At 52.6% G+C, this 204,924-nt stretch overlaps 1 protein-coding gene across 6 annotated transcripts; it reads right to left on the bottom strand.

The window, feature by feature from the left end:
* Window positions 1-5,920: 5,920 nt before the first annotated feature.
* Window positions 5,921-122,478, bottom strand: MBP (myelin basic protein). 6 transcript variants are annotated; one of them, XM_057313325.1, is made up of 10 exons: window positions 122,387-122,428; window positions 97,918-97,993; window positions 78,314-78,401; window positions 41,459-41,895; window positions 34,575-34,652; window positions 18,444-18,551; window positions 16,407-16,442; window positions 15,997-16,029; window positions 12,757-12,867; window positions 5,921-7,420 (listed from the first exon to the last, which is right to left on the bottom strand). In XM_057313325.1, the coding sequence occupies exons 2-10, from the start codon at window positions 97,966-97,968 to the stop codon at window positions 7,376-7,378; spliced, it is 987 nt and encodes a 328-aa protein (XP_057169308.1). In that variant the 5' UTR covers window positions 97,969-97,993; window positions 122,387-122,428; the 3' UTR covers window positions 5,921-7,375. The 6 variants fall into 6 exon arrangements, with proteins under 6 accessions (XP_057169308.1, XP_026352289.1, XP_044239035.1 ...); XM_026496504.4 differs by lacking the exon at window positions 34,575-34,652; XM_044383100.3 differs by lacking the exons at window positions 34,575-34,652; window positions 122,387-122,428 and adding an exon at window positions 103,782-103,876.
* Between the last annotated feature and the right edge of the window lie 82,446 nt (window positions 122,479-204,924).

Below are 204,924 nucleotides of genomic sequence, written 5' to 3'. Positions count from 1 at the left end.
AAGATGGATGTTTTCTGTAGGCGACATTTACAGTGAGGTTAACCCAACACAGCGATGGTGAATTTGTAATGAACTGAGATCCGTGGGGTTTGAAGGGTGTGAGAACGTCTTGTTTTCTATTCTTGAGGGTAGTTGTCCATTTCCTCTTCCTTGTGAGGTAGTTGAGAGTGACTGGTAATGAAATGGAACTCGATCCCAGGATCAGTGTGTCCGTTCGGGAGACGTGTGGGAGACTGGACTTGCCCAGAAATGCCAGTGCAGTCAGTTTACGTCACAGCATCGGATCCTCCTTAGAGATGTATTTCCAGACTTCCAGTGTGTGAAACTTACGGAGTCATTACCCTGTTGAAAGAACAAATGAAGGGTATCTTTTGTCCTTTGTCCACCTTACTCCCGTAGCACAGAAGCAGGGACTCCATACATTTTTGGACGGAAATACCTAAACTGATTTGGGTTTTTCTTTTTCCTGCACTTTGCTCAGATGGAATGGTAAATCGTTTCACTGTGTCTGTTGCTTGTTTGTAGGAGGAATGTTCTCTACTAACTTCTAAAATACGGTGGGTGGGGGAGGGGGTTTCAAACAGAATGATCCCATTATGGAGAAACTGTTCCTTGCAGAGGATTGCCTCAGCTCTCTACAGTGCTTCTGCAGGTGAGTGTTGCTGGCATGCTTGGCTCCCGGACGATGTAGAGAGGATTCCTATATAAACGCAAAGGCGTGAGTTTGCAAGGCATCCTGCGCGCCAGCAAAGCGGAGGGGTGGGGTGACTGGGGACTTCCGGTCACCCCAGCCCTGGCGCTGACGGCTGGCTGTCATCGGGCCACTCAGTGAACTTCTCCGGCCCCGTCCCCTTGCCTATAAAATGAGTTGATTAAGTCCCTTCCTTCCGCTTGTCGTCCCATGCCCCTGTACGTGTCTCGTGTCTGCCCTTGATCTGGATCTCTTCTTCCAGGCTGTTTGTACAGGACACGCGTCGGGAGGCCGAGCATCTTCCTGGGTGCGGCGATGCCTCGTGACTGACCAGTGTGATCATGGCGTGTCTCCCTCCGAGGCGAGGTCAGTTCGCTGCCTTCCCTGAGTTCTAGTTCCTCCCCGCAACACAACCCCTGTGCCTTGGGCATCGCCTGGCCCGCCTGCGGTCGCCTGTGGGACTCAGGTCTGGGACTACCCCACTGCGGTGACGCGTAATCCCCTCTGTCTCTGACCTGGGAACCCTCTGCTGCGGCCCAGGAAATGGGCTTCTTGGGAGCTGGCGGGTCGGGGAGAAGCGCGCAGGCTTCGCGGTGGCCGGCAAGGTCGTCCGTTCTCTGGAGGCCTTGCGACGCCCCTGGCTCAGCTTACCGCGCACGTGGGGGTTTTGATCACCGGTGTCCATGCTGACTCACTGCGCACCATCCGTGCCTATCGCTGGGAGATTTCATGCTGTGCTGTACCTTGAAAGCCTCAAAGTCCCTAAGGACGAAGTGAAAAATGGAAAACGTGGGCCACCGCACTCGCCGCTTCACACTCTGGCGACAAATAGCCGTCTCCCCGATTCCATTATTCCCGATCAATCGCAGAGGCGCTCCTACGCCTCTGCTTTAGTATCAGAGCAAAGTAATCCGTGGTTACCCTGGTAACCAAGCTGTGTGGGAAGGAATTCCTCTAATTAACATCTTGGTGTGATGTCAGCCAGTTTCTCCGCAGTTCTGGGTACAGTGGACGACAGCTGGCCGTCTGTGCCAAGACTCTCCACTCTGCACCTTTCCTGATTCTTTTTGAATCATCTTCCTCAAGTTTAATAACCCAAAGTCCTTATCCTTTCCGTGTAACCCTGTATTTTTGAAGCGGCTTCCAGTTGACATAAACGTCGCAGGGAGAGCACGCGGAAGGCTTTATGACCCCCCGCCAGAGACCCCGTTCGGGCGCTGCCCAGTGTGGCCAGTAACGTCCTCAGATGCACGGACGCCATCCAGGGTGGAAGCGGTACCCTGCTCTTGCGGCCGTGGCACGCATTGCTGTGACGTTCCTGAAAACCACGGGCCAGTCGTGCAGCAGATGGTCCCCCAATTTTTCCTCCAGGGTTTCTTCACGGTGCAGCTTTGGTCAGAACATCGCAGACATGATGCTGTGTTCTTGTTTCTTCTTAACGAAGGTGACAGTCGTGTGCGATTGTCCCGTCGGTGGTGCCGATGTCGGCTTTCCTCAATCATTTCCCCTCAGGGCAGTAGACGTTTGTGCGGGACCCTGAAGCGTGGCCCGCCCCCGGCGCCTTCCCCAGCCCCGGCCTGGTGGTGAGTGCCAGTCACGCTATTTCTACACTAACTGCCTGCGCTCCCGTTCGAGGAAGAGCTTCCTGTCCTCGTTCTCAGATCCTGTGTTCATGCTGGTGCGGCCTTGGGGGTTCCTGTCCTACTTCATGGGCTGCGGTGTGTAAGGATCTACCTTGATGCCCCAGTATGCCCAGATTTGACCAGTCGAGGCCCCTCCGGGCAGCTCCTGAGCCCTTCTGTCGTGGCCACTTTGTTCCTGGAGCGCCATCTCCCAGCGGACACAGCAGATCGCGCTCTTGCTGTGTCTCTGCCCGGGAACCAGCCGTTTTCCAAGGAGCCCTGGTTCCCTTCTGTGGAGAGCAGCGTCTAGAATCCAAGACCCACGCAGGAGGCCTGCGGCTGCCGCTGGGAAAGGACAGAGCGGGGATGCGCGGGGGAGGGCGCGCTGCCACCTGGTGGTCGCAGCCCCTCCCCGGGCTCCAGCACCACCCAGCACAGTGGGCGCTTTCCAGCCCTCCGCGTCCCCCGCGCTCCAGCCCCACCCTACATCTGCTTCGCTGCACTGACGCCTGCCCTCCTCACAGGCCGGCCTGCCCGCCCCTGCCCGCCCCTGGCCACCCCTGCCCTCCTGGGGGGGGAAAGGGAAGAGCTGCCTGTTACAAGAGCCACGTTCACTAATGAGCATTCTGGGGCCCCTGCTTCGTCTGCTGCCCTCGCAGTAGCCTGGACGTGCCCCTCTCTCTGCCGTCTGCTTGCCAAGGTACAGAAGCAGTGTCCCTGTGGGGACTAGGGTGCTCCGTGCCCAGCTACGTGGCCGTGGCATTCGTCGTCTTAGCTGCTTCTGCCACGTTCGCTGTGAGGAAGCAGCCACGTAGCTGGCCTCTGGAGGCGGGGCGGGTCCTGAAGGTGCAGGCACCCCAGTGCCTTCTTAGAAAGCGGACTCTGGTCCAGGAGGTGTGGGCGGGGCCCAGGACGGCGGGTGAGCCATTCCCAGGGGTGCACAGCCCCGCCCGCCTCCCTGGCGCACCCGCACCCCTGGTGTCTGTCTTCCCTCAGCAGCCGTGGAGGCCCGTCACCGACCGCTCTGCGTCCTGTCCCTGTGTCCACACTCTGCTCTGGATCTGCCCTCGTTGGCTTAGCTCAGAAGCTGGCACTGGGCTGGGGTGGGAGCCCCAGCCAGCACTGGACACGTGGTGGAAGGATCCGCCATGTGAAGAGCACTCCTGGGTCTCCACTGTGGATGCGCTCCTGGAGCCATTAGGATCATGTGGTCCCACAGGGTGGGACGTGGGCTGCGGAGCCTCCCTCTGCCTCCACGTGGTGAGAGTGAACTCGCCGGCCGGTGAAGGAGCTGCTGACCGAATCCCCGTTTCGCGGAAAGCAGACCAGTGGTTCTACTTCCACTTCAAGGAAAGCTGTCCCGTGTGTCATGTTGGCGCCCGATGGCTCACAAGCGACACAGCCTTCGCGGACCATGCGTGGCCAACTCTGCCAACGTGTCACATCGTTGGGAACTGCGGTGACTACTTAGAGCAGAGAAATTGGGATAGGAAATATGCTGTCGCCTCCCTGGGAACGGGGAGGAGAGGGCCTTCCTGCCCAGTCCTGGGGTTAATTCTAGCATCTTCCCAGATGGGGGCGTGGGAAGTAGTGTTGCTGCCAGAGAAGGGTACACAGCCGCTGTCCAGGGAGCCGCACCCCCCACGGCCCTGGGCCGAGGCCCGCACTCCCTGCCTGGCTGTCTCCGGAGGCAGGACTCTGGGGAGCAATTCTGCTCCCCACGGGGCCGCAGGGTGAGGTCCTCAGGACAGGAGACGCCAGGCGTGTGGCACACGAGGAAAGGGCACGTGAGGAGCCGCGAGGAGCCGAGGAGCTGTGCCCCGGCCTGGGACCCGGCCTCCTGTACTCGGAGCCCCTCGCCCCCGGAATGGCCTTCCGGGACCCCGACGGCTGTGCTCCTGTCCTTCCTTCAGCCCGAGAACTGTACCCGCAGTCCCCGCGCTCTCTCCTCACGAACCCAAGTGCAGGGGGAGCCCACCCCAACCTCCAGAGCCGGCATGCCCTGTGGCACCTCGTCTCCTGACGCAGCGTCCTCTCCACGCCCCGCTAGCCCGGCCCTGGGTCTGCGCCCTCGGTCAGACCCTCTGTCCCCCGGCCCATCTGCTCTGCCCGCGGCGTCCACCCTGGGGGGCTCTGGGGGCTCACGCTCTGCCACCAGCTGCACAGCCCTTTGGCCCTGGCGGTGCGACTGAGCCGACCCATGTCCAGGTCTACCCTGAGCGGCGTGGGGGACAGAAAGCGTGGTTGTGTGGCTTTCCGTTCTGACGGGGAGTCCCTCCCGCGCCGCCCCTGCCCCTCGGACACCTCTGGGCTCTGCCTGGGGCTGGGGTTCCCAGTGCTCTTCCGGGGCCTGGGCAGAGCTCGTGGTAAGCGCTCAGGGAGGATGTGCGGGCCGAGGTACGGCTCCCATCTCCTTTCTCTGTTTGAACTACGTATCCGAGTGTAGAATTGCGAGAGTTGCGGGGTTACTCTAGGATTTACCCTTGGTTTACTATTTAATAAGCTTCCTATACCTGCAACATTAGAAGAGACCTGCCAACTAAAGGAACGTTGTTTTTAAAATGTGACTCTCAGGGCACCTGGTGGCCCATTGGTGAAGCGTCAGCCTTCGCTCAGGTCGTGATCTCAGGGATCGAGCCCTGCAGGGAGTCTCTTTCTCCCTCGCCCTCTGCACCTCCCCCTGCTTGTGCGTGTGTGCTGTCAAATAAAGAAATAAAATCTTTAAAACAATAAAAATGGGGGGCACCTGGGTGGCTCAGTTGTTAAGCATCTGCCTTCGGCTCAGGTCATGATCTCAGGGTCCTGGGATTGAGCCCCACGTCGGGCTCTCCGCTCGGAGGGAAGCCTGCTTCTCCCTCTCCCTGCCCCCTGTTGGTGTTCCCTCTCTCGCTGCCTTTCTCTCTGTCAAATAAATAAATAAAATCTTAAAAAGAAAATGTGCCTCTCTGTGCGTGGTTTTCCAGATTCCTCGGTCTGAAGGGTTTGGGGGGCAAAGAGGAGGGAAGGGGCTGGTGCCTGGCGAGCGGGGCAGGCTTCCCTGGTGTCGGCGTTGGGAGGAATGCACACAACCCTGGGTCTGGGGGCTCCAGACGAGGAGGCTCAAGCCATCCCAGGACCGTCCCCGCATGGGGGCGGCCCTCCTACGCTCACGAGTGCCGACAGCCGCTCAGCTGCCGAGACAGAAGGGGACCAGGACTTCAGTTAAAAGCAAGACAAAACAAAGATTTCGGTTTCGGCTTATCTTTTTTGAAACAGAATTGTTGTAACCAAAAACAATGACCGACACAGAATTTTCCAAATCCCTCGTTGTCGATGGCTTTTCCTGGCAAAAAGTAGTTTCCCAGGGTTTCTTCAGCTCACGTGAAAATTCTTTTCCCTGTAAGTTAGCAAATCAGTGCCCTAACCGTGACCTCTGTTTCACTTTCTCTTGTTAATGCGAAAGGCATCTGGCGATAAGCACCCGCTCGGGCAGCACGGGCCGCAGCCCAGCCTCCGGGGGCACAGCCCGCCCCCGCGCCACCCCCGAGACACGATCTTTGATCCCCGCTTTGCTGGGGTCACATTCTACAGACCAGAACAAAGATGAAAGAAGACACCCATGCAAATATCATTAAAAGTTTATTATTTTATTTCAATATTCAAGAATAGTGTGTACTTTCCACGAGACCCACCGTCCCAGCGCACGCTGTCCGGGTGTAGCCACGCGTGGAGATCACTCAGCCAAGAGTCGGCTCAAAGATGGAGTGTGTGTGTGTGTCACGAAATTTGGAGGTTTTGTTTCTGAAATTTTGCTCCTTGTTCCCCCATAACCCTCTCATCATTGAGGCTATAGATTAATAGACATTATATTAAACCCATACCGGACATCGGAATTAGGACGGGATTATGTTGATGCACTGACTATTTCTCATCTGCGTTCTAAGGGAGGACGATGCCGGCGTGGGGCTCCGTGGAAGGCCTCTGAGAGATACGCTAAACTCAAAAGGCAGGATCAGTATGTTACAAGGGGCACAGGGAAGGTCAGCTCAAGTTAGAAAAGACACGATTCAGAGGAGCCCCCGTCTCTGCTCATGGGGCCGGCCAGGCCCGGCCCCCACGACGGCCAGCTCAGCGATTTGGGGAGCGGGCCCTCCGAAGCCTATCCACTATGCACGTCCATGTCTCGGATGCCAGCGGACGGAAGGTTATGTGTCCACGAAGGTTAGGGTCAGCAACGTGCACTGCTGTGAGAAGCGTACCGCCGGTCACCTCCCGCAGTGACCAGGGTGACACGGTGAGGCCACCCAGAAAACTCCTCCAGTCCCGCTCTGAGACGAGCGTCTCCCTGGACCCTCCTGCTGGGCTCTGGGGGGAAACAGGCTGTTCGTAGAAGCCGCTCTGGCTCCCGCTGTGCCGTCACCTAATTTCCAAGAAGATCCTGTTCCCTGTGGGGGCCGTAGCCCAGCCCAACGTTGCCTCCTTGTCCCCTCTCTGCCGCGCCCAAATTCCGCTAACCAGGTGTGGTGGGCAGCCGCTGCCTGCAGGCGCCCCCCCGCGCCCACCACCCAGACTCTTCACAGCTGCCCGCCCGCACTGCACGTACCAAAAGCCCCCTGTGCCGCTCCCGACTGCCTCATCCTGGAGGGAGAGTAAGTGTGTGTTAGGAGGTGAGCAAAGGGCAGGAAAGAAACCAAAGGAAGCTCGATCAGCAGTCCTCACCGCCTGCACATGTCCCTGTGTCCACAGCAGTGTCGCCACGGCAGTGCCCGCAAAGCCCGGGGATGCCGAGTCAGCCAAGCGAGGCCAAGGACGGAGGGTGAACTCGGGGGTGCGTCGGGGCCGCCGCGTGGAGCGAACTCCGAGAACGCGTTGTCTTCAGACACGAGTAACTGTTTAATATTCTGTGCGCCGACGGCCGGAAACTGCCGGCAGGACGCGGCGTGCCTGCCCTGCTGCGTGCACAGCTCAGCGACGTTAGGCGGGGGTGTCTGCTGCAGGGACGGAGTGTGTGAACGGTATTAAGATCGTAAGGCGGTTATATTAAGAAGCGGAGGACGGGATTCTGGGACCACGAGGCAGGGCTTCAGCGTCTCGCCATGGGTGATCCAGAGCGACTGTCTCTTCCTCCCTGAGAAAAGGAGACACGCAGTTAGGCGATGGGCACGGCAGCCTCGGCATCGTGCCTGGTGCCGGGACCCCGCGCCCGGGGCGGCCTGGTCGCAAACCGCCTCGTTCTATTAGACACGACGGCACCAGAGCCGAGGCCCTGGTTCCACGGCTCACGACACGTGTGAGCAAGTGCTGATCTGGTTTTCAGGGACCCTCGGAGAAGCCCCCTGGCCCTCATCCCAGGACCCATGGCCCGCTGCCCCTCGGGGGGCAGAGCACTGGGCGTCCGCGTGAGCACACGTTCAACGGCTACTTTGTTTCTAAAGTCCAGGGTCGCCGAGGGAAACCGTCTACACACGACGACAGGGACAGCCTCATCTCTGCGGAGCTGCACGGCGCTGCCCCGGGGACGGTCTCTCTTGTCGTGTGCGCCCTGCTGAGCCCCACCAACACCGGCCAACGGCCCAGAGCCGCTGTCCCCAACCCTTGACCTCAAGGGATCTTCAAAGCCCGAACGGACATGCTTTCTGGACAAACACAATTTGAAATTAAAACCAGGACAGGCAATCGCTGGAGGGGGGCTGGGGCGTGGCGTCGGCTCTGAGCAGGTGACAAGCTCGTGAGTCCGCATGTCCTTCGGGAGCAGTGGGAAATGCACCCTCCTTGGCATTCCTGTTCTTGTTCAAGTTGTGGGCTCTTTATCCTTCGGTTATGAATGTGAAATTCATCTCTCAAAGATTTCCCTGGAGGCCGTGAGCCCCCTGGAAGCAAGGTATGTGTGACCTACTATTTACCAGACGGCACATGTGTCCTGAACGGACACCGACCCCCTCTAAGCATGCGTTGGCCACGTTGCCCATAACGTCAGTAATGGAAGCCTAATGCCAAGGATGCCTTCCCCACAGCACAGTCAACACACGGGAGGAGAGTTCAGATTTGTCAGGCTTGTACTTTTCTCGAAAGAATCTCTATGTGGTTAAGCAACTCCTTTACAGGATTTTGGTTTCCTATGTGAGCACATTGATGGAATCCCAGCCTCTGGAGTACGTGACGAGCCCCTTGGGGAAGCTACCCTCCTGTCCCTGCACCGGGAGTGGCGCTCTCGTCCGCCCGGCTGGCCTCCGACAGGCTGGCCCTCGGCACTGCCCGCGGGGGGAGCCCTGAGCACGTCTGCACTACCTCCCCGCTTCCCGAATCCCCGGGAAACGAGCCTGCACGGCTCCCTTTCAAGCGAGACCTAGTCCAGAAGAGGGCCAGCACCCCCGCTCCTGGCGCAGAGCGCACCTCTGCCGAAATGGGCCGCGTCCCCCTGTCTGTGCAGGACCAGTCCCGTGACCCAGCACTTCCACTTCCCGAGGGCTCCTTTTGAAAGCAAAACAATGGTGGGCATTTGGTGTTATTTTCTATGACTGTGCCTACAGTTACCAAGTCTCTACCGTGGTGGAGAGAGAAAGCTGGTCTGGGAGGCGGGAATTCTTAGCATCCCCATTTTCCAGTCAGAGGAGCCAAAGCACAGACCCGTTGAGTAACGTCCCCAGAGCCACTGAGCCAAAGGCGGAGTGAGGGCTCGAACCCGCACTTCTGCCGTGTGGGTCTCACACTCTCCTCTCTGCCATGCTCTCAGCATGTCCGAATGGGTCGACGCCAGCACTCGGTCAGGCCCGGGCTCAGCACTAGCAGAAGGCCGGCCTGAAGCCGTGTCTGGGGTGGGGAAGGAATGGGACCTGCGGGGAGTCGTGCACTCCGTCCCCCCTTCCGCACCCGTGCGGGAAGCGAGCTCAGCTATGCATTTGGAAATAAGAAACTCATTATATTTCGATGCGGTTCCCTAGTGATTGGGAGAAATCCACGGCTTTCCACCCAGTTTCCAACCCACAGGGACGGACAGTCCAGGGTAATGGCACCCCCTTAAATACCGGGAGACCCACCGTCCCCACCCACCTCCTTGGAGCCCTTCTCGCCTCTGCAGGGATTGTTTTCAATCGATCGTAACCTCATGTGCAGACTCATCCAGCCCTCTGACCATGGCTGGCCAGTTCATGAACATGTCATGTAGTAAAATCTTATGAAAGCCATATTAACTGGAATTTGATAACCTGAAGCTTCCCTTGAACTCTATAGAAGCTTTAGAATTTCTGAAGCACTTTGTACGAATGCAAATGCAGGAGAACCTTGAGCCGATTAAAAACAAACGGGCCTCACAGGCTTGTTTGTCGCACCGGATGAACCTGCTGGACAGGGAAGGGCTGGCCAGCTCGACCTGCGAGCATGTCACCCTGGCTGGGAGCAGGAGGCACAGACACACGGTCCCCTGCCCCGCCACCTGGCCCTTCCTTCGGTGGCGTTGGCTGTCACTACGCCGCCTGCACGGGGATCGCTCACCCAGGAGGGGATACATCTAGGTTTCACAGACGAGAGGGAAACCCTTACCGCCGCACACCTCTGGGCTCCCACCTGGGACGCTTGGGTGCAGGAAGCCTTGGGGGGAGCCCAGAAATGGTCTGGGCATCGCAGACGCGTCAGATGCGCGTGCCCGCCTGGCCAGGCTCTGGCCACTCGTGGAAACATCGCTATTCTGAATGCGCTTCTGGGTTTGGACCCAGAGCTCCTGCAGGTTCCTCATCCCCACCGTCTCACTGCCACGGTTCAGAACCTGGCAGACATATCGTGATGACCCTGGTGACTTGAATGTGGGGGCAGAATTTGATTCCTTACTCAGATTTGCTTTAGCATTTCTATTGAGGAGAGGATCCTGCCTGCATTCGACCAGACGTGAAACGAGTCAGCGCATCTGCTGATCACCGTGCACAGATTTAAGCCCTTTCCTGGGTAGGACAGACTTCCTCCCAGGCAGCGAGCGGCCTCCCCTCACCTCTGTGTGGGCCCAGCACCCACTGAATCTCGACTCGTTCCACACGCCTGTGCTCGCTGAGCCGACCCTGCAGCATCCCGACCACGGGACACCACACGCATGACCCCTCATGACTATTTGGGTTACAGACCAAATTAGTCCACCATAAATTGTAAGACCTTGATGTGTCAGTAGGCCAGTTAGAAAGCACACTCACCCAGCTTAGAGCCCTATTGAGGGTGACTGGGGAGCCCTGTGCTTGGCTGACCAAGGCCGAGCCTGAACCAGGGGTGACCTGGAGCCTGCAGGAGGCCCGGGTCCTGCCTTCCAGCCGCCCGATGTCTGGGCCGGTACCGCCAAGCCTCGCATAGCAGAGCCTTTAATGTTAAATCGAGTCGCCTACTGTGACCCCAACGGGTGGTCTGAGGACAGGTGGAGCGAAGGGGACACTCTTGTTCTCATCCGTGACCCAGACCCCCTAGAACGTGCAGTGTCCATGGACGCATGCCTCCCCCAGAACGTGCCCGCCCGCCGGAAGACACAGGTGACGAAGCTTTCACGTGGGTGAGAATCCATGACGTGTTTGTCTGCGAGGCCCAGACACCAGCCGACGGGCAGGGCAGGGCAGGGCGCGCGGCGGTGCCTGGGAACTAAGCCCCGGCCCACGTCCCCTCTGACTTGGGCATCTTGTCTGTCTTTGTTTGTGACGATGCCAATCCCTCATCCAAGAAGGATAAACGTGAAATCCTTCATGATTCATTTTTCTCTCGGCGGGGTGCTGCAAGCATCCTGGGGTTTTATGCCTTTTCTGATGCCTTTCCTGCCATAACACACGTAAGTGCGGGCATCTGTCTTGCTGATTCCGTTTCTTTAGGTCGGAAAGGGAGCTGACTGGGGCACCTCGTTGTTCAGTATCGGCTCTTACCACATGAAGGAAGGAAGCGGAGGGCCTCGTGCGGGTTCAGAGTAAGTGGAAACAGCTGCTCGGTTGTTATTCTAATGAGAAAGTACGTGGGAATGTGGACTCAGACAACGGTTCTCCCTGGCCGTCCTCCTGTGTGAGCACCTGTTCCCTGTCCAACCACGAACAGCGCTCCCGTGAGCCTTAAGTCAGCCCTGGGGACAGTCCCGGGCTATGTGGAAGGTGCCATGCGTCCCCACTGGGGTGGGGGGCACCCCTGTCCCCTTCCAGCCGTGAGCCCTGAAGTGCAGGCTAGTGCTGGGATGTCGGTTCTGCTGCCAAGCCCCTGGAGGGGGGCTGCAGGAACCCCAGCCCCATCTGGCTGGTCTCTGCCAGAGACGCACGGCTGGCCTTTCAGTGTGAACACCTAAGTCGTAGGGTATCACGGGACCCGGGTCACAGGGGCCCTCTGCGTGGGGAACCCCTTACCTCTCTGACCCGTCTGCTCCAGGCCCTCTGTTTCCCCCAGCCTGGGGCTGTCCCCAGGTGTGTGGCCAGCTCCTCGAACCCTGGCCAGCGAGGCCTTGTCTTGCCCCCTCCCTAGAACGGTAAGCAGCCATCTCTGCCCTGCCTCTTCTTGGTGGCACTCATTCCAACCATGTTCTGTCCCCCATCACGAGAACACGCTCTTTACAAGCCCCCCCCAGCACCTGCCAGTGTAATGCGCATGACTGCAGACGGACGGGGTGCCTGGGTAGGCTCTGGCCCCTGACCGTGGGCACAGCCCGCCTGGGCTCACTGCCAGCCCCGCACTGGGGCAGCCGCAGGGGCGTGGACCTGTCACTGTGTTCATCTGAGGCCTCTGCCCATGGGGACAGCGGCTGCTGGTGGGTCGGTCCCGTGTCCAAGGCTCTTGGGCGCCCGGCCTCCGGGCAGCTACGGCCTGCTCACGGCGCCTACCCTGGAGCTGGGGCTGAGCCCTGGAAACTGCTGTAAGCTCCGGGGCCTGTGAGAGGGTCCAGGAACGAAGGGAGGCCAAACGGCCCCTCCCCACCCCTGGAGGTCAATCTCAGGTTCGATTAGAGCCGAGAATGGGCCGCAGGGGGCTCTCTGAGGCTTAGCAGCACTGCTGGCCCCTCGGTGTCCCGGCCAAGGCCGGAGGGCCCGGCCCCACCTGCCGTTCTTACTTTGTCTTCTCAAGCCCTCTCCAGGTGCCTGGGCCCTGCCAAGGTCACACACTAACAGTAGCCCCAGGGCCTGACTCCAGTGTCTGTATCGGGCAACTCCCATGTGGCCCCTGGGATCTCTGCCTGCCTGATCCGTGAGCTCCCCCTTTGGTCACTCGGCTACTGCACCTTTCCTCGGGGGTCAAAGATCTGCAGCCACTCCCGCCTCCCCAGGGCACAGCAGAGCCTTGCATGGGACCCCTCACGCCACGTGTCCTCAAGGTCCCCGGGGGAGCCTGGACCAGCCCCTGCAGCTACGTCCTGCTCCCTGAACCAGCCAGCCTGGCAGGTGAACCCCAGAGGAGCAGCAGTGGAAAGCCTGGAGCCCCCCCTGCCCCCCCCCAGCGCATCCCTGAAGTCCAAAAGGGTTACGTTACCAGTTTGAAGATTTTGGAAAGCGTGCCCTGGGCGTCATGGGCCCCCTTGAGTCCCTTGTGGGCTGGAGCTCTGCCTCCATAGCCAAATCCTGGCTTCTGCCCCTCGGCTCCCTGCAAGAGACCAAACAGCTCTCAGGGCGGCCCTGCGGGGTGGGGAAGGGCAGCCAGCAGCGCGGAGGGCCGAGCCGCCGCCCTGGTGGCCAGCCCGGGCTGCCGTGCGTTGGGAGATGTGCACCCCATGGTCTCACTGAAAGGTCAGACTCCTGATCCGCTCCACCATGCGGCTTTCAAGACAAGAGCGGCAAGGTTGAGCAAAGCCAGGTGAACAGCCTTTGCCCACCTGTCCGCAGGAAGGGAGCGAAGGGGCCGCTCTCCCCCCAGGAGGCACTTCCCTGGGCCGAGGCTGCAGGAGGCCAGGCCCCTGTGCGGGGGTCCCTGCCTGCGTCTCTGTGCAGATTCCTCATGTCTGCTCCCTTCTGTTGGAGGTCTGGAGGATACAGACCTTTGCACTTAGCAAAATTGTGAGGCCCATACTTCTCTAAAGCAGAAAGACAAGCTTCAGATTCTCTTGTCTGGACAAGGCTCTCCCTGGGATGACCAGGAACCAGCTCCCCTGGCCACAGCTGGGGTGCCCCGAGAGGGGATGTGTGGACCCTCCTGGGGGCCCTGGGGCCTGGGCTGGTCATGAAGGAGGGAAGGGGCAGGTCCGGCCAGCAAGCCGTGTCCCTGCCGCACAGAATCAGGGCACAGCCCTGGGCACCCAGCAGCCTGGACGGAGCCCTCGCTCTCTGCTCCCTAGCTGTGTGACCTCGGGCAAGTGTCAAAGCCACTCTGAGCCTCAGTCTCCTCTTCTATAAAATGGGGATAAATGGCCCCTCCCTCCGAGGTGGCTGGGAGGGTACTGCAAGTTCACAGACATGCTGTTCTGCAAACAGAGCCTATAGGCTCTGGGCACGTGCTCGCTGTCATGACAGGACAGGTCAAGCCGGCCTCCCAGCCCGGGAGGGAAGAAGCAATTTCCTGTGTGGCACAGAGCAGTGGCAGGGGACTGCTGAAATATAAGGACATCCGCGTCCTATGACCAGTTTATTTCCGAGGATGCTTTACTTTCGAACGGGAACTTCCCCCGTGGACACGAGGCAGGAGTCGGGGGGCTCGGGTGGTGCAGTCACAGGGAAGTTAGCATTCGCGGCACAGGCTCTCCAGCCTCAGACGCCGTGTTACGCGGGCACCAAGCATGCTGGGGGATCGCGGATGAAGTCACTGTCTGCCTGTGGGTCTGTCTGCAGCGGACAGGGTCTGAGAGTTCAGATCCTGCCAGCAGGACATGGGAGACTCTGTGGGCTGCTCTTAGCAATCTAGTGCACAGAACAGACCCGTCGTCTGGGGCAGGTGCAGACCGCTCCGCCTCGGCCTGCAGTCCTTGCAACGTGCGTGCACGTGTGGCTGGGCTGCCGGGAAAGCAGATCCAAGCAGCCCCTCCCTTGATCCTAGAGGTGCTGGAGGCGGCATTAGGGAGGGGGTGCGGCAGGTGGAGGGCGGGCTGCCCTGGGGCCCAGAGGTTTCGTGGGTACGCTCACTGCTAGACATCCCCCAGAGGGACAGGTCACGGCTAAGGCGTGCAGACATGCGATGTGGCAGAAAACTGCCCCTCGCACTGCAGGGCTAAATGCTCCTGTCTCTATTGCTTTTCTCTGAAACTAGGAGCTTCTGAGAACAAAACTCGAGCACAGGTTTTCAGATTAAATAATCGGACTTTTCCTCCTTTCACATTCTTGGCCACTTCTATCTTTGGACAACCTGGAATTTAGCAAGAAACGTTCGACATGGTTTAGAAGAAGAATGGGCGACTTTCACCAACTCCGAGCGGGAAGGCCGTCCTGTAGCTCAGGGAGACAGACACTCAAGCAAATGAAATACAGAAGAGGAGTTTGCTTTGGAAAAAAAGAAACGGAATAAAGATTAGTAGGCCCCCAAACGCAGACGCAGAGGGAAGCAAAGGTCTCTCTGGTTAGCTGCTGGGTGAAGCAGGCTCTAAATGCCCGGAGGGAGGGAGGGCCTTGGGCTCTGGCCGGGCACATTCCCCGGTGACTCCGCAACACGCCCGAGAGTCCACGCCTAGAAAGTCAGGAGGCAGGCCGAGGGGTTACCAAAACAAGAGCTCATTCTGCAGTGTCATCTTGGTCTCCTGCTGGCCCAGAAAGTCAGAAATTAATTGACTGTGAGGCCCCAGCCCATGTGTTTCCTACACGCTTGGCCTCTTTTTGCAAAATCATTAGCTTTGGAAAAAACTCAAATACACTTGTTTAAAGTGTTCCAGCAAATTCCATATAAGAACGTGCTGGGGCAACGCAGGAAGCTTATGGAACCCGTACCTTCTCCGCGGGGCTCCCCCTCCCAGCCCCCCCCTACGGTTCTCTCTTCCCTCCTTCCTTTCTCAGTCTTTTAAACTTGATTCATTCATGAGTGTGATGCTTATGAGTCGAGCAGCAAGTGCTCGCACCGTGCACTGGGGAGTCGGGCTGCGTTTTCAGGGCAGACGGGCTTCCTGGCCTGTAAGTTACACAGCGTTGGCAAAGGAAGAACCGTCTCTGGCATCTACGTTAAGTAAAGTGGATAGGTTTGGCTAGAATACACCGGTAGGCATTTTAGGCTGGCTCAGACACCCAGTGGCACCGGGTCTAGAAAGTGAGCAAGCTGGCCACTGAAAATCTTGATGGGCTCTTTGCTCTCGGTGTCCAAACCCACAGTTCCTCAGAAGACTTTCCCGATGTCTAAGCTGCTGTTATGGCCCCACCACCATCAAACCCCAGATCTCGTGGCTTCATTAGGCCGTGGGACTGGGGGCGGCACCGCGTTTCCTCAGCCAAGTGGCAGTCTGGGGGCGGAGCAGATCACTTGGACGGCCCGCGCACAGGGCCTCCCTGGGTCTCCCCGCAGGGACCGGTGTCCCACCCCTGGTGCTGGAAGAAGTCAGGAGCTTTCTCAGCACGGAGCCGCTCCTTCCCGGGAGGCTCCCGCTCGGCGCGGAAGCAGGGGCCTGTGCCCCACTGCGGGGTCGGCGGCGGGGCCCTCGGTTCCCCTCGGGAGGAGACGGCGGCCCCCGACGGCGTGGGCGACGGGCTTGACGGGGAAGAAGGGGGGCCGTCAGGCAACCTCGCCGAGCAGAGCACGGACGCCGGGCAGCTGTGAGGAGCAGAAGGGACAGGGAGCCGCGCGGACACGCGGGGGGTCACCTACCCAGCTAAACCTGCTGAGGGACAGTCCTCGCCCCTGTGTGAGAAAGAGAGAGAAACAGTGACATTGTGATCAAGGCAGGGAAAAAAAGTCTTTTAATAAACAAGAAACACAAATCAGGATCGTGCTGAGCGCGTGAACGGTGTTGACACGGGCTGGATCCCGGGCCGGCAGCGGCCGCCGGGGCAGCTCAGGGCGGGTTCGGGACCAGGGTGACGAGGAGAGCGAGCTGGCAGCCAGCAGCACTGTCTGCTTGGTGCGCTCCTCAGCCTGGGCTACTTGGGATCCATGCGGCATAATTCTGGGGTGAAGTCGGGCAGCTGTGAGGCCCGCCCTCTCTTTGGTGCATTTAGGGATTTCAGGGAAGGTCTACAGATGGAGTGGCAGTTACTGACAACGTTCACAGGTCTTACCTTTCCTTGCGATGGAGGAGGCGTGCGTGGTGTCACCTGCAAAGGCACACAGAGGCCGGTGAGTGGGGGCGGGCGCCTCTCTCCCCCCCGTGACCCCCGTGGAGCTCACCGTCCTGCTCCTGACCAGCCCCGGTTGGCTGAGAGCCCCAGGGCCAGGGAAGTCACCCTCTCCTCCCAGCCTCCCCGTTCCTGTCCTCGTTCACTGAGACTATAGGACCAGACTCCCGCGCCAGGCCGAGTTTCCAGAACACTCTGAAAGCGTTCAGAGAATGGGAACATCCACAGCCTCCAGTCCCGCTGGGGCTCCCGGGCACACAGGCCGCACACCCGGCGACAGCCACGCTTTCTCGGAGTTGGACGTAAAGTGTCCCCTGATGCTCAGAGCCTCGGGGGGAGTGTTCTCGGGCCGGGGGCTCCTGACACTTGCCAACACGCAAAAGACCCTCTTAAAACGCCTGCTGCACAAAAGTTTAGGATGAGAAGCTTGTGGTTTTGCTTTTGTTTTTCAATCTTTATTTCTGAGAGTACTTTCAGGTTTCTAGAAAGAATGCACAGAAATTAGAGAGCTGCCAGTTCCGCTCTCTTGTCCTGCACACTGTTTCCCTACTTACCACGGCCTTGCACGCGCGGCCCATGGGTTACAACCCAGGAACCAAGGCCGGCGCGCTTCCATTAAGTGACGCTCGCCGCGCACAGTAAGGATCCCTCTCACGGTGTGGGTCTGCACAAATGTGTGACGTCAGATGTCCACCACCTCCGTATCACACAGAGTAGGTCCACTGCCCTAACACCCCCTCTGCTCCCCCTGTTCATCTCCCTGGCCACAAACTCTGACAACCACTCTTCTTTTCATCTCTTTAACCTTTTTGTCTCCATAGGTCTGCAAAGCCTGTGTTTAGCATCTCATAGTATGTTAGTCACAAAAAGAGTGAGTTCTTTGCTAGAACACAAAATGCAATAAGTGGCAGATGCACTTTGGACCTTGTGACCAGGTTCAGGCCTGAGCTCCCATGGCCAACCTCACCCTAAGGAGGAGGGAGGCATCGTTGGGGACATACTCATGTCCCTGTGGATTAGAGCTCAGGGTCACCTGGGGACAGACTCAGTCCCTTATGGATTAGAGCTCAAGGTCACCTGAGGATAGACTCAGTCCCTTATGGATTAGAGCTCAAGGTCACCTGGGGATAGACTCAGTCCCTTATGGATTAGAGCTCAAGATCACCTGGGGATAGACTCAGTCCCTTATGGATTAGAGCTCAGGGTCACCTGGGGATATATCAGTCCCCTGTGGATTAGGGCTCAGGGTCACCTGGAGATAGACTCAGTCCCCCATGGATTAGAGCTCAGTGTCACCTGGGGATAGACTCAGTCCCTTATGGATTAGAGCTCAAGATCACCTGGGGATAGACTCAGTCCCTTATGGATTAGAGCTCAAGGTCACCTGGGGATAGACTCAGTCCCTTATGGATTAGAGCTCAAGGTCACCTGGGGATAGATGCAGTCCCTTATGGATTAGAGCTCAAGGTCACCTGGGGATAGACTCAGTCCCCTATGGATTAGAGCTCAGTGTCATCAGGGGATAGACTCAGTCCCTTATGGATTAGAGCTCAGGGTCACCTGGGGATATATCAGTCCCCTGTGGATTAGGGCTCAGGGTCACCTGGAGATAGACTCAATCCCCCGTGGATTAGAGCTCAGTGTCACCTGGGGATAGACTCAGTCCCTTATGGATTAGAGCTCAAGGTCACCTGGGGATAGACTCAGTCCCCCATGGATTACAGCTCAGGGTCACCTGGGGGATAGACTCAGTCCCCCGTGGATTAGAGCTCAGGGTCACCTGGGGGATAGACTCAGTCCCCCGTGGATTAGAGCTCAGGGTCACCTGGGGATAGACTCAGTCCCCCGTGGAGTAGAGTCAGTGTCATCTGGGGACAGTCTCAGGTCCCCTGTGAATGAGGCTGTGGCCAGGCACCTGCTGCCCCTGCAATCTCGAATCTCCCTGCTGCCTGCCGCTCACAGCGGGATGAGAGCACTTACGATGTTCTTGAAGAAGTGCACTACGGGGTTTTCGTCTTGGGGCCGGCCGTGCTGCGACTTCTGGGGCAGGGAGCCGTAGTGGGCAGTTCTCGCTGCGTGATGTCCATCCTGAAAGAGAGGGCGCGATGAGCTCAGGTCAGGTCGCGCCCTCTGCTCTGGCCTCCCTGGGAAAGCTGCCTCTCTCCTCTCCTGAGGGTGCATCTGGATTCTTTGGGATCAGACCTTATGCTGGGGCATGGCTGCCACGACCCAGGACACTCGTGGGGCCGGGAGGGGACCAGGCAGCATGTCCACCACAGAGCCAGCGTCAGGGCCCTGAAGTCACAGCATGGGGGAAGGGAAGAGAATGTAAGGGTGAGTCCGCCGAAGACGGGCGCAGGGTAAGTAAGCCGTGCGAGAACGCTATCACTTCCCTGAGCTTCTGCCGTGGATAAAGGAGAACACTCAGGAATTAACCCCTCCATGGGCTTTGGAGGGGTGCATCACGTGAACGAGCCTCTGTTTCTCAAAATCAGGGTCCCAGGTCACAGCACCGGCACCTGCCCAGTTTGGGACAACCTCTTCCAAATCTTGAGCTGAGGGAAGGCTGTGCGGAGCAGGGCCCAGCTCTTCCCAGCTCAGGAAGTGCTGCAGAGATGACAGGAGTGTGGGGGGAGGAGTCAGGCCCAGGGAACAGCAGCCTCCAGGCACCCCCTCCACCATGGGCTGAGCTTGCTGGTGCATAAAGCACTCGGGGAGGTGAGCTTGCAGAGCTGACCCGGGGCTTTCCTCCTGCTCACCTACTGACAACATTCCCAAAGGCCAGAGGAGCTCCTCTAAGGCCGGCCTAGCCTCCAACAACCAGGGGCCTTTCCATCGCACGTGCTGAGGTCCGTCAGGCGCTCCCTTCCCTCATCAGCTTGGTCTGTGCTGCGTGAGATGAAGCCCTTCTTCAGGGGACACCTTACCTCCGAGGAGTCTATAGTGTGTGTCGCCAGAATTTCAGGCCTTTACTGGGCCTCATCTAACCGGTGACCGCTGTAGCCTGACCAGGCTGTGCGCCGCGCCCAGCACTGACAGGTGCACTGTGCCCGGCACCCGCTGGTTGGGGACATGTACGGCTGTCCCCAGATGCCCGCTTCCCTGCCTCAGACCCCCAGGCCTGAAACCCAGCGGTTACCCTTGCCTCCGTGGACACATCTTGCCTTTCTCTGGCACACTGCTTGCCTCGGCTGCCCTCCCCACTATTGACGATAAAGCAAAGTTGGCTGAGCTCCTTCTCTGATCCTTCCCTTTCCGGCCCAGACACGTCTGCAAACCCTGCAGCCCTCTCCCTGGCCTCTGCTTCTGCCGCACTAAATAGACCACCTTCCCTCTGGCTGGAGCACCGCTGCGAACCCAGTCTGCCCGGCGTCCAGGCGTGCCCTACTTCCTGATCGCTGGTCTTTGCGCTGATGGCACGGCCACTGTGCTGTGGACAAGGGCACCTGTGCCCTGCCCGCCTCCCCGCGACGCTGGCTCCCGCTTCCCCGGGACGTGCCGCGCCAGCTCTCCCTTCAAGCGCCACGACCTCCCCGCTCCCCGTGCTGAGCTAGGCGGGGCCTCCTGACCGACTTCTCTGCCCCCCCTGCAGCCCCGGCAGGAGCCGGTCCTTTGGACTCCTAGACTCCCTCCGGCCTCTTGGCTGGGCCTCTGCCCAGGGCCTCTCTCCTCCCTCACCTGGGTCCAGCTGGTGGCCCTGCCTCTGCGCTGGCTCCCTTTGCCGCCTGCGGTGCCCTTCTGCCGCCCGGTCACTCTGCAGGGGTCTCCTGCGGGGAGCCGGCTCCAGCTCCCCCTGCAGACCTGGCGCGTCGTCGGCCTCCCACACCACTCATCCCCGAGCACCCCGAGTGTGCAGCGCCCGTGGCCCGCTGGGAGCCCAGCCGCTCAGGACTCCCCCCAATGCCTGTGGGGGAGGCACAGGGAACCCGGTGGCCACGGGCGCTGAGCCTGGAGAGGTGGGCACAGCAGGGGGGGGGGGGTCTGTTACTGCTGAAGCCCCTGAGCCTTCTTACTCTAAGTCTTGCTGTCTGCTGAGGCTGCAGGGCCCAAAGAATCTGCTTCTCCTCCCGCGTCCTTGTCTCTCAGCCAGTTCCCGACTGTCTGACCTCACTGGCCAATCACAGTCAAGCAACATGCCAACCTTGTACCCTCTTCTGCAATAAACGACTGAGCGTAAAATTAAGAATTAAAAAGCAAAACAGATGAGCCAGGAAATGACTGAAATTACTTACTTTAAGACAAATATCTTAAAGGTGTCTGATAGGTCTGCCAGGTAGTGATTTCTGGGATTCCATCCTCCTGGTCTGAAATAATGGAATCAGCTTGCAATTCAGTGCCCTGGCTTTTCGCTTGCTGTTTAGACGCCGTTCTTCTGCCTGCTCTGTATTGGATATCGAGCCAAGGGCAGCAGGCGCTGTAACCCTCACATCCTGTGACTAAGCTAGAAAAATGTCTCAAGGTTTACACAGAGGTTTTTACAGGAGTGAATGCTCGGTCGTATTATGTAGATCTCATATCATCAACCTTATTTACGTTGTGCGATAGGTAATGGGGTGTTGCATAGGTCATAACGTTTCTCATGTGAATTATGCACACCTGCTTTCAATGCTGTAAGACAAATTATGTATTTTGTGATTTTTATAATGAATATATCAGCCGCCAATCTTTTGAGGGAAAAGTAATTTACAGGAGCACGTGAAGTAGGTAAATTGCACTTTGGCTCTGGGAGCCACGGCGTCAGGGTCGGAGCCCTTCACAGACGAGGGGGTCGGTGGATTTACAGTCCTCAGCACAGAACCTGGCCGGCAGGTCGTTAACTGTGTTGGATGAACACGCCGACCGCGCAGATCGCTTCTCATACAGGGCCTCACACGGCACTGATCGGGGGTGAGCGGGGCTCGTGGCGGAGGCACACCCTTCTGTGTCACACGTGCAGCGGCGCCCCGCTGGCTGCGCACTGGACCTGGACTCTTGGTTGTAAACTGTCGGCTGCACAGGTGAGGCAGTCACGTGATTACAACTGTATTGTTGTATTTGTTTTTGTTTTTTTTTAAAGATTCTATTTATTTATTCGACAGAGATAGAGACAGCCAGCGAGAGAGGGAACACAAGCAGGGGGAGTGGGAGAGGAAGAAGCAGGCTCATAGCAGAGGAGCCCGATGTGGGGCTCGATCCCATAACGCCAGGATCACGCCCTGAGCCGAAGGCAGACGCTTAACCGCTGTGCCACCCAGGCGCCCCCGTATTGTTGTATTTGTAACGGCCTGGAAGTCAAATGACGTGGCGTAGCCATTTGTCAAATGACATGATGTAGCCCATCATATTTCTACCTACTAAGCAAGGAACGGTTAGAAAAAGGCAACATTTGAAAACACTACCACGTATAATAGCACCAGAGACACAAACTGTTAGGCATAAATCAAGGAAAGCACGTGTAGGCTCTCTGTCTAAACACCAGGAAATGCTGGGAGAAGAAAGCAAAGACTTGAGCAAGCAGAGAGACGTTCCGTATTCGTGGATGGGAAGGCTCAGAGTGGTAAAGGTGTCAACGCTCCCCAAAGAGCTGTACAGATTTAATGTACTTCCCATCAAAGTCCCAGGAGGGTTTTGTTTAGATAGAAACAAGCCGTTTCTAAGACTAGACAGAAATGCAAAGGGACCAAAATAGTCCAGTAATTGTGGAAAAGAAGAATAAAGTTCAAGGAAGCACATGCCTTGACCTTAAGATTTCTATATCATGAAGGTAACCAAGGAGTGTGGTGTTGGAGGGAGACAGACATAGATCAACAAACCCCATCGTGCCCAGAAACAGGCCCACACAAACGTGGCCCGCTGATTGTTGAGAAAGGTACAAAGACCATTCAATAGTGTTTTCAAAAAATGGTACCGGAACACCTGCATCTCCATATCCAAAAAAACAAACCTCAACTCAAAGTGACAGCTTATAAAAAATGAACTCAAAATACAATTTTAGAAGAAACCATAGTTCTTAGACATGACACCCAAGGAATGGCCCATAAAATTTAAAACTTTGGTTTTGCAAAAGACACTGTTAAGAGAGTGAAAAGTCAAGCTACAGGCTAGAGAAAATATGTGCAAACCACACATCTGGCAAAGGACTTGAAAGCAAATACGTAAGAGCTCTCCAAACTCAATGTTAAAAAACAACCCAGTTCAAAACGATGGACCCAACGCGGAATCCATGCTGCATGAGACAGGGTGGGCATGGCAAGAGCTGCTCGACGTCGTCAGCCACTGGGAAAATACAACTCACAGCCACGAGAGATACCACCGCACACGTATCACAACGGACAAATGTAAAATACCAACAATACTAAGTGTTGGCAAGGATGTGGGGCACCCGCAGCTCTCCGGCATTGCTGGTAAGAATGCAAATGGTATGGTCCCTCTGTCTTATAAAGTTATAAGCTTATGAATTTAACCATCTACTTCCCGTGGGACCCAGCAATCCTACTTCCTGCTTTGAATGGTAAAAGAAAAAAAATATTTCTGGAAGTGATTTTTTTTTGTAATGAATATATTGGCCACCAATTTTTTGAGGGAAAAAGTAATTTCAATCGTAAATGAAAACTTATGTTCATTAAAAAAACTGGTTCACGAGTGTTTATTCGCAGCTCAATTCCTGATCACTGAATTGGCAAACACTCAAGTGTTCATCGGAGAGAGGAAGGGTGGACGGAGTGGCCCATCCGCACAGTAGAACGCCGCCCAGCAACGAGCCGGGACAAATGTTCCAAACACAGGAACTCGGAGGCGCCTCCCAGGTGCCGCGAAGCCTTCCTACCGTGTGGACTCGTTTATGTGACGTGCTTCTCACGATTAAACCCCAGTGAGGGCGAGCAGATCGGCGGACTCCAGGGTGCAGGGATGGGCGAGGGGAGGCTGTGGTGTGGGTACGATGGGGGAGCAGGGGGACGGCTCTGGGGTGAAGGGTCCTCAGTGTGCTGGCAGCTACACAGAAGGCCGTGTGGGTTAAAATGCACAGAACCATGCAAGCACAGAGGCTCCGGGTCGCCGTAGGTTAGTATCTACACTGGACCACGGCCACGAGCAGGGTCTGTCTTCACGAACCCGAGCGTTGATGAGGACACCGTGTCATCTCCAGGACTTGCCGGGGGAGGCCTGCGTCCGTGAGTCCGGCTGTCGCCTCCGTCTCTGAGCTCTTGCTCGCACGGGCACCCTGGCTTGGAACGTCTTCAGCTTCCTGATGTGTCCGCTTTCTGAACAACGTGGGCCCTTCAGGCAGTAACACCTCGTGTGGCCGTCAGACTGTCCTTTTTCCAGGAGCATCTTACCGCTTTGGCTGGATTTTAATATTGTTTTGGAAAGAGGAAAGACTTCCATGGACTCCCAGAGCTTCCGGCAGCTGCACTCACAGAGCGCAGGTTGGCAAATATAAAATGGACAAAGGAACCGAGGAATCGCGGGGAGCGGGGAGGCTCCGGTCCTCACGCCCAGGACTCTGGTTTGAGCAAACCACGGGGTGCGCTGGGAGGATTTTCCACTCAACAGCGTTACCACGAGGCCACTGAGAACAGCCAAGGGACGGAAACAGTTGTCCAGGGAGCTTTGTCTCTCAGGGAATTTCGAAGACTCCAGAACGCATTTAACCAATTTGAGGATGGCCAAGGAGTTTCACGGGGGCACAGACGAAAAGCTCCGAAACCCACCTCAGTTGCCATGGCGATGAGGCCCTCGTGCCGCGGTGGGGGGCGAGCTCTGCTGAGCCACCCTTCACGTTTTTTTAGCTGTACTCAAGACTACATGAAATGTGCCGTCCTCACCCGTTTTGAGTGCATATCGGGGGCACTAAGTAAATTCATGCTGTCGTACAAAGGTGACACCATCCACCTCCACAATGTTCTCAACTTCCCAAACTGAGATCTACACTCGCCGAACACCAAGCCCTCGTCCTCTGTCCCCAGCCCCTGGCGCCCATCACCGACTCTCCGTCTCCACGGATGTGGCTCTTCTGGGGCCTCGCAGGAGTGGAACATAGAGGAGGGTCCTGCTACGTCTGGCTTCTTGCAACCAACATCCTTCCCGGGAGGTTCACCCAGGTGGTAGCAGACGCCAGCATTTCCTTCCTAAATTTTTCAGGCTGGAAACGCTCTGCTGCATGGACAGCCCCCTTCTGTTTATCCGTTCATCGTCAAGGGACACCTGGGGGCTCCCACCTTTTGGCTTCCGTGCCGAGTCCCTGGCCTGCCTCGATCCTGCAACGCCTCCGGCAACCGGCAGAAGGAATGCCCGGACCCCCGCTGCCCCTCCCTCGGCAGCTGTCAGGCAGCGAGAACGAGTACGTGCACAGCACGACGTCCGCGCCAGGTGAGGCCCAGCCGGCTCTGCTGAAGCGAGTGGCCCACCCACGGCTACAGGGGTGGCTGGGCCCTCCTCCAGGCCAGTCTCCAGGGCTGCGATCGGGTCAGGTGGGAGCAGGCCGGCCGCTGCCCACGCAGCAGCAGGAGACCCTGGCAGGCCTGGGGAGGCACCTTCAACCCCCTGGGGTTTCTGTTATTCGTTATATTTTACCGTTTATGGGACGTGGGTACTCAACCTTCCCTCGTACCGCACTGTGAGTAAGGGGATCTGTCTGCTGGGACAGGAGAGACGGGGAGGACGCTGTGTCTGGAGGACACTGGGGCAGGAGGAAAGAGCAGCAGATCCCGGGGCATGAGGGTGACCCGTCAGCCCTGCAGACCAGCTGGGGCCAGGCGGGTGGAAGGGCACGGGCCAGTCACCTGTGGAGTTTCCTGCCTTAGTCCCTCTTTGGTCCTCAGCCTCTGGCCTGTGAGTACTTGTGACGGACGCAGTCCCCTGCCGGGGCGCCCACTGAACGGGGGCTCCCCAACAGAGGAAGGATTCTTCTCACTTTGTTAGTTTTGTTTTGTTTTTGTTTTTGTAGGCTCCACACCCAGCGTGGAGCCCAACATGGGCTCGGTCCCACGGCCCTGAAATCAAGACCTGAGCCTAGATCAAGAGTCAGACGCTTAATTGACTAAGCCACCCAGGCGCCCCGATGCTTAGTTAGTTTTTAGGCATACAGTTAGTAATCCTCTGATGAAACACTGTTGTGTTCACTAAGGTTGAAAACAAGAGGCAAAGCAGTTAACATTTTACCGTTATGTCTCAAGATCGGTGTGTCCTTGCCCGTGTCTACCCCATTCCTGGCAGCTCATTTTCTCCGCAGGAGGTTAAGAGGCTAAGGGGGCGTTCTCGGGTCGGCTGGGACGAACTGGGACAAGGGGCAGGGCAGCAGCTCCCTGTGGGGCCCACAACAGTCAGAGCGAGGGAGGCGGGGGCGCTGGAACCCCCCCCATCAACACCCGTCTCAGCAGCGTCTCCAAAAGACGTGCAGCTGAACATTTTGCACAAGCGAGATTGGAAAAAAATAATCGACTTATTTCTTAGTGAAAGCTTTTGGACTAATGAGAAAAACAACACAAGCTCATTATATAAAGAAGTCAACATTTGAAAGTTTCCTACCACTGAAGGATGGCCCTTGTCTCTCAGTCTGGTGAGCAGTGTCCAGACAACGGAGAGGTGGGCGGGTCCCTTGACATGTGACCTCAGTTTGCACAACACCGTGTGGCACTACGGTGTCAGTTTGCACAACACCGTGTGGCACTACGGTGTCAGTTTGCACAACACCGTGTGGCACTACGGTGTTACTCCTTTTTTTGGCATCATCATTAATAAAACAACTCCTTGATGGCAAATAACATTATTCTGGGAAGTCTTAAAAGCCATGGGAGGGAAGCCATGGCACAAAGGGCAACTGTTTCATTAATTTTTAGGGTAAATTGCTTTTTCCATTAACCTATGTCATTGCATCGCTTTTGAAAAATAATGATCCTTTTCCCTCTGCCTGAGATAATGCCCATCACCAGCAGGGGGAGCCCGTGCACCGGCTTCCGGGCCAGGTCCGCGCTCCCCATCCAGACCTCAGCAAGGATTTGTAACGGTTCTCCGATGCGCCAGAGCCGGGAGTTCTTAAACTTGCAAGTAACAACAGGAGGTTCGTTTTCACCTGACACATCTGAAGATCAACGGTCATCACACTGGGTAGAGACTCATTCCTTTGAATGCAGTGGCTGTTTTATGAAAATAGGGAGGACTTTGCGACACATTTGCATTTGGATTTGATTAGAGACAAATCGATGGACTCATTCCCTCTCAGAAGAAAATTCTGCATCTTGAAAAAATTAACGTTCACTGTGCCTGGGGTTTTGTGGTTAGGAAAAAAAGTTCCAGCTCCTACTCTATTTCTTATCTCCCCAGAATCAACCATCAGAATGTCAGTGAATGAAATCATAGTGAATCCCTTGGACTCTTGGAAGGGTCCCCCACCCCGCCCCCGTGCTCACCACTCACAGGGCCCGGGCCCCGAGGTGGCCTGTGTGCTCCCCGTTGCACGAGGCACAGCCCAGCGAGACTCGGGGTCCCTCCCCTCCCACGGCCCAGGCCTCAGTGTGCTTGGTTTCCCTTCTGACTGACGGTACTGCGTGAGCGCAGCAGAGGAGTGAAGACAGCAGTAACCGGTCACTACACGCACAGCACAAACGGGGGCAGCTAGAGGACTGGCCACGTGCACACCAAGAGCTGAGAGCACTTACAGAACAGACTAGAAGCTGTGTGACGACCAACCCTTCCTGGTGTTTTAAAACCCTAACTTCAAAATCGTCTGCATCTAGACCCCTGTCCCTAATGGCTAAGAGCCTCACAGTGGTGTGATGACTTGGGATCTGTTACAACATTAGAACGTCCTTTAAATATCATGACGTGTGCTCTGGGCTCCTTCAGACCACACACAGTAAGACAAAGTACCTTCTGTTCCTCCGCCTTTCCTCTACGGCGCACTAGTTTGGGGGAAACTGGTCCTTTCCACCCAATGCGCGTGCTGACATGGGCTCCATCTTCTCTACGGGATGGAGGAAAGGAGTCCGGGGTGCGGCTGCTGTGTGAGAACCCTGCCCTTTCTTAAGCTCGAAGCTGAGACTCACCAGGGAGGCCACCAAGGAAGGTGTTCCTCACGCCAGGGGGTGCTCCCGTGAGCCCTCCTGCGTGCTCCCGCTCTGGCCCCTCAGCCTGGGCGCAGGTCCCCAGCAAGCATCTGCTCCTGTGACCGGAACTCTGGGGCCGCTGGAGGTCCCACAGTGCCCGCCTCACTCTGGGCTGTGGCCCCCGAAGCCCCCAGGACTTGCCTGGCGCCCCATCTCAGGCGGGTCCGCACACGGGTGCCCCGTGCTCACCACAGTGATGGTTTTCGCACTGGCAGTGTCCTGGGGAGCTAAGCCACCCAGGTTCTAGGAATTTCTCCCTGTGTCCCCAGAGGATTCCATTTAAAAAGGGAATAAAGAAAGAGATTCTACTCGCTTTTAAAATACAGGGTGTATGATTCTCGCACTTGCCCTCATTGTTGGTAGAGCGAGAAATGTCGCTCGGCACTGAGCAAGCACTTCGTTTAGCAGGTGCGACAACCGACACTCAAGGGCTGGGCGGTGTGCTCGCTGGGTCTCCCGGCTCTGGGTCCAGGACCGGTGCTGCAGGCCACCAGCCCACGCCAGATGCTTGTGGGTTCCGTGTGGGACAGAGGCTGATGTTCCAAACCTAACCCTTGGCGGCACGTGGAGAAATCAGGGGCTAGCCGTACGGCAGGAGAAGGTGAGAAGGAGGAATGATTTTAAACAGCGTAGGTTTATTTTATTTTTAAAAGACTCGTAGACTTGCCTCAAGTCAACTTGTGAGGGTAGGATGAGCTAGAAATAAAACTGTCCCTGTCTATGAGGAAGAGCTAGCGTCTGTTGATGGAGTCCGCTCGAGGCGTGTGTTAATGCCTGGAGGGCTGGGGTCGGCGTGGCTGCCGTTCTTCCCTAGAGACCTAGCTCCTACTCGTTTTGGTAAACACGGCTAGGTAGGCACAGCGAACGCAAGAGCAGTTAACGAGGAGAGACTTTCCAGTTTGGCGATCGTTTTGGGGGATGCAGTTCTGTGTAATTACAGCGAGGGCCAGTCCGCTCCCCCGGTACCCGCAGAAGCCCAGCCCCGCACAAGCAGACCATTTGGGCTGCATCATTCTGTTCTGTTCACGGGACGGGACCAGCAGACCCAGAGCCGGGCACCAGACACGCAGAACGGGCACGCTGCCACGGGACCCTCGCCGTTCCTAGAGGGTTTCACTGGGGGGCTGGAGAGCGACCGTGCAAAGCATCTGCATTTTGCTTTTTTGTCCCAGAGACATCTTTGATTTGGGGGCACTCTCGGGAGCCTCCGACCCAGGGAGGCCCGCGGTTTATCTACGTAAGCTGTTCGGAAGCACGGACCGTGAGGTGCCTGAGCACGACTTGGGATCACGAAAACGTCGTCCTCTTGTGAAAGCGGCAGGAAGCCCCAACCTGCTCGTGTGGGTGGTGTTCTTTCTGTTTACGAACCACGAACACAGTTCACTACAAAACCCAGTTCCCTTTCGTGCCCCCCTCTCCTGCCTCACACTCCTTCCACGGCTGGTAAGGACCCCTCACGTCCACAGCAATCTTGTTTCAGTGGCTTATCCTCCTTGAGGAATTCCCGAAAGAGTCCGTGGCAGGAACAGATCCCTTCTTTCCATCCAAGACTCTTCCTTACACCTTGCTGCCCATCCCCATTTTCCACCATGAAACCGCCCCGTCTGCCCCAGGTGCTGAGCTAGGAGCCCCTGGGTAAGTATTAGCAAACCCAGCAAGTGCACCAAGGGTCACACGTTTGGGGATAAAATGATAGGTCTGACCGTGAGGTGTCTGAGCTGTGACCTTGGTCCCTTTCTGAGTAGGTCCAGGTGTGTCGGAGAGAGAGCTGGGGGGGAGTGGTTCTCCCATCCGCACCCCTGCCCTGTGAGTCCCGCGTCCCCAGAAACCACGGGTGGCCAGACGAGGCACTCCGCTGCCTTGGGCCATGCTCTGACTTCGGCTCCTGTCTGTGTTTCAGAGGAAGCCTCACGGTTTGCCGGTTTGTACCTCAGGAGAGAGCATGAGTGTTCGTGGGCAAAGTCAGGGCATTCTAGATTTCGTAAATGGGGGGAGAATTCTTCTCTGTCTGAACGATACATGCAGTTTGCCCTGTGCTTTTGTCATTTGCAAGTTTAAGACTATGTTTGTTCCAGAATTGTTGACTCGAGTGAGTTTAATTAAAGCTGTGAGCTGCCTTCTTTAGAGAAAGCCGTGCAGGGTCAACAGCAGGCTTTTCTCTATTTCTGGAGGAATTTAGAGGCAGACCTTTGATTTAGAGGGAAATTTTAGGTTACCTGGCGCCTGTCCTGACTGCAGATTTCTTCTCAGATCCTGGACAGGGAGACCGTGGACGGGGCGTGCAGTCCGCGGGCACGGTGGCTTGTGGGTGTGCTGTTGTTCCCGGCGGTCAGCTCGGGAGGGACCGTCGCTTTGTCCCATGATCAGAGGGACTGGCGCCAAGGTCCAGGGCCGTGCCGTTAGCAGACGGTGAAGCTGAGGGCAGGGGGGAAGGCTGCTGTCTGCAGGGCAGTGGGGGGAGCACTGGGGCTCTGACTTCCTCTGGGAAATGGGGAGACGAGCCACCCCCTCTCGCCGCAGGGACGGCTCTGCCCCCCTCCATCAGTAGCCATGTCAGTGGCCATGCAGGGGTCAGAATGACAAGAGGCTGTCCCCTGGCAGAGAAAGACACAGCAAGCCCCGTGTCACAGCCAGATGCCCGGGCTCCAGCTCTGTGGTCCTGGGAGGTGAGCGCGGTGGAGGGGAGGGCAATGGAGGGGGATGGGGACACTTGTCCAGGCTGGAAGCGGCTCTCACTTGGCCGCGAAAGCCGTAAGCACGGTGGTGTGTTTCCAGCCGCCAGTCCTCCCATCTCTCGGTCTTGCATCGCCGACCTGGTGCGCACCCAGCTCTTAACGGGCCCTTCTGCCGAGGCGTCCCGCGGTGACCCGAGTGCCACCAGCGTGCCCGGCTCTCGGCAGAAACAGCGGTGTCTCCGCCCCTCGCCTCCTCGGGAAACCAGCAGAACTCCCGAGAAAGGAACTGAGGGTCTTCCCCGCAGGGAAGGTCTGCTCCCCCGGAGTCAGGGCGGCTGGTGCCTGTGTCGACAGCAGAGCTGGAGTCCGGCTCTTCTCGAATTCAGCCTTCCTGATGCTTCCTTGCTGTCTCCAGAATGGCGGGAAGCAGGACTGGACATCAGCCCACAGCACTCTGGTCTGTCTCCGCTGTTCCAGGCACCCCATTTCCAAAGACCTCAATGAGTCTAACGTGCACAGATGGCTCTTTCAGCACAAATGTCAAGCGAGCATCACGCCAGAGCTGTAAACCCAAACGATGACCCCAGATGTCTTGTCTTGGCATCCAGTGGTCTCTGCACAGAATGTGGACAAGCAGGTTCAGGTGTGTGGAGTCTTGAACATTCTCTTTGGAAAGAAAAGGCAAGTTGCAACGTGTTTTCCAGCAAGTGAGGAACCCAGTTCAACTGTGGTGGGAAGCAGCCCTCGGGGGCACAGCAGACACCGGCCCCCGGGGGAAAGGCTGGGCCGCAGGACAGCCAGGTGGCCTCCCGTCCCTGCTGGCACACTCCCCAAGGAGCTTGGTCTGCTCTGGGTCTCCACAGCTGGACCGACAGCATCCACCAAACGTGTAGCCACCAGACTCACCCAACTCTGGGCACAGCCTGAGCTCGGCTCGCGTGAAGCAATCCGATTCAGGACACGAGGGGGTGAGGGGCATCTCTGGAGGCCGGGACACGGGGCTTCTCACGGGCCGAGTGCACAGGAAGGCATCCCCGCTGCCGCTGGGCTGGCAGCCCTTACGATGTCCCCTTGTCACTGGCACCACAGTCTTCAGAGAAATACTTCCAGACCTTCTTCCGACACTGACTTTATGGTCAAGAAGCGCAGTTCTGAGAGCAGAAACGCAGTGACGCCAAGGCCGGAGCCGGTGAGAGATGGAGGCCGGAGCCGCTCCCGGGGCTCCTGGGGGTCCTTCCAGAGTAGCTCAGGCGTCATGTGGCCAAGAGGCAGGGTGCGACAGACCCATGGGTGCCCAGTGCTGGGGCAGCACGTGCACCTGTCGTATTTCTCTCCGCTGGCACAGGCCCCCGCGGTGCGGGCAGCACAGATGGCTACTGTCGCTGTTGTTGGTGCTGTTCAGGTGAGGAAAGGGAGCCCAGCGGTCGAAGCAGAGTCTGTGTTTCTGATTCTTACTCGGCACTTGTCCACAGCACGAGGTGTCTTTGGCTCCTTAAACTTCGGTGTGCGTGGTGGTTGCCCGGGCCCTCTCCAGCCAGGGAGGCCCGTGTAAAGTGGCCTGCGGCCTCCAAGGGACTGGGAGCTGGGGGCCAATCAAGGGTGGATGCCGTCCCGTTGCGGCTCCTCGCTCGCCCCCAGGACTCAGGTGGAGGCCACGGTGGAGGGTTGGCTGCGGGAGCAGGTAGCCTGCATGAGGCTTGGCACACCCACGGCACCTGTGCAGAGTGCTGAGATGGGGACGCCGTGCAGGGAGAGGTGTCCGGCTGGGCAGGGTGGGACATGCGAGTAAAAGGGGTATTTTCCTAGGGGACTGCCCTCCCCCACTCTGCTCCTTGCCTCTCCCTTGGAATTCTCTCTTCTCCAACTTGCGTTTGGGTTCCCAGATATAACGCCACCTGTGTGTGTGTGGCCTCCCACCTCCCCCCCCTGCAGTGGTCATGTTCCGTCCCTGGAAAGGTTGAACTCCGGTAGTTCTAGGACCTGTGTTGGATCTCGTGGAATCAAAGAATTCCTGGTGGGGAGTTGGCTCGTGAAAGCCCTTGACAGCAGCAGAACCCATCTGTCCTTCGATGGTCACCCTGAAGTCACGGTGGCTGGCTCCTTCCTAGCCTTCCTGGTGGCTTTGCAGAGAGAGAGGCAGAGAGACCCACGAGGACACAGAGAGAGGGAGGACTGTTCTGGAAGGTCAGGGTGCAGAACGTCTGCTCAGCATTGCTCACCGACAGTGTGGAGTTTCCGCACGACAGGGGACGGAAGGTGGTTTCGACTCCGAGTGCTGAGTCAGCGGTGCACTCGCGGCTCTACCCGAAGGCTTTTATTCCCTCCGTAAGCCTGTTTCACGTGCCCTTTCCCACGGGCTCTCAGACAGGTGCCCTCCGAAACCATTCAGCGGAGCCGGCCCTGCGGCCTCTCCCGTGGCCGGAGCTATTAGAGCTCCACTCCGGGACCCGCGACCCTCTCCTTGAAGGAGCAACGGATCCCGAAGTGCAGGAGGAGACGTTCCAGCCCATCAGAGGCTCTTGCTCCGAGAGGAGAGAAGACCCCGGGTTTACTGTCTCCGTCCGCTTGAGAACAGTGTGGCGGTGCCGCTCCCTGAGGAAGGGAGGTTCCGGGGCTCCCAGACCGGGCCCGCCTGCCCTCTGTGCGCCCGACACAGAGCCGCCTCCTGAAAAGCATTCGCATGGGGCGGGGGAGGGGAGGGACCCGTCACGTGGATCACCGAGGCCCCGGGGCGTGGACCAGGCCTCGGAGAGTCTGCACCGTCGGTAACGACTTTGGGGAGCCCACTGGCGCGGTCTGTGTGGCAACTTGGCCCCTGGTTTCGACTCAGGCTCTGTCCTTGACCCATCACTTAGCAGACACGTGAACACCGCACACTCACACACAGCTACCTGGTACTGCGCGTGTTTCCATATTCTCACGGGTGTTTTCACAAACAATCCAAATCCCATCTGCGGTGCCCAGTAGTTACGGGGTATCCGTAAATGAGCAAATAATACTTGCAAAGAGCCTATTACCAGAAACCCGCAGTGTGACCTCTGTCCCTTACGGTGTGCCCCCTGGCGGCCACACAGAGATGGCGTCGCGCAGGTTGTTTCAAGGCACGCGCAGAAGTCGTCTGGGGTGAAGAGCTGGAGGAGAGGGGTGCTGCTTTCTCTCCGCCACGACAATAATCAACATTCTGTTTGTTAACGTGATGCGAGGAGCACAGGCCTGTCTTCCTGTCCGGAGAGCTCTGGTTCTGATGGCAACCATCCGGGTCAGTGCAAGAGAGCATGGGGCAGGGAGGCCTGCAGAGGTTTCGGGCAGACGGGGGCAAGCTGGCCCATCTGGGGCCTTCAGACCCAGGTGCGGGGCCCTGCTGTCCAGTCACACGCGCCAGGCGCTGCTGTGGGCAGAGGCTTTGGGCACCCCGGTGGCTTCACTGAGTGGATGCCCGGGAGCACAGGCCTCCCAGGTAGGGTGTTTGCTCTGACCAAGGAGCCGCGGAGAGAGGCGTTTAGAGAGCGAGCGGCCACAGGAGCTGGGACAACAGCCTGCCCCGCTGATGCTCTGGGGAGGGGACAGTCCACAAACATGTCGGGCCAGTACGCTCACCATGCGGTCCATTGTCGTCAGGCAGGGGTTCTCAATCTTCCGCATTTTCCCACGTGAGACGCTCAGGTGGCTGGCTTGGCGCCCGCCGTCACCTGGAAGTGTAGACCCGTGGCCACGAACTCGTGTGGTGGCCGCCACTGTGCGTAAGTAGCTGCGTGACTCCTGGTTGACTCAGAACTTCCTCTGGGCTGATGACACCCTTCCCGATTCCCCTGCCTGTGGGCCCTCCGTGCTCCGAGCGGCAGAAGATGAGGACAGGTGACAGCTCCTCCTCCACCCCAACGCAGGCCCAGCCGAGCCCAGGTGGGGACAGCCCCCGCCACTGCACTTGCCAAGGACACACGTCACGTGACAGTGTAATCCAACTAGCCATCGCTCAGTGTGCCTCAGGCACTGGCTTTCAAGGGCAAGTCCCCGTCGAGGTGGCAGCCGACTCTCCGTGCCCTGCAGCCCGTAGAACGGCCGAGGCCCCGCTGGCCCCGGGGGCTTGTCCACCGCCCCGACCCCACAGCTGGCCCTTTGCGGGTCATCTGTGCAGGATCCTGCCTGGGCGTTCCAAGGCCTCTTGAACTAGAATTTCCAGTCTTTCACCTTGTCCCTTGCTGCTTCCCCTGGGAAGCTGCCCCCCTCGCTTTGCGAAAGTGACTCCCCCACGCACTTCAGACCTGCTGTAGCCCGCGGGCAGACGCGTGCCCAGATGCGGCCCCCGCCGACCGAGGACAGGAGGGGCCCGGCGGGGTCGGCGCACGTCTTACCTGGTACATGGCGCACAGCCCGGGTGGGCTGTGGGCATGAGAGGGCACAGGGCTCCGTCTCTGCTTGAGCCAACGCACCTGCCGGGGGACACAGAGTGGCTGTTGAGTCCACGCGCATCACTGGCACAGCCCCCACGTCCTCCAGCAAACGCCCCCTCCTGACCGGGCTTGGCAAACCCCTGCGCGGTGAGGAGGGCAAGGGGGGATGGAGGTCAGAGGGTGAGTGCGGGAGGAGGATGGATGGTGACCACCGAGGGGAGAGGAAGGAGGAGACGCAGTGGGAGCCCCCAGTACTCTGGGGGAAGGATGTCAGGAAAAAGGATCAAGAAGAAAGAATTAGGGAAAAGTTCTGGAGCCCTGAGCCCAATTATGTGACCGCATTTCCTCAACATGGTAACAGGCACCAGACCTGTAAGATTTTGGGCAGAGTAAGTTAGAGGAAGCCCCTTCCAGCCTGATGCGATGTGCTCGAGGGCTTTTCAAGTCTGCCTGCGATAGAGAACGTTCACAGCTTCACTGGCACAGGTTTCTTTTGCAGCAGGTGTCGGAGCTCCTGTACGGGACCTGTAGGAGAAGCCACGTTCACTCTGCGGGGTCCCTGTGCTGTCTCTGTCGGGCCTTCCCAGCTTCCTCTGGAGCACCAGGAATTAGTTGTATGGCCAAAGTCACGCTAGGCGGCCACTCGGGTTACACGGTCTCACGTTCTTCCTGGTGTTGGTGAGATTCAGAAGCTTTAATAGTATCTTAATATTCCTGGACGTGAGCTGGGCACTAACCCTCCTCTAAGCTCTCTTGATATAAATCTGCCTAAGTCGTGTCTCCTCCTAATGTTGTGTGTCTTCCCGATTCTATTCGGGAGGACGGTACTGCGTGTCACCCAATTTGAGTGGTGTGGCTGAGAGAGCTTTACTGCGGGACCACGGTACATGGGCGGCAGAAATTTCCTTTTGTTTGTACGCAGCAGAATGGTGGGCCCGAGAGAGAGAGAGGGCAAGGGAGAGAGACAGGGAGAGAGGAAGGAGAGAGAAGGTACCTTACAGCGCTCAAGACTTAAAATCAACATAGAGATTTCAAGAGATGTCTCAAGTTGGCTGCAGATTACATGGATTTTTAAAAATCAGGTTACTGGTGGGTTATGTGTGGAACGGGCTGTGGTTATGACACAGGAGAACGTTAGAGTGTTCTAGAAGTATTATTGCAGAGTGAACACACAGGGTTTCCAAGGCAGACCTGGGGGAGTCTGTGCTTAGCTGAACATCCCACCCTTGATTCTCCCCACGCGCGTGCTGTGACTTTAATCCAAGACGCAGACTTCCACAGAGTAAGGCAGCTGACTGCCTATGTGAGCGCCTCTGGGATGAGCCTGCGGTAGCTTCTGCCGTGACAAGACCTGGTTGTCCCCACAGGGGTGACGCCCGCCAATGGTGGCAGACAGGACGCAGACGCACACGTCCATGTTATACCCTTGTCCAAACAGCAAAGAAGAATTTTCTAATTTATGTTTCCCCCCTTGAAAACAATGCCCCTTCTTACCAAAGGGGACCAGCTCCTTGAGCTGTTTCCAGGTCACTCTGGGGCCCCATGTCAAGCTACGCCCCCACCCGGGCCCGGCTCAGGGCTCCGTGGGCTGGTGGCCATGCAGCTCGGGGCAGGGCAGCAGGGTGGCTGAGAACGCAGGCCGCTTGCCCCAGCACGGGCAGGAGGGGGAAGATGGCTTTCTTCTCCATGGGCGACGGTAGGGGGACGAGACGCCCCAGTGACCTTCCTTGCCTGACCTCCCGTACAGGTGCGGGAAGGGGTGGCACGATCACCGGGCAAACCCCACGGGGGCTGGTGGGGACGGAGGCAAGAAGTGCCCCTCAGAGGAGCCCTTGTTCATCAGGCTTCCTCAGAAGACTTCCTGTTTCTGTAACTCTCTCCACCTTTATACTATTTCCTCTGAAGCAGGATGCCTTCCGGGCAGTTAAGAGTGAGGTGGGACAGACCTATGGAGAGACTCTGACCATTTCTATGGGTCCTATGCTTCCTAAGGCTAACGGGAGTCTGGGGAGGGGTTTCTTCCCTCCTGGGATATGTTCCCTCTGACGTCAGGCCCAGCTCTCCGTCATGCCTGTCACCAAATATCTGATCCTTCGACCAAAGGAAAACCAGTGACATGTGTCCCTGTACGTACTGTGAACGGATGTAGTGGGAGGTGAGTAAGGACAAGCTAGTCAGGTGAACGCATACAGAATAATCGTGTGTTTGCTTTATTTCTACTTCATCCAAGACCCAACCTTATCCATGACCCTCACGCTCCCCGGTGTCCTTGGGAAGAGCTGGCGCACCGCCCCGTCCAGATTCCCCGGGGTTTCCGGGACACCCTGGGACGCGGCCTCAGCAGGGCGCACAGGCGGGGCGGGTCTCCCACTTGCCCGGCCGCCCGGGAAACACCGCCGAGTGGGCTGTCCCCCACCCACACTCCCACAGAAAGGGACAGCAGAGTCCACTCCGTGCCCACGCTTCCCCCCAGCGCGGGACGGCGCTCTGACAGACACTGAACACGTCGAGCAGAGCAAGAACAGCCACGACAGACCAGGACACCGAGCTGTCCGTGGACAGAAAAGAACAAAATGTCTTTGTGCAAAAGCACACGAGTGAGAAACTGACCTCCGAGGCGGACGCTTGGCCCTCACACTCACCTGCTGGCTGTCATGTCTGCAGCCAGCGAGAAGACCCGTATTACAGGCACTCTTGAGGGGGGACCCCAAAGAAGACTACTTGAAAAAGTCACGTGCAGTTAGTCCGCCGCCCTTGGTCTGTTACTACGTTAAATGAGTGCATAAAAAGGAAGAACTACCTATGAAGCAAAAAGCCCATCACGAAATCACACAGGCATACGCACTCTCACCAGGAGGCAATCACCAGTAGACACAGCATAACGCGCGGACGCGTGGCTCACACAGACACGGCAGGACCGCCTGGGTGCAGGGCCGCCGCCCCTAACGCAGATCTCACCCACTGCAGTCACCGGACCCTGGACACTGAGGGTCCGGGGACAACGGGAGTCCACAGTAAACTGCCCGCAGCAGAGCCGGGAACCGCGGATCCAGAACGGATCAGAGTAATAACACTTTATAAAGAAATTCCTGGGGGAAACCTCAAAAATATTGTTCGAAATACACCTGCCACAGTGTTCTCTAGAAAGAGCTGTGGCCACATCTCTTTGCAAACACACACCATACAGCCAGATCACGGCCACACAGCCTCCCAGGAGATTCAACCTGCTTTCGTGTGCGTGGCTGTGGGAGCGGAAACGCTCTGCTGAGAGGGTGCGTGCAGGTCCCCAGGCCCCAGACTCGGGGGGCGGGGGGGTCAGGTGCTGCACAGCTGGGGGGGCGGGGGGCCCTCCACACGCTTCCTACCGCGTCCCTCCTACCGCCTCTGAACGCTACACTTTCCACACGATTACAGAATTAGCTACGAAACTGGGATATTATGGTAACAATGAAAAATTAAGTGATGGTAGAACTAAAATGTTAAATGAAGTTAAAATGCAGTGGGGAAAAAAACCGGGAAACAGACTGCGGTGATGAATTTACAAGATCGCTATACCCCATAGCGGTAAATAACACATGGTTTTCATCCCGTACAATCAGAATTTGAGGCACGGAAATAACACGGAGCGCTGACTGACGGGATGCGGGAAGAGCAGGTCACTCGTGGAGCTCGGCGGTGAAGTCAGAACAGGTACAATCATCAGTGCAGAGCTAACTTAAAACTCTTTAAAACACCCTGGTCTGGAGAAATCTGAGAGGGGCAGGTTGTCGCCGTGCTCTTACTTGAGGACGGCCCGGGGACACAGCTCTTTGTGCAGACTAGTTATTTCCTAAAACCTCACCCCTTCCAGAGAAAAAGGAAAGAGGGCAGGTTCCAAAGCGGCTGACCCAAGGCTTTGGCCACCACACCCGCGTGGCACGGCGGGCGGAGGGGGGAGGTCTGGCAAGGGGAAGAGCGGGTGGGGGGTGGCCGCTCCTGAGCCCCCTGTCCACAAAGACCGCGTGCATTTTCTCCTTCGTCCTACGGCCTGCCCGTCCCCCCGAGCCCCCACACCCCAGGGCACCGGGGACCTGCTCTTTGGGAGCCAACAACGCAGCCCTTCTTTCCTCCGGCAACAAAGGAACACGTTCTCCGCGAATACGCTCTTCATTGAGGGCTCCCCAAAGACCAGGCCTCCTCAAGGAATTCAGAATGCATTTTCCTGGAATGTCAACGCCCGGGCCGCACAAGGGTGGGTGTTGTCAGTGCATTCCGAGGATGTGGGGGGCAGCACCGACCCAGAGCCGGGAGCCCCACGTGGCCTGGGGGCGGTGGGGGGCGGTGGAGGGGCCCGGGGACCAAGAGTCCTCTTCCCGGGGGCCGTGCCTCCAGCCTTGCACGATTCCACCAGGAAACGCCTACTGCAGACAGACAAGCAGAATAATCGCTTCCCCCCAGCTTCACACAGCGGCTGGGGCAGCTGACGCTCAGGCCTGGGGGCGCCCTTTAGGATCCCGGATACCTGAGACCACTGTCTCAGGAACGACACATGGTGGAAACGAGAAAGGGGCTTTTAGGGACACCAATGAGGCCCCTTGCTTCTCTTCTTTTCTCAAGCTTCAATCCAAAGACCTTTCTACAAGGTGAGAGCTCTGCTGATTCCCTGCACGCTGAGCAAAGCCAGGACAGAAACAAAGCCACAAAATAACCCCTCAGCGGCCCACGCCAGTGAGTACCCCAGAATCCTAAGGCCATTGTGGGCGTGTGCCTGGGTGGAGAGGGTTTTAAGCTCACATCTCCAGTGTTTAAGAGCAAACAAAGAGTCTACAGTAAAACGGGGGTGCTGAACAGACACTGGTTTCCGCAAAGGGGCTACACAGGGAGGCGTCCGGGCCGGTTTGCAGGACGCGGCTACGGGACGACGCGTGCAAACTCCAACGGGCTTCTCTGGCATCAAAAGGCAACGCTATTCATTTTTAAATCTTCTTTATTCAACATTCAGTAGTGAACAGAACTGATCCTTCAAAAATGCTAAAACAATTGTTTGAACATTGTTTTCATTTTTCAAAGTCCTTGAAAATACTCTGATTTCTCTGGATCCTTGATCATCGGGCAACATTATTTTACAAAGTCGACGCCTACTTCTGAGATGAATCTTTTCTTTGAAAGTATTAACGAGTATAAGAGCCTTAAAGCAACCAAGGTTGTAATTTTACACGAAGGAGAAAAAACACGTACGCACGGACACATATAGGGACATATCCGTTCTGAAATGAAGTCACAATGACCGATGCCAATGAGTCCACAATTGCAGTTTAGACCATTACCACTGAAATGAAGCTTGTTTTATAATATATGCTATACAGCGATTTAACCTTTTCGGCACAGTGTAAATATATTTTTCCCTGTTCCTTGGGAAGCAGGACAGCGTCAGCTTTGAAAGTGGCGAGGCTGCCGCGTGCATACGGAGCGCTTAGAAAAACAGCGAGACTCAGGCGGCCGGAGTCCGGCGAGGCTGCTTTGACAGCTGTGCTCGAGACAGCACCTCGGGCTGAAGTCGGCATTGGAAATAGGTCAGAGGACCAACATTGGAGGGTGACCCAAGAGTGCCGAAAAGTTAAAGCAGCTGTCCACAAACACAGTGAAGGAACCAAGCAAAGGCGGCCCCTGTTAGCACTTAGGACACAGCAGGTGTTAGTCACGAGAAGTCAGGGTCACGGAGAGACGCCGGCACCGGGGGCAGACGCTGCAGGCACGTTAGCTCCTGGGCCTCCAGGCGCCCTCACTCCCGCGCGGCCAAACTGCCTCCCTGTTCACCGTTCCACGATTTCACAATCATCAGTACTTGAAAAAACTGTCGTCAGAGACTAAAGTGAATTTTAGAAACTCCTTTAAAATTGCAAGTCAGGGCCCCTGCTCTATACTTCACTCCTGAGAACCCTTACGTTCCCAAGACTTTCAGGATCAGCACGATAACGCAGCCCGAGGAAAAGCGACATCACACGTTTCGTGAGCACAGCCAATAAACCTGGGCTTTCTTCAAAACATCCTCTCCTTCCCAAAGGACTGTGATAGGCAACACCCGAAAAAGGTGTAGGACATGCTATGTGTTTGCCACAGCAAAGCCACCTGGGACTCAGCTCTTGGAGGGACCGTCACGACAGATGCCCCATTCACCATGAGTTCACGGCGGGGAGCTGGGGCACAATGGGGAGCTTTATTCCTCCTGAGACAACTGGTATCTTCAGAACATTTACATAGTGAAACTTCACAGATACTCTATTCAAACTAACGGAATTACAAAGTAATACAGTTCTGATTCATAGGCACACGCAAGGACCCCTCCACCCCTTTCCCCTAAATAATTCAGAAAACAAAATTTGCTCAAGGCGAATTTAAATGTCGAGTATGTTCGAAAGTCCTCAATCGCACAATTGTTGCAAGAAACCACGAAGCTAGCAGCACTGACCCCAAAAGCGTGAGCACAGAAGCAAAATCAGCCACAAAGCCCCCAAGCGTGAGACACCAGAGAACGGAGCATGCCCGCGATGTCCACACCACGCCCCCCCAGAGATGCAGAATTCAGAATGTTCTTGCATTCCTGAGCCATATCCTGATCGCATCCCCTGCGAGGAGGGGAAAGAGGCTGAGTGGTATGGAAATGCAGCAAAAGCAGCAACCCAGCCCCCCTCCCGCCCCCCGCCAGCAGCCGCGAGCATGGCCAGCAAGGACAGCAGCTGGACGGCGGACGGGCTGCAATGACATCTCCACTAGGGCTTAGCTCACCTGCTCACTGTCCTTCCTTTTCCTTGTCAACTAAAGTGGACACATGTCCCGTGTGCCCCCAGTTACTCCTCAGAGCTCACCTTGCCTGAGCCCCTCTTGGGCGCACCCCTGTCCCCGCCAAAGAAGCGCCCAAGGGAGTCAAGGATGCCCGCGTCTCTGTGCCTCGGGAGGAAGCCGTGCCTGGCGTGATCCATGGCGCTTGCTGAGGCCAGGTACTTGGATCCGTGCCTCTGGGAGGGTCTTTTCTGTGACGCCATCACATCCAGGCCCTCGGGAGTGGCTGCACTGTCCTCTTGGATGGTCTGGAGCTCGTCTGACTCCGAGGGCCTGTCTTTGAAGGTGTTGTCCTCTCTCCCCGGGGCATCTCGGGAAAAGAGGCGGATCAAGTGGGGGCGGCCCCCGGGGTCAGCTGGGTTGGCGTCCTGCCAGGCATTCTTTGGGTTCGCTGTGCGCTTGGAGTCTGTCACCGCTGTGTCCTGAGAGGGGGTCCCATTGTTCCGCTCCACATCTGCCTCCCCTGCAAACAACAGTGAGACATGAACACGGGCCGTGCAAAGCAGAGCGGGGACAATGCCGCTTTCTTCCAGGGCCAGGGACCTGCTTGTCTCCTACCAAAGCCACAGAATGTGCGCGGGGCCGGCAAGCGACGCGGCAGCCCCGGGCGGCTTCTGCCAGGACCCGACCTGCCCTGCGTCCTACTCGCAGGTCTTGTCTCAGGGGCCCTAACTCGAGAGCTGGCCCCCTAGACCAAGCGCACCCGGCTTCCTGCTGAAGTGACTGCCGCACAGAGACGGCGGTCGCCCCAGTGCTGGGACAGGCCGGACTGCAGGTGTCTCTGCGGGACATTCAGTCTCCAGAGCTCCACAGGTGCCTAAGCTAAACGTGCTGGGAGCACTGATCTGACCAAAGGTGTTTTTAGTGTTCTCGATGAAAATGGAACTTCCCACATCTTTTTGCACTGCATGCCCTAAGAAATGGGGCATTTAGAATTCTTTAGTTTCCAGATTCCACAAGAGGCCCCTTGCTCTAGAGAACTGCTTATTCAGGTCATTTTCACACGGCTTCCCTTCTGTAAGCAGCCACAGGGATAAAGTCTGAGGTGGGAATGGCCTGTTCATGTGCTCCCCCACCGTCCTGCACCGCTTAGACACACGCACGGCAGCACACCCATTCTGCTCTCAAGTTGCCCGTTAGGTTTGAGTGCATGTCCACTCCACCCTTAGTCACTTATCTACAGAAAATGTGGGTTTACTCACCCTTTCCTGTAATACCACCCATCCACCCAACTACCCACCAATCTGTTCACTGACATTTACCCAACAGCACCAACCACCTATCCATTTACCTGCTTAGCCACCTACCCACCTAACCATCCACTGACCCATCCACAGATCTGTCCACCCAGCTACCCCTCTACCCAGCCACCCACCCACCCATCCTTCCACCCACGCAGCCACCCACCCAGCCATCCTTCCACCCACGCAGCCACCCACCCAGCCATCCTTCCACCCACGCAGCCACCCACCCACCCATCCATCTTACCAACCATCCCTTATTTACTGAGCACTTAGGAAGTGTAATGTACTGGCCTCGACGTTTGGGCTGCAGTGGTGAACAAGATGTGGTCCTTGTCTCATGAACATCGTGGAAAGGAATGTTATGAAATGAAGTGTCTCCCCAAATGGCGGGTCCCCATCCTAAACCCCAGTCCCTGTGAATGTGAACTTATTTGGAAATAGGGCCTTTTGTAGATACAATCAAGGTAAGATGAGGTCGTGCTGGAAGAGCGTGGACCTAACACCTGATTGATGTCCTGATAAAAAGAGGGTGCTTTGGACAGAGACACAGACACACAGGGCAGAGGCCGTGTGATGGTGGCAGGGAGCAGAGGGACGTGGGACACCAGAAGGTAAGAGGCACGGATCCTCCCGGAGAGCTGGCAGGGGAGCCCAGCCCTGCTGGCACCCGAGTTCGATGCCGGCCTCCGGAACGTGAGAGAGGAGTTTCTGGTTGTTGCAAATCCCCCAGCTGTGGTTATTTGTTGCTGCAGCCGCAGGACAGACACAACGTGCAACTGCCTATCAACCTGTGACAGTTACGACAACAGGGCAGGAGACAGGGCTTCAGGGAGGCCCCTTGAGGGATGGAATGAGTGGACCGAGGGCACACTGGGGCAGAGTGGGGGTGCCTCTGCAAGGGGGCAGACGCCCAGCAGAAAGGCCTGAAGCCGGAGGGACTGGTGAGAAGAGCAGGTGAGCGGGGGGCCCAGACCCCTGGTCAAGACTGCACAGGCCTCAGCGGCCAGGAAAGGCTCCCAGGAGGGACCAGAGACCGCTGGGGGATGTGGGTGGGATGAGACTTCCAGGAAGACGGTGGCTGGGCCTGCGGGTGGGCACAGGTGGGAGGGACTGCTGGCCACGGGAGAGGTGGAGGGGAGGCCACGGAGGTCCCTGAGGGGGGAGGGGCCCAGCGGAAGCAGCAGACTTTCCCCTGCGTTACACGTGTTCTCAGAAGTGTGTGCACGCACAACACACACTCTCACTAACACAACAGTCCCCAAAGGCAGATGATTCCACACTCTTTCGACAAAATCACATTGGTCAGGAGACTGTCCCATGAATGACACTCATCAGACAGACACTATTTTCACCTGTATCTCCGAAGGAGACTACGTCACCCCCAACGTATGCCCTCAGTGTTTGCCAGGGACAAAGTTCAAGGCGGACACCTGGCACCCGGGGTCACCGTGACCTCATTCAGGCCCCTACGAGACAGTGTGTGAGGTGCGCCTGATGCCTTAGAAAGACGTCATGCCCTAGAGCATGGCCCATCTTCTCCGACGACTGACGAAATCCAACCCCACAAGAACAGGATGATTTCTAACGCGTCGACCCAATGCCTCACTGCACTGCAGCGACAGGAAAATACCACGGCCGTCATCAAACTGCAGATTTTTGCAGGAACACGCTGCTAATTTATAGGTTGCCACAGAAATAGGGTCTGAATTTCTAGCTGTGCTTTATAATCTGTGGCTAATAGAAATTAATGCAAATGGGGAAGAGGAACAAAAGCTACATTGTACATAATTACACGCATTAACACAACACAGGCGCATCTGAATACTAATATTTATACAACAGTTGGGCTTTGTGTCCCTGAATAGGGCTGTTTGTAAGGCACAGAGAAGGGCATTCGTGTCCTAAAAGTAGCTTCTCTGAGCACAAGGGGCATGGGGAGCGGTGGAAATCTGTGGATGTGCAGCATTTTTGGTGGGGACAAGTGCAGTTTTAACTTGTCAATTAATATCAGCTTTCATCAAATTAAAGCCCGATGCAAGGTTCTTATTTAGGCTATAATGAAGGGGCATCGCGTTTAGTGCACAGTTTGTGAGGCATGGGTCGGATTCTGCCAGAACAGGCACTTAGAATGCTCTGTTGTTCAAATTCTACAGGAATTTGCACTAAAACTTAATTTAAAAAAAAAAAAAGCGCACCTCAATCCAGTTGCTAGAATGGCCTCCAGAAAACTGTGGTGGAAAATGTACTGGACTTTTGAAAGTAATGCTGTTAAAATCCCAGAATGGCTTCCTGGAACACCTCTGAGGAACAGAGACGTCACTCCCTCCAGAGTGGTTTCTGGAACACAGACCCCCGCCAAGCAGGAGCGGTGCGTCCTATTACAGACACTCAGGTCAGAACCTGAGCAAGGCTCCAGCCGACGGTCACGGTGGCCCCACTCCTGCCTGGGAGTCCGGCTCCTTCCCACCCACGCAGTCCCTGGCAGGCAGGGTATCCTAAACCCTGTGGCTTCTCCCCCTCGATTATTTCTCACGTGACTGACTACAACCATCTTCTTCCTTTTTCTTTTCTTTCTCTCCTTTTTTTTTTTTTTTTTTGCCACTTTATGCTGGGGTTTTGTGACATCACCATTGCCAGTCCGCAGACTTCAGCCTCTCTCGTGGGATTCCATGTACCCACAGCTGCTGGAGGAGCCCGCCCAAGGCCTCCCGGTCCACGCCCCTCATGCAGGCCCCCAGGGGCTCCCCACGGCCACGGGCACCAAGGACAGGCTCGCCTTCCTGTTCTTCCATTCACACTCCAACATGTCCCCGCACGGGTGCCCAACTCATGTCCTCGCACGGGTGCCCAACTCATGTCCTCAGGCCTCTGCCGTCCTGACCGCCTCCCAGTCCCACGTCTGAGCCGCCCAGAGGCCTGGGCATCTGGACGGTGCTTTTGGGAAACACAGCTCCACTGGTCAGCTCCTCGGAGCGGCCGCCTTTGGTTCCTGAGAAGTGCGTGGATGTGTTCCTCTCCGGCCGGGCGGTGTGTCTGAGGGGCCCTGGCGAGGGTGGCCTCTAGCTCACCCCTCGGGGCGCTCGGTGTGTATGCAGCAGGCGCCCAGCACAACTGCCCGATCAGACATGCGGACGTGTGCAGGGCCATTCCTCCAAAAGGACAGAACAGAAGCCAAATACCAGCTCCCCCCTTCCTTGCTAGAAGACTTAGCTGTTGGCATTATAGCTGTTAAATTGCTTTCTATAGTCTTTTTTTTAAGTAAAGATTTCCCTTCGGTCCCGAAAGGGCTCTACACCAGGGTCTAAGGAGCTCTGGCTTAGAAATGAATTTCAGTTGTATAATCTAATTCCTTCTGGCCATGCAGAGGTTCTGTAATATTCTAAATTTAATCAGTTGGCATGGCTCTGAGGTAGCAGAAGAAAGAATTAAGTCTCCCTGCTCTATTCCCCCACAAACTCCAAATCCAAGTTCGTGCGTTAGGCCTGGTTGCTCCTAACGACCGTGGCTCGTTGAGCGGGGCTGACCTGACAAGCCGTTTCGCCCACTGGTGTTCTGTGGTCCGCCAGAGAGCACCTGACCGCCTGGGGGGCGCCTGACGCGTGGAGAGCAGAGAAACTCCCATCGCTGCAAAGCTGTGGATGGCAGTGTCCAGAGTCAGGGCCAAGGAGGGCCAGAGGTCTGCAGGGCACAGCAGAGAAGGGCCCCGGAGACTAGCCTCAGCCCCTGTAACTAGCCGACAGCCTCGGGCAGGTCACGGAACAGAGTGTGTGCTGATGGAACGAGGAGATACAGGGACGTTCTTGCCAAATGCCGGAAGGCCGTCTCAGCAGCAGGTGCCGAGGCCCTGCCTGGCGCCCCCGCTCCCCCACGCACAGCTGGCCACCGAGAGCCCTGGGGAGCGAGGCCTTTGCCTCTGGGTGTTCTGGATGCATGATCGACAGCCAGAAGCAGGTAGTTTTAGGAGCCCCTGTGTTCATATGAGGAAACTGAGACACAGGAGAGTGAAGCAGGAATCGATTAGCTGATGCTAATCCAGGTCCGCGACCTCCGGGGGCCTCGCACCCGCTCTGCTCCTGCCCCCACTGGCTCTACCTGCAACGAGGTTTGCCTCTAAGGGTAAAGTTTCACTGCAGATAACTGGCGGCTACCCCATGTGTGGGTCCCCGCTGCTTAACAGAGAGGGACGGACGAGGCGAGGCGGAGGGCCTTTGCAGAAAGCCACCTGGCCCGAACGAGGAGCTCAGCACCCCCGAGAGTTTAGAAAACCCACCCGCCTGTAGCCAGGGCAGGACACACACCAAATACTCATCAGATTGTCGCAAATAACGATGATGAAGAAATTCTTGCCCTACATTTAAATAGTACTATTTTTTATTTTTGTTTATTTTTTTAAAGATCTTATTTATTTATTTCAGAGTGAGCGCAAAAGAGAGCATGAACGGGGGTGGGGGGCAGAGGAAGAGGGAGAAGCAGACTCCCCGCTGAGCAGGGAGCCCGATGTGGGGGGGATCGCATCCCAGGGGATCCTCTCCTGGGATCATTACCTGAGCCAAAGGCAGGTGCTTAACCGACGGAGCCACCCAGGTGCCCCAATATTACTACTTTTTAATGTAGAGTATATATCTTATGCTCTATTCCAGTGCACCCATGGAAATCAAGTTTTATGAACAACTTCCATCCAAACCACCTCTGTGTGTACGTGTGTGTATGTGAGAAAAAATACAGATGTCAAGTAGCACCCCAGAGGCGATAAACCAGAACGCAGAGGATGGCACCCCAGGTCCGTGGGGCGGTGAGTTAGTCACCGTCCAGACACTAGGTTCACCTCCTAACGACAGCACAGCGTGCATGGGGGGCCCTGCCCCCTCACCTCTGCTCACGGGGTGCACCCACTGGGAGGAGCGCTTAATCTCAGACATGCTGAGCGTCCCGAGCCCGCTGCAGTGGGCACGGCTGCTTCCTGCCTGTGGAAATGCCGTCACTGGGTGGGCACCCAGCGCTTTTCACCCCTTGGGGTGGACTTGAGATGCTGCCCCCACAGCGTGCCGAGTCTGTGGGGTGCGGTTGGGGTGGGCACGGTCCCGGCTTACCTCCTGGGTCTGAGCCTCTCTCTAAACGACAGGTCAGTGCAGATAACAGCATTTATTTAGTTACTCAAAGCATGACTATGTTTGCTCACCAAACCAGAATAAAGCATAATCCAGAAATCATCTCATGAATGCAAGTCCATTCAATTTAACTAAAATAAGAAACTCCTACCGATAAGATGTGACCGTCCAAACTTTAACGTTTTCTCCTCTGAACAGAAATCTCGAAATACTACACCAAGGGGATTACCCAACAAGGCCTCACTGGGGTCATTCAATACAACTTCATATTCATGGCCGATCAGCTCTTCAGTGAGAACGAAACAATGAAAAATGATCGTCGCTCAGTTAATTAGAGGTTTTGCCAATATTACACGCAGATGTGTGCAGTTAGGGACCGAGCCCACCCAGGTCATTGCCGTTGGTTTACTTTGCTTCTAGGTGCCGTTCCCTCCAGATTCATGTGCCGACTTCCCAGCCCGGGGACGTAGTGAACGCTCGGGGCGGGCAGACGGGTCTCCGTAGTTCCATCCTGGGACTTTGGCAAGTTGTTCTCTTGCTCGCTAGAACGCCAAGAGAAAACACAGAACTGCTGTATACTAGCTCACAGTGTCACTAGAAAAAGGAAATTCAGTATAGGAAGAACAGGAAAAGCATCGTCTCCTAATAAAGGGCTGTGGGACACATCTGGGTCACTTTTTGACCCACCCGCCAAGATGCTGCTCCGTCTGCCCGTCTCCTTGGCCCACCCCAGGCGGAGACCTTGTCGTCCAGCTCTGCTGAGTGACCTTCCAGCAAGGTCAAGGCTGGGAGAGCATGAGGAAGCTGCAGGTCTCCAGCACACCTGAGGTTCAGATCCAATTCCCCCTGCAAACAGTCCAAACCCCACGGATGGCGATGTTTCTACGCTGGACCCAGTTCTCACTCTGCCACCAACCACGAACATTTCCCCGTGAAGGGGCTTTTGTGAACCAGTTCCCCATTGGTATTTCTCCTACATGACATCCCTCAAATATTTGGGCAGAAAATAAAATTTGTTTTTCATGTTGAGGGATCAGACTGGTTTCACCCATCTTTTTACCTGGCTTTACAAGCATCTGTTCTAGGGACATATCTCTTTGGACTCAAAATCCAGAGTACAAGTCTAGTTTGTTGGAGTTGTTTGAAGATCCCATAAATGGCCCCAAACCCCACAAAGTCCCAACTGAACTGATTTGAGGAGTCTGTCCTCCATCATTGGGATTTTTCACCCAAGGAACTAGGATTCTTCTGGTTCAAAAACATGGGTTCCCAGCTTACTGTCTGAACCACCTCCCTGAGCTGGGCCTCATACACCATGGACCACGGTCTCCAAGGCCCCACAGGAGCCCGCCCAGAATCACTGCCTCCGTACCTTGTCTAGGGCCCACAGGACAGACGACTACCTAAGGACACAGTGGGTCTCCTAACTCCAAACTACGAGCAGCTAGGAGCAAGCCTTCCAAGATGCCCAGGCTCCCGCCACACGTCTCCTGACCAGCTGGAGGCACCTTCTTGTCCCCCGCCCCAGATTGCGCACCTCGCGCAGCCCTGCTTGCAATGTCGTGTGGTACGCGGCAGAAGGGACCCCGAGAACACAGGGACCCTGCACGGAGAAAGTTCTAAATGGGGCAGCCAGGCACCTTCCTGGGCTGGAGAGGGCATTTGCACAGTGACGGGGACGTGGGCGCTGGGACACTCGGTGACTTTCGTCTAAATACACAATGGCAGAATTCAGAGGAGCTGTATGCGCTGTTGTCCTGCTACACTCAACCGTTTTCTCCTGAGTGATCTGCAATCTGGTTTCCTAGCTGCCAGGCCCTCTAGGAAGTATCATGCAAAATAAGCCCACAGACCCACATGCAGCAGTGTGTCTTACTTTTCATAACTGTTCAGATTCCTCCTTGGTTTCTAATCCAAAGCAGCAGAGGGGCATAGGTTAAAAGGACCATCATTACGGAACGAATCCACAAAATGGAGCAAATCTTCAATTATTTGGTCTTTGATTTGTTGTTTTTAAACTCATGCTTTAACTTTTACTTTTTTCCCCCGTATTTTTCCACCTCGTGGTATCTGAAGAATTACTGACGATGGAAGCTATTGTACCATCCAGAATATCACAGCTGACCTTATTTCAGGCCCTCTCTTACGGGGACAAGTTCACAGGGCCAAGCAAGGGCACGCACACCCAAGTTCATGTCCTTCAGAGCGGGCGAGCTGAAGTCACATGCCATTCTTTATAGTCAGGAAGAACTTGGAGATACAGAGATGGCTGCAAAGAGCTCGAGAAAAGTTACCCCATACTTCAGGCCTTTGCAGAACAGCTCCTACTTGCAAATTACTGAGAGAAGGTCGCACTGCCTCTTGCAGCCCGGGGAGAACCGTCCAGAAGCCCAGGACTCCACACCGATACAAGACAACATTACTCTGGTCCAGAGGTCTTTCTAAACCCTGTTCGCTTCTCCTGGAGGGCAAGGCACGGCTCGACTGCTTCAGGGTTTTCATGGAAGGGGCTTTGCAGTCGAGCACACAGCCCCCCAGAGCACGCCTGCCCATCGACCGCCGCTCAGAACAGCAGCTCCCTGGGCAAGAACAGGCTCCAATTCCCACCAGCAGAGATTCCAGGAGAGCTGAAGAAGCGGGAGGCAGAGTGTTCCTTTTGTGTAGACCTGAGGCTGGACCAGGTTCCCATTTTCACTGAAGGTATGAAATTGGTCATTAGTTATTATTGGAACAAAATGTCCTGTTGCTTTTCCTTCTAACGGAGGTGTTTTTGCTGTTGTTGCTTGTTTTTAACTTTTTTGCCTCGACCCTCTGGGCCTGAAGGCGTGGGATCTCCACAGTGGGGGCCGGGACCCCCAGAGGGTCTCACCACCAGAGTCTAGATTACAGACTCTCCTTGGAGTCTTTACGAGGATCAATTTAGATAAAAACATTCTGACAGCAGAGAAGCATAATTAAAGCTCCTCGAACCTGCTATAACCAAGTGCAAAAATAAAAACCAGCCAGCGTGCAAAGGGAGCACAATTCTTAATGGTGGGGTGTGCTTCACAGCCGCCTCTGGGGATAACAGCGGCAGGCCCGGCCCGCCTCGCCCCTACCACCCCCAAGCAGGACCAGAAGGCCTTCCTAGGAACGTTGCCACTGGGGAGCCCCTGCTTCCTCACCGGAGGCCTGAGGCCATGAGATGTGGGTGTGGGGGGGGACTATGGAGGGGGAGGCACAGACCCCTCCCCCAGCTCTGGCCAGACATGCCCCCCTTTCTAAGGGGGGTTCTTAGCACTGGGCGTGCAGATGTGTTATCTGATGGAAGAACGTCTCGCCCACTGACACGATAAGGCCTGAAAGAAGCATCTTGCCAGGTCTGTGTGTGGACCATCAGCCGCTGCCCATCACGGAGGGGCCGGAGGCGCCGCACTTCGCACCAAGCCTAGGCTCCGCTGGGATCTGACTGAACTCGAGTCAAGCGCCCCAGGGAAAAGCCAGGGGCCGGCAGCAGGGAGTGCCTGCAGGCTCTGTCGTAGGGACAGCCACCTGGGAACAGGTGCCCCCAGCTCCCATCCTGGAGATGGAGACAGGTGGGGGCCCTTTCCGGTGAGGGGCAGCCTTCTATCGACTTGCCACAAGCCAGGCTTAGACAGACCTCACTCTAAAAAGATGGTGACATAGGGCACCTGGGTGGCTCCGTCGGTGAAGCGTCTGCCTTCGGCTCAGGTCATGATCCATGGTCCTGGGATCCAGTCCCGCATCGGGTTTTCTCTGTTGAGCGGGGAGGCTGCTTGTCCCTCTCCCTCTGCCTGCCACTCCCCCTGCTTGTGCTCTCTCTCTCTCGAATAAATAAATAAGATCTTTAAAAAAACAAAAAAAAAAAATTAAAAAAAAAAAGAGATGGTGACTCAAGCATGCTGTCCAGTAAAGGGTGAGGCGGAGCCCATGCTGAGTGTGCCTGCCCATGCTTTGGCTGACCATCGGTTTAAAGAGAAGGGGCGCTGGGAGTACCCGCGAGCCTCTGACCTGGCTGGCCGGGCCCCTCTCTGCAGAGGAGCCAGGGAGAGGGGGCCTGGGCGGGCGGAGCGTGGAATTTGTGAGTGTAGGCCAGAGCTGAAGAGGACCCTCCTTGTTTGTGGAATACTTCTGTCCCTGGCTCGCTGTGCTTGGGGTCACCAGGGAGGGGGAAGGAAACAAAAAGGCCATGGTTGTGGCCCGCGGACTTGCTATGGCAGAAATTCTGCGTCTATGAGAGGCATGCGGCCGCCCTCCAGGCTGCCCGCAGAGATTGCTTTAAAACTTCTCCACAAACGAATCTTATCAACCCACCCATCTCAACATGAATGCCTCCTTTGTGTACCCAGAACATATAGTTTTTATTTGCTCTCAATAGCTCACCCCTCGAGTCCTCCCACAGCAGGAATGGGGTCATGGGAGAGGCTGCCCGGGAGGGTCGGGCCGGGCTCCACTGTGAGTCCGTGCCCCGTAGGGCCGGAGTTTCTTCATTTGACAATGTGGGCGCTGGCTTCCCAGACACTGCTGGTGTCAAGATGAGAGATGAAGAAAAAAGCCCGATATCCACAGGGCTTCTGTGCCAGGAGCAGCCGCGGCCTGTTCTCACCCTAACTCTGCACCCACCACGAACAGGCCGGGAGAGGCCACCAGATTTCCCCCAAGGAAGTGGCATCACGAGAACACCGAGCCGCTTTTCAGGAGGGAGTAAATAAGCCACAACCAAGTATTCCTGCCTCCACGTCTATGTCACGCAGTGGGGCTCAGCAAACGCTGACAGAATTAAACCGAGTTTGGACTGTGAGACCAAAGGTTGGTGGAAGTCACATCCAGCTGACTTTGGTTCCTGGTCCTACAGCTACTCTGTGGCCTTGAGCACGTGAGTTCATCTCTTCAAGTCCTGGGTGTCTCAGCTGCAGAACGGAGCGAATTGTTGGCGCTCTCTCACCGTACTGCTGTGACAAGTCCTTGAGGTGCACGTAATAGTGTCAGAGCACAGGTGCACAGTGACCAGCCACCAGTCAGGGCTTTTGCTACTGCGGCTGTTATAGTATTTAAAAAACAACTCTGAGAATACCTTGCGCACAGTGGTAAGATCCTATATAGTATCCATCCACCCATCCACCCACCCATCTACCCACCCACCCAGCCATCTACCCATCCACTCCATCCATCCATCCATCCATCCATCCATCCATCCATCCATCCATTCATCCACCCATGCAGCTACCCATCCACTCACCCATCCACCCATCCATCTACCCACCCGCCCATCCATCTACCCACCCACCCATCCACCCATCCATCTACCCACCCACCCATCCACCTACCCATCCACCCATCCATCTACCCACCCACCCATCCACCCATCCATCTACCCACCCACCCATCCACCTACCCATCCACCCATCCATCTACCCACCCACCCATCCACCCATCCATCTACCCACCCACCCATACACCCATCCATCTACCCACCCACCCATCCACCCACCCACCCATCTACCCATCCACTCATTCATGCACCCATCTACCCACCCACCCATCCACCTACCCATCCACCCACCCACCCATCCATCTACCCATCCACTCATTCATGCATCCATCTACCCATCCACCCAGCCATCTACCCACCCACCCATCCACCCATCCATCTACCCACCCACCCATCCATCTACCCATCCACTCATTCATGCATCCATCCACTCATTCATGCATCCATCCATCCATCCACCCATCCATCTACCCACCCACCCATCCACCCACCCACCCATCCATCTACCCATCCACTCATTCATGCATCCATCTACCCATCCACCCAGCCATCTACCCACCCACCCATTCACCCATCCATCTACCCACCCACCCATCCATCTACCCACCCACCCATCCACCCATCCATCTACCCACCCACCCATCCATCTATCCATCCATCCATCCATCCATCCATCCATCCATCCACCCTCCCATGCAGCTACCCATCCACTCACCCATCCATCTACCCATCCACTCATTCATGCATCCATCCATCCACCCACCCATCCACACATGCATCCATCTACCCACCCAATATCCAATACTCATTTCATTCCTATGTTAGGCAGAATTCTAAGAATGGCCCCCAATAATTCTCGCCCTTGAATAATCCTAAAAAACTAGTAAAAATGATGAGGGATCCCTTGTGATTATGTTATGTCACATGGAAAACAGGAGATTATCTGGGACTGTTTAATCCAAGCCTTTTGAAGGCAGAGAGTTTCCTCGGCTGGTAGCAAGAGTGGAGGTCAGAGAGACTCTCACTCCAGCACTAGAAGACGGGAAGTACCACTGTGGGCTTCAGAGATGGAGGGTCTACGTTCGGACGGTCCAGAGATGGGGCTCTAGCTGCTGCAGGTGACCCTGGATGACAGCCAGCAGAGAAATGGGGACCTGATCCCAACAACTACACAGAACTGAACTGTGCCAACAACCTTCATGAGCTAGGAAGTAGATTTCTCCCCTGAGCCTCCAGAGAAGTGCCCAACCTGGCAGACACCTTGACGTCAGCCCGGTGTGACACTGAGCAGAGGGCAGCCCGGACCTCTTGCCACAGAGACAGGAGCTACAGACGGACTGTTTTCAGCTGCTAAGTGTGTGGTGACCGGGGACGCAACAACAGAAAACAGACACATGGGGGCGTCTGGGCAGCTCAGTCCGTGAAGGGTATGCCTTTGGCTCAGGTCATGATCCCAGGGTCGTGGGATCAAGCCCCACATTGGGCTCCCTGCTCAGCAGGGAGCCTGCTTCTCCCTCCCTCTCTCTCTGTCAAATAATAAATAAAATCTTTAAAAAAAAAAAAAGAAAGACAACAGATACAAGGCTACTGTGGGTATGGGGAAGGAGCTAAAGGTGAACAGAACAGTTCCTGCCTCACAGGCTTGCAGATTAGGAGACAGGAATTAATCAAACGATCTCACAGCTAAATACACACAGCTAAATACACACAGCTTTACACGTCAGTGCGAAGGCCTCAGGGTCAGAGAAGTTTCCCTGGGACTGTGGATGAGCAAGGGTTCGCCAGTCGCCAAGGGGCTGGGGACCCCAGGCACAGAATACGGCAGCTCCCAAAGCTGGAGGTGGGAGGGGCCTGGGCATGGAGGGAAATGTGGCCCCGCAGGCCACGCGGGGGTGATAGTCGTGCAATGTGTGCTGTGTTCTTTAATCTAAACGCACAGGAAGCCACGGGGGGCTTTTTAAACCAAGAAGCAACATAATCAAATGTATGTTCTCAGAAAATGCCCCTGGTTCCACTGAGGAAAAAAGCCGGGGCCAGGGACCAGCAGAGAGGTTGGGGGGCCAACCGGGCAAGGGACCATGGTGGCCTGGGCTGAGGTCAGGGTTTCGGAGCTGGAGCAAGTGCAGATCCGGAGGCTTAGGGGATACAAATCAGGACTGGCTTTGGCAAAGCTCTGGGGATGGAGGAGGAGAGAGGGGTCACGAGCAGCTTCCACGCAGCACTGGCATCACCTGGGAACTTGCCAGGAGCACAAATTCTCCATCCCCGAGCCGCACCCGCTGACTAGCAACGGGGCTGGGCCCAGCAGTCCGTGTGCCAACAAGCCCAGGGAAGCTTGGCTCCAGCGTGCCCATGAATGTCTGCCAAACACACAAAGCCCCTCGCAGGCTGGAACAGGGGCTCTCGACCCAGGCTGCACGCCGCGATAATCAGGGCGCTCTCCAGCTTCTGGGTGCCCTGCCCCGCAGACCGAGCCCACACAAATTCCATCGGGCTCCAGGGCCACCAAGGGGGCAGGTGTCTGGGTCACGGTCCCCACGGTTTTCATGACAGGCCCGGGATCTCTGCGTCATTCCCAATTCGCTGCCTTCAGGGAGTAGATGGGTCTCACTGAAGGAACGCTGGGCTGTCCTCTACCCCAGGGAAGGTCAGAACCAGCCCGTGGGCCTGGGCATCATGACCAGGCTCCTGCAGGGACCTTCACGTGTCTCGTCTGTAATTCTACAACAGGAACACAGGAGGAAGGGCTGCGCCAATCCCTTCAAGCTTCCTGTATTTCTTTCTCCCCCAAAGGCTGACACCCGAAAATAAACAGGAAGGTAAGAAGGTGCAAGGTGTCGAGAGCTACAATCATTCTAGCCAAAATGAAAGAAAAGTGGAAAGATCCTCAGAACCCAAAACCAGTGCAGTGTAGCCCAAGGGTCACCTTTAAACCTGTCTTTGTTTATCTTTATCCCAACGCACGGCGTGGACACCAGCTTCCCAGAGCTGAGTGGACACGATGTTCGCACTGCGCAGACGCCTTCAGTGTGATGACAACCTTTTCCCGAGAGACGCTGTCTGGCTCCTGATTCGTGACCATCAAAGCCACAGAGAAGCACCCACCTCCCAAGCCCACCCCGCTGGCCCTGACCCTGCGTCCCAGTCGCTGCCTTCGCTTTGACTCATTTCAGCCCTTTGTCCCTGCTGCGATTCTAAACCGGTCTGAGATCCTCCAGCCGTGATCTGTGACCTGCAGCCGTTTTTATTATGTGGAACCAAGAAGCTGCGACCTCACTTCTGACTTGTGCGAAAATCACAAGCTCATCTGATGTGTGTTTTTACACCCTGAAGCTCTTCACCGGGTGGCCGCGAGCTCAGGCTGCCACCTTCCCCACCAGCCCGTCCCGCACATGCTCATGACGGCCAGCTTGGCACAGCCCTGTGTTCCAGGCATGGCTCAGGGTCTCCTGGGGCGAGGAGCCCCGTCCAGGGCACTTTACAAGGTGGAGGAGCCCTTGTCCTGGCTCTGGGCAGTCTCAGAACCTCCCACCCCGGGCACCCTGCTCCTTGTCCTCCCTGGGAACCCAGGAGACATCCACAGCCTCTTGCTTCCTTTGTGGGATACAAGTGCCACAGAGAAAAACTCCAACGCATGCCCCACGACGTGACCTCCCCGCAGGATGCACGCTCGCTCGTTGGCAGCAAACGCGTCGGAGTGGCCCCTGTGGGGGCAGCACTAGGGGAGTGGGCGTGCATCAGGCCGAAGCCGAGAGCCACACGCAGAGCCTTCACTGAGACCACTGCAAACGTGCACCGGGAGCGAGGCTGAGTCGGCACGAAGCCCCAGCCACAGCAACTGCCAAGAAGGGAGGGAAATAGTGCAAAAGCGAAGGAGACGTCTCTCCTCAGAGGCGAGGCGGCAGGACTCCTGCAAATGGGCAGCGGGGGCCCTGCGGCTGCTGGTGTCTGTCTGCCGGCAGAGTCCCCCAGCACTGCGTGCAGGGGTCACGGAAGGTGGGAGGGAAGGGGGTGTCTTACAGCGAGGAGCCTTTGGAGCGAGATACCATCTGGGTGCTGTCTCGACTTCCTCACTGTGGGATTGTGGGAAAGACAGTCACCTGCCGGGACATGGTGGGGAGGGACAAGGGACTCCTCGGACAATGTGGGCTTGTGTGCAGTTTGGTGACAACGCCTTTCTGCTGCTCTTGACTCCTGGATCTCTCTGATCCTTCTGTGTGTGTGTGCACACGTGTGTGTGCGGGCACGTGGGTGCTGGGGGACAGGGTGGGAGGGGAAAGTGGGTGTGCCAGATCCTGTTCATGCTTCCACACTACTAAGGGACTTCTGCCCTGTTGGAAAGTTAATGCCGTTACTCGAACGGAGGTTTGTTTCCTTTTATTAGTTTGGGGATGCTGGAGACTAGATTTGGGCGAACACTAGCTCTCTCGAATCGCTCCTGTCTCCCTGGCCTCCCAGCTCCCACCCCAGGAGGCTCAGGGCCCCGCGCGCCTGCATTCTCATGCGTGCATTCTGTGCACCCCAGGAGCTCCGGGGGGCCCATCTCCAGTCGAAGGCGCCACCTTCTCATGGGGAGGTCTGTCCTCCAGGCCTCGTGGACTTTGGGGCTTGTGTGACCACCTCCCTCCCAGCTTTCTTTCCCTACTTCCGAGCTCTTTTCCCTGGATCCCCAGGAGGAGGCTCACGTCATCTGGTTATGGCCACAACCCAGGTGAGCTGCTGGCTGCGGACTCCCATCCTCCACATGGCCTGCCCTCGGGCTCGGAGCACCCCACACCCTTGCTCATTGATCTGCTGGAGTAAATAGAAACGTCATCTCTTGGGACAGACCAAAGGATGAGGGAAAGAGAGGCTGCTCGCTCCGCATCAGGCGTCCTACTTCGAACGCTGGCTGATCAAGCACTCAGACATCCTTCTGCCATGATGCCCTGTTTTCAGGAGTGTGTCCAGGTTTTGGAGAGATTGGCCAGCGGCACAGAGACTACTGGAGGGGCTGTTTTTATAGAATTCTCCAGCACCGCTCCTAAGGGTCCTGGCTGAGGGTCAGTGAGCAGGAGTGGGGAGTGCGTGCTGCTGGGCTCTGCAGGAGGGACGCAGAAATGAGGGGAACTCCCTGGAGGGGAGTTCTAGCGGCTGCGAGACCGGCTCTGTGACCGTGGCGAGGGTTCAAACCTCACCTTTACTGGAGGAGTGCCTGTGCTCTCTGAGGAGGCTGCTGCGTGCTCCCGAGTACCCGGGGCCACACGGATGCTTGACAGGAGCAGGCACATGCCAGGCACTGGTGACAGAGGGGACGTGGCCCCACGGGGGGGATGGGAGGGGGGGCCACCAAACTGGCCTCCTGAGTCAGGGCATGTTAACCAGTTGCACAGAAAGTCACGGTTTTGAAATCAAACACTTGCATTTGCAGGTCATTTCCAAAGTCAAAGGCACAGCAGGGAGTCATAAAGTAATCAATAGCCTGCCCCCCAAGACCGCATGCAAATTAAATGTTCAAAACCCTCCCGTACATGATGGCCTCGGTCGGCACTGGGGTCCATAACCGAACGCAGTTACTACTGTTAGAAGACCATTCGGCGAGTCACCCAATAGACCAGTACACTGAAGGGGTCATCAATCTGCCTATTATCCGCACAGAAATTAAGAGTTTGTGTCAGAAATCTCAGATTAAAGGAAACGGGAACACCAGCTCAGTCTAAAGGGAAAGCAGCTCGGTGGCACTGACAGAGCAGGAGGCAAAGTCCAAAATGCCCGCTCAGAGGCGCAAGAGGCAGCCTCTCCAAGAACCGACGTGAGGCGCACGAACGCTGTGCTGCTGGGACCACGAAGGGCACAGGTCTCTACCCCAACCGGACAAGTGAGGCCGTCAGGCCCAGACAGTCTTACCCTCTCGCGTGCAGCGAGCAGAAACGCCAACCCAAGTTTCCTGATACCATATTGCGTATTTTTTCCTACCACTTCATAACTAGTCCTGGGGACAAACGTGAGGTCCCAGGCCTGTGACTGTGTCTGTTCCACTCTGCCTTCTATTCTCACTTCCCCGGGGCTCGGAAGGGAGCAGCGGCTAGGTATGGTCGCACGCATGCACGTGGGCACTCGTGCCAACGTACGTATGGACAGGCACGCACACAAGCGTGTGTGTGTGTGCTACTTGCTCCGTGCAGGAATCATTCGCCAGTTAACTCATACGATGGGTGCTGCTGTGAGCTTTTCATGTAATATTTTTAAGGTACAAGAAATTGTATGGCAGTTCCCAGGCAGACTTTCTCGTTTCTACTCTGCACTGAGCAGAAGTCGGCACGGCGTCACTAACCTAGGGAGGCATCCACAACATCGGGGATGCAAAAGATGGTGGCAAACTTTGCCCACGACCCCATCTGGCCCATCTCCTGTGTTTGTACAGCCTGCAAGCTAAGAATGTTTTCTACCTCCTTAAATAGTTTAAACAGAAAAAAAATAGTATTTCATGACACATGGAAAGGATATAAAATTCAAATTTCGGTGTCCATAAATAAAGCTTTATAGGAACACAGCCATGCTCATTTACCGGCAAAGTCATCCGTGGCTGCTTCCGGGCTCCAAACATGGAGCTGAGCGAGCACCAAGGAGACCGTGTGGCCCGCAGAGCCTGCGTATTGACTAGCTCCCCCTGTACAGAGGGCTCGTCGACCTCTGGGGTCTATCACCTAATTTTCAGCTCGAAGAACAGGGGTTACAAGTTGTGCAGCCTTCTCAGGATACAAAACTGATAGCTGAACATCACACAACTTCAGGGAGGTCAGTGCGTTGGGAGCCCAGAGCACAAGAGTTGACTCAGCTCCTTTTTTGTCCCCAGAGGTAAGAAGGTATGGCAAGGTATTGTCTGCTTCCAGCTTGAGGCTTTTGTGGCTTCAGACATGACGCAGCTTTAAAAAGGTAGTTGGTTTTAACGAAAGACATTAATGACGATTATTTTAAAACAAGAAGATGAGTGGGTCTGCTTGCCAGAAGGAAGTCCGCTCTCTGGAATCACTGGTTTTTAATTCGTACGCCAGGGCCACTCGGGAACATCCGCAGGGACCCAGAGGACAGGGAACAGTGACCCAAACTCAGAAGCGGAATGCAAAGAAAGCAAGACCTGATCTGACCGGCCCGCGTGTCGGAGGAAAGCTGTTTCTTCGACAAAGAAAGGCGCCATCAGGCAGGGGCTGTGCGCCAGCAGTGGCCGGAGCCCAGGGGAGTCGAGGACAGGCCGGGCAGGCGGCTGAGTCTGAGCACTTCTGCTGCCACGGAATCAACGTGTCGCGTGTGACACGCTCGTAAGCAGAACTTCTGAGTCAGGAGGGTGTTCGCGGCACCTGCCCCTCCCGCGTCCGCTCGGCATGTCCCTGCCCCTGTTCTGAGCACAGTGCACTTCTCTGGTCACTGAGGAACTTTCTGTGCAAAATCACATACAAATGATAAAATTCTAGTGACGTGTGAGTCTGCGTCCAGCTCACCGTGAACATGCATGCTGTTCATCTTTAAGAACCGATGTCAGGGGCGCCTGGGGGGCTCAGTGGGTTGAGCGTCCGACTCGTGATTTCAGCTCAGGTCATGATCTCAGGGTCATGAGATCGAGCCCCGCGTCGGGCTCTGCGCTCAGTGTGGAGTCCGCTTGAGATTCTCTCTCCCTCTGCCCCTCCTCCTGCTCATACTCTAAATAAATAAAATCCTTTTCTTAAAAAAAGAACTTAACGTTGTAATTTTCTTACCCTCCTTTTTTCCTTCCCTTTCAATTCTGAGAGTCGTGTGCTAACTATCAGCTGACAGAAGACTGCTTCTTTTGGAAGAATTACTGACGAAAGGCCTGCAGTAGGCAGAGAGCAGAGTAGACCTCACATTATCTATTTGAAACCAATAAAAAGACGTCAAGTTTCTACGAATCACAGCACTATATAAAAGTGGTCAAACCTGGAACTGTCTGATGCGGAGATGAGGAAACACCCATTCACAATAAAATGGAAATAACCATCACCTTCCATGATCTTTTCGGAACCTTTACTTGTTGAATGCATAAACGTCCAACGTTTACCCGCGGCTGTTCCACATTAAAGGAGGGAGGGAGTAGGTCACAGAAGTGGCCTGCTTTCTCGTCCTTGCAGCCAAAGGCACACGTTCCAGAAACCGTGTCCTTGCTCTTCCGAAAAGATTGGACGCTTGGCATCGGACCGCCTTGCTGTGGCGTTTGCTGTGATCAGATGAAGACGAAGCAAGAGTCCAGGATTTAACTGCTCTGATTGGCATCCCTTCTCTTAACTGAAACACAGTTTCCAGTTTAACTCTCCCCCCTAGAAACAGTAATGCTATTTGGTAAGTATTCAGAGAATCCTTGCATCATTCCTTACCTTTTAATATTTACTCTGTCCTGCAGGACAGACATAACCCCTGGCTTACAGCGTAACAAATAATCGATACATTTACAGTTGGGTAAATGAGAGTTATTTTTAGGTCTTTTCTTGGGGACAGTTGCAGATCTGTACTGCGGCACTTTCTGTCCCTGGAAGCCAAGGAACAATGGTGTCAAATGTCTGGCACAGCAGAGATGGGGGTTCTTCGCACAATGTCTGCTTTTCACAACCGGCCATCCGGCACCCAGAGAGTGCCTCTGCCGTGCCAGCCTCGTACCAGCTCGTGCTAGCTGCTGCTAGTTTTTAAGGATAAAAATAACTTGAAAACTCTTCAGGTTAAGAAATACTCAGTGAAATGCTTTAAAAAACTCAGGCAATAAAACGTGATTATTCAGAGCAAGAAAAGGTGATGTGACACTAGATAAATGGGGAGAAAAAAGACATTCTAAGAGATTTATAGAAATGGCCTCAGGTGAACTCTCATCAACTCACGGGCTGCTTTAACTATTCTTAGATACGTGCTGTTTGAGTAAGGTGCATACTAATATACTTTTGGGGGGGTTATTTTCTTTCTTGGAAATGATTTCAAGACCATTTATCATGATTCTATAGTCAGATTAGCATTTAATTTCATAGGGTATCCAACCGAAGAAACTGAAACTATCCCCTATCTATTCATCCAGTGGAAGTAGACACTTAAAAAGATTTATTTATGAAAATTCTAAATCAACCACAATGGGTACTTGTGATCATCTGTTTTTATGGTTTGTTGCATGAACCTTGAACAAACTGATAATTTCATAAGGGAACTGTCGTAAGTAGAAAGTCGGCATTTCCACATCATGACAATAAGCTCACATCTATATTCACATGTGGGTGTGTGTTACAAAGTTCTCCAAGGGAAATCGGTCCCCTTGAATCTAACAGTAAGGTTTAAAATCTTCATCACCGAGACGATGTGGTGACATTTCCCACCAGTCTTGGGTAATCTCAGGGGTCCCGGTTACTAGTCCCTGAGCATCTAAGACACGGCTGTGTGATGTAATGTGGCAGGTGGCAGTCACTGCTCTCTCTGACCACCTGAGGCCAGCGTCACTCACAGCAGGGCTGGGGTGGGCTGTGAAGTCCCCTCGGTCTGTCTGTCCACACAAGTCCAAACGTGGCGCACGCAGTGTCGTCCTTAGAAAGTGGTTTGTCGGAGACAAAGCTTCTGATCTCCCTGAATACTCTATGCTTGTAACGGACCCACAACTTCACGGTGTCGTGATGGGAGCATGTTACCTTCGCCTGCGTTCCACGTGGGCCCCGCGTCGAGGGAGGACGGACGTCGAACACATCGAAGACGATCTAGTCACACCTGCCTCAAACGCCATCTTAACAGACGCCACTCGTACACCCGAGCGTTCACACCACAGCAACCCGCTCACCTTCCAAGGCCTGTCTCGCCTCTGCCACTCTGCTTGACCTTTGCTGACCCGGACTCCAATACAGGGAGCTGTAGCCCCGGCCTGAGCCTCTGTCTCTGGTCACCTCCGCCCTCACCCTCCTGGCCGTGCGAACCACCCCCAGCAGGACATGAATCCCCGCTCTGGACGCTGGTGGCCTGGGCCCATCTGCCCGCAGCGGCCGTGCTTGGTACGCCACCCCGGTTTGAGTGCAAGCGACAGAGCGTTCGGCACGCTAACCTTGATTACCTGCTCACAAGGCCTCGGGGCAAGAAGCTGTTCTGCCATGGGACCCAGGGCCACGCAGACCAACCAGGGCGGCAGGTGAATGCAGCCCAGGGGGCAGGGAAGGCCCTCAGGGTGGTGCTTTGTGGCCCCAGGACAACGTGGGGGAGGCTGAGGGCCGATCCTCCGTCACAGCCCTCCTGCCTCCCCTCTGCAGGCCTGTGGCCCCAGCTTCAGCAGCATCCCTGCAGCCTTATCCTGGATGTGTGACCACCAGACAGGGTCCCCCGCGGTCCGATCTCTCAGTCCCCACCGTGTTTAGGATCCTCAGGGCTCACTCACCACCGAGAGACCAGAACCGCTCTCCCAGCATCACCTGCAAAGTCGTCTTGTGACGGTTCTGCAAGGGGCAGAGTGACCCTGCCTCCCCAGCTCTGCCCTCGTCTCCCCATCTCTCTCTGGAGGCCCACGAGCTGCTGCCCTGTCTGGACTCGCAGAGCTCAGTTCAGAGACCACCCCTGCCCTGGCCTTGTGGGTCCTTCTCACGGAGGCTGGCCCCGGGCTCGACCCATCCCAGAGTGAGCGCCTCGCCCCACCGGTGCCCCCTCAGTGCTCGCCTCCCGGGGGAGGTGCTCCACACATACATCTAAGGCACCCAGAAACCGCCTGCTCTGGGAACGGACAAAATCACGTCTGAAATGCTGGCAAACTAAGCTCAACTTGTAATGGGAAAAAAGCATTCGTTAAACAACAGCCATACGTTTTTTCTGTTCAAATTCATTTACGTCTAGGAAACGGACATGTCTGTCTCCCTAAAGACAATCCTTGGGATGGTGGCAGATTTCCGTGTTGTTGTGCTGTGTGCACACGTGTGTGTAGGGCGTGTGTGTGACTGAAGCCCCCCAGACACACTGATAAACGGGTCTCTCTGATCTTCCTACGTCGTGACCGAGGCGTGCTCGTCTAAGTAATCGGCTCTCGTGCCCGGAGTCAGTCTGCTGCTTCTTTCCCACTGGAAAAGGAACATTACATCCTGGAGAACGCGGATGACAATGGGACCCAGAGCAGCCTCAGAACAGCGAACGGACAGGCCACGGCCCAGCCTCCATAACCTCCATGAAAACGCGACAGCCCATGGATGAGACAAGGTCAGTGCCGGACTAAGCGGGTCGGCGATGCGTGAGGCAGCCGCCAGCAGAGATGAGCGCGTGACCGATGACCCCACAGAAACACCTGCGGCTCCACCGGCCTGGGACGCATGTTCTGAAAACCACTCAGGTTCGTGCGGGAGTCAGGAGGGCCGGGGTCACTGATGGACGTGGACAGTGACAATCCCGCAGTGCTCAGGATTTCCACCTTCTGCAGCCAAGACACTTTCAAAGTTAAAATTACTTCATGAATTCATTTCATCTCTTTCTTCTATTAGAAAAAGCGCCAACATGGGGGCGCCTGGGTGGCGCAGTCGTTAAGCGTCTGCCTTCTGCTCAGGGCGTGATCCCAGCGTTCTGGGATCGAGCCCCACATCCGGCTCCTCCGCTGGGAGCCTGCTTCTTCCTCTCCCACTCCCCTGCTTGTGTTCGCTCTCTCACTGGCTGTCTCTCTCTGTCGAATAAATAAATAAAATCTTAAAAAAAAAAAAAAGAAAGAAAGAAAGAAAAAGCGCCAATGTGCCCGTGAAATCGCTTAACCGGCCAGCGAGTCGGCCACACACAGGACGGAGAAGGAAGCCGTCCCTGAGCTGCGACAGTCAGAAGTGGGCCCGCCGCTCAGGCCGGGGTCCAGGCACTGCCGGCCGTGGCAGCACAGATCGGCGGCAAGCCCGTGAGCGGACTGCACGTCTGCGTGGAAACACCCGGAGGGCAGCATGTCATTAATGCCAACGACCGGCTGATGTACAAAATACTCAATAACCCACACGTTCGAACGGCGGGGCCACGCGGCAAGTTAGCCACGGATATTCATTCTCGTCCGTGTGGACCTGTTAACTATTTCGCCACGTTCCTAGTGGTGATGTGAAGACCCAAAGCCGCTTCCCGTCCCAGGAGCGTCCGAGATGTTCCCCATGGAGGCTGTCATCCTATTCTGGGACATTCACAGACATGGGAACCCGCTGCTGCAGGAGCAGAATTCCCAACGTTGCTGGCGTACCTTACATCACCGGCTCACGCTCCCCCACGAGACAGAGCAGCACGGTTTACTCGAGGTGAGGGCGAGACTCAGAATGGGGCCCAGAAGAGCAGAGCTCAGAGCCTGTGAGGGTCCCTCGGTACACCGCCGCCTCCGCGCTCTCCCTAACACCAGCCGTCCCCCCGAACCACGAATCTGGGGTGGGCAGCCCCTCCTGACGTGCCTGGGGCACCTGGGGGCATGCGACAGATCATGGTCCCCAGAGACTTGGAATGACCGTCTCGTTTCTTGCGTGCAGGGAGGGGCAGCCCTGGAAGATGTGGGGAAAGTGTCGGTAAGCATCGGCTTAGAGAAGCTGAACTTGAAGCTAATCTTTCAGTGATGACCACAAATCCTGGAGGTGGGAGAAGACATCTCTGATGCCACAAAATATCCAGGGTCCCTCCATTCCTCAGCTGCCTGCTAGCCTGACATCTTCATGGATTAAGTGAATCAGACATTAGAATGCACTTTCCCCCCTGGGTGGTGGAATGGGGTGCAAATGCCGGACATGAAAGCGAACATGTACACAGACAGCCCTGCCCTCTGGAGCTCAACACAGAAACAAAACAAAGCCACCGCTGGTGGGCGTCCGCCCGCGAGAACGGAGCCCCTGCACCCACCGAGACCGCGAATGGCACAGCGGCCGGCAGCAGGGCTCACGACAGCCGGGGCGAGGGAGCAGCCCACACCTCCACAAGCCGAGGAGGGAACCAACAAATCAGGGGTTGTCCAAAAGAGGGAACGGAGCGCTGACACTCGCCCCCCCTCGGACAGACCTTAAAAACACTGTGCTAAGTGAGAGAAGCCAGTGACAAAGGCCACAAGTGTCAAGTCAGCAAAGCCACAGACAGAGTGGTTTCAAGGGCTGGACACCGTGGGTGGGGGACGGATAGCTGCCAACGGTAGATGCTTTCTCTGGGGTGACAACAAGTTTCCAAACTAGATTAGAGTGGGTATGGCACAATTCTGGGAATATACTAAAACCATTAATTTGCCCAATTAAAACAGGTGAACTTTATGGTATATAAATCCATAAATCTGTTGAAAATGAAAGCAATTAAGGATGTCTCCATTTTACTGCGGTGTCGCGTCAATATAACTTTTCAACAAGCAGAAATCAGAAGACGAAACGGGATATGCTCCGGTTTTTAAGGCAACTGAAAGAAGTTAAAACCTGTTGAGTATTTAATTCTGAATGCCAGTGAATTAACTGCTGATTATGTATCTATCAGAACATCTCTGTGTGTCATGCAATGAAATAATTAGATCCACTGCTCGTCAGAAGAAGATTCTGAGCAAAAATTATAGTCACAGGACTACTGAAAACAACTAAAAAGCCAGAACTTGAATAATTAGTTTACTAAAATGTGACCACCAGACAGTGCTGGTAAGAAGGATGCTGTCAGTCTGAGAATTAAAGATCTAAGTGTAGCAGGTGTCCCTTCTGGCTTCTCTGCTTAACTCCTTTGTCTCCGCTGGGAAACACACTCCTTCTACTGAAAAGCCCCTTGCAGGGACTCACACACCCAACAAGGAGCGGGTGAGAGTGGCCCTCTAGGCTCCCCCGTGGGGTGGCGTCCTCCACCTGGAAGAGTGCTGTGATCCTGCCTCCAGAGCGTTCTGGGCATGACACGGTGGTGGGGAAAAGGCAGGAGCATAGCACAGCAAACGTGTTTATGACCTCTGGCTAAGGGGGCGGGGGTGGAACAAACGGGGGCCTGATGACCCGAAGAGGGGGGATGGCAGGAGAATCCACGGTTCTCGTGACAAGACCACCGTGTTACTGATGTCATTCCCCCCCACACCGCGGCCCCGCGGGTATGACAGTCTGTCCCCCCCACGCCGTGGCCCCGCGGGTATGACAGTCTGTCCCCCCCACGCTGCGGCCCCGCGGGTATGACAGTCTGTCCCCCCCATGCCGCGGCCCCGCGGGTATGACAGTCTGTCCCCCCACACGCCGCGGCCCCGCGGGTATGACAGTCTGCATCCTATGGATGTCAGTAGTGAGGCCCAAGGAGGTCAAAGCAGAAAACACTCGCTTAAACAAGCGAGAGTCAGATTTGAAGCCGGCTGGAAAGCAATGTCCAAGAGGCAGGGTGTCTACTGTTTGGTTCACTGCTGTCCCCCTGCACTCACACGAGATGCAGAATGGAGAACGTCCTAGTCTGGCCCCCGTTCAAACCCGAACGAAGAAAGCTCCGGTCTAGTTTCTGTCTTTGAAGCTCCTGGAGGTGTAGGGTCCAAGTACAGACCCTACGCCAGAAGGTCTGCAAGGAGTGTTTTGCCCACGTGAGGGTGTCGGAGCTCAGATGTGCTCACCTTCAGGAAAGGTCACGGCTGTTGTCCACCCCTGTCTGTGCACCACTATTTCTGGTCCCACGCAGATGTCACTGGGGAGCCCCCGACCACCTATGACTCCCTGGGGGATGCCCACTCCCATAGCCACAGAAACAGGTACTGTTTGGGGTTTTGCTGACTGTGGGCATCGTCACTGCTGATGTCCTAAACAGGGTGCCAACAGCAAGGACAAAACTGACATGTTCTCGTTGAGCAATTCTCTCCCGCATTCTTGTCCTCTCTTGACTTGGAGAAGCTCCACGTCCCCAGAGCACGACTGCTCCACAGAAGCATTTCCAAACCTGCGCGCTGCTGACTCATCGGGGTGTAGCTGGCAAAGAACGCTTCTCTCCTGGCTCGAGAATCTTGCCGAAGAGAGAAGCAGTTGCAAAAATAAAGACTCGAAAACTCACATAATTTTTGAAAATAAACTAGGGTTCTGAAACACAAAAATAGCATTCTACTTATATTTTAAATGTCAAATTACGTACTTTCTCCCCTTTCTAAGCCTTGCTGGCGCTGACAGCCAGTTACCGGGTCCTTCTCGGCACACCCCAGGACTGGAACCCAGCTGCACACTGCTCAGTGGAACGTTCTGTGTCAATGGCTTAGGAAGTCCCCCCTTCGGAGAATTTATGCCGGGTTTGTACAGTATTTCAAAGGGATGGTTCCTTTGTGAGTGAGTCAAAGTGCCGCTGATTGTCCCAGGCATCTGAACTTTGAAGGACCATTTACTGGAACCCAAGGAGCATGCATATACGACATGACCCTGTTCCTAACGTCCGAGCCCCTTGGTCTCCGCTCCACCCCACCGACCCGCAGGACGGCCTGGCCTAGGGTTCCTCAATTTTCTCTTTGTTGTCGTGCTTCCCCCCACCCCGCCCCGGCTGGCTCCTCACCCCCACACGATTGTAGATACTTATTGCTCTCATTCAGTTTTAATGGAAGTGAGGAAGAAGGACTTGGGGGATGGGACAGCATCCCCTGCACAGTGAGGCGGATTCCTCCGTAGGGGACGAGCCAGGACCAGAACCTGGTGTGCAGAAGGGAGACACAGGGGGTGCCCACGTCCTGCAGGGTAAACGTACGGCTGTCCTTTCCCAGCGCAAGCAGCCGCGACAGTGCTACCACACTCCACTCAGCAGCTCGCGCGTCACGCACGCAGCCGCGAGGTCCACACAGCCTGCAGACAGACAGACAGACCTCCACCACGGGCCTCTGAACCAGCTCCAGGAGACGCGGGAGAGCCCCTGCCCTCCCTCCCTCTGTGCGTGAGTGTGAGCACGTGTGACCGTGTCCGTGCATGTGTGAAGAAGTGTGTGCATCAAATTGCACACCACTGTGGCTGGGCTGCACCTGCTTCCAGAAAGACGGACAAATCTTACGCTAAGATCCCCCCGAGATCCCACAGCGTGCTCGGAGTCCCTGCTGTGTTGCCCTCACAAGTGCGTCCCATCGCCCCCGCCTCTCCACCTGTGGCTGCCGTGCTTTGATCCCGTCACGTTCCAGTTCTGGGACCACTGGTTGTAACACCTGCTCACGTCTCCGGCTCTTAACAAAGCTTCCGGGAAAAAGAAATTGAACGTTAAGACATGATTTTTTTAAGTAACTTAAATAAAAGTCTCAGCTAGAGGCAGGGGTAGATTGCTTGCTGTCAGAGAGACACGGAGAAAGGTGCCTTCCTATGTACACTTTATGTAAGTTATAAAGTCCTGAGATAAAAATGGCCTGAATGCACCAAGTCCAACTAATTTAATATTCCAGGTAGGATGTGCCTAAATTACCTGGACTTCACTTGCTGGCGAAGAACACGTGCATCTCTAACGGCCCTGACCTCGGAGACGCGAACATCCGTAACCACCCCGCCCTCCCGAGCGATAACCTCAAACCCGCCGGCACCGTGCCACACTCATCACCTCGATCAGCAGCCCGCCTGCCCCCACCGTCACTGGTACAGGAGGTCACCGCCGGACAGACGTGGGGCTGCTTCTCTGGGTCTGGACGTGTACGGGGAGGTTTGGGGGGCCCAGGAGCATGGCTGATGGAGGGCAGTGACACCCCCGTAGAGCAGGAAGCCTGGGCTGAAGCAAGGACCTGCCCTTCACTCGACCCTTTGTGGCTGCGAGCCAGGGGGCTGCGGGGTGGGCAGCGCGGACTGAGGACCACTGACAGCCTTCCTGGCACATCACACATCGCAGCTCCAAGGAGAACACCGGTCGGAAAAGCGGAGCTCAGTCACGGCCGTGGTGTGGATAGGCGGGGTTGGTCGCCGTGGTGGGTAAGGATGGCTGTGGGTCTGGTCGTCTTTGGCCGGCAGCGCTGCCAAACCCAGAGCATAGTGTGCGGTTTTATTTTCCTTTCTAAACACGTCATTTCTTCAGTTTAGAAAATATCGACAGTAATGCTCTTGGTGGAGGTGAGGAAGCGGGGGGCTCACCCCGTAGGGGTTCACAGAACAGACACACCACCCTGCTGTCGGCGGGAGAGGTGACAAGAGGGCGCTGGCCACCTCCGAGCCGCCGCGGCTGGGCGAGGTGTGCGTGAGCGCCGCTCTGCCTGCCGGCGGGTCCCATCCACAGGCCCCAGGCCCCCGGACGTGCTCTTGGTGCTGAGGCTTCGGGAGGGGACGGTCCCCCGCCCTGCAGCTTCCAGGTTCGCCCTGCAAGTTCCCACAGGGGGCGAGGCGGAATGGGAAATGGTGACTTTTACCGACGGGAGCCAAACACGGGCACGTTCCAACCGCAGGCCTGAGACCCAGCAGGCTCGTTCGTCAGCCGCACAGCGGCTGGTCAGACAGAGGGGTCCACGGAGGGGCCAGGACGGTCATGCGTCCCCGGGCCACGAGCTGGGGTTGCTGGCCACTGGCCGAAGCCCCTGCAGCTGCTATTTGCGCGTTTGTAAGGTCTGTGTTCCCTCTTTGTTCTGGAAGTCTTTCAGTTGTCCTATTGTGGCCCGGATGGCCTCAAGTGACTCCTAGCCGCCCATTTGATGGCGAAGGCCAGGCCCAGTGGGCTAAGTGCGCGGGCAGCCACCGTCAGGCCTCTGTGACTCCGGAGGGGATGCCCAGCACGCTTGCGGCATGCACAAGCATCGTTCTCTCCTGGCACGAGCCTCCGCCAGACCCAGGGTCGCCTCGCAGGACACGCTCTGCCCATGCAGCTGCCTGCGGGCCCCCCCGGCCTCCTTCCCGGAGCAGCACGTCCCCCCTCCTCACCTGACCTCACCTGCAGACCGCGCAGGGAGGTGTTGGGAACGTGTGCGAGCCCGTGCCCACCTCGGAGAACCCTCCCTCAACTCCAGAATGTGAAACAGTATTCGCTCCTGTCTAAACTCAGGAGGTTGTAGACAACCGCCAACGCTAGCCCTGCTATGACGGGTTGCTGTGGCCTCAGGGGGCCGGGAGGCCAGCAGCGCCTGCCACAAGGGCAAGGATATGCCCAGCTGGGCGCAGTGCACCTGTCTCTGCAGTCGGGGGGCGTCCTGCAGGGCGGCGCTCTCCGCGGGAGGCACCAGGAGCTGGGGAGCAGCCACTCCCCACAGGGGCTGCGTGGCCCAGGGTTTCACCGTTATGGGGAATTTATATGGAAAAACTACAAACCGTAGCCAAGGACAACCGTTTTTATGAAAGTGCTGGAATGAAGGTAGTCTTAGCAATTCCTAATTTAAAGAACAAAGGCAACTCCCAGCGTTTCAGAGATACTCTGTCAGTGGGAAGAACACTTCCCCACATGCGCATGCGCACCCACACGCACACGAGCACGTGCACACACATGTTCTGATGCCCGTCACTCGCTCAGCAGCAGCACAAGGCAGAGCTTCTCACGACTCAGGGTTAGGAGGCGTTGTTCTCAGAGTACAGCGGTTCGCAAGTCTGCCTTAGAGCGAGGAGAGGACAGGGCAGCAGGGAGAGGTGGGGTCCCTCGGATCACTGCATTATCACACATGCTGACTAAGCCGCACGGCCAGGCCCGTCAAGGAGGTGGGCGGCCCTGTGTCTGCATGCTGAGCTCCCCTTCCGCGGGCACCGGGGGACGCAGACAACACGCCGTGCATGGTGAGCCAGACTCCCGGCAGCAGGAGGCAGCGTCCCCCGATCCTGGCTCCCCTCCTCTTGGCCAGACAGGGCCATGTGATGGCCTGTGTGCTGGGGTCACAGAACCACTTCTGGCCCATGGAGTGTCAGTGGAAGTGATGGACGCTGTGTCCCTGCAGGGCACGCCACCCTCTGGCTGCGCACACCCCCAGGAGCAGCAGCCTGGGTCTCTGAGTCACTGCTGGGGGAGAGCTGCCTGACCTTGCTGGGCTCTGACATGGGTAAAGCCAAGACATCGAGCTCTGAGATTCTGGTGTTCGCTTGGTAGGCTGGCATTGCCCACCTGTCCTAATGCAGCTCTCTGCTAAGTAGGCTGGTCAGAGGGGACCTCACTGAGAAGGAGACATGTGGGCACAGACCAGACTGGAAGGGGTGGGGAGCTTGCCACCAGATGTCCGGGGAAGAGTGTTTCAGGGGGAGGGCACAGCCTGTGCAAAGACCCCATGCTCCAGGAACAGAGAACAGCTGGGTGAGGGAGGCAGGGGAGTGTGGGAGGTGCAGTCAGAGGCCCCTGGAGCCCACAGGGGCCCACAGACTGTGGCAAGGTGGCGGGGCGCTGGGCAGGGAGGGGTGTGCACTGGGCTGTGTGCTCTGCGACGGTGTGAGAGGAGAGGGGCTGGGCGTGAAGGCGGGGGTCTGCACAGAAGAAGAAGACAGAGGGGGCTCCCGGAATCATCCAGGTACGTGCCGATGGTGGCGTGGACCACGGTGGTGCATAGGTCAGTGGGTGAGTGCCTATTCCACGAGCATGCTGGGGTCCTGGGGGCATAAGAGACCAGTGCTGCCAGCAGAGGAGTGCCAGCAACACCCCTCCCTGCTGCCCACGTGGCAGAGGACAGAGAGGCTCCTGGTCCTGCCGAACAGGTCCTCCCGAACAGAGACAGGTCAGCTGTCTCTAGGTACTGGCCTTTGTCGTCTCTCCCATTACTTTCTTCAGACGATCTGTCTGGAAAATGAGCCTTAGCGCAGAAGATTCAGGAAAACGGCACATGACATCCGCACACCTGACATTCAAACGCCACACATACAATTAAATATCATATATGTGTGCAGACTATTCAAGGTGGGATGGGCTTGGCTGGGGAGGCCAGACATTCGCGGACAGGTGCACCCTGGGTGGAGACAGTGGGTGGCAATGCACATGGCCCCTGCCTCCTCCCTGACGAGCTCTGCTCAGGGCAACTTTGCTTGATGCCATGTATTCCTCACAACAACCGAGAGGTCAGCTGTGAGGTCCCCACTTGCACCGGACACCAAGGCTGCATGTCCTGCCAGAGGCCTGAAGTCCATATGCCGAGTTACTCGGTGATACAGCCTCACCGAAGTAACTAGAGGCCGGGATGGTTGTCCAGCTGCTCGTGGTGGGGGCTGCCACATAGAACCAGACTTCCCACGGGCCCCCAGCTCCCACGCTCACCGCAGGGGCCCTCGGCACTGCCCCCGCACCTGCCCGGGAGCAGCTGTTGGCCAGACAGGAGTAAGCTCCCAGAAAGCAAGGAGGGGCGCCCCCAAGGGGCTGCCTGGGAACGACAACAAGGCCACATAAACCCTCGCAGGTGTGTGGTTTTGAAAGATACAAGTGCCATTCATAGGCAAATGCTCACAATAATATGTCTCCTCTTGTTTCACTGTTTTAAGGTATCTGTCAACCACAGAAATGAAAGCTGCTCTGTTCTCCATGGCCCCCAGGGACAAGCCGTTGTGTCCTGGGGGGGGCTCAGGGCAGGGCCGGGAGCGGGAGCTATGCTCTTGTCTCTGTGCCCTTCAGGCCTCTCTCCTGGCCGGCAGACGCTCATCTCTACGTTGGGGGGTCAGACCCGATGACATCGAATGTTCCTTCAAGTTCCCAACCTGTGGCTGTGACTCCCTGGTTTATATCTGCCCCCAAAACACGCTCAGTATTGATTCTGTCGTTGGCCGAGATACGAGTAACGGGTCCAGGCAGCAATCAAGCCGTCATCAGCAGTACGTTAAAGCCAGCATCCACGATTCTCAAGGGGAGGCTGCCGAGAGCCGTTCTGGGAGGGCGCTGATCACCTTGCCCGAGGACAGGCCACGCGGGGGCCACAGCAAGCACGGGGCGGATCCCTGGCCTTCAGTTAGTACTGAGTTGGGACAGAATTTTCTATCAGCCATGACTGCTGCTTACTCAGTCCAGTAATCAGGATTGATCAAATACAATTATTACTGAAACAGCAGCTCAAAAACCTCTTCTCATGAAAGGGTCTTGGAAACAAAGAAGGCAATGATTTTTTTTGATTGCTGGGTGAAAATCCTCGGGGAACAGCTCTGTCTACAGCACAGAGTATTTTCCAGGTGTGGCCCTGCACACGCTCTTACAGGTCCTCCCCAGCCAGAGGGCCCCCCCCGTCCCTGGAGGAGTTCGAGGGCTGTGCACGAGCCACGCAGGACCGACGAGGCGAGGCCACAAGCGGGACACGTGCCTCAGACCGAGCGCCGAGGTGACGGGAAGCTGAGCATCCCGTTTACCACACGTTACCTGTGGAGCCCATCGCCACAGCCGCCGCGGAAGTGCCCTGTGGTTGCTGACGACCACATGGCCATCTGCGATAAAGACGGGAACAGGAGGAGAGCTCTTACACCTGCTAAACTAACACAGCGGGGCCCCCTCTGAGGAATGCACGCAGACCCCTCCTGACGGTCCCCGGGGGGGCAGGGCTGCCTACAGCTGCACAGTCGTGAGCCTGCTTGTCCGCTCGGGGGGCTTCTCTCACCTCCCCTGCTTCCCTGGAGCAGACGAGCGCAGCGCAGAAATGACACGGCTAACGTGGCGCGGCTGCACCGCCTCCCTCATAAAATGAGAAATTAAACAAACGGACGGCGTCTCATCTCCACCAGGTGGACGTTCAGCTCTTGGCAACTGCCGTATGGTGCACATGCGTGGTCTTACTTGACCGCGACTTTACGCTTTCTGTATGTTACTCTTTGTGTGTCTTCTTCCCGTGAGCTAACCAGCTCTGTGAAACAAAGACACACGCACATACTTATACTTAGTAGATCGTACTTGCATAAACGTCAGTGTTTCCAGTACGAATACTTTCTTGCTGAACGCCATACATAGATAATTCTATCTCCATTATCTGAGCACTGAGCTGCTGAAGGTTTTCCCCGTGACTCTCCATAGGAGTCTGACCCTACGTGCCGTGCGTCCCTCACTTAGCCACGGGCCCTGCTGTGTGCCGAGGTGGGGAGGCAATGTTCTCACGACCCTGGGATCCTGCAGGCCCGTGCGCGGGCTCACCCGGTGTGCTGGGGACTCATCCCTTCCGCTCTGACTTGGGAGATGTGGGTCATGTCTGGAAGGAGCCACGCTTGTCTGGAAAGAGCAGGGGTGCCCTCTTTTGGGGATTTTGCTCCTTTGTCACTTATAATTTAGGGAGACCCCAGGCTTCCGCTCACCTCAACTGCCCTGCCTGCCCTTGTTCTGTGGCAAGCGAACTCTGGAGGGAGGGGTGGGGATGACTGTTCTGCGTTCCTTGCTGACTGCTTTCCAAATGACGAGGATTGTGCACGACATGTGTGGGTGCACGGTGCAAAAAAGAGCTCAGTAACCGGCCTACCGCAGAATGACCCGGTTCCCCAAAGCTCAGACAACACGTGGTTCTCTAGGCTACCGTGTTTTCTTCCTCTTTGGGTAACCAGGCAAACAGTCCTAAGTAAGACCACATCTAGTCAGAAAACACGTTACAGGAAGAGATTGAGAAGTGCCCTCTCAGGAGTGACTCGCTTAGATCAAGAATCAGCCTTTGCTGGGATTTTCCCATGAAACGAAAAGGTCAACAAAGCCTCTGGCGCATTGATGAGTACGTGATCGGCTCTGGCCTTCCAGGAGGTACGGGGGAAGCCCGCTGGTTTTAGCTGCGCTCTGGGATTCTGAGCGTGCAGTGTGTGACCGGCGGCTCCGGGCACCTGCCGTGGTCTGCCCCTGGCCTCGAACTTCTCTCAGCCCCTCTAATTCTGTCCCTAAGCCAGGACTCTAACCAGCTCAAGGACAATGGTCTTTCCTGACATTCACAGAGACCTTGAGGACTAGACCCTGAGGAAATGTGTCAGGGAAAGGATAAGGGCCGTTTGTCTGACACGTGGACAACATGACTGCTGGGAGCTTGAAGATTATCGCTACATGGGTGCCGATGACTCAGGGCTCACAGAACATCGCAAAAGCATGGGTTTTTAAAATGTTTTTTATGATACTCGGAGAACTGTGTAGTCAGGAAAAGTGGGAGACAGCTGCCGATTTCATTTGAAATGACATTTGTACAACATTTCCTAATTTAAAAAGAATGCTCAGATATATTTTCCAAGGTTATACAGTCAAGATTGACAGCCAAGATCCATTTAGCTTCTTTTTCCCTCGCCACTCTGCCCCCTTTAGACCAGGGTTTCTCTGGATTCCAGGAAAGCATCAGGAGTGGGGGATTCTCTTAAGTTCAGAAGCAGATGCCGGGCGGCTCTGCAGGGACTCCCGGTCTGTATGAGTCAGGCTTGCTGAGCACAGAACCGCGGGAGCCGCGAGGCCCCCCCAGGCCACCCTCATTCAAGGGCAGATGCCGTCAGACCGCACACTCCTCACACCTGCCCTCTGCTGTGACTCGGCCTGGATCCGGGGTCAGCTGCCTGTGTCGTGAAGGTGATGATTAGGGATTGTTTCCTGACCACGTGAGGGCTGCACCACAGCCCCCGTGGGAGCGAGCCCGGGGCTCTAGCCCTGGGAAGCCAGAGCAAACTGCACAGCGGCGTCTGCCTGTGCCACTGTGCTTCACATCAGAAGACAGACGCAAGTGTGTGCCACGGTGCACATGGGTGCACGGCCGACCCTGCAGGCTTGGCCTCCAAGCTGAGCGTCTACGGGAGTGTGTTGACAAGCACTGCCTTCGGGAGAGCGTCGGAAACCAGACCACGCTGACGCCGGTTTAGGGAAACACGCATCATCGAGGACCCTTCTCACGTTACGCGTATCTACGTCACAAGTGCGTGTGCACACGTGTGCAGTGTGTGGGCCCAACGGGAACAGGGTGACGGATACTGCTGTCAACTACCCTGAAAGCTCTTAACCAGGGGAACAATGAGGAAGATGATGTTTGCTTTAAAAATAAGTAAGCTCCACCTAAATCCTTCTTAAAAGGTATTCTTGTCATACAGGAAACCTAAAATTGGACATTCTTATTCTGTCGTTTTCTTTTACGTGTTTATATACACACGGAGTTGGAATATGGGAGCAGAGAGGTAGTCTACAGAAACCTTTATTTTAGAGACTCGCAGACGGATCTACTCTCGAAATCATCGACACTCAGGTGCTCAGTTCGAATCTGCACTCAGGACGCCGCCGGCGGCTCCTGGCCTCGAGTGCTGGCCTCTTCTCCCTCCGGTAGCTCTGCCCCAGAGCGGTAGGGGCCCCGCGGTGGGAGGGCAGCGGACAGTGCTCCGGCAGCCTCCTCCCTGCCCCCCCCCAGTTCCCGGGAAAATCACTGTGCAGCAGGTGCAACCGGGCGAGTGTCTGACCCCCCTGGTTTCCGTCAAACGGATCGGCTTTGTTTTCAGTCTCCATGCCTCTGGGTTATGTTGACTTTCAGGACAGTTTAAGATATTGAGACAGCGGGCAGCAGTACTTCGTCATTATGGGTGTTTACTCAGGATGGAATCACAGGAACGAGAAATTGGGCGGCTTTTCCTGCCAGAGAAGCCAAAGTACTAAGAAACCCTTTTCGTAAGTAAGCAGCGGCCAGGCCAGGGAACGCGGCAAGGAGGCCTGTCTGCCGTGAGCGTCACAGCCTGCAGACACGCAACAGCGACCAAGGGACAACGACTTCAGTAACCAGAAAACGGCTCCCTTTCCCTCTGATACGCCAGTGAGCCCTCAGGGTCGGGACAGGCTTCCTGCTGCCCCTTCATTCCCACGTCTCTGGGAATTCTTGGAGGAGAACAGAGCAGGGCCCGAGGACAGATCTGCATCGCGTCTCCCTCAGCCGTGTGCTCGTGGGCAAGTCACGGAGCATCGTGTCACGTGGGAAAGCTGATTTTTTTAACATTAAAATCAAATGAGAACTCATTCATTCATTCTCTTGCGGGGGCACAGAAATGCAGGTGAGTCGTGTATGGAAACTTTTACAGAAAGTTTACAAAAAGTAACTTTTTATAGAACAAGTAAACTTTTACAGAAAACGGTTATTTTCCAACACCTCCTGAGTCATTCTTTGTGGCTGAAATATCCGGGCTTCGGGACAGTCTCATGTCCCTGTTGGTTTGTTTTATAAGGACGATTAGGTTTTCCACCCACAATGGTCAAATAGATAAGGAGTATCGCACAGCAGGGCTGCGCCTGGGAAGTCTCTGGAGTCTGCGTACAGGACGGCACAAAGCGTGAAAGCAAGAACAAGATGGGACAGCTGCCACCGGCCACCTGCGTGGTCACGTTGGGGAGGACGGACCGAGCGCAGGAGGCTGCCCAAGGGGACTTAGCGCACATTCCTACAGCCTCTGCATTTTCAATACTGACAACGACTCACAGATTGCTCATGTGACTGAAAACTTAAAACCTTCCCCAAATGCGTGCATCTGCGCACATAGAGCCCCGTCCTCTGGCTTCCCAGTCACATACCGAACACCTCGTTGTCTTCCGAGGCCTCCCGGGAGAGCTGGCGGACGTCCCTCTTCTTGTCAGACTCTCCTGCGCTAGGCCCTCCGTCCTGGAAACAAAGCAGAACAAGACCCTCTCTTAAGATGCAGTGTTTTATCAATGAGATGCTGTGATACATTTTTCTTCTTATAAACTCTCCAGCAGAAAATCGCATCCCTCTGCTCATCGTCCAGCCGTGAGAGACAGTCTCTGGGTTCGGGGTGGGTTTTGTGCAGAGGACTCTGAGTTCCGCCGCTTTTCTCGGCCTGGGCTCGCAAGCATTCTCTTGTGCCAGGGGATATATTCTCATACAAAAGAAACTGAGTAGCACCTGGGATGAAACGTATCAGCTCATCATCCTGCGTGTGCGCCGGAAGCATCCCGCCCGCCCAGTCCCTGTTTGGGTTGCAGGTAGATGGACGCACAGGTAGGAGGGGACAACGAACCTGCCTTCCTTCAATTCCAACTTTGGCCTCCTGGAGGCAGGCAGGGCAGCCCTGGTGCGAGAACGGGCCTTTTCGGGGGCAAAACGATGCCAGTGTCCACGCGGCGCCCTGAGGCCACAGAGGAGGAGCTGGGCTAGGCTGCCGCCCGCATCCCCTCTGCTCTGCCGTGGAGCCCTACCAGCAGCACCGGGGTGCACATTCCGTTTAGGTCTAAATTTTAAGGGCATAGACTAGATATGGTTTAGTTTCTTCCTATTTGTTTAATCAAGTGTATCTCATTAGTGTGACAGGGAGTGCAACTACAAAAGGCCTGCCTGCACCCCTCAGCATCTCCGCGCCCCTCCACATCTCTGCGCCCCTCCCCATGCCTGCGCCCCTCCGCATGTCCACATCCCCGCACCGCCCCAGCAGCTCTGTTGGGCCTCGCTCCGCTCACTGCTCTGTGACTTGCTTTGGTCTGGTAACCGGGGACCCTGGTGGTGGCTTCAAGCGGCCAGCACAGCACCGTCTGACCTGCCCTGGCGGCCAGAGCGCGAGGCCCGCACTTCAGTTACTCCCACCAGCGCCACCAGACTCCTGCCCTTGACCGTGGACCTGGGTTATGACCAGCACCACGGGAGCTGGCAGGCCACATGCACAAGGGGACATTCCCGGACACTGCCCTGGCGGCCTGCTACGCCCTGCAGCCTCTCTCTGGCCTCCACCCTTCTCTGTATCACTTTTTCCCAGGCCTCTCTCATTCCCCAAGTCTCCAGCTAGGACCGAGAGATAGGTATTCTTCCTGTTGTACATTCATCTCCTTCTGAAGAGCAAGGCAGGCACAGTCACTAAGGATGCAAGCTCTTGAGCCAGACTGCTTGGGAGTATACTCTGGCTTGGCTTTTATTTATTAGCTGTGTGACCTTGGACAAGTCACTTAACCTCTCTGTGCTTCGGTTTCCTTGTCTATAAAAAAGAAGAAATAGTGACATTGCATGGTTGCGTGTTGTGGTTGTAACGAGGGTTAAGAAAGTTAATATTTGTAAGTGCTCTGAACATACTTGGCACACAGGAACTGTTCTATGAATGTTTGTTAAATAAAAACGGAAACTGGGGGAAAAGGTGACAATCCTCCCTTCTGCTGCCTTGGCTCTGGCACCTAGCTGCCTCCTCCCCCAGCTTGGTCCCCAAGCCTTGTCTTACAGCAGGCATGTTTGACCCGCTCAGCTTCCCCGCTCCCCTCCTCGAGGGACTCCCCTCCCTTGTTGTGACAGATCTCTGGGAGGCTCGAGAGTGGGCACGTGGCTCTGAGGGCGGGAACCAGCTGTGTGGAAGTTCCTGGAGCCGAGCTGGACTGCCACCACCTCAGGGCCACTGCCAGCACTGCGTGCTCCCTGGGCCAGGTGGGCCAGAAAGCCTGGGGGGTGGGGGGGTGCAGGGAGAGAGATGCCCTTTGTGAAACCAGTGGGTGTTCCCCTGGGCCCGTCTCTGTACTTCTCCCTCCCTCCCAGGTCTCAGGGCTTTGAGTGGGGTTTGCCACTTGCAACAAAAACTGTCTTGACTAATAGGAGTCTTCTTGTGAGGAAGCCATACGTTATTACCCCATCAACAGAAGGTCTGATTCAGACCGGGACAGATTCCCGGGTAGGGGTAGGGACGAGCCCATGCAGGCAGCCAGCAGGTGGGAGAGAAGGTGAGACCCAGGCAGCAGGGGACCTCGGGGAGGCAGAGGCCAGCCCTCTGGATTCACAGCAGGAGGCCCTCTGCTCCCGATCCCCGTCCCCCAGAGCCCTCTGGAAGCCTCCACCCCAAACAAGCGAGGGGTCTCCATTCCACCACTGGGCAGGCAGGATCGGATGAGAGGGTGAGAGCCCACCAACCAACATTCGTAATCTCGTTCCCACACGTACATGAGAGCCGATGTTACATATGTCAGAGGCGTATTGATAATTAACACCCAAATCACGGAGGAGGGGAGAGGTTTGCGTCCACCTTCCCCAGTGAAGCTGCTGTTACCGGTCAGTCCATAAACTAACTTGGTGTTTCCCGGACTGAGATCCCCCAGTCTCACCCAACAACTCTGAACAGTGACTAGTGCTCCAGCTCGCTAGCAACCGAAGACACACACGGTAGTGCTCCCCCTCGCTAGCAACTGAAGACACACACGGTAGTGCTCCCGCTCGCTAGCAACTGAGGATACACACGGCAGTGCTCCCCCTCGCTAGCAACTGAAGACACACACGGTAGTGCTCCCGCTCGCTAGCAACCGAGGATACACACGGTAGTGCTCCAGCTCGCTAGCAACTGAAGATACACACGGTAATGCTCCCCCTCGCTAGTGCTCCCCCTCGCTAGCAACCGAGGATACACACGGTAGTGCTCCTGCTCGCTAGCAACCGAGGATACACACGGTAGTGCTCCAGCTCGCTAGCAACTGAAGATACACACGGTAGTGCTCCAGCTCGCTAGCAACTGAAGATACACATGGTAGTGCTCCAGCTTGCTAGCAACTGAGGATACACACGGTAGTGCTCCAGCTCGCTAGCAACTGAAGACACACACGGTAGTGCTCCAGCTCGCTAACAACTGAGGATACACACAGTAGTGTTCCAGCTCGCTAGCAACTGAAGACACACACAGTAGTGCTCCCGCTCGCTAGCAACGGAGGATACACACGGTAGTGCTCCAGCTCGCTAGCAACGGAGGATACACACGGTAGTGCTCCAGCTCACTAGCAACGGAGGATACACACGGTAGTGCTCCAGCTCGCTAGCAACTGAGGATACACACGGTAGCGCTCCAGCTCGCTAGCAACTGAAGACACACACGGTAGTGCTCCCGCTCGCTAGCAACGGAGGATACACACGGTAGTGCTCCAGCTCGCTAGCAACTGAGGATACACACGGTAGTGCTCCAGCTCGCTAGCAACTGAGGATACACACGGTAGTGCTCCAGCTCGCTAGCAACTGAGGATACACATGGCAAAACGGGAGTAAGATGGGATTTTCCAGCACATTGACAAGGTTGGGAAGCCACTCCCAGTGGTGTTGGGGATTCGGGGAAACAGGAAGTCGCTGGGAACTGGGATAAACATTCACAGCCTTTTCTGTGGGACAGAGGACAACAGAAACCAAGCTGTCCCTCTGCCTGGAACACCCGTGCCAGCCTCCTGCCCTCAGGGTCTGGGCAGGTCAGAGTGTGGGGGAAGGTATCTGGGAGCGAGGCCCTCACCCTGCCCGGCCCCTTGCCACTTCCCTGCCTGTCCCCAGCTCCTCCTCCTCGCCAGGGTGGATCCGAGCTCCTCCCCACGGCAGACTCCCTGGGGACTCCGTGGTCTCTCCCCACCACACTGCAAAGTGTCTGAGAACAGGGACCTTGCCTTATAACCCAGCAAGTGCTGGAGAGAAAACCATTCAACTGTTATGTTTAAAATGGGGAACTTTTGTTTCAGCAGAGGAAGCCAAAGGTGGCTCACCACGCATTTTTCTGTATCTCCCTATCTAATTCTGGAGGAGGGTAAAACTTGGAACAGGGAACACTTCTGGATAGATTGTTCCATCAGCTGGAGGTTCATGTCACGTGCCCTGGTTCACACCTCGCTTTGAGGCTAACCTCAATGCCGTATTCTTCACTAAATACAAAATAAGTGTTACTGGAGAAGTCATTAATTCAGTACAATTCAGCCGCCATTTTTATTCATTATGGGTGCGTTTTTCCATGCGTCGTCATTTAAAATCAGGATGCCCGTACGGTTCCCAGCGTCTTCCAGTTAGAACTGGCGACACCTTCCTTCCTGGTGTAAAATCCCTCCGAGTCTCAGAGATGAGAGCATTTTGGGGTCTGAGCGAAAGCTTGATATTTAGAGCAAATCACCCTGCCGTCAGTGGCTGGGGGTCGATGACACGGTCACACAGGCTCACCACCTCTGCGGGGGCTGGCGGGCTATCGTGGCGAGCGATGGTTGGCGCCCTCCGCCCGCACCTGCTCTCCTGCGGCAACACAGCGCCCACCGTCTACTCCGTGAAGGAGCCGGGGGGGCGCGTGCAGGCGTGAGGACAGACAGGACCTCCAGGCTCACCCCACCTCTCCCACCTCCTGAGTGACGAGCCCACAGAGCGTGTGGAAATCCACTGACTAATTTCTGTCCAAATAAAAAGATTTTTCTGAGCCCTGACGCTGCTGCTCTTCCACGAATATAAAATATATCCTTATGAATAACACATTTTCAATAAGCAAAATGTCCAAAGCAAAGCAAACACCATCAAGATGACGTGTGTTAAACGTAAGGGAACTTTCATGGCAAAGAAATAAAAGCTTCCTGTAAACGATGAAACACAAAACACTCAGATATGTGAAGAGGGCCAGTCCCCGTGAGCCGGGACCCAGAGTGTCATTGCCGCAATGTGTCCTGATTCTCAAATCGTGTCTGCGACTGCCAGTGTCTAGACATGTTTCAAGCCCTTGTGGTTTCTTCCTTACAGACACTGCTTCTGTGTACATGTATTTGACATGTTTTTGCTTATTTAGACAGGACAAGACACAAATTTAGCACTCAGTGTGACATCGTACAATCAGCCATCTGTGTACCTATATTATCTGAGCCACAGAGTCTTGGTCTTTTTGTTTTTAAACAAAATGCATTTATTTCAGGGGCCTCTGGCCCCTGGTCAGGTGGCTGTTCCAGGGTCCCACCTGGCTGCTGTGGCCAAGAGTGCACGAATCTCCAGAACCCCCAAGCCCCTCAAATCCCACAGCCAGCCACCAACATTACTCCCTGTGCTGAGCTGCACTGGGCCCCTTAAAAAGGTCCGCCCACACTCCAGCCCCTATATCTGGGGTGCTGACTTTGCTCAGGATCAGGGTTACTGCAGCTGTGATTAGACAGGATGAGGTCACCCTGGGTGGTGGGTGGGCCTCTAACCCAGTGACGAGTGTCTTTATAAGAGGAAATGTAGACACGAGACACAGACACACAGGGAGAAGGCCAAGTGCCCACCGAGGGATGTGTCCCCAACCAAGGAAAGCCAAGGGCTACTGGACGCCACCAGCTTCTAGGACAGAGGCCTGGAGCACAATCTCTTCAGAGGACCCACCCCGGCTGACCCCCGGGCTCTGGACTCCGGTCTCAGGACTGAGAGAGAACAGGATCTTGGCGTTTTTAGCTCCAGTCTGTGGAACTTGGCTGCAGAAGCCTCAGGAAGTGAACACACGTCCTTCCATCTATAGCAGAAACAGTTCTGGATGTTGACTTCAACAGTGAAAGAGAAAGAAGAAAGTGCATTTTTTGGTATTAAGGCATTTCTAGGGCTTGTGCTGCTGTGCGGGCAGGCGACGGAGCGTCCAGGAAGGGAGGGCCGCGGGGACAGGCCGGGGCGGGCTCGGGGAGCGAGAGGGGTCCTGGGCCGCAGCTGAGCGCGAGCCCTCGGGATGCAGAGACTAGGCTGCGCGAGGGGCTCCTGGCCGCTGGCGACACAGCCGGTCTGTACGGAGCAGGGCGGACTCTCTCTACGGGAAACTCGCTCCCTCGCTCTCTTTTATTTTCTTTAAGAGGCAGAACATTGTTCTGGCGCTCAGACTCACTCAGACCCTGTGTGGGCTGCATGCACGCTCAGTTCCAGCCCTCGACTACATCTCAAAGATGTGACAGCCCCCAGCACTGGGACAGGAAGCAACTGAAGAGGTCCTGCCCGGCCGCACCGTCCGGGGTGAGCGGCTCCTCTCGGGCCAGAGCCTGCGGGGGGAGGACCAGGTCACTGCCGTCTCTGCAGCTGCAAAAACCCTCCTGGTTCTTGTTATCTAGAGGTGGTGATCAACCGTGTTTGAAACCATGAAAGTACTAACATATCAGCACAGGAACAATTCCTGAGCATGAGTGTGTGTCTGTGTGTGTGTGTGTGTGTGTGTGTGTACGGATGTGAGAGTGTGTATACATGTGTGTATGTATGCCTGTGGGGGGGGGCAGGTAATATAAATAGTTCTTATAAACCTTGCAGTAATTACTCAGCTTTTTTGGTTTCTTTCTTAAAAATAAAAGGATCATCCTTGCTCTTGCACTAGGCTGGGTTTGGATAAGCAACAAAACATACCAGCAAAACATTGCAAGCTGTTAGGATCGAAGTAAAGAGTATGAAGAAAAACGAAAACCAGAGTCATGGCTCTTCTCAAAGGCACTTCCCTTTTTATGCAGAAGCAGAACAGAATGGGGCTATTAATGCAAAAGGCCAGGCCTGGGACAGTTTAGACAAGGGTCTCTCGAGGTGGCATTCTTGACACTGTGGTCTGGGAGAGCGTTTGTTGTAGGGCGTGGGCTTTCCTGTGCACCGTGGGAACTTTCGCAGCATCTCTGGCCTCTACCCACGAGATGCTCATGGTACCCTGCTGCTGTGACAAGAAATGTCCCCAGACACTGACAAATGTCCCTGAGGATGGGAGAGGGGAGTCACTCCTGGTTGAGAGCCACTGGTCTAGACAAAGAGAAGTATTTGAGAGGGAGAGATAACTGCAGATCCATCCACTAGTGTGTTTGCTGGCAATAAGTTCTTTATGAAAATACTTTTTAAATCATCAAAACTCTTCTGATTTAATTGGAGAGGAGGGACAACATGACCAGATTAGAGACTGAAGGTGAGAATCAGATTTAATTTAGAACAAGTGCCCCAACGGCTCTTAGATAGGAGACCAGAGCACAGCAACAAAAGACATAACAAATTAGACTTCATCAAAATTTAAAACCGTGCTGCAACTGATGCCATCAAGAAAGTAAAACCACAACCTAGAGAAGGAGAGAAAATACTTTCAAATCATCTATCTGATAAGGAACTAGTGTCCAAAATATGTAAAGAGCTCCCGTAACTCAACAATGAAAAGACAAAACACCCAATTTTTTAAAAAAATGGGTAAAGAATTTGAATAATTTCTCTAAGGAAGACGCACAAATGGCCAATAAGCACATGAAAAGATGCTCACGTTATCTTCCAGGATGGATACAACCAAAACAACGGACAACAGTCATTGCTGATTAGGGTATGCGGAAGTTGAAACCCCCAGACATGGCTCAGAAAATGGTGCAGCCACTGTGCAAGACGGTTTTGGTGGGTCCCCAAACAGTTAACTGCAGAGTCACCAGATGACTCATCAAATCCACTCCTGGGTATACGCCCACGAGAGGGGAAAGCGTACGTCCACACAAAACTTGCATGAGAGTGGTCACAGCAGCATGTCCCTAACACCACACAGTGGAAGCAACCCAAATGCCCCCAGTGAGTGAACGGGTCCAGAGAATGCAGCACATTCTTGCAGTGGAATAGTATTCATCAGTAACGGACACCTGCCACGTGGAGGAACCTTGGGAACACTGCCCTACACGAAACAAGCTGGTGGCCAAACACCACGCTGCGCGATAGCCATACACACACATGAAATGGCCAGAGCAGCCAACTCTAGACAGACCAGAAGCATGCTAGTGGTGCCTGCAGCTGGGGTCAGGGTGGAGGGGGACGGGCAGGTAACTGCTAGTGGGTGCCAGGTCTCTTTTAGAGGTGACGATAGGTTATAAAGTCAGACTGCGGTGCTGGCCGCACAATCCTGTGACTAGACTAAAAAGTACCGAATTGTGCATTTCAGATGGGGGAGTTTCATGGTCTGTGAATTTATCTCAACAAAGCTATTGATTAAAAGAAGAACAACATTCCCCTAATAGCCAGGACCTGGTGAAGCCCGGGCTGTGATGTTAAGGGTGAAGGACCCTTCCTCACCGTAGCTGGCTCCTCCACTGTGGGGACCTCATGGGATTCAGCGCCAAGATCCCAGACTGGTTTTTGAAATGCAGGGAATTAAAATTTTGGAAGACTTTATTCTCTCTAATTCCCAGGCTGGTTAGTTCTCCATCTGGTGACAGTGACGAACTTGGATGAAATTATGGATAAAGGCACAGAAAACACTTCCTGTTCAACCCTGCGGACCCCGGTAGAAAAGAGCAATGAGGTGACAAATCTCCATGAGGTGAGACGTCAAAGCCAGGGCTCCTCTCCTAGACCTGTCTGTTGGAATCGTATCCAAGAACACACAGCAAGCCTTTCTGATGACAAGAGTATACGAAAATCCAGGTTTTGTTTTTAAATGGAGAAACTACGTAAAGAGAAATGAAAACCTATGTCCGCACAAAATCTTGCTCACAGCCGGGGTATTTATAAGCACCAAGGGGGCAGCAGCCCCACCCCCCTCAGTGCATGAATGGATGCCCGGAATGCGGTCCATGCGCATGAGGGAATATCACTCAGTCATCAGATGAGAGCAGTGCGGACGGACAAGGGACACCGTCAGCCCCACAAAGGCAGCCAGACAGAAAAGCCACACATCACATGATTCCATTCACATGAACTGTCCAGAAAGGGAAACCCAGGGTCAGGAAAAGGTTCGTGGTGGCTGAGGGCCGGAGCACGGAGGCTGAGGGTGGTTTCAGCGCACACGCTCTTTCTGGGGTGAGGTCAGTATTCTACAGTTGTCGTGATTGTCCTGCGCACCTGTCATCTACTAAACACTGACCTGCACGCTTTCAGTGGGTGAACTGGAGGACACGAGGCTGAGCAGCGCTCAGGGCTCAGCACGCAAGCAGTTTCCGGGGAAAGGTCCCTCGCCACGGCAGGGAGTCTGGAACTCCGAATCGAGGTAGTTTCGGAGCCATTATCTTAGCTTCGGAAGTGGCTCTTGTAACGACTCCGTGTTAACACCACCGTCCCTGCCAAGACCGTCCTGTAGTGTAATTAGGATTGCAGTGTTCTTCAAACAGCCAAGGCAAAGACAGGAGCTCAGGGTTTTATTTAAGCGTTGACTTTTAGAAGTCACAGCAAAACAAGCATTAAGTCACGTCACGGTAAAAGTGTTTATCGAGGCCTGTTGTGAAACCGGACGTACTAACTTCTATTTTAGGGACACAAATATCTTGCCATTTATTCCTGGAAGCTACAGCTCTATCAGCTGGTCTAGTTTTAAATAAGAAGGACGGTCACATAAGGGTGTGGGGGAGGGACAGACAGGGACAGGGAGACAGAGACTAGCTGTTCAGTGTAGCTCTTCCCAGTTCAACGAACACGCACTTCAAGGTAATTCAGGTAAGGATATTCCTTCAGCTCAAAGGGATAATCTACATTACTGAAAACAGAACAAGGCGATGGAAAACCCAGATCTTCTTAATTTGAAGCTGAATACACGTCCTTTAGTTTTATGTCATAAAAACCTAAGGGTCCTACTTAATTCCCCAAAACATAGGTCCTTACCTAGCCTGCACGTGTTTCCGTAATTGCTGCTATAATGCAGATAACGGCAGTAGGGCAGGGAGGGCTAACACTTCTGCGTTTTCCGGACCGTACCCCCAGCTCTGCGTCTCTCAGCCACCTCGCTGGCCAGTGGTCGTAACGGTACTGTGTTATGACCTCACAGGGCTGCTGCAGGAGGCCACGGCCCCGCCTGGGAAGCCTGCCCCAGGGTCTGGCCCTCGGCTGGCAGAGTCCAGGCCATCAACCATCATTATTTATTTTACAAATCTTTATCTCCGGTTTTCCATACTTCAGAAAAGGTGGAAGTAAAATCGTTCTAAGTTAAAAAGCAGGTTTTAATGAACATATTAATGCAGTAAAAAAGAAAAAGAGAGAAATTTCCCCCGAACAGAATCTGTGCCTGCATTTTGGCGCCCTTGCTCTAAGAAACAAATGGAACTATCACTTGTCTCTGCGGACGCCCTTCTCCGAAGCTGGATTCTGCTGTCCCTGCGATCAGGCAGCAAACCTGCCCCAACGTGTGCTCAGAGCTGGAGAAACAAAGCAGGCTGCCTCCCGTTTCTCCCCATTCAGCCCCACAATGAGTCACCTGGACGCCATCGTGCCATTAAATACATTTCGAGCATTTCCCACGTACACGTGGTGGTAGGTCCCATCGCCAGGGGCGACTGAGTCCTCATTTCAAGAGTCAGAACGCGACGTCCTCGGCAAAGGCACGCGCAGGAGAAATTTTGTTTTTCAGGCCACAGACCTTTTCTTGTTTCATAACTGAAGATCAAATTAAGTCAGAGTGTAGGCAGATGAAGACGCGAGTTACAAAAATATTCTGAAAAGCCTCTTTATGGAGCGTGTAACTCACCCCAATAGGTCACGCGGCGGCCGGGTTACCCAGGGCACACGCACCTCAGATGGGTTTCTTCTCCGTGTCGGGCACGAAGCAATACTTGTTCTGAGCACAGCAGGAACTGCGACTTAAAAAAAATCGTACTCTTGTCTCTTTGTCTTTAGAGCACGGTTACATGCTCAGGAACAAAAACATAAAATCAAAGATGGGTTTTCTTTTAAACACGGAAGAGTTGACAAGAAAGGCATGAACTCTAAGTTCCTAAACAGAGTAACTAAATATTGTGTATTCCACAATGAAATGAGAAGAGTCTGTGTACTAAAAATGGCTCATCGGAAGAAGTGTTATATGCTCGTGGAATACTGTACAAATATCTTGTCATATTTCACTTTGAAATGCATTGCAATAAACAACTTAAAAAAAACTAAAATGTTCAGAAAGTAGAACAGAAGGGCAAAAAAAGATGTTGCATTCAATTTATTTTGTTTGGGGTGAGTGGCAGTCACTATAGCCCGTTTATTAATTCAATACAAAAAAAAAAAAAAAAAGAAATCCTGAGACCCATGATTCTGGGTGCAAAGCACACCCAAAACCACTGCCATCGCACATGGAAACCAGGCGTGTCTCATATGTGATCTGGAGACTAAAACAGCAACAAACTGCAGCACTCTCAGTGTCTCGGGGACAGTGAGCCAGGACAGCGAGCGCAGGGGCCCAGCACCCACCGGGCGTGCCTTAGACGTGCATTCATGGCGGCCTTGCTTTGCAAAGACAGGGACATGTATATCTGCTCCCACCACTTCCTTCCATTTCTTCCCTCCCTGAGATGAGCCTGGGCCAGGCCACTGCACCCACTCAGGCCAAGGGCTCCCAAGAGACGGCAGTATCTTAGGGCACCCCTGGCTGGGGGTTCCATTGCCCTCTTTGAGAAGGCCCTGAGCAGGGCAGCCGGCTGGAGTCTCAGGCAAAACCCCAGAGAGAAACAAAAGGAACCCGGCTGTGGGGACGGGGAGCTGCACAAGGACAGTGAGACAGAGTAGCTACAAGAGGGGGTCTGGGAGAAGGCCAGGGCCAGCGAGGGTGGAGGGAAGGGGAGGAGCTGCCAGCCACGACAAGGGCAGCAGGTGCAAGGTGGCCCAAGCAGGGCCAGGGGGCAAGAGAGGACAGCCTGGCTGGAGGGAGAGAGCCTGCAAGCTGCGCTAGCAGGGCCTTTGCTCAAACACATTCTGAAATAACACTGGAGCTAGCCTTTGCTTCTAAACCGGAAGACGTTGGTGTTTTCTTAAGTGTCTTAATGCAATTATGAGACAGCACACACCTCTATGAATAATGTGTGTTGTCGTAATCCTACAGTGCCACGTGCAATTAATGTCATTGCCAACTCACCTCACTTATTTACTTACAACTTGAGTGCGGTTACATACACCTTGCGCTCAAGTGTAATTAAGGACGCATTAAACAAGAGTCTGCTCTGCAAACACCAAAAGCCGCAGAAACATAAAAATGAATTTTATCTAGGCTTTTGTTTAACCATATGATAATTAAATTAATGCAGGCACCAAGTTGCAATTAGGAGAATGACACGTTACAGTCACCGGGTGTGAAGCAGGAGCTGGTGTGCACGCAGCTGCCGACCCGCGTCCTACGGCGTCTGGGGCGGGCGGGCTCCCAGCATCACACACGCGCACTCAGAGAGATAATGTTACACAAACGTATTCCAGCACATAAACTCTCTTGCTTCCAAATTTAACCTTTGAAAACCACACTGCGAAAGTAACAAGTGAGAAAAGACAGGAAATGACATTTTGAAAACCGGATTTTTAGGTTTCATGTCATTAAAAACCGCCTAAGGGGGTTGTATCAAATATAAAGAAGTTCGTCCTGATTAATAAGTAGGCACAGTTTCCCTAGGAAAGGACATGCCCCTCGCTGTCCGCACCCGGAATGAACCTGCCTTCAAAGGCGAAGTGATGTGGCCTTTCAGAGCTCCCCCCCCCAGGGCTGAGAAACAGAGCTCAACTGGCCTTGAACAAGACTCCAGGGCGGCAAGCAGCTCACACCCAAACCCACGCCAGTGACCTCGGGGCAGCTCCGGGAGGGCCCCTCACACTCCCCTCCGGCAAACCGCCCAGCGCCCCTCCCACAGGGGCGGCCGTCTAACACTCATGGGCCCGATGCACGTGGGTCAACGACTCTCTGCGGGGCCGCACCCGAGATCGCGTCCTCAGCCAGACGCAAATCCCAAATCGGACCTGAAAACCATTTCACAGAAAGCACACCCAGCACAAGTCCGGATGCTTTCTCAACTTAAAAACCCACTGAATGAAGCGAGCCCCACATCTTCACCCTCCGTGCTGCGTTTGGATACAAGGGCAAAATCTTGGACTTCCCTGCCCCCCGCCGGCTCTCTCGTAAGAACTGAGCACCACGCACTCGGACGGAGTAATGAGGGAATACCGTACACTGAAGTAAGAAACGAGGAAAGAGAGCACTGTGCGTCCAGGTAAAAACAAGATGGTACACGGGCCCGTCTCGAGCGAGCACCGGGCTCCTGTCTCACACCATCAGCGGCCTCGAGGCCCAAGAACGTAACCCGTGACGACAGAGGGAAGGCAGGTGTGTGGGCCGGGTCACATCCGGTGCCTATTCTGCCTTTCCCATAGTGTCACACACAGAATCATTTTACTGTCACATCATCTGTACTTACCTGCGAGAGTACATCGCATCTAACAACCGCGATGGTCCAAAGTGAGTGGCTTGCAAACTGGGTCACAGCTTCTGATAAAAACTCACTTTGCAAACAAGCCTGTGGTACACAGAACGCGAGCATCTTGTGGGAGGCACAGCCACTGGGCTTTCAGGCCCAGAGCCAGAAGCTGGAGCCCTCGGGGTCCTGAGCCCGATCCTGAGGCCCGGGCTTGGCCGAGGGAAGGGGTCCCACGCAGCGCGGTGCTTGGCCATCTCCGAGCTAAGGGGGAGCCGGGCAGGGGGCGGGCAGGGGCCGAAGGGGGAGCCGGGCAGGGGGCGGGCGGGGGCCGCCAGGCCCAGCGCACAAACCCCAGCCCAGTCGGCCGACTGCACGCGGTCTATGTTGCCTGGGGCACCACGTCATTAAGGGTTGTTGGGGTGGCTTTGTTACTAATTACACCTTATGTCTTTAATAACTACACGTGTGTTTGTAGACTCGTTGCCGCCCCGACTGACGGCTGTGAGCCTTCTCTGTGTATCAGATGAAACAAAATACCCACTTCTATTCCTCAAGCGTCAGAACCCACCTTAGGGTCGTGTGTCTACACAGAACTGTGATGAGGGACTTTCTCTTTGGGTCCGTCCCAAAGGCAGCAGCCCTGCTGACCCAGCGCGTTTTAGACTCTGTTATAGAGTAAAAGCTTAAGCTGCTCCCCAATGTCAGGAAACAACTGTGCGTCTCGAACACTGGGCACCCCAGCATTCCCGCCGGCAGGCGCTGAGGCCGTTCCACGCGGGGTGGGAAGCCTGCTCCCCCTGCAGAGGCGGCCCTGGGTTCTCACTGCAAACACGACTCGACAAAACCCAACTGCAAAAACGCTCCATGTGACATTCTGTGGCTTGTTCTCGGGTCAGATACGGATCCGCTCAGTTTTCCACAAGTGTGATGAGAAGGTTATTGACTCTTCCCAGACTTTGGAAGGTTTCTTTCAAACGGCATGTTTTGCACATTCTTTTATTCCCCTTTTCTCGGAGCTCGCTGAAGTTCTTTAGGAAGCAGGTCAGGAGGGCAGACTCCAGTGTGCATTAAACCCTGAAGCCGTCTGTCTACACATACACTGATTGAAGCGCACGTGTCTAGTTCTGTCCCAGGCGGAGCGCGGTAGACACAGGGCCGCGTACGGAGCAGAGGGGAGCGCGTGCGAGGACACGCGCGTCCTGTCGGAGCCGACAGCACACCAGCCCCCTCCTTCGCAATTTCTGGTATTTACATGTGTGTTTGTGCTTCTCGGAGGATCTTACCTTCTGCGTCCAGTATTAGCTTCTGCATGAAACTCGATGACTTTGCGAGACCAGAATTCTTTTCACTGACATAAAAGTGCTGACACTAACTTGGTAGGGTGTTAGGTGCTCTGAGAACTGAGGTGACACGGACAGAGGGCCCAGTGGGCCACACTGCCCCTCCACACACGTGGCTGTTGAAGCCTAAAGTCTTCAAAGTTAAATAACATTTAAAACGTGGTTCTTCAGGGTGCCGGGCGCGTATTGCGTGCTTCTTGGCCGCATGTGTCTGGAGGGTAGTTCCATGCCCCACGATCGAGGTGGAGAGGACTTCTTTGGGGGTGTGTGCGTGTGAGCTAGAGACACAGAGGCAGGCCGGGGCAGCCAGGAGGAACTCCGAACTCCGCAGAAGACAAGCTAGGGCGGACGAGCGCCTGCACCTCACTGTCTAAGGGCTCGCTGCACAGTCGAGGTGCTTCCATCCACCAGACGGTCTGGTACCCACCTTCCACTTTTCAGATCCCTGAGCTTTTAAACACATATTACATGATTCACTTAAGAAGGACCTGAGTTCTCAAAAACGTTTTGTGTGACTTGCCCAAGAAAACAGAAATTACACCCGTAGGGGTCCAACAACTGCCAAGGCGCCAGAAGCACGTCAGAAAGGTAACTATTTCTGGGTGAACTCAGTGCCCACCAGCCCCACAGCCGCGTCGCACGCCGCTGCAGGCTGGGGTTGGGGTGGCTGCAGAGGTCCACGGACATTCTGTGAAACAGCCATGGTGGTAGCTTTGCTTTGTACAAGGAAGTGTGGGAGGACATGTGGCACCCGGAGGAAACAGCGCCACTGCGTCTGGAGATCGGAAGGGCTTGGTCTCAGCCCAGCCGTGCCCTTCTCCCCAGGGCACGGACAGCACCCTGCCCAGGGCTTGTGGGCTGGCGTTCCCCGGGGAGCCCGCCAGCCATCACCTGGCCTGGGGCTGGCGGTGGGAGGGGTGCCCGGGCACACTCCCCCACAGGCTGTGCAGGGAGGAGATGCTGAGGGCACGTCCACCAGCAGAGCTCGCCCTAGCGAACCTAATTTCCGCATGGGGAGGACAGATGATGGTATGGAGCCCCTTCAGCTGATGCTGGTTTCCAATAGGATTCCTTCCCATTCTGGAGGCTGGCACGGCCAGAACAGAGCTTTCTGAACGGGCGAGAAGACCTGGCAGCATCCCACAGCTGGGATGAGAACTTGCAGGACCAAGGAGGACTCCGAAGACGAACCGCCTTGAGCACTCACCCGTGGGCGGACAAGGGCAGCCCCCGCCACAGCTGGGATGTCAGTACTTTCAAAGCAAACGGGTTCTCCCATCAAAGTGGAAGACGGTCTACACGGTGATGGGAAGAGCCGAGTCGCTTCAGGGCCTCTGTGTCTATTTGCAAACCAACGTCTCATTTCTCAGAGTGCCATCTGAGTATCATTTGGAGGGTCTCATGCAGCGAGTGGGTTTTAATGCCTTTTTCGGGGCTGTGGTTACCCCTGGGGAGGCAACATGCTTGTACGTACTGTTCACGTCTGGTGCGCACTTGGCTCCGAGGAACAGCCCTACAGAACTCATCAGTGTAGCTGGAAACGCCAGACCAAGAAGCTGCTCCCCACTGCAAAATTTAGATGTGAACCTACGTTTTGCAAGCCCTCAGATTGTGTTTTTCAGTGTGGTGTATTTTTTCTTAAGCTGATTAAATAGAAACATCCAGAAACGTGGCTGACATCTGTTCAGAACTTTGTGAGCCAGACACGAGTACCAGGAGAAGCCCAGAGAGGAGCTTTTCCTAGGCCACCCTTTGATGAAAAGCAGGTTTTCAAGATTATCGTAGTCTGCTAGGCTCTCAACATTTTAAGGAACTCCTCGCTTAATGTCACTCATTTTGGAAAATGTGCAAGTAGGTCAAGACAGACGACTGGTTGTCTTTATTTCTCACGTTTCCGGCAGTAATGAGTCTAACCAGCGACACCCTCTACCTTCAGAGGAGAAACGAAATCATGAGATTTTAAGTTCATCCAACGTGAACTGATGTCAGTGTTTAAAAAAAAACAACAACAAAGCTGAGATTTCAGATGTTTAGAGGCAGTTCAAGGGCACTGGAAATCCTACTTCCTTAAGTGAGGTAGGAAACTGGGAGCAGGGAAATGCAGAGTCCACACTGAATGAAATAAAAACTGGGGCAGCCTGAGTAACCTATGTGGTCTCTATCTGGAGTACCTGTAGCATATGGACCCTACACTGAGGGCCCGGCCTGTGTGGGCCCTACGCCGAAGGCCTGTTCCAAATGGAGTTTCTCCAGAGGGAGAGTTGGTCCAACGGCTTTTATTCAAGCTGACAAAAGATAACGAATCCCCATAGTGGCCAGGTGAGCCGTGTCTTCTCTCCCTTTGCCAGGTTCCCTACCTAGCTCCCCAGGGCCACCCGCCAGGCACAGCCTCCCCAAAGGCAGGGGAGTCTATTTTTAGCCTGTGGAACCAGTTTTCTTCCTGGAGCTCTGTGGGTGGAGTCGGCTGAGAGCTGTGAGTCTCGGCCCAGACCCGGGGGCTGGAGCAGCAGGCGTGGGCGTCCCCTGGAGCCTCCAGGGCAGGGGGGCGCGTCCTTCCCGGTTCTGCCCGGTTCTGCCCAGTCATCGTGGTAAACAGGGACCGAGCGATAACGAGCTGATAAATTAGCGAGGCAGCACTATCAGGACTCTTAAAAACACAGGGACCCAAAGGCAACAGGGGTTTCTTCGTTTCTGAAGACTGGGCATGATTCATGGAAACGTTCCCCTGGCTCCTTTCGTGGCTGGGGTCTTTCTCCCTTATGCTCACCACCCAATATTCTGCTCTGTGCTGGGGCCACAGGAACAGGGATCCCAGCAGCCTTGCCATCTGGCCCTGCGTCCCGCTCCGCCTGTTACTAACGATGCAAGGTTGGAACGGGGGCCTTCTCTCGATCCCTTCTGGAACGCCGCTCCCTCCCGCATCCTGACGTGTCTTCTTCAGGGGGAGGGAGAAACCAGTGAGAGGACCGGGAGGTGCTGAGTCACTTGGAGAAACCTGACGCTGTAAGGTCCTGACGGGAAACATGTCCTTCCCCAGCGCTGGACAGAGGGCCCGGCTGGAGCAGGAAGTCATGCCAACCCCATCGCCTGGCAGGTCCTCGGCAGGATGCAGGAGTGAGGGTGGACAGGCAGGGGAGCAGCTCCCGCTAGAGGCCGGGGTGGCAGGGGGAGTGGGGGCACCCTGACACAGAGATACCTCCGACTCTCCCGCAAGTCCAAGCAGGCCTCACGGAATCACCTTCGGAAGCCCACAGAACGGTCCCGGGGGGGGGGGGGGGGGGCGGAGCGCACGTCACTCTATTCTATTGCGGTGCAAGTCTAAATGCCGCATAGCATCACAGACGCACACTCGGAAAGCCGTCAAACGCTTTCTCTCCAGTTACAAAAAAATGTTTTTAAAAAAGCTGTAACATGTAACAATCACATGCTGGAACCAGTGTTCTCAAATTCCCAATTTTTTAAATCATCCAAATGTTAAACATTAGCTTTCAGAAAACGAGAGCGCAAGAGCAGGCTTTCCTGGTGCTCAACAACCTTATTCTGGTAGAATTAAACAAATTAAGAGCGTGTTTCAGTGACTCACAACGTCAAACGACAGGAGAGAACCGCGAGCCACAGAGCGGTGTTTAGAACTGGAGCCGCGAATCCGTCGTTAGGAGACTGAGCTCGCCGGGGCTGAGAGGCGGCCAGTGCCCGCCGGCCGCTGCTCTCCACTCTCAGGTCCGGCCCAGGGAGACTCCGCTCTGGGTGCAGACCCGGCCGAATACCCGGGCTGCCCAGCAACTGACACACGGCTCAACGCGGCTGCCCGTTACAACGACCAGCCGATCAGTCGTACGGTTTGGGGTTTAAAAACTAACAAGTCAGCCCCCATTCAATATGGACTAGAATCATCTATGTATTTATAAAATCAGCCCCCCTTTCGGCGGGAAAGGGAAGATTCCAAACCAAGAACGACATTGTACGCACGTAAATCCCTTCCCGTTCATCCTGGGCCTGAAGTCACCTGCCAAGACACTGTCAAGACACAAGGTAACAGTGTTGTAACCGACGAAGGCAACACAGCAGCGAGCAGCGGGTACTCACTAGTTTGCAGGGAGGACTTGGAAGCAAGTCACGGGCAATGACCCCTGAGACTGATACAGAAAAGGAGTCCAAGCAGGAGCAGAGGAGGCCCCCCTGTCACTCAGGTCGTTGTTATGAATCACAAACCGTATTACAGAACAGGGCAGAGGGGCTGTTGGGGCTGCCACCCCCTCCCATCCCACGACCTCTGGAAGCACTTCAATGTGCAAGGGGCGGTGGGGGGAATGCCCTCAGCGCCGGGACAGTCCATGAGCCACCGTTTGTCTTGACTGTAACACACGCAAGGTTAACGTGAAGTAATTCCCTTCCTCGTCCCCACAGTCAGGGTGGATTCAATGCTCCGCACACTAGGTCAGCCCTGTTTTCTCGTCACCTGAAATGACCCTCGATGGTGGAGAACGCTCTGGATGGAGCGTGAGGTCACCAGGAGCCTGGTGAGTAGCGGCCTCGGTGAGGTCAGGAGGCAAAGTCTGAGAGCCTCTATTCCAAGACACGCCAGGGGGGTCTAGGGCAGTGCAGAGAACCACCATCAGAAAGAGGAACCGACGCCTGTAAAATGAGGTGGACGCCTTGCGGGAAACACAAAGAAGACGACTTCTGATGACCTGGAAGCACTCGGACCGTTTTTATGTGCATTTTCCCCTTTTGCTTATCTGTACCTTCCAGGGGTGGTACAGCGACAGAATGGACAGGGACCGGAGGCCGGTGCCACCAGAAAGGCCAGGACAGTAGGACTGTCATGGGCTGGGGTCCGGGCTGAGGAGCGTGGGCCTCGGTCTGTGCGCCTAGGACCACTCTAGATGCTTCCAAGGCAGGGGGTAACACCCCAACAGTTTTAGCGGGAAACCCTGCAGCCACAGTCCATATCGGGAGGATTATGTTCAATGACAAAACCGGCTCACTTCTTACCTTGTTGACCTTCTCCGCGCTTAACTCCCGCTTTCCCGCGTGGTTTCCCATCCTGAGCCGATGAACTCGTCAGAAGCTACAAGAGAAACAGAAGGCGTTGGCCTTAAAGCCAGGACTCTCGGAGAGCTCTACACTGTTCCCAGTCAGAGCCACAGTCCCGTGGGATACACCTTGCCCTTTTCTCCGAGAGCTCTACACTGTTCCCAGTCACAGCCACAGTCCCGTGGGATACACCTTGCCCTTTTCTCCGAGAGCTCTACACTGTTCCCAGTCAGAGCCACAGTCCCGTGGGATACACCTTGCCCTTTTCTCCGAGAGCTCTACACTGTTCCCAGTCAGAGCCACAGTCCCGTGGGATACACCTTGCCCTTTTCTCCGAGAGCTCTACACTGTTCCCAGTCAGAGCCACAGTCCCGTGGGATACACCTTGCCCTTTTCTCCGAGAGCTCTACACTGTTCCCAGTCAGAGCCACAGTCCCGTGGGATACACCTTGCCCTTTTCTCCGAGAGCTCTACACTGTTCCCAGTCACAGCCACAGTCCCGTGGGATACACCTTGCCCTTTTCTCCGAGAGCTCTACACTGTTCCCAGTCAGAGCCACAGTCCCGTGGGATACACCTTGCCCTTTTCTCCGAGAGCTCTACACTGTTCCCAGTCAGAGCCACAGTCCCGTGGGATACACCTTGCCCTTTTCTCCGAGAGCTCTACACTGTTCCCAGTCACAGCCACAGTCCCGTGGGATACACCTTGCCCTTTTCTCCGAGAGCTCTACACTGTTCCCAGTCACAGCCACAGTCCCGTGGGATACACCTTGCCCTTTTCTCCGAGAGCTCTACACTGTTCCCAGTCACAGCCACAGTCCCGTGGGATACACCTTGCCCTTTTCTCCGAGAGCTCTACACTGTTCCCAGTCAGAGCCACAGTCCCGTGAGATACACCTTGCCCTTTTCTCCGAGAGCTCTACACTGTTCCCAGTCACAGCCACAGTCCCGTGAGATACACCTTGCCCTTTTCTCCGAGAGCTCTACACTGTTCCCAGTCACAGCCACAGTCCCGTGAGATACACCTTGCCCTTTTCTCCGAGAGCTCTACACTGTTCCCAGTCAGAGCCACAGTCCCGTGAGATACACCTTGCCCTTTTCTCGGAGAGCTCTACACTGTTCCCAGTCACAGCCACAGTCCCGTGAGATACACCTTGCCCTTTTCTCCGAGAGCTCTACACTGTTCCCAGTCACAGCCACAGTCCCGTGAGATACACCTTGCCCTTTTCTCCGAGAGCTCTACACTGTTCCCAGTCACAGCCACAGTCCCGTGGGATACACCTTGCCCTTTTCTCCGAGAGCTCTACACTGTTCCCAGTCACAGCCACAGTCCCGTGGGATACACCTTGCCCTTTTCTCCGAGAGCTCTACACTGTTCCCAGTCACAGCCACAGTCCCGTGGGATACACCTTGCCCTTTTCTCCGAGAGCTCTACACTGTTCCCAGTCACAGCCACAGTCCCGTGGGATACACCTTGCCCTTTTCTCCGAGAGCTCTACACTGTTCCCAGTCACAGCCACAGTCCCGTGGGATACACCTTGCCCTTTTCTCCGAGAGCTCTACACTGTTCCCAGTCACAGCCACAGTCCCGTGGGATACACCTTGCCCTTTTCTCCGAGAGCTCTACACTGTTCCCAGTCACAGCCACAGTCCCGTGAGATACACCTTGCCCTTTTCTCCGAGAGCTCTACACTGTTCCCAGTCACAGCCACAGTCCCGTGAGATACACCTTGCCCTTTTCTCCGAGAGCTCTACACTGTTCCCAGTCAGAGCCACAGTCCCGTGAGATACACCTTGCCCTTTTCTCCGAGAGCTCTACACTGTTCCCAGTCAGAGCCACAGTCCCGTGAGATACACCTTGCCCTTTTCTGAGACGAGAACACCAACACCCCAGACCTGAGACACAGAAGAAACCGTATTAGCATGTGCCTCTGTTGGCTTCTGACCGCAATCAAAGCGCCAGGACGCGGGACGCGGGACCCCTGCCAGTCCCCATGCTCTGTTCAATAACAAAGACCTTCAGAGTGTTTCCTCATCGTAGACAATGAACCGAGCCCGGACCTCTCGTGGATGGTGTCCACCCCGCAGCATTCACACGGGGCCTCCCACGTCCTCCCCAGGTGTGGCGAGCCGCGCTGAGAGGCAGAGAGGGCGACACTCCTGAAAACGAAAGGTGGGCCGTTCGGACTCCCTGTGTAGCGAATCCTGGGAGCACAGAAACTGCAAGGTCAGACCGAGGTCTGCTTATCAGACAAGTAAGTATCCCAAGAATCTGCAGAATTTGCAAGGAAGATAAAGTTGGATTAAAAAAGCATCTGTTCCTCATCTGTTTTTTCTAACATAAACTTCAGCACCAAAATCATGATTTTTTTCCCCCACAAGAGGCACAAAACTAGAGAATTTGGCCAAACTCATTCTATACCAATCGCTTCTCCGCCCTCATCCTTGGCCCTGCGCTGACCACCAGCACCACTGGCTCCACCACCGCTGACCATCGCCCGGGCACAGGTGCTGGTCTTTAGGGACAGTCGTGAAGTGTCACTGTCCACGAGGAACTCTTTTTAAAGAACATGTGAAAACTAACTCCCTACTGAACGTGAAACAGCTTTCCTTGAAGGGTAATAAAACAAATTGTCTTCTAAAAATGGGAAGGATTTCTCAAACATTGCATATGCCTGGATAAAAAGCAAGTCTTGTTCCCCAAGAGAGGAAAGGGAAATTGCTTAAGATCTTAAATTTTCCAAAGTCTCCCATAGTCCTGGATGCCTCTGAGTGACTGTGAAGGATGACTTTGCCTTTCTCCACAAGGACTCCACAGCGATGGCGGGATGATGAGAAAGGAAGCAATGACGTTTTTGAGTGTCTCCTCCCAGGCCGTGTGTGAGTACGTGAGCAGTAGACCATAAAGAGCTAACCACATGTGCAGAGAACACCTCTCCCACCCCGTACGTTGTAAACAGAAGTTGGGCCAGGCGATCGCATGTCCACTGAGAGCCCGGGGAAGAGAAAGAGTAGGTGAAGTGGCAAGAATGAGTTCGGGTAAATCAAAGACGTAGCTGTAGCAGCGGTGAAACGTCACTAACTTACAAGAACCAGGTGAATTCCGCATGTTTCATGCATGAGAGTGAAAAAAACCCCAGTGTTTGAAAATGGATGCTTTTAAAGATGCAAGTCCACCTCTGCAGATAATTTCAGCCTCCAGTGTGATTCTGTCATCTATTTGCCAAATTATTTAAATTGGACCATCATAAAAACCCTCACAGGAAAAATGGAGGTTTGTGCATACAGTGGTACTTATACTTGATGGACACAAAAAGGGAAAGAGAGAACTTGCTTTTGTCGTCTTGGGGTCTACACAGTAGTCAGAGAAGGTGAGTGGGTGTTCTCCCCAGGAGACAGGGGTCTGAATGCAGGTAGCAGCTGTCCCTCTGAAATGTGGCCTCTCTTTGATTCCTTGTAGGGTTTTAACTGAATATTGAGAACTTGCAAGAGGTATAGAATAAACAGGATAACAATGCATTAAACATCTGTGGATCTCCCTCCCTGTCTTAGAAATAAGAAGTGGTTATACAAAGCTAAGCACAGGCAATAACAGATATTGTTAAATGTCTATACTACCCGGAGCGATCTACAGATTTAATGCAATCCCTATCATAATACCAACAGCCTCTTTCACAGAACTAGAACAGACAATCCTAAAATTTGTGTGGAACCACAAAAGACCCTGAATAACCAAAGCCATCTTAGAAAAACAAAACTGGAGGCATCGCAATCCCGTATCTCGAGATATACCGCTGTATAGTACAGTGCTATCTGTAGTAATCAACACAGTATGTTACTGGGACAAAGACAGACACGTGGATCAATGGAATGGAACAGAAAGCCCAGAAATAAAACCATGATTAGATGATCAATTACCCGTGACAACGGAAGCAAGAATATGTAATGGGAAAAAGACAGTCTCTTCAATAAATGTTTTGGGAACACTGGACAGCTACATGCAAAAGAATGAGCTGCACCACTTTCTTACACCATACACAAAAATAAAATGGATTAAAGACATAACTGTGAGATCTGAAACCATAAAAATCCTAGAAGAGAGAACAGGCAGTAATTTCTCCGGTACTGGCTGTGGCAACACATTTCTAGAAATGTCTCCTATGGCAAGGGAAATAAAACCAAAAATAAACTATTAGAACTACATCAAAATGAAAAGCTTCTGCACAATGAAACCATCAATAGAAAGAAGAAACCATCGATAACACTAAAAGGCAACCTATGGAACGAGTGAAGATGTTTGCAAATGACATACCCAATAAAGGGTTAGTATCCAAAATATATAAAGAACTAATACAACTCAACAGCAAAGACACAAAAACAAAGACAAAGAATCTAATTACAAAATGGGCAGAAGACATGAATAGACATTTTTCCAAGGAAGACATCCAGATGGCCAACAGACACATGAAAATATGCTCAACATCACTCATCTTCAGGGAAGTACGACTCAAAACTACAACGAGATGTCACCTCAAACCTGTCAGAATGGCTAAAATCAACAACACAAGAAACGACCGATGTCGGCGAGGATGTGGAGGAAAGGGAACCCTCTTGCACTGCTGGTGGGAATGCAAACTGGTGCAGCCACTCTGGAAAACAGTAGGGAGGTTCCTCAAAAATTAAAAATAGAACTACCCTATGATCCAGTAATCACACTACTAGGTATTTAGCCAAAAAATACAAAACACTAATTCAAAGGGGCCCATGCACCCTGATGTTTATAGCAGCATTATCAACAAAAGCCACATGTGGGAAGAGCCCAGATGTCCATCGACAGGTGAATGGATAAAGAAGATGTGGTCTATATACACGATGGAATATTACTTAGCCATCAAAAAGAATGAAATCTTGTCATTTGCAACGACATGGGTGGAACTAGAGGGTATTATGCTAAGCGAAATCAGTCAGAGAAAGACAAATACCATATGATTCCACTCATCTGTGGAATTTAAAAAACAAAACAGGTGAATGAAAGAAATAAAAAAGAGAGAGACAATCCAACAAACACTTAACTCCGGAGAACACACTAATGGTCACCAGAGGGGAGGTGGGTCAGGGGAGGAGTTAAACGGGAAGGGAAAAAAAAGAAACATAGGCAAAAAGAATTAACTTCTTTTAAAGCCAGCAACTTGGACTTTTGGGGTGTTTTTCTGTCTGAGTGGAAAGAAGCTCACGTTACCGTCCGTGTTCTCCCCTGGGCAGTGCTCCAACCCAGCACCCCCTGCTCCCCACCCCTACTTCCTGCAGCCAGCGTCCCCTCCCCATCTCCCCAGAGTGATGTTCCCTCCTTCCAGAAAACAATCTCTAAGGATTTAACCTAAATCAGAATAGTGTGGGATGTGTAAATATTTGGGGGACTGTGGACAGAGTGGAGCTATTTTTGGACAAAGGGCCTTTGAGGCTGAAATCCCATGACAGGCATGCCTCCCCGGCGCCCCCTGGAGAAAGGTAATGCTTCTTCCAAGCTGGTCTGTCCTGATCCAAACTTCCTCACACTTCAAAACAAAACTGGAGGTTGTACTTGGGAGGGTTGATCCTGAAATATTTAGAAAACTCAAGACTACTGGACCCAGGATGACGGAAGGAACAAAAGTCCAGGTCAGACTTCGAGTGCACGCAGAAGCAGTGAGAGCTACCGGCCTCTCAGATTAACAGCAAGATGATTTATTTTGTATGTATCATTTCACGTAGGCAGATTGTCGCCTTAACATACATTCTGGCTGGAAGAGAAAGACAAGAAATACAAAGTGACAAGTGACGTACCTCTTTGATTAGGGCCTTTGTCACAGACGAGGAGGGGTATCTGGTGGGACTGAGAGCAGAGCCATGGCGTGCACATGACCTGGGGCGCTGGCTTCGCTGAGAGCTGGCGGGGGGGGGGGGGGGGGGGGGGGGGGGGGGGGCAGAAGGACGAGGCGTGGGCGGAGGTGTGACGGAGAGCTCGCTGCTGCCCACCGGCCTCCCTAACATGCTGAGAACCAGCTACCCACCCACCAGTGGGACACCGGCGGGTCATCTTTATTCCACTGCATTTTGTTTTTAAAGTTTACTTATTTATTTAAGTCCTATCTACACCCGATGTGGGGCTGGAACTCACCCAAAGTGGGGCTGGAACTCAGTGACCCTGACATCAAGAGTCCCACGCCCTCCCGACCCCGCCAGCCAGGCGCCCCTGTTCCATTTCATTCCTGCAATTGATTGAACTGAGAGAGAATTCTGAACATGTGGAATGCCTCTTGGAAGCCAGCTGACTCTGGAGCTTCTTGAGTCATTTGAGAAGCTTCTTGTGAAATAATAAAAAAGGGAAGTGGGGGAGGGAGGGGAAGGGAGGGGTGGAGCTGGAGGCAGAATGACCTGTTGCAGCGGGGGCTGCCACACACTGCTTAGAGTGAAGTCCCGTTCCACAGGGATGCCCAGACTGCCCCCCGGGGTTACTGGAAACTTCTATAATCCATCCATGAGCACCCACACTGTTGCAAGCTGGGAGGCTAAAATTCAGCATAAGCCGTTCAAGGTCACAATCCGTGTGGCCTTCACCGTTCAGAATCACCCCTCCTGCAGCCGACACTACTGACTGGCCCCTGGTGGACATCCTGAAGGACCCCACAGACAAAACCCACTGCAGGCCACTGGGAGTGCATGGGTGCGGTGGGGCTGACGTGCGTGGGGGCTCAGAGGTGAAAACACCTTGCTTCCAAGTATTTTAACCAACTGCATCCTACTAACGTTTCCAAGTGCAGATAGGGCAAGTCAGAGCTAGGTGCCAATCCAGGCTAGTGCTGTGTGATGCAGGGCAACTGGCTCCACCTCTCTGAGCCTCAGATTCCTTCAAAGTGCAAGCAAGGAAAGCCCCCAGGCTGCCTGTGGCTGGTTAGAGGTTGAGCTCTAGGTGCTGCTGGTTTCCGTCCTCCTGTCCCTCCCAGCAGGTGCACGTCACTGGGGTGGGAGGTAAGCAGGTGCAGGAATGCACAGACCTTTCCGTGGGCGTCCCCTCAAACTGTCAAGGTCGAGGGGAGAGTAGGGGATAAGCACGCCTGCGGCCCCTGAGAAGCTCAGAAGTGACGCCACGCAAAGAGCCTGAAACGAGAGCTCAGGCCCCTCCAGGGACCAGCCCAACACAGGAAGTTAGGCAACTAGTGCTGGTCAAGACTGCGCTGAATGAGGCAGCGAGAAAGGAGAAGTTTGCCAACAGGAGCGCAAGACACAGTCACTCCCCGGCTTCAGAAGAGCCTTCAGACACTCGCCCACTGCATTTCTACAGGCAGGGGGGGTAACTTCATGGTGAGACAGAGAAGGTGTGAGAAATCGCCCAAACCTAAGCCTCCAAGAATGCGGGGACTCCTCAGAGTGCCGAGGGAACAGGGAGGCTGGGTGCCCTGGTGCAGGGTCAGAGGTGACACGCAGGTTGCTGGTCATCCGCTACCGCTCTTCACTGTGCCTTGGGGCTCCTAGCATCTGCCTTCCAAGTTACATAATTACAGGAATAGCCCCGTAAGCGTTATTCCCATTTCACAGCCAAGAAAATAACATTGAGAAGACTGAATCTGGCTTTGAGTGTATCATGCCTTAGGAAAGTCTTTTAGTTAAAAATAGGGATTTTTAACATAAATGTATCTTATGTGGAAAAAACCTTTAGAGTAGATCTAAGATATCACACATTTCTATATTATTAATTAGCACCAGAAGAGGAAATAGGACCTACTCTAGCAAGTAGCCTTGAAAAACACAGATGACAAGAACCTGGTTCCTTATAAACACTTGCACGGGGATAAACAAGTTTACTACTGAGAACAGCAGGGACGTTCTTGAACGGAGGTCAGAAGACTGGTAGGACTCAGTAAGAGGCTGGGCCTGACAGCCACGGGCCCCAGCCACACTTCACTAACCCATCTGCCCTCGCTGCCCTTCCCTAGACGATGACTTGTATGTTACATAAGGTGCGGACGCAGAATGTGACAAACAGGCCGTTAATTATGACCCCAAAGAGCTAATCTTCCACGTCTGAACTCGAAACGTTCAACTTTCTTCCCATAACATTTAAAAAAAGTAAGTAATTGCTTTGTGCTCCGTGGGGAGCCGAGGGCTGTCTTTGTTGGCGGTCTCTGGGGCCATCATTCACATGTGCTATTTCAGAGCAACGTTTTCCCTGTTCCGTGTGCACCTGCTGAAGTGTGGGCGTGGCCAGTAAGAACCCGGGGGGAGGCCCCTGGTGGGGGCACTGGGAAGGACAGACTGGGGTCTGCACTGGCCACAGAGGTGGGTGGAGCACTGGGCCCAGGGTGAAATTGCTAAAATCTACCTGCCAGAATCCGTGGGTCATTCCCAGCAGAGAGGAGTATTAATAGGTACTTAGGCAGCAGGATTTAAAAATCCCACTAAGGTGGTAACTTTTGCTTTCTTGATTTTTAAAGTCAATGAAATGTACTTTGCCATTAACCATTCATGGAATTTTTGCTTTTCACGAGACTTTAAAGGTCAACAGACTTGGTTGTTATCACCAGTACAGTTCCCACGTCATCGGGTACTGGGTCTGAACGGCCCCAGCGCCTGCTCACGGGGGTCCAGCAGCGGCACCCAGGAGATGCTCATAGGGCCCATGCCACGGGGGCAGACACTCGGATCCCAGGGATGGCATGGACCGGTGACTCGTACTCACGGAGGAGCCACCAGGCGTGCGAGAGTGTGTTGTATTTCGGAGGTGGTCCAGCCACATGTTCTAGGAACAGAAAGGAAGCCAAAGATTGTGGATTTTTGCCTTTGCACAGAAGCGGCTTATCTGACCTCTGAATTGTGGGTTGGATGTTGGGGGGAAAATGGCAGAATTTAGACCAACAGAGTGTGGTCAGGGTATCTCGGGAATGGGGTAATAGTAATGAAGGTGATAAAACAGGAGGCACTGAGATCTGCAAAGGGGCAGGCTCATGTCCTTTTTGGGAATGAATCTTTTGGATTTGGAGCCACCTCACAAAAGAAGAGGTGAGGAAGGGAGGGCTTTCTTAAGTTCAGAAGCTAGTTGTTGAGGAGGAAAATGGCATTGAAGGGTGGTAGGCACCTGTCCATCGGACCCTGAGCAAGTTAGCTGACTCAGCCTCGGCTCCACTTGTAAAGGGGGCGATCACACCTGCCTGACGCACCTGATCAGGTGGTTGGGAGATTCAGGTAACGCTATAGCCACATGCATAAGATGTGGGAAGGCACGGATTGTCTGCACAGGCCCCCACTGCGCCCACACAGCGCTGGGCACAGATGCTGGAAGGATCCACGAGTCCCGCCCTTGGAAATGGTGCCACCGACAGACCCTCGGATTCGACCCACAGACTCTGGTGAGAAGCCTCGGTGCAGGCACATCACCGGGCGTCCTCAGAGCAGCTGCGTTGTCTGCGGGACAACTTCCATCCTGAGGACCAAGGCGTGGGGCTGCGCCGGCCGTTCCGGAGTCCGTGCTGGCCACGGCCAGGCTTCGTCACAGCCAAGGGGAGCTTCTGCTTCCCCCAGACTACCAACACATCCGCGCCAAAATAATTCAGTTACCCTCGAATGCGGACGTACGTACTGCTCGGAAGCTGTCCTAACTGCCGGACACTGGTGCCACTGCGCGTGTCGACGTCAGACCCTCGGCCGGCTCTGCAGACCTGTGGGCGGGCTCGGCAGCACCCCTGCGGGAACCTGACTGGCTTCCTCCCCCTCGATTCCCCACACTGACACTCCGCGGCCCCTGACGTCGTGGCGGAGGCTGGGGTGGGAAGTGGGCAAGTAAAGCACTCCCCTGGTGATTAATACCCGAACAGCACAAGAGGGGGCACTGACTGAGGAGGGCCTTTGGAATGCGGTGGCTTCTTTTCAGGAAGAAGGAAAACTAAGTACAGAGGGAACTCAAGAGCATTCCAATGGCCATTCTCGGGCTAGCCCTCACGGCAGGTGCCGGGGATCCTGTGGCCAACGACGGATAACGCGTTCACCAGCCCCGGGAACGCTTACAGGAGCCTAGGTGAGAACAGGGAGGCTCAAGGGACTTCAGCTGTAACTACTTCAAGAAGCAGGATGACAGGATGACGGGGACGGGAGCCGGGTGTGTGGACGCTGCTGTGTGCGTGGACAGACTGTCCCAAGGAGGAAGGAGGCGGGGACCGGGAGGGAGGCTCCCTAGGCTTACTTTGAGTTTCTGACTCAACAGCAGGCAGGCCTTAGGATGGTCCAGTGATAGCCCCTGCCCCCACCATGTTCTCTCATTTCATGTCATTTGAGGGAAACGCCTCAGTGCTCCAGACCTCCTTCCACTTCCCCTCCTGGCAGACGACTCACTCTTGCCCCAGGAGAACCATTCAGACAGGAAGCCCCTCCCGGGCCTGTGGGGTCCGCAGACCACCCCCCACACACCGGCACGCTGTGGTCTCTGATGGATTCAGATCTGGGGTCAGTGATGGCCAAACACCACCATGGAGTTCTGCTGCTGAGAAGCCCGTTTTTAGAATTCATTCACTATCTCAGAAGCAGCTAGAAAACACAGTAGTGGTAACAACTTAAAAGCTTCTCTGCCTGACCTTCCCCCACACAGATCATAACGGGTCTAGTGACTGCTTACTCTTCGTCCATACGCACACGCTCTTCGTTGTCACACGCATAGAGGCAGGTGCACAGCCTGTGTGCTGGGGGGGGCACATGGCCCTGACCCTGGAGGTCAAGGGGCCCTTTCCAGGGTTGGGGGTTGTATTTGTCCCCCAAAACATCTGTGCACAGCCTAATCCCCCGTGCCTGTGACCTGACTAAGAACAGGGTCTTTGCAGGTGGAACAAAGTTAAGAGGAGGTCATGGGGGTTAGGGTGAGCCCTACTCCTGTGACAGAGACACAGCGGGTCTGTAAGCAAGGAGCCCAAGGAGCAGCGGTGACCACCTGGAGCTGTGAGAGGCCAGGAAGTTTCGTCCCCTGGAGGCTTCAGAGGGTGCACGGCCCTGCCCACACCTTGATTTGGACTCTGGGCCCAGAACTGTGAGTGAATGTATTTCTGTCTGCAGTCACCCGGTCTGTGGACTTCTGCTACAGTGGGGAACTAACACACAGGGAGAAGGGCAGAGGCCGGCAGGACGAGCAGAAGTGCAGGCAGAGACTGAAGCAGGAGCTCTGAGAAGGGAGGAGGCAGAGGGCGCAGCCTGTGCAAAGGCCCTGAGGTCAGGGAGGCTGTGAGCAGAGTCTGAGTGTGACAGGAAAGCGGAAACACCAGGAATCTGCTAACAGTCAGGATCAGCCTGCTGCAAAGGAGTCGTCTCCCCTGAGACCACTGACGCTGCCACGTGGGTGAGTCTTCATCCAATTCTGGACCGCAAGCCAGTTCTGGGACATGGACTAAGAATTCCCTGAAAGCTTGTGCTACAGACGAGTGCCTGTGCCCCCCCAGTTCCACGTTGAAGCACTAACCCCACGTGATGGCATCAGGACGGGGGCCTGTGGGAGGTCACAAGGGCAGTGCTCTTGTGAGCAGGACGCTTGCCCTCAGGAGACCCAGCCAGCTCCCAGCCCCTTCTCCAGGGGAGGTCACAGCACAGAGATGCCGTCCATGAACCCCCATGAGGGCCCACACCAGACACCACATCAGCCGGCACCTTGATCTTGGGCCTCCAGTGTCCAGACCTTCGAGAATGAATGTGTGCTGTTTCTCAGCCCCCCGTCTGTGGGGTTCTGACAGCAGAGCCTAAGACAGTCTCTGGAGCCCTGAGACGGCACGGCAGAGGTCAGCAAGGCTCTGCAGACGGGGAGCTTCGGGCTGGCCTCCCTGGTCTCCAGGACCCGCATCGGCTGCTGGTCTGATGGCACTGAGAGAAAATCCCAACAACTCCCTCTAGACTCACACAGGAGCATCTGACAAGAGCTGGCTGCTGGATAGTGGGGTACGGGCAGTTCTGCCCTAGGGTGTCAGATAATACCCATGCTCCCGTCGTCACCACGCTTCGTTCCCTCCAGGCTTATCAGATCAAAGGAGGTTTCCAGCACAGATGAACACTGCCCCAAAGTCGTCAGAAACCACTTGAAAGGAAAATTATAGAATTGCAGAAAAAAGAGTTTGCCGGGTATCTGCTTGCAGTCCCTTGAGGTTGCGGCTCACAGGGTCGGCTGACCGGAGAGAAGGCATCATCAAAACACTGCAGCAAAGGAGTGTGAAGGACCAGCCCGGGGCACCGACCTTCCTGCCACAGAGCACTTTGTTGGAGCGGAAAAGAGGCAGATCACACGGGAGCTTGTAATGTCTATGCGAGGGTCACCTTCAGAATTGTTCGCTCATGCATTCACGATTCTACGACTGGGTAAGATGTTAGATTTTGTAGCTCTTGCAGGGACAGAAAAAATTCTCCGTGTAAAAACAGGTCTTTGGAAGTTGGCCTCGGCCCTTTGGAAGCACCTGGCACGCCAGGCCCGAAGTCACGTCGAGACCGGCCTTTCTGATGCATGGGGAGAAGCTCCGCTCAGGCGCACACAGGGCACACCCTTCCCTCCCTTGGCAGGCGGGGTCAGGAGACCTGGCGTCCCGGTGGCCGACTACGTCACCGCGAATGAATGCTGTGCCCCCCGGCTCCCGGGAGGCTCCAACAGATAGGCCGGGCACCAGCTGCCCAGCCCGGAGCCCCAGCGGCTGGAATGAGGCAGGCTGGCGGCTTCAGAGCGGAAGTACCTGGAGCCTGAGTAACAGGGGTGGCCAGGGCATGCCCTTTCTTGTAGACGCTCCCCTGCCTTGCTTGGAGGGTTTGGGCCCGCGTTCCTCCTTATCTGTAAACATGGGGTGGGAAATGTGACTTCCGGGAGGTGTTGTGGAAACAGCTGGTTAATATTTGACAAGCACCTGAAGATAGGAACTGCGGGTCAGAGGATAACAAACCCCAGCAGGGGCCTTCTGTGACCAACCGCGGGCTGTCTTCCACGCCATCTCCCCACCGAGCCTCGGCAGGGACTCATGCGGATGGCATCTCCCCACCGAGCCTCGGCAGGGTCTCATGTGGACGGCGTTATCCGGTAGGTATGTGCACACCACTCAGCCCAGAACACCGGCTCCAGTTATTAGCCATGCCTGTGCCATGACCACAGGTCCACGAGCGCCACGTGACTCAGCGCACCGTCCGTGGCAGCGAGAAGGAACACACATACTCTGGGCATCGCTCAGGGCCAGAGCTCGTGATCAAAGGCCAGAACGATGTGCCTTTGACTCTGCATATTTCCACCCACCTGCAGACAGCTCATAAATCCCCTGACACGGGGCGGGATGGCTTCTCCTGGTTACGCACAGGGAGGAAACGCGCTGGCTCAGGCCACAGGTTTCTAAGTGGCCTGCAGCCAACAGAGTATCGTCTGAGTCTTAACTAAACCAAACCTGTGTTTCTATCTGAAAACACAGAAAACATCTAGAATCCCAGGTTGTTGATCTAAACTGCCCAGATTCAAATCACCAACCCCTATGTGGCCCCACGGGAGACAGCAGATCTCACTGGCACCTTCTCTTCACACAGACATGCAACATGGTCCTGGGTGATTTCTTTCCAGAACCTTCCAGATCCCCATCAGGGAAGAGTGCTCCATGTGGTCACCAGCCCATCATGGTCCCACCGGAGACATGGCTCGGAACCTTCCAGTGGGCCCCTTGGAACCTTCCAGTGGGCCCTGCCGCTCCCCGGGGCGAGTCTGCACTTCTTGAGACACAACGGAAAGATAAAGAACTCGGATGAGGGACAATTATATTTACAGAAAGGGGAGGGAGACGGGTCCCAGGAGGGCAGGGTGCAGTGGCCGGGGCTGTGGGTCTGGAGTCGGGAAGCTGACGGCAGCCCACACGACGGGGGTGCCGTGCACGAGGCGCTATCTGCACATCCCTGAGCCTCGCTTCGTCATCGTCTCCCCGCTCCGCTGAGGCACGGGCTCTGCCGTGCGCCTCATTTTACAGATGATGACGCTCGGAGGTCTGGAGAGGTCGGGTGACCCCAGGTCCCACGGGGCAACCACCCGGAGGGCCATCTCCAGAGTTCCAGCTCCAGCTCGGCCGTGAACTGACCGGGGGAGCCGGACAAGGCACTTCATTGCTTCTGAGAGACGATTTCTCAATGCGTTGAGTCTTGGATTTATTAAGGAAAAGAGCTCCATCCAAAGGTCAGAGGGGGCACCTGCTGCCCCACTCCAAGCCTTGGAGCTCTGCTCTCCCGGTTCAGAAGACGCTGGCGACAACGTCACCAAGCCTTCGCTCCTCACATCCTTTGGCGTGAAAACCACCGCAGAGAAGAGTAAGTAATGAGGCCTTACAGGAACACGTCATGCAACGAAGTCCCTTTTAAATCTGTCACTGAAAAACGGCATTTAAATGAGTAATGGCACAACGAACGCCGAGAGAACAACAAGCGTATTATGAGCACGCGACCGCCGGAAACTTGCATCTTGAACTGGAGCTTTCCACGCGGGCTCTGCACCGCATTTGGTTTCTAAACGGTATCTTTCGGGCTAACAAAGATCAGTGTCGGCTGACAGCACCACCAGGCTGAGCCCTTGGGATTTTCCTGCTCTGTCAAAATCAAGATTGTCCAGGACGGCCCTTTTTTAGGACACCAAGTGCTTACCTGACGCACCGCTGTGATATAATAACGTGTCTTAACCCTTCACACGCCTTACCGATTACAGCATTTCTTATTTGAACCCCTTCGCAGAATTTAAATGAGGTGCGGTAACAGCTAAAGACAGAGCAGAACCGACGCAAAACAGCAGAAGGGCATGACGCAGCGGGAGGGAATGGGCGTGGGGCGGCAACCCTGATTCCAGGCCCACCTGCCTTGGCCAGCGAGGCAGCCCTGGACGGGTCAGCCGGCCTCTTGGAGCCCCACCTGCTGTCCTTCCAGGGAAGCAAGAGGCTGGAGAAGGGTGGCTCGGGGCCCAGCAGCAGCGACAGCGCCTGCTCTGCACACCAGCGTCTTCACGACTCTAGCGTTCCCGACAAGGACTGAGCAAAGCCGCCCACGTTGTGTCAGACGGTGACAGCTGGTTTCCTGAAGCCAGAGGCCGAGTCCAGGGCGAGATGCTATGGAAACTCATTCCTGGAGTGTTTACTCGGTGCTCAGTGCCAGAAGGAGCAGCTACGGAACGGGCCACAAAGAGCTGGACTCTATCACACGCACACAAACACACCCACACAAGCGTGTGCACGCCCACGCACACGTGCAAGCCCACGCTCTGCCGTTTCTGAGTTCTAGGATGCTAGGAGGACAGCCACACGTGTTCTCCAGCCTGTCCCTTTGATGGGGGAGTCCTCAGACCTCACCTAACCTACTTCTGCCTCAAACCCTTTAAGGGTACAACAGGGTCCACACAGGAAGAGAAGCCCACAGACGGTCGGGGGCCTGTGCCAGAGCTCTGTCCTCAGGTGAAGCAGGTCTAATGACCCTACAACAAAGGTGGGGCCTTCAGTTTGTGCACTGCTCTGTCCCCAGCACCACGACAGGGACCAGTACATAGCAGGTTCTCAGTAAATACCCGTTAAGTGACAGGGAGAAAATGGAGTGAAACCATGAAGCTATCCCCTCTACTCCACCAACCACTTGTGCTCACCTGCCCACGTACACACACACTCACGAGCAGCACGTCCGTGCTTGGAGACCTGTCCTTGGTTTGTGGCATCACACCCACCCAGAGCAGCACGGGAACCACGGGGAAGCCCAAGGGGTGGGAGTGGCCAGGGGGACCCGCAGAGCCAGACCAAGCAGCCCCGGTCCAGCCAGCCTGGGGCACCAAGACGACAGCCTGAAGGCCCATCTGGGGCAGAGGCCCCCCTGAACACAGAAGCCCTTGCTCAGAAGGAACCAAGCACCCCGCAGACAGGAAGTATGGGTAGACGGCTGGGTGCTGAGTGCAGACGGTGGCAGCCAGAGTCACAGTCCCCCGCCCTCAGCTCCAGACTGAAAACTGCAATGCTTGGTTGCATGGGGACCAGGAGGTGCAGCTGTGCTGGAGGGCCTGGGTGCCCGGGTCCTGGACGCAGAGCCCACGGCCGGGGCCCAGGAGCAGCCGCCTGCCCCACGCACGCTGTGCGAAGGCGCCGTGGTCAAGGGCATACGCAGACTCCTATGAGGCCAGCAAGGGGATCCTGCGTGAAGTCGGGGACTCTGCCCTTCAGAAGCGAGGAGAACCCGGGGTCAAGGAAGCACGCACCTGTGCTCAGCTCACCGATCACCTGTCACAACATGTCTGGGTTACAGACATAGAAACAATTCACCAGTAGATTCCAGGGGGTGGGGGATTGTACTTGAATTAATTACCTGTCCAAGGTGCTAATTTAGAGATTATATGCTAATAAACGTTCACCCAAATGTTGTTAAACAGAAACACTTGAAACCAGGTCAATGCAAGCAGCCCTGGCACAGCTGACTGGCTTCCAGGGTGGGGGGGGGGGGGCAGTCCTGCTCCCTGGGCGGGAACTCAGGAGGGACCGTCTATGCGTGAGTCAGGCTCACGGCTGAAGCTGCACCAAGACCTCAGCTTGGTGTGCTTCCTTCTTTCCTGAAGCTCATGGGCACCATGTGGGGCCTGGGCTTTACCTGCTCTGAGCACTGAATGGACACCTGCTGTCTCCCTCTGCGTGTTGTCACGTCCGCCTTCCCTAGGCCTCCACTGGCAAATGTCCGTGATTCATCATGAAACCGCCACGTCGGCTCTGCGCAGAGAACTCCAGAGCAAGTGACCAGGAAGACTGCACTAAGAAGCGGACGGGGAGAGACCGGGATTCGGAGGCCAGAGCAGCGCCCTCCAGGCTCCCACCTGATGACAGGTGTCACGGTCATGAAGTGTCACCCCTGCAAGAGGTCGGGGCGAGCCCCGTGGGTTGAGTCCAGGGTCCATTCTTCATATTCCGGTCTGAGGCCATGTCATGAAAGCCAGTGAAGTTCAGTCTCAAAGGTTTAGGCTCTGAGATGATTGTATCACAGTAGCCCTCACGAAACCACCACGTTCTCTATCTTCACGAGCAAATTCAGTTGTGTGTGTGTGTTTTTTTTTTTAATTTTGTCCAGGTTTTAATCTACCCTCACATCAAAATGTACTATTCCTAAAGCACGTGTTATTTAGCTGTTGCTAACCCTCTGTAAATATATATTTATATTTGTATATTTGTGTTTACATTTAGTGTAGGACTGTCACCTAACGCGGCTTCAACCGTGACACTTCACTGCACTTTCAGCAAGTTCGTCTGCCAGGTCTGGGCACGTCTGCCTCCCTTCACAGGACAATTTCCCACCACCGGTCTGGAATGAATAAGGTCAGCTTTGAATACCTGGCTCAAATCCCTCTCTCTTCCAAAGTAAGTCTTGACATACGGAAATAACGACAGAATAAAAGACTCATCATCTCCCTTTTGGGACGATACCACCTTTCGGAGAGCAATATAACGTGACGCATGGAAGCGGCAGATGCATTCTGCCTGCCTCCGACGTTTGCTTTACCCTCTTTGTATTTCTGGGAAGACAAGTGCAGCTGGTGTTCATACTTCATAAATCTTCGGTCTCAGCTACTCCAAGGCTATTACATCTTCAGACGCCAACAGAAGCAGAATAAAAACAACCAGAGCATCCTGACTGCCGCACGTACACGCGTGCGCACACACACGCACACACATGCACACACTTGCACGCACATATGTGTGCGCACATGCACACTCACACACTTGCAAGCACAACACACACGTGCGTGCGCACGCACACGTGCACACATTCACGCACACACACACACACACATACACAAACAGAAACCTAGTTCCTAAAATATAAGCACCATATTTATTTTATTAAATTCCTGCTTTAATTTATCTGGCCTTCAAGGCAACACAGTAAGCTGAATACATCACTGGTGGAGAACAGACGCGGGCGTGCGCCTTCTGTGAAATCCAGGCCCTGCTCTGCCTCAGCCATGAGAGGACGATTAGGATGGGCAGAACTCATCCATCGCGGATGCAACAGATACGAGCCCCACACGCTATGCCAATGCCACCAAGGCACGTAAACCATATCTTAGGTTTCCCAGGGTGCACATGCTTGACGGAACACTGAAGCACCTTGTAAGCAAAATGCTCCAGAACCAGAGATCGCTAAAAGCTGAGCAGGGAAGTCGGGCATCCTGGAGACAGACAACCCAGAACGAGCAGGCTTGTAAAGAAGCAGGCCACGGGGCCACGGGGGGTGGCGCAGGGCTGCTGGGGGAGGTGGGAGGCCTGGTGAGTGCACGGGGTCCAGGGCAGAGGCCTCACCCCTGCACAGCACTACCTGGGCTCCTTCCCCCGCGGGGTGGCCCCGCTCACCAGGAGCCCCATGGTGTCATTGTCTGCATACAGTTCGGGCCTTGAGTAGACGTTTTGCCGTGGGAAACCTGTCTGTGCACGTCTAAGTCCCCTAGTCATACGGAGGAGCCCTTCAGGGCAAGAGCTACACCCATGTTATCTTGGTGTACCTAGAAACCCAGAGCAAAGCTTTCCGCACATCACAGTCAATGGGTTTTTAAAAAACTAATCATGCATTTGACGTATTTGGGAAGCCTGCAACATAGCTCTGTACTTTTTGCTTTCGTAGCAAGTTTAGCAAAAATGTTAGGTTTCAACCATACAGGAGAATACGGATGGAGAGTATGAGCCTCGTTGGCAGAGAGGGTTGCGCTTACTAGGCAGAACAACAACGCCGTTCTCTGAGTGTGGAGAGAGAAACAAACATCAATGTTACAAATAAAAGTATAAAAGGACAGAATTGTATCTTCCATGAGTCATTCCTTCTAACGTAAAGTCATTTTATCAGCGACATGCACAGGTTTTGTTGACCTTATTCAAATGCATGTTTGTGAGCACATGCGTGTGCATGCGGATAATCCCGTGCAGACGTGACAGACTCCGGCACTTGTCACCCATCTCCTCTTCCACTTAGAGCGGGGTCCTCGGAGTTTACTTGGGAGCTCATTAAAATACATATTCCCGTGCCTGATCCCCAAGACTGTGGTTGGTGCGCCAGAAATGGGCGCCCGGGACTCTGCATTTCACAAGAATTCCGGAGGAGATGACGCAGGTGGGTGGCAGACCACCGAAGGGCAAACAGGCGGCAGCCGTGTCCCTCAGCCTCGTGACAAGACACGGAGCCGGGCTGGCTGGCTGTGGCAGGCACTTTGGTGGGGAGTTGGCTAGCCGGCCACCACGCCACTTGTGCCCCCACCAGGGATCCAAACAGACGCAGGGCGTTTGCTCTGTTGTGTTTAACTCTCAGTTTCCAGACCAGACTCTGGAAGGGAGGGTGACATCTGAGTGAGTTCGTCTGTCTGTCTGTTTAGGCTGCTGGTTGATGGGGAGGTGGTTTCATGTGTCTGCACAGTTTTTGCTGGTGGAGCTGTGCTCCTGCCGGCAGGGTGGCATTGACAGACACTCCTAACCGGACAGGGGGGCAGGATGTGGCCGGGGTGGCGCCCTGGGGGGAGGGGGAGACCCCTCGTCACCCGACCCCACGAGGCAGGGATGCCACTTGTGCAAGGCGGCTATCCAGCGGTGGACAAGGCCATTGGGAGCCCTCCTCTTACTTAAAGCATTGGGGCCACCACACTCCCCACCCCCTCTGACAAAAATCAAACTCTCGCCGTTTTTAAGTGCAATACACAGGAGTCACGCTCTGAAACGTGAATTTCAGAAAGCATCATGGCAGGAAGGCATGTCACACCAGCAGGGCCCATGTCTCAGCAAGCCCCCCTCACAGGAAGTCACCGCACTGCTGGCTTCCAGCTGGGAACCGCGGGGCGGTGGAGACGGGCAGCCAGGTCCCCGAGTGGGCAGCATGGCCGTGGGCCACGGCTCTGTCCCCACGGGTCCCAGGCTGCAGGGCGGGACGCGGCTCCATGAGCGAGCGTGGGCCCCAGCAGCGGAGTGCTCAGAGTGAATGCAGTCCCCAAAACGCCAAGACGGTCGGCACTGGATGTTGACCACCGAGCCAAACAGGACCCAGCGTACAAGTACAACCGAGTCACGTCTGCTCACAAAAGAAGCATCAGCACGACTCTCTGTTTGCTAGACGGTTTTAAAACTGGGGAGATAGAAACCAAATCCAAGCCTTCATTACTGCATAGTCAAAATCCGCGTGCTGTTAAAAACCACTGCATTTAATAAAAGGTAATAAACAGCTCTTGCAACGATTTCTGTGTTTTTGAATTTGCAATACATACCAAGGAAAAGCATCTCACCCTCAAGAAAAACAGCCAAGGGGCTCTGAGCAGAAACTCATTTCCTATAAGAAGGCTGTGGCTTCAGGGCTCAGAGAAACCCCCTCACGCTCTGGAAGGCGTCACCCTCCTTGTCACCATCTATGAGGCTCTGACCCCCTTTCAAAGCCAGCGTCAGTGTATGTAGTGTGTTGTATTGCCATCAAGAGAGATGTTCTCGAGTTCCTGCAGGTGAAAAATCTGTTTTCCTACCTAATTCTTTCCTTTCAAGAGGAGCTGCTTTGCAAAGGCCCCTGGTTTCTGAGCACTTCCCAGGCGCTCCTGTGGCTTGCTGGGGACAAGGTGGGGTCACACTCCTGGGCCTGGGGGCACCACTCGGGGGAGTCCAGGAAGGGTGAAGGCAGCCCTGTCCCCTGATCCAGCGGCCTCTGACTTGTGAAGGTGAGTTCTGGGGGGGCTGGAAAGACCAGAGATTCTGGACGTGTGTTCTGAGACCTAAATGTGTTGCTCGTCGGCCTGCTCCCCGGAGAACTCGGGTTTCTCGCGTATAAACCAGGGACAGGACACTGCTGGCTTTAACGGGTGGCTGAGGGACTGCGGAGAAGGCACATGGCCAGACTTCCCCATCGGACGCGCAGCCTTCCTCCAGAGCCCTGCGGGCAGCATTAGTCGGTCTGTCTGTGTCCTTTAGAAAATAAATCCGTCTCGGGGGAGGGGCAGATTTACCAGGCCTTTTAATGGATTTTATATATGTCCTGAAAATACACGTATTATGAAAGAACACTGTCTTAGGCCATGAGACACTGAGAAACCCTCTCCCCCACGTTTGTCCTCTTCTGTGCTCTTAGTGCATCTTTCCATGTTCTTTCCCCTTTGTTACTTGCCTTTTGGTATGTTTTTTATATTCGTCTCTGCTATAAATCTTATTTTCTTCTTTTATTTTGGAAAATGTTAACTCCTTCACTCTTAAAGAATGTGAATTAAATTAAAAGGAAATCAAAATCCCATTGAGAGCTTTGTAGACCTAAACAAGCCTATTCTAACCCTTGCGCGGAAAGGCGCAGGACGTGGAGGAGTCACCACAATTTTAATAAGAAAAACAAAGTAGGAGGACTCATTCTACCGGATGTTAAGGTTTACTGTACCACTATGGTAATCAAGCCAGTGTGCTACTGGTGGAGGACAGAGACCGGGATGGGTCGAACAGAACCCAGAACCCAGAACTAAACCCACACAAATACGTGGAAATGATTTCCGACAAAGGAGCAAAGCATCTCGGGTGAGGAGTGATCTTCTGTTCAACAACGGCCCAGGAGCAACAGGACACTCCTAGGCAACAATAAACCAAAGCAAAACAAAAAGCCCTCAACTTACACCTCGTACTTTATACAAAAATTACCTCAAAATGGACAACAGACTTAGGTGTAAGATGTAAAACTACAACAGGGAGGAAAAAACAGGAGAGAAGTCTCCGGCCCTCAGGCTAGGCAGAGAGCCCTCACCCTACCCCACCATCACAATCCATGACAGGAAAAACCAATAAACCAATTTCGTCAAAATGAAAACCTTTCTCTCTACCAAAAACCCTGTGGAGAAGACGAAAAACAACTACCAGCATGTAAGTGCCAACCACTGGGACCAGCGTCTAGAACATAGAACTATCGAGACCAAACGCCCAATCGGAACACAGGCACAGACACGAACAGGCTGTTCACTGTGAGGGTGTACAGATGGCGGATACACGCACGGAAATCTTCAACGTCATCGCCCATGAGGGAAATGCAAACTAAAATCACGATGTCACCATACGTCTCCTGATGGAACAGCTAAAATAAAAAGTGGCGACGGGGCCAAATGCTGTCAAGGTTGTGCACATCCTGGGTCACTCCCACCTTGCTGGTGGGATGCAAAACAGCGTGGCCATTCTAGAAAAGAGGATGGCAGGTTTTTTATCAGATTAAACATGTGCTCACCATAGGACTTCGCGACTGTACTCTTGGGCATTCATTCCCAAAGACATGAAAGCTCTGCTCTCACAAAAACCTGTACATGGATGTCCAACGCCAATTTCATTCACAATAACCCAAAACTGGCAACGATCCAAGTGCCCTCCAAAGAGTAAATGGTTAAAAACCAAAACCAACCAACCAAACACCAGAACAGCGGTGCACCCCTACCACGAAACACTGCTCAGGAATACAAGGGAGGGAACGGCGCGTGCACTCGCTTGAACAGATCTCAAGAGAGCCGTGCTTAGTGAAAAACGCCGATCCAGAAAGGTTGCATATGGTATGACTCTGTTTATGCTGCATTCTCGAAATGATGAAATTATAGAAATTGGGGAACAAGATGAGTGGTGCCAAGGGCTCGGGGAGGGGAACGGAGGGCGTGGGCTGCGAGCGGAAGGGACAGCATGCACACCCCAGACGTGGAACGGTCTGACCAGACTCTTGGTGACCTCATGATCCAACCAACATTTAAAAGTTCAGGTGGCAAAAAAATATCACAGAGCAGACCGGGGCCGGTTCCGCTCCCCGCGACATCCTCCACCATGGCACAGTCACCGTCGCCGCCGACCTGGCAGCGAGAGCCGACCTTCACAACCACCGTGGAGCGAGTCAGTGCCCAATCACAGAGCAAGCACCGTGTCTTAACCTTCCTCAGCTTTGGACAGGGTGCCATACATCAGAAAGATTTTCCAAGTGGATCTGAACCAAATAGCTTTTTTCGACCCTGAGATAAAAGTAGTTATTTCAGAATAGTTAAATCCTTGAGCGTTCGTGCTAACCAACATCTTACGGTAATTTTTAACTGGATTCCTTCCCTTCAGATTTTTGTTTATGCCACTTAAAAAAATAAAACTACTGATGGGCCCTTTCCCTTGTCTGGTAGAAACGTGTTATCAGGCTTCAAGAAGGGCTGTGCTGTTCCAGGTTCCCCAGCTCCGGGCACCAGGCAATACTCCGAAGGGGCCCCACCACCCACAAGTGACCTGCCCGTGGGCCTGTGGCACCCAGCTCAGGGTGGTCCCCGATTTGTGGGCCCTGGTCTGTAAAATGTCTCCCTGGTCCTGGCGTGTTAAAGTCTCAAATAACCACAGGTCTTAGCTAGGGTGCTCCCTGAAAACCTCTCTCTAGCCCAATGTGGGTGTCCGTTGCTAGGTCACCCAGAGGCCCCCCTGAACCCTGTTTAGCCCCTCGGCATACATCCTAGCCGCCTCAGGCGCCTGCCACGGGGGCAGAGCTGAAGGCACACATGTTGTTGATTCTCACGCTGTCGCAATTGGAAAACAGAGAACAGGAACCAGAATGCGCCTATTTCCTGCCAGAGTCTTACTGAGATCCCCGAAGAAACTTAAACGATTTGCAAACCCCACTGTGCCTTCCCAAACAGAGGGTGAAAGTGGACCCTAAAAGAAACCAGGAGCTGCCACCAGCCCCCCACAAGACCCAGACAGCCCCCGGGGCGTCAGCGCAGGGATGGCAGAACACACACACCCTGGGGGCCGCCAGCCCCCCCACCCCCGGCGTCCGGCCCAGGAGGGGAGCGCGCCCCCAGGTCACAGGCGCCGGGGCGCACGCGGCTGCAGGTGGGCCCAGGTGGTTGCAAGCGGCTGCAGGCAGCGCGCGCTGGAGCCAGGACAGGCCCCGCGAAGGCGGAAGCCAGGCAAGTCTCCAGTCGCCGCCCCCCCGCCCCGGTGATCAAAGGGAAACTTGCTTCGTTCCGGGGGGGGGGGCGTCCACGGGGCTCCGCGCGTGTGGAATTAGCAAGCACTTTTAACTGGCAGGGACACCCAGCCTGCCCTTCAGCTCGCCACCAGCACCCGTCTCCAGGTCCCCCGGAGCCGCCTCTTTTGACCTTTGTCACCTCCCACCCCTAAACCCCACCCCCACCGCCACCCCTAGGCCGCGCGCTCTCCGGGAGACCTGGCCTGGGGCCTGGCCCGAGGCCACACCTGGAAACCCGTCGGGTTCCGGCGCCCGCCGCCGTAGACTGGCGTCCGCACCCGCGCGCACCCACTCGCAGGGAGGCCTCAGGCTGCCACCTGCCCGCCACCTGCGCCGCTGCCCCGGACAGCCCCGCGCCACGGGTCCCGCCCAGGTCCCCGCGGTCCCCGCTCCGGGGCACGTAAACAAAACCCCGGGCCGCTCCGCCCGCCCCCGCCACGAATACCCACCGCGCGCTCGCCGCTCCGAAGCCAGAGGGGCGCCGCGGGGTCCCAGGCCGCCTCTCCGCAGCCCGGGCCCCGCTCTTGGGCAGCCGGGTCCCGGAGCTAGCTGCCGGCGCCGCCTTCCGGAGAGGGAGACGCGGGCCGCCAGGGCCGGAGGCTCGTCCTCGCTGGCGCGCGGCGGTGACTGACGGCTGCTGCTCCAGGGCCCGGCGCGAACCCCGCCTCCCGCCCCCGCGTCCCGGGCTTCCTGCGAGCCAGGTAAACTCGGCTGCCGAGCGGAGCCCGCCCACCTGCCGCCCCGCCCCGCGCCGCCTGCCACGGTGCCGCCTGCCGCGGTACCACCTCGGGGACGGCCTGGCCACCCAGAAAGCCGCGGACGCGTGGGGACCGGGGCGCAGAGTCGGCGCCGGCGGGGAGAGGCAGGATTTGGCCGCCGCGGAACCCCTGCTCTCTGAACCCTTCCCTGGGCTTATCCTCTGAAAGTACCCCCACCCGCCATCGCCAGGAGGGACCTGAGATAACATCTCCTCCACCCTCCGTTTCACTGTGACTAGGGGCCAGAGCCGGTTCAGTGCCGGGGCTAGCGCTCCCGTGGCCGCCAAGCCCGGGCTTTGAGAGCCCCAGGGGATGAACTTTGCATGGATGGTGGCATCACAAACAGGTGCTCTGCTGGAGAACGCACGTTTCCACAGAGGTGGCAGGCAAAGGGCACTCATGAAACAGACCAGAAAATGCCACACGGGGGGGGGGGAGGGGGCGTGAGCCCTGGGTCCTGCAAAACCCAGGCATCTGTTGACTTGCGGGCGGTGTCATCCTTTTGATCCGAAGGAAGCCTGCTGTCTGGACATTAGTCACCAGGGCACACAGCTTTGGTGGTGGGATGGACTTTCCCCTGTATTCTCAGCCTCCTCCTGGCAGTGGGAAAGCAGGAGGGAGGAGGGAGAGCCAAGACGCTGGCGTCCTTCAGGACTCAGATTCCGGGTCAGGGAACTGAATCTGACATTCCCTGGAGCCCGCAGGGACCCACTCACTGTATGTTAGGAGTAGGGGGAAGTCTGGTGCTTGGCAAGAGGTGGGGAGCCCTTGTGCCCTGGGCCAGCTGTATGTGGGGTCAGGGCTCCCTGCCCAAACCAGCTGTCCTCATATTCCCCAGGGATCTTGCAACCATGCTCAAATGCGGATGATTCTAAGAGAAGTATGTCCACGGTGATAGAAGTGTTGGACCTGATCCTTTCCTCAGGAGAGACAGGTGAGAAGAGAGAACATGATATTCCCACTTATGGGGGTCCGCAGGGGCAGTGGAAAGGGGATGCTGGTGGTGCCAAACTTCCTAATTTTTCTGCCTCATACCTTCATTCCCCGTTTCAGAAATGGACAAGCAGGGTGGGGATTAAGGGAGTCAGACACACACTGAGGGCGCACAGGGCAGTGAATCAAACCTGGGAAGCTCCCAGGTCCCTGACTCAAACCACTCAGCACAGCCCACCCCCACCCCAGCCCTGAATTTCATCAAGGTCAGGCCAGGACACCCCAGAAACTGGGCTCTGTTTGGATGCCTGTTTCAGCATCACAAACACTTCTCCTCCCCACAGATGTCTCTTCGCTTCCTCCTGGGGTGAGTGGGCTGCAGAGGGTCTGGGCTCCCGCCCCGCAGACTTGAGTGAAGACTGGGCAGTGGGGAGTCCCACAGGTCACATGCAAACAGCACCCTTCCCCTTCCCCTTCGTGCTGTGTCTGCTGATTTTCAGTGGTTTATAGAAACTTCACATACACCAACTGTGGTCTCTGCCAATGTCAGTCTTGCCAGTTACAACTCTTTTTAAAGTATTTATAAAATTTTACTATGCCTGTTGTGTGGGGATATAGTGCCTCCAAATTCATATTCAGGGGTTCGTCAAAGAAAGTGTATGCGAGGGAGTAAGGAAGACTATTCAGTAGAGCAATGGATGGGCATTTGGAAGGTTCCATCATAGGGACATCCCCTCCCTCTGGAGGGGGGGATCGGGACCTCACGCTTTATGTAGAGATGGGCACGCACCTTTAACAAAATACAGAGGTTCATTTTGCTGAATAAAATTGAAAGGAGTCTTTTGACAAGTAGGGGGAAATGAGCCAAGCCTCTTTGTTTCTTTGACATTTCTAAGAAAATCCTATTGCAATCCCCCCCGGACCCTGATACACTTCAGATAATGAGGACGGGCCCCTTCATCACTTCGCATGGCAGCAAATTGCACAATAAGCTGTGCGTGATACACACTCAGTAATTTTTGTTCCATGGAGCTAAAGCTCAGCTTACCCAAGCTAAAGGAAGTAAACAAATTAATCTAAATAATTCCCAGTAGAGCAGACTGCATGCGTCTTGAGTTTGCTTTATTTTCCGCATCAACAGACTTACCTTTGTAATTATATTTTTGTGTAGACAAGGACTGAAGTTCATTTTTATCCTGGTTTGTAATTAACAATTTGCTGGTGATATTCGCAAAGCAGATAATTTACCTGCATAGGGTTGAAGGTTGACTGTTTCACCATAAATTCTAGTTAGTACGTGGATCGACTTTGCTCAGGTTACAAGTACCAGTAGATGAGGTGCATAAGCTCCAAAAAGGGCAATTAAGGGGCGCCTGGGTGGCACAGCGGTTGAGCGTCTGCCTTCGGCTCAGGGCGTGATCCCGGCGTTCTGGGATCGAGCCCCACATCAGGCTCTTCCGCTATGAGCCTGCTTCTTCCTCTCCCACTCCCCCTGCTTGTGTTCCCTCTTTCGCTGGCTGTCTCTATCTCTGTCGAATAAATGAATAAAATCTTAAAAAAAAAAAAAAAAAAAAGGGCAATTAAAAAACCCCATATGGACAAGGAAACACTTGAGGGCTCTAGCCCACAACCACACAGCGCCCCTAGACTCCTTTCCCCATGGTGGCTGTCCCCTAAGTGCCCACGGCAGCTCCAGCACATGGGTGCCCCCCGCCCCGCCCCAACTCAAGCAGCCTTTGTGCAGAGTCAGGGCCTCATGGGCGTGTTTGCACAGCACCTGGAGCCTCCGTGGCCAGAGAAGACCTGATATCTCTCCATGTGCGTGGCCAGATGGGGCAGGGGACAGGCGGGCAGCAGCCCCAGCAAGCTTGGAGGCATGAAGTGCTGAGGAACCACAGGGTTCGTGGAAGCAGCTGGTGAGAAGAGAGAGACAGAGACAGCAGCAGGGGAGAAGCAGTGGGGCGAGCGGCCCCAGCCCCACCCTGGAGATGCAGGGTTTCCCGGAGCCAGCAAAGGGCTGGTGGCCCAGGCAGCTTCAGGACCGTGGTATCCACCACTCAGGGGAAGTTGGGTTAAGGGGAGAGACTAGCATGGAGAGAGCCCTCGGGAGAATATGGCAATAATAATCAGCAAATCCTTGGGACGCCTGGGTAGCGCAATCATTGAGCGTCTGCCTTTGGCTCAGGGCATGATCCCAGGGTCCTGGGATCGAGCCCCGCATCAGGATCCTCCGCTGGGAGCCTGCTTCTTCCTCTCCCACTCTCCCTGCTTGTGTTCCCTCTCTTGCTGGCTGTCTCTCTCTGTCAAACAAATAAATAAAATCTTAAAAAAAAAAAAATAGCAAATCCTGCTTGGGCCTTTGCTGGTTCCAGCACTGAGGGCTTTCCATGCATCCACCCAGTCCTCAAGGCGGTGGTGGGTGGGATCTGCTTCCCGCATCCCATGGGGTCTGGGGCTGCGCGAGGGCACACTTGGAGCAGACACTCCTCGGCGGCCCGTGTCTCTGTCACGACTGCATTGTAAGCGTGTGGACGGTGCCTGGTGTAGTAGCCCCGTGAGAATACTCGCTGTGTGCATTGTAAGGGCCAGAGTCAGAATTCGGTGGCAGACCCACACCGGCCCCTCGGCTGAGGGCGGACGGGAGGTAGAGCCCCTTGGGACAGGCAGGGCGGGGAGGGACGTTGAAGGAGAGGAAGGGGTCTCACTGACATGCAGGCTTCTGCCTGGGTGGTCTGACAGAGGGAGGGAGAGATAATGGTCTTCAAAGGCAGGCTGGATGTTCAGATAACACACTCCATTCGTAGTTGTATGCCTGGAGCCTGGCAGGATGTGTCCTTATAAGCAACTTCCTATGGGCAGCTTCCTTCCCACGCAGCCCTCCCCCATGTGCCCAGCACAAGGACCCCACTCCACAATGCAAGGTCTGGTGGGTGGGCATGCCTCTCTTTGGTGTCCCCATTGTCCCAGTGATTACCCCACGGCTGTGTGCACTGGAGGCTCACCCAACAGAAAGATCACGGGGAGACAGGGCCGTGTAACAGGCCTGAGGAAGATAATGACCTGACCCGTATAAAGAAGAGTCAAGAAGAAAAATAAGACAGGGAAGGGAGATAGCAAGTGCTGATGGAACCAAGTCATGTAGCTATCTCAGGGTGGGGGTGGAGGAGTGCATTCCAGGAAACAGGGATGACAAGTGCAAAGGTCCTGGGGCAGGCAGACCTAAGGGGTCAAGGGATCCTAGGAGCCCACTGTAGCTGGAGGAAGGAAAAGTGGAGGGAGCATGTTAGGAAAAGAGATGAGAGGGGCGCCTGGGTGGCTCAGTCGTTGGGCGTCTTCCCTCGGCTCAGGGCGTGATCCCGGCGTTCTGGGATCAAGCCCCACATCAGGCTCCTCTGCTAGGAGCCCGCTTCTTCCTCTCCTACTCCCCCTGCTTGTGGTCCCTCTCTCTCTGGCTGTCTCTCTCTGTCAAATAAATAAATAAAACCTTAAAAAAAAATGGAAAAGAGATGAGAGATCGAGTCTGTGGACACACCACAGAGGGTCTGAGCAGCTGGAGGGATGACTTTGCCACCGACGAGGTCAGGTGCTCTCTTTTGGACACACGTATTTGGTGTCTGAGGGGAGATTGAGTGGGTGTGTTTAATGGAGAGGGGTATCTGGGTGGGAGCTTGGGGGAGTCGTTTGCAGAAGCCCCACCTGATGTTACTGATGGGGCCGGAGGGAGGAGGAGCCAGCCAAGGACCCTCAGGAGGGGGCCACAGGTGGTGGTGGCTCCCCGGCTTAACGGATGGACGTCTTGGGTCTCCTTCACCAGGACTGTGGTGACAGCCTGACTGGAGTGGACCTGAAATCATGTTGGCGGCAATCTGAGACAGAGCCCGCCCACCCTCCTTTCCAGGAGGTAACTAAAGGGGTGAAGCAACCAGGGGCGGGGTAGGGGCAGCTGGAAGAGCCAGGAGAAGGTTACTCTGCAGGATGTGAGAAAGGACAGCCTGTTGGAACACAGATGGAACCTTCCGGAGAGAAGGGCCCCTAGCTGCCCACATTCCTGTTTGACAGTGCTTCTCAAGGACTGTAAATGTCCCCCCTTTAGCCTTTTCTTACACTCATGGGCACACATTTTGTGGGCCTGAAACTCATAAAATTTGGGAGAAACAGAAGACTAGGAATGCAGCAAGGTCCAGGGTCCCGGAGGGACACTGCGGCTTCAGCTGCATGAGCTCCCGGAGCCCCTCTGCGATCTGTGGTCCCGGCCAGCGAACGCCCTCATTAAACAGAGGGCCCAGACCCCAGTGTGTCCTTCCTGGGCCCGAGGACCACGTGGTCCTCTGACTGACTTCATTTCTTCACAATCCTAGTGAGGTGGGACTAGGGTTGTCTCACGCTTTATAAATCCATTCGCCTTCGGGAAACATTGCCTCTGGCAAGTCCGTTTTATAACGCGCTCACCACTACCCGTTATGGGGACGTGATTCTGTATTTGAAGCTTCTGGCTAAATTGTGCAAGGTAAATGACACCCAGGAGTTTTTACTGAAATAAGTGAGTATTCTTCGTGACTTTTAATTATGTTACATCTTAAAATATTCGATACTAATTGGTGATATGAAAGAAACCAAACCATTGTTCAATTAATCCGCATATCTGCATTACTGTCTCTGGGATCGAACATTTATATATAACTGTTCTTATGGCAACCAAAAGCAACAATTTCAGAGGTCGGTTTTGGTGAGGAAAATAGAATTTGCTTCTGTTTGGCAGGACAATGTGTACCAGAGGCTATTAAAATAAATGTAAATGAGCATGGATTATATGGGATCATCGGTGATTTTATCTCTATGGTAGCCGAAGAGACAATCAGGTTTACACAAAGAAAAGCAGTCTGTTTTCTGCCAGATTTGAAGAAATGTTACATTTCCCAAGATCCTGGGTCCTCAGATCTGACCTTACTAATTACAGAAATCTGTGGGTCCTGCAGCTGCCCCCCTGCCCCTCCTCTGCCCACGCCGGAGTCCTGTCCACCCCGGCAGGATCTCACAGACCACCCAGGGCCCACCCGGGCCTAGGAAGCGTCCTGAGCCTTCGAGTTCCCACCACATCACTCACCCCCGCATCTCCGGGTGCCTTCCCAGGCGGGGCTAGCCAGTGCAGAGCCGCGATACAAGGGCATGTTTGAAGGAGGAGGAAAACGTATCCTCCCTTGTGGGTGAAAGTGTGGGTGTCCCGGCAGCTCCAAGGCCATGACCAGGACCTGGCTGCTTAATCCCTCTGAACTCCTCATGGTCAGTTCCACCCTTGATGAGCGTCTCCCCTCCCTGCCCCACAGGGCGGCTCACAGCTCCGGGGCTCCAAGCTTTGCCCTGCCAGTGCAGGGCTGCAGTGGGCTGGAACCATTTCGGGACCACCCTTGGCCTGGACCAGGGGGGTGGGATTCCTTGAGCCAAGGCATGGGGGCACTCTCCCGGAGTGCACGTGCTTCCGGAGTGGCATCTGGGTGCCGTTACTGGCCTCTGAACAGTGAGGTCGCAGCCAAGAGAGGGCAGGGCTGCACTTAGGGCTTCTGCGCGTGTGCTCACCTTCATTTCCCCGGCCGGGAAGCCAAATCCACCCAGACTCACACCAGCTCTTAGCTCAGAACTCCGGGTGAGGTCAAGCCCTCTCACCCCATCTGGGGGTAGTTCCTGGGGATCTGGGGACCTGTGGCTGTCCCCATTACCACAGTAGTGGAAAACAAGGATGGATTGCAATGAAAGCTCCCGTGGAAAGGAGGAGAGAGGAAAACCCACAGCACTGACCATTTGGGGGTGGACAGAACAGCCGTGTGTCCGGGAGAGCATCCCACAGGCCTGGGCCCATCGGTCACCTCAGGGTTGGCTCTGGGGATGCCTTCTACCCACTACCACGTGAAGCCACTTTCTGGCTGGAGAGATCCGAGGGCCTGGGGGGGGGAGTTGCCTGGGGGGGAGAAGACCCAGCGGTCGGTTTCCAGTCTCCCTGGCAGTACAACCTTTTTAACAAGTTAGGCTTCTGCCCTATTTGTTTCCTGTTGGTTGCTTAGTAACTAAGAGCCCGGTTGCCCTGTCACCGTGTGAGCAGGAGTTCACTGGGGTGGGACTCGGCTCCTGGAACAGGCCCTCGCTCTGCTCCACTTGGCATTTCAGTGCTCCGCCTCGGCCGCTCAGGTAGAAGGGGGAGGGCGCGTCCTCCCTGCCCGGTCGGGTGGCACTGCTCTCGGCTGAACCTCCACACCAGGACCTGAGATGAAGGAGAGCTGGCTGCTGGGGAACGGCTTCAAAATCATTCTTCCCTTCGGCCTCCCTCTTCCCGTCTGTCAAGTTCCTACTTCCCGCTGACGCTGGGCTCCGCCTGGGGGAGAGAGCCCTGCAAGGCTCCCGGTCCCCAGGCTGCCCCTACTTCGGATTGCATGCTGTAGGGAGACAGGTTTGCCGTGCACTGAGCCATCGTCTGCATCTTCTGTGTCCGCAGCAGCTGGTCAGCTCCAGAGGATCTGTTCCCTGAGGTGCTTAGCGCTCTCCCACATTCGGAACTGTCCTACCATTCCCGAGTCCTGTGGCAGTCTGTCACCCAGATGCCAATGGCCAACCAAGGTCGTTTAGCCATATGTTCGCTTTAAAAGGTCAAGGATGGCCAATCACTGCCCACCTCCAACGCGGCCAGTTCCAAATTCATTCCACATCAAGCTGCTTGTAGCAGCATCACACTCCTAGACCACAGTATTTATTGGGGGCAAAGAGAGGAAAACCAACATGAACAAGGACTTGAGCAATAAAAGGACTCTGTTGCATGTTGTCACAGAAAGTTCAGAAAGAAGGCTGCCTTCAGGTGCGGCTTGACGTGGCAGCTCAGGTGCCGTGACGAGGGCCCCCTTGGTTTCTGGGCTTCACGGCAAGGTGTCAGTCTTTGCCGGGACGTCTTTTCCTCAGTGCTTCTGGCAGCTTATGCTCCTCGTTTGGATTCAGTCTTCCGATGAGAGCCCGGGGCTTCCGTCTGGTGGGGCTGGCTGGGCAGCACTGATCCGCGATGACCAGAGGGGTGGCGTCATTCCGGTTAGCTCAGGAAGAAGCTCTCAGCCCCACCAGGAGCAGCGGCAGCTCACGTCTGCACGTGACACGCACGTAAGGAGCATTTTTGTCACGGTGACACACCGAGTTGTATCACAGTAAAAGCACGGACACAGGAGGCAGACCTTCTGGGGACAGCCCGCTCTGTCTGCACAGGCTAGCAGCGTGGCCCGGGGCCAGCTAGTTCGCCTGCACGTGACTCAGCTTCTGCACGTGGCAATGGTGGCGGAAGTTCTATCCTTATCCCTCCGATCGTCCTGAGGGTCACGTGAGATGGCGGGTGTGGGATGCCCAACCCGGGCCTGGCGCCCTGGAAAGACCAAGCGTCCCCTGTGCACCTGGGCATTTTTATAAGTCACAGAAATAAAAGCAGTTAGTGGAATAATCACATGGAATGATCACAACCAGGTCAACGGATTAGACTTGAGTTGAGGCCATAAGACAAGAGTCTGCTAATGTTAGGCAGGAGTAATGACAACGACCTCCGGTTCCCTGGAGCACAGAGCACTGGAGGGTGTGCAAGACGCTTACTCTCTTAAGCAGGGTGAACAATCGCTTTGAAACGTCACCTCCCGCCCGCACATGAACTCAGGGCTGATGACTTGAAATCACGGGGAGAAGCGAGAGAGAGACGCGTCGCCGTCTTGACAGCGTGGGGACTGGCTCCCGTGAGAGCCTGTCTCGGGGCACAAACTCCTCCCTGAGCGAGCCTGCGTCCCCGTGCACCCGAGCCGCGTCATGGCAGGTGGGTCCCTCCTAAGCGCCCACGGAATGGCATGGAGCGCTCACGGCACTTGTCCCTGTCGTCTGCACGCACCTGCTCCAGGGCTGTACAGCGTCAAACTCCCACGGGATGGGGCTGCTCACTGGTTAAAAAGAAGTTATATTTTTAACATTTAGTGGGGGATCTGACGGGGCGGAACCTGCCTTTCTAAGTATTTTCTGGTTCTGTTCTCTCTCTCTCTCTCTCCTCCCTGCCCCCCTTCTCTCCATATATCTATATACACCTATACGTCTACAAAGAATACCTGACCAGTGGGCCTGAGTGCTTGTGCCGCGGGATGGGAATCGGTGGCCGGCCCTTGGATGGTGGCTGTGCCGCTCTGGGCCGCTGAACGCCAGTGACGTGTCGTCTACCAGCTGAGTGGAAAGTGCATTCCAGGTGCTGAGGTGTTCCAAGACGCTTCTCCTGAAAACTAGGAGCAGCCTTCTAAGTGCTCGTGCCTGGCGGTGCTTAGGTGGGGGTCCAGAGCCGTCCCTGCCCATCCCTACTGGTCCCTGTGCTGACCCCCGGGGCTCAGAGGGAGGGACGCTGGGACAGTGGTTGGCCAAGTAACTCCCGAGCAAGGAGTGATCGGAACTGACTTTGGACCGCCTGTTACCCACGGTATCACTCAAGCACCACCTGCCTATGGTTGAAAGTTAGAAAATGCAGAGACACAGGGCACCTGAGTGGCTCCGTCGAAGCGTCTGCCTCTGGCTCAGGTCATGATCCCAGGGTCCTGGGACTGAGTCCTGCATCGGGCTTCCTGCTTGGTGGGCAGCCTGCTTCTCCCTCTGCCTGCTGCTCCCCCTGCGTGTGCTCTCTCTCCCTCTCTCTGACAAATAAATAAATAAGTAATATCTTTAAAAAAAAAAAAGAAAATGCAGAGAGCCATTCTTTAAAAATAAACAGCTCCAGATTATTATTCTCCTGAGAAATAATTACTCGGGCATAGCGTGCATTTTCATTTTCAAACATTGTCATTCTCTCTGTAGGAATACAACCGTGATTGTGCAGTAATTATTACTCTGTAATCTGCTTTTCCTACTTAGCAGAATATTGTCGGGTGGGTTTTCCCTATCTTCCACACATAAGGGGATGCCGGCCTCCTCACGGCTCACCGTAGGGCTTGGGGATGGGCTGGTGACCTGGCTGGGAGTCAGTTTCTTATATGTGAGTCTGAAGCAAAGGTGTACCCGCCTCTCGTGGCCATCCTTTATCCTGTTACCCGTAGAGCCGGTTGCTGGAGTAACAAGTCGAAACCGAACAGAATGAGGACATATGTGTGCAGACCTGTTCTCTGCTGTCCGCGGGGAAGGACGGGCTCTGGGGGTTAGGGGGACGCGTCCCTACACAGAAGTCCACAGGTGGGATGTGACTCCGCGGTGTCTGGGGCAGAGCTCAGGAGGGCGCCAGGCCTGAGAACCCGGAGTCAGAGATGCGCTGATGGTGAAGGACCGGCCTGGGGGTGAGGTCCTACTTTCGACTCCTTGGACCTATCATATCCTGTCGGATGAGTCACGGGTTCTCTTCCAGGCACAACTTCCTCACCTACAGGAGGCTGTGAGTGGCAGATAAGAGAATGTGTATGATACACAAGGGAAACTTGGAAGGACCAGTAGAACTACCTGTTCTTATGGTTACGTAAGAATAAACAGTCTCTACTTTGGGCGGCACTTAACCTACTCAAGAGTCCAGGTGAAACACCCACTACGTAAATGCACGTGTGACGATCTTGGCAGTAATTAGGGACAGATATTGCTGGAATGATCAGTTAACCCGAATTAGATACAGTGACCTCACGGAGCAGGCTTATGTTCTCACTCTGTCGGTATGGACCTGACAGTCCAGGCAATGACAGTCCAGATTTGCAAAGAAAAATTAAAAAATGTAAAATTCTTTTAGGGGCGCCTGGGTGGCTCAGTGGGTTAAGTGTCTGTGTTTGGCTCAGGTCATGACCCTGGGGTCCTGGGATCGAGTCCCGCGTGGTCGGGCTCCCTGCTTCACGGGAAGCCTGCTTCTCCCTCTGCCCCTCCCCCCGCTCATGCTTACACACGCCTCTCTCTCTCTGTCTCTCTGAAATAAGTAATAGAATCTTTAAAAAAGTAAAATAAAAAACATAAGATTCTTTTGAAAGAAAGGTCCCTTTATTCATTTTAAGTGAATTATTTGTGATTCCATTTATAATTGGAACCCACCTTTATGAAATCATGGATACCATGGGTTTAGGCCCAGAACTCACAGCATTTCGTAACAAGGCCGAGCTGCATGATGGTACGAAGGTGGGGGCTGTGAGGAGTAAGGGCTGGTGGAGAAGCCACTTGTCACCTGTGTCAGTTTCTCTTCTTGTGCCAATATCTTCTAGGAAATGGTGGCTTGATCCCTTTGGAGATGACCCTCAATTTCCACTTTTTGTTTAGAGGGTTCATGGGCGTTAATTAGCGAGACAGTCGGACAGATCTCTTTGGAAGAGTTAGTAACGCTCTCTCATGGGTGCATCTGACGTTAGCTACAATGATCTAGATTGGGAAATGAGACAAATATATAATAATCAAGTTGGCAGAGAAGCACAGTTAAAGCTGATTAAGTATTTAGGTGCAGACTCGTTATCCGTCAAGAGCATCCGGGGACACGTCTCCAGATCAACCTGGCGCCTTTGCACCGTGTTTGCATCTGGAAGTTCTGACTGCCCCAGGTAGAGCGCACGGCCCCCGCCACAAGCAATTGGATCTTTCAGGTTGATCCTGGAAATAATAAAGGCCTTTGGAAGGTGTCCTGCTGCTTCTGGTCACTTCAGTCACACAAGCAATTTGTTCAGGGTGCTCGGATTACGACTTGAAAAAAACTGATCTAATGCCACAAAGAATTTGCCCATTAAGACGATATATCTAAATACATTCGCAGGGCATTCGTCCTTGCAAAAACTGTGAGAAGTGGGTTCTAAACTGATGACGATTCCAGTACGGGAAGGTGGATCAGTCAGGGGTCTCCAGAGAAACAGCATGAATATGAGGGGGCTGTCTGCGTGGGTCGATCCGTCTGACGTCTGCGACGAGGTTCATTTCAGGGAGTGGGTCACAAACCATGGGGACCGTTCCGTCTAGAGTCTGCAGGGCGGGCTGGCAGGCTGGGGACTCGGGCAGAAGCTGATGCTGCAGGCTGGGCTAGAATTCCTTCTCCAAGAACCCGCAGCCTTTGTTCTGAAGGCTTCCAGCTGATACGATGAGCTCCACCCCCATTCTCAAGGGCAATCTTTTCACCGGCAACTGCTCGAGGATGTTAATCATATCTGCAAAATATCCGAATGGACACATCTAGATTCGTACTTTACCGAACAGCTAGATGACGTAGACTAGCCAAGTAGACGTGGAAACCGTACCCGTCACGGAGGCGCTGACCTAGCTTCCCGAGAGAGCGCGGGATTCAGTGCAGACTTCCTCACGTCCCAGACTGAATTTATGCAGAGGCCCTTTTCCGCTACAACTGTCAGAGTCGTAGTGAATGTAATGTTTGACTTCGAAGGCTGGGGATAAACGTACAAATGTTAAAATGTATTTTTTCTTTGTCTCCAACTCTTTGTGAACTTTAAGGAAATAATTGCCTTTAGGGTAGACATCTGGATGCTTTTAAAAAGGAGCGTTTGGAAGAGCTAAAAGACAAAGCGGCGGCAAGCGGCCTCTGAGATGCGTGTGCCTGACTCGTTGGAGCGCGAAGTGCTTTTTGTGCTAATGTGTGCCTCTGAACTTCTTTAAAATGCCAAATTATTCTCTTCTGGGAGGGATGCAATCAGTTCTCTGCTGACTATTATAAAAAATGTAGATAAAGGCGAAATTTCAAATGCTGTTCTACAAAAATTATTTAATCATCTCTGCTCATGGTGGAAATTCATACGGATGCATGTTGACGTGTAACTGTGCCGTCCTGCCCTGGCAGACGCAATCACAGCCGGTTTTATGAAAGATGCAGTGCATTCGTCTGTGCAATATATACTTTCCCGGCAACATGAGTGCAGACAAGGGCAGCCTTAACGCGAATGCAGAATACAGTTGGAACCGGGAGCATCTGAAAGGTCGTCTCCTGCCTTCCCCCAAAACACAATTTTCTGCTGGCTGATGATGGAAAGTCTGACATTATAACGCTGTAACTTGATTTTAAAGCTTTGATTCATGATACCATGCAAATGCCACAGGAGAGGCCAATGAAATGGAAGCTCTTAACTACTTTCATTTTGCCGTAACGGGTTTCGATCTTTCCTGATCTGATTCCTCGAGTGGGGAGGAAAGGGCGCTCGAGGGCCACTCCTGGTGGTGGCGGACTTGCCCTGAGCGCAAGGCGCTGCACACCCCCTTGCTTTCCCACCTCCCTGTTTCACCCCAAATAAACCTAACTGGAAGTACTTTTGAAAACCTAGAAACAAAGGTAAGTATTTCAGCATAATTACATGACAGTAAGCGCTAACGGTGGGAAGAACAACTACAGGATGTATAAGGTCCTGGAAGTGAGGGAGAGTGTGGAGCGGAGCAAGCTCTCTCCTGAAACGAGGCCAAGGTAAGAGAGGGAAGCTCACCAAAGTCGAGAACCCTGAGATTTATACTGAAGATAACTGCTAGTCATTAAAAATTCATAAGCAGGACAATGTAAGATGATATTTGCAAGGGAAATATGTAGCACCTTTTAACATTTCCACACACTCTTGAAGCAAACATCGATTTCTGGAATCACCTTCTGGATACCTTGGGTTTTGCAGAGGCTCTATGGACTGCTTTGCAGGCTAACCCCGTTTAGGGTGTAGCACGTTGCATCTGCAGCACGCCAGGCACCTGGGCTCGCCGACCCTGCCGAGCGCCTGGGCTACGAGGACACCCTCTGCGTCCTGGTCTTGGTGGAGCCCGGGCTCTCTCTGGGTGTCTCTCAGGGGACTGTGGTCTTGGGGGAAGGGCTCTGGCCGGTAGGGGCAGCACCACAGAGGGGCTCTGGCCTTGAAGGCAGCAGCTGGGAACTGGTGAGGAAAGCGAGTCCGCAGAGTGGGGAGAAGGAGCGATGACAGACCCACAGGTCTCGGAGCAGGTGTGCGTGGCTGCGTCCGGCGGCGTGCAAGAAGAGACATTTCAGCAGGAAACGTCCACTCGCCACAGGCCCCAGCTGCATCACAGATCCTGGTGCTGGGGACTCTTTGCATCTGTTCAGAAAACCCAGTTTTACTTGAGCTGCTTTGAGGAACAGCTGTCTGATTCTTAGGTCCTGGCCACCGGTTAATTAGCTGGAAACTGCCTGGAGACCCACGAAATGGGGCAATTGAAAAAACTGGAAGACCGGGAAAGTGTTTTCCATAACCAGACCACTATAAGGTTTGATAATTATGGGGTTTTGGGTTTTTTTTTTTTGGTTAGTCTTACTTATTTATATTCCTCTCTCTCCTTTGTCGTTTTAAGAGTAGGCCTAAGACAGTCTTTGTTTTATGCAGCATGTTGTAAACAAGTCATAAACATTTGTAAATGAAGCAGTAGAATATATTTGAGTTAAACTTTGGTAATTTTATAAATGGAAAATGATTTATAAGAGTGTGTTGCCTGACAGTACTGAATTTGGAATAGACACACAAAAAATCATGGAAAGTTGGAATCACACACACAGAAGTAGCCTACCATCAGCTATTTCTGAATCCTTGGGTTTAATTCAAAAAGCATGAGGTCCTGTTGAGCGGATATATATTTTAATCTTGTTGAGTTTAATTCTGTCGTTATGAGAAATAGTTGAAAGGATATTACCACGGTGATTTATTTTATTGCTCCTCGGACGCCAAGTCAGCAGTGGAAGAAGTAAGACTTTTTCTTTGTCAGTGATTTCTACATCAAGACAGGGGAACATTAGAGCAACATGTGTCATCAAAAAAACTCATGTAAAAATTATAAATGTCACCATGGTGGTAACCAAGGAAGATTATTTAAATAATCAGAAAGCTGTGAAGCTGTTCAGAGCATTTTTAGAACCCGTCCTGTGGAAAGCCCATCTGAATATGGTCAGCGTGATGAAATCCAGGCCCCAGAGGACAGCAGGGGTGGAGTATGCCTGCAGCAGGGGCTGGCTCCGTGCTCACGGGCTCCCAGGTCCTGAGGCACAATCTCTCCCCGTGCATTGCCCCACAGCAGCCCCTTCGGGCAGCTCTTCCAGAAGCACGTATGCCCCGGCTCAGAGGTCGCTCTGTATGCATTACCTGTCTATACATTCTCTCCCCCTTTACACCACATACGGTTTATACACATAATATAAAGTTTATAAGCTGTCCTACACATTGCTTTTTTACACTTGGTGACATATGAGTGCTTGAGAACTTGGTTTTACGAAATGAAACGTCGTTTAATTGGCCAGTCCCGCAGGGAGCCAATTAGGTTATCTCCATCTTCCGTAACAAGTAATCTACAAAGAAGTACCTTGCACCTAAGTCATTGTATGCACGTGTAAATATATCTGTGGGGTGGTTTCTGGGTCACAGGGATGTGGGGGGGGTCATTGGGAGGGTGACCAGCTGCTGACCCCCATGGGCGATGAGAGGCCGCCCAGCCCTGCGCTGCCCTTGGAACTTTCGCTCTGCCTCCTGTTAGACGCTGTTTCAGGGGGCTATCTTCAGAGAGCAGCGCGGTACTGAGGACATCCGAATGGGGCTGAGCCCCGTTAAGGCTTCTCTACAAACTCGAAGTCGTGGCAGGTGGAGACCTCCTCGCCTTGGGGCCCAGGACAAGCCCCATAGGTGAGTTCCCTGGCCCTTACACCCACCTCCTGTTTGTCTGGGGTGCCCTTCTGCCTCTCTCAGCCTCCGAGTCCGGGGCCAGTTTGCAAACCAACAGCGTATACGCTATGTCAATAATATTACCAAGTCGCCTTCTCACTCGCCCCTCGGAATGTTCTCAAGCTCTCTCCGGTGCAGGTCTGGGGGGAGAGCCAGCCCCCCTGGGGTGGTGCTATGGTCCGTGTGGGGGGAGAGCCAGCCCCCCTGGGGCATTGCTACGGTCCGTGTGTGGGGAGAGCCAGCCCCCCTGGGGCATTGCTACGGTCCGTGTGTGGATTCAGCTTTCTTCTACGTGATTAGTTCATTTTATATGAATTATCTGCTCAAGGCCTTTAACCATCTTTTTTTTCTATGAGTTTATTGGCCTTTTTTTAGTGCTTTGTAAAAATTCTGTATTTGGGAAATAAGCTACATGTGATATGAGTTGAAAAAATGGTTATTTTTGCCTTTTTACTTTGTGGGGGCTTTTACTGTTTTTGAAAATATTCATCAGTTGTGAGATCTAATCTTGCGACAATTCTCAGCAGTGACGAATCTTTGTCTCTTTAAGGACAGGAAAGATTGAGGAGTTGTTGATGCTGCTTTGAGTTAGAAACGATACCACTTTGTCTTCGGACGTCTTTGAAGGCAGTTCTAAAAGGGGGGTTTCAGAATGTTTTGAGCAGCGTCCTAGGCACGTAACTTCCCAAGGGCACAGTTGTGAAAGGCGACACGCTTCCGTAACTGTACAAACGCCATCGTATCTGTTAAAACAATTCTCGCGCTGTTAGCGCCACCCAGCAGTTGAGCAGAAATGTCCAGGTTCGAGGCCATGCAGTGGATGGAGGATGAGCTGCTCGGGGGAGGAGGGAGTGAGCGCTGGACAGCCAGGGGGCCGCGGGAAGAACGAGGGTCCCGTCGCGCAAGGCCCCACGCGCCATCCTGAGACGGGTAGCGCCATCCCAGGGCAGTGGAGCCTGTGGACACTTCAACCCGGAGCTACAGGACCTGTTTTTAATTTTATTTATTGATTAAATAAATGACATTTTATCTTTTATTGGTTGAGGTCATTTTGGCAATATTGGGGGTTAATAAAAGGGATGTTTAAGTCTTATCTTCTGGTATCTGTGAAATGACCTCGTTTGGATTTAGGGTCTTTGCAGATGTCACTTACTCAAGATGAAGTCACCCGGCTTGGGGTGAGCACAAGCCAACGACCCGTGTTCTTGTAAGAGGGAACTTTGGACCCAGGGAGCAGAGAGAGGAGGCATGCGGAGGGGGGCCGAGGAGGTCACAGTGTCACAGCCACAAGCCACGGGATGCGGAGGAGGGCCGGAGGCCACTGGCGGCTGGGGGAGGGGGTGGTAGGATATCCTCCATCAGAACCCTCTAGAAGGAACCCACCCTGCTTATACCTTGATTTTGGACCTCTGGCCTCCAGGACTGCGAGGCCATAATCCCGCCCATGTTGTGGCACTTTGTTAGGACGGCCCGGGAAGCTCGCGTCGGCGTGAAGCCTCAAACACGGAGGCCGGCCAGCTCCAGCAGACCCAGCACAGCACAAAAGCAAAAGCGGGGGATGTCTTGCAACTAGTAAGACCCTAGAAGGGAAGGAAGTCCCAGCGTCGACCCCAGGAGGGGTCAGGACTTGGGTTTGGTGAAGCCTGTCTGGCTGCCGGCTGGAGGCGAGCTCGGAGCGGAGCCCGCACGGCACTTCTTCAGGCAGCGCTGGCCGGCACGGGGACCGGTGCCTGGGGACAACAGCAGGGGCCACACTTCGTGTTTACTTTGAGGAGATGTGTTCAGTGGGAGGGTGTTGGATTGGCCAACCCAGACGGCCCGAGGATGTCACAGAGGTGAAGGGGCTTTGGGAAGCCTCCCCGTGGCTCCTACAAGCCGCCCCGACGTTCTGTTAGATTCTGGAAACTTGACTCCCGGCGACATAGAGAGATAGATGCTCCGTTTCCAGAACTGTAAAGGAACGCTCGGGTCGTTGGAAGAGATTAAAAGATAACCACAGATATGGGCCCAGTGGTTGACTGTGTTGCAATTAGGAAGGATTTTGAACACACCGGAGAGGAAGCCGCGGGACAGACACCCCCAGCCGCTCCGCTGAGAGGACACAGACGTGAGCTGCGGGGGGTATTTGCTTCAGGTCTGCGCATTCTGTCTGTAAAATGCAACCACACAGACTAAGCTAAACCCTTCATTTCGTTCCCGCTCGTTCCCCCCTGAAGCTCGTGGTGTCCCTCCCAGGCCAGCTCCTGTACTTGCCTGACGCGGTGGATCAATAGCGGGTATTTACCCCTTCTCAGGTATTGTGTGTGTTTAAAACACATCGCTACAATTGGACGGCAGGCATGTCCACGAGCCTTGCGTTTCCACGTCGCCGTTGGTTTCTGGGGTTCGTCTGCGTCATACACGTGCCTCTAGTTCCCTCATCGTCGCCACTGCTGCGGACGGTCTCCTGCGAACAGATCCCAGGCTCTCTTTCCCTTCTGAGCGCCGTGAGGTTGTGTCTACTTTTTAACCCTGGAGAGTCTGCTGCAGCAAACGTTCTTGCCCACGTCTCTGCTCACTGGGTGTTCTTGGCTCGTTCCCGGCCGCCTGCACTGGACACTCGGCTTCCTCCTTCTTGGGCTTTTTGGGTAACGCGTGCAACGAAGGTTACAGGAGTCCGTCCGTCCTCGCCTTATCTCATCAAGGCTTTCATTCTGATCATCTGACATATCTAACAATTCCCTTTATGATTTGTTCTCTGGCCCCGATGCGTGATTGACTCCCAGATGCGCGTGGGGTGCGTTGTGGCTGCGTTCTGGTTACTGATTTCTGATGTGATACCCTTGTGCTGGACGTGCTTGGTTTGACACCAGGTCTCAGGGATTTGTTGGGAATTGCTTTGTGATCTGGTGTGTGGACAACTTTTTTTTTTTTTAAGATTTTATTTATTTATTTGAGAGAGCACGCGTGCACACGCCCGCGTGAGTGGGCCAGGGGGAGGGGCAGAGGGAGAAAGCGAGGCTGACTCCCCGCTGAGCGAGGATCCCAACTCAGGGCTCCATCTCACAACCCTGAGAGCAAGACCGGAGCCGCAACCGTGAGTCAGATGCTCAACCCACTGCACCACCCAGGCGTCCCCACAGCCATAATGATTTTTAGAACTTTTCAAGTACATTGGAGGCCTACAGAATGTCTAAAACTCTCTGTGGAGAGTTCTTGTATACCCACCGCCCAGCGCCCGCTCATGTTAGCGACTTCCACAACCAGACTACAGGGATGGAAACCAAGAAGGTAACGCTCCTCGGTGCTCTACGGACCCTGTTCACAGTCCCCGCTGGTCCCTCCGATGTCCTTTTGGGGGCAAAATCCAGCCCAGGATTCACACTGAGTTAGCTGCCCCGTCTTCTTTCCGTTCCTCCAACCTGAGAGAGGGCCCGAGGCCATGTTTTCCTTGTAATTGTGAGGCTCTGGAAGGACGTTGGCTGGTTGTTTTGCAGGATGGCCCTGGACTGGGTCGGAAGTGTGCTCCCAAGATTCAGATCTCTGCGTGTCACCTTCTCGGAAGGAGGGTTTTTGCAGATATCATTAGTTACATTAAAATGAGGTCATGCTGGCCTTCCCGCGGCAACTGGTGTCTCTATGAGGAGGGGACTTTGGACACAGACAGATGGAGGGCAGAAACCACTTACTGATAAGAAAACTAAGGCACACAGAGTGAACCCGCACATCCCAGGTCACTCAGTGGGCTCTCAGCCCCAGAGCCTCTCCCTGTGCACACTGTGGTATGCATTCAAAATACGATTTATTTCAGGGGCGCCTGGGACTGAGCCCTGCGTAGGCCTCGGTGCTCAACGGGGAGTCTGCTCGAGGACTCTCTCTCTCTCTCTCTCTCTCTCCTCTGTCCCTCCTCCACTCACATGTGCTCTCTCTCTCTCAAATAAACAAATAAATCTTTAAAAATAAAATAATAAAATACACTTTATTTCGGTTGAATAGTTGAGCAACTTTCTTCTGTTCAGCTTTTATTGGTGTATCTTTTCCCTTGCCCTGATGTCACTTTCCTGCCATTATGCTTCAGTATGTTTCTTGTGAACACTTACAACCAGATTTCTTGGCTGTAGCTTCTTCTGCTCAAAGTCTGGAATCCATGAAGCGTCAGGAAAACCCAGGGACCTCACCACAGTGTTGTTCCTCGGTCCCGAAGTCCCCAGCTAGCATGCCTCTTCTTCCCACCGTTCAGAAGCTTTCAGTTTTTATTGTGTGAGTTCCGTCCAGCACTCTTAGCTGTACTTCTCTGGGGGCAGACGGAGAACTCCTACTCCATTATCCTGGAAGAGGACGTAGACAGAATTTTTTTTTTTTAATTAAAATACTCTTCAGTCGAGACATATTTTAGGACTTTTATCCGTTTTTCCAGTTGTCCTATTTTTCCCCATCTCCTTTCTCAATTTAGTAACATTTGAGCCTCACCGAGGCTCCACAGGAGGCCTGTACCATGAGAACCCAAGGCCTCCGGAGTTCTTTCTGTAAGTTTCCCTCCTGGGTGCTGAGCATGTCCGTGATGTCACTCCTGCGGGATGAGCCCCGGCCGACTGTCTTTCTGACTTCTGGAAGTATTGAATCTGTGGCCCCCTGGGAAGCACACACGGCGTAGCTATTATCCGTTCCCCAGGGGCTCTCAAAATGAAGTAAGGGAACGCAAGGAGTTTGAAAATGAAGACGGGGGGACGATGCTTCTGCGTATCTGCCCCTCGTTCAAGCATTTGCTGGTGGCTGGGTTTCCTAAGGCCCTCCATGAGGATTTCTGGATTTTTTGAGGATGCATTACTCCGACGTGGAGATATCTGTCGGCACTCTTTTATCTGTACTCTTTACCTACTCCCCAGACTGCGATCAATAAAGACATACGGACTCTCTCAGATTTTCACATCCTAAGGTGACCGTAAGAGTGGCTTTGGGAGTAAAGGGAAATTTGCATGATGCTGACTGAAGCCACTCGCGGGGCAGGCGGGGAAGAGGGGCCGGGACTGTGAGCTCTGCCTCACCTGGGCCCGTCGTATCCACCTGCTCGCGACTCACCTCCCCGTCGCCAGAATTCAGCCGGTGCCACTCACGGCATGTTACACGAACGCTCGGTCGAAGACTTTCAGGGAGATGCTCCCAGGATTATCCCGCGAAGCTTCCCTTTAAAAGTCACTTGCTGTTTTCTGGGCCTCAATTCCCCACCATTTAAATGATGGGTTTTCAGCTCGAATTCCCGGGACTTTCCGGTGCCGAGGGAGGCGGCGTTTCAGCGCGAGGCCTTGTGGTCACCACTTTCGTTTTTTGTTGTGTGATTGTGGTTATGTGAGAAAAGTGCTTCCTCTGTTCAGGCAGGGCTTTTAAAAATGCAAATTTAAATGCGCCAAGTTATTTCTCTTTAATCCTATGACGCTTTATAAAGTAAGAAACAGCAGGATCACGAATCATACTGTGGATTTTTAGGTGCCTTTTCAGCAAGTTCTTCAGCGAGAAACAAGAGACTAACCGCAGAACGCGCGTTCCGGCCGGACGCGGCAGAAAATAGCACGTCGGGATAACGTGTTGTGGGAGTCGTTGGCTGTTCCTCAGCATTTTGGCCAGAATCAGTGATTAAAAATTGAGGAATATAAATAGGACAAACTTGAAAAATTGTGAAACTCATGACAAAAGTCCAGCTCTTGTTTACAGGAGACGAGGTGAGAACTTGAAATTTATTTATAAAGATGGGTTATCGGTTAAACACTTGTTAAATGCCTTGGCAGTCGTGGAGACAGGAAACGTGTGAGGAGGGTGTAGGGTCCCATGTCCGGACTTTGAAAGGCTAAGGGAGAAGCTGAGTTACCAGTCATTCTGCGCGGTGCCTTATTCGGGGGCCCCCGTTCCCAGCTCCTCACCAAGCGGGTCTTCCAGAGGGGCCGCCAGCTTTGCTGCCCAGCCCGCCACCGGCAGGGGCCACATCCAAGTGCTGTGCTGTTCTCCTCCCCGGACAGGGTTGGCCCTTCCCGGCGCCCTGTTGTCCCAGATCCCGTGCTGGTGAGGAAGCCCCCTCAGCCCCGGCCTTCTGGGGAATGGCTGATGTGTGTTCTCATAAGGCCCGCCTTCACCTTCCTCCATGATTCTCTCTTTCCCAAACTCCAGGTTTTCACCTCCTGGCTTTGAGTAAGAAAAGGGTTAAGGTTTAGGCAGGGAGAGATAGGGGGCCCCTGACGAGGCTCTGAAAGGGTGAACCGGAGATGAGGCAATAGATCAGACCACCTGACCTGGGTGTTAGGGAGCTGCAGCGTATTCACAGAGCATGACCAGACCTCCAAGAAGTCAGTCATGAGTGGTGTTGTCAATTGTCCCTGCTCAGACCGAGACAGCACTGGAATCCCAGGGCCACAGGCTCCCTGGTGGAGTTTTCAATAAAAGACTGGCCCTAGAAACCCTCAGTGGCAACCCCATCTGGACCCCTCTCACTCCTGAGAGTTCTTTCTGTATCCTTGCTTAATAAAAACTCTGCCGCTTTACTCACTCCCCTTCGTCTGCAAGATTCATGCTTTGCCTTCTTGAGATAAAAACCTAGCTCCCCCGCTTCAGAGAGAACAGTCCCTCATCCGCACACCGTCTCTTAGAATTGCTGGAAGAAAATCACCTCCCTCACTGTCCGGGGCACTTTTGTCTTTCACAGTTGGTGCCTTGACCTGGGTAGTTTGGACCTTGGATTGGGATTTCCGTTTTCTCCACCCAGGGAGGGAAGCCCCCCGGCCCCTGGGCTCTGCTCTTGGCTGCTAGTGAGTTTTACTCCTGGTCTCATGCTCCAAACCCTTGTCCATCAGTAGCCGGGTGTGGATTGGAGTGTTTGGGAGTATTCACCTGATTATGGTGCAGAAGTCTTTTGGTTTCGTGATCTGGCCATTTGGCCATCTCCGTGAATGGATTATGGTTTATGAGAGATTGTTTCTGTTACATGAAACTAGAGAATTTGGTCTGTTGCTCTTTTCTCTTTGTCTTTTTTTCTGCTCAAATCAGTGAAGTGCTTCATGCCCATTGGGAAGTGGTAAGTTTTGTGTTTCTGTGTTGATGTTCCATCCACCGCTGACGTTTCAGAAAGAAAGCTCTCAGCTTTGTCTCTGTGTCCATACACTTACGTGCAGAAAGGCCTTCATTTCTTATTGGTAAACTATTGGTATTTTCCTACCGTGAGATGGTATTACCAAATTAGATTATAGAGTCTCTGAATAGAGCTCTATTCTCATTGGTTTATAGATAAATAATGATTCTATGAATTCAGTTTAATTCCTAAAATTCCTAGAAATTCAAGAAACTTAACCTGTAATACTTTCAATGGGGAAAAAAGTTATTCCTATCGAAATCAATTTGGAAATGCTTTAAGAATTCAGGTTCACGAAATTTAGACAGCTCTTTGGAAAATAAGACTAGTTTACTGTGGTTTTAATAAAAACAAACTATGTATTCTCTGAGTTTCCAGTGTTAAGGATAATACGAGGGTACATTTTGTGACTTCTTGGGTTTTTTTTTTTCCAAACCCATGCAGATTTACTTATTGAGCAAGCTAGCTTTACTTTTACCAAATGTTTAATATTACATGAAATGCAAAATTGAAGTTAACTAAAATTTAATCATTATTCTGACACACTCTATTTCAACAGTAATTATTCCAACTTGAAGATAGCTTTCTAGATGTTTAGATGTCTTAAAAATCTTGGGCTGATACTGGATTCAGTTGGTTAACATCCTTATATACATAGGTCGTTCGTAAGTAAAATCAAATACTGAAATGTTATTAACCATGATTGAAGTTTATATACTTTTACTTCTTATTTGAATTTGCTGCAGAGAGATGCCAGCCTTCCTTAGGTTAAATTTGTGTGGGTAAACGTCACCGACACAGGGATCTCAGGAACTCTGGTTGCGCAGGCAGCATCTAGACATGTATGAGTGCCCTGGCCGTCGAGATGGTTCTGTCCGTCTGCGTCCCCACCTGCTTCCCCTGTTAGAGCAACGATACAGTGCTATTGGTCAGAGTTTCAATTATTATCTAAGAGGTTAGATTTGTCACAACTTTAGCTTGAATTTAGCGTTTTCTCAGCCAGTGGTTTTCAACTAGAGACTCCTATCAGGAGCCTGTGGAGTCTTTTCAGTGTTCAGGTGGTTCGGGTCCCCTCCAGGATGGGAGGGTCTCTTTACTTGATATTCTCAATAAAGCCTTAGCATAGTCATGAGGCACCATGTCAAGATTATTACATGTTCTGTCTGAAGGTATCTTTCTCTGTGAAGATTATGTTCATCCATTTTTATAGATTAGATGTAATATTCCTTCTTTGAAAATAGTGTTCATTATTATGTTTGTGGATATTTTGTGTAAAACCCACTTGGACTGACTTTTTTTATCTTATGTTGAAAGCCACAATAACAACTAAACCGTAGTCAGTTTTATTATTCTTGTAGTGAACTCATCAGATCATTCACTTTTGAAAATTATTGGCAGTAAGGGGGCACCTTGGTGGCTCAGTCGGTTGAGTGCGGTTGAGTGTCTGACTCTTGATTTTGGCTCAGGTCATGATGTCATGGTCGTGAGATCGAGCCCCGGGTCAGGCTCCATGCTCAGCACAGAGTCTGCTGGAGCTTCTTTCTCCCTCTGCCCCTCCCCTCAATGCACTGTCTCTCTTTCTCTCAAATCAATCAATCAATCAATCAATCAATCTTTAAAAAAATGAAATTTGCTAGTAGTAAATGAGCCATAGTCATTTTAAGTCTCGGAGGCCTCACCAGTGGCTGAGTCAGGACTTCCAGATTCCAGCTGAGGAACAGTGGGCTCCTGAGACTGTTAACTTAAGATCAAGCAGAACAAGGATTAATTAATTACATAGGACTGGCAGAACTGATAAGGGTTGACTGTGGGTTTGGTTTGGAATACGGCTGATGCTTTTGTGCTGTTTTCTGAATGGGTAAGGAAGTTCCTCCTCTTTCCTCTAACATTTCTATAAATTATAACAACTTGGTAGACTCTGATTTGTAATCTAGAAAGATGATTTGAATGACATCCTGTTCTCCCTGCCTGATGCCTCAAGATTTCTGAAACTTTATTGAGTCTTCTTATTTTCATGGCATATAGTTACCTTCACAGGTTCAATAAGACTGTGTCTTTGTCTTAAGAGGATGTGATTGGAATCACTGAGACTTTGACTGGAATGTTATATTTGGGAAGGACACTCATTGAATCACGTAGGACCAGACACTTCTGCGGAGCTAAGGTTGACCTTACGGAGCTGAGGCTTGAGAGCCTCTTGGCAAAACTGGTCTGGTACTTTACGTACAGTTTCCAAGCCTTACAAGTGAGTAAGGATGGTCGCTTCCTGGCAGACTAAGGAATCTTAAGATATTTTGGAGATCTCAAGAAGAGAAGAATTCACCCAAATCTGTAGGTATTGCACATGAAATCTGATGCAAGTTCTTGGCTTAGCTTCCTAGACTCGAGTGTTTTGTGATCCAGTCTGAGTTTCCTTACGAAAACCTCCAGCAAAGCAATATTAAGAAGGCCTAAAAGGTAAATTACCACTCTTATAGCACCTTTGTAAAAAAAAAAAAAAATGAAGCCAAGTTTAATGAGATCAGCCTTATTTTGTGAACAAGAACAATCTTTCTTTGATTGATCAAAAGTCTGTAGAGAGTTTTGTGTTTGAGTGGAAAATTTGTGCCATTTATAGCACACACTTGTGAGTTGTCAGATCCTAGCCCTGTTCACTGTCTTTGAACCATTTTATGTTTTTGTAAACTGTGGTTAACTGATGGATATTTTTAATTCAATTAGCCAACATATAGTACATCGTTAGTTTCAGATGTGGTAGTCAATAATTTATCAGTTGCATGTAACACCCAGTGCTCATCACATCACATGCCCTCCTTAATGCCCATCACCCAATTACCCCATCCCCTCACTCATCTCCCCTCCAGCAATCCTCAGTTTCCTATAGTTAAAAGTCTCTTATGGTTTGTCTCCCTCTCTGAAGACTTCCCATTCAGTTTTCCCTCCCTTCCCCTATGTGCTGTTTCTTATATTCCACATGAGTGAAACCATATGATAATTGCCTTTCTCTGATTGACTTATTTTGCTCAGCATAATACCTTCCAGTTCCATCCACATTGTTGTAAATGGTAAATATTCATCCTTTCTGATGGCTGAGTAATATTCCATTGTGTGTATGTGTTTCTCTGTGTGTGTATGTGTTTCTCTGTGTGTGTATGTGTGTGTGTACCACATCTTTATGCATTCATCTGTCGATGGATATCCTGGCTCTTTCCACAGTTTGGCTATTGTGGACATTGCTACCAGGAACACTAGGGTGCAGGTGCCCTTTTGGGTCACTACATTTGTATCTTTGGGGTAAATCCCTAGTAGTGCAATTGTTGGGTCATAGGGTAGCTCTATTTTCAACTTCTTGAGGAACCTCCACATTGTTTTCAAGGGTGGCTGCACCAGCCGGCATTCCCACCAACAGTGTAAGAGGGCTCCCCTTTCTCCACATCCTCACCAGCATCTGTTGTTTCCTGACTTGTTCATTTCAGCCATTCTGACCGGTGTCAGGTGGTATTTTATTGTGGTTTTGATTTGTATTTCCCTGATGCCAAGTGATGTGGAGCATTTTTTCATGTGTCTGTTGGTCATCTGTATGTCTTCTTTGGAGAAATGTCTGTTCATGTCTTCTGCCCATCCCTTGGCTGGATTATTTATTTTTTGGGTGTTGAGTTTCATAAGTTTTTTTTTTATAGATCTTGGATACCAGCCCTTTATCTAATGTCATTTGCAGATATCTTCTCCCATTCTGTTGTTTATCTTCTGGTTTTGTTGACTGTTTCCTTTGCTGTGCAAAGCTTTTTATCTTGATGACATCCCAAAAATTCATTTTTGCTCTTGCTTCCCTTCCCTTTGGAGACATATCTAGCAAGAAGTTGCTACTACCTAGGTCAAAGAAATTGCTGCCTATGTCCTTCTCTAGGATTTTGATGGATTCCTGTCTCACATGCAGGTCTTTTATCCATTTTGAGTTTATCTTTGTGTGTGGTGTAAGGAAGTGGTCCAGTTTCATTCTTCTGGATGTGGCTGTCCAGTTTTCCCAACATCATTTGTTGAAGAGACTGTCTTTCTTCCATTGGATATTCTTTCCTGCTTTGTCGAAGATTAGTTGACCACAGAGTTGAGGGTCCATGTCTGGGTTCTCTATTCTGTTCTACTGATCTATGTGTCCATTTTTGTGCCAGTACCATACTGTCTTGATGATCACAGCTTTGTAGTACAGCTTGAAGTCTGGCATTGTGATGCCACCAGCTTTGGTTTTCTTTTTCAACATTCTTCTGGCTATTCAGGGTCTTTTCTGCTTCCATACAAATTTTAAGATTATTTATTGCAGCTCTGTGAAAAATGTTGATGGTATTTTGATAGGGATTGCATTGAATGTGTAGATTGCTCTGGGCAGCACAGGCATTTTAACATTATTTGTTCTTCCAATCCATGGGCATGGAATATTTTTCCATTTCTTTGTTATCTTCTTCAATTTCTTTCATAAGTGTTCTGTAGTTTTTAGAGTACAGATCCTCACCTCTTTGGTTAGGTTCATTCCTAGGTATCTTATGGTTTTTGGTGCAATTGTGAATGTAATCGAGTCCTTAATTTCTCTTTCTTCTGTCTCATTGTTAGTGTATAGAAATCAACTGATTTCTATGCATTTATTTTATATCCTGCCACATTGCTGAATTCCCATGAGTTCTTGCAATTTTGGGGTGGAGTCTTTTGGGTTTTCCACATAAAGTATCATGTCATCTGTGAAGAGAGAGTTTGACTTCTTCTTTGCCAATTTGAATGCCTTTTATTTCTTTTTGTTGTCTGTTGCTGAGGCTAAGACTTCTAGTGCTATGTTGAACAGTAGTGGTGAGAATGGGCATTCCTGTCGTGTTCCTGACCTTAGGGGAAAAGCTCTGTTTTTCCTCATTGAGAATGATATTTGCTGTGGGCTTTTTGTAGATGGCTTTTATGATATTGAGGTAGGTTTCCTCTATCCCTACACTGTGAAGAGTTTGCTCAAGAAAGGATGCTATGTTTTGTCAAATGCTTTTTCTGTATCAATTAAGACGGACACCACAACAAATGTTTTGCCATGACCCAAGTGAAATGCACACTAGACAAATCTGAAGAGGTCAGAAACCAAAAGAGAAAGGAAAAAGAAAAAAAGAAAAAAGGGGGAGGAAACGAGAGAATATAACCTCCCCAGTGGACCAAACAGGGTGATCCATTTGGTCCTGGGTGTAGTTTGGTCTATTTTTTAGAAGACACTAAATGCCAAAATCCTAAGAAAGCCAAACTTGTATCTATATCTATCTATCATCTATCTATCTATCTATCTACCTATCATCTATCTATCTCTCTGTCTATCCATCTCTCTCTCTCTCTATCTATGCGAAACTTATGTATACCTATATACAAATAAAACTGAATACGCGAAAGGAAGTAAAACATGAAGACTATATCTATAAAATGTAAAAACGAAAGTTAAAAAAGACTTAAAAACAAAGAGTTGATAAAACAAGAAACTAGTTGAAAAGGAAAAAAGAAAAAAAGAAAAGGAAAACTTTGAAAGATAAACGAATCATGAGAAAAACCTTGAAATCTATCTATTTTCCCCAGCGCTGGAGTTTGCAGATCTGCGTGCTCCGTAAACTTGGAGCTTGCCTGATGTTCCAGCGGGTCTCCCGGCGGAGCGGCCTGCGGTGCTGATTCTCAGGGGTCTTTGCTCAGGCCGAGTTGCATCCTAAGGGAGCCGGGCTCAGTGTAAGCTGCTTCGGGTGGCCCTCCCTGAGGCCTTCTGTGCTGCTTCAGAGGAGGGAAATAAAAATGGAACAATGAATCATGGAACATTGTATCAAAAACTGGAGATGTACTGTATGGTGACTAATATAACAAAATAAAAATTATTAAAAAAAATGGCCAAGCCCGCATCTCCAGCCCGTAGCTGAAAGATCCCGGCCCCCTCTCTTTAGTAAAGCCTCAGGGGTAAGCAGTCTTCACTTCCGTGTGCTCCAAACTCTGCAGACTCCTGCAGTGCTAGCCCCCGAGCCTCCCAGGGGAAGGTGGCGGGTCCCCAAGAGCGGTGGCCCAGACATGCTGCCACTCACGGTTTATGGCAAAATGAGCTGAGTCCCCTCCCGGGCTCCCCACTCCGACACTTGGGAACTCTGCCAGCTCAGGCACCCCTGTTCTTTCTGGGACCCCGGGGACCCAGAGACCACACTGTCCCACCTGGGATTCTGCCCCGTCTGGCCACCTGAGCACCTTCCAGGCAGGGACGTCTCTCACTGGAGCAGACTGCTAAAGCTTCCGATTTGGCGCTCTGGGCTCTATCACTTTCTGGTGGCCGGCTTACGGAGGCCCCCCCCTTATCTTCCCATCGATCACCTTAGATTCACTTCTCTGTACCTCCTACCTCAAAAACTGGTGGCTTTTCTATTTGTAGAATTCCAGCAATTCTTTTCTTACATCTCAGGTTGAATTCACAGCTGTTCAGAATGATTTGATAGTTACCTAGCTAAATTCAAGGTATCAGATGAAATGAAGTGCCCTACTCTTTTGCCATCTTGCCTCTCCCCTGGAAACTCTTCTTTGTGTGGTAGAGATAATTCTCTCTCTCTTTTTTTTTTTTTTAAAGATTTTATTTATTTATTTGACAGAGAGAGACAGCCAGCGAGAGAGGGAACACAAGCAGGGGGAGTGGGAGAGGAAGAAGCAGGCTCATAGTGGAGGAGCCTGATGTGGGGCTCGATCCCATAACGCCGGGATCACACCCTGAGCCGAAGGCAGACGCTTAACCGCTGTGCCACCCAGGCACCCCCCTCTCTCTCTTTTTTAAAGATTTATTTATTTTAGGGAAAGAAGGCATGAGTGAGATCATGAGCAGGGGAAGGAGAGAGAATCCTGGAGCAGACTCCCCACTGAGTACAACCAAAATAATCATTTTTGATAGTCTTTTTGCTGAGACTTTTATTAGTAAGTGGAAGAAACCCAACTTGAACAATGTCAATGAAAAGGAGATTTCATAAAATAATAAAACTTAATGGAATAATACAAGCGTTGGTCTTCGTCCCAGAGCCCAGTGCAGCCACAGGAAGGACAGGGATGCAGACGGGCCTTGGCTCTCCTGGGTCAGGCTTTTGAGCACGGTTAGAATCTCTCTCTCTTTTTTCAAATGTACCCTCTTTTTCGCTTTTACTCGTCCCCGCTCCACTTCACTTCAGTCCCCTGCTCTCTTCCCTGGCTTCTGAGCTCCCTCTATTGTTATTGTGGACTATAGTAGGTAAAGAGAAGGGGTTCTTCCTGCTTCACAGGGAGCGGGGACCACTTCTACAGGCCACGCCGAGCACCACCATTACTTGGTCTTGAGCCAGCCCAATCCCCGTCCCCCCAACCAATCCTGAGAGCAAGACCAAGTAGCGGTTCCCACAGGAGTCATATGGATAGAATGTGACTGGGTAGAGTTTCCAGGAAATAGGGGAGCTGTACCCAGACCGGGGGGTGCTGGGCAGACAAAGCCATGCATGTAAACCGCAACAGATCTTAAAGTCACTACTGGTAAATGGTAAATAATTTCATTAAGACGACTCACTTCTTTAGCTATGGGGGCAATACTCTTCTTAGTGGGCACAAGGAGAAATTAGGTTGCCTAGAATAGAACGTTCCACGGGATCCCCTGAGGTTTACCCTCCTCTGGGTGAGACATGATGACATTTGGTTTGAAAGTCTTTCCAGCTGAAATAAATCCTGCGTCGATCGATATGACTTAGCATGTAGGGACTCAACAAGCATTTGCTCACACACTGGGATGGAGCCTGGGGAAAACCCTGTCTGTGCTTGCAGATACCCCTGTGACCTACTCTTGCAGCTTAACTGTATTTAAAAAAGCTTTGCTGAGGGGCGCCTGGGTGGCACAGCAGTTAAGCGTCTGCCTTCAGCTCAGGGCGTGATCCCGGCGTTATGGGATCGAGGCCCACATCAGGCTCCTCTGCTGTGAGCCTGCTTCTTCCTCTCCCACTCCCCCTGCTTGTGTTCCCTCTCTCACTGGCTATCTCTGTCTCTGTCAAATAAATAAATAAAATCTTTAAAAAAAAAACAAAAAAAAAAAAACAAAAAAACTCTTGTTTAAAAAAAAAAAAAAAAAAAAAGCTTTGCTGAGACGAAAATTGACTTGCAGTGAAATTCTCCGTTTGCAGTGTCCAGTTCAATGATTTTTAGTGTATTTACCATGACGGTGGTCTAGTTCCAGAACATTTTCATCACACTAGGAAATGAAAGCCTGCCCATTAGCAGACACTCTGTCTTTCCGCTCCCCGCCCTGGGCAACCACTGATCTACGTCCTGTCTCTGCGCACCTGCCTGTCCGGATAGTTCACGTAAATGGAAACATCACTCTGTGGTCTGTTGTGGCTGGTTTCTTTCACATAGCACAGTGCTTCTGAGTTCCATCCATGTGTAGCTCGAATCTGTGCTCCATTCCCTTGTTCTGCCCCAGTGGGTTCTATTGTCGTCTTTGTTTATATAGTCATGGTTGATGGGCCTCTGCAAAATCGAACTGAATTGTAGTTTTTCAGTTGGCTGATTACTTTTATTTTTTTTTTCATAAAATGGCATTTATCTCAAAATAAAGTTACTGCCTTTTTAGTGGAGAGATGTTTGACCTAATTTAGATTTACCTTAAAAATAAGTCTTTTAACTTTTTTTTTCTTTCTTTAATGTTATCTCACCTCTGGAGCGTTGGCAATGAATTCAGAGAGAAGAGGGAACATGTGATGTTGTTATTTTATCTGCTTTGTTTCTGCTTTTAAGTTTTGTTTTGCTGCCCTATTATATATTTGCTTTGTTGCAATTCATCTCGAAATCCTTTTCCTGAGAGAGGAGATATGTAAATAAGTAAAGGTAAAATATTTTCTAAAACGAGGAGTCACCTTTTCTGTGCTTTTCCCTGGTTTAGAGAATATGAGTAGATTTGGCTTCAAGGTCGTTTGTGCCAATATATAATGTTTCGTTATTTGTAAAAAATGTTTGCATTTCTAAAACAAACTAATACAATTTAATACTTTTCTAAGAACTTCGTTTGTCTGTGAGCCAATTGCTAGAGTAGTATCATAATCTTTCTCAGACAGAATGTAGATTCTCCCTGTAAAGGTCTGGAGGAGATATTTTTAAAATATGTGATCGGTAGGAGAAGAAAGGGAAGAAGGAAGGGGGGTTAAACAGAAGGGGGAATGAACCACGAGAGACTCTGGACTCTGGGAAACAAACTGAGGGCTTCGGGGGGGTGGGGGAATGGGATAGGCCTGTGATGGGTAGTAAGGAGGGCACGTATTGCGTGGTGCACTGGGTGTTATACGCAACTAATGAATCATCGAGCTTTACATCGGAAACCGGGGATGTACTGTATGGTGACTAACATAATATAATAAAAAATTATTAAAAAAAAGTAAAAATAAAATACGCTGACTTAGTAGCTTCCACACAATTTTATATGGAGAGGCAGAGGCACAAATGGCCAGTTATACGTGAATACTTGTCGATAATTTCTCATTCTGTGCACAATAGCACAGGCTGGGACGTATTTTCTTGGGCCTTTCAAGGACCTTAACCAGCAACATGTTTGTGTAGAAGCCTTTTCTCAAATACATGTGGTTATGTTCAATACTTTTGCTTAGCTGAGGCCTACCGAGACAGTATGAACGTGGTGTGTATCTGTGTGGCTCATCCACAGTAAGCAACAAATGGGCAGGCTCTCCAGAATCACAGGTGTTTCTTGCAATATATGACGTTGCGATTGGGAATTTACAGTAACTGTGATGTTTAAAATTTAGCTCCCTCCTACGAAATTGTTCAGTCAGCTTTTACAGGACTATGAGTGTGAACACAAGTTTGAAATGCAAGAGAAATTTGAAAAAAGATATCAAAAGTGTTAACTTTTCCTATTGCTAAGGGAATGATAACAGGAAGTTACAATTTTATCTCTCATGATTTCACAGTTCAGATTTTCAAGTTTATGGGAAATTAGACTTTCTCATGCATTTACCTCCTCACCATGTGTACCCTAAGCTATAAGTCCGACAACCCGTCTTTGGGGAGCCACAGACTTGTCCTTCCCAGTTCTACCGCTTACAGATGTGGGTTAGCGACGCAAAGACCCGATCTGGACCCTGCTCCCCACCTGCACGTCTCCCCACCTGAAAGGTGATGCTCTCTAGGAAATTGTAAGACGTTATTACAGAAACACAGGAGAGTCTGTCCCTGAGTTTGTAGGGCCTGGGCCCTCAGGGAGGGAGGCCCTGGGACTGTCTCACACCATTGTTGTCACCAAACACTTGCTCAGTACACGTCATGGTTCTCTCCACCGGCAGCAAGTGCTGTCCTCAACGTGACTTTCCTAATCGGTGTGCAGCCCCCCCCCACGTGCTGCTTTACAGCCGTCTTCCTCATCCGCCGCTGGCTCTCCCTCTGCCTCTCTCTCCCTCTGCCTCTCTCTCCCTCTGCCTCTCTCTCCCTCTGCCTCTCTCTCCCTCTGCCTCTCTCTCCCTCTGCCTCTCTCTCCCTCTGCCTCTCTCTCCCTCTGCCTCTCTCTCCCTCTGCCTCTCTCTCCCTCGGCCTCTCTCTCCCTCTGCCTCTCTCTCCCTCTGCCTCTCTCTCCCTCTGCCTCTCTCTCCCTCTGCCTCTCTCTCCCTCTGCCTCTCTCTCCCTCGGCCTCTCTCTCCCTCTGCCTCTCTCTCCCTCTGCCTCTCTCTCCCTCTGCCTCTCTCTCCCTCTGCCTCTCTCTCCCTCGGCCTCTCTCTCCCTCTGCCTCTCTCTCCCTCTGCCCTCTTCCTGCTTGTTCTCTCTATCTCAAATCAATCAATCAATCTTTAAAATACATGTTGGAAACTTGTAGGTGGCAGAGGTGTGCCATTGCTGTTGTCCTCGCTGCGCTTGTCCTCACTATCCAGGAGTGAAGGGGGGGGGGGGGCTTTCCTGGTGACCTAGGTCACGTCCACACCTCAAGATCCTTCCCTTCATCATATCCACAACGTCTCATTTGCCGTCTACGTTGACACGGTCACTGGTTTTGGGGATTAGCAGGTGGACATCTTTGCTCTTGACTAAGGCAGAGATAAGGGCTTTTGTCTGGATGTGGGACAGAGGAAGTGGGGAGCACGGGGCCCTGTCCCTGCTGGTCCAGCCCCATCTCTTCTCCCATTCACCCGGAGTCTGGACGTACGTGTCTAAGATCCACCCACCTTTGTGAATTGATTTCAAATACCATGACGTATATGCCTTTCTAGTCGTAATATTACGGAAGTTTCTAACAATAAGCAGATAGAATCAAACATGTAATTTAGCCACAGAGGAGTGAGAAATGACAAAGTCTTTACTTTCTGCCATTTCCTTGTCAGAATGGATTCTATTTCTGAGTGGTGGGCTGTTAGAGATGCCGGTGTGGGACCACCCATCTTAACCAGGTACAGGTGGTGCGAGCAGCAATGGTTAAGTTCTCCTGGGGCATCGGGTAAGGCTCCTAAGGGCCAGAGATAGAGCAGGGCTTAGAAAACGCCAGTGCATCTTGAACATTCATATCAGGGATAGTGTTGACCCGTCCCGTCTGGGGTGAGCTATTCAAAGGTGTTCGAGCTCTCCGAAGGTGGTGGGAGGCTGGTTTGAGGGCTCCGGGAACTGGTACAGACGTGGAGGCTGGCTGGGCCAGGCCGGGGTCACTCTCTGCCCGGCTCAGCCTCCAGTGGTGACGGAGCCCAGGGAAGAAGCACAAAGGGATTTGTGCTTAAGGAAAGGGACTATCGTTCAGTGTAGACTGTAGAGGGGTGAGGCAGAAAAGTGAATCGGGGCACCTTTACAGAATCTTAGGCAGGACATGAACGTCCAGGGGTCAGTGGCTATGGAGACAGAGGTGAGCAATGAGTCCTACTTGGGGTGACCCACCTCTCGGCCATCCAGGGCAGTCCAGGCACAAAAATATGACCCTGCATATTTTTAAACCGGTGCTAGAAAAAGAGTGCATGTGTCCCCACATATGCAAGTAGAATATCTGAAGTCCCTTCAGAGGAGGTTTTCTTGCTCAGGGAGGGACACCAGCTTTGCCCTGGATGAGCCCATCAGCGGCTGTGGAAGTCCCTCTGTTCTCTCCCTGCCCCACTGGACCACCTGTGCCTGGACAGCCTGGTGTCTCTGGTCAAACACACGCATCGAGTTGGCTTCTATACAAACACTGTTCTCTTGGGGAGGGTCAGAGCCCCCTCACTCGGTCCATCAGATGCAGCACACCCCCGAGGGGACCCGCGAGCCGGTGGGGAGTGCAGGGTCTCCGCGCGTTCACCGACGGCCTTAGTTCACACGCCCCCAGGCTGCGGACGGCCACACACCCATGAGGCTGCTGTCGTGTCCTGGCTGAGGCACTGTCCACGCACAGATTCTGTGCACCCCGTCACGTGGGCGTGGTCACAGGGCACGTCCTTCCCGTCATCAGTCCGTCCGGGGAGCAGGGCTGGGCTGGTGTTGAGACACTTCTGAAAAGCAGCAGAGACACAGCAGAGACGCGGCAGAGAAGCCGGGGAGAGGTTCACGGGCCCCCAAAGCACCGGGCTCTCGGCCCTGTCTGAGTTGTCAGTATTGTTCTGAACAGTATTTAAGAGGACAGAAGCCTACCTTGTATGCAGTATCTAAGCAGGATGGAAAGACTCTGCCACTGGAAGGTGCAGGTCACAATTTATGGAAAGGTAGCCCAGCCCTCTTCACTGGGGATGGGGTCTCGGGCTGGTCCCTGACCCACAGTGCACCTTGCTCACGCAGGTGCGCACAGACGGGCCAGCAAGGACAGACTGGGGAGCAGGGAATGAGGGTGCGCTTCTCAACCTTCCCCGTCTGTGCGATAGCAGGGGAGCCCCACCCCTTGGAGGGCCAACTGAGGTGTTTAGGGTGTGCCGGGCACCCCAATGTCTGAAGCTCTCCAGTGGCTTCACAGGTCCATCCAGGTGTCAGAACAGCAATTACTGGCCAGAGTGAAGCAGGTGAGGAGGACTTTATTACAGGCTCTTGTGATGGGGAGGGAGGCCAGGAGGCAGGCTGGGCTCAACCCCGCGGATCCGGAACCGGAGTGGGAAGGATGCGGGCACAGGCTGTCTTGCTCACCAGCCGGCCTCACCCAAAGGAAAGGCAAACTTCCTTCTTCCTTTGTTACAGGAGGCAGTTTTGCAACGGGAAGTAAGGTGGCCAGCGATGGGGAGATGGGGGCTGCATTCCTTGAGGGTGACATTTCAGAGCTGGCTCCTAGGTCCTTGAGAAAGACATTTCCTGGGTTGTGTGACCGGCAAGAGGCTTTTAAAAAGATTCATGTCTCACAGGGGCAGAGAAAGAATGTGCTCCGATGCCTTTTCTCAGGTAAATGTTCTAAGCAAAGGGAGGTCAGGGCCTGTCCTCAGGAAGACGCGTGTGACCCTCGGAGGTGAAGTGGGTGCAGGGGTTCCTCCCAGAGGTCGGGTCATGCCGGAGCTCTGCCTCGGGAAGCATGTCGGTGTGGCTCTCCCCCTCCCCGGGGGATGAGGAGGAAAGGCAGCCCCTCTTCTGCGCCCTGGAGTCGATGGTGCTCAGACACGCGGAGTCTGAGGGGCCCAGGATCCAGGGACAGAGACAGCTCAGCACCGATGGACGCCGGCTTCCAGAACTGGGTGAGAGATTGGGGACTTTGTCGCTAGACTTTTGTCATCAAAGCAAGCTTCCACGTTCAGCAGTCTGTGTAACGGGCATAATGAGGAGCTCCACCTTGAAAATAAGCCCCTATTCCCACCCCGAAGTGTAAAATTCTCAACCGCTAGCCCCATGCACCGAATAGGATGCCAAGTTTTCTTGTAATCGCTAAGCCTCTGGGGACTTGGGGGTTTTTGCAGGAGGTTGGTGTGGTATGTTTCATATTTATCTGCAAAGCCTTAAAATCCATGCTGGGAAGGGGTGGAGAAAAGGGACTGTCCATTCCCTGCCTATCTAACCTATCTAACGGTCCAGGGTGGTAAGAAAGCTCCAGTGCTGGATGAGTGTTTTAATTGCAGGGTCAGATCAGCTGGTGGTTGGGAACACTTACAGACAATTCACAAATTCTCTTAGTATTTACTAAAATACTTTATTTTTTAAAAATTAAAAAAATTAAATTTAAATTTAATTAATTAACATATAGTGTATTATTAGTTTCAGAGGTAGAGTTCAGTGACTCATCAGTCTTATATAACATCCAGTGCTCATTACATCCCATAAAATGAAGAAATAGAAAATTTTAACTCAAATACAAAGAATCCAGTTGGCTTTTTTTTGGCCAAGCATTTATGAAGTGTCCTGCAGGAAACGGGCCGCAGAAGATGGGAGTCCAGAGGCGTGATGTTAGAGCTCTGTAATATTCTTGGGAATAAAAACAGCCACATACCAGAGCACCTGTTCACATGGAACTCAATGTTGGTGGGCAGGTGCCCTGGAAGGTGGTAAGTGGGTGAGTTTTCATCGTCTTTTCCAGAAGGTCCTCAGAGCCTCTGCTACTCTCTGCTGCGGGCCCTTGTTACCGCCCTGCTTAATGTCCCATTTCTACGCTTATTTGTGTCCTTTGCTAATAGGGGCTCTTTTCCCAACTATTGCAACCCCATGCCTCTGGGGAACCCTTCTTCCCCATAGTCCGGTGATTCTAAAGGTGTTACTGATGTGGTCTTCTGTCCCCTGAGGGCCTGGGGCAGGTGACACGGGCCTGCCCAACTGCATCACACTTTCCCAGACCTGACGTACCACCTGGCCCGGGCCTGGCAGCACCCTTCCATTTGGGACGGTAGGAGAAGGAGAGGCCCACTTGTGCGTGTGTGTGTCGTGTAAGTGGAAGATAAAATTCTGAGTTTCCTAGAGGCCAGTTTCCTTTTGAAATAGTGACAGGATATCTGCCTGTAAAAGAATTGCTTTGAGCAGAGGCCACGTGATAAAAGCAAGATCCCAAGACATCGTTTTGTTGCTGGGATTCAGCGGTGCTGAGTTCACTCCCCTTTCATGGGCTTACTGGTTACATGAAGCCAGAACATTCCTTCAGGGCCGAATCTACCGCGAGGCCCATTTTCCTCCTTTACAACTGGAGGGTCCCACGTAGTACAGCAGCTGACTTCCGCAATGCTGGCGGTAATTCTAACGAGAGTCAGAACCGTGGGGAAGCTGTAGGGGCCGCTGATATTTACAGAGGGCTCGCGGGGGACCAGGCAGGGTGCTTGGTGATTTACAAGCGGGGTTTCATTTCATTTTCAGGACGGGCTTTACAGATGAGAAAAATGGGGCCAGATAAGTTGCCCAAGGCCATAGTCCCAGTCAGTGGGGTTTCCAGAAGCTGTCTCACATCTGAGCTGAGTTTTATCTGCCCTTTGGTGTATCCCCGAAAGGGCTGCATTTACTCCTCTTGTTGACTCTGTGTCACCAGCTGTTCTCAGCGCCTTGACGTGATAAGTGGGTGCGGATCGAATGGCTGTGTTTGGCCCCTGTTAGCAGACCCGTCCTGTCCACGAGACACTGATCACCGTCACCATCGAATCCGTTATTGTACACCAGGCGCTGTCCACGGGCCTCGGAGTCCGAGGTGGGAGGGCAGCACGGCTTGCGCGTGGGGGCGTACGGCACTCCCGGGGCCCGGAGTCCCCGGTTAAAGGCGCTGGGCCTGCCCGCTCCGCTCAAGCTATGGTTCCTCCTCGTGGTGTCAACAGTGGAGAAGAGAAATGGCCGCTGTCTGAGCACTTATTACACAGTGCACACCTGTCGTGCTGCTTATGTGTCAGAATACCCTGCAGTGTGTCTGACCCCACCCTGCAGGGGAACACAAGGAGGCCGCAGAGGTCCAGCCTCCAGCCCGGGCTCCACCGCTACTGACCGGGAGCCCGGAGGCTGCGTTAGTTCCTCCCACCCCAAAGCAGATGCAGGGACAGTGGCCACAGCGGAGGCCGATGATGGTCACATTGACCTCTTGTCCTTGGGGAGATGAGTGACACGAAGTCCTGCATCAGGAGGGAGGCGCTGGCCTTCCTCTGAGATGCCAGAGGTGACCGTCACTGCCCCGGGGGGTGGCCTCCCACTGTGGGGAGGATGGGGTCTCGCTGGGAGGGAGTCCCCCTCTCTCAAGGGTTCAGTATCCACATGACCTGAACTGATGGTGACTTCAGAACAGACCCTGAGCGCAGCCCTCCTCTCCCGCCTCCTGCCACCCCTGCTTCTGCCCCCGCTCCCCTCTAACCAGGGGTCATGTGGGGTCAAGCACCTCCCGCTTCTGGCCAGCGCCCTCCCCGCTTCTGCGACACACTTACCCACCATCCTGGGTGTCCTCTCTCCCAAGGTGCGTGCCCCTCGGGCAGCAGGGACTGTGTGTGACGTTCGGGTCGTCGGGTGGAGGCCAGCGTGGAGACGACCGTCGTGTGTGGGCACGTTCACGCACAGCCACTGCAGGACACGGGGAGGGAGGTGGGAGGAGCCAGCGCCCACACCCGGGGGCGGGGGGGCGGCAATCGTGAGGGTCTCCCGCACTCAGCGGACGAGATTCTCGGCAATGCTCACTGCTTCCCTTTTCTAAGATTCATGTTTATCATTTTAATAGTGATCCTTTAGTTTACTTTTTTGTTAAAAAAAAAAGATGCCTTCCATAGGGGTTCAAACTCCTGTCTTTGGGATGGGAATATTGACATTTTCATCGCAGTCCTACCTCTGATTTGTACGAGCAGTGGGCTGTGAACGTACCACATTTCTTCCTCCTCTGACCGGCTTCAGAGGGCCGTCCGCTCCAACAGTGTTTGGACACTTTCTGTTTAACAGCATCTTCTGCACGAGGCAATGTGCTACAGCTGGAATAGAGTGGGCTGGCAATTAGGCAGGGTTCCAGAAAGGCAAGGACGCATGTCCCACAGGCGTCCGCCGGAGCCCCGTGAAAGGACACCTGAGGTGCCCGTCACATGGCGGGGGGATGGCCGCAGAGAGGGCACATGCAGGGTCGTGACAACCACACGTGTCTGCGGACTTTGCAGAAGGTCCCTTGGTGGGAAAGCTGCTCCCGGTCGAGGACCCCTTCCTGAGACACCCCTGGGGATGCTGCCCGCAGAGCTCGGAGCCCTGCTCTCGGCTGGCAGCTTCGTACGAGGGGCTTTCTAGATTAACCGCCAGGTGCCCCGGGCCTGGTGAGTGAGCGGTAGCGGGTCTGTTACCGAGCAACCCAATCTATCGATTGCCGAGCGCAGAGCTCAGAAGGCGCGGGGATGTAGCTGCGGCCCCGGAACGCAGATCAGACGCCCCGAGGCGGGGTCCCCCAAGCAGGACGCCGCGTGGTTGTCGTGGCAATTCTGCTCCAGAGCCCTTTGGTCAGAAAATGAGAACCGTCCTCCCGAGGGGCCGACGTCCTCACGCCGGGACTCGCTGCTGCCGGAGGAAGACCGGTCTAGTTAGAGGAGAAGGTCTAGTTAGAGGAGAAGGTCGTCTGCTGAACGTTGGCGCAGAACCGAGGAAAATCGTGCCGGGGCAGGCCAGCCCTTACGGTTAGAGTCAACACAGTCGTTTGGTGGAAATTCATCCACTTTTCCCAAACACGGGCCACCTAACCTCTGTTGGCCTCTAAATTGGACACTATCATATTTGGTTCACAGGGAGGTGGGGGGAATTTAATGAGATAATGCACATGGCAAGATCTGAACAACTATCACCTTTTAAATAAAACTAATATCAATAATGGGAATACATAGTGACAGATACAATGCCGTTAATAATAATAGTAAGGGCATCGCCTGTAAATCACATAGGTATGTGAAGTGTTGGTTTACAGTGGAGAAACTGAGGCTCAGAGTCAAATATTGTGCTCAGGTCTCCCTGAGGGGTTACCGTCAGGCCCTGAGCCCATGTCTCCCGATTCTGAGCCCAAGGTCCTTTCCGTGGCACCACTCAGGCACAAACAGTGGCCGCCTCCAGACTTGCTGAGCGGAAGCCTCCAAGGCTATGGCCTGGGTCTCTGGTTCACTCCCCACCCTCTACTGTCGCCATGATTCTTGTCTGGCTAGCCTGGCACCTGCAGACTGAGCACTCCACAGCATCCAGGGCTCGGACACCCAGAATCCGCACCACCAGGCCTTTCCCCTCCACTTCGTCTAATTTTTACAATTTCTACTTGTTAATAAATTGCCTTTCCAAATTACTTGACCCTGGAGTAGAATTCTTGCATGACTCTGGGTGTGTTTAGGAATCCATAGGACTTGTGGATGGATGTGGGGGTGAGAGAAAAAGATAATTGCACGCATTTCTGAATGCTTTTTTCATCTCATTGAAATAGTGCACCTCTCTAATTCTCTTCTGGGCTTCTAGGTCCTCATAATAGAAATCCTGGGATGTGGGCTTTCAGGGCAACGCTCCAGCTATGAAGTGTAAGGATGCCAGCTCCAAGCCCGCTTTGAAGAAGCCCTTGTGATATAATCAGATATAATCATCTGATTGTCTTTCATTTAAGCTGTCTTTCATTAGGAAACGGTCTCTGGGCAGCATGTGAGATTCTTGTAACCATCTCTTCTTGTGGCAGCTGATGTCTTTGAAGCCATAACGACTGCTTGGGCCATGGGTACTTAGCACAAGTACCATCGCTAAGAGATCATACTCTTGATTGTTAAAGTGCTTCAGCTCCCTTAAACTCTCTGCTGGTTGCATTTCTAGTACGGATCAGCAAGGGGGAATTAATTCTATTAATACTATGCAGCCTATCATTGATTAGCCTATTTATTTTAATTATAGTGTTCTGTGTGTGGTTTTAAAAAAAAAAAATCTTTGGGGGCGCCTGGGTGGCATAGTGGTTAAGCATCTGCCTTTGGCTCAGGGCGTGATCCTGGCGTTATGGGATCAAGCCCCACATCAGGCTCTTCTGCTATGAGCCTGCTTCTTCCTCCCCCACTCCCCCTGCTTGTGCTCCCTCTCTTGCTGGCTGTCTCTATCTCTGTCAAATGAATAAATAAAATCTTTAAAAAAATAATAAAATAAAAAATAAAGTAAATAAAAAAAATCTTTGTTTCAGCTTGAAAGCAAAAGCACGTGAAAGAAACAACAAGCCTTAAGCCTCTGACAAGGTTTGCATCTTCTCTTTCACTCGCTGGCATCAGCCCATGATCATGTTTAGTGTGTACGCCCAGTTCCAGTATTGGTTAGACACCACACAGGAGGGCTCTGACCAATGAAAATCCAAAATTTGTAACACACTCCTGAGTTGTCTATAGGGAGCAAAGTACGGAAGCTGATAGACCAGCTCGGAGTTATTATAATAAACCAGACCCAGGATGTCGGTGGCTTGGCCGCGGTGAAATCAGGTTCATGAGGGCCTAGAGATATTCAAATCATCCCAAGGGGAGGTCCTAAGACTATAAATCCAAGCTAAACACTTAAAAATATCTAGTTATGAGCATAGTTATTATCTATCGTTAATTCGTTGCACAAAAGGCAAGAATTGTTAAGATACTTCATGTCTATTTGGAGCCAAACGTAGCAAATGTTCAGAAATTCCTGGCTTTTGCATCTGTAGAGAGATACAAGGATTGTACAGATACCAAACTAGGTCTGCACTTCATAAGAAGTCAGATGACACTCGGGTATCAATTACAGGAACACTGCCACCTAGAAAACAAGATGTATGAAACAGCCATCTCTTCTGATCTCCCAGGATTCTGGATATTCCTCGGCTACTCCACGGTCTCAACCTTACGACATGTAGACTACTGATACTGTTTCTGGAGGAATGTTTTCCTATCAAAAAGTCTCTGTACTTAATGGTGTTATTCTGTATACAGTTGGGATCTTCAGCTCATTATTCATGTCTGTTGTCCGCCAGCATGAGAATGAAAGTCCTGAGACTCCCAGCCGTCTGTGCCTGCACATACCAGATTATAATGAATCACCGCTACAGAATGTTGGGGTGTTTTACTCGTTCAATGAACTCTACAGGATTCTAGCGGGCGTATCGTAGTTAGTGTGGCTAAAGGCGCCGGCAGAAAAAAGAGAGAGGAATTCCAGTCATACATATGAGTTAGCCACCCAAAATTACATTTGTAACTGGCAAACAAGAGCTGTGTGCTTATAAAAGTCCACCATTTATCCTGCGCAGGTGCAGAGAGCCCTCTGGAAATCATCACCTCCGAGGCGTGGGCTAGTTCTCGGTGATCTCCAGCAGGACAGAACCCACTGCACTGCTAAGGAGACGGCAGAGAATGTCTTACGTGCCAAGCTGCGTGGCATGGCACACCAAGGCCTTCTTCTCATGGGTGGGCGCAGGAATCCACGTCAAACTTCTGGATAATAGAGAAGGTGGATGATACATCGAGGCGGTTCTTAGTCCGCTTCATTCCATCTCAAAACTGGCCACCATGGGTTTGTTTGTGTGTGTGTGTTTTTCAGTTACCTGCAAAACATAAATCCTTATAGAGTGTTGTGTCTGACATGGCGCTGACTCATCCTTAGGTAAATTGGAGGATTTTATAAAACCGTTATGCAGCCATGATGAAGCCTCATTAATCACAAAACAATCGTCAGGCTGAATAAGAACTTGGAGACTCTCAGGGTAACCTGAAACAGAAAGTTCCAGAAAATAATAATGACAGAAATAAAACCACAACACTATTGGTAATTAAATCACAACACTAACTGTTATTATCGTTAAAACACCACTAAGTTTCCCATCTCTCGGTGTGTCTTTTCCTGCACAGTACGAAAACCCCGTGCTCTTGGCCTTTCAATGAGATAATGTTCCATTGTCTTACTCGAGACCACATGAGGATTTATAAGGTTAACTGAAATTAATTTTAGACGTTTCTCCTTCTACATCCTGTCCTAGCTCAGTGATATCTTAAACACGCGTGACGCCATCAACAGCTTTCCTCTGGGGTCAGCCTATGTGTCATGGACTCCTCGGAAGGTCACACAATGAGGATGACGATCATTGTTCTGTTCTGGCCCCTGCACCTGCTGCGGTGGGGTCACTGGTCTGTCTCCATCCCAGCACAGTGAAGGGTGTATCCAACCCGGAGCGTGGGAAGAGCAGGCCAGCGTGATGTGAGATGGAGAGTGGGAGAGATGGCTTCGTGCTCATCTCGGATAGTTTGAATGTCTGCAGGTGCGCCCTATAGGATTTGTCTGTTTTGAAGCTGGAGGGATTAGTAGTTTCTCAGTAATAAATGATTGTCTTGCAAAGACAACCTTGCATATGTGTTTTTAAAGTTGCTATGCATTATTTGACAGTGGTTCTTTCTGACTCACGTATAAATCCTTTGAAGGTGAGCCCAGACACACACACACACACACACACACACACGTATAGAACTGTATATATAACTACATGTATATATTATTACATATATATGTAGATACATTATACTATACATACTATGATTCCTATTAAAGGTATTTCTTACAATTATCTGTGGCATTAAGTGCTTTTTCTAGATGAATGCACTTTTACGGTAAAAATAATCATGCTCACTGAGTTTTACTTTGAAAAGCATGTCAGCACGCTGCTTGCAGGTCATGACCTCCATTTGTTATCCTTTGGCATTCGGCAGAATTTTCATGATTGTGGGCAAAGGGCACTGCTCCTCTGGGACTCAGTTTCCTCGTCTGAAAGAGGAGGAGGTCCAAGCGTGCGCTCACCCTCCAGCTCTCCGACCGTGTGAGCGTGTGACCACATCACGTACCGCCGATCCCCGTGCTGCGCGGTGTCACCTGACCCAGGCATCCTGAGCGCCTCAGCCACCTCGAGAGATGCTAAGACCAGAACAGCTTCATCACCACGAAGTCTGGAGAGGAGGACGTCTCAGTTTTTGGCATTTCATGTCAGTAATTCTTGTAAATTAACTGCTGTGGGGACATGCGTTGGCAGCTGTTAGTGCTTTCACTGAATTCTTCCCACTCAAATTCTTCATGATTGGCAGTTGGTCTGTGATTATATTACATTTGAGGAAAAAGTCTTTGTGGAAATAGTCACTTTCTGCTTCATATTTGGGCTAATCTTTTATTTTTATTATTTTCTTTCAAGTTAATTAAGAATGAGAAAAATGAACAGCTTTATCTTCCTTTATTCCTTCTCTGGTGCTCCACTTGTTTTTTATGTGTGAGCTTCTGACCTCTGTCACTTTCCTTCTGTCCAAAGAACCTCCGCTATTTCCTGCTGGGCAGGTCTGCTGGAAATGAATTCCCTGGGTTCTCATGTGTCTGAGAAAGTCTTTATTTCTCCTTCATATTTGAAGGGTAATTTTTCTGGAGATAGAATTCTAGGTCGGTAAGTTTTTTCTTTCATCGCTTTCAAGATTTCTCTCCATCGTCCTCTGCTTGCACAGTTTTTGGCAAAAATCTGCAGTGGCGGTCTCTCTTTCTCTACAGGCAAAGCATTTTTCCCACTGGCATTTTTCAAGATTTTCTCATTTGAATGAGATATGGCCAAGGATCCGGTTTTTACTTTTTGTTCTTGTTTGTCCTGCTTGGTAGCTTTGTGCTTCCTGGATCTGCAGTTTGGTGTTTGCAATTAATTTTGGAAAGTTTGTGAACATGGAGTTGGTAAGCAGTTTGGACAACTGTAGCTGGTGAGCTGGTACAAGCCTACCGCAGCACATCCTGATGCTTTCTAGAAATAAATATTAGTTTAACAGAGCTTGAAGTACTCCTTCCAGCACACTCATAAAGTCCAGTCTTAAAAAACTTCCAATATCTTTTTTGCTCTGTCCTCTCTTTCCTTTCTGGTTTCTAATTATATGTATGCTACACCTTTTTTTAAAAAAAAGACATTTATTTGATAGAGAAAGAGATGGAAAGCGAGTGAGAGAGAGAGAGAGACAAGGAGGAGGAGAGAGAGAATCGAGAGCAGACTCCCTGCCAAGCAAGAAGCCTGACAAAGGGCTCAATCCTGTGACCCTGAGATCATGACCTGAGCCAAAATCAAGAGTTGGCCACCTAACCAACTGAGCTATCCTGGTGTCCCAATGCTATACCTTTTAAAACATCTAGCAGTTCTTGGATGTTATGCTGTGTTTAAAAAAAGATTTTTTTTTCCTCTTTTTTCCTCTTTGTGTTTCAGTTTGGGAAGTTTCTATTGACCAATTCTCAAGCTCACTGTTTTTTGTCTTGGCTGCGTCCAGTCTACTGGTGACCCCGGGAAGACATTCGTGATGTCCATCACACTGTCATTGATTTCTAGCATTTCCTTTTGATTCTTTCTTAGAATTTCTTTCTCTGTTTTCATTACCCATATGTTCTTGCATGTTGTCTATGTTTCCCTTTAGAGCCCTTACTGCATCAATCATAGTAAGTTAGAAATTCCTGGCTGGAAACTCCAGTGTCACTGGCGAATGTGAGTCTGGCTCTGATGCTCGCCTTGTCTCTTCAGGTTGTGCGTCTTCCTTTTGACACACTTCGTGTTTTTTGGGGAAAGCTGAACGTGATGTCCTAGGCCATGGGGATGGAGGTCAGTAGGCCTTCAGCATGAGGTCTTAGGCTCGTCTGCGAGGAGCGGGCTGCCTACGGTCAGCTGTGGCTATGGTGCCGGAGCTGGCAGCCCCGTAGGGTCCTTGTTTTCTCTGCTCTCTGGCCTCCTCGTACCTCCTGTCACAGGGAGCCCGCCCTGCAACCCCTGAGCTGGAACGCGCTGGTCCCACAGCGGGACCTCGCTGCTGCGGAGGTGGGGAGGGCGGGTGTGCTCTGTGCTCTGCGATGGGCCTGCCTCCCTGGCTGTGACCGGCAGTGCCCCTCCCCCCAGTTAGGTGGGCCTGGGTGTCCTTCCCCAGGTGGCCCGAGGCTCCGGGAAGGGCTTTCTGCCTGGAGAGTACACTTTGTCATGGAGGGTGCTCTGGGTCTATTTTTAACAAACAATTTTTTTTTATTAAGACAATGTTTAAAGCAGTTTTAGGTCACAACAAAATTGGGGGGATGGTACTGAGATTTTCCATGTACCCTCTATGCCCCCAATGTGCACAGCCTCCCCATAATTAGCACCCCACCAGAGCGGTAGGTCTGTTACAGTCCGTGAACCGACGTCATTACATCCTCATCACCCAGAGCCCGCAGTGCACGTGAGGCGTTCTTGTCGTGTGCTTGTCGTGTGCATTCTGTGGGTTTGGACAAATGTCTAATGTCATACCTCCACCATCGTGGCATCATGAAAAGCAGTGTCCTTAAAAATTGCCCTAAAAGTCCTCTGTGCTCTGCCTTGTTATCCAGCCCCTGACGACCGCCGGTCTTGCTGTCTCTACAGCTCTGCCTCTCCCGGAATGTCACGGAGCTGCAATCACGCAGTTGGTGGCCTTTTCAGGCTGGCTTCTGTCACTCGGTGATATGCACTCCGTTCCTCCATGGATTTTTGGCTGCTTCCAGGCTTTGGTGATCTGACCTCCTGTGGTTCTGCGAGCCCAGGACTCGAGAGCACCTCCCTGCTGTCTGCTGACATGTGCAGGCCTTGTGCCAACGGGCTGGGGCGTGGGGACCCAGAGACGGTGGGACTGCGTGGTGTGGATGACCGCGTCCCGGAACCCGCGGCGTAGGCTGGCGCTCCGGGCTCACGTGCACATCTCAGCAGCACAGATTGCCCTTCCTCACTGTCTCTCCGTGGGCTCCACGAAGCTGGGAAAACCACGGGTGCAGCTTTGTGGGTTGTTCAGGGTTTCGGAGGTTACTCATGCATGAACGCAAAGAGCTCGTGGTGATTAGTCATGTTAGCCTTTGCCTTTAATATGATTCAGAAAGAGACAAAAATACGTAGTGTCCATGGGAACAGGGGAGTCGTGCTTCCACTACCTTTTGTTCCTTTCCTATTTCTTGCTCTGTAGCCCGTGTATCCGAGAATTGGCTCGGAAGTTTATAGGTGAAAACCAGAGCGTCTCAACGGTGGCATTTTGGTATTTTGAGCTGGGTAATTCTTTGTCGGGCAGGGCCTGTCTGTGCACTGAGGATGACCAGCAGCCGTCTTAGCGTCTGCACACCAGACGCCGGTGACCACCGTCCCCCCGGCCGTCCCCTGGGAGCACAAAGCCACCCCAGCGGAGAACCACTGGTCTAAATGATCTTCCCAGCTGTGCGGCATCTAAAAGATAATCCTTAACTCTTGCCAACTAGGTGTTTCCTAAGACCCCGCACACGGCACGTGGACACCCGTAACGCGCACCTGCTGTGTGTGTCACGCTACTGCTCGCTGCATGTCTTCTGTTTGTCCCTCCTGAGATCTGCCTTCTCCCCGTTGGGAAGTGGGAGAGGGATAGTGAGTGTGTTGGGGGCTGGGGGGTGACCTGTGTCGCCACCGGTGACCAATCGCACCCCAAATCCCGAGCCTTTCTGGGTTGCCCGCGTGCGGCCGCTCCGCCCTCCCGACCCTCCTCCGAGTCTCTGCCCACTGAGCTCCCACCTTCTGTCCCCTGGTCTGTGATTTTCAAGATCCGATGTCTCTAGTTCTGCTCAAGGTACGGTTTGGGGTTATTTTCTTTTTATTATGTTGGGCAAGTTTCTGAAAAGAAAAGGCAGAAACGTGTTTGTTCTGCCGGAGGAAGGCTGGCGGGGTCTGCTCCGCTGTCACGATGACGTCAGAGGAGCGCACGGGGTCAGGAGGCACGACCACGGCCCCGCGCACCTGGCCCCGGCTCAGCTCCTGCGTGTGCGCTCCCACACGAATTTCTTCTGATCTCACGATGGAAATCTGGTTTTAACTCATTACGCTTAATCTCTGTTTGCTTGTTCAGAAGGTGCCTTTCTGAATGGAAATCATTTCTGGAAACCCTTAAGCCTGTGCCTGCTCTTTCTGAACTCCACTTGTTCCAGTCACAGAGTCACCAGGCCAGAGCTGACCGTGTCTGGGAGAAGGGGGGCAGAGGCTGTGGACGTGTTCTTCACCGGTTCCCGTGGCGAGCCAAGCCCCGACACCCGGCGTGGAGCAGGGCCACGCAGCACTGGCACCGGCCGGGACTCGTGGTGGGCAGGCGGGCCAAGCTCCGCTTGGCTCAGAGACCCCAGTGTCGCGCTCCCGCGGCTTAAAGCTGGCCGTGGAACTGCTTCCTTTGGCTTGTCCCCTCCTCCTCCAGGGAGGCCCTCTGGGAGCATCCCACTGTGGACGGTGTGACAGTCCTTCTCCATCGAAGCAGAGATGGATGTGGTGTGCACGGGGGGCAGAAGGGGTGGCGAGGAGGGAGCCGGAGCGCGAGGAGGCACCGACCTCCGTCTGGAGTACAAGTCCGAGCTTCCCCACCCTGTCTGTCTGAGATGGGGCCCTGCCCTGCGGGGCCACCAACGGGTTGGGACAAACGTAACTGTGCCCCCAGAAGTGGACGAGGGAGGAGGTCTCCCAGGTGGGGAGAGGCACGAGCAGGTGTGGCTGCAGAGCTGGCTTGAGCCATCCTCTGTCCGGGTCTGCCACCACCCTCCCCGCAGGCGCCCCAGGCCCCGCGGCGGTCCACACGGTGCTCTCTAACCATGCGCTCCACATTGTCTCAGCAGAGAGGGACGCCCCGACCAGACCCTGGCTGTCTCCAGGACCTGGGGGCTTACCTGCATGGGGACGCACCTGGCGTCCTGCGGCCCAGCCCGGCCGTGAAAGCTCTGATGTCCGGAGTGGCACACGCAGAAGGAATATTAGGTCACACCGTGACGTTGATCACATCCTGGATTCATTAAATGTGACATTTACTGAGTGAGTGAATTTTAACCAGATGCTCTTATCTGTGATTTTCCCGTTGAATCTCGACCTGCCTCATGTGGGAGGGGGAGAGTTTGCTTCATGTGATGCGGACGGCGGTGACTCCACTGGCCACCGGTAGCCATGATACCTCGCTGTCTGATGTCTCTCACCACACCAGGGAGGGCACCATGTCCTCCCTGTTCGCGGCTCTATCTGCTGCAGGAGGCAGTGCCTGGTGTCTGGCAGGCGCTCAGTGAACACGGGCGAATGAATGCATGGGCGACGGAAGGGATGTAATTCATACACTGGCCTGTGCAGTAGGCAGTGACTTTCCCAGCAGACACTCGAATGCACACACGTGCGCGCACACACATCCCTATGGGTTGCTTCTCTGGGAACCCTAATACAATGGTCTTATAAGAAGATGCATCCCTGGAGTCGAGGACCCTTCATCAAGATGGACCGTCCAGACAGCAGGTCGCAGTCGGCGATCACTGTTTGCTTTGCCAGAGCTGCTCCTTCTTCGTTGAAGACTCCATATTGAAACTAAGGAGAAGAGAGAAAAGTCCTGCACAACATGCCCACGTGCAGACTCTAGGGGAGGATAGGAGTTAAAAACTTCGGGGGCGCCTGGGTGGTCAGGCGTTAAGCGTCTGCCTTCGGCTCAGGGCGGGATCCCGGCGTTCTGGGATCGAGCCCCACGTCAGGCTCCTCCACTGGGAGCCTGCTTCTTCCTCTCCCACTCCCCCTGCCTGTGTTCCCTCTCTCGCTGGCTGTCTCTCTCTGTCAAATAAATAAATAAAATCTTAAAAAAAAAAAATAACATCTTAAAAAAAAAAAACTTCGAATGGAAGATTGCTTTGGAACATTATCATCCAAAATCCACTTAACATTAGGCCAGGCGAATACTGTGTATTACCAACTAATTTTGCAAGTCACATTTCAAGGACACGTTTTAACCTAATTTCAGTGCGTTCCATTGTGATTCTGTACATCCTGCTTGTGAATAAAGATCCACTTAGCACAGCTGGACAGATTACAATTGTTTCTGAAGGCAGCAGTCTTTTCTTCCTTCTTTCCCGAGAATGCCAAAGAGCATCGCTTGATCTTCTAGAAAGAAAGGCCCGTATATGCAATCGTTTGGGGGGGGGGGCTGAAATAACTTTCTGTTCTCGTGAATTCCTGTTGAACTGTGTCTTGATCCGTGAAGCTGTGCTCACATGTGAGCGTCAGTGCTGCCTGGCCCGGAACTGCCCCTGTGGATTAACTCTGTTGCCATCAAGTGGTGACAAAAAGACATAGTTAATCAGTCTGAACTATTTCGTTGAGCTAGACACTAGAAACTAGTTATATTCATTATAAACTTTCAAGTCCTCTCATTTTTTAAAAAAGAAATTCATGTTTTAAGAAAATTGAACCCTAATGTTGGCTGGTTGACTTTAAATAAAAAATAAAAAATAAGAAAATAAAAAATTGAACCCTACCTGGGTATGTTACATCTTCCACATATCGGAAATCAAATAAGAAAAAAAAAAGTCTTTCTTTCAAGCCTTTCAAATCTGTATAGGAATCTGGCGAAAGCTGGCTCTTCCTCCTGCCTCATTTTAAAGCTTTTCTGCCTGCTCCGTGTTTCCTTCCCTCTGGGACTGTATTTTCCTGTGCTTCTGGCTGTTCGGTCGGACCAAGCTCATGAATCCTCTGGCTCAGTATTCTGTTGTACTTGGATGGTATGTTCCCTGTTCTTCAGTGTTTGTTTTATTCAAGTTCTTCATACATTTTTCTGAGGGGGAGAGCGGGACCATGAGAAACGTTGCCAAAGTCTCAAGTTTAATTTAGGTCAAAGGCAAGGAGGTTGTTCTGTATTTTTCTGTCTTAAAAGAACAACCCTGCTGCCTTCCTTTCTCTCCTCATGTATAACTGACCTCCCAAAGATTTAATTATCTGCCCTTAAATTATTTTCAAACTAGTTGGAAGATTAGTATTATTAAGGCAATTGAAAACCAGACTAAATTTTAAAAACACTTAAAGAGTTGTTTCCATTGCCTATTTAGATAGCAAAGTATCTCAAAGTGAGCACCGTGACTGTGGAGAAAATTCTGGAAGTGTAAACGTGGAGGGAGAATTCTCCTGCCTCGGCAAGACTCACCATGCCTGTGTTCCCAGGTAATCCCTGCCAGGCATTCTGCGTGCTCCTGGACGCCTGCCACTCACACACAAAGACATTTGTGTGATAACTTCTGCTGCTTCCTTTAAAAAAAACCAACAAACCACTAAGGCATCATATTATGTGTTTTCTTCTGCAACTTGATTTCTTAACATATTTCTTGGAAAACTTTGCAAGCTGTTATTATAACTCTAATCTACTATAATTAAAAATACTTGGTTAAAATAAATATAGAATTCACTCATCAACAAAAGACATAGTATAAAGGGCTTAAGATAAAAAGCCTCCCCATGAACCTGCTGTGACCAGAGCCCATAGCTTGGAACTGCTTCTGATTTCAGTTCTATGGGCAGGTGCTTCCATCCCTCTAGAGAACATATTTATACATCTGTGTGTTTCCTTGTAGCAAAAGACAGTTTCTATAAACTCCCTGATAGGAAGGGTGGCTATTTGACTCACATTCTTGGTATCATAATATATGATTACATTTCTTCATTATTAGGATTTTAACATATTTAAAATATATTTAAAATAGTTTTAAACTACTATTTCCTATGCAATCATTACAAAAGTAACAGCTTTTTGAAGTATAACTGATGTCGTAGGGGCGCCTACGTAGGTAGCGCAGTCGTTAAGCATCTGCCTTCGGCTCAGGGCATGATCCCGGCGTCCTGGGATCGAGTCCCACATCAGGCTCCTCCACTGGGAGCCTGCTTCTTCCTCTCCCACTCCCCCTGCTTGTGTTCCCTCTCTTGCTGGCTGTCTCTCTGTCACATAAATAAATAAAATCTTAAAAAAAAATAAATAACTGACGTCGTAAGACTTACCCACTTGAAGATTACAATTCAGTGGTTTATTCTCACGGCTGTGCAACCATCGCCACTGTCTCTTTCAGAACATTTTCATCCCATCGGAAAGAAACCTGCACCCTTCACCCCGCGCCCGGCAGCCTTCAGTCTGCTTGCTGTCTCGATGGGTTTGCCTGCTCTAAACACTTTATATAAATGGAGTCAGGTGTACGTGGTCTTTTGCGACTGGTCTCCACATAGTGCTTTCAAGGTCTATCCATGTCGTGGGATGAATCAGTACTTCCTTCTTTTACGGCCAAGTAATATTCCATTTTGTTCATCCATTAGTCATTTGACACCTGTATTTTTGGGGGGTATTTTGAAGAAGGCTGGCATGCATATTTATGTACAAGGTTTTTTTTTGTGGATATAAGTTTTCAATTCTTTGGGTATAAACCTAAAGAAGTACAATTGCTGGCTTATGTGAACACTCACTGTGTAACTTTTTGAGCTAATTGGCTATTTCTGTATTTTCTTTGGGGAAGTAACTATTTAGATCCTTTGCTTACTTTTTAATGAACTGTCTTTTCAGTGTTAAGTTGTAAGAGTTCTTTATATAATCAAGCCTTCATCAGACACACAATTGGTGAACATTTCCCCCCATTCACCTGGGAAAACGGTTGTCTAATGGTTGTATTTTATCTTCCTTGGTGTTGTCCTTCAAAGCACCAACGTTTTTAATTTTGAAGAAGTCTAAATTACCTGTTTTTTCTTTGGTTGCTTGTACTTTTGGTGTCAGATCTAAGAAACCATTGGTTACTACAAGGCCATCCAGATTTATGCCCGTGTTTCCTTCTGAGAGCTGTACAGTTTTAGCTCCTACTGTTAGGTCTTTGCACCATTTTGAGTTAAGCTTTGGTGTGAAGTAAGGGACCAGCTTCATTCTTCTGTAGTTGTCATAGCACTGCTTGTTCCAAAGACCATTCTTCCCCTATTGAATTGTCTTGGCTCCCCTGTTGCCATTCAATGGATCATACCCGTAAGGGTTTATTTCTCAGCTCTCAATTCTAGTCCATTGATCTATATGTCTATTCCTGTGCCATTTTTACTTAACAATATATATTGAAGATGTTAATATATCAGGACATAAAAAGCTTCTTCATTCTTTTCTGTTGCTATTGAGCATGACTCGAACTCTACTGAATGTATGTAATTTTAACTTGACCCATTTCTCATTGATAATATATTGTTTACAATCTTATGGCTGGAATGATTATACACACACCTTTCTAACTGTGTAGATGTGCCCATATATCTGTAAGATAAAATTATCGTAAGTACAATTGCTTATCCAACTAAGTTAACAAAATGGATTTTGTTGAGTTTTCTAAAGAGTTGGTGTGGACCCGTATGCCATTAGGTAAATAAGTCTCTAAATGAGCGATGAATTTTACTTATCCTCAAACAAAGTGAGGTCTTTTCAGAAAGGGACTAGGATTTTTTTCTGTCCTTGTTCACTTTTCTCATAGTGGAGGCAGGCTGTGTGCAATTCCAAGTTTACTTTTGACTTTTTACATTGGGTTTCTCTTATGGGCTAAAATATGTTCTTTTCTAGTGACATTATTTGCTTTCTTTTCCCATAAATGAACTCATGGAGTACAGAAAGATTAAAACTCTCAGATTCTCCTCTAGTGTTTACCTGTTCACCCATGAGTTGCCCACACCTTGCAATTGACCATTCGTGTCACACTGTCCCCCACCTGGTCCCCATGTGCTGAGCATTTGACAGGCGTTCTTCCTGACTTCCCATAGCTATGACTGCGGTGCTCTTCTCACTGCCAATTTACAGATGAGGAAACCAAAGCTTGGTGAGATTCAGCATGTGTTGAAAGAGTACACAGGTCGATCTGGTTCATCCAATTTCAGAATGCAAACATTTTATGCTGTTCTCGAATGCCTGGGCAGGTGGCGGTTCCACGCTCCTCCCTCCTCCAACCCCGGGTCCCCTGCCTGCCCTCGTCCACTGTTCCGTCCCATCTTCCTCTTCCACAACCTTATAACCTCATGCACTTTCCTTCCGTTCTCCCTATTAACGCACAAGTCATGACAATTTTGCAAGTTAAATTCATTTCTCCTGACAGAGATATTCAAAACTCAGGTCATCTCAGATGTATTTGCAAGAGAATCTCAGTAAGATTTCTAAGTTCGGTTAAGTAGAGTCTGCTCTTTATACAGCTTGTGAATTAGTTGTGCCCTTGGTGCTGTTTTTCTTCTTCTTACTTATTATTTTCAGTTCACTGGCTTAAAGTCTACACTAGCAATTTGCTATTAGAAAGGGAAAGAAGTAAATTCTAAACATCTTAGTGTCATTGTAACCCCTGGTCAAATGTAATGTTTTTAAAGGGGTTACAGAAAGCTAAAATAATTTCTTCTTAGGAATGCAAATGGTAGGAATTCTGTAGTGATGTTTTCAGAAAGAAATAAAGACATCAGAAGGAACAATATCGTCCAAGCCACTGCACGGAACAGGACAGTGTGCACACCCGTTAGAATGACTTAAACATGCAGAAAACATACGCTGATAATGCTGAGTGCTGATGAGGATGTGGAGTAATGGGAGGCCTCATCCGTGCTGGGGGCTGCAGAAAGGGCCAGCCACCACGGGGCACGCGTCGTAGCTTCTTACAAACGTGTGCTTACCACCCGACCCACAACACAACTCCTAGGTGTGAAGAGAAATGAAAACATACGTTTGCACAAAGACTTAGTTTTGTCTGCAGTAGCTCTATTCACTATAGAGCCCAACTGGAGTATCCCGACTCCCTCAGCCTGTGAGAGAAGAACCTGTAGGTCATTTACTCAAGGGGCTGCTCCTCGGCAATGCAAATGCGTGTGCTTCTGAACGTGCACCAGCACAGAGGGACCTCAGAATCACGGTGACGCGTGAGGGAAGCTGGACTCGAGGCTGTATATCACAGGAGTCCATCTATAAGACACTCTGGAAAGATAAGACTCTTCCGATGGAGGCCGATAGTGCCTGCCCACAGCTGCATGTGCTGGGAGCGATGCACCACACTGGGATGGAAGGGAACACGTTGGGGGGGGGGGTGGAAATGGTCTGTAGTTTCATGTGGGGGCAGTTTCACAACGGCATATCTTTCTTAAAGCTCACAGACCTGTGCACTTAACAGGGTGAATTTTGCTATATGCAATTATTCCCAACAAAACTGATAATACAAAAATTGAAACAACCATAAAAAAGGTGAAGGGACGTATTTCTTGATTTCTTCTCCTCTATGCAAACCCTCCCACCTTTTCCCCAGCTACTGTCTTTGCATAATAAGTGATGTTGGGAGGGCCCCAGGAAACCTGTTATTTCCTTTCCTCAAGCCAGTGGTTATTGACTTGACTCTATTTACATTTGTACAAGTCAGAGGAACCATTAGCGGTGTTCCTGGAGTACAGCTTCCCAGCCGCAGAGCCCATGCCCCAGCGTGAGGACAGTCTGGCACCCAAGCAACTGTCCAGGGCCCACGTCTTGTTTCTCCAGGCGAGAGAGTACAGTCTTTCCTTCTGTGTGTCTTACAAAGGTGGTCAGTGTTGTGTGAGCCAGGAGAGCGGGGAGGTTAGGAATACTGCCCATGAAACAGAGATGGGTTTCCAGGTGACTTGCTACAATTCAGAAACTGCTGGTGACTTCTCCAGTAAAACCAAGTGAATAGGGAGGTATACTCAGTTCCCTCTCATTAGGGTCCTGCTACTTTAGAAATTTCAGAAAATGTGCAAAATTCAGAGAGCATGAGAGTTTTATCTCCCCCTTCTCTCATGCTGAGGAATTTACTCAAGAAAATAAGATCAGAAGGGGAAAATTAGGTTTTTCCAAATAAGCATACAGTTTTTAGAAAGTTATTCATTAGAGTTAAATATGGTGGTTCAAAAGTGGCTTTCCCATAGTCATTTATAGGCCCATCAGTGTCTCTGTGGGATATTGTTAGCAGTCAGAGATTCTCCCTGTGTTTGGATTTCATTCATTCATTCATTCATTCATTCATTCATGCATGCATGCATTCCAACATACACTTACAAGTGCCAGACATTCTGTTGGGCCCTGGAAATTCAGTGGTATATAAGTTAGAAATGATCCCTTCCAAATACAGAAGCGTATTCCCACAAACACATGGGCAAGCCAGTGTGACAGTGGCTTTGATAGAAAAGGTAGAGAGAGTCATGGGGTTCAGGACACGCTACCCCAAATATGGTGCATTGGTGCTTTGAGTATTTTAAGCTGAAGGAGTTTGAGGAATGGCAGAAGCAAGAAGGTCACCCCTTTCTTCCCTGAAGCAGCTCGTAGAACCCTCCTGTGAGGGGTGCCCTCCCTAGACCCAGAGGGCGGGAGCGTCCTCATCTCCAAAGCTAGAGGGACCTGAGAAGAATCCGCACAGGCAGGCCTCGCTGTTTCCTCGGCCTGGAGCACTCACCGTGCTCCCGACCTGTCTGTTCCTCCACGCCCCCCACTCTTCTTCACACGCAGCGTAACAGCACTCGGGCTCACTGTCTCTTCCCGTCTCCATCCCCTTATGAAACTTCCCACGTTGCACGAAGCTTGCGGTAACCAAGTGTGCCTGCCTCTCTGCTGTTAATCTGTCTTCGTCAGCTGACTTTTCAGACCCGCCAGGGACCATAAGAGGGCTGAGGGAACGTCCTCCTCCCCTGCGGTGGCTGGGGACAACTGCACGCGGGCCCTGAGCCCACAGCAGGCTGAGAGCACGCATGGAGAGTCCCGTCCCATGTGCTCAGATCTGAAGGCCACTGCCAACAGGCAAGGCAACAGCCCACACACGCCCTGAGCCTTAGAAAGTAGTGTGGTAAGTCAGGACAACGGGAACAGTCGTCCTGAGGGTGTCGCCTGCGTGCTGTTGTGGGGGCCGCTGGGGACACAGCCTGACAGACGAGACAGAGGTTGTCTCGATTCGTGACCCTCTGAAGGGGATTTGAACTTCATCCCGAGGGCAAGTGAGTTAAATGCAGAAGAGTGTGTTATATTTTAATTATACAATTTTTCTTTTAGGAAAATCACTGTTACCTCAGGGGAGCCATTAGATGGCAGAAGCGACAAGATGGCAGCAAGAGAAGAAGGTTAGAGGCACATTTGGAAGTAAGGAAACGGAATTTCTTTGCAAATGACTTTCACAGCATATTCTCCCTTAAGTCAAACCGTATGCATCAGTTGGGAACATTCACCATGGACTATCTATAACAAATCTGAGATGAAGTTTCCATCTGTGCACTTGGTGGAACCAAATGGGAAGGTCTTGCTGGGCCCAGAGGGAAAATGCTGGCTTATCGGTGTCCGTGGGACGGCCAGTGGTTGAGAGCTGCTTCTGGGCTGGGAACTCCGCATTACCTTGCAATTAGTGACCAACCAGGCCAACACCACAATGTCTTAATTTAGACAACAATTAATTGAAGGCAAAATCTGAAGAAAGAAAATCCAAATTGGTGAGAGGTGGAACTATTTTCAGATTATGATATGCTCACCTCCAAAGAGAGAAAACAGAATTCCTGTTGAGTGTTAGAGTTTCTGAGTTAGTGCTTCCTCTTGCCAATGATTATTTTCAGAGGACTGTTCAACCAAATGTCTTTGATGATTCAACAGCAGACTGTGAGCCACTTAACACAAAGATTCTGTGTTGCTTAAATGAGATTGACACAGAGGAGGGCCTTAGGCTTTTAATAAGGAGAAGAATTGCAGGAAGGCCATGACTTATTAAAAATGCGTTCAAGACAACACTCCACCTTGTGTTCACCTGAGCTCGCTGCCTCAGCTTTATTGTGCTGGAGAATGATCTCCTGAAAGGAAGTGGTGATGCGCGGTCTGCGCCAGTGCGTCCCTCGAAAGACAGGCCGGAAGAGCTCCTCAGCTAGAACAATAAAAACATGATCCGCGAGTATTTGGTGTGTTGCGACTTACGTTAGCATGGTCATTGAGAAGACATTTGGAAACTTTAAAAAGTACTTATATTCTGTATTTTATTCCAGACTGTGGTTGGAATTAACAAAACATGGTTTATTATTTGTAATCTTAAGGATAGTCCCCTGCAGATAGTCACTGATGGATTAGATCTCTTTTTAGGGCTTAGAGAGTTAGATGACACAGCTCTGTCTCTGAATAAATAAACACCTTCAAACAACGTGGTGCTAAGAGTTGTTGAACCACGACCCAGAGGAAGGCATGTATGTTATATTGCAACACAAAAGCCCAAGCGCACAGCACCACAACTAACGAGCACTTCAGGACATCCCAGAGACCCTACAGTTAATTAGTACTCCATTCTACTCCATTGTAATCAATTCTAGTCGATCACTTAACAATTATTCATCACAAATGCACTAAACTGATTTCAAACCCTCTAACGGGCTATTGTGCTGGATGCTTCCACCTGCCCTCCCAGATCTGACCCCGACCCTGCTCCCGTCTGCTCCCTGCCCTATGTGCTGGGCTCAGCTGCATGGACCCCAGAACAGGTGCATGTTAGCTTCCTGCTGGGTCTGGCAACAGGACCAAGATGTCTTGGGATGTTCAGTCTACTGGACTGCAGACTTCACTGATGCAGTGGGTCCCTGAATATTTTTAGCTTTATTGAGATATATTTCACAAACAACGGATTTATCCATTTAAAGTATAGAGTCCCAAGCTTTTTAGCACCTTCACAGAGTTGTGTGACCATCACCGCAATCTAACTTGAGAATATTTTCATACTTCTCGAAATAACCTTATACTCATTGGCAGTCACTCTTCGCTGCTCCCAAGCCCTTTGCCCCAGCCGTAGGCAGCCACTAATCCACTTCCTGTCTTAATGATTCACATTCTGGACATTTCACATAAAATGGGATCATACAATATGTGGCTTTTTGTGTCAGGCTTCTCTTCTTTCCCTTGGCATAAGGTCTGCAAGCATCATCGATTTCATAGTACATGTGAGCCCCTCATTGTTTTACGGCCGAATCATGTCCCATTGTGCGGACAGACCGCACTTCGTTTTTCCTTTCCTGTTGATGGGCACTGGGTTTTTGCACTTCCTGGCTGTTACGGACAATACTGTTTTCCACATTCGTGTGCGTTTTGTGTGGATGTAGGTTTTTTTATTTTAAATAGGATACACTTAGGAGCGGCGTGATTGGGTCATATGGAAACTCTGTGTTCCACCTTTCAGGGACCTGCGTGACTGTCCCCAGAGCGGCTGCCCCATCCTACATGTCCAGCAGCAAAGTGTGAGGATTCCGATTCCTCCACCAATTCCTCCTTGCCAATACTCAATACTGGAAGTCCTTTGATTGCAGTCGTCCTGTTGGGTGTGAAGTGGTGTCTCCCTGTGGTTTGATTTCCTGTGTCTGGTGACAAATGATGTGGAGCCTGTCTGTGGACTTAGTGGCCATCTGCATCCTTTCCAGTATGAAGGATTTTAATTCTTTTTCTTGCCTAGTTGCCTGGGCTGGAACGCCCAGCACCGTGTGGAAGAGGACTGGTGAGTCTGGGACCCTTACGTTGCTCTGGGTCTTAGGGGCCAGCGTGCAGTCTCTCAGCATCGCCTACGGTGTGACCTGTGCCTTTCCTACACGGCTTTCTCAGGGTCGGGAAGTCCTCGTCCTTGTCTGTTGAACTTTTTTTTAATCATGAAGGGAGGCTGAACTTCGTCCGATGCTTTTCTGCACACTTTGCTGCCTGCGCTTGAACTGAAAGCAGATGTAGAGCCAAAATCACAACAAGGTCCGAGAGATGCGGCGTGGCTGGTCGCTGCCCCGCCACACACCTGTTCCTGATGTCACGATGTGCAGACCAACGGGCGGGCTTGCCCTTCACCCAGGTACTCTCGGTCACTGTGTGTGATGACCGAGGGTCCGGCTGTGTTCTGGGTGCGGTGACTGGTTTTCTGTGCCGTCGTGGCGAGGCCTTGGTGCCCAGACATTTGTTTCAACACCAGACTGCACGTTCTTGTGAAGGTGGTTTTTAGAGGAGATGAACATTTAATCCCGTGGACTGAGTGAAGCATATTTCTCTCCACAACGTGGGGGCCCCATCTGGTCAGCCGAAGGCCTCACAAGCAAAGACGGAGGCTTCCGCAAGAAGACCGAGTTTTGCCTCAGGCTGTGTTTGGAAGGCGCTGCAGCCTCGGCAGGTCCGGGGGTCCGGCTGCTGACCGGGCCGGCAGGGTCTGCGCTCGCCAGGTCCCACCATCACACGGACCAATTCCTCAAAGCAAAGCACACATCTCTTTCCTCCCTTCTTCTATCTCCGTCTCTGTCTCTAGCCTTCTCTCTCTCTCTCTCTACACACACACACACACACACACACACACTCTTCTGTCCTATTGGTTCTGTTTCCCTGGAGAGCCCTGAGCATACCCTGGGTCTGGCGGGTTTAACTCCATGTGGTTCCTGAAATGTGCACACCCAGCCAAGCAGAGCAAGGACCTCCCGAGTTGTCTGATTTTCCGTGTTTTCCTACGTTGGGGGAGATGTTTCAGAGGCGTCCCCTGGGCCTGCGCGTCCAACAGCTCTGACCGCACAGACGAAGGTGCTGATGCGGCTTTTGCTTCTCGTGGGGACCCCAGAGGCTGTCCACAGAGCAGCATGGTGTGGAATGCCCGCCGAGCGAGCGCGAGCATCACCGGGAGACGCCGGTGCTCCCAGCAGGTGCTGGTGTGGGAGCGGGTGCTCTGCCTGTACCGGGAGGACAGCGCCGGACGCAGCGGCAGGCAGGTGAGCGCAGGTGTCTCAGTGACAAGCACGGCTGGGCGGCAGCTTGGGGGCCTGCCCCTGCCCCTGCCCTGGAGGCCGCCGCCACCTCCCATCTAAAGCAGCCACCTGTCGGAAAGCCTTCCGATGGCAGCGCCTGTGGCAGCATCCCGTAACTGTCTCTGGACCCACCTCCTATGACCCTCGCTTCCTCTGGATGCACGACCATGCTCGTGACTTACTTGGAGAAGCGGCGCTCCAGCTCAAGACGACAGTAACCCCGCTCCCTGAGCCGGGCCTCACTGCTCTGGAGCGGCAGGGACCTGAGGCGGGCATGCAAGTGGATTCCGGCGGGATCAGCCCCAAATAACAGAGCGACAAAACCTCAAGCCTGACTCACTGACGCGCGTCATGTGTGCGCACGGGGTTTATTCTGTGGGCTGGAGAGCTGGAAAAGCGTTAGCGGCTGGCTTGGCTGGTTAGCCCGTCTAGCCCCGCACAGACAGCGTCCGTGAGCTTGGAATTCCAGAGCTCCCTGGAAGGCTGCAGAACGGTGGGTCTCGGGAATCACCTGAAGGCACCGTGGCACCTCGTGTTTCCCCGGAGTTCCTGGTGCAGTAGGTCTGGGCTGAGGCCTGAGAATCCGCATCTCTCCCAAGTTCCTGGGCGGTGCTGACGTTGCCGGACGGGGACCACGCTTTGAGAAGCGCTGCCCAGATGGCCGTGTGAAGAGTCGGGATGTGGGGATGCTGGGTTGGATCTCTCCCGTGCAGTCTTCTCTGCTGCCTCCCAACCACACTCCCGACGCAAGAGGAAGGGAGCAGGTGCGGGGTGGCCTCCCGGAAGAGCCCTGTGCCCGCGGTCCTCAGCAGCCGGCGGAAGATGCCGGAGATCTCGGGGTGACAGGTGCCACAGCCACCCCCACAGAGAAAGGGCCACAGGGGAAGGGTGGGACCCAGAGTGCTTTGAGGTACAAGCATCCCTGGTAAAGGCTGGGGGGTGGTCACTGGATTTTCAGAGGATAAAAACACAGGAAGCGTATCAAGCTGTTTCCTGCTACATACGGGAACATCATCCTAGGTCTCTGGGCGGAAGGGTGACTCCTGCCCGTGCAGCAGGACGCCTCCGTGTCGAAGCAAGCACAAGGTCATCAGGTCGTGCATGGTAATATTAGAGAGGACCCCTTCCAGGCAGTCTGGCATCGATTTTAGCAGCGACTCAATTTCTTTGCCGTGGCTGACCCAACAGCATGAGAACATCACCTCTTGTCAAAGGATTTGTAATATTTGATAAGAAACATTTTCGTAAAATGATAGATTATTGTTCAGTTTATATTTATTCCATATTTTACATCTTTCTTCAGTTTCCTAATCTTTATTTTTCAGGTCCCAAGAATAAAACAAGAGGAATTTTAAAGGTTAAAGACCAAGGAGGACATGAAAGAGAAAGTAAAAGGACTTTCTTGGAGTCACTCTGACTTACGCCTCGGGAGGGGCACGATGCTCCGTGGGGCTTGGCTCCTCAGTGGGGACGCACCGGAAGCAAATCTGTAGAACGGTGGGAACATGATGTCTCGGTAGGTGACCGTCACCCTGTGCTCTGATGTCTACCTTCAGCAAGTCAGTCAAAGAAGTATCATTTCTTTCACAAAATAAACTTCTCCCTTGGGTAATCTTAGTGTTATTTGAACACCCTTCCCTGGTTCTAAGTATGTAAGTAATGAGTGCTTATGTATTATATGTACCACAATTATGTAAGTATTTTTGGCGGATCGAGTTCCTTCCGTTCCTTCTGGTGGCGGTAGGTTTTAGGGGCGTCCTCACCACCCCTTGAGCGACTTGTTTGCATCTCCAGAGATTTCTTGAGAAAGAACTCAAGGGGGCGTTCTAGAACCATGCTCTGCAGCCCCTGAGCATCTCCCTGGTTTGCTTGTGTGCAGAAGCTGGCATCTCGTGGAACATCAGCGTCACCCGCTGCTGGCTTTCCTGTCGCGAGCTACAGATGCGGGGCGTCTCGTCTGCAAGGTCAGAGCTGTTCGTCAGAGAGACTAAAGGTACCGAGTCTCGGACACCCCAGTGAGCGGTGAGTCCAGTTATGTACTGGAACATTTTAAAAATCACCAAATAATTGGAAATTCCTCTTTTATCATTAAAAAGTTACAAAACATTCACTCAATTAATAAAATCAAACACAAGATACGTTGAGGACGAAGTAGACGGTCTCCTTCATCTTTTGACTCCTCGGGAGTTTGGTGGATTCTGCCACATTCTGCTCTCCATGGACAAACCGAACTCCTGACACAGAGAAGTATCTATGCTCACGCACAGAATGTTTTCAAGGAATGTGATCGGGCTGCACGTATTGTTTTCTAACTTTTCTCGCCTCTAAGTCTCTTGCTGTTCTTCCCTATTAGCAGAGACGTAGACACGCCATCTCAGTATTTCTCACCATGCCCCGCGGACAGTATTTATTTTGGTGGGTGGACGGAAGGCTGTGGGACAGATGTATAAGAATGAACTTACCCAACACAATTCAGTTAGGCAGTTAGGTAATCTCCAGTTTTCTTACTATTGCCAAATACAGCAGTGAGCACCTTTCATCTGAGTCCCCTGGAATGTATTTATTTCGGCGGGAACGCTTGCAGAAAGGGAGCTAACCACCTTCACACTTCGCCGTCCCCACGATGATTCATTTATTTCAGAAAATGTTGTGACCTTTTTACTACTTCCGCTTCCGGGTGAGGTTCAGAACTGTTTTGTCAAATCTCCCACCACCCTCTGCCACGTGCAATGAAATTTTGATTGAAGGTGCATTGAGTTATGGATTACTTTGGGGAGGATTGTTACAGAGTATTTAAAATATTGGTTCCTCAGGGCTCCTGGGTGGCTCAGTCGGTTAAGCGTCTGCCTTTGGCTCAGGTCAGGATCCCAGGGTCCTGGGATCAAGCCCCCATTGGGCTTCTTGCTCAGCGGGGAGTTTGCTTCTCCCTCTCCCTCTTCTCCAGGCTCTCACTCTCTCTCTCTATCTCAAATAAAGAAAATCTTTAAAATATTGGTTCCTCATTGTTGTCTGTGGTCCATTCGCACAGCGTGTCTATATGCTTTGCATATACAAAGAAATCTATCTTCTTCATTCATTAGTTTTTGGGAAAAATACTGCTTTTCTAGGCAGATCCTATATTGAACTACTTTACTGAACTCTGGGTTTAAAAAATTATTAGTCGTTTCCTCTAGATGTTTAGACAATCATCCCAGATGCAAAAACCCAACAATTTTCTTGTTCTTTCCAGTATTTTTTAGCTATTTGTTTATTTTCTCACCATACCCCATCAATGGCAATAGATTGTTTTAATGATTTTATTGTTGATGTTGTTGTTGTTCAGATGGCATTATTGCTTACTTTTGTTCAGTAGAAATATTTCAGGAAGTTCTGTTTTTCCCTTTATTCTGAAAGAGTTAAAAAAAGGGGGGAGTTCCTTGGCATCTTGACAGAGCCCATTCATGCCTTAGTGGTGTATGGGCCTAGACGATTTCATTTTCTCCTCAGTATTTTTGGCCTGTGCCCGTTTATCTAATTTATTAAATTAACATAGAAAGGCACATGAGGGGCGCCTGGGTGGCACAGCGGTTAAGCGCCTGCCTTCGGCTCAGGGCGTGATCCCGGCGTCATGGGATCGAGCCCCACATCAGGCTCCTCCGCTATGAGCCTGCTGCTTCCTCTCCCACTTCCCCTGCTTGTGTTCCCTCTCTCGCTGGCTGTCTCTATCTCTGTCAAATAAATAAATAAAATCTTAAAAAAAAAAAAGAAAGGCACATGAATTTCTACTCAATATCCTTTCAAAATTAATATTTAAGTATCAGTAAGTACATTTCATAATTATCTTAGTCCTATATGAGCCAGTTGAGAAAAAGGGCAAAAGTCTAGAAACTATAAAAAATGATAAGAGAGGGAGAGAGAAAATTCAATCCTTTAGTTTTTAAAAATGACAATAAGAAATTTAAAAAATTATGTGGATGCATTTTTATTCATAAGAAAGTGTTCTTAAAAGAAAAATAAAACGGCATATTTGAAACAATATTTTATGTTGAATGCCAAACAACAACAGAAAGAGTTTCAGTAACTTTCTCAAAGTCCCTCCAACAGTGAAGTGCAGAGCTGGGGTTTGGGTCCCAGTGGCTGGAATGCAGATTCCCTGTTTTCACCCGCGGGGCACCTCAGGAGGCCACGCCATCTGGAGATGACATGCCGGCTCTGCGGAGTAAGGTTAGGGTAGCTGTGGGACTGCAAAGACAACGTTCAGAAAGTCGACCTTGCATGAATTCTTTCCCTTAGGAATTTCCTTTTTCCTATCAGTTGCATGAAATTGTACCACGGTAGAATTTTAATTTTTTCTGGTCAAGTTTTACTTGCCTTTTTCTTTGTCGCTGACCAGAGGAATATGTGCCTCGGATGTGTACCCTACGTCCCCTCGCGAGAACGGCTCGTCCGCGCAGTATCTGACACTCCTGAGTACCATCCTTTAGAACATCCTCAAGCAGTTTTATAAAAAAGCCACCGTTTCTGAATTATTCCCTATTTGTAAGTGTCTTTATTTTAGCCTTGCTTGGGATTGATAATTTTGCGGGGTGTCGGGTACGTTCAAACCAGACCCGGGTGCCGCGGATGACGGTCAATGCCAGCTGTGTTCTCCATGCTACGCGGTGGCCGAGCTTTGTTTTGGAAGCTGCCATTTTCTCTGCTCCTGTCAAAATTCTCTGGGATGTTTCCAAAGATGAGGCTTTAAAAATCCCTCTTACTTGTCTCAGGGGGATCCTTTCCACCTGCACATTTGAGGTCTTCTCCAGACGTGCTGGACAGACCCTTCCATTAATTCTCTGGGTGTTCTTCACCTCTATTTTGTGTTGGAGGTCTGCCGGTGGTCCGACGCTGGCTCACAGAGTCTGGTTTTGCTCTCCTATTTTCCTTCTCTTCCTTCTTATTCTTTTGTTCTTTGTTTCATTCTGGAATACCTCTCTCTCCTGCTCTACTTTAAAAAAATAGAACAAATGGAGGGTTGCTGGAGGGGAGGGGGTGGGGGATGGGGTAACTGGGGGATGGGCATCAAGGAGGGCACATGATAGAATGAGCACTGGGTGTTGTATGTAACTGATGAATCCCTGAACTGTACTCTGAACCTGGTAATACACTATATGTTAACTAAATTGAATTTAAATTAAGAATAAACAAAAGTTATAAGGGTATTTTGACATCGAAAAGAATTTTTGTCCTCTGTGCCAGCTAATAGGATACTCACTCATTTGTGAATGCGATATCCTAGTGACTCTTAGAATATTAATTAAAGTTAATTTTTTCTATTTCTTGAATTATCTTGATTTTTCCCTATGTCAGTGTTTATTAATCCTTCTCTTCCAGGATACCCCCTTCCCCCCATGTCTGATGATCTTAGATGACCCATTTAAACTAGATTGGCTATTCCACATTGTTTCACTCTGATGTGGTCGAGCAGTGCCAATATCTCCGTCACATTATACGTTCTGTTTTTTCACCCAAACTCAAGCAAGTTGAGACGTGCTCAGCCAGCACACGAGAGCAGGTTGGGCCCGGTTCCCCGTCACCGCATGTGGGAACATCTCCTTTGGGGTCTGTTCCCACGGCTGCCAGTCTGGTTCTGAACGTAACCTTGTTTTTCCCTCTGTGATGTACTGAGGTGCACCATTACCAAACCCTAATTCTGTGTCTTTTATACGCTGAGTGCAAAGATTTTGATATTAAAAACCCCATGCTGCTTGTCTACAGGTCTTTTCAGCGCGCTGCTGACCAGCTGCCCTCCCTTCCAGGGCCCCCGCTGCCCCCGTCACACGCCGCACGCGATTGCTTTCTCCCTCACTCCTCACTTATTTCTTCTCCAGATTTTTACAGTCTGGGACCTTCTGTATCTGAATGTGCAAGGATGGCGTTTGAGGGGTGGAGATGGAGGCCAGTGGAGGGCATTCGGGGTGAAGTATTGCTCCGCACCGAAGGGAGCTCGTCCCAACTCTGTTTCTATACACCAGGAGTCGCGTGCAGGGCTCATAAAGACAATGCCACTTAATTTTTCAGGCACTTTAAAATTTCTGAGGACCTTTCAGAAAATCTTCAGGCTTACCTCAGTTTACTTTCATTTCTCTGAAGATTTTGATATTAATTTGCCTGCCAGTCTTCATTTTCGGTATTGTTAAACTGCTCACACTCTGTAACAATTTGCAAGACACGTAATTAGAGCCTGAAAATGAGGCTTCTGTTCCTTAATATTTTGGAAAGGATTAGCTCTGTGCTCGAAGCACAGAACCTTGTATGTCAAGATCCATCGTGTGATTCATTCATCTGAGTTTGTCACACCAGCGCTTGGTCTGACGTGAAGATGCTGCCGCCGTCCACCTGCCGTGTCAAAATCCATAAAGGAGAAAGAAGGAGCCAACTTTAGGGGTAGATCCCGGTGACCCGAGGGGCGAGATCCTGACACGACGTGGATCCCTTGTCATCCCAGGGCACCTCGGTGGCTCAGTGCATGGAGCGTTCAACTCTTGGTTTCAGCTCAGGTCGTGATCTCAGGATTGTGAGATTGAGCCCCCTGTGGGGCTCTGGGCTCAGCAGGGAGCCTGCTTAAGTTCCTCTCTCTGCCCCTCCCCGCACACGCTCTCTCTCTCTAAAATATATAAATATAAGTTTTAAAAAATCCCTTGTAATCCCTGGGATTTGGCTTTGACTGCAGAGTTTAGTTTTTTATTTATTAATAAGCCACTTCTGTTCAACTTGAGACAATAATCCCAAGTCTGGATACAGTACTCTCCACATATAAAATATGATGGTAAACATTTTAACGGTGGAATCAAGATGTGATTTATTGGCTTTCATTAAAATCTACTGAAAATTTAATTTTTTTCTAGTGATGTGTTAACTTATACCCACAGGAGTAAGACTCACATCACAGAACGAAGTTGCCAGACACTGTATAATGTGAACATTTTTGCAATGTCTGCTCAATTGAGTATCTGGAAACATCTTTTCCTGCGTGCTATTTCTTTTACCCTGCTTAGAGTGTTTGGGGAGCGATTAACTACTTCCAGTGATTTGGACACTTTATAAAGAGCACCCATATTTTAATTGGTCACAATCAACACTGGATCGATGTTAGATTCCTCACTGTTGGTGTTACAGTCATTTAAAATATTGCTTTGCTTGATGTAGCTTATAAAAATGTAAGGCAACCCAATGAAACAAAAAAGAAGGATTACCCTGGGCCACATGTTCAAACAGAATACGAAGAGATTTTAAATATATGTACGGTGAAATGACCTCTGCTTCTTAGAGTATCTTAGAAGTGTATCGGTCTTTGCATTACTCAGGAATACAGTGTGACATGGGAATATGAGAGACATGATCAGAGCCCCGTGCCTGGACGGTGGCGGCGAGCTGACCAGAACTCCAGCACCTGCACATGCGTGGACACGAGCCACTGAGCACACGCGGGTCCGGGGCAGAGCACGGGCCTGCAGCTCCAGCCCGCCCTTTCCCTGGTCTTCTTGGTTTCCATAATTGGCATCTTGGCACTGTCCGTGGCTCCCACGCTTCAAGGCCATTACTCTTCTCTGCCCTCCCATCCTGTGTGCATTGACCAACTCTAAATTGAGTATAATTACAATCATTTCCACAACCGATAGTACGTTCTAGTGCTGTGATTACTTATACCACAACCAGAACTCACATTTACTAAGTACGTACTGTATGTCAGGCAGTATTCCAAAGGCTTTTGTGTATTTTTTAGCTCATTCAGCTTTTACAACCTTCAAGGCGGGCATTATTACTGCTGCTGGCATCACTCCCAGCATCACCATCATCGTCGGCCATGGCTCAGATGAGGACATGAAGGTGCAAAAGAAAGCAGGTTTCCTAAAGTCACACAGCTACTGAGTGGCAAGGCTGGGATTTCAACCTGGACGGTTTAAATCCCACACTCTCATTACCATGCCAGAGAGAGATTTGAAGCTTTCTATTCAACCACTGGACATTGACCACTTTCAATTATGTAATTAAGAAGGAGTTCTTCCTCTCAGAATATGTTATTTTGTGCTCTATTATAAATATTATCAGGCCTGGATTTCCAAGAGCAGGGGAAATGCAGAGGCCTGTCCATCCCAGCTGTCCTCCTGCGGGGACTGAGTGCTGCACGGCCCACCGGGGACACGCTGGTCATGATACGGAAGGAGAGCTGTGTCATCTGCCCAGAAGCGTTGGTGTGAGGTGGGCCTGCACTGTGGGATGGGATTCTGAAGCCGTCTGACGGGGGACCAGCACACAAGACTGGTTGTGGAAGAGGTTATGGACTTGGGAACCCTCCAGACGCACAGGGTTTAGTACCATGGACAGAGCCCGAGGCGTGGAGGGAGGAATTCTGTTCACCTTCCTGTACCCCACCTCCATTCAATAAAAATAAAAAGGATGGCCTTCATTAAAACAGCCACTCCTTTTGCCGTTCCCAAGTTCGGCCCCTCTGTGGTAATTGTCAGCAGGATATAATTTAAAATTTTAGGATATTATATGAATGTGCAATATGTGTTTATCAAAGCTTACTTAAGTACTAACAACTTGTGGTACCCTCTGAGTAACACTTTCGTACTTACGTATGTATTTTTAATACTTTAATTTAAAAAGAATTAAAACGTGTTAAGATTTTATGTCTGTATTTATCAATAAGCGTGTCAGTGTTTTTAAGAATATCAACTTGAATAATAATTTCATAAAGCAATAAAGCAAACAATAAAGCTTGTAATTGTAGCTTAGAAAGTTTTCTAGAAATAATTGAAAATTCAAACTGAAAAACAGGGGTTAATAGAAGCAATAAGTTCCTTAGCTTTTTGATTGATAATAAATGATGGTCAAGATATTACAGAATTGATGGGGCGCCTGGGTGGCTCAGTTGGTGAAGCCTCTGCCTTCAGCTCAGATCCTGATCCCAGGGTTGTGGGATGCAGCCCAAGGTTGGGTTCTCTGCCCAGCGGGGAGCCTGCTTCTCCCTCTCCCTCTGGCCCCTGCCTGTGCGCTCCCTCTCTCTCTCTCTGTCAAACAAATGAGTGAAATCTTTAAAAAAGATATTAAGGAGTTAATTATGATTCTGAGTACATTAAAACTAAAGGTGTAGACTCAGAGGAGGTCTGCATATCTGATTGAAGATGGAACAGATCACATAAAACACGCATCACGTGGTTAATGAGGAGTAAGTGTTCAGTGAACACCTCATGATTGATCAGTGATGATTTCACCAAACAGTTTCAGCAAGTGCCCAAGATTAATCCCTGGTCAGTTCCCATCTAACCAATTCTGTTATAAGTAATTTTAACAAAACATGACTCTGAAGTTTGGGTCCGTCCCCATTACTACCATTACCTATCTTATTAATCATAACCCTTTAGATATTGTCCTCCCGGAGACAGGAAGAGCTGTCTTTTCTGATGACTTGACTTTCATCTCCACAATGACACCAAGGGAATAAGAGTGGAGATTTTAAAGAAATAGTCCGTGAAACAGAAGCAAAATCCAGATCTTCGTATGTGCCATCTTCCCATTCATGCAAGTATAATATGTTTACACTATGTATTTATGTATAAGGGCCTAGATGCATGTAGTATTTTCCTCAAAGGATGCTTGCCAAACCACTTCAGTGATTATTTTCAGAGGACAGGCACAGGCTGAGGGGAAGGAGGATTTTATATCCTTTGTTCTGTTCCTCTTGTGTGTTGCCAATATTTTGATATTTTGGTTAAGTGCACATAAAATTTACCCTTCTAACCATGTTAAGTGTACCAGTCCTGGCACACAACACACTGGCTGCGCTGTGTGGTACATTCTTCTACTGAAAAAAAATTCAGATGAAATATTAGCATTGCCTGGAATCTAGAATGAAAAGTAAGAATTGGGAGTAAAACCACATGGTTTTATAAAGCATCGAAACAAAGGCTCATCTAGTTTTCACGTTGCAGAACTCATTTTATGCTTTTCCAATTTTAAATCCTCCCCAAAATGTTCTTTTACATGATCTCATGGAGAACAGGTAATGGAATGTACATACCTGGGCCAGAGAAGAATTCCATGTACCATTTCTTTCAAAATACAGGAGGACGCTCATCTCTGAGTAATTCCCAAGGATACCGTTCCTTTATTAGCCAGTTTACTGGCCACATCATGGAAAGGGATTATTATCTAAACCACATGTGCAATGATTAATTCAGTTGAGCACCATCGTTACAAGCTGATTAGGACAGGAGGTCGTGAAACATGAGATACTTACTTCACAGCTTGCAATGAAATTGTTAAACTACCTTAGTAAATAAGAGTAGAGATATTAAATCAGCAGAAAGTAATAGAACTAGTTTAATTTTTGATGGCATAATTGCCAGTGGCTCTAAGCACCATGTATAAAATCACCACACTTCCAGGTGTCTCTCCAAGGAAGCAAGCCATCACAAGAAATGATTTCTATGAGCACAATTCTTCCCTGTGAGCTTGCTTTCAGTATTTCATCATTATTAGAAATCCAAATATTTAACAAAAGGAGGGTGACTAAGTAAGTCATTATATGTCCAGTCAATGGATTAAAAAGAATAGCTAAGAGGAACATAGAGCATGTCAGAAATTCTTTTAAGATTGAATAAATAAAAGCAGAATGCTCTATTTGTAATTAATCAAAGAAAATCCACTGGAACTGACCATTATGTAGCCAACAGTTACTTCGTTGCTTGCTTCAGTAACCTTACTTTCAATCCCCACTCTTCCTGGCCTGGGGAAATGCTCACACCATTGCTAAGGGTCTGCATATAGAAGTTCTCTCTTCTCTGTATCCACATGGCGCCCCTGTCTCTCTCTGTGCCCCCACCCCTTCTCCTTCTACATTTATGACTCTTCCTTCTCAAGTCCCTTTTTGGTGTCTCAGATTTGTATTCCCTAAATCTCAGTATTCCACAAGGTTTTGGCATTAATCATCGTTTCTTGTCACCCAACACACACAGCAGGGTCCAGCCTGTCCCAGAGGGTGTTAATTAGGGCTGGCTGATATTTCAATAGCTCTATCAAATACAGATTTGTTTACTGCTTGTACAATATCCTCAGTCTGTTCTTCTTGGGGTCATCGGGGATCAGGAGCTCATTTCCATGGAGGGAGAGGACACGGTTCTAATGTGTGATGGTTGACTAAACCAGGATGTGCAGCTCACATTACTCTGGGAAGTCAGACAGTGGAGAAAAGCAGAGGGTGGATGACAGCTCAAAGGGAGGCAGAATTAAAGGAAAGTTTCTTTTAAGACGACTTGGTCTCAGCATATCTGTGGGCTGAGGAAGAGGAGGCAAGTAGGGGTTGGAAGCTCCAAGACCCCTTGGCATAACTGAGACATATTGGCTTCTAGACGAGCAGACCTCAGGGCATCAGGGTAGCTTGTGAGGGGTGCTGGCTGACTTCTCTGACAGAGGAGAGGATGTGCACTTAGAAGTGAGGTGGACGGGAGATGCAGGCGTCATGTGTCCTTAAGCTTGAGTCAGACTTGGGCCCAAGGTTTCTGTTTTATGTCCTGAGCTGATCCTCAGGGAGCCACTGACCTTGCAAATGCACAACCACTGTCCTGGCGAGTATGGTCTGGGCTATTTCCTCTGGCACCAGCCACCTGTACAGGTGGTGTGGCCCCCATGGCTCTCTCACCAAGACTCTGTTTTTTCATCATGGAGCAAACCCTGCTTGTTTTAAACTCTTGACCATTTTTTATCAGCTGATTCATAAGTTTTGTGGGTGAACATGGTGTGGAGTTCCTTGCTTGTCATTTGCTCCGAAATCACTCCCTGCCTCACCTTTAAGCTCCTCTCCTTTGTACTTACCTTTAATGATGGTTTTCTCCACCTCCTTTTTCCTTCCTTTCTCCTTCCCCTTATATGGAGGCTGACACCCTCGTGCCTCCATATCCTTTCTCATCACTGCTTATTTTCAAGAAATTATCTCCTACTCTTCCTCCCCCTCCCCTCCTCTTTCCCTCCCTTCCTTCCTCTCCTCCCCCCTTTTTCCCCAGAAAGTCTGTATTTTAACATTGATCAAGACCTCACACAAAAAGAGTAAAATTGCTTGTGAAAACTTCAAGCAGTACTGAATGGTACCCACATTCTGAGGGCAAGGAAGCCTGTCTGGCTTGACAACATTCTGAGCCATGGCCGCAGCTGTTCTTATCACGTGTAAAGCAGGCATGCTGTGCTGGGGTTGGGTTTTCCAGACATTTCTTGCAGACAGTTTTAGTAATGGTACAGACTCTGTGGTGAATGCCTTCCAGAATTTATCTTGAGTGGACAGCTGGATGCGATGGAACAGGATGTATCCGACGTGGCCATGTGGAGAGACCTCCTTGGTGGATATCTGATTCAAGGATTACCTGCTGAAGTTGCGTTTCTACAGACCCCGTACACACAGTTCAAAGGCTTGCCTAGGACTCCACATACATTTATTTTCTGGGTAATCAACATCATCAAGGGGCACCTGGCAGGCTAGAACCTGTCTAACCTTAATAACAGGAGTGTGTCTGATATCCTGGGATCTTGGGTAAAATTATGACTTTTTACAATACACGCAGGTCCTGGTTTTAGTCCCTCTGTTTGGAAGCAAGAATCTTATATTGAGGTCACGACGCTGAACTTGTTTCCAGGTGTGCGTCCTCTTCGGGCAGACTGGTCTGCGGTTTCTGTCTTCCTTCAGCCTGGGCGGTACTCCTCGTGGTGCCTCCCATGGCGCCGGCACCGTGCACCTGTGGCTGGCAGGTGCGTCCCAGGCGCAGGCGCCTCCTGCCGGAATGTTGCTGCAGCTGCTCCTGTGACTCGCTGCTACTGTGCGCCAGGAGCAAAGAGCTTCATATGCATCATCTCTTGCAGGAATGAAAGCAAACCTTCTTGCAGATTAATTACCTGAGGCCTAGGAAAACGGAGTCAGGTGCCCTAGGCCACAGACAGAGCAAGCCAGGGCACGTTTCAGTTCTGCCTAATGCAAAGTTCATGCTCCTGGCTGCCAAGCCGAGACGCCTTCCTTACGCTGACAATGTAACACTCCCGCAGCGGCTCTTGTCGACGACTGCTCCATGTGCACGCGATCCTAATAGTCACCATCATAAGCACACGAGCTGCAGGTTACAGTTGTGGTCACAGTCCACGGTGTTCCAAAGGGGTGCTGCGTACGTGGCTTTCATCTTCCTATCTCGCCTCCCCCACCCCTCAACAGGGCGCCCTGTGTACCACAGGAACTGAATGATACCCCCAAACAGGGGAAGGATGAATTGCTAGTTGGGTGGTAAGTCATGATGTCAAGTAACACATTCAGACTCCTGCCTCGTGGGCTTCTCATAGTCAGGGACAGTATATCCACGAAAACAATGATGTCATCCAGATGCCTGTATTTCCAGTCCCCATATTTCATGACTGGAGAGGCCTGTGGGGGGCCTCATCCTTGTGCAGCAGGTGCTCTCTCTCCACCAACCACCACGGGGCAGGAACATCCTTTGGTGCAGAGCTCCTGTCCCTGTGGATTCTTTAAGTGACCGTGTCAGCCAAAGTGCCCAGAGCAGACCGATGTATGTGACATCTGCAAGAGTTCACTGTGCCTCAGGGGTGGCCTCGTCCTCTCCTCCCCGCAGGACAGTGGCCCAGAGTGTTCTCAGCTGGGTCTTGGATTGAGGGCGTGGAGAGCCAGACCCACAAGAGCAAGCAGACTTTTGAGAAAGACGCACATCTTGCAGAAACCCTCTGAGTGGTGATGGTTTGCATGGGGCTCTTGACTGGTGTTGTCCCTCTGGGGTGCCGCGGGCCCCACCTGGCGTCCTGTACTTGCACCAGGCACAGAGAGGGCTGTGATGAAGGTCCATGTCCACCAGCAGGTCTCCGTCCTTAAAGGATGATTTTGAACCTGAGAGGAACCACAGGGCTGCAGATACCCCGACAAGTATAGACCGTGAGACCACGCCTTTGCTCTCACCCACTCAGGAGGACACATGAAACATTCTGAACACAAGCTGACACGAGAAGTTGCATCCTCCCAGCACTGAGCAGACGACAGTTGACAAGCACAGATTGGCCTCGTGCTACAAAGTCAGGCGGCCTTCCTCTCAGCAGCAGGAAACCGAGGCACACCGTAATGACCCAGGCTGGGGTTGAAGACAGAGACAAGGGATCCTGTATTTACTTACTTATTTTTGGTGTGGATACATTGTCTTTTTAAACATTTTAAGCTGAAATGCACTTGAGCTAAAATGAACCATTCTGGAGCACATGACTCGGTGGCATTGGGTGCACAGACGATGCCGCGCGGCCAGCACCTCGGTCCGGTCCCCGGGCCCGCCCGTCGCTCTCTGGCTGAGTCTGCAGCTGTTCCCTGCGCTGCCTGGAAACACCCGGAGGTTCCCCGCCGCGGGCGGAGGAGCTGGTGGTACGGCTCCTACACCCACCGTGTTCAGGGAAGTCAGCCAACAGCCAACCGCTCCGGGCACGTCTGTCCGCACCTGGCTCATCCCGCCACCTGCTCCTGGCAGCCTCTGTGTTCCCAGGCCGGCTAGCAAGGCCACGGAACAAGTCAGACCAGCCACGGCGCAACGGGGTTCGCCCCCCGACCCGCCACCGCCCAGGCCTGGCCCCTCCACCTCCCCAGTCCCTGTCTGCCCGGCCCTGGGCCTTTCCCAGCCCGGTCTCTGAACCTCCCAGGCTTCCCTTCCGAGAAGGGCTACTGAGTCTGCACACACCTCTTTGTAAGGACAACGCTGGATTTATTAGCAATGCTAAGCTGTCCTCAGTAAACATTTATACAGAAAAACAACAGATGGGACCAATTTTCCTTAACTGAACAGATGGTTGTCTATAAAGTTCTCAACCCAAACTTCTTGCCAGAAAACGCTTTCCTGGTAGTTTCTGTATCGCATACTTCTTGTCTCCCACTCTGTCCTTTAAGGAAACAAAGTCATAGCATATGAACCCACCTTGGGCTCTTTGAGAGCTTTTCTTCATCCACTCAGCAAACAGGTCATGAGAGCACAAAGTCAGCAAGGCCTTGTGTGCGTGGAGATGTCTGTGGATATGACCAAAGCGGTTTCAAGCCTCGGCGTGCTGTCCACATCTACACCGCAGAGCCGTCAGCGGCCACGACATGCTTTATCCACCTGGCAAAGTGCTCCCCGAAATTGGGACCCTGAGTCGTCCGTGGGGCGGAGAGTCTCAGAGGGTCTGTCTTCGCCCTTCTCAGCACAGCTGCTTCTGGAGGCGGAGACGGTGTCCGACCCCTGACCCCGACCCCGTTGTGCACAGAGCGGCCCTCTTGCTTCATCCCTTAGTCACCAAAGAGGGAAAAGCCCCACACCTATGACTTTATGTGGAGGACAAGTCAGCCTTTTTGTCTAACTTTGCATTTCAGTGATTTTGTTGCTGTTACCACACAGCTTAGACTTTTCAAAAAGGTTTTTTGAGACTTTGAGTCTGGAGGTGTTTCCCCGTGGGCCAAGTATAAGACAGAGAAGCACCTGTTTTCTGCAGCCCGTTCAGAGCAAGCCTGGGCAGGTGGGCAGCGTTCAGTCAGGATTACCGCAGAATGGTCCAGGCAGTGTTTCCAGCACATGCCAGGGATGCTGGGCAGATAAACAAGTATTCACATCGCAAAATTTCTACATGACGGGATCCCAGTACATTCACCCTAGAGAATGTTACCACCCGACACCCATACTAGCACGGACAGATCCCAAATGTGCGCCAGGAGCATGAAGGTTAAGAAAACCACCCGTGGAGTGGAAATGGCCCGGCTGAGAGACCCAGTGGCCGGGCTGGGGCTCAGGAGCAGAGAGGACTGGGATCAGCGGTGGTTATCTCAAAATCCTAGAGGAGAGTCTGGTTGACTCTCACAGCGCAGAGTGTGGGCTGCAGGGGGAGATCAGGGGGAGCAGTGCATGGCCCTCCTGGGTCTGGGGACGGAGGGGGGGAGCAGGTTTCCCCGGCCAGATCCCAGCCCCCCAAATAGAAGCCGTCCTGAGGATGCCCACGGTGTGAGCAGAAAGAGTGTCCAGGGCAGAGGAGGGCAGTGACCGTGTTCTAGAGGCTTCTGCAGTGGCCACAGGGGGACAATGGATGCCTCCTAGCAGAAGGAGAATGATGTGGAGCCGATACTGGAACCTTCCAGAAGCTGAGAGTAACTCCATGGAGGACAGAGGGAATTGTCTGGAACTGACCTGAATATTTACCCAGAGAAGACTCGGGTTTTCAGCCTGGGAAACGTAAGCCCTCGACACAAAATTACTACGCATTGTGCTGAGTGATTTGAGAGCGCTAACAGGCAGGGTTTCTGTGATTCTAGCAGGAGGGGTGACCCGCCCGAACAGGGAAAGCCAAAAGGACTCCCGAAATGAGGGAGCATGGTAGCCAGGCCGTGAACAACGAGCGAGAATTTCCCCTGGGAACAAAAGGAGAAATGATATTCAGAGAGCTGGACAAAGGCGCACAATTATGGAGAAACACGGCGAGTTGCAGGAAGGGAGCTAACGCCGCGGGAGCCACCCGCCAGCAGCAGGCCGGGATGCTGGGGAGCGAGGAGTTAGTGGTGAATGGGGGGCCCTGTGTGGGGCTCGTGCCCAGCTGGCAGCTGGGTAGGAACCCAGTGCGGCGGTGTGCAAGCAGGGAGGGCAACGGAGCCCCTGTTGTAGGAGATAAGCCCACAGTCTCCTGCAGACCCCACAGCCAGGTCCTCACAGCCTCCTGCAGACCCCACAGCCAGGTCCTCACGCCTCCTGCAGACCCCACAGCCGGGTCCCCACAGCCTCCTGCAGACCCCACAGCCGGGTCCGCACGCCTCCTGCAGACCCCACAGCCGGGTCCCCACAGCCTCCTGCAGACCCCACAGCCGGGTCCTCACGCCTCCTGCAGACCCCACAGCCGGGTCCTCACGCCTGCCTTCATGTCCTGCTGTGCAGACCCCCAAGGGATGATTCTCTCCATTGCTCAGAAATTCAATCCCCCGATGTTTTTCAGGGTGTCCCTTGATTACATAAGACAAACAGTGAAAATCCATGGAAATACGTATTAAATTCTAGACATTCCCTATAACAAGGGAACATAGAATAGTATGCACATGGATATGGGAAATTTTGTTTGTTTCTTCATGTTTCCATGAAACTTTTCACTTTCTTTCTCCAGGGGCATTTTTCTAATTTTCTGTCCCCTCATATATTTATTATGCATATGGCATTAAAGTTCACTTTAAAAATCAGTTTTCAGACATAATTTTCTATCAGTATCATGGACTCTATACTGAAGAGACTTACTAGCTTTGTTTTTTGTTTTTTTGTTTTTAAAGCAACTAGAGCCCATAAATAAGCTTTCAATGGAATGGGAAATTTCCTAGGGTCCAAAAACAGAGGAGGTGAGTGTCGTCGAGGCAGGCGATGCTGAAGCCATTCCAGCACGAGGGCTTTGCCCCGCTCCGGAACCGAGACTCGGGGGAGCTGCTGAGGACAGGCCCTGCTTGCTGCAGTAAACAAGCCATTCTGCTACACATGTTGAATCATTGTGTCGTACACCGGAGACGAACATAACGTTACCTGGCAATGAGATCTCGGTAATAGAAGAAACCGATTCCAAAATCCACGGGGGTTTGATACAGGACACGGAGATATTTCAGCCCCATAAAGGGCGTTGCTGCTCGGGGTGACTTTCCCGTCTGTGACTCGGGATCCAGCCGGCTCCCCTCTGTGGCTGGCCCCCGGCAGCTGGCATCCTTCACCATCACAGGCAAGGGAGAGAACACGGACACCATGTGTGGGCTTCTCCCTGTGCTGGCCTGGACGTGACACGTCTCTTCCTTTCCTATTTAACTGGACGTAACTCATCGTACGGCTCTGCCCAGGAGCTTGGGGCTGAGAAGTGCCATCTTACGTGAGCCTGGACTCGGGGAGAGGACTCTTAGGTGAAAACCTGTAGGTTTGCTGTTGTTATTTAATTTCCGCTGGATAGACAAGGTCTTGGATTCAAACAAGATGGAGAATTGGAACTGGGACCCCTGCAAACCCCAGGATCCTTGCAGGGCCGCACCTTCCGTGAGCTCTGCAATCTCTCCTGCCCGAGGCACACGTCGGTCAGCCTTTGGTGGGTCAGGCTGCGGCAACCAGCCGCTCACAGCCACCAAGGTTTATCTCTTGCTCAGGTGATATGTTGGTTGGGCTCAGATGAAGTTCTGCCCCACGTGAGCTTGTCCAGGAGACAGCCTCCTGAAGCAGCCCCTTTTCTGGGATGGGCCACCTGTGCGGAGGGCACGAAATCGCCCCTGGCTGGGACTCATCCCGCCTTCGGAAGCAAGCACGCACAGGCACCCAGGAACGGCAGGGGTGTTATCTTCCAGCAGGGTGATGGCAAGCAAGCAAACACGACCAAAATACAGCCTCTAGAAGACTCTGTACCAGCTTCAGAACTGGGTGGAGAAAAAGGATTCTCTGAGAATTTATGCCACGTTACCTCCCTCATAGAAGCTTTGGAGTCGAATTCGTATTCACATGTCCTGAGACTCGATAAGCTGAGATATTCACGTAAAACGTTCTGAGTTGAGGGAGCCATGGGGACGAATGGCAGAAGCAACCAACAGCACTTCGTGAGAAAGGACTCTTTTTTTTTTTTAAAGATTTTATTTATTTGACAGAGAGAGACAGCCAGCGAGACAGGGAACACAAGCAGGGGGAGTGGGAGAGGAAGAAGCAGGCTCATAGCGGAGGAGCCTGATGCGGGACTCGATCCCAGGACTCTGGGATCACGCCCTGAGCCGAAGGCAGACGCCTAACGACTGAGCCACCCAGCGGCCCCTCGTAAGAAAGTACTTTTAACTCAGGTGCCGTGAAATTCCCACAGACACATCCTTGCCACGCGGAGATCTAAGGGGTGAGACCAAACACAGGAACAACCAATGGCACAAGCCACAGGCCACAGGAAAGGGGCTCCGTGGAAAGACTGAACAGCACACTCAGGCTGCCAGGAGTTCAGAAGCGGGAATTTTCAGAATATAATCTTTGAATAAAAAAGAGACAATATTTACAAGCTAATGGCCGAGAATTTTCCAAAATTGGTGAAGCATGTGAATCCCCACCCTTAGAAATTCAACAAGCCCCAAGAAGGAGGAACGATGACAACCGTCGCTGACAACCAAGAGAAATGATAAAATACCAACTATAAGAAGGTGTCACAAACTGAGAAAAAAGTGAAATTGTCCACAGAAGAGCGACAAAAACCAAAGCAGCTGAATTCTCAAGAGCAAAAACAAAAGCCACACGGAGGTGGAATGAAATCTTCCATGGGCTGAGACACCAGGGCTGTCCACCGACCCACTGCCATTCAGCGACAGGGCCAGCAAAGCACAGCTCCAGGAATGATGAGCACATCTTACCGTTGGCCCTCGCTCAAGGGGAATTTGAAATATATTCTCAAGAAGGAGGAAAATAATCTCCCAAGAGGCCTAAGATGCACACAGGAGAGTGAAGGAAATAAGCATTGCTGTGTGGTACGACAATGGCCATCGTGCCTAATGGGGGGGGCGTCCAGTGACTGACACTGGACGGGAGAACCAGGCAGAACAATAAAGGGTGGCCAGAGTTAGAAAGATGTTCTGAGACCTTGTCTTGTGTGGAAGGAGGATAATAAGAGTGGTTACTTTGAACTTCTGTTAATTGTCAATATTCCAGTCATTGGTGGAATGAGTTCCCCCCAACCTCAGACACACCTTGTCTACTCTTTGTCTCTGTCCAGTAAATGGTGGCCCCATGCAGGCTGCCAGGCTCAAGCCCTGGGAGGCATCTTTCCCTCTCTCTCCCCCTCTTTCCCCCTCTCCCTCTTTCCCTCCCTCTCCCTCCCTCTCTCTCCCTCTCTTTTTCACTCCCTGTCATTTTCTCTCTTTCCCGTCTTCACACCACCCTGGTATTTTCTGTCGTCTACATTCCTGCAAGTTTTCTGGCTGGTCTTCCTTCTCTTTCCTTTGCTCTTCTTATGGCCTGTTCTAAACAGCAGAGTAATCTTTCCAAAACACAGGTTGAAATGCCCTAGTGGTTTCATCACGCTCGGGTAGAAGCCAAGTTCTGTCCTCGCCTGCCACGTCCAGCATCACCCACCCCTTGCCCCACCCCATCTCTTCTGAGCTCACAACCTAGAAATCTCCCTAGCTACTGACACCCTAGCAGTGCAGGCCTCCTTGTTCCTCCAACAAGACAAGCGTGTTGCTGTCTGAAGGCTGGTCTTTCTCATTAGAATGTTCTACATGCAGTTTTCCAAAGGTGCTATTGACTGAATGTTGGTGTCCCCCCAAAACTCACATATTGAAACCTCACCCCCAAAGTGATGACGGTAAGGGGTGGGCCCTTTGGGAGGTGATTAGTTCATGAAGGTGGGGCCCCATGAATGTGATCGGGGCCCTTATAAGAGGCCCCACAGAGCACCCATGCCCCTTCTGCCCTGAGGGCACAGTGAGAAGGTGCTGGCTGTGAACCGAAGCAGGCCCTCACCAGACGCCAGATCTGCAGGCGGTTTGCTCTCGGACTGCGGCTTCCACAGCTGAGAAATAAACGTCGGTTGTTTGTAAGTTACCGCGTCTAGAGCATTTGTTATGGGTCCTGCAGTGAGTGAGACACAGGCTTTCTGCTTTACCTCCTCCCAGTTCCCACCAGTATGTCAGCTTCTCGAAGACAGACCTCCTGATTACGCTCTATGATTCCACCCTCCAATCGCTCTTTTTCGCTTGTCCTGTTTTCTTCTCCCTCAGAGTATTTGCCACACGGCATAGTATGGTTTTGTTTCTTTTTAAATGTCCTGTCTCCATAATAAGACCTAAAATCCATGAAAGAAGGGGCTTGGCTTTGTTCATTGCTCTAGCTCCAGACCCTGAATTGGTCCTGGAGTGTAGCAGACGCACAAGGGTAACCAGCAAAAGAATGAAAATGGATCATATTCCTCCCCCCATTTTAAGATGGGGGGAAAATCAGGTTAAAATGCGATCCAAAAGCTGTCAAAACAAGGGGGAGAAGCAGAGGCATGGAAACGATACAAAAAATAAGTCCGCCTAGATCAGTCGTACCAATGAAAGTAAAGAGACTAAACTCACTAGTTAAAAAATAGAGATTGCCAAATTGGGTTTTTAAATAATCCAGTTATGTGCTGTTTCTAACAGATACCCCCTAAATCACAGGACGTGGGAAGATTGCAA

Source organism: Ursus arctos, unplaced genomic scaffold, assembly GCF_023065955.2.
Source record: "Ursus arctos isolate Adak ecotype North America unplaced genomic scaffold, UrsArc2.0 scaffold_17, whole genome shotgun sequence".
In the NCBI taxonomy this organism is placed as follows: Eukaryota; Metazoa; Chordata; class Mammalia; order Carnivora; family Ursidae; genus Ursus; species Ursus arctos.
This window is presented reverse-complemented; position numbering and strand designations above follow the sequence as displayed.

Coding starts and splice junctions, on each gene's coding strand:
- MBP (XM_057313325.1), bottom strand. CDS start 97,968: ATGGGAAACCACGCGGGAAAGCGGGAGTTAAGCGCGGAGAAGGTCAAC. Junction 34,653..41,458: donor CCAAGAGGGGCTCAGGCAAG/GTGAGCTCTGAG, acceptor GTCCCCCGGCAG/GTGCGTTGGCTCAAGCAGAG. Junction 16,030..16,406: donor CTCCTCCATCGCAAGGAAAG/GTAAGACCTGTG, acceptor TTTCTCACACAG/GGGCGAGGACTGTCCCTCAG.